Consider the following 288358-nt stretch of genomic DNA (forward strand, 5'->3'; position numbering starts at 1 on the left):
TAATGCTAAGAGAGGAGGAGCTTCCCTCCTCCCCATTCAATCAATCAATCAATCAGTGCCTGTAAAGAGCAACTTAAAAAGCCATGTCTTCAGTTGCTTTGTGAAGCTGAGGAGGGAAGTGGTTTGTCTGATGTGGAGAGGGAGGGTGTTCCAGGAGGTGGATGCGAGGTAGGAGAAGGGGCGTCCTCCTGTTCTGGTTTTCCTGATGCGGGGTACTTCTGCGAGAGAGAGCTGGGCTGAGCGTAGGGCCCTGTGGGTTACATGGAAGTTGAGTCGCTGGTTCAGGTAGGCTGGTCCGGTGTTGTGGAGGGCACTGTGTGCTTGGGTGAGGATCTTGAAAGTTATTCTTTTCTCTATGGGGAGCCAGTGCAGTATACGCAGGTGTTGCGAGATGTGGCAGTGTCAAGGTAGGTCGAGGACCAGTCTGGCGGCGGCATTCTGGATGTTTTGTAGTTTGCGGGTGAGTTTCTTGTTGATTCTGGCATAGAGTGCGTTGCCATAGTCCAGTCTGCTGGTGATGAGGGCGTGTGTGATGGTCTTTCTATGTTCGAGGGGAATCCACTTGAAGGACTTGCGTAGGAGGCGGAGGGTGCGGAAGCAGATGGAGGTGACTGAGTTGATTTGATGGTTCATGCTGAGGTCAGAGTCCAGGATGATTCCGAGGTTGCAGGCTTGGCTGGAGGGGGTGGAGCGGTTTCCGAAGCTGGGTGGCCACCAGGAGTCGTTCCACGCATTGGATTGAGGGCCAATGATGAGTACTTCTGTCTTGTTTGCGTTGAGTTGAAAGCACCTGTTTCTCATCCAGTTGGCAACTGCTTCCATGCCTTCAGTGTCTGGCTTTGTCGGGTTCATTGGAGGGGGAGAGGATGAGCTGGGTGCGTCGGCGCAGGAGATGATGTTTATTCTGTAGATTCTGACATGGGTGGTTAGTGGGGCCATGTAGACGTTAAACAACGTGGGGCTGAGGAAGGATCCCTGGGGCACTCTGCTGGTGGTGGGTCTGGGATCTGCGAGGAAGGGGGTTATTCTCACTCGTTGAGTTCTGCCAGAGAGGAAAGATTGGATCCAGCCGAGGGTCTTGTCTCTGATGCCGGCTTCGTGGAGTCTTCTTATCAGGGTGTGATGGGAGACTGTGTTGAAAGCTGCCAAGAGGTCAGTAGGATGAGTGCCGCCGTCTCTCCCTTGTCCAGCAGGGAGCGGATGTCATCTGTTGCGGCCACGAGGGCTGTTTCGGTGCTCTGGTTTTTCCTGAATCCGGATTGGGAGATGTCGAGGATGTTGTGGTCCTCTAGAAATGTGGCAAGTTGGCTGTTGACTGCTTTTTCGATGACTTTCGCAGGAAATGGAAGTAGGGAGATGGGCCTGAAGTTTTTGAGGTTGGTGGGGTCTGCTGAGGGTTTCTTGAGGAGGGGGTTGATCTTGGCGTGTTTCTAGACATTGGGGAAGGTGGCGGCAGCCATTGAGCGGTTGATGGTTAGAAGGAGCTTGGGGGCGATCGTGTCTGCGGCTCTGTTGAAATTGTGGTGGGGGCCCGAATTGTATGAACTTCATTTTTCTCAACGTATCTTCGTTGGAGAAGTGGGTCCAGGTGGTGATTGTTGGTTTGTTGGTGTCGGGATTTGGTAGACGGGGTTCTGTGCGTAGGTTGTCCTTGCTGAAACTGTCGTAGATGGTCTTGATTTTGTGGTGGAAGTAGGTGTTGAGTCTGTCACAGAGGACCTGTGAGGGTGGGATGTCCGTTGTTTCACTGTTGGGTTGGGTGAACTCCTTGATGATGCTGAAGAGTTCCTTGCTGTTGTGGCTTTTGAGGAGATTCTGTCTTTTATAGCTTTCTTTCTGGTGTTTCTGATGAGTTGGTGGTGGCGGCTCTGAAGTTGCTATGGGCTTCTGTGGATTTGGTGTTTCTCCAGATTTTCTCTGATGGATTTCCTCATTGTCCACAGCATCCTCCTCTCCACCAGAGGTTTCACCATATACCTGCTCTGTGGAGTGGGCATTTTTTCTGAGCTACCAGAAATCTAAGCTGTTCAACTTTAGCATGTTTCCCTGTAGGGCTTTTGTACAGCTTTAAGAGTTTCCTTAACTGGGCATAGGTATATGCCATGAAAGGGGCCAGGTCAAGCTCCTGGCTCTGGTTCTCTGAATCTGACATTTTTACTTCACTAAAGTTGGGACCTTTTTAGAATTTTGGAACACCTGTTGGATAAGGCCAACTAAAGTAAGGACTTGTAACTCTAACTACTGTTGTAGGGACCTAACCAGGGCCCTAGCAGTTATATTAAAACATTGCAAAAACTTTAGCCAATTGAAAAAAAGGCAATTAAGCTAATGACAATTTGGAGAGTTATTCATGTGCTCACAAACTGACAAAGCAGTATCAGCAAATGCAAAGTTTTTATCCCACCGCTGATACACCAAATGTAGGAGGCTGGCTCTCTATGTAGTGTGTAAAACCAGGCACACTGTACAGAGAGTACGGACAACCACACATTGGTTTACAGAAGTAAAAACTAGACCACATAATGCTTTAATTTTTGTGGTAGCTTGGTGGAGCAGTTAGGCCAATATTGGAGGAATTCAAAGCATTTGTTGTACTCACAGTATCAACAAAGCAAGACAAACACTCAAAGGAATAACTGAAGACCAATTTGTAAATAAAATACTTCAGATATTTGTACATTTTTTAAGAGCAAGATCATCAAAATCAGGCGGGTACTTTAAAAGTTATGATTTTTTTAATTTAGCAAAAATACTTTTTTTCAGCGTAATTACACATCATAGGAATCAATGGGAGAAAACTTTAAAAATGCATATAAAATTAGGCAATGCGTTTACCAACGTCTCTTTTTGTTCTTAGGTGGATGTCATCAAGAAGTCCTGTGGGCCGGCCGGAGGAGCTCAGGTGTTTCCCGGTTTTGGTGGGAAGATCTGCTGAAAAGTCCTTGGAGCTGGTGTAGGACCACTGCGGAGGACCACTTGGAAAAGCAATGCACAGGTGGACTTCAAGGGGAGTCTGGTGGGTACCCTTGCAGTGTAGAGGTCGCAAGAGGTAGGGGACCCTTAGACAACACCTGCTTCTCGGTTACAGGGCCCAGGGAGGCCGGATGCAGAGCAGACACATGAACCAAGAGCTGTGTGCAAAGGTGCCCTTGGAAGTAGGAGGTAGGTTCCTTTGAGGGTAGTTTGCAGGTCAGAAGGGCCACTCTGGTGGGTGGTTCTGGTGTTTTCTGAAGTCCCTTAACTAGGGCATCCTCCTGGTCCTTTCGGAGTCCGGTGTGGACCGTTCTTCTTGTAGTCCAATGCTGAGTGACCAGTACCCTGGGCTATTGCACGGTTCAGCCACTGAAGGGCACAGTGCCACCAAACTTGGCGCCTTCGCAGGGTTTGTCCTCTGGGTTTGCGGGTGAAATTTGGCCTGCCTGTGGCATCTGGTTCCTTGGTCAACAGCCGGTCAGTGAACTGGACTTCACCGGTCTTTGTTCCAAAAGAGTGATGCCTTCTCTCTGGAGGGAGATTGTAGGCGATTTCCAGAAGAGTGGTAGTCTTCTAGGGATTTTTAGAGTCAGTCTGATGTCTTGGCAACCCCTCAGCTGTGATTGTCAAGTCCTGGATGCAGCAGGCAGGGTTTGGCACCTTTTTTCTTTGTGCAGCCGGAGTGCAGTTCTTGAGCCCTGGGTCTTCTTTGTTGCTGGTTTTCTTGTGTCCTTGGAACTGGATCTGCAGGTCTTGGGGTGCCCAATAAATACTGCATTTAGTGGAAGTTTAGGGGAGTACCATGTAGTGACCAACGGGTCATCTAACTTAGGGTGGCTACACCCACTATGTGACCACTTCCTGTGGGCAGAGGTCACTTCCCTATCCCTGATTGGCTATTTTCCTACAATGGAAGATAGAGGAAAATGAAATGGAGAGGCCACCTTGCATGCAATACCTTAGGGGTGATGCAAGCTGGGTTGGCCACTCCTCATGTCCTTTGTGCATTTTCCCACCGTTGCTCCTGCCAAAATTGGGGGGTTGCAACGAGGGAGTCCATCTGCTGCTAGCAGCAGGGTTGGGGGTCACGTTTCAAGGGCAGTAAGCCCTTTTAATATCCTAGGCAGGGCTGTGCACATTCCTGGGGTAGGAGGTGTAACACCTCTGCCCAGGAAGGGCTTTGTTCTCTGGACCCAGAGAGAACAGGCTCTCACCCGGGGTCCCAGAATCCTGTCTGCTGGTGGCAGGCTTGTTGTGACTGGCCAGCAACCATGCCAGGGTAGTTAGCTTTTGCAGGGGGCGTCTCTTAGACGGCCCCTGGGTACGATTTGAAATAAATCCAATATTGGTACCAGTTTGGATGTATCTTTCTAAGTTGTTTTATACCAAACAACCCAGGGTGCAGAGTTGCCATCATGTGGCTGTGAAACTCATGTAATCTGACCAGTGTCCAGCACATGCATGTAAACTGGCTGCGCTGTTCACTTACCATGTCCTAAGGTTTGGCAGGGACACAGTAGGGTCATATTGCTTATACATCCATGCCCACACATGCAGTATTGTGCACACTGCCTTAGGGCTGGAAGGCCTGCCAGAGGGGTGACTAACCTATATTGCATGCAGTGTATAGCGGAAAAGGAACAAAAGCTGTGTGCCATGTCAGTTTTGCATTTTAGGTTTGCACCAGGAGATTCAGCTTGCAATGGCAGTGCTGGGTGTAATTGGATCCCTGAGGGTGGCACAATCTGAGCTGCTGCCCTCGGGGGCCTACCCTTAGTACCTCATGACCTCAGTACATTAGTAAGATTGACTAGGGACTTATGGGGCACCTAAAGGTGTTTCCAATTGTGCAAATGCATTACAATGGTTTTGGGAAAGAGGTCTGGACAGGGAACATGTCTAGCAGGGGCCCTGGGCACTAACAGCTTTGAAACCACATCAGATACCAGGCAAAAGGTGGTGGCTAACCATGTCAAAAGAGGCCATTTCTCACAATACAGAGCCAGCCTCCCACAAACGGTCTCTACCTACAATGACTTCCCAGAGTCAGACTAGCAAGATGTTTGGTGCGTATGTTATAGTTACATCTGGATGCAAAGCAAAACAGAGTCACTTCTGGCCTAATGGTTAAGGTCATGTACGACTCAGTAGGCTAAAGGTTCAATTACTAGTATCTCTTGGCAGTGTGTTTGTTTATTTACTAGCGTGTCGACTGTTAAACCTTCATACTGTTGGAAGATTCATGTTTCTTTCCCATTACATGTGTGGGCTGAATGTCATAGGTATGTCTGGGTCACAGTAAGGTGTCACTGGTGGCCTAATGGTGAAGGCCACAGACATTCTCCCTGAAAGTTGAAGGTTCCACTCCAGTTGTGCAGGTGGTTATTTCCATGTTTAATTCCTTTTTATACTTCAAATGTTTAAGGTTCATACTGAAAGGTGATGTCACTCGTTTTAAAAGACAAATATTTAGAAAAGCCTAAAAAACCTCTCAACTCTTTCTCTTAATTTCTCTCCCTCTCTCTCACTTTCTGTCTCTCTCTCTCGCGAGAATATTATTGCAGTGGCCTCTCCATACAATGACTTCCAAGAGTCAGACTAGGAAGATGTTTGGTATGAATGTTATAGTTATGGCTGGATGGAGAGGAAAACAGAGTCACTTCTGGCCTAATGGTCAAGGTCATGTACTGTCACTCAGTAGGCTGAAGGTTCAATTACTAGTATTGCTTGGCAGAGTGTTTATTTACTAGTGTTTTAACTGTTAAACCTTCCTAGTGATGGAACATTCACATTTCTTTTCTTTTACAAGTGTGTGCTGCATGTGGTAGGTATGTCTGGAAAAAGCACAGTAAGGAGTCACTTGTAGCCTACAGCTTAAGGTCACAGACTCTCACACTGAAAGTTGAAGGTTCTGCTCCAGGTGTGTATTTTGTCATTGCACTTTCCCATTTCTTTTAAAGTTTAAGGTTCATACTGAAAGGTTATCTCACTCATTTAAAATGACAAATACACTTTTATTTTTAAGTTGTCCTAAAATAGCTCATTCTACCTACATCATTCATCAAAGCCTAAAAAAAATCTCTCGGTCTCTCTCCCTCCCTCAAATTCTCTGTCAATCTCTTTCTCTTAATTTCTCTCCATCTCTTACTTTCTGTCTGTCTTTCCTCCAACCTATAAAGAGATGGAACAGAGAGCGAGAGATTGTTACTGCAATAGTCTCTCCTTGCAATGACTTCCAAGAGTCAGACTAACAAGATGTCTGATATGAATGTTATAGTTACATCTGGATGCAGAGTGGAACAGAGTCACTTTTGGCCGAATGGTCAAGGTCATGTACTGTCACTCAGTCGGCTAAAGGTTCAATTACTAGTCGTGCTAGGCAGTGTGTTTCTTTATTTACTAGTGTTTTGACTGTTAAACCTTCTTAGTGATGGAACATTCATGTTTCTTTGCTATTACAAACGTGTGCTGCTTGTCTTAGGTATGTCTGGAATTAGCATAGTAAGGAGTCACCTGTGGCCTACTGCTTAAGGTAAAAGACTCACAATGAAAGTTGAGGGTTCTACTCCAGATGTGGTTTCAGCCATTTCCCTTCTTAATTTCTTTTAAACTTCAAAAGTTTAAGGTTCATGCTGAAGGGTGATGTCACTTATTTTAAATGACAAATACACTTTTTAAAATTTGCCCTAAAATATCTAATTCTATGTATTACGTTCATCAAAGCCCAAAAAATGTCTTTCCTACTCTCTCTCTCTCTCTCTGAAGTTCTCTCTGCCAATCTATTTCTCTTACTTCCTCTCCCTCTCTCTGAAGCTCTCAATTTCTGTCTCTCTTCTCTCATTTCCATCGCATTATGGTATGGAAGAGAGAGATTGTTATTGCAATGGTCTCGCCATACAATGAATTCTGAGAGTCAGACTACCAAGATATTTTTTACAAATGTTAAGGTTATGTCTGGAGGCAGCATGGAGCACAGTCACTTCTGGCCTAATTATCAAAGTCATGTAGTGTCACTCAGTAGGCTGAAGGTTCAAATCCTACTATCTCTTGGCAGTGGGTTCATTTATTTACTAATGTTTTGACTGTTCAACCTTCCTACTGTTGGACCATTCATGTTTGTTCCCATTACATGTGTGGTTTGACTATCATAGGTATGTCTTGAAGGATTACAGTGAGTAGTCACTTGCGGTCTAATGGTTAAGGCCACAGACCCTCACACTGGAATTTGAGGATTCCACTCCTAGTGTGAGTGGTCATTTCCCTTAATAATTTATTTTAAACTTCAAAAGTTTGAGGTTCATACTGAAAGGTGAACTCACTTGTTTCAAATGACAAATACACTTTTCTTTTTAATTTGTCCTAAAATATCTCATTGTACATAGATCATTCACAAAGGTCTAAAATATTTCTCTCTCTCTCTCTCTCTCCTCTCTCTCTCTCTCTCTCTCTCTCTCTCTCTCTCTCTCTCTCTCTCTCTCTCTCTCTCTCTCTCTCTCTCTCTCTCTCTCTCTCTCTCTCTCTCTCTCTCTCTCTCTCTCTCTCTCTCTCTCTCTCTCTCTCTCTCTCCCCCCCCTCCCCCTCCCCCCCCATAATGGGATGGAATTGAGAGACAGATTATTATTGCAATGGTCTCTTCATACAATGACTTCCAAGGGTCAGACTAGTGTTGTGGAGCCAGTAAATGAAAAAACGACACAACTCTGTTTGGCAAAATAATATTGCCTTTTATGTTTCACGGCCGGGAGGGCAGCTCAGCTCTGCGACTGATAACGCACTCAACTTTGCCATCACAAACAACATGTTTTATAGTCTCAAATTACCTTGAGTGCGTTTATCATTTGTCATGCATATTAATTAAAGCGCTTGCTTGGTACATTATTATCTCTACTTATGTTAGCACAAAGCAATATTTCTCCTTGGGAAAGCATCTAATTAGGCATTTACAGAAAAGCAATGGTTACACATCTGTCATGGATACATTCGCTAATAATCACTGTGCTTTTGATCTCACGTTCTGAAGCCTATCAGTATGTACTTCTTCAGCTAGCTCCAAGCTTGGAAACATTTCTGTCTATCCTCCCTTGCACAGCTGCTGGCCTTCAAGCATCAAAGATTACTGTGTTCCCTTTCAAAACCACATTGATGTACACTTCCCTTGTGAACGTGGATCAGAATGTACGCTCTCCCTGTGAGCATGTTATCAGGTTATGGCTCAAACTTTCGTATTGTGGCCTTCTACTTCCAACTGCATTATTGTTAGACTTGGCATCCTTGGCGTGGTCTCCCTTACATTTTGTCTCTATTTCCCAGGTTGTTGATGTGTGCTGGACTCTGTTTTTGTTTCTGGTTTTGTTACTCTGGGCAATTTACCACTGCTAGTGCTCCTATACAAAATGTGTATGTAATTGATTCATCCATGATTGGCATATTTGATTTACTGGTAAGTTCCTAATACAGTGCACTAGAGGTGCCCAGGGCCTGTAAATCAAATGCTACTAGTGGGCCTGCAGCACTGGTTGTGCCACCCACATTAGTAATCCTGTAATCATGTCTCAGACCTGCCACTGCGGTGTCTGTGGGTGCAGTTTTAAACTGCCATTTCGACTTGGCAAGTTTACCTACTTGCCAGGCCTAAATTTTCCTTTTTCTTACATGTAAGACACCCCTAAGGTAGGCCCTAGATAGCCCTATGGGAAAGGTGCAGTGTATGTTTAAAGTAGGACATATACTAATAAGTTTTATATGTCCTAACAGTGAAATACTGCTAAGTTCGTTTTTCACAGTTGCAAGGCCTATCTCTCTCTTAGGTTGACATAGGGGCTGCCTTTAAATATGATTAACAAGTAGATTCCCTTTGGGAGCAAAGAGACATGTGGAGTTTGGGGTCTCTGAGCTCACAATTTAAAAATACATCTTTTAGTAAAGTTGATTTTAAGATTGTGTGTTTAAAAATGCCACTTTTAGAAAGTGAGCATTTTTTTTGCTTAAACCATTCTGTGACTCTGCCTGTTTGTGGATTCCCTGTCTGGGTCAGTTTGACAGTTGGGCTGTTTGCACCTCTCTCTAGACAGTGACACAAAGGGAGCTGGGATGTAGCCTGCATATCCTTATGAGCCATCTGTGCTAGGAGGGAGGGGAGGAGTGGTCACTCACACCTGAAAGGGCTGTGCCTGCCCTCAAACAATGCAGTCTCCAACCCCCTGGTGTGTATCTGGGGCCTGGCCTGGGCAAGGCAGGATTTCACAAACAAGAGAGACTTATCTTTGAAGTAAGCCTACTTCAAAGGGCAAAAAGGGTATAAGAAAGGCACCCAAAACCAAAGACTTTAGATCACTTCTGGAAATCAAGAGGAACCTCTGCCTGGAGAAGAGCTGAAGAGCTATGGAAGAAGATCTGCCCTGCCTGTGACTGTGCTTTGTGAAGCTATCCTGCAGTTGCTGCTTTTGCCTAGTGAAAGGGGACAAAGACTGGACTTTGTTGTGCATTCCTGCTTGTGAAGAAATCTCCAAGGGCTTGTCCTGAGCTTGCCTCCTGTTGTTGAAGTCTCAGAGCCATCAAAGACTTTCCCTGCCAGCACCTGGACTCTCTGCTGAGACTCCTGTCCTGCCAAGTGGTGCCCTATCCAGTTCCTGGGGCCTTGACAGGTGAAGCTAGCAGACCAAGCCTGAAAATCCATGCACAGACCGCTGTGCAGGGAAATTTCCAACACAACCTATGAGAGCGGCTGAAGAAACAACGTGCCGTCGGCTCTGCGGCTGACAATGACGCAACGCTGGTAGCGCAGCTGAGAGATTGACGCACGCAGTTGGAGAAACGGCGCATCACATCGCTGACGGAGGCTGGTATCGTCGCAACCCACACAGCGCGGTTTTGCTATCACCGTGCGGCAGGCTTTTCGACGCAAACCTTGCTGGGCATGGAAAAACAATGCAGTGACTGCCCGGACCCAAGTGCTGCCCGGTTGGATGCATCTCTCCCCTGTGGGGAGGAAAAACGACGCACGCCGGCCCGACTCGAGAAGGAGAAACGACCCACGAGCTCGCTTGCGGGTGAGAAATCGACGCACTGCTTACCTTATTCGACGCACACTTGCCCGTGCGTGTTATTTTAACGCGACCCAGGTACTTTTCAACTCTAACAGTGTTTTATCTGTTTACCAAAGGATTTAAGACTCTTTTTGCTTTTTAATTAATAATTTGACTTGTGTATGGTGGATTTTTGTAGTTTTGGTCTTGTTTTGTTTAGATAAATATTTTCTATTTTTCTAAACCTGTGTTGTGTAATTTTGTAGTGTTTTCATTAAGTTACTGTGTGTGTTGGTACAAATACTTTACACCTAGCACTCTGAAGTTAAGCCTGCCTGCTCGTGCCAGGCTACCAAGGGGGTGAGCGGGGTTAGCTAAGGGTGATTCTCCTCTATCAAAAACAAAACAGAAAGGGCTAGAATATAGAGAGATTTAAGACAAAACGAATGGTCCTGTGTACAGTACTCCCATCAAGCTTACAGTAAAAAAGAAGTTCACAGTTCCAGAACAGATGGTATACTAACAAAACACATAAAGAACTGGCCCTGTGAATCTGATCTAGTTGGAACAAGAGCCCTCACTCACCAATAGGTGACATGCTTCATCATCGGGCTTTGCTCCTCGTCAGGCCGACGCTGCAATGCCTGACGGCCCCTCAAAGGGGCTCTTTGCTGGAGATCTTTTGATGTAGAAATGCCGGTTGGTGAATGGTAGAATATGGGATTGGTCAAAAAAATTGTGAAATTAAAAATGACTAGAGGTATAAAGGGTCAATGTTTAATGGAGATTAAACCTCTGTCCTGGTTAAAAGTGATAATGTAAGTGAAAGAAGATTAGTGGTAATGCCTAATCAATCCTAACCAAAGAAGTCATGAAAAAAATACAGTCCCAATAGTCAGAGAGTGTGTTGAGTACCAGTACAGTGATCCCTATAATGCCTCAAACAAAGGTCAACATGTTTCTCGCATTTAAAGTCAACAAAGATCAGTGCGATTCGTCAGGACCAAACCTACCTAATCTTCATATTGCATTAAGCCTATAGTTGGGTTATTCACAGGAACCTAAAGATGAAAAAAAGGGAAAAGTATATGATATAATAGCCCAAGTAAAGTAGCGTGCACTGTGAAGGGGTAGGGAGATTTGGACCACACTAGTGACTCATTGTAGGAAAGTACCATCTTGCGTGGCATGTTACCCCCATTTTCACTGTATATATGTTGTTTTAGTTGTATGTGTCACTGGGACCCTGCCAGCCAGGGCCCCAGTGCTCATAAGTGTGCCTGAATGTGTTACCTGTGTTATGACTAACTGTCTCACTGAGGCTCTGCTATCCAGAACCTCAGTGGTTATGCTCTCTCATTTCTTTCCAAACTGTCAACAGGCTAGTGACCAATTTCACCAATTCACATTGGCATACTGGAACACCCTTATAATTCCCTAGTATATGGTACTAAGGTACCCAGTGTATTGGGGTTCCAGTAGATCCCTATGGGCTGCAGCATTTCTTTTGCCACCCATAGGGAGCTCTGACAAATCCTACCTAGGCCTGCCACTGCAGCCTGAGTGAAATAATGCACACATTATTTCACAGCCATTTTCACTGCACTTAAGTAACTTATAAGTCACCTATATGTCTAACCTTTACTTAGTAAAGGTTAGGTGCAAAGTTACTTAGTGTGTGGGCACCCTGGCACTAGCCAAGGTGCTCCCACATTGTTCAGGGCAAATTCCCCAGACTTTGTGAGTGCGGGGACACCATTACACGCGTGCACTACACATAGGTCACTACCTATGTGTAGCTTCACAATGGTAACTCCCAATATGGCCATGTAACATGTCTAAGATCATGGAATTGCCCCCTCTATTGCCCCCTCTATGCCATCCTGGCATTGTTGGCACAATCCCATGATCCCACGGGTCTGTAGCTCAGACCCGGATACTGCCAAACTGCCTTTTCAGGGGTTTCACTGCAGCTGCTGCTGCTGCCAACCCCTCAGACAGGTTTCTGCCCTCCTGGGGTCCAGCCAAGCTTGACCCAGGAAGGCAGAACAAAGAACTTCCTCAGAGAGAGGGTGTTACACCCTCTCCCTTTGGAAAAAGGTGTGAAGGCAGGGGAGGAGTAGCCTCCCCCAGCCTCTGGAAATGCTTTCATGGGCACAGATGGTGCCCATTTCTGCATAAGCCAGTCTACACCAGTTCAGGGACCCCTCAGCCCTGCTCTGGCGCGAAACTGGACAAAGGAAAGGGGAGTGACCACTCCCCTGACCTGCACCTCCCCTGGGAGGTGCCCAGAGCTCCTCCAGTGTGCTCCAGACCTCTGCCATCTTGGAAACAGAGGTGCTGCTGGCACACTGGACTGCTCTGAGTGGCCAGGGCCAGCAGGTGACGTCAGAGACTCCTTCTGATAGGCTCCTTCAGGTGTTGCTAGCCTATCCTCTCTCCTAAGTAGCCAAACCCTCTTTTCTGGCTATTTAGGGTCTCTGCTTTGGGGAATTCCTTAGATAACGAATGCAAGAGCTCATCAGAGTTCCTCTGCATCTCTCTCTTCACCTTCTGCCAAGAAATCGACTGCTGACCGCGCTGGAAGCCTGCAAAACTGCAACAAAGTAGCAAAGACGACTACTGCAACTCTGTAACGCTGATCCTGCTGCCTTCTCGACTGTTTTCCTTGTGGTGCATGCTGTGGGGGTAGTCTGCCTCCTCTCTGCACTAGAAGCTCCGAAGAAATCTCCCGTGGGTCGACGGAATCGTCCCCCTGCAACCGCAGGCACCAAAGAACTGCATCACCGGTCCCCTGGGTCTCCTCTCAGCACGACGAGCGAGGTCCCTTGAATCCAGCAACTCTGTCCAAGTGACTCCCACAGTCCAGTGACTCTTCAGTCCAAGTTTGGTGGAGGTAAGTCCTTGCCTCCCCACGCCAGACTGCATTGCTTGGAACCACGTCTTTTGCAGCTACTCCGGCCTCTGTGCACTTCCGGTGGAAATCCTTTGTGCACAGCCAAGCCTGGGTTCACGGCACTCTAACCTGCATTGCATGACCTCCTGAGTTGTCCTCCGGCGGCGTGGGACTCTCTTGTGCAACTTCGGGTGAGCACCATTTCACTCTACTTTGTAGTGCCTGTTCCGGCACTTCTCCGGGTGCTGCCTGCTTCTGAGAGGGCTCCTTGTCTTGCTGGACGCCCCCTCTGTCCCCAGACGCAATTGGTGACATTCTGGTCCCTCCTGGGCCACAGCAGCATCCAAAAACCCTAACCGCACGATTTGCAGCTAGCAAGGCTTGTTGGCGGTCTTTCTTCAGGAAAATACTTCTGCACGACTCTTCGCGACGTGCGACATCCATCCTCCAAAGGGGAAGTTTCTAGCCCTTGTCGTTATTGCAGAATCCTCAGCTTCTACTGCCTAGTAGCAGCTTCTTTGCACCCACAGCTGGCATTTCCTGGGCATCTGCCCTCTCTCGACTTGATCGTGACTTTTGGACTTGGTCCCCTTGTTCCACAGGTATTCTTGTCTGGAAATCCATCGTTGTTGCATTGCTGGTTTGTGTCTTTCCTGCAGAATTCCCCTATCACGACTTCTGTGCTCTTTGGGGAACTTTAGTGCACTTAGCACTCACTTTTCAGGGTCTTGGGGTGGGCTATTTTTCTAACCCTCACTGTTTTCTTACAGTCCCAGCGACCCTCTACAAGGTCACATAGGTTTGGGGTCCATTCGTGGTTCGCATTCCACTTTTGGAGTATATGGTTTGTGTTGCCCCTATCTCTATGTGTCCCCATTGCATCCTATTGTAACTATACATTGTTTGCACTGTTTTCTAAGACTATACTGCATATTTTTGGTATTGGGAACATATATCTTGTGTATATTTGCTATCCTCATACTGAGGGTACTCACTGAGATACTTTGGCATATTGTCATAAAAATAAAGTACCTTTATTTTTAGTATATCTGTGTATTGTGTTTTCTTATGATATTGTGCAAGTGACACTAGTGGTACTGTAGGAGCTTCACTTGTCTCCTAGTTCAGCCTAAGCTGCTCTGCTAAGCTACCATTATCTATCAGCCTCAGCTGCTAGACACCCTATACACTAATAAGGGATACCTGGGCCTGGTGCAAGGTGTAAGTACCCCTTGGTACTCACTACAAGCCAGTCCAGCCTCCTACACTCATCACCTGTGTGAAGTGCACAACGTAGTGAAACAGAAAAAGACAACACATATAGGCCCTCATTACAACCTTGGTGGTAAATCCCACTTTCCGCCGTGCAGAAGAACGCCAACATAACGTTGCGGCAGTGACTAGGGTGGTGTTGATGGACTTCAAGTCCTGCCTGATCCACTACAAGTATTACGACCCACAGCTCAGAATCCTCCACAATACAGACACTCACACAAGTCCGCCACACCAAAGGTCAGTGATAAACTGGCGATACCAAAACCTGCACCATCACGCCAACAGGAATACGCCCACAGTATCACGACCCACGAATCAACGCGGCGGTCTTTCAACCACGGTAAACCATTGGCGGTACACACCGCTGCGCTCAAAATTACACACACACTAACAAAACACAACCACATTGGACAATTAAAAATACATACACCTGATACACACACCACACCCACACACCCAATCCAATATAAAGCACACACCCACATCACCCACAAACCCTTACAACCAAAAATTTTAAAGAAGGCCAGAGAGAGAGACTACCTAACACAACACCAGCATCCACAGACACACAACACCATCACTCATACAACATCCACGCACCTCAAACAACACACACTAACACATCCCCTCACACATCACAACAGACACCACCTCACACATCACCCACACCACATCATGGCACCTCAAAGACACCCCAGGTTCTCTGAGGAGGAGCTCAGGGTCATGGTGGAGGAAATCGTCTGGGTAGAGCCACAGCTATTCGGTTCACAGGTGGAGCAGACATCCATTGCAAGGAAGATGGAGCTTGTGGGGCAGAGTTGTCGGTAGGGTTAACACAGTGGGACAGCATCCAAGAACACGGTATGACATCAGGAAGAGGTGGAACGACCTACGGGGGAAGGCACGTTCCGTGGTATCCAGACACCAGATTGTTGTACAGAGAACTGGCGGTGGACCCCAACCTCCTCCCCCACAACTAACAACAAAGGAGGAGCAAGTCTTGGCGATCATGCATCCTGAGGGCCTCGCAGGAGTAGCAGGAGGACTGGACTCTGGTAAGGTAAATCTTTACTACTTTATCCCCACCACCCCACCTGCATTCCATCACATACTCCCACCCTCACCCTCACACCCATCACCCACAGATACCCCACTAACACAACCCACACATCCCAAAACCAAGCCCTGCATGTAACACCAGTGCATGGACACCCATCAAAAGCATGTCCAGTAGACAGAGACTCACTCGTGCCCCAAAATCACCAATCACACAAGGGCCAAGCCAATAATGCAAGCACAGGGGTAGAGGGTAACTCACCCATTGCACAAGATGGCACACACAGATACAATAACTATGCATTTACACCCCAACAGTACCCCTACCCAACGTCACCGGATAGGAGGTGCCAGACATATCCAGTCCCCCCACAGAAGAGGCCCACAGTGACAGCAGCAGCTCTGCACGCCTGGATCAAGATGACCAGCCCGGCCCATCAGGGACCTCGGGAAAGTCGGTTCCCCTGACACAGTCACAAACCACCACTGAACCTCCCCCCTCAGGAAACACCACCACAGCACCCACCCAGCGGGCCCATCCCTCTGTCCCCAGGACACGTCAATAAGCAGTATGTCCACCACTACAGGGAACCTAGGCAACCCCACTAACACAGGACGATCAGGGACCTGGGGGCAGTGGCAGTGGGCACACGGTACAGGGGACAGAGGCACAGGATAACAGGGAAGCTGGGAGGACTGCTGTGCGACAGGGGGAGGACAGGCTCAGGGAACCAACACTCCAGGAGGCACTCTTCAACATCATGGGAGCTTACCACCATTTTCAGGAGACCATGGGCACGGTACTGGCCAAGTTTCAGGAGACCCAGCGGCTGCAGGAGGAACAAAACCTGGGGATCAGGGAGGGCTTGAAGTCCATCAACACCACCCTGGTCACCATTGCAGAGGTGCTGGCAGACCTTCTCAACACCAGGAGGGACACAGTGGCACACTAACGGGCCCCTGACACTAGCTTGGATGATGAACAGCACTCCACCTCCGCCGGCGCTAGTGGACAGGAGGCACCTCCACAGGAACAACATGCCACCAGCACCCCACCCCCTGCAGATGGAGAACCACCCAGCAAACGGTACCTTAGATCCAGAAACAAGACAGAGAACATTGCCAAGACACCCGCAAGGAAATAAGACCTCCCAGAAGGTCACCCTTCTGTCCCACTTTGACACCCTGTCCACCTTAAACTACAATTGCTCCATTACCTATGCCCCATTGGACAATGCACCTGTGAAACAAATAGACTGGACTCTGCCATGGACATTCCTCCACCATCACCCCAGCCCATTTTACAACCCGCTCCACTTATTTGCACAGAAATAAACACACTTGAATCACAAAACAATCTGGAGTCATTCTGTGCTTTCACAAATGTGTAATTGCAAAATCTCTGGAATATAGCAATGTCAATGTACTTGTTCACATACCAATGTAACACAGCTGTAGGCAAGCAGTAAACATAACAGAGGGCACAAAGTGGGACCCAGATCTGTAAAATGGAAAGGCAAAGTAACAAGTCAGGGTCCATACACTGAGCAAAACTGACAGACTTATGCTAGCTCCAACAATAGTATGAGATGTGGGAAGCTGTTAGATCTTCTTACCTGTGTCCTACTGGAAGTATTACATGATGATGTTGTTTCTATTTTCAGCATCTTCTTCTTCTGCCTCTCTTCTTCACTGTCCACAGGCTCCACAGCTGCTACAAGACCACCATCTGGCCAATCCTCCTGCAGAAAAGGCACCTGGCTTCGCAAAGCCAGGTTGTGCAGCATATAGCAGGCCACGATTATCTGGCACACCTTCTTCAGTGAGTAGTATAGGGAGCCACCTGTCACATGGAGGCACATTAATCTGGCCTTTAGGAGGCTGAAGGTGCGTTCTATAATCCTCTTAGTTTGCCCATTTGCCTCATTGAAGCGTTTCTCTGCCCTTGTCCTGGGATTCCTCACTGGGGTCAGTAGCCATGACAGGTTGGGGTAACCAGAGTCACCTGCAAATGTCGAGGGACAACTGTTAGACACACACTAACCCTTATGGACAACCCCATACCCATACACCCATGTCAACTGTGTTGGGACCTTGGCCTCACCTATTAGCCACACACGGTGCCTCAGGAGTTGCCCTATCAGATAAGGGATGCTGCTATTCCTCAAAATGTAAGCGTCATGCACTGAGCCAGGATACTTGCATTCACATGGGAGATATACTAGTCTGCCAAACACACCATCTGCACATTCATCAAATGGTAGCTTTTCCGGTTTCTGTACACCTGTTCATTCCTGCGGAGGGGTACAAATGCCACATGTGTACCATCAATGGCACCAATGATGTTAGGGATATGTGTAGGAGGCTGGACTGGCTTGTAGTGAGTACCAAGGGGTACTTGCACCTTGCACCAGGCCCAGTTATCCCTTATTAGTGTATAGGGTGTCTAGCAGCTTAGGCTGATAGATAATGGTAGCTTAGCAGAGCAGCTTAGGCTGAACTAGGAGACGTGTGAAGCTACTACAGTACCACTTAGTGTCATATGCACAATATCATAAGAAAACACAATACACAGTTATACTAAAAATAAAGGTACTTTATTTTTATGACAATATGCCAAAGTATCTTAGAGTGTACCCTCAGTGAGAGGATAGGAAATATACACAAGATATATATACACAATAGCAAAAATATGCAGTATAGTCTTAGAAAACAGTGCAAACAATGTATAGTTACAATAGGATGCAATGGGGAAACATAGGGATAGGGGCAACACAAACCATATACTCCAAAAGTGGAATGCGAACCACGAATGGACCCCAAACCTATGTGACCTTGTAGAGGGTCGCTGGGACTATTAGAAAATAGTGAGAGTTAGAAAAATAACCCTCCCCAAGACCCTGAAAAGTGAGTGCAAAGTGCACTAAAGTTCCCCTAAGGACAAAGAAGTTGTGTTAGAGGAATAATGCAGGAAAGACACAAACCAGCAATGCAACAACTGTGGATTTCCAATCTAGGGTACCTGTGGAACAAGGGGACCAAGTCCAAAAGTCACAAGCAATTCGGAGATGGGCATATGCCCAGGAAATGCCAGCTGTGGATGCAAAGAAGCTTCTACTGGACAGAAGAAGCTGAGGTTTCTGCAGGAACGAAAAGGGCTAGAGACTTCCCCTTTGGTGGACGGATCCCTCTCGCCGTGGAGAGTCGTGCAGAAGTGATTTCCCGCCGAATGAACGCCAACAAGCCTTGCTAGCTGCCAATCGTGCGGTTAGCGTTTTTGGACGCTGCTGAGGCCCAGGAGGGACCAGGAGGTCGCAAATTGGACCAGCAGAGAGAGGGGACGTCGAGCAAGACAAGGAGCCCTCTCTGAAGCCGGTAGCACCCGGGGAAGTGCCAGAAACAGGCACTACGAGGATGCGTGAAACGGTGCTCGCCGAAGTTGCACAAAGGAGTCCCACGTCGCCGGAGACCAACTTAGAAAGTCGTGCAATGCAGGTTAGAGTGCCGTGGACCCAGGCTTGGCTGTGCACAAAGGATTTCCGCCGGAAGTGCACAGGGGCCGGAGTAGCTGCAAAGTCGCGGTTCCCAGCAATGCAGCCCAGCGAGGTGAGGTAAGGACTTACCTCCACCAAACTTGGACTGAAGAGTCACTGGACTGTGGGGGTCACTTGGACAGAGTTGCTGGATTCGAGGGACCTCGCTCGTCGTGCTGAGAGGAGACCCAAGGGACCGGTAATGCAGCTTTTTGGTGCCTGCGGTTGCAGGGGGAAGATTCCGTCGACCCACGGGAGATTTCTTCGGAGCTTCTGGTGCAGAGAGGAGGCAGACTACCCCACAGCATGCACAAGCAGGAAAACAGTCGAGAAGGCGGCAGGATCAGCGTTACAGAGTTGCAGTAGTCGTCTTTGCTACTATGTTGCAGGTTTGCAGGCTTCCAGCGCGGTCAGCAGTCGATTCCTTATCAGAAGGTGAAGAGAGAGATGCAGAGGAACTCGGCTGAGCTCATGCATTCGTTATCTACCGTTTCCCCAGAGACAGAGACCCTAAATAGCCAGAAAAGAGGGTTTGGCTACCTAGGAGAGAGGATAGGCTAGCAACACCTGAAGGAGCCTATCACAAGGAGTCTCTGACGTCACCTGGTGGCACTGGCCACTCAGAGCAGTCCAGTGTGCCAGCAGCACCTCTGTTTCCAAGATGGCAGAGGTCTGGAGCACACTGGAGGAGCTCTGGACACCTCCCAGGGGAGGTGCAGGTCAGGGGGTGGTCACTCCCCTTTCCTTTGCCCAGTTTCGCGCCAGAGCAGGGCTAAGGGGTCCCCTGAACCGGTGTAGACTGGCTTATGCAGAATTGGGCACATCTGTGCCCAACAAAGCATTTCCAGAGGCTGGGGGAGGCTACTCCTCCCCTGCCTTCACACCATTTTCCAAAGGGAGAGGGTGTAACACCCTCTCTCAGAGGAAGTCCTTTGTTCTGCCATCCTGGGCCAGGCCTGGCTGGACCCCAGGAGGGCAGATGCCTGTCTGAGGGGTTGGCAGCAGCAGCAGCTGCAGTGAAACCCCAGGAAGGGCAGTTTGGCAGTACCAGGGTCTGTGCTACAGACCACTGGGATCATGGGATTGTGCCAACTATGCCAGGATGGCATAGAGGGGGCAATTCCATGATCATAGACATGTTACATGGCCATATTCGGAGTTACCATTGTGAAGCTACATATAGGTAGTGACCTATATGTAGTGCACGCGTGTAATGGTGTCCCCGCACTCACAAAGTTCAGGGAATTGGCTCTGAACAATGTGGGGGCACCTTGGCTAGTGCCAGGGTGCCCTCACACTAAGTAACTTTGCACCTAACCTTTACCAGGTAAAGGTTAGACATATAGGTGACTTATAAGTTACTTAAGTGCAGTGTAAAATGGCTGTGAAATAACGTGGACGTTATTTTACTCAGGCTGCAGTGGCAGGCCTGTGTAAGAATTGTCAGAGCTCCCTATGGGTGGCAAAAGAAATGCTGCAGCCCATAGGGATCTCCTGGAACCCCAATACCCTGGGTACCTCAGTACCATATACTAGGGAATTATAAGGGTGTTCCAGTAAGCCAATGTAAATTGGTAAAATTGGTCACTAGCCTGTTAGTGACAATTTGTAAAGAGAGAGCATAACCACTGAGGTTCTGGTTAGCAGAGCCTCAGTGAGACAGTTAGGCACCACACAGGGAACACATACATATAGGCCACAAACTTATGAGCACTGGGGTCCTGACTAGCAGGGTCCCAGTGACACATAACAAACATACTGAAAACATAGGGTTTTCACTATGAGCACTGGGCCCTGGTTGGCAGGATCCCAGTGAGACAGTGAAAACACCTGACATACACTCACAAACAGGCCAAAAGTGGGGGTAACAAGGCTACTTTCTCACAATATGTCCCAGGGCATAGACGTCACCTTTCACTGTGGGCAAATATCCCACCCGAGGGAAAACGATGTAGCTGCGCATGTGTTTCAGCAGGGCAGATAACACTCTGGACAAAACGTTAGAGAACATTGGCTGGGACATTCCTGATGCCATGGCCACTGTTGTTTGAAAAGACCCACTGACCAAGAAATGTAGTACAGACAGAACCTGCGCTAGAGGGGGGATTCCTGTGGGATGGCAGATAGCTGAAATCAGGTCTGGCTCCAACTGGGCACACAGTTCCAGGATTGTTGCACGATCAAGTCTGTATGTGATTATGATGTGTCTCTCTTCCATTGTCGACAGGTCCACAAGGGGTCTGTACACCAGAGGATGCCGCCATCTCATCACCTGCCCCAGCAGATGTGCCCTATGAAGGAGAACAGCGAGCAGAGGGTCATCCAACACTGAGGTATCACAATGTGTTATTTGCTAAAACGTTGGTAATTCGCAATGTGCCGGTATCTGTCTGTATTCCCGGCCTAGATAGGTGTGACGCAGTTTTTATCCATCCCATGTGGCCTCCTGAAATGGCGGCTGCCTGACCTGTAAGGTGGAACAAGGGGAAATGAGGTAACTGCGCTGGCGTTGTACACCGTCGCGGTGGACGGTCGAAGACTGCGGCGCAATTCAGCATTGGTTAACATTGGGCCCTATGGGTCCCAGGAGCCAATGATGATGTACGCCGGCGGTGACGGTACGCACCGCCGCGGACGTGACCGCCATTTTCAGTCTGTTCACTCACTTGATACCTGACCTTCGACAGGAGAGGACCTACACTGCAAGTGCTGCTGTGACCTCAGTCTGGAAGCGACGATGGCTCATGTGTCTGGGAAAAGGGCCCCTGCCTTCACTTCGGAGGAGTTGGAGAATTTAGTGGATGGGGTCCTCCCCCAGTACACGCTACTTTATGGTCCTCCAGACAAACAGGTGAGTACACTGTGAGCATGCTGTATGGGCAATGCCTGTTTGGAGTGGTGTGGATGGAAGATACGGGGGGGGACTGAGGTCTGCATGAGCGGACGGTGAGTGTATGTGCGTCAGGGCAAGGGTGGAAATGTGGGTCAATGACTGTGATGGTCTGGACGGTTAAAGATTAGTCTTTTCCCCTGTACTATTCCTCTAGGTCAGCGCCCACCAGAAGATGGATATATGGCGTGCAATCGCCAAGGACGTCCGGACCCTGGGGGTCTACCACAGACGGAGCACCCACTGCCGTAAAAGATGGGAGGACCTGCGCCACTGGAGCAAGAAGATGGCAGAGGCCCAGCTGGGGTTGGCCTCCCAATGTGGAAGGGGTGCCCGTCGCACCATGACCCCCCTGATGTACCGGATCCTGGCGGTGGCCTATCTGGAGTTGGATGGGCGCTTGAGGGCATCACAGCAGCCACAAGGGGGTGAGTACACTCTCATTCAGCGCGCATTACAAGGTGTCTGGGTGGGGGAGGTGGGCAGTGGGTTCCCGTAGGCCAGAGCGAACTTGGAAGGCAAGGTCCCTTGTTAGCCTGGCTCTGTGACACCCCAACCCTACTAGTGGTAATAGCCATCTACACCAGGCTCCTGTGACTTCCAGGTGTGCAGCAATTGGGCTTAGGCCGTGTACCCCATGGGCATGTGAATTTGCTAGGAACTGTTAGTGCATGGCGTAGTACAGAGGGCTGCTCCATGTGTGTTGTGTCTGCCAACGGTAGTGGTGTTGCATGCACTGAACATGTTTTTCTTCTGTCTCCCCCCCCCTTTTTATTTTGTCTCCCTGTTCTTGTGTGCAATAGCATCATCTGGTGGAGGAGAAGTGGCACCGGAGCAGGAGGGAGCTGCAACCCACTTGGCCCTGGAGGGTGAGGCAGCGGAGTCTGAAGCCACCAGTGGGACGGAAGGCGAGGGGAGCTCCATGACGGGGACAGGTGCATACACCAGTGATAGCAACTCCTCCTCTGATGGGAGCTCCCTTGCGGTGGCGGGCACCTCTGTGCCCACCGCATCAACAGGTACAGCCGCCACCCCCCCCTTACCAGCACCGCCTTCCCAGCAGCCCCTCAGCGTGTGTCCCGTGCCCGCTCACCCAAGAGGGTGGGCATCTCCTTCGCCCCAGGCACCTCAGGCGCTGCCCCAGTCAGCCCTGCTGCCCTCAGTGAGGAGGCTATTGACCTCCTGAGATCCCTCACTGTTGGGCAATCTACCATTTTGAATGCCATCCAGGGTGTTGAGAGGCATTTGCAACAAACAAATGCATACCTGGAGGGCATTCATTCTGGGCAGGTGGCCCAACAGAGAGCATTTCAGGCTCTGGCCTCAGCACTGATGGCAGCCATTGACCCTGTGTCCAGCCTCCCCCCTCCACCTTCCTCCACCCCGACCCAATCTCCTTTACCTCAGCCTATCCCAAGCACACCATCAGACCAGCATGCACACTCATCAACACACAAAAGTGGACATGGCAAACATAAGCACCGCACATCCCACAAGCACTCACACAAGCACCATCCCCATGCAGACACAGCAACATACACTGCCTCCATTGTGTCCCCCTCCTCCACGTCCTCCTCCTCCCTCCCTGTCTCGTCTCCACTCACACCTGCATGCACTACATCCTCAGCCACTACCTCCATCACCAGCACGGCCATCACCACACACCGCTCACGTGCAATCACCACCCCCACTACCATGCACACATCCCCAGTGTCCTCTCCCAGTGTGTCTGTGAGCCCTCCTCCTAAAGTACACAAACGCAGGCACACACCCACCCAAGAGCCATCCACCTCACAACAGTCTCCGGCCCATGCACCTTCACACAAAGTCAGCAAACGTACACCTCCTACAACCACTACCTCTTCCTCCACTCCCAAACCCCCTCCATCTTCCCGTCCCAGTGTGTCTAAAAAACCTTTCCTGGCAATCTTTGACCTCTTCTCTTCACCTCCCCCCGTCCCACCCCTAGGGCCAGGCTTTTCAGGTCCCAGCCCAGCACCTCAGCCACCAAATCCCCAGGCACAGTGGTGCCAGCAACTGCGGGATCATCGAGTGCGCCACCCATCAGGGCTGCCAGTGTGCCACGTAGCGAGGGCAAGGACATTCCACCACCTGCCAAGGTGAAGAAAGAAACCATATCCCAGAGGGAGAAGCCACGCCTACCAGCCACCAAGGGCTCCGCCAAAACAAAAGGGGACAGTGGCAAGACACCTGCGGCACCATCAAAGGTGGAGAAGGAACAAAAGCAGAAGAGCAGGTCAGGACAGGGCACGGTGGCACCGACTGAGGGACCAGTGTCACCTTTTCTGTCCAGGATTACACCAACCTATATGACGGGGAACACCGCAACCTGACCCACTACCAGCACCACCACCAGCACCGCCACCAGCACCGCCACCAGCACCGCCACCTGCACCGCCACCATCACCGCCACCATCACCGTAACCTGCACCACCACCGGCATGTCTGCAGGCTCAGCAACAGTCCCCAGCACCTTCCCCAGTGGGCAGCCGTCTGAGGCTGCAGGAGACGTCCTGCTATGTCCCTCAACAGGTGTTCACCCATGCACCACCGCCAGCACCGCCACCGCCGCAATCACCGCCACCAGCCCCGCAACGTGCTTGTACAGTGGCACAACCGCTGACATGGCTACCATCCCCAGTGGTCAGTCGTCCGAGGCTGGAGGAGACTTCCTGGACCCTGCCCAACTTCCATGAGGCATGACTTCCATCACTGTTTGCACCTGCAGGTGGAAGGCGAAGCCGCAGCAGTCTGGGGTATGTCTCTGCCTCCATGACGTATCATGCTACCTGTTCCTAGGCAATCTCGTGGCACACACACCCAGGTGAGGGAATGGGACCGGCCACACTGCATGTGGAGCACTCTGGGCACCATGCCCCCTCCAGAACCAGTGGAAAATGACATCCACTACCTCAGTCCTTGGCAGCATGAAGCACTCTGGGCACCATGCCCTCTCCAGAACCAGTGGAGAATGACATCCACTACCTCAGTGCTTGGCAGGATGAAGCACTCTGGGCACCATGCCCCCTTCAGAACCAATGGAGACTGTTATCAGCTTGAGAGACTGTGGCTTTGCACACCCCAGGATAAAGCAGTGGGCAAACCACCCACTGGAAAGACTTGAGAGACTGTGGTTTTGCACTCCCCAGGATACAGCAGTGGGCAAACCACCCACTGGAAAGACTTGAGAGACCGTGGCTTTGCACTCCCCAGGATGAAGCAGTGGGCAAACCACCCACTGGAAAGAATTGAGAGACTGTGGCTTTGCACTCCCCAGGATACAGCAATGGGCATGGAGCCCCATCGTGCAGCAGTGGCGTTGTGCGTTCATCCGGCTGAGGTGCCCCCCCTTCCATTCCCCCTGAGGTGCCTGTTTATTTTCGATCTGATGCCCCTGCAGTGTTCTCTCCGTTTTGAATCAGGTATCTTGTGTGGGCTTCGCCCATGCATTTTGGGACCACTGGTCCACGGACAATGATTGGTACACTATCCGTACTTGTCTAGGTGGTGTACATATTTGTATATACTGAATTTTGAACTTCCACCATCAGATTTTTCATGATTATAATTGTTACAATAATTTATTTTGTCCTTGCGTTCTTCCAGGGGGTGGGGGGGTGTATATGTAATGTTGCTGCATGTATTTGTGTGTTTGTTGTTGTGGGTGAGGGTGGTGGTGGGGGTATTACGTGTTGCGTGTGTGTGTCACTCTCTTTTCCCTCCCCCCTCTCCTGTGTTGTAGGTGCAGTCTGTCCTGCTCCTGATAGAGCAGTAGGAAGACCAGCATGAGCAGTACGTGTAGTTTGGGCTCCATGGCGTCCTGGTTCCTCGTTGGGTGTTGAGAGGTGAGTGGCTTCCTTTCTGTGTACTGTTTCTGCTGTGCTTTTGATAGCGTTGGTTCTGCCCCAGAAAAGATGGCGGATAGGCCTGTTGTGATACCGTGGACGGTACTTTGTCCTCCGCCTGTCTGTTGGTGGTGACCGCCACGGTGTTTGTTTCTACCGCCGTGGCGGTCGGAGTGTTAAAGTGGCTGTCTATTTTGGCTGTTTCCGCCATGGTCGTGATTCTATTTTTGTTTCCGCCTGCCTGTTGGCGGTATTACCACTGCTTTAACACCGACCCCAGGGTTCTAATGAGGGCCATAATCCTCTAAATTCAGAGGAAATATCCTTACCTTCCTTATATTAAAGGATGGGCCCCATTGGGATTCTCCTTTACCCTGACTAGAGTGAGGGTCCTTGCTTGGACAGGGGAAACCTGACTGCCAACCAAAGACCCAATTTCTAACAATTATGAATAAATGTTTCTGCTCGCCCCTGTCCTTGCATCCTCTCTAACCTTGGCTCTCTATTTGGACATCATGAGCATTTTAGGCCTGTACTCTTACCTAACCATGTACAATTCTGCACATTTTCCTCCTAATTCATACATTAGCAAAGCAGGGCCTTCTCCTTTTCCCATATTTTCAATAACATTCCATCCTTTAGTTGAACTTTCAACTACTTCCTCATCTTCCCTGCTACATACATTCATTAGTGTGTATATGTTGTCCCCGTCCTCCTGCACTTTCCTGACCGCTCTAATAGTGAACATCCCACTCAACTTCTGGCTAACCCCCTTACAGAATCCTACCACTACCTGGAAGATACAGTAGATCAAGGGTATTTGGACGGCTCATGGGATGGTCATTTAACTTTGAATGTCCCCCCCCCGGAATCACCAGGGAGGGAGTGTGCACAGTAACCAAAGAACAGAGACTTCTCCATCCGGAAGGAAGTTGCATATACAGCCAATCTCCACACTGCCAATAGTAGGCCATCAGACTGGAGGTGCCCCATTGCATGTCAGCATTACACCTTGTGGTGAATTGATGTTTCTCCCCACAGGGACCTTTCCGTTCCCCCTGAAACATAAAAAAAAAAAAAATTGGTGTTCTACCTGCTCGAAGAGTAGACGGTGTTTCTACCCATGTTAATCTAGATATATTGTTGTTCCATATAGCCTGACATTTTTGCTGCGTGCTATTATCACTCTGATTCCCTATCCATAAGGAGCGAGCTCTACATCCAAATGTTGTGCCATGGTGCCACTGACCATGGACGTATACTGATCCATTTACTCGAAAATATGGCATCTCTTGACAATCATGGGGCATAGGTGTGGCTGAGTAGTTCTTACAGAAAAGTGTAGGTCATGATATTCCCAGGAATACCTGCTCTAATGTTATAGTTTTCCATTTCTTACTCTTATACCTCATGACCCCTGTCTCGGCCATTATTTCTAACTTCACTGTTAACTCTTTGGGGTCTGTCAGGACATTCATTATGTCGGCTAACTCCTCCTCATATTGTGTGGTGTTTACTAAGAACGCTCCCTGCTTTAGCTGTAATGGTTGCATCCGTGCTCTCATTCTACAAAGATACAGGTGTAATAAACATTGAGTAATATTCGGGGGTACCTCTTTTGTTGATTGCAGCCTGACTGTGTCACTAGCATGTGGAATCAGGGAACAAACAAAACATGACTTATTAGTAGTCTGCATGCCTCTCTCTGTCATATGTTGGTAACACATATTATCTAATAAACTAACATGGATATTATGGGATACATTGTCATACTTATGTACTTCTCTCTGCAAGCGCTTAGTGTACTGACATTTTGCCATACATGGGCTAGAATACCATTGAATTGCAATTGCTAACATAACAAGACATGAACAGAAGAACAAAATTGAAATACATAACTGTCTGCTAGCAGTGTCGAATAGGAACTCCGCTGGCATTTTTAAAGGGGACGTTGTCCTTCGTCTTTCTCTTTGCCCTCCTCTAAAAGTTCCTGTGAATGACATGAAGCAGGGGCCCATCGAATGTCTGACAGATATATTCATGACTTCCTGCTGTCCACTTTCACTGTTGTGGGGGTCCTCTGGTAACTACGTAGGGGCCCTCGAACTTGCTGTCCCTCCATTGTCGTACAAAATTGCGGATGTACACTTATTGGCCCATGGAAATTGGACAGGTCTGCTGGGCTGCAGTGGTGCACTTCTCCTGTCGTAACACCTGTTTAGAGACAAACTTGGCAGACATCAATAACTGAGATAAATAACAATTCATCTCCTGTCCTAAAACTTCAGCTGTCTTTTGAGCATCTGTCTTCTGTTGAGTTATTGTTAAGGGAGTCGGCATAGGATGCCCTGTCACTATCTGGTGAGTGGTCAAATGATGTCACTTCCTGGTTGATTTCCGAGGGCATATAAAGCTAGTGGAAGGCAATATAGCCATTTTTTCTGCAGTGTGGCACATAGTTTACTGATTTAGGGGCTCATTCTGAGCCCGGCGGGCGGCGGGAGCCCCCGCCTGGAGGGAGCCGCCAAATGACCGCACCGCGGTCAAAAGACCGCGGCGGCCATTCAGACATTTCCTCTGGGCCGGCGGGCACTCTCCAAAAGAGCGCCCGCCGGCCCAGAGGAAATGCCCCTGCAACGAGGACGCCGGCTCAGAATTGAGCCGGCGTAGTTGCAGGGGTGCGACGGGTGCAGTTTGCACCCGTCGCGTATTTCAGTGTCTGCATTGCAGACACTGAAATACACAGTGGGGCCCTCTTACGGGGGCCCCTGCAGTGCCCATGCCATTGGCATGGGCACTGCAGGGGCCCCCAGGGGCCCCGCGGCACCCCCTACCGCCATCCTGTTCCTGGCAGGAGACCCGCCAGGAACAGGATGGCGGTAGGGGGTGTCAGAATCCCCATGGCGGCGGAGCGCGCTCCGCCGCCATGGAGGATTCCCCCGAGCAGCGGGAAGTCGGCGGGAGACCGCCGACTTTCCGCTTCTGACCGCGGCTGAACCGCCGCGGTCAGAATGCTCGTGGGAGCACCGCCAGCCTGTTGGCGGTGTCAGAATGACCCCCTTAGTTTTTTAAAAGGCCGTTAAAGCGTTCCACTATGTCAATATTCTAGGGGTGATAAACAGATTACAATTTATGTTTTATTCCTAGAGTGGTGCAGATGTGCTTAAAGAGTGCATTAACAAAGTGTGTGCCGTTATCGCTTCTGCGATTCCCTACCTAGGTATCACCTCTCTTATCAGAAAATTGGCTCCTGCTTTAGCATCATTAGGTACACATGGTCCTGCGTCAATCCAACTTGAGAAAGGGCAGACCACCACAATAAGGTATCTGTAATTGTTACATCTCTCAATCATGTCGACAAAATCTAAATGTAGATTTTTGAATGGGCATGTCGGACGAGGTATTGTTGAGGTAATCACTTTTAGTGTGGTCCTAGGGCTGTATTGTTAGCATACTGCACATTCTGCAATATACGCAGTAATCATTTCAGATAACTGTGGAATGAACCAATCTGTCTGTAATGTGGCAAGTAGATATTCCATGGCAATGTGTGTAGGGAGGTGTAGTTGTTCTAGGGCTGTATATAACAGGGCTTGTGGCATTACTGGTTTACCTGTGCTTTCTTGCCTATAGATGAAATCTGTTGGTGACTGTATGCACCCTCGCTGTTCCCACAGCTCCCTTTCATGAGGTAGTGCTTGATCTTGCAATTCGCGTAAATGTAATTGTGCTGTCTCTGTATATGTGGTGGTAATTCAGTAGCATTCTGTTGTCTGATTGTCATCAATTCTAATGTGTGTTCATCTTGTTCACTATAATTTGGAGATGTTTTAGCTGTTTCTTTTGCTGCCCAGTCTGTCAAGGCATTACCCCTGGAGAGAAGGTCTTGCTGATTGGTGTGTGCTGCACATTTTATAACTGCTACCTTAGATGGTAGAGTTAAAGCCTTTGTCAATTGTGCCAATAAATCTTTATGCGTTACAGGGAATCCATCAGATTTAAGAAATCCCCTCCTTTCCCACCTGTGAATGCTAGAATGCAGATTGGTGGGGACATATGCTGAATCTGAATAAATGGTAACCTCTAGTCCTTTGGCTTGCTGCAACGCTTCAATGATGGCCACTAATTCTGCAGCCTGTGCTGAGAAATGGGAAGGGAGTGGTATGTAACTTACTATCTGTAAGGTGTCAGATGATACCTGCTGTTAGGCTCTTACAACGGCTGCTCCAGAGGTGCCTAATCCCAGTCTCCTGATCTATGAAAGAGGACCCATCAACAAAGAGCAACATGCTCCCAGGGATGGGGTCTCCTCCCACCTTACTCTCTTCTTCTGGTGTGTAATTGGCACAGTGGTGTACTTGTTTATCGTCAGAAACTGGGTGTGCAAAGAACATTGCTGGATTAACTGTGTGACATTGAACCACTTGCAATGATGGTATTGAAAGTATTACTTCATATCCAGATACCCTTTGAGTTGTAAGGGTACTCTTGCTTTTTTGCAAGATGGCGAATACTGCATGCTCTACATACAGTGTTAAAGGTGATCCCATCACTATGGTGGTGCTTTTTTTGCAATGCAATAGCTGCTTTAGCCTGTGCTTGCTCACATGGATAATGCCCTTTCATGACAGGATCTAGCAGCCCACTGTAGTAAGCAATTGGTTTGTATCCCATGGATGTCTTTTGAGTTAGTACCGCTATCATTGTCATTCCATTATAATGACAGAAGAGGTAGAATGATATATTATAATCAGGTGTACCTAATACTGGAACATTTGTGACTACTCTCTTTAGCTCCAGGAAGGCTGTCTCCATTTCATAAGTCCAGTCGATTTTGTTTGCATTTGTGTGGGACTCCTTTAAGGCAGTTAGAAATGGTGCGGTCAGAGTGGTGTAATTGAATACCTACTGCCTCACATAATTGCAGAGTCCTAAAAACCTCTTGCATTGTGGTCGTGGGCTGAGACATGTTCCTGATGCTCTCTACTTTGCCCGGTGTCACCTTCCTCCCATCTTTAGATATTATCTGTCCCAAATAGTGGACCTCTGTCTACACGTACTGCAATTTATTTTTGTCCTCTTTGTAACCTTTTTCTGCAAGCATGCAGAGGAGGCCAATGGTGTCGTCTCTACATATGTCTTCAGTAGCGCTTCAAATCATATCATCCACATATTGTAAAAGAGTATTCTTGCATTTTATATTTGCTAAATCCTTTTTCACTGTCCTGTTAAAAATACTCGGGGACTCACAGAAGCCTGGTGGGAGCCTTCTGTAGCAGTATTGTGTCTCTTTAAATGTAAATCCAGTCAAATATCGACTGTCAGAATGCAATGGAATGCTGAAAAATGTATTTTTCAAATCAACCACGGAAATATAAGTGGCATCTTTGGGAATGTTTGTCAGTATGACTGATGGGTCGGGTACCACTGGAAATTCTGGTATTATTACATCGTTTAGGGAGCGCAAATTCTGAATCATCCTCTAAGTTTCCGTGGCCTTGCGTATCCGAAAAATCAGCTTATTGCACGGTGTCAACCTCTGATATATTACTTCCTGCTCAAGTAACAGTTGGATTGTAGGCAGGGTGCCTTCTTCTGCCTCTTTGGACAAGGGGCACTGGCGTATCCTAGGCAGTATTGCTCCAGGTTTCAATATAATTTTCAGAGGCTCAGCCCCTTTGATCAGTCCCAGATCATATGTCCCCTTTGTCCACAACACTTCTGGTACCTTTGCCAAATCTTTTTCTATTATTGGTCTGTCTTGTGCGTGTCTGGACACTGTCCTATATTGCAACTGCACTCTAATGGCAATGTCCATCTCAAATACAACTGTCTCAATTTGTTGGCAATCAAATACTTCTTCGTTTGATATATATCTTAATTGAACCCCGGGATCTGTGAACACTATTGATGCCCACATTTCCTGTCTCCTGTCAACTGCCATTAGCATGGCGTATGTTGATCTTATTTCAAGGGCAGATATTTCCAATATCATTTCAGGTTCTACTATGGGATCCACAGGCTTGCAGGGTCTGAACAGCAGTTCCTTTGGTAATTGCACTGTTTTCTCTCGGAGCACTGGTCTGTGCGCTATCAAGGCATATAAAAAAAGCCTCTGTGCTGACAGGAACTGCTCTGACCTGCTGTCCTAGCTCCTCATGGGCTATGAGGGACAGTATTCTGCTTGGTGCGACACCTGGTGTGTAACATACCATCGACCCATCCTCCACAAAGGAGATGGTCATGTTCAATTTGCTCATTAGGTCTCTCCCAAGAAGATTGACTGGTGACTTTGGGGAATATATTAGTGGCCCTTCAATTTGTGTATCTCCCACAATCCTACTCACTGATTTGGTGAATGGAACTCCCCTCACAGCCCCAGAAAACCCTTGTGTGTCCATTGAGCTACAAGAAAGTGGTAGCATTCCTTCCTTTATACATGATTTGGTGTCCCCAGTGCTGATTAAAAACCTGTAGGGGCGACCTTCTATGGCTACCGACACAGTAGGTTCCTCGTCTGACCTGTGGGTTACCAATAGTATTGGACACATAGGGGGTCATTCTGACCCTGGCGGCCGGTGGCCGCCAGGGCCACCGACCACGGGAGCACCGCCAACAGGCTGGCGGTGCTCCCGAGGGCATTCTGACCGCGGCGGTTCAGCCGCGGTCAGAAAGGGTAAACCGGCGGTCTCCCGCCGGTTTACCACTGCCCGTTGGAATCCTCCAAGGCGGCGCAGCTTGCTGCGCCGCCGAGGGGATTCTGACACCCCCTACCGCCATCCTGTTCCTGGCGGTTCGCCCGCCAGGAACAGGATGGCGGTAAGGGGTGTCGCGGGGCCCCTGGGGGCCCCTGCTGTGCCCATGCCAATGGCATGGGCACTGCAGGGGCCCCTGTAAGAGGGCCCCACTTGTATTTCACTGTCTGCTTAGCAGACAGTGAAATATGCGACGGGTGCAGTAGCACCCGTCGCACCTTCCTACTCCGCCGGCTCGATTACGAGCCGGCTTCATCGTGGGAAGGACGTTTTCCCCTGGGCTGGCGGGCGGCCTTTTGGAGGCCGCCCGCCAGCCCAGGGGAAACCTCAAAATACCCACCGCGATCTTCCGACCGCGGTACGGTATTTTGGCGGCTCCCGCCGGGCGCGCGGTGACCGCGCCCGGCGGGAGTCAGAATGACCCCCATAGTGGCCATCTGCGGGCTCTGTCATTGGGTTTAATTGTGAGTTGGCGTTCCCCCGGATATTTGGGGTGGTGCATGAAAGGGCTTGTCTCCTTGCACTGTTACCCCTCCCACCTGAACCTGTGCTTGTCCTCCTGTAGTGTTGCTAACACCTTGGGGCCCGCCCTGCGACATCCGCCCCTGTGGTGCAACCCACTGGACTTGAGGGCCCTGTGGGGCCCCTGTATTGCTTGCTGCTGGGGCACCAATTGCACCTGTTGTGACCACACCTGCCCCATGCAGGGTATTCCAACCTTGTGTTCTCTCATCGTTTTTTCCTGGCCCTGCATTCTCTTGAAAATTGGCCCATTTTACCGCAGTAATAACATTGTTTTCCTTTCCTTTAACTTCCTTGTCTTTTTCCTTGTGTCGACCCTTGCTCTCCTAAAAAGCTTCCCTGCCCCTTCCTCATATCACTTACTGGTGATCCTCCTGGCGCCTGTACCTGCACTGGCGTTGCGACAGTTGTTGACAGTGGTCAGTGACAAGTGCCCCTTCTGTACTCAATTTCTTAAGTTTTTGTTTCACCAACTTAGCTGTGGCCCTTTCTGTCCGTTCTGTCCCTTCCTTGTCTTTTTTGTGTTTTCGCTTAAAGTAATGTATTATATGGGCCTGTATTTTGGGCCATGGTTTAGCCTCTATTCCCACCACTCCATCTAATCTTGGTTGTATATCGGTGGGAAGGCCTCGCTTTAATACATTATAAAACAAAACTGCATTTCCTCCTGTGTTTTCCCAGTTACATCCTACTTCCTGCACCCATCGTTCTTTCACGCTATTAATGAATTCTGCAATATTCTCAATCAGCTTCATACTTTCTGCCATAGGGCTCCAATGTCCAGGCTATCTGGATACGTCCACTGAAGTGTATCCCAAACATGTTGGCGGACATTGTTAAAAGATGTTCAATCAAACTGTGTATTTATCATTGTCACTTGAGGGAACCCTGCTCTAACAAAAATAGTGTTTATTTCATCTCCCACTAATGAATTGAGCAAGCTTTTAACATCGCCTAAAGCAAGGTTGACCCCGGCAGTGTGTTTTTCAAAGCATCCTATCCATTTTCCCGCACCTTCAGACAGCGGGGGAATTGCTCTTTTTAAGTTCTCTTTGTCCATCTGAGGCCATGGCACTTAAGTTGGTCCCTGCCCTCCCTTAAAAATAAGGGGCTATTGAGTTAATGGTCAAGGCCTTACTGACCTGAGGCTTAACCTTGGATCTTGTCTAGTACTGTGTCACTTTAGTTGGTTTGCTTATAGCAAACTACTCCCAGACGGCAAGGCATTCTTGCATGTAGGGGTAGTTCCAACCTGGGTCACCCCATCCCTGCTGTATGCAATCTTCTGCAATCAAAGGGTTGAAAAGACCCTTGTCGGGCCATGGCTTTCTTCCTTCCTTTTTGGTTCACCTCGCCAATTCATCCGAGAAGGGTTGACATAAATAGCTACCCTCCTTTTGCTCTATTGTCTCTATGGGTGTCAAATCTGACCTTGTTTTTAGGATTGACCTCCTTTTTGTATCTGTTGTACCTCTTGCTATCGGTAATAACTCTTGTGTAGGGCTGGGGCGAAAAGTATATAGCCTTATGTTAGCGCCTTGTTCGTGCGCACTCATATTAAACCCATTGTCCCAGCCCTCATCATCCTCTGCCCCTGTTGCACCTTGTTAAGTCATATTGTGGTGTCTCTACATCCTTCTCCCTTTCCTCTTCCTCTTCTATCCATTCCTCTGCTGTCTCTCTCAGTGTCTGCAGACATGTCTCCAAGCCTAATAATGACATGCCCTATTGTCCATTGCCCCCAAAGAGGGGAAAACCTCCTAAACCGATCTGCCCTCCTCACCGTATGCTGCAACTCACTTATCAGCCTGTCTCTCACACTCTGTTCTGGGTCAGCTCGAGGAGCTGATGGGACAGGAGCAAGGGTCGCCTCAGCTCCTTGCGCCTCTAACCTCTCCTCCTTAGGCTCAACCCGAATTGGATCCTGGTTCCCTGCAGCTGGCAGGATAGGGTAGAGAGCACAAGGTGGGGGTTCCCCTAGATATTTTCTTGGGGGTTCTGATTGTGTTTGCGCCATGACCTCTTCGGGCACAGGTGACTTCACATTTGTCTTCTCATGACAGAATACCCACCATAGTGACAGAATAGCTTACCTTTTCTGTCTCTCCTTTTTCTTATAGGTTGAGCGAATGTAAGTCAATGTGTGTTCAGCTATGTCCTTGTCAAATGTCTCTTCATTTGGCCATGGTTGGGTGTGATCCTCAGTGCCCTTATGCCCCTGCCTACAATATTTTAGTATTTTTTTTTATCTGAAGGGAATGTTTTTATCATATGATCCAGAGGGGTGTCCATGGTCCCCACAGGACGTGTGTTTCCTATGCGTACATCTTGCAGTCTGACCGCTGCACTGTGTATCCCTTTTCGGCCCTCGTCTCCGTTCTCAATGTATATTTGCCTTTACCACTGTTGCTGACCTATAGCAGTGATATGCAGGGATAATCTTACACAGTATTGACTGACTTTACATATATTGTTGTGAGACCGAATTGGTGAACATCAGCTATACTTATCGCTAATCTGTGCAACACCTCTTCTATGGTGATATCCGGGGCGGGTGAATTTATGGGGGATTTGAGTGGATTGGTACCTGGCGCAATGCGTGTTATAACGTTGTCATGTATGTAGATAAGTACTTGTGGTGCTCGGGATGAGCCATTCATTGTTTAAGGTTGTGAAATTACGAATCACTATGAGAAATGCATCAAGAAGAGCCTCTATTACGAGGGGTGACTGTGTTATTATTTCAAACTGTGGAGTGTTGCATGGGCATAGGGGTTACCCGTGAGCCCATTTAAATACTACTTTTAACTCAATGGTATCCATTTCCTGCCACAGAGTATCATCAACCTCACTCAGAGGGACTTATTAACAATTTTCACTTAATTTGGGATGTTTTATTCTGGCTCCCTGTGTTTTTATCTACACTGATTATTCACCACTTACTGGACACTTAAAGGGTGTCTATTGGGATGTCAAAAATATGGCAGAGATCTTGCGCCCTTTCCTCCTCACTTATAACTGACTGTGTGACAACTGGTGGGGACTCCTGCCATTTCTCTAGAACTTGACCCTTATGATTATAAAACACTGTACTCTTTTTGTCCTCCTTCTCACTCATTACTCATAAAATGCATCCACTTTTTACTGTTGCGCTTTTCAGGTTTGCAACCAAGGGTCTGACCGTGCCCATGGCAAAGTCAACTGACACCAACCATCTGGTTGTCCCCTTACCTAAATGTCAGACTCCCTACTGATGCCTCAGGCTCGGTCGCTCTCCCTCAAAGACGCATTCCAGATATGTTAGATCTGGGAATTTGGTGAGCCGGGTGTCTGACTCATTCAGAGCAAGACATGCCGGCACCGGTAAAGTGGCCATCATCATGTCAGACTTCACACTTGTTACCCGTCCACCTCACTACTTCTACTCTGACCCTTCGGATCTAACCAGGATACCTGCTGGGCATTCCCAAATGTAGGTCCCTTCCAGTGTATGCTCACCTGATTTGCGCGCAGTATTCTATGTAAGCAGTGCAGGCGGTGCCTCCTTCAGCTGCAATCCAGGGAAGAGAAGATGGCTCCTAGCTGGATACCCCAAATGTTGTGGAGTCAGGAAATGAAAAAACAACACAACTTTGTTTGGCAAAATAACTTGGGATTTTATGTATCATGACCGGGAGGGCAGCTCAGCTCAGCAACTGATACCGCACTCAACTTCGTCATCACGAACAACATCTTTTATAGTCTCAAAATAACTTGAATGCGTCTTATCACTTGTCATGCATATTACCTTAAGGGCTTAATTTGTATATTGTTATCTCTACTTGTTTTAGCACAAAGCAATATTTCTCCTTGGAAAAGCATCTAATTACACATTTACAGAAAAGCAAAGGTTACACATCTGTCATGGATACATTTGCTAATAATCGCTATGCTTTTGATCGCACGATCTGAAGCCTATCAGTATGTCCTTCCTCAGCTAGCTCCGCACTTGGAAACATTTCTGTCTATCCTCCCATGCACAGCTGCTGGACTTCAAGCATCAAAGCTTATTGTGTTCCCTTTCCAAAACCACCATGATGCACACTTCCCTTGTGAACGTGGATCAGAACGTATACGCTCCCTGTGAGCGTGTTATGGCTCAAGCTTTCATGTTGTGGCCTTCTACTTCCAACTGCATTCTGAATAAATGTTTCTGCTCACTCCTGTCCCTGCACCTCCAGCATCCTCTCTATCCTTGGCTCTCTATTTGGACATCATGAGCCTTTTAGGCCTGTACTCTTCTCTTACTAGGTACAGTTCTGCACATTTCCCTCCTAATTCATGCATTAGCGAAAGTGGGCCTTCTTTTTCCATATTTTCAATAACATTAGCAAGATGTTTGGTATGAATGTTATGGTTATGCCTGGATGCAGAGAAAAACATAGTCACTTCTGGCCTGATGGTCAAGATCATGTACTGTCACTCAGTAGGCTGAAAGTTAATTTACTAGTATTGCTTGGCAGTGCTTGTTTGTTTACTACTGGTTTGATTGTTAAACCTTCCTAGTGATGGAATATTAATGTTTCTTTCCTATTATAAGCGTGTGTTGCATGTTTTAGGTATGTTTAGAAAGATCCCAGTATGGAATCGCCTGTGGCCTACTGGTTAAAGTCACAGACTCTTGCACTGAAATGAGAGGGTTCTTCTCTAGGTATGTCACTTGTCTTTGCCCTCCTTATTTTTTTTTAACTTCAAACGTTTAAGGTTCATACTGAAAGGTGATCTCACTTGTTTTTAACTACAAAATCAGTTTTCTTTTAAATTTGTCCTAAAATATCTTGTTCTACGTTTATTACTCATCAAAGCCTAAAAAACTTCTCTCCATCACTCTCCCTATCTCTCTCAAGTTCCCTCTGTCAATCTCTATCTGTTAATTTCTCTCCCTCTCTCTCAATCTCTCACTTTCAGTCACTCAATCTTCCATCCCATAATGGAATTGAAGAGAAGGAGAGATTGTTATTGTAATGGCCTCTCTATACAATGACTTCCCAGAGTCAGGCTAGCAAGTTGTTTGGTACGAATGTTATAGTTACGTCTGGATGCAGAGGAAAACATCTGGCCTAATGTTCAAGGTCATGCACTATCACTCAGTAGGCTGAAGGTTCAATTACCTATATCTCTTGGCAGTGTGTTTGTTTATTTACTAGTGTTTCGACTGTTAGACCTCCCTACTTTTGGAACATTCATGTTTCTTTTCCATCACATGCATGGGTTGAATGTCATAGATATATCTGGAACCATCACAGTAAGGAGCTACCTGTGGCCTAATGGTTAAGGTCACAGACATTCCCTCTGAAAATTGGGGATTCCACTCCTAGTGTGTATGTCATCATTTCAGTGTTAGATTTCTTTTAAACTTTATAAGTTTAAGGTTCATACTGAAAGGTGATATAACTCATTTTAAATTACATACACGCTTCTTTTTAATTTGCCATAAAGTATCTCATTCTACGTATATATCATTCATAAAAGCCTAAAATCATCTCTCCCTCTCTCAAGCTCTCTGTTAATCTTTTTCTCTTAAGTTCTCTCCCCCTCTCTCTCTCAGTCTCTCACTTTGTGTCTCACTCTTCCATCCCATAACGGGATGAAAGAGAGAGAGATTATTATTTCAATGGTCTCTCTATACAATGACTTCCACAAGTCAGACTAGCAGATGTTTGGTGTGTGAAAGGGCTTCTTTTGACATGGTTAGCCCACCCACTTTTTGCCGGGTATCTGATTTGGTTTGAAAGTTGTTAATGCCCAGGGCCCCTGCTAAACAGGTTCCCTCGGCCAGATCACTTTCCCAAAATTGTTGTGATGTACTGGCACCACCTTTGGCTGCCACTCTAAGGGCCATATGTACAAACACATTTTCCCATTGACACAGAATGGGAAAAACCCTTTGCTACATCTGGCCCTAAGTCCCTAGTAAATGGTACTAAGGTACCCAGGGCATGGGGTGCTAAGGGCAGGCCCCTGAAGGCAGCAGCACAGATTGTGCCACCTTCAGGGACCATGCAAACAAGTACACCCAGCACTGCCATTGCAGGCTGAATGTCCTGGTGCAATCCTAAAATGCAAAACCGATATGGCACACAGCCTGTGTGACCTGCCCACTACACACTGCATGCAATATAGGTAAGCCACCCTCTGGCAGGCCTTCCAGCCTTAATGCAGGGAGCAATATAATGCATGTGTAGGCATAGAAGCATGAGCAGTATGCCCCTACTATGCCCTTGCCAAACCTGGGACATGGACATAGTAAGTGAACAGAGCAGCCATTACGAATGCATGTGCTGGACACTGGTCAGTACGAGTTTCCCAGCTACATGATGGCCATTCTGAACCCTAGCTTATTTGGTATCAAACAACTCAGAACAATAAATCTAAACTGGCACCCGTATTGGATTTATTGCAAAGGGTACCCAAGGGCCACCTTAGAGCTAACCCCTGCAAAGCTAACTAACCCTGGCATGGTTGTGGCCCCGTCACAACCAGCCTGCCACCACCAGATAAGATTCTGGAATCCTGGTGTGAGAGCCCTTGCTCTCTGGGTTCAGAAAACAAAGCCCTTCCTGGGCAGAGATGTTACAACTCCTCCGCCAGAAATGTGCACTGCCCTGCCAGCGAGCTTGCCGGCTTTGAAACTCAACCCCCAGGCCTGCTCCTAGTAGCAGATGGCCACCCCGTTGCAAACCCCCACTTTTGGAGGAAGCAATGTCGGGCAAATGCATGAAGGACAGGAGGAGTGGCCACCCCCAGCCTGCACCACCCTTAAGGTGTATCATGCGAGGTAACCTCTCCATTTAATTTTCCTCCATCTTGCATGGTAGGAAAATAGCCAATCAGGAATACGGAGGTGACCTTTGCCCACATGGAGCAGGCACCCCTAGCCCTGCCGATCAGATTCCAAGGACACAAGAAGTCCAGCAACAAAGAAGACCCCAGACTGGAGAACTGCATTCCTGCTGCAGTAAGAAAAAGGCACCGAACCCTGCCTGCTGCGCCCAGGACTTGACAATCACCACTGAGGGGGTATAGGGACATCGGACGGACTCTACAAAACCCAAGAGGAGCTCCACCCTTCTGAAAAGTGCCAAAGATCTCCCTCCAGACTGAAGGCATCACTCCCTGCAACAAAGAAGCAAAAGGCCTGCGAAGTCCAGTTCACTGACCAGCCGCTGACCAAGGAACCGGACACAGCTGCCAGACCAAATTCCACCTGGTGGACCCAGAGGACAGACCCTGCAAGTGTGCCAAGTTTGGTGGCACCACGACCTCCAGTGGCTGAATCGTGCAATAGCCCTGGGAACTGGACTCCCAACATCGGACACCCTGAAGAAAGTCGACTCTGGACACCCAAAGGACCAAGAGCAAGCCCCAGTCGATGGTCTCCAGGATACTTAAGAACTACCAATCACTGGAGGGGCCGAGAAAGGCATGAAAGGAGAGGAAAGGCGTTTCCTCTCCTTTCATGTCTCTCTCAGCATTTCTGCTGCCCGATCACAGGAATTTGTATTTTTGTGTAATTGACATGAGAGGAGTGGCCCCTTGGGCAAGAACTGATACCAGGGATATATATTTTTTTTTTATATGTAGGGAGCGACCCCTTAGGCAAGGGTTGCTCCGGGGAGGGCAAAATTAATTTTAGGCCATTTCTTCCTATTTTTATTACTAGACACCAGGGATTTTTTGTATTTGTTTTTGTTATTGACATGAGGGGAGCAGCCCATTGGGCAAGGGCCGCTCCCCAGGGGGCCAAATTATTTTTAAGCCATTTCTGCCCCCCCCCCCTGGGGCAGAAACCCCCTATACACCAGGGACACATTTTTTTGTTTATATATATGTGGGAGCGACCCCTTAGGCAAGGGTCACTCCCCGGGGGGGGGCACAATTACTTTTAGGCCATTTCTTCCCCCCTTGGGGGCAGATCGGCCTATTTTTATTAGGCCAATCAGCGCCCCGGGGGGGCGAAACCACTAGACACCAGGGATTCTTTTTTTTAATATTATTCAATGAGGGGAGCGGCCTCTTGGGCAAGGGCCGCTCCCCGGATGGGGGGGGAATGTTTTTAGGCCTTTTCTGCCCCCTGGCAGCAGATCAGCCTATTATAATTAGGCCGAAACCCCCAGACACCAGGGATATTTTTTATATGTTTACTTTTCTTTTTTATATATGGGGAGTGACCCCTTAGGCAAGGGTCGCTCTCCTGGGGGTAAAATTGTATTTAGGCACTTTTTGCCCCCCTTGGGGACAGATCAGCCTATTTTTGTTAGGGCAATCTGCCCCAAGGGGGGCAGAAACCACTAGACACCTGTGACGGGCTGTGGCACACGACAGCCCTGACGGAGGTTGCGGCACGGACTAACTCTGCCGCCTCCGACCCGGAAGGGGAAGGTCCACCGACCAACCCCCTTCAACTTCCGGGTTCCAAAGGGCAGGGACAGCAACTTCGTGCCCTTTCAAGAATAAAAGAAAACACTGCCACGAAGAATAGGTCGGACGCCGGGGAGCTGGAGGATCCTGAGACCGCCGTGAGGACGACGACCAGGAACCCACAACAAAGCCAAGGAGCTGCCGATTTGGAGGAGGATGCTGGACCCAACACAGGAAAGCCCAGAGCGACGCCAGCGGCGAGGGAGGTGCCCAGCGCGAATTCCAGCCACGCTTCAGGAGAAGCGTGGCCTCTCCAGGTGCGTGTCACTCTTGGAAAGGGGGATGAGGGGGTGGTTGGGAGAAAATACCCAGCCCTGACAGTAGTAGGAAGTGAATTTTGGGCTTTGAGACTTCGTTGTGTTGTTTTCTTTATTGTTTTTTTTTTTTTTTGTGCAAAGGAAGGGGTGTTGTGGAGGGGACACCATATTAAAGGGAGGGGTGATGAAAAAAGGGCAATACTACAAGAAAGACAGCAAGGGAAGAGTTGGATCGGAAAGGACCCAGAAACAGAGACAGACAAAGAACGGTCCAATAAAGGCAGCCAGAAATACTAAGACAGAACAAAAACGAAGGAAGGAATCCCCAACAAATCCAGGAAAAACAGTAAGAGAGAGAAAGAGAGAAAAACCTCCAAGAAACAAAAAGGATACAAGTGTTAGGAAAAAGGGAACAAGAGAGAGAGAGGGAAAACTCCCACCACGTAATAAAAACCAAAGGATAAAGAAGGGCACGGAAAAGATAGACAGGAAAAGGGAAAAGGAAGACAGGAAAGACGAAGGGGGAAAGATAAAACCTGTATTTAGGATATCCTACTTACCGGTACTTTTATCTTGTGTTTCCTCGCATGTGCCTCCCAGGAGCCCTGGAAGAAGAGAAACAAGAAAAGGAGAACCTGAACCGCAGCTGTCACAAGAATAGGACACAAAACAGTACAAAATACTTATTTTTTGCACAACAAAAATAAACCTCACCTGAACTGGTAAATGCTGCCTTCGTGTCCTCCTTGCATCACCCGGCCACAACACCAGGGATTTTTATTTTTTGGTGTCAATTTCACGCAAGGGTCACTCCCAGGGGCACAATTAGATCAGCCTATTATAACTAGGCCAATATGCCCCCCTATTTCTATTAAACTCTTTCTTTTCTTTATTTCGGCCAATTAGGCCATAAAAGATGTACACAAAAAACACACATATGAACATGTAAAACCATCAAGGGAAAGTAAACAGGAAACACATCAGATAAAAGACCATACAATTGAAATGAAAACTTAAAATTAGATAGGAGCCTGCAACTTTAAAATACGGGTACGAGTATGCCAGACATTGGTAAGGAATTTGGCTAGTGCAAACACAATTGGACCTGAAACATCAGTTTTTAAAATTCTGTACACCGGGAGGTACTCCCTAAAACCAAGGTTTCTAATAAGTGGTAGGAGCCAATATTTCCTGGCGGCCATGTAAGTTGGACAAAACAAGACCACATGCAGATCGCTTTCCTCTGCTCCCACACATGTCGGACATAGCTTGGTAGATGGCAGTGTTGACCAGGAGCAGGTGTAAGATCGCAGAGGCAATGTGCCATATCTCCATTGGAGAAAAAGCTTCCTGGCCAGCACAGGAGACATAGCATCCAGAACCCTCTCCAAACGGTATGAGTCCTTGCTTTGCGCGAATACAGATGTTAATGACCCCTCATTCTTGCAGTCTAGGGCCATAGCTAATTTCTGCTCGTGGTAAGCACTGACCAAAGCTCTTCGTGGGATCCTTAGTGAGGCGTTAGCTGGATCCGACCACAGGTCAGGGAGGCCCAATCCCATACAGGACTTTTTTATATATTTTATCCACGGGATCTGTAGGGCTTTAGGGTGGGTTAAAAACTCCCTCAGTTCCGCCCTATAAGAAGAGAGTTCTTCGGTGCTCCATAGCCTTCGCCAGAAGACTATGGGTCTGAGACCTAATTCATCTGCTATTGGTCTCAGACCCAGATCCATCCTCAGGGGGAGGAGCGGAGTACTGGACGGAAGTGCTACTATCTGTCTAATGAAGTTGTTCTCAGTTATAGACAAACTGCAGGAAGCTGTGTGACCCCACAGTTCCGCCCCGTACATCAGAGCTCCTCTAGCCTGTGCCTTGTATATCTGGATAAGCGGCCCCAGCGGTCGATATGTGGAGCTTCTCATCAACCGAGCAATGCCGCCAGTGGTCTGCACTAATTTAAGGTTAACCCTAGTCTGGTGAGTTCCCCAGGACATGGTTTCATTCAACGTTACACCTAGATATTCAAAGGTGGAAACTCTCTCTAAATGTGAAGCTCCCAGTAAGGGGTTCGGGCGTGATCTTGGGGTTGGGTTCATAACCATAAACTTGGTTTTGTTAGCATTGATTTCTAACCCCCTATCTGTGCAAAAAGCCACAAAAGAATCAAGGATCCTCTGTATCCCCATGGGGGTTTTGGACAGCAGCAGGGCGTCATCTGCAAACATGATTGCAGGCACCCTGCCGCCATTCAATTTTGGGGCATCAGTGTATTCAGTTCCATTGAGATGGGCGATTACCCCGTTGACGAAGAGGCAGAACAGGGTCGGTGCCAATACACAGCCCTGTCTAACCACCCTGTCAACGGGGAATCTGTCTGTTAATTCCCCATGTTTCCCGCACCTGACCCGGGCATAGTTATTATGGTGCAATCTCTTTAAAATTATCAGGATGTCTGGGGGGACCCCCATCTCAGCCAGAACACTCCAGAGTTTCCCTCTGGGCACGAGGTCGAACGCAGCCCTCAGGTCCACAAATATAGTGTATAAACTACCCCCTTCCAATATTGCTGCCCTCCAATAGATAACGTTCAGACGAAAAACCTGGTCCACTGTAGAAACTCCCTTTCTAAATCCCGCCTGATACGGACTAAGGGCACCCGTTTCTTCCACCCAGTCCTGAAGCCGATTCAGCAGTATCCTGCCAAACAGCTTCTGTGACACGTCAATTAGACTGATTGGTCTGTAGTTGGCTGGGAGCAGGGGCGAGCCCCTTTTAAATATAGGAACCACCTCTGCCCCCAGCCAAGTACTCGGAATTTCCATGCCACACAAAACTCCATTAAACACTGCAGCCAGATAGGGGGCCCAAACACCAGGCTCCTGCTTGAACAGGTCCCCGGGCAGGCCGTCCAATCCTGGCGCCTTTCCAGCTTTAAGTCCCATTAGTGCTACCTTCACCTCCCCCACTGTTATCAAATCCCCGCCATACTCTACCAGTCCAGTACCGCAATCAATCTTAGTTTCTCCCTGCTCGGAACTGTAGAGAGACTGGAAGTGTGCCAGCCACACCCCTGCTGCAATATTTGGTTCTATTGCCGAATGGAGGTTCCCCGACCCCCCGTTTACTACTCTCCAAAACATTCGGTGGTCTCTTGTTGCGAGGGAAGTGGTAAGCTCCTCCCACTGGTTCTCCTCCCATTCGGTTTTAGCATGGATGACCAGTTTTTTATAAGCCCGTCTACTTTCTCGCAGCTTCTCTCTATCTGTTCCCTCCTTGATGCATCTGAGGAGTTCTCCCTTTGCCTTCCTACAGACTGCATTATACCATAAGGAGTTATGTTGTTGGATCCTCTTCTGATTCTGGACCCTGGTAAAAAGCTCAGAGGCCGCTCCCTTTATAAGGTCCTCATGAGCCTGGTATAATTTCTCATAGTGGGCTATATTGCCCACATCGTTGGCTAGCTCTCCCACTTTTTTCAAAATGGGGATTAAACCTGCGTAGAGCTTCGAAAGTTTCACTTGGCTCGTAGCTAGTTTATCCCACCTGATTCTTCTCCTGTTATTGTCTAATAGTAGTTCAGGTTTGGACTCCCCCATGGTTGTTGTGGAGGCCTTTGGCCCAGGATGGCTAAGATCGAGTTCAAGGGCGTTATGGTCACTATCCAGTCTCTCCACCACCCTAAAGTCCAGGATAGAAGACCAGTTCACTATCTGTACAAGAGCATAGTCCAAGCGGGACTCTCTTCCCACTCTATTGTACGTGGTTTTGCTTGGTACATCAGACTTAATACGTCCATTGCAGGCTCTAATTCCATGCTTTAGGGTGAGAGCAGTAATCTGCAAAGCCACAGGCGTCCATGCCTTTGGGGAAGGTGCTACAACAGAGGGTACTGACCACCTGAACTCTTCTTCCATGGGAAATCCCTCTACGAGACCGACCAACGGCTCGAAATGGGAATTTAAATCCCCTCCCACTATGTAAGGGATATCTCTTGGCATTTCCGCTAAATATACTGAAAGCTCCTCTATAGTGGGGGATTCACGCGAAGCTCCCACTGGCCTAGAGTAAATATTTATCAGGGCTAGTTTCGCTAGGTTCGGCCAGGCTAATAAAACCACTAGGATATCATCTGATGGCACCGGTAGGCGTGAAGCCTGACATCCTAAGTGGGAAGCCACCCAAGTTGTAAGTCCACCAGAGGGGCGGCCCTTACCCTCCCACCTAGCCGAGATGGAAAATGACTCGTAACCTTGATGGTTGTAATCTTCCCTTGCCCAAGTCTCTTGGAACATGCAAACATCCCCGGACTCAATGTAAGTTATCCAATCTTGGGTGCCCAGTTTGCTGGCTAAACCAGCCACATTCCACCAAATTAGTCTCATGTGCGCTGGAGAAGCCACAGAACAGATTGCAGGGATGGAATGGGGGGAAGAGCCAGTACCAAAGCCAGAAACTACACCAATTGCTCTACCAGGGGCATTTTCAGAAGTGGGTTCAGCCGGATCAGGCAGTTTACTGGGACCATTATCCAAGGTCACAGGATTTGAGTTCGGGTTTGGGGGCAGTCAGTCCACACCATCCAGACCCTTCAGACAATTAAAACGATTGTGGTCCAAAAAGGGAGTCTCCGAAGGTCGATAAACTGGACGTGGAGCATATCCCCTGTGTCTAGATCTTCGTTCCACCCTTGTCCAGTTACCTTGTGACAAGTCATGGTGCAAGCGAATGGGAGGGAAAAAGAAAGAAACTGGCAAAGTCTGTATGGTAGAATCTAATGATCTATTTGACCCAGCACAAATGTATAGTACTGTTCCAGGGTCTCGGAAAGACACAATGATACAGTCCCCTGCTATTGATTTCCCCGACTTCCCCAACCATGGTACCCTTCTTACCATAATGATCTCATTGTTGAGGTGAGCTGGAAGAGGTCTATTCCAATTCAACCATTTAATGGTTTTCCTCTTGAGTGAGTGATAGTTCTCATTTTCACCCAATTCTAGAGAGGGAACACCAGCCAACACCACCATGAGGCTGTTAGCCTCTGGTGGTAAGTCGGGTCCTCGTGGTCTAGGGGCAGGCTTACCAGGGAGTATACGTTGGAGTGCTGGGCCATCTGTTTCTGATGGTAGGATGTTAAAGTTAGTAGGTAAAATTGGAACTGGGATAGCCATAGGTGGCTGTAAAAGAGGGGCGGCAGTGGTGCCCAAGGGAGGCCCTGTGTGGATCGGTGGGTTTTGTATATTGGGGAAGGTTCCTATTGGTAGATTGGACTCAGTGGTTCTACTCTGTTTGTTGTCCAAAATTTTCAGGGTGGTTAAAGTTGCCTCCAGAGTGGTCAGCCTGAATTCTATTTTCTGCAAGCTCTCGCTAATGGGCAACAAGAGTGATCTAATTAAAGATTCAATGCTCCCCAAAGAGCTACCGGGAAATAATGTGTTAAGTGGGCTCTTCCCTTTGTCGCTAATGGAAGCAGTGGTAATAATATTAGTACCCTTGGGGGGAGTAGCCTTCTGCACATTAACTAAAGGCCTGTCCAACATAGGTACGGACTTAAGTGACTTTCCAAAATCAGAGTGGGGGATCTTTTTCTTCCCCTGACCACCCCTCATCTTCCTTCTGCGTTTATTTGGTGGTAGGTCATACACCTCTGCCACCACAGTTTGCTTTAGCTTATTAATCTTGGCTTTGGCTCTGGTGTGTGTTTGGGTGAATAAGTCAACTGCCGAACTACTGGCAACTAATAGTGGAATGGCGTCCGTAGTTTGTATAGGAGGTGGGCCAGAAATGGGAGAACTATCCCGGAGTAATAGGGGAACGTCTTCTTGGGATGAAAGATCCGGGCTGCCATTGAGGGAACCTTCCTCTTGGGAGATAGGATAGGGAGTTATGTCACTGAGGGGCCTATTTTTCAAGTGTTCAATCGAGCGACGACGCTCTGTCCTACGCATCTCCAGAGAGGTTTCGATTCCTCCATCACCCTTTACCGATTTAAAGTAATTGTCCAGAGTCCCAGTGTTGGCTCCCCCCTCCTTCGCTGCTGTTCCACCTAGGGCTGATAATGGCATACCCAGAACCTTTTTCGCATACCAAGTAGGATCAAGAAAATGCAGGTGAAAGAGAGTGGGCCCAGCCCAGCCTCCTGCGTGCCCTGACGGTCACAGACAATCCCGCCCTTGTCCCGGGCTTATCCCCGGGCGCTCCCTGCGTGCTCCCGCGACGCGGAAGTAGCTGTTTGAATTTATAAGGGAAAAGTTAAGCTATGAGTGAGGCGGGGCTTGCAGGGAGAGCAGCCAGGTGACAGGAGGCGCGGGTTAACAGGACTGCTGGGAGACGTAGTCCTGTCCCAACGCTCGCAGCCCTGCACTCGCCCAGTCCCTCACTGAAACTGTCCGTAGGTTTTTGCACAAGCGGCTCTCACGCCGCGAAGCGGGTTCCGCAAGAAGTAGAGGAGAGTCCAAAGGCAAACCAGCAGCAAACAGCAAGTCCGACGGTATCCGTGCATGTACTATTCTACCATCAATATGCCTAAATCTTCATCATTCATTTGGTGTTATACAGTTATTTACAACCTTGACTGTGGGACACGATACATAAAGGGTGCAGGACCCCACTTCTTATCTCCGGACACACTCTCTTGATACTGTTATTTCAGTCACTAGGAAGTAATGGAAAACCTCCTAATGCCCTTATTTTGAAGGCGTATCACCAGTTCTACACAGTTGGGGCTTTTATTTTGAAGTATGTCAGGTTGCGATGTTCCGCTTCTCTTGACGGGGAGCGAGTTCCTCTCGTTGCTTTTCCACAGTACACAGTCACCGCTGGAATCCAGGCACTTCGCACCCAGGTAGGCTATGGGCTCCGCTATGGGCTCCGCTGTCGTTTGTTCGTTTGTTCGCACTATTCCCACCCGGGGATTGCGCTGCTGGGGACGCTCTGAGAGAGAGCTTCCCGCAGTGCTTCCACGCTGCACTGCCTGTAACGCTCGGGAGAGCTTAGCGCGATGTTCGCCCGATTATAAATGCGGATATTTGATCTCTCGAAGAGCAGCAAAACCCAGGCCTCAGGGCGTTGTCAGCGCAAATTGCTCCGGGCCCCTGGTGGAGCCGCTCGCTCAGAAAGGGCAGATGCGGCTCGGGGGCCCCCTCCACGCAGGCTCCGGGGGGCTCAGCTCCAACGATAATCAACAGCACAGGCGCATCCCGGGCAGCGCGATCCCTCCGAGTTAGTAATTTTAGTTACGTCTCCCTTCTCGAGGTCTAGCTCCCGGGCTGCGCGGGGGCAGCGGGTCTCGCCTCCGCCGGCAGCAGTGAGTGCACTCTCTGAGGATCCCAGATACACGGAGCTGCGCCCCTCCTCCCGCGAGTCTCTCCCTCCAGGCTCGGAAACGTGTCTGCTCTTACTCCACTGCCAGTGGGTCTCTCGTCCCAGGCTAAGCGGGTCCCTCCTGACACTCCGCACGAGGGAGGGATTCTCTCCACACTGGTGTGTTTACAAAATTACTGGTGCAGTTAGGTGTCGGGGTGTCCCCGGCGGACTCCTCGCTAGCCTCTGCATGGGACAGTCCCCCGAAGGCACCTCCTTGGTCCCTGGTCCAGGGAGCAGCTTCTCTCAGAGTCCGGGCAGAGGAGACGGGGTCTGCGAGTCCTGTGCTCGGCAGCGTTCCGGGAGACGGAGGGGACGTGGGGTGTGAGTCCTGTGCTCGGCACCTCTCCTGGAGGCGGAGGGGACGTGGTCTCGGAGTCCCGTGCTCGGCACCTCTCCTGGAGGCGGAGGGGACGAGGTCTCCGAGTCCTGTGCTATGCAGCTCTCTTGGAGACTTAGGGGACGGGGTCTGCGAGTCCTGTGCACTGCACCTCTCCGGGCGGCGGAGGGGTCCTGGTCTGAGTCCTGTGCACGGCACCTCTCCTGGAGGCGAAGGGGACGCGGTCTGCGAGTCCTGTGCACTGCACCTCTCCGGGCGGCGGAGGGGTCCTGGTCTGAGTCCTGTGCACGGCACCTCTCCTGGAGGCGAAGGGGACGCGGTCTTCAACTCAATTTCAATAGTTTTTATTTCAACTGTTACTTTCTATGGGCACACCATGTCCGTACTGCTGAAAAGCTCGACAGGATGGCTAGTCGACCATCTCCAGTTCCTAAACAACCAGTATAGTCATGACCCATTTCTATTAGACTTATCTGCCCCCGGGGGCAGAAACCACTTAGGCACCACGGATTGGTGTGTGTGTATGTGTGTGTTTTGTTTGGGGGGGCAGCCCCTTGGGCAAGGGTCTCTCCCCATGGGGGCACATTACTGTTGTCCATATCTGCCCCCTTGGGGGCAGATCTGCCTATTTTTGGAAGGCCCCTCTGCTCCCAAGTGGGGGCAGAAAGCCCACCAGAGAACAGGGAAGATTTTTTTCCAAAATAAGACGGTGGGGGTATGGCCATACCCCCACCCCAAATAAATGGGGCCAAAGTTGTTCTGCCTACTAGTGGGCAGATGGGACAATTACCCCCTATCCACATTCGGGGGGCAGAAAGTCTACTAGATGCCAGGGAATTAAAAATAAATTGTGGGGTGGTGGTTACCAACACGTACGGGCCTGGTTATGCCCCCACCCCAACTGAAGGGGGTAACAGTCTTTCAGCTCTCCCTCCGCACACTAAAACATCTTATCCCACAGCAAACAAGAGGACATTTGATTATTTTGGGTTTTGGTTTCACAGTTGGGCCATGAGAGTTTGGCTAACTCTCAAAATCGTCCCACTTGGAATGGTGAGAGCTGCAGATTTTGGACTTTGGGACGCTGCCATGTAGGAAAATTCACAAGACCTAGACACATCTGAAAACTAAACATCTGGGTGATTCCAGGGTGGTGTGCTTCACATGCACCCCGCACCATTTTCTTACCCACAATGCCCTGCAAACCTCCAACTTTGCTGGAAATCACACATTTTGCCCACATTTTTGTGATGGAACCTTCCGGAATCTGCAGAAATCCACAAAATTCCTACCACTCAGCATTGTCTCATCTATACCGATAAAAATTCTGCTGCACTTGTCAGCCTAAAAATGATTTTTTTCAAACTGCCCTTTTGGACCAGCTTTGGTTCCCCCTCTATTTCGACATGTTTTGGTTCTTCCCTGTCACAGGCACTTGGCCACCTACAGAAGTGAGGTATCATTTTTACCGGGAGCCTGAGGGGAACGTTAGGTGGAAGGAAATTTGTCCCGGTGTGGTGATCCCACACAGAAATGTGGGAAAAATTAGATTTTTTAGCTAAATTTGAGGTTTGCTGAGGATTCTGGGTAAGAAAACATTGGGGGATCCACGCAAGTCACACCTCCCTAGACTCCCTTGGGTGTCTAGTTTTCAGACATGTCTGGGTTTGGTAGGTTTCCCTAGATGGATGCCTGAGCCCAGGACCAAAAACGCAGGTGCCCCCGCCGCAAAAACAGGTAGTTTTGTATTTGATAATTTTGATGTGTCCAGATTTCCTTTCGCAGGCACTAGGCCTACCCACACAAGTGAGGTACCATTTTTATTGGGAGACTTGGGGGAACACTGGGTGGAAGAAAATTTGTGGCTCCCCCTTAGATTCAAAAACTTTCTGTCACCAAACTGTGAGGAAAAAAAGTGCTTTTTGGCCACATTTTGAGGTTTGCAAAGGAATTTGGGTAACAGAACCTGCTGAGAGCCCCACAAGTCACCCCATTTTGGATTCCCCTAGGTGTCTAGTTTTCAAAACTGCGCAGGTTTGGTAGGTTTCCCTAGGTGCCGGCTGAGCTAGAGGCCAAAATCCACAGCTAGTCACTTTGCAAAAAACAGGTCTGTTTTCTTCGGGAAAATGTGATGTGTCCACATTGTGTTTTGGGGCATTTCCTGTCGTGGGCGCTAGACCTACCCACACAAATGAGGTACCATTTTTATCGGGAGACTTGGGGGAACGCTGGGTGGAAGGAAATTCGTGGCTCCTCTCAGATTACAGAACTTTCTGTCACCAGAATGTGAGGAAAAAGTGTTTTGGGGGCCAGATTTTGAGGTTTGCAAAGGATTATGGGTAACAGAACATGTGAGAGCCCAACAAGTCACCCCATCTTGGATTTCCCTAGGTGTATAGTTTTCAAAAATGCACAGGTTTGGTAGTTTTCCCATGGTGCTGGCTGAGCTAGAGGCCAAAATCTATAGCTAGGCACTTTTCAAAAAACACGTCAGATTTCAATGTAAAAATGTGATGTGTCCATGTTGCATTTCCTGTCACGAGCATTAGGCCTACCTACGCAAGTGAAGTACCATTTTTATCGGGAGACTTGGGGGTACACAGAATAGAAAAAAAAGTGTTATTGCTCCTTGTCTTTCTCTACATTTTTCCTTCCAAATGTAAGACAGTGTGTAAAAAAAAGACATCTATTTGAGAAATGCCCTGTAATTCACATGCAAGTATGGGCACCCCGGAATTCAGAGATGTGCAAATAACCACTGCTTCTCAACACCTTATCTTGTGCCCATTTTGGAAATACAAAGGTTTTCTTGATACCAATTTTTCACTCTTTATATTTCAGCAAATGAATTGCTGTATACCTGGTATAGAATGAAAACCCATTGCAAGGTGCAGCTCATTTATTGGCTTTGGGTATCTAGGATTCTTGATGAACCTACAAGCCCTATATATCCCCGCAACCAAAAGAGTCTAGCAGACGTAACGATATATTGCTTTCAAAAATCTGACATTGCAGGAAAAAGCTACTGAGTAAAATGTGAAGATAAATGGCTGTTTTTTTTCACCTCAATTTCAATATTTTTTTTATTTCAGCTGTTATTTTCTGTAGGAAACCCTTGTAGGATCTACACAAATTACCGCTTGCTGAATTCAGAATTTTGTCTACTTTTCGGAAATGTTTAGCTTTCTGGGATCCAACATTGGTTTCACACCCATTTCTGCACTAACTGGAAGGAGGCTGAAAGCGCAAGAAATAGCAAAAATGGGGTATGTCCCAGTAAAATGCCAAAATTGTGTTGAAAAATTGGGTTTTCTGATTCAAGTCTGCCTGTTCCTGAAAGATGGGAAGATGGTGCTTTTAGCATCGCAAACCCTTTGTTGATGCCATTTTCAGGGGAAAAAACACAAGCCTTCTTCTGCAGCCCTTTTATCCCATTTGTTTTTTTTAAAACAAAATTTTCGCTGTATTTTGGCTAATTTCTTGGTCTCCTTCAGAGGAACCCACAAAGTCTGGGTACCCCTAGAATCCCTAGGATGTTGGGGGGAAAAAGGATGCAAATTTGGCGTGGGTAGCTTATGTGGACAAAAAGTTACGAGGGCCTAAGTGTGTACTGCCCCAAACATCCCAAAAAAGGCTTGGCACCTGAGGGGGACAAGGCCTGGCAACGAAGGGGTTAATGGAAAGAAGCTGAATGAGGCAGTTACACAGCATAGTATGGGGCGGGAATGAATGAACTTCCCGATACAAGGAAGAGCTCCAATCAGCATATCCTCAGACACAGCATCCAATCAAACTCAGAGGATGGCTCCCTCACCCGATCTCTGACTGGCCGTGGCCAATCCTTTTGGCCCGCCTTGCATTGACTGCGAGTCGGACTCGGCGACTACAACGCTAATTTCAACGCGTTGTCCCGAATTGTATTGCTTCATGGTGATTTCTTACCCGTGGCAGAATGTGCACCCTTGACTCTACAGGTAAGAAGAGTTCCTGATTTGGTGTCGCCCGTGGTATACCCTAGTGTCCTTCCAACGGTGTATTTTGAATTGTTGCAGAAAGACAAAAAGGCAGCGTCGTTTCTGCTTCCGGTGCCGCCAAGTTTCAGACTGAACACACTGCGCTGTGACGTTTTAGTTTTTTTTTTTTGGCGGGTTTGAGGCAGATGTTTCCATGTCACTAGGTTACCAATAATGGACTACGCTTTAACATAACATCATCAGGCATGTTAATATAACTAGTTTAATGAAAATGGATAAAGACTGCAACTACCAGTAGCCATTGATTCGTAAAACCTTCCCGGTGACATGGAGTTACCCGGTCCCCTACTCCTCTGCTCGTAGACGGATAAAAACTTGACACAATTATCAAGTGGTAATGGACGTCGAGAAATGTTCTACAAGGTGTGTGCTACATTTCACTTCTGATCATTCAGCGTTCAGTCATACACAGTTGAAGAAATACTCTGTAGCTTTGTTTTTTTCATTTAAAAGCGCTTGACATTTACAGATCTGGGTACAGCGTTATGGAGTGTTTACACTGTATTGAAAGTGCCTTATCGATGCGTGGTTTGGGCATGCAGAGTTGGCTGCAGCGTTTCCCACTTTAGTTTACCACGTGAAGTTGGTGGGGGCTTTAGTTATAGAACTGTAACCCTGTTTCCTATTTATAGATCTCCGTTGTTAGCTTGATCTAGATTTCACAGTAATCTGATCTTATTTTGCTGATCACGGTACAGCAGCTTTTTTAGGTTAGTTCCATATTTTGGTTAAGCAGCCCTTAAATGTTAGAACTTGCTTACCACTTAGGAAGTCTTATGATTCCTACGCCCCATGTGCTTATCCTAGTCATTACTTTTGACGTGAACTCCACCTCAACCAGAAAACAGTAGGAAATGGCGGTGTAACACCAGCCACCCTAGGATAGTATCTTTCCGGCGTGTAGTAATCGCTTCTGTGAGCTTTAACCACGCCCACTCTGGCTTTCAAAACCCCCCTAGATGTTGTTAGTAAATGCTTTACGTTTGTCCCGCTTTGGGGCGGTTTTGTTACCGCCTTGGGGACCGACCCTGTTACATGGACAATTACATGATTGCCGATATGTTTTACTGTGAGAGAACTTTTATGTCCCTCATTCGCGCTCACGTTGGCAATGGCAATTTTAATCGACTTGCACTGCCGTCCCCAAGTAAAATAGCATTAGATGGTTTGGGGGTGCATGAGGTACGGAGTGCCTAGTACTCAACCCCCTCGGAGTGCACATTACTGAGCCTCACTAGATCCACTTATCCTTTCATCTTTCCAAGGTCAATAATTTGTATGGCATATAATTGAGTTAAACATCCGTTTATGTTTATAGCGCCAAGAGACTATTCTGAACGCCCTCTCTGGCCAGCCTTGCTGTAATGCGTGCACCAGAGTTTGGGCAATAGCGAAAGGATGTACCAAATAGTGTAGTCCTGTTGTGCAGTGCTTTAGCCTCCCTGTCTCTTTTGCACTGCTTTTTTTCCTCCTCCAGCACTCCTACTCTATTCTGCAACATCCGGGTGTTAACTGTTAACCTTGTGCCCTACCTCAAAAGCTGTATGTGCTATCTCATGCATGTGTACACTTCTAATGTGACCCTACGCCGGATTTTCTTTATCCGAAACAGAGGTTCTTTGTTACCACAAAGCCAGTGCCTCTAAAAACATATATTTGCTAGTACCGGGCCTTTCATTAGAAATGTTACAAGTCTCAGTGAGTCCACTTGGCAGGCACAGGGCACGTTATTATTGGGCTTTATGGCAGATGATGCTAATGATTTTTTCACACTGCATGCAGGATCTTTACATACCTGCCCCAAATGTAGTGCTTCACATCAGTGAACTTGGCACTTCCCATGGTGCTAGGGTCATGAAAATCAAATGTATGACATCAAGTTACTATGGGATCACTGTTCACACTTGTGTTACGGTACGCCGGCTTGTATTAATGTATGGGTCACTGTACACTGTTGTACAGTGGTTTCTTTGCAAACCACTAACACAATTATTGGACACAAATGTGAACTCCTGTGAGAGTTACAATCTGCATGCATATATTTCTGTGCAACCCCGTGCATGCTTGTCTTACTGCACGGCCACTTGTGTTTCCTTTAAGACGACTACACATACGCATGCTACCGTTTATTCATGCGTCCACGCATACAGATATACCTCAAACTGGAAGGAGTTGTCAGGGATTTGATAGGCTCTGTTACATTTCAAGCGTGCCTTGCTGGATCAGCAAGTAGCCATCAGAACAGGCAACATAACAGCAATGTCGCATGTGATTAGAAAGGGTGGAGCAAAGTCTTAATATCTCAATGAGGTTGCCTTAAAGAATGGAGGGTGAGCAGAGAGGTAACTTGGTTCCCTGAAGGCAACTCACATCAGAAGTGAGGACAATATAGTAGTAGACGGTCTGAAAAGGGTGTTTACTTCTTCACAGACCCTATCTGGTATTCTCTCAAATATGTCAGAGGTTCAAAGAGCCTTCTGCGGACCTGTTTGCATCCAGGCAGGACTAACAGCTTTCCATGTTCCTTTCCCAGTATCAGGACTCAAGAGCTTGTGGTGTAGATGGCCTGTCTTCACCTGGCTCCAAGGCTACAATGTGTGTTCCAACATTTACCTCTCGTACCATGTCTTATTTCGAGGATTCAGAGCAAGAGGGTGGAAACTATGGTGGTAGTTCTGTTTTGGCAGAGAAGGTCATTGTTTCCCCTCACGAAGAGTCTGGCAGTTCTTCCATGTTAAAGAATCCCACTAGCTCCTTTCCCACTCAGACAAGTGGGTCTGCCTTTCTCTTCAGAGATGGCCTCTGTTGGGCTGGAGGTTGAGAAGCTTGGGTTTCAAAGAAGAGAGATACTTCAGCATTTAGAAGAGATTATTCAGGGTTCCAGACGTCCCTCTACAGTAAAAACTTACTCATAGTATTGGAGGAGTTTTGGTCTGCTGATAAATCTCTTTCATCTGTGCAGTGTGATATTTCTCTGTTTTGCAGTTTTTGTTGGATTAGTTTAAAAACAATTGGCAATAACTACGTTAAGAGGTCAGTGATATGCCATAAGAGCATTTAAAGGACCCTGGGCTGATGCCAGCAGTAACTTTGATTTAGTAGTCAGACTCTTGTAGAGCTTTTCTGTTTCTAGATCAGTGTCTAGGTCTTGTTTCCCTCCTTGGGGTTTGTCCTCAGTCCTTAAGGCTAAACAGGGTGTACCCTCTGTTACTGATTTTTGCTGACTTGAAATATTTATCTTTTAAAGTGGCATTCCTACTAGCAATTACTTCTACTAAAAGGATTGGTTAGCTGGGGGCATAGTTATATACACACACACCCTGTTTTCTAAAAGTTTTTAGAATGGTGTATTGTCCAATCACAATTCAGTTATCCTTCTCAAGATAGCATCCTTGTTGCACAAGGAGCAGGATCTATTGTTGTCTGTTTTTTCTTCTTCTTCGCAATCTTCTAGGGAGGAGGAGCTTCTCCGTTGTTGGATGGCAGGAAAGCAGTTGGAAATATACCTCCATTGGTCTGGGGGCTATAGGAAACCTGATGGGATCTGGAGCAGATGGATTAGATCCACTACTTTGTTTTAATATTGTCTATCAAATGTTTCTTTGTCTGAAGGTTTACAGAGTTGAGCCATCAGAGGGATGGCAACCTCCTGGGGGGGAAGGCAGGGAGTTTTCGTGTCGGAGATATGAAGAGAAGACACTTGGAACTCAACTGAGACTTTTCTGACACTCTATCGTATTGAGAGTGTTCTGGAGGGTAAATGGTTTAGGGAAAATGAGCTGAAAGCAGTACTTTATGCATAATGTGATTTCTTGATTATTACACTGCCTAAAATGTGCTTCCCAGTATTGGTGTAATTTGTTTTCAGTTTTTTTCAATACGATTTTGGTTGGTCATGAATGCCAGCTTTCGCTTGGATAATCCTCAAAAGTAATGACTAGGACTAGGACATTGGGCATGGGGATAATACCCGCTTGTGTTGGAAAATGGCCTTCTTTGAAGGGCCACCCCATACTTTTTGCCTTCCTTCTCCTCTTTTTCTGACATCATTTTTGTTGGCTTTAGGACTCTGGGCACTTTACCACTGGTAAAGTGCATATGCTCTCTCCCTAAAACATGGTGACATTACTTCATACCCAGTTGGCACATTTAATTTACTTATAGGTCCCTAGTAAATTGCACTACTTGTGCTCATAGCCTGTAAATTAAATGCTACCAGTGGGCCTGCAGCACTGATTGTGCCACCCACATAAGCAGCCCCTTAACCATGTCTCAAGCTTGCCATTGTAAGGCCTGTGTGTGCAGTTTCACTGCCACCTGAACTTGTCATTTAAAACTATTTGCTAAGCTTTAAGCTCCCCTTTTCCTACAGATAAGTTACCCCTAAGATAAGCCCTAGGTAACCCATAGGTCAGGGTACTATGTAAGTAAAAGGCAGGGCATGTACTTGTAAGTTTTACATGCACTGGTATTGAAAAACGTCCAAAGTCGTTTTCCACTGCTGTGAAGCCTGCTCCTCTCATAGACCAGCATTGGAAATTCCAGTATGTACTTTTAAGTGGTAATTTCTGATCTGAAAGGAGTGGCGTTGTCATATTTGGTATGGTTGACATGGTAATGAGAAATCCTACTTCCTTGTGAAGTTAGATTTTACATTACTATTTTAGAAATTACACTTTTAGAAAGTAGGCACTTCTCTGCACTTACTGGTCTCTGTGCCTTACAGACTGGCTCCAATCCACATAACGTCTGTGCTGGATAACGGCTCCCCTTGTGCGTCCACCCCCCAGACAGCCATAAACACAGGACACACAGCTGCATACTGATGGGCCTTACTGAAAAGGTGGAGGGGCTCTCCCTTATTCAAAGGCTGGTGGCCTGCCCTCACAGAAAGGACTGATAGCCCCTCACAGATGCCCCGGCAAACAGGACTGGGTTGAAAGTGGGAACTGGTGCACTTCAGAACCACTCTTTGAAGTTTCACCCACTTCAGTGGCACTTTTGGGTATATATACTGGGACAGTGTCCCCACCAAATCAGACACTTGTGAACCTACAAATGGACTCTCTCAGATGAGCTGCCGTGCTGCCCAAGGGACTCATCTGGACTGCTGTCCTGCTTGTTGCCCTGATGCCTGCTGGCCCCTGACTCTGCCTCCCCCCTCAAGTGCTCTCCAAGAGCTTGGACTGAGCTTGCCTCCTGACCTGAAGTCTCAGGACCATCAAAGATTCCACCAAAGAGAATTAAATCCAGTGCATCAGAAAAGCTGTTATTTTCTGTAGGAAACCGTAGGAAAGTACGCTCTTGCCTGGCATGTTACCCCTATTTTTACTTGTGTGTCAGTTTGTTTTTGCCTGTCTCACTGGGATCCTGCAAACCAGGACCCCAGTTCTCATAGTTGTGGCCTGAATGTGTCCCCTGTATGGTGCCTAATTGTGTCACTGAGGCTCTGCTAACCAGAACCTCAGTGCTTATGCTCTCTCTGCCTTTAAATTTGTCACTGCAGGCTAGTGACCATTTTTACCAATTCTGATTGGCACACAGGAACACCCTTATAATTCCCTAGTATATGTTACCTAGGTACCCATGGTATTGGGGTTCCAGGAGATCCCTATGGGCTGCAGCATTTCTTTTTCCACCCATAGGGAGCTCAGACAATTCTTACACAGGACTGCCACTGCAACCTAAGTGAAATAACATCCACCTATTTCACATCCATTTTACACTGCACTTAAGTAACTTATAAGTCGCCTATATGTCTAACCCTCACTTAGTGAAGGTTAGGTGCAAAGTTACTAAGTGTGAGGGCACCCTTCCACTAGCAAAGGTGCCCCCACATAGTTCAGGGCAATTTCCCCGGACTTTGTGAGTGCGGGGACACCATGACCCGTGTGAACTACATATAGGTCAGTACCTATATGTAGCTTCACAAAGGTAACTCTGAATATGGCCATGTACCATGTCTAAGATCATGGAATTGTCCCCCCATGCCAAATCTGGTATTGGGGTGCCAATCCCATGCATCCCCCGGAGCTCCAGCATGGACCCCGGGTACTGCCAAACTAGCTCTCTGGGGTTTTCACTGCAGCTACCGCTGCTGCCAACCCACAGACAGGCTTCTGCCCTTCTGGGGTCTGGGAAGCCCAGTCCCAGGAAAGCAGAACAAAGAATTTCCTCTGAGAGAGGGTGTTACACCCTCTACCTTTGGAAATAGGTGTTAAGGGCTGGGGAGGAGTAGCCTCCCCCAGCCTCTGGAAATGCTTTGAAAGGCACAGGTGGTGCCCTCCTTGCATAAGCCAGTCTACCTCGGTTCAGGGATCCCCCAGCCCCTGCTCTGGTGCGAAACTAGACATAGGAAAGGGGAGTGACCACTGCCCTGTCCATCACCACCCCAGGGGTGGTGCCCAGAGCTCCTCCAGTGTGTCCCAGACCTCTGCCATCTTGAATGCAGAGGTGTGAGGGCACAATGGAGGCCTCCGAGTGGCCAGTGCCAGCAGGTGACGTCAGAGATCCCTCCTGATAGTTGCTTACCTGGCTAGGTGGCCAGTCCTCATCTAAGGGCTATTTAGGGTCTCTCCTCTGGGTTTCTTGTCAGATAACGGATGCAAGAGCTCACCAGAGTTCCTCTGCATCTCCCTCTTTGACTTCTGCCAAGGATCGACCGCTGACTGCTCCAAGACAACTGCAACAAAGTATTAAGAAGACTACCAGCGACATTGTAGCATCTAATCCTGCCGGCTTTCTCGATTGTTTCCTGGTGGTGCATGCTCTGGGGGCTGTCTGCCTTCACCCTGCACTGGAAGCCAAGAAGAAATCTCCCGTGGGTCAACGGAATCTTCCCCCTGCTAACGCAGGCACCAAACTTCTGCTTCACCGGTCCTGTGGGACCCCTCTCATCTTGACGAGCGTGGTCCCTGGAACACAGGAGCTGGATCCAAGTGTCCCAGACTGTCCAGTGGTCCATCTGTCCAAATTTGGCGGAGGTAAGTCCTTGCCTCCCCATGCCAGACAATAATCCTGTGTACTGCGTGAACTGCAGCTGCTAGGGCTTCTGTGCACTATTGCAAGGAATCCTTTGTGCACAGCACAGCCCAGGTCCCCAGCACGCTGTCCTGCATTGCTCAACTCGCTGAGTTGACCACCGGCTTTGTGGGACCCTCCTTTGTAGTATGGAGATGACTGCCGTGCCCAGTTTTCTTGAACCCCTGTTCAAGTGCTTCTGTGGGTGATGCCTGCTTCTGCGTGGGCTTTCTGTGTTGCTAAGCGCCCCCTCTGTCTCCTCCTCCAAGGGGTGACCTCCTGGTCCTTCCTGGGCCTGGGCAGCACCAATTTTCTTCAGCCGTGACCTTTGCAGCTAGCAAGGCTTGTTTGCCGTCTTTCTGCGTGGAAACAACTCTGCATCCTCCAGCATGCCGTGGGACATCTTCTGTGCAACGGAGAAGTTCCTGGCATCTTCGTTGTTACAGAATCTTCAGCTTCTTCTTCCACCCGGAGACAGCCATTTTGCACCTTCATCCGGGGTTTAGTGGGCTTCTGCCCCCCCGGACACTTTCGTGACTCTTGGACTTGGTCCCCTTCCTTTACAGGTCCTCAGGTCCAGGAATCCGTCTTCAGTGCTTTGCAGTCGGTTGTGGTCTTTGCAGAATCTCATATCACGCCTTTAGTGTGTTACTTTTCTACCTGTTTACTTACCTGATTTTGGTTTGTGTGTATATTTTACTTACCTCCTAAGGGAGTATATCCTCTGAGATATTTTTGGCACATTGTCACTAAAATAAAGTACTGTTATTTTTTGGTAACTCTGAGAATTGTGATTCTTATGATATAGTGCTATATGATATGTGGTATAGTAGGAGCTTTGCATGTCTCCTAGTTCAGCCTAAGCTGCTAGAACACTACTAATCTACTAATAAGGGATAACTGGACCTGGCACAAGGTGTAAGTACCATCAGGTACCCACTATAAGCCAGGCCAGCCTCCTACAGAAACCCTTGTAGGATCTACACAAATTACCGCTTGATGAATTCAGAATTCTGTCTACTTTTCAGAAATGTTTAGCTTTCTGGGATCCAGCATTAGTTTCACACCCATTTCTGTCACTAACTGGAAGGAGGCTGAAAGCACAATAAATAGTAAAAATGGAGAATGTCTCAGTAAAATGCCAAAATTGTGTTGAAAAATAGGGTTTTCTGATTCAAGTCTGCCTGTTCCTGAAAGCTGGGAAGATGGTGATTTTAGCACTGCAAACCCTTTGTTGATGCCATTTTCAGGGGAAAAAACACAAGCCTTCATCTGCAGCCCTTTTATCCCCCTTTTTTTTTTTTTTTTAAATATACAAAATTTTTGCTGTATTTTGGCTAATTTCTTGGTCTCCTTCAAGGGATCCCACACAGTCTGGGTACCTCTAGAATCCCTAGGATGTTAGGGTTAAAAAGGACGCAAATTTGGCGTGGGTAGCTTATGTGGACAAAAAGTTATGAGGGCGTAAGCGCGAACTGCCCCCAACAGCCAAAAAAAGGCTTGGCACCTGAGGGGGACAAGGCCTGGCAGCGAAGGGGTTAATGGAAAGAAGCTGAACGAGGCAGTTTCACAGCATAGTATGGGGCGGGAATGAATGAACTTCCCGATACAAGGAAGAGCTCCAATCAGAATATCCTCAGACACAGCATCCAATCAAACTCAGAGGATGGCTCCCTCACCCGATCTCTAACTGGCCGTGGCCAATCCTTTTGGCCCGCCTTGCATTGACTGCGAGTCGGACTCGGCGACTACAACGCTAATTTCAACGCATTGTCCTAAATTGTATTGCTTCATGGGGATTTCTTACCCGTGGCAGAATGAGCACCCTTGCATCAGAAAAGCGACGCAGCGCCTGTCTTCGCAGCTGAAGAATAGCTGCATCGCCTGCTGGCTCAACACAGTGCCTGTTGCCTCTTCACAACGTGTTCTGGATTTTCCACGCATTGTGCCTGGTAGTAAAAATAGCTCCACATCGCAGTGAGGAACCAAGGCTGCGCTCCCAGAAACCAATGCATCACCTTGCCGCATGGAAAGAAACAACGCATCACCTTTGCCGCCCCAGAAAAACGGACTCATCACTTTACTTTCCGTTGCATCTCCTCTTCTGTGGCCGTCTGCGGCGTTATTTTTGGTGCATCCAAGGTACTGTATGTAAAAAGGAAACAAACACTGTTAAGGATTAATAAGTGATATCTTGACTTGTGCATATTGGATTTTTGTCGTTTTGGCCTTTATCTATTTTCCTAAACTTTTGTGGAGTACCTTTTGTGATGTTTTCACCATGTTCCTGTATGAGTTACTTTACAAATACTTTCCACATTGCCTTCTAAGTTGAGCCTGCCTGCTCTGTGCCAAGCTACTGGAGGGTGAGCACAGGATAATTTAGTTTGTGTTGTGACTTACCCTGACAAGGATTGTGGTCCCTATTTGGACAGAGTGCATACCTCTGCCAACTAGAATCCCAATTTCTAACATTAATGGTAAATCTCATTATCCTTAGTCAAAGTTGTTCTTGTCACAGTCATTATGGTCCACTGTGACAGCTCGTATTCGTGAGGCATGAAATGTTCAGAAAGCGATGTGGGTAAGAAGGGAGTTATACTTTCCTAGGGTTAGTGGGATTACCCTGACAATTTCTGTTGGCTTTTTTTTTTTCCTTTCCCTCTGCTGGTCGAGGTGGAGCTCACTTCAAAAGTGATGACTCTGACGAGGACCATGGGGACTAGTTAATTACATTTACTGGTAAGAAACCATGCATTTTTTCATGAAAGTGGTTGTGTGACTCACAAAACAGGTCACAGTTTTACTTTAGAAGTTGCTCTACTTACAAAATAGTGGTATGGGAGAGAACTTCACACTGTCATAGAATGGATTGTTTCAAGTTCAATGATTAATCTAAATGTCTGGGGCAAAGAAATAAATAATATCAAACTCTCATTGAAAATTCCTGACTTCCCATAAATACATTGATTTCACTTATAGAAGAATTTGTGAACTTATCTTAGAACTTAAAACTTTCTCCTCTATGTTCTTTCACCCGCTTTCTACTTGTGTCCATGAGATTGGTTTAGTCACTTATGGGATATCCATTATACTGGTGGATGGCCTCAGATATCCATCTCTCTTAACTCTAAATGATGCTTCGGTTTATAAGGTTGCATATGAGATCCAAATGTGTCTTTTCAACACATCTCAGAGCAGCAGTACTGTGTGTTAGACCTGAGCAGTAACTGTTCTAGAAGCCCAGAGATACTCCTTTCTGGTTTGATCAGAAAGTGGCTGGCTAGCGATCCACTCTGACGTGGCTAATTAGCCTAGATCATGTATATAATACCTTGTTAACTACTAGTATCTTACCAGCAGGCCTCTAGTCAACCCCTCTGTTGCCATCTTTTAAATAAAAACCTGCATGCTGACAGCTCTGAATTTGTCTACTTCCTCTCTATATCACATTTTTAATTTCCATCAAGTCTTTTTGAACGATGCCAACAATATCCTTTCTATAATGCAAATAATAGCGATAACTCGTCAAAAGCAGGATTCTACTTCTCACAATTTACATAAATAAATCTAGATGACTTGGAAAAAAAAAATGATGGTGTCAGAGCACTGATCTTGCTGAACCTTTCAGCTGCTTTAAGCACAGTCATTCATGACTCCAGTTATTTTTGTGGCTGCCATGTAACAAACCAGTAAATTGCAATCATATGTTGACACCTTTTTCTGTAAGAAACTGGTATGCAATTCACTTCACATTAGGAAAGGTAAGAATTTTTGCCAGACAATGCTCATTGTAGGAAAATACCCTCTTTTTGGCAAGGTTACCCCCCATTTTTTGCCCGCTGTCAATGTGTTTTGTCCGCGTTCACTGGGAACCTACTAACCAGCACCCCATTGATTTTGCTCTCTCTCTCTAAATGTGGTTGTTCCTGAATTAGTACACCCCACAGTTGGCATACTGGTAACCCCATCTAATTTCCTACTATATGGTACCCAGGGCATTGGGACACCAGGGGTCCCCCATGGGCTGCAGCATGTATTATGCCACCCATGGGAGCTCATGCAAATGTATCTGTAGGCCTACCATTGCAGCCTGCGTGGAAAGGTGCATGCACCCTTTCACTACAGGTCACTGCACCAGCTCACTGTAAGTCACCCCTATGGTAGGTCCTCCTAGCCCGGAAGGCAAGGGTCAAGTACCTGTGTGTAAGGGCACACCTGCATGAACAGAGGTGCCCCTGCGTACTCCAGTTCCGTTTTCGTAGGTACGGGAAAGCCCTTTTATCCATGTACTGGACCTGTGTCCAGCTACATAATGGTAACTCCGAACCTGGGCATGTTTGGTATCAACCATGTATTAACCATGTCAAAACCATACCCTAATACTGTTGCCAGTATTGATTGTATGATTCCATGCACTCTGGGGGGGATCCTTATAAAACCCCCTGCTTTGCTCCTACCTGTTTGCAGGGTTTTCCTGGGCAGCCTGCACTGCTGTCACTGTATAGAAAGTTTTCTGCCTTCCCGCTGCTTGACAAACGCAAGCCCAGGAAGGCAGAACAAAGGATTTCCTTTGTGAGAGGGAGGCAACACCCTCTCCCTTTGGAAATAGGTGTTACGTGGCTTGGGAAGGTAGCCTCCCGAAGCTACCGGTATGCTTTGAAAGGCTCTGGCGCAAACATGTACAATGGAAAGGGGAATGACCACTACCTTGCCCATTACCACCCCAGGGGTGGTGCAAAGAGCTTCTCCAGGTGGCCACTTGATTCTGCCATTTTGAATCCAAGGTGGGCAGAGGCCCCTATGAGCATCTGAGTGGCCAGGTTAGGCAAGTGAAGTCACCTCCTTATAGTTGGTCACCTTGCTAGGTGACGAATCCCCCTTCCTGGGATTTTTAGGGTCTCCCTCCTAGGTGGGTCCTCGGATTTGAAGTTCAAGATTCTAGCAGGGCTCCTCTGCATCATTTACTTAATCTTCTGGCCACCGGGATTGCAACTGGGCCCTCCAGGAACCGACAATCTGCAACTCCAGCAAGGACTCCGCTCTGCAACATTGTTTTTCCGGCTCCTTCCAGCAACTGCAACATTTCCCTGGTTGTGCATCCTCCGAGGAAGACGAATCTTCAGCCTGAACAAGAAGTAAGAAGCAATCTCCCTTGGAGTGAAAGGGTCACTCTCCTGCATCCACAGGCACCAACTGCAACGATGACCGGCTGCATGGATCTTCTCTCCTGCAAGACTGCATGGATCCTGCAACACAGGTGGCGGTCTGGAGTGGTTCCCTTTGTCCTCTCTACCAGCTATCCAACTTGGGAGACCTTAAGTCCTTGCCTCTCCTTGCAGGACAGTACCCCAGTACATTGTGACTCTTGCAGCTACCAAGGCTTGTTGTCTTTTCTTCCAAGGGTTCTTCAGGCTCCGTGTAGCCCCTGCCTCCACCACTCTTCCCTGCAAAGCACAGTCTTCTGTCTGCTGCTCTAGTAGCCTGGGACTCCTCTCCAGGTGTGCTGAGTGAGCCTCACTGCGACTTCTGTGCCTGTTGCCTGTGGGGGCTGCATCCTCGGCTTCTGACTCTCCTCACTGCTGAGGGCCACCTGGGACTCCCCTCCTTGAGTTGAGTCCCACCGGACCTTCCTGGTCCCCAGCAGCTCTGCAACTCGTCATCTGCGACTCTTGCCATTGTCAAGGCTTGTTGGTGGTTATTCCACACCACTGACTGACTACAAATCTTCTTCCGATGTGGGACATTGACTGCATCACTCTTGGAACTCTTCTGCTCCTGTGTTGTATAGCCGACTCCTGGTCTTCATCATCGACCTGGTCCTGCATCTCCAGAAGGGTGGGTAGTGGCTCCTGCCCCAACTGGACACTCCAACTCATACTGGATCTGGTCCCCTTTGTTTGCAGGTCCGCTTCTGTCGGGTTCCACCTTCCGTTCCAGCCAGTCTTGCTTGGGTCTTGCACAATCCTCTTGCTAAGTTTACCTGTGGATTTGGTGAAACACAGGTACTTACCTCTTCTCTCCTGGTTGATGGGGGAACACCCTGATACTTACCTTTTGGGGTTCCTAGTTCCTCCAGCTCCCCTCTACAGATTCCACTTCCTTGGGTGGGGGACTGACTTTCGCATTCTACTTACTTAGTAATTGTTTAGTTTCCCCCAGGGTCCTCAATATTTTCTGTGATTTCACTGTTTTCTATTGATTTTTATGCCAATTCCTGACTTCTAATGTGTATATAATAGTGCAGTTATTCTCCTGCTAGTGGAGTATTACCTATGCAGTATTTTAGTATTTGTGTTACCATAATAAAGTACCTTTTGTTTTTTTGTAACACTGTGGTTCCTTCATGTGTGTAAGTGCTGTGCATACGCTTTGCATGTCTCCTAGATAAGTCTTGGCTGCTCATCCACATCTACCCTTAGAGAGCCCTGAATTCCTAGACACTGTCTACCCCTCACTAGTAGGGGATATCTGGACCTGGTATAACGTGATAACACCATAGGTGCTCATCACTAACCAGTTCAGTTTCCTACACTCGTATGTAATTTTTTACATAAATACTTAATGGTGTATAACAGCACCCATAAGACTCTGCCATATAACCTGTTTTCTGCTCTCAGTTAGTTTTGATGGTCTGCACTGAATTATCAACCTTGAGCCTTGTTTGGAACCATCCAGAGATTAATGCTTAGTCAGCCTGTCATATGTTTGCCAAGTTTAACTTAGGGCTTGAAAAATCATAAAAATGTTACTAGACCTGCAGGTCGAGTAACTTAAATAATCTCCCAATGAGGTCTAGCCCACATACCCTAGGACTTCTTTTCGTTTACTAACAACATTGCTGTTAGACCTGACAGCCTTAGGGTGGTCACCCCTAACATTTGCCTTCTTCCCTCCACTTTTTAGATACTGTGTTTTCTGGTTTAAAGACTCTGCACACTTTACCACTGCTGACCAGTGCTAAAGTGCATATGCTCTCTCCCTTTAAATATGGTAACATTGGATCATACCCAATTGCATTATTTAATTTACTTAAGTCCCTAGTGTGAGAAAGTAGCCTCTTTCTAGCCTTGTTACCCCCACTTTTGGCCTGTTTGTGAGTGTATGTCAGTGTGTTTTCACTGTCTCACTGGGATCCTGCTAGCCAGGGCCCAGTGCTCATAGTGAAAACCCTATGTTTTCAGTATGTTTGTTATGTGTCACTGGGACCCTGCAAGTCAGGACCCCAGTGCTCATAAGTTTGTGGCCTATATGTATGTGTTCCCTGTGTAATGCCTAACTGTCTCACTGAGGCTCTGCTAACCAGAACCTCAGTGGTTATGCTCTCTCATTTCTTTCAAATTGTCACTAACAGGCTAGTGACCAATTTTACCAATTTACATTGGCCTACTGGAACACCCTTATAATTCCCTAGTATATGGTACTAAGGTACCCAGGGTATTGGGGTTCCAGGAGATCCCTATGGGCTGCAGCATTTCTTTTGCCACCCATATGGAGCTCTGACAATTCTTACACAGGCCTGCCACTGCAGCCTGAGTGAAATAACGTCCACGTTATTTCACAGCCATTTTACACTGCACTTAAGTAACTTATAAGTCACCTATATGTCTAACCTTTACCTGGTAAAGGTTAGGTGCAAAGTTACTTAGTGTGAGGGCACCCTGGCACTAGCCAAGGTGCCCCCACATTGTTCAGAGCCAATTCCCTGAACTTTGTGAGTGCGGGGACACCATTACACGCGTGCACTACATATAGGTCAATACCTATATGTAGCTTCACAATGGTAACTCCGAATATGGCCATGTAACATGTCTAAGATCATGGAATTGCCCCCTCTATGCCATCCTGGCATTGTTGGCACAATTCGATGATCCCAGTGGTCTGTAGCACAGACCCTGGTACTGCCAAACTGCCTTTCCTGGGGTTTCACTGCAGCTGCTGCTGCTGCCAACCCCTCAGACAGGTTTCTGCCCCCCTGGGGTCAAGCCAGGCTCGTCCCAGGATGGCAGAACAAAGGACTTCCTCTGAGAGAGGGTGTTACACCCACTCCCTTTGGAAAATGGTGTGAAGGCAGGGGAGGAGTAGCCTCCCCCAGCCTCTGGAAATGCTTTCTTGGGCACAGATGTGCCCAATTCTGCATAAGCCAGTCTACACCGGTTCAGGGACCCCTTAGCCCTGCTCTGGCGCGAAACTGGACAAAGGAAAGGGGAGTGACCACTCCCCTGACCTGCACCTCCCCTGGGAGGTGTCCAGAGCTCCTCCAGTGTGCTCCAGACCTCTGCCATCTTGGAAACAGAGGTGCTGCTGGCACACTGGACTGCTCTGAGTGGCCAGTGCCACCAGGTGACGTCAGAGACTCCTTGTGATAGGCTCCTTCAGGTGTTGCTAGCCTATTCTCTCTCCTAGGTAGCCAAACCCTCTTTTCTGGCTATTTAGGGTCTCTGTCTCTGGGGAAACTTTAGATAACGAATGCAAGAGCTCATCCGAGTTCCTCTGCATCTCTCTCTTCACCTTCTGCCAAGGAATCGACTGCTGACCGCGCTGGAAGCCTGCAAACCTGCAACATAGTAGCAAAGACGACTACTGCAACTCTGTAACGCTGATCCTGCCGCCTTCTCAACTGTTTTCCTGCTTGTGCATGCTGTGGGGGTAGTCTGCCTCCTCTCTGCACCAGAAGCTCCGAAGAAATCTCCCGTGGGTCGACGGAATCTTCCCCCTGCAACCGCAGGCACCAAAAAGCTGCATTACCGGTCCCTTGGGTCTCCTCTCAGCACGACGAGCGAGGTCCCTCGAATCCAGCGACTCTGTCCAAGTGACCCCCACAGTCCAGTGACTCTTCAGTCCAAGTTTGGTGGAGGTAAGTCCTTGCCTCACCTCGCTGGGCTGCATTGCTGGGAACCGCGACTTTTGTAGCTACTCCGGCCCCTGTGCACTTCCGGCGGAAATCATTTGTGCACAGCCAAGCCTGGGTCCACGGCACTCTAACCTGCATTGCACGACTTTCTAAGTTGGTCTCCGGCGACGTGGGACTCCTTTGTGCGACTTCGGGTGAGCACTGTTTCACGCATCCTCGTAGTGCCTGTTTCTGGCACTTCTCCGGGTGCTACCTGCTGCTAAGAGGGCTCCTTGTCTTGCTCGACGTCCCCTCTACCTCCTGGTCCAATTTGCGACCTCCTGGTCCCTCCAGGGCCACAGCAGCGTCCAAAAACGCTAACCGCACGATTTGCAGCTAGCAAGGCTTGTTGGCGTTCTTTCGGCGGGAAAACACTTCTGCACGACTCTCCACGGCGAGAGGGATCCGTCCACCAAAGGGGAAGTCTCTAGCCCTTTTCGTTCCTGCAGAAACCTCAGCTTCTTCTGTCCAGTAGAAGCTTCTTTGCACCCGCAGCTGGCATTTCCTGGGCATCTGCCCATCTCCGACTTGCTTGTGACTTTTGGACTTGGTCCCCTTGTTCCACAGGTACCCTAGATTGGAAATCCACAGTTGTTGCATTGTTGGTTTGTGTCTTTCCTGCATTATTCCTCTAACACGACTTCTTTGTCCTTAGGGGAACTTTAGTGCACTTTGCACTCACTTTTCAGGGTATTGGGGCGGGTTATTTTTCTAACTCTCACTATTTTCTAATAGTCCCAGCGACCCTCTACAAAGTCACATAGGTTTGGGGTCCATTCGTGGTTCGCATTCCACTTTTGGAGTATATGGTTTGTGTTGCCCCTATCCCTATGTTTCCCCATTGCATCCTATTGTAACTATACATTGTTTGCACTGTTTTCTAAGACTATACTGCATATTTTTGCTATTGTGTATATATATCTTGTGTATATTTCCTATCCTCTCACTGAGGGTACACTCTAAGATACTTTGGCATATTGTCATAAAAATAAAGTACCTTTATTTTTAGTATAACTGTGTATTGTGTTTTCTTATGATATTGTGCATATGACACTAAGTGGTACTGTAGTAGTTTCACACGTCTCCTAGTTCAGCCTAAGCTGCTCTGCTAAGCTACCATTATCCATCAGCCTAAGCTGCTAGACACCCTATACACTAATAAGGGATAACTGGGCCTGGTGCAAGGTGCAAGTACCCCTTGGTACTCACTACAAGCCAGTCCAGCCTCCTACACCTAGTAAAGTGCACTATATGTGCCCAGGGCCTGTAGATTAAATGCCACTAGTGGGTCACCCACTTAAGTAGCTCCTTAACCTTGTCTCAGGCCTGCCATTGCAAGGCCTTTGTGTGCAGTTTCACTGACAACTCGACTTGGCATTTAAAAGTACTTGCTAAGCCTAAAACTCCCTTTTTTCTACATATAACTCACCCCTAAGGTATGCCCTAGGTAACCCATAGGGCAGGGTGCTTTGTAGGCAAAAGGCAGGACATGTACCTGTGTAGTTTACAGTAGTTTACATGGCCCGGTAGTGTAAAACTCCTAAATTTGTTTTTACACTGCATAGGCTAACATTGGGGCTACCCTCATATATAGTTTGAGTGGTAGCTGTTGATCTGAAAGGAGTAGGAAGGTCATATTTAGTTTGGCCAGAATGGTGATCCGAAATCCCGCTGACTGGTGAAGTTGGATTTAATAATACTATTTTAGAAATGCCACTTTTAGAAAGTGAGCATTTCTCTGCACTTAAGTCCTTCTGTGCCTTACAATCCACGTCTGGCTGGGTTTAGTTGACAGCTCCCTTGTGCATTCACTCAGGCACACCTCAAACACAGGATACTCAACCTCACTTGCATACATCTGCATTTTGAATGGGTCTTCCTGGGCTGGGAGGGTGGAGGGCCTGACACTTACATGTCATAGGTCTGTAGCCTGTCTTCACACAAAGGACTGCCACACCCACCTACTGGGATCCTGGCAGACAGGATTGAATTGGAAGGGACCGTGTGCACTTCTAAGCCACTCTTTGAAGACTACCCCACTTCAAAGGCACATTTGGGTATTTAAACAGGGCCTCTGCCCCTACCAACTCAGACACTTCCTGGAGAAGAGAACCTGCATCTGGCCAAGAAGATCTGCCTGGCTGCCCAACGGGCTCACCTGTCTGCTTTCTGTGAAGGACTGCCGCATTGCTGTTCCCCTGCTGCCTTGCTGCTCTCTGGCTGTGGTGAAGAAGTGCTCTCCAAGGGCCTGGATAGAGCTTGCCTCCTGTTTCCTGAAGTCTCAGGACCAAAAAGACTTCATCTCTACAAGAAGGACTCCTTGTGCGGCGGAATTCAACGCACAGGCTGCACCGTGGTGAAAAATTCACTGCACGCCGAACCTGACCTACGCAGCCTGGCTTTGCATCGAGAACATTGACGCAGCGCCAGTGCAGCGACCAAAATTAGACGCATGGCCCACTGGATGTATGCAGAGCCGTGCCAGACCGACGCAGCCTGACTTCCAGAGAGGAGTCGACGCAGCGTCTGCCGTGCGGTAGAAATTTTGATGCAACACCCACCGAATCGATACAGTTCCTGTGATGTCATCCTGCCAGCGCAGGAAATCCACGCATCGTCCCCGGGGCATCCGAAAACCCCACAACCCGAAGAGGATCCACGACTGAGAGCCGGAAATCGACGCCCAGCCATCCCTGCGTGAAAACTAAACAATGCATTGCCGTGTGGTGCCCTAGAAATCGACGCACGCTCCTTTTGTTTCCACGCATCTCCTCCTCTGCGATTTTGCACACGAACCAGGTACTTTGTGCTTGAAAGAGACATTTTTTGCTTTTAAAAGACTTAAGACACTTTATATCACTTTTACAGTGCTATCTCAACATATACTTATTGCATTTTAATCGTTTTGACCTGCATCTTATCATTTAAATTATATATTTTTCTAATCACTGTGTGGTGTATTTTTGTGGTGCTATACTGTGTTATTGCAGGATTTATTGCACAAATACTTTACACGTTGCCTTCTAGGCTAAGCCTGACTGCTCAGTGCCAAGCTACCAGAGGGTGGGCACAGGGTAATTTGGATTGTGTGTGACTTACCCTGACTAGAAAGAGGGTCCTTGCTTGGACTGGGGGTAACCTGCCAACCAAAGACCCCATTTCTAACCATTGTCATCAGGGCAGGAGTGTTTCTCAGTTTGTTTAAACACTCAATTTTAATAAATATATTACTAAACCATAATGTGGTAATATATTGTCATCTACACACAGTAACTTTCCAAGAAATCTCCAAAAACCTCCCCATTAACTTGCAGCTTTACTGATAAAACTATATAGTGTATTAACAATCTCTGAAAATTGTATTTCAGAAAACCCCCTAAAGAGACATTATAAGAGGGATGGAGCGATTTGCGCTCGCCCCTAAAAAGATCTTTCAAAACTGCTGAAATGTATTTTGAAATGTTTGCACAGTTGACTTATTCATTTAAATGTTGTGTTATAGGAAAAACATGACACCCTTTATCCTTTTATTTTACATTCTAAGCAGCAGGTCACACAGTTCCCCTAACAAAGTCCTGGAACTCTGCAGTCAGAATGAAAAATTTATTGTAAGAAAAACTGACTTTTGACCTCTGTCTGTGAACACAGAGCAAATGTGACATAAGAACAAGATTTAAAGGCTTCTTGTATTGCCTCTCCACTTTTAAACTGAACAGAACACCTGTCAATTCACCAGAAGGTATGAGTAAGTATTAAAAATAGCTCAACCTCATCAAATATGACTTGCCAATGCCAGTGGCTGAGTGGATTTTTCAAGCCCTGTAACTGTGGGAATAGCAAAAACCCGCTAACCTGGGTTTCTAGTCATGGGCACCATTGTAGCTGCTTGGGCTGTGCAGCTTGGTAAATGCCTTTTCCCTCTAAGAGTTAAAAAGTATGTATACTTCCATAGTTTCTCCCTACCCTGAAACTCCAGGTTTCTTATGTAGTGCTGACATTATTTTTCCAACTAATTGCCTTTGAAGCAGATGTTTCTGTTCTTCTTTTTTTTTACAGTGTGATGAAGGTATTGTAGAGTTAAAGCTTTTTCTCATGTATTAATCCAGTGGGGTTGATCATAGTCTCATCAAGAGTATGACAATAACATCCATACTCAGCATTATACATTGACTTGTAAGCTGTATACCGCATGCCAACATTCTAGACCACGTTCCCGCACGTTCCTATTGCTATAGAGTTTTTCATTGAGTGGGTGCAAATAAGCATTGCCCATTCTTTCAGTGGTACTCTTCTACGGAGGCTTGGATTGCTGTCTTTGCATCCTTGGTGCAATTTGCGATATTTTTCAAGAGAGGGTGTTTTAATATTCTGGCTACTCCCATGAGGCTAGTACAGCTCTGAGAGGGAGTGACTGGAAGATGGCACTAGAACAGGACAAGGGGGATAAAAGAGACAAAAAGCTGACATAACATAGGTATCCTCAACCAGGCTAGAACTTTCAAGTGGACTTCGAGAAACAACCAAAAGGTGCAATTTGAGGCACAGAGTCCTTCATCACGAGTGGCCTAGTTGATTGCAATATGTGCGGTAACTTCTTTCATTGCACCCTGTACAATCCTGGGTTTCGTAATAAATATCAGCAATTCTCGCTTGCTGAAATGTAAGAAGAGAGGGGGGATGCGAATGGCACTATTGAACAGAACTTGCTGATTATGGCGCAGTAAGCTCCAAAATATGGTGGTTGTTCCCAAAAACCTCATAATTGGGTGGTATTTATCACACGTGATAAAATCTGACTCGGCAGTGTCCGATTTAAACAGTTGTCATAAATATTACACCAACTACCAGGGCATTTCTAATGAGGGCCTAACATGGAGAAGTGTCTTTCCACTCCGGCTTCCATCTAAAGTAGGGATCCTCTTAATCTAAAATCAATGGATGTCTTCTTGATCAACAGAGAACAAGGATAAAGTAAACCGACGAGGATGGAGAGGAGAAAGAATTGAAACTCAGATGATAGCCAAATATAAACGCTTGTGTATGATAAATAAAAGTACAAACTGCTTAGAAAGTAAAAAAGAAGCTTATTATGGAAATAACAATGAATTAGAGAAATAAAATCAAGGAATGGTTTGTTTAATAAAATGGTGAATTATGGGAGTTTTAGTCTAGTTTCACAAAGTGAAAAGATGTGTTGTGGTGAAATGAAGACATCTGGTAACTGCGAGACAAGGCTGAGGAGTCCCAGATGGTTAAACTTGAAAAAGAAATACTAGAAAACTGTGCAAAGACAAGATAGGTATGTGTATACCCTGTTGTAATAATGCAGTCAGACCCTGATTATGGTGTACCATTGTGCATCCGCTTTCGCTCACATGCCGGTAACACAAACCCACACCCACCCAAAGAAAATACTCTGGAATTTCTCTGTTTCAAATACAACCAACAGCATCAAGCTACTAACCTTTCTGACATTAGAGAGCCATGTCCGCGTGTTGCCCTTTTCTTTGGAAGCACAACTCTTTTACTTGGGGATCAAGATGAATGAACCGGACAGATCTAAACAGTGAGAGCCTTTACAGTTTAGAGATGTTCCCTGGGAGAACATGTGGTTCTAATGAAGCCCAGACTTCTCTAATGAATTCCTGACAAATTATTCTCTCCCTAAATCTCAGGCAAACAAGCATTCATTTTAGCTTCATGTAATCAGGCTTATTGAAAGCAGTGTGTTTAATTCAACCCAGCATGACGCTTTGTAAATCTCAGCAGCCCTTAAATCTGCTGCCTAGGCGAACAAGTTTGTGCATAGTGGCATGCCAATAGAGAGATACAACAGAATGTAAGCAGTAAAGTACATCAAAAGTGTTCTCACTTGCACGTGGCAACAGTAAACAACAAGATGGCTGGTGCTGCTTTGGAAGGCATACTTGAAATGCTTTTAGGGGCGAGCGCTAATCGCTGCGTACCCTATTGTAATCTCTCTTTGGGATTTTAACCACTCCCATGTCACGTCAGTCACTTTCATTGGTTTGCGGGCTTGCCTTTTAAAATCTGCTTGTAATCTCTCTTTGAGCTTCTAACCACACCCACGTCACTGTGCTTTCATTAGTAAAAGGCTTGCATACGTCATGCCTTTTCCGGTGTTTTAGCCTTCTTCAAGCGCTTCAACCAACTACTGAAAACGTACGAGGCTCGATGTTTTCCGTCTGGTTTCTGGACTACTTTTTCTCGTTTTTTTCGCAGTACGATCTTGCTGGACAGTAATCGAGCACTTTGCATGCCCTTGATCCTGTTACATAGGTAATTGCACTTTTGCCGGTTCCATAGATAATTGCACTTTTGCCGGTTACATGGATAATTGCACTTTTGCCGATAGATTTTACTGCAAGCAAAGTTTTATTTCCCTTTGTGTGTGTCTGCTTTGCACTGATGGCGCCCGTTGGCTCGCTTATGTGAAACTCTTACTTTTCTGTTTATACAGCAAGAAAAGTCTGGTTAGTTATGTAAAACTGTTTTACTTTTCATTTTCAATTTATGAGGCAAGAAAAGTCCAGTTAGGAGTTTATAATGCTAATAGCTGTAACTCGAGCAAACGCGAGACCCATTGCATTGCAAATGCTTGTTAATTGTGCATTCCAAAGGAGTGTCAGCCATCTTACATAGTGAGCTCAACGTCCACAGGGAGGAGAAACGATGTGGCGTAAGGACTAGAGCAGCTGATCTTGAAACTGGGGAGCCAGGTTCGAGTTTCTAGGGAGCCTCACAATCCTGTAGTTTTTGGAAAATTAATTAATTTATCCAAGTGCCTGGGAATGCATCCTATTTAAATGCAACTTGTCTGCGACGATAAAAAAAAAAAAAAAACATGCTTGGAACTGGTGCAGCCACTGAGAGATTAAGTAAAGGGCAGATGACAAAGCAAGAGTTGTGCAGGCAAAACATTAAAAAAGAGTTTCATAAAAGCGGATGAAAACAGTACTTTGGCCTTGAGACACTGATAAGAGCAAACACGGTCAATCATTGCTAAATGCAGGAAATAGTATGCTACAGCCAATAGAAATGCAGGGAAAGTAATTGGCAAGTACAGGAGCCAATGAAAAGCAAGGTCGGGATGTAAACCCCTTTTAAGATTTATATTAAATAGAATAGATTTGACAAGTATAGCACAAGCACTGTGCAGGCGAAACCTAAAAAGGCCTCTTGGAGCTTGTGGTCTCCCTGTAGTGACTTAAGCGATCAGGCAACTGACCCTTGGAGTCCACTTCTTTTCTGAGCATGTGCAGTGCCCTTCTCTGGTTACAGCAAGCGGGGTCTAGTCCTCTTTTGACCGTCCATAGGCTCTATCGTGTGGGTGGGTGTAACTCTTGGACACTCCCTTCCCAAAGGGGAAAATGTTACAGGGGGCAACCCTACCCACTTTTTCTGTTTCTCCTACTGCGTACAATTCCAGTGCCACTTATTCCTAAAATCCAAAATTTGGGACATGTGCCTTCCATATTCAGAGCTTTTGGGCCCACCTGCATGTGTGGCCAGGTGAATGAATGTCTCACCCGCCATTTTTTTTTTTTTTTTTTACACAAACGTTATTGCATTTTTTTTAGTAGGGACAGTTGATAGAATTACACTTTCCATGAGAGAAAAGACAGTGTTGCAGGGTACAGTACAAGAGATCTTGGTTAACATCACATGGAATAGTCATACATTCATGAATCGGTAGATGATAAGCCATTTAATGCAGTACAGAAACTACTGTGCAAAAAATACAATTAATACGATACAAGCCCAATTAAACCCCACCCCTACCATTCCCAAACTATGCATTGTCAGTCTAAACAGTGATTATATCCATGTTGACTGTGGTATCTGGGTTGTGCAATGAAACCGGGTCTAGTGTGCGTGAAAATAGATCTAGTGTTGACTCCAGATGGTGTATAAAACAACTGGCTAAAGTAACCCTGACGAGATAATATTATGTGTATTCCCTAAAGTTGTATCGACAATGTCGTACCTTGAGGCAGAGGTTATGCAGTGTTCTGTATCTAGTTTAATTAATTATCAATGGATTCCATAGTTTTAAAGGATTCTAGTAGCACATTCTAGTGCTATAGGTCTCCTCCTCAGCCCCCTGTATTCTTCTCTGTGAAGCCCTCCACTCTCTGCTATTCCCCATCTCTCCACATATGCCCACCACTGGGAGATTGAATGCACTATTGGGGACTTCCAGAATTTTGTCCGGAGGCATTTTGCCTCCACTAGCGCCAAATCCATGAATCGTGTTGCTGCCCTTTTGGCTTTTGAGTCTGGGAAATAAGCCCAGAATACAGTGTTCTAACGTGTGCCAGTAGTTCTGTTCTGTAAGGTCTACCAGGGATGGTCCAATGTAAGCTCAGTAAGAGGATATTAATGGGCAGTCCCATAACATGTGCAGCAGCGTGGTGTCTGAGGCGTGACATCGTGGACACGCAGATGGGATTGAGGGGAACATGGTGTGGAGCTTATGTGGTGTGAGATACGTGCAATGTAGGATGGAGAATTAAATACGTTCAAAACAGGAATTGCGTGAATTTTTTTGGGAGATATTTCAAAAGAAAGGTCCATTCCTGGTCTGTAAGGTCACAATCTAAAACGTCTTCTCACTTAGTCCGCAATGGAGACGGGGAGACCAGAAGGTGTTTGCGGCGGCCGCGGTAAACCAAGCAAACCAAATGCCTCCCATTTACCATAGTATGCAGTGCCTGAACTAATTCTTGTGTGGTGGGTTCAATGCCATCCGGTTCCCAGTGGAGGCGCACATAACCGGCGACACCAACGTGGGTTAGCAAGAGTGTCTCTGGGAGTCCGTGAGTATGTGTAAAATCTATGTGGTTCAAGAGGAGGCCATCAGCAAACAGGTCACCTACGGTGTTGATTCCTCCTTGCGTCCAGGGATGTAATCTAATCGCTGTCAGTGTGCTTGAAGCTGTGGGAAGGCTTAGCAATGGTATGTTAGTAGCGTAGGGCAGTGTAGCGCGATGCCATTTTCCAGAAGGAGTTACAGAGTGGTAAGAGCAGTGGGCTGTTTGCTGGTAAGGTGGAGCCTGGACAGAAATTTTATGTAGTTTGCCCAGATTCAACATAGTCATGGTATAGCCGATTTCTGTTAAATTGCGACCGGTAAGCCAATAGGTGATACATTGTAGTTGGCTGGCTAAACAATATGTTTTAAAATTGGGGACTCCCATTACTCCTTCATTGGGTGGTAGTTGGGGCTTAGCCAGGCTAACCCTGCATTTGCCAATACCCCTTATGAGATCAGTTAACAAGGTATTGAGCAGTTTGAACACTGAAGCAGGTAGTACAGCCGATATGTTTACAAAATGATAGAGCAAGCATGGCAATACCACCATTTTAGCAGTGGCCACATGACCTGCCACTGAGGGAGGCAGAGTACTCCAGAAATGTATCTGTGATTTAAGGGCCATTATATTTTTCTTGAGATTGCCCTTCAAAACATCCGCTAAGTCGCGATATACCTGAATGCCCAAGTAGCGAATAGGGTGAGGTGTCCCCTCAATGTTCATATCCCCCAATGGAAAAGATTGTCTGGTATACGCACTGCTAAATGAAAAAGCATAGCATTTGTTGACGTTTGTATGTAGTGCTGATAGTGTTGCAAAGGTATTAAGTAGGTTGGCCACATCGGAATTATCCATTCGAAGATCCCTTTAGGTAAAAAGCATATGATGGGCATACAAAGATATTGCGGGAGTGGTAGGTCCTATTGGGATCCCCCAGGTATGGGCGCTCTGTCTCAGACGCTGGGCTAATGGTTCCAAGGACAGCACAAAAATGTGTGGCGATAGAGGACAGCCTTGTCTGATAGCGCGGTGAACCGAATAAATGTCAGAAATATCGTGCCTCGTTAGTGCCCTTGCAGTTGAGTTTGTATATAGTAGTCACACCCATCGAATGTATGTATATTAAAGTGCAAGAGAGTTGCTTCTATGAAATCTCAGCTGAGTATATCAAAGGCCTGTTGAAGGAGAGACAACCTGCCCAGGGGAAACACCTTTGACAGCCCCCACGATATGATACTGTAGGCGTATATTGAGTGAAGTGTTACCATTTGGAACAAAGCCTCATTGGTCTATGTGGAGGAGTTTCAGAATCATGGGGAGTAATCTGCGGCTAATACTTTGCTGAGGATTTTGTATTCAGTGTTGAATAATGACCGGGGTCTGTACAAAATCGTATCTGTTGAGGGCTGATTTGGTTTCAATAGGGAGGTGACCAGGGCTTGTGTTGTTATAGGAGGTAGGTAGGTAGGTAGAGTGTTTGTAAAGGCATTCCGGTTGTGGGACATGGGAGTGCCAAATGTAGCGTAAAATTCTTTATGTAAACCATCAGTGTCGGGAGGTTTTTTCCCGGGCCATTTCCTTAATAGCTTCCTTAATTTCACTGGGAGTAATAGGGGCGCCCATACTGTCTCGTTCCAGATTGGTCACCTTGGGTAATGTCAGATCCTTTAGGAATGACTGGATGTCTAGTGGGAGGGTGCTGGTTGTAAGGCCTAATAGAGAATGCTGTAAAAGTCCTGGAATGCCTTGTTAAAATCCAGTTGGGTAGTCGCTTGAGTGGTTATGTAATGGTGATCGGTAGGATGGGGGTGGGAAGTGGTAGTGGATGAATCAATCTAGCTAATAAGGCACCAGATTTAGCAGCTTCAGTGTGGGTTTTTTGCAGGTAAGCTCTAAGCTCAACTATGCATAAGCGTTCCAGTAGTTCTGCATATTTGATCCTAGACTCTCGCAATTTGGGGGCATGTGGCTCAGTATTTGCCACTACTGCCTCTAGGGGTCCTAGGCTATCTTCCACTCAGAGAAGCTCTTGAAGGACTTTTTTTACGGGCTCTCACCACATTGCTAATTGCTGTTCCTCTTTTAATAACTTTAAACGCCTCCCATTCAGTATGTGATGATGACATGTCAGTATTCTCAGCAAAGTAGTTGTCTGTCGTGGTGGATAGTCTGTCCCAGAATGACTCATCTTCTAATAATTAAAGTTGCAGCTGCCATGTAGGGATGGGGGGGGTGATCTTACCCCATGTAAATGCGATTTCTAGGTATCGTTTGAGTACAGGTGGGTAAGAGTGAGATTGAACATAGAATCTGATCTCTGTGTGTTTGCAGAATGTGCGGTGGAGAATATCATGAGTACTCTTGCTTTCCTGCATTGTGTTTACGTCAAACATCCATTTGGACCTTCCAGCCGCCCATTGTTGTAGGGCTCTAGCCATTCGTATTGAGCCAGCATTTGGCAGAGGGGAATGTGATCTTTCCAGCTCATATCTAGGACAGTGTTAGTCACCCCCTAAGACCCAAGGATACTTTACCCCCATGGTCAGTAGACAAGTGTGTGAGAAAAGGTGTCTTGCTCTGACTTGTGGGCATAGACCCAGTACTTTAGGTGTACCATCCAACGTACCATGCACCAGGACGTATCGTCCATGCACATCCACCCTGGGTTCCAAAGCTGCAAATGGGATGCCTGCTTGGAACCATATTGCTGCACCACGGGCATAGGCTTAGTAGCAGGTGTGGAATAATTGGCCCCTTCATTGTTATTTTTTTTTTTTTGTGTAACTTAAGGGCCTCAGTGGTAGTCAGATGGGTTTCTTGTAAGCACACTAAATGGGCCTGGCGGTGATGTAGTTGGGCTAGCATCCTAAAGCGCTTTTGTACTGACCCCATACCTCTGACATTCCAGGTAGTAATATTGTGTGGAACAGCCATTGTCCGTTAATAACAAGTAATCACTATTAAGAATTGTCCATTCATTGATACTCAGTGGGTGTGTGTGTGTGATGATGTCATATAGTTGTAACGAGAAATATAAGCAATAACAAAACCCAATACAAGGTCCAGCGAAAGAAACTGAGCTGAAAAAGAACATAATAAACAACAAAAAGACTCTCTGATGAGACATGGAGTTTAATTTGGGAGTGCAACCCGTCTGGGCCATACCCTCGGGTAACGGATAAGATAACATTACCCCATGTTTGAGAATATTGTGATGGAAGCGATGAGCTCCATGATGCAGGCCCCAGAGAAGAACAGTAAGCAATAAAACCTAAAAGGGGGGGGGGCAGGGGGGAGGTCCCCCAGGCCCATGAAGTTCAAGGTCTTACGTCCCTGGCACACTAGTCAGGATATTACCCAATGAGTTGAGTACTTTCAGCCAAACAGGTAATTAGCTAATTGCAATGCATTTGAAGGGAACATTAGATGAATTGTCTGACTGGACCTGTCCGATAGAGGAGGTGGATTAGAGAGCAGTCCTTTGAGCCTCCTGGGCCTTTGTGGAAATGGAGTCACACCTCTCTTCCTTTGTTTATTGCATGGTTGTCACTGTGATTTGGGGGTCCCGGAGTGTGATGGATGAGGTTTCTGGGCATCCGGGAATTGTTGCTCCACCCAGTCCCATGCCAGTTCAGGGATATCAAAGAAGTGGGTTTTCTGCCCATGAATCACGCAGAGCTTGGCTGGAAACAGTAAGGCAAATTTAAGACCCACTCAGCGAAGTTGTTGCTCAACTACTTGTAAGGAGGATCTTTTGCTTTGGACAGCCACAGTGTAATGGGGAAAGATGGAGGTCCAGTTATTGTCCATAAGGATTGGTGCGTGTTCTCTCGCACTTTGGAGGCGCACATCCCTGTCTTCTTAGTTTAGGGTGCGAGCCACCTCTGGATGAGGGGGCACTCCCGGGGCTGGTCTCTTATTAGGTACCCGGTGAGCCCTTTCTATTGTGAACAGTTCAGACAGACCTGTCTCAGCCACCTGGATGCAAAGTTCTCAATGTATTGCGTGGCGTTAGGGCCCTCAACCCCTTCTGGCATGCCAATAACCTTGGCACACTTGCCCTTATGCATCCTATGCTCACACCTGTAGAGTTGTAACCTGCCACTGAAGGAGCACCATGGCTGCTGACTGTTCTTTTAGTCATGGGGGGAGGGAGGTGAGGGCCAGTTTATGTGATTGAACTCTGTCACTTAGCTTTTTATGATCATCTTTGAGCGGACTGAGGTCTATGGTCAGGGCTTCTAGTCATTGTTCGATTGTCTGTCTGGAGTCTCTGATTTCTTGTAGTATGATGTCTAGTGTATCCAACGATGCACCGTTGTTGTAGGTATGCACTTGTCCGGTGTCATCAGAGGAGGCCAATCAGATGTCACAGTGTGCACATTGGAATGTGCTGGTAGATCTGCTGTTTTGGTTTTTGTGCGGCCTGTCGTGGCTATATGGGGATCCAATAGTATGAGAGCGTTGGGGCTTTGCTTCCTCAAGCTGGGAAGTAAGTTTCGAGGTATACTAACTAGGCGCGGGTTAGTCCCTCCCCCCCCCCCCTAATTGACGTGCCACCATCTCCTTGGGGGTCCATGTCCCCCAGCAGCTCGGGTCTATGGAGTGGTATGTCCCTCGCCAGGGGTGTACCCAGTCGGATATGGGATGGTCAAAAAGTAAAACCGCCCTTGTTTGGTAAAAGAGTGAGTATCATGAGAAGTCCACCCAAACTGTGTGCATAGGAAAATCAGATAGTTCTGTTGATGTGAATCAATGTCAGTTCACATGTTTGGGCAGGTTCCTGGTCAAGGAATGAAACGTTTGACTCCTCCCTATGTGGTGTATGTAAGGCTTTAGACCGCGTAAGCTGAATGGTTGTAATGGCAGCTCGTCATAACATCACTACAGTTGTCTGCTTGCATCAGGCACCAGACGTACTAGTTTTATACCCAGCAAGGTCCACACCTGTGAAGGCTGCTAGGAAGGTGGTGTCACCCCTACTCAGTGCCATCCTGTGTGCTAGGCTTCCCAAATGTGTCCAAAAGTAATAAATTATGAGTGCTGCATGATGTGTAGGCCTCATGTTTCCACCATTAGCAGGGTAATAGTACAAAAAAAAAAGTACTTGCCCTGAGCAGCATGGCAGAAAACCTGTGGGGTCCCGGTTTGTTCCAGTCGGGGGTTTTGGGTGCTCGGCACTGTCTACAGCCCACAACAGCTTCTCTGAAGGTGTCTAGGCCACAAGGGCTGTCTCTAGCGCCACACCTCTTTTTGCAGAACCAGACTCATGATCCCCGATAGAGCGCCTTGCATGAGCCCTTCCCGGCACCACAGCGTCGCGACTTCAGGTCTGGGCCAACGCTCCAAGGCCCAGGACCGTCAGCAGCCAGGAGCGCGGCACAATCGGCAGGCACTATACTCTAGCCTCACCACGGTAGTGACAGCTCACCAGGCAGCACTGTCTGACCCAGCAGAGTGCCGCCACACATGGAGTGGAGCCCACCAAACAGTGTCCAGTCCGCTCATCGCCCAGGGGGTGACCAGGGCCTGTCAAGGTGCCAGGATGCCTCGATGGTGTGTGGGAAAGTGCAGTTAATTGGGCCGGACCCTGGAGCTCTGGTACTATGTGGCCGCCATTGACAGCAGTTAGCCATGACGCCTCAGATGTCCCACCCCTTGTGTACACTCACATGATTTCTGTGGTAGCTCCCAACCCACTGGGTTCTGAGCCAGGCTGGCTCAATTGGGCTTGGTGACAAAGGCCTTTCTTTCTTTAGGTGTCTCCTCACTCAAAACTATGAATGGGCAGGCCTCACCTCTGTCCCTTTCAATTTTAATGAAGTGTTCCAGGGTCCTTTCTTTCTGCTTTCTGGGGCTGTTAGGGATAAAAGGAGCAAGTTTCACACCTCAATAAGGTCAAACATTGGCTAGACAGTAGCTAGCAGCCTAATGCAAATTAGCCTCCAGGAGTTTCATGCAGGCAAAAGGTAGCCTTCTAAAAAATACTTTTCCTAAATATTTATTGAAAAATCCAACAATGAATTGGACTATTATGAAAAATAGTCTTTGACAATTTTAGCTGTTTCCTGTCAAATGTTACAGATTTAAGTTTTTTTTAATAATTACTTTGACTTATTCTAGGTTCTAGTTACAGTCCTGCCAGTGAACATACATTTTGGTTGCTAGTCACTGCAGAAAAAGTCCAAATTTAATATTGTACTTGTTCCACTTTTTAAATATCAAGTAACCTACCTTGTGGATGACGAGGTGTACTTATGTGTGACTTATTAACATTTAAACAAAGATTTTCACGTCTGTTAAAAAGGATTATTTTGACAGGTTTAGAAGCTTGTTTTTAGGCTGCCGTATTGTGTGCCTACATAGTGTAGGCCTGAAGCCAGATTTATAGGCTGACCTTAGATAGCACAATACGTGCTGCAGTCCACAGGTGAAATTCAACTTCTAGGTCCTGGGTGTATTTATGTACTCCCATGTATTAGGGACTTACAGGCAAATTAAATATGTTTCTTAAGGGGTAAGCTAGTTTAACCATGTTTGGGGAGCACTTTACTCATTTTTAGGTGGTGTAACAGTGCACAGATTTGTAAGTCCAACAAAAAAGTGGTCCAGAGTAAAGTGACAAATCTGAGATTCCCATGCAGAAAGGGCTGATTCCTTACAGCAAGCATCAAAAGTCTGGAAGTGCTAGTAAACTCTAATTTAGTGCAGCTGGCCATCATTGCTACCCATTTACACTTATGCGGTTAGTTAAGAAAACAAAGTGTTGTATCTTTTATGGTACTTTCATCATCCTTGGTATTGTCTGATTAATGTAAAATAGAACTTTGTAAAGATATGTTAATGAAACTTAATCATGCTGGTCATCATTTTTATGACAGAGTAGAGAGCCAGCAGTGGTCTTGCTTATTTTCTGCTGTTTATGATTGATGTTACAAGGTTTTTATTGGCTGAAATGCTGAAATTTCTACCTGTCCAAGTGTATTATAGTTGAGTGCAGAAAACTTGTAGACTTACTTGAAAAATGCCACAATCTGTTTTCCACGTTGCCTATTTTTAGAAATGTGTGATGTTGCTAAGGCTACAAGGGTGCATGACACATTGTTGTAAGAAACGTAGTGCACGCTCCACCATCAAGGTGGTCAATAAGGTTTTGAATACACTACATCAGTGTTGTCCAACCTTTTTATCGCCGCGGACCGGTAAATGTTTGATAATTTTTCTGTGGCCCGCTTGTCCCATTGTGTGACAAGCGGGCCACGGAAAAATTATCAAACATTTACCGCCCGCCACAGTGGGGCGGCCCGGTGCCGATTGATCCACGGACCGGCACCGGTCCGCGGCCCGGGGGTTGGGGAACACTGCACTACATAGCTATAGTTCTCTTTGCCCTGTTCCATTTCACTTGTGTGCTTACATGTGAAGGTCCCTTTTGTGTGAGGAGCGCAACTATGGAGGCTGGTTCTTAGAGTTTCTTTTAGCTACGGATTTCTATTGCTGCTGTTGTTCCATTGAGCGCTCGACATGCAGGACCTATTTCTTTCATTGTTCAAAGTACATCTTTTGTTATTATGAGGGAAACTCTGTGGAATCAACATACTTGACTCTTAGCAGGATTTCCAGTGATGTGTCATAAATTGATTTTATTTTTCTGGCATGCATGAAACGTGTAATTTGAAAATAAGTCTCATAATAAGTATTCTAACTGGAAGACCCAGGCTTTTTTTAGACTTGGGTTGATAACTCTGCTGTGCCTCTGCATGCAGGTAGGCATGCCCTTTTGCGGTTATAGTTTGTTTGGTTTCAGAGAAGCTGAAGAAACTGCAGGATCAGATTCGGGCCTAATCTGTGACTCCCTGATCCTTAGTTTCTTCATCATTTTTGTGGGTGTGCATATGTGCAGAGTATTAAGCAGGCTGTAATATCGATCTGAATATTGGTGCTGACCGGAGCAGCATGGTCAAAGGTACTTCTGTTATTATTATTTTTTATATAGTTCTTGTGATGTTTCTGCGCTGATTCAGCCAAACTCACCTTTACCTCACTCTGGATCTCCCAACTTTCTCAAAGATTTGTATTGTGGCCAGTTTGTCCCTTTACATCTATGGCCCAAGTGCAGAAATGTTTCACCTTCATCTCGCATAGTCCGCGCTGAAGTGGCTGAGGAAGTACTGAATTTTAGTATTTTGTGGCATTACGGGATCAAATTAATTCACTGCAGCTGGCTTTGCTCACATTCTTCTAGTAGTGTTACATTGGGTTTGGGGATTGGTTGTTGGCGTTTAACTGCTTTGTTGGCTTTTCAAAATATTTATCACTGTGGGATGTAGCATTCATGTTATGTATCTCCAACTGTTTGTTTGATTTCAGCATAGAGAAACTGGAAACCTGGGCGATGTTCCACCTTCCTTGACTTCATAGTAACAAGGGGCATTTTGCTGATATTCTGGAATTTAAATACAGTCTGATCTGTGTCTCCCTTAATTGGAGATGTTGAAGTATTTGCGCTTAATAGCCCATGTGAGACTATATTTAAAGGAGTGTACCTGAGCAAAATGTATGGGCACCTCCAACAAGCAAGCAATTATGCATGCTACAGAACCACTAACCAATTCCTGGGCCCTTTTTGGTTCCTTCTCTTTATCGTATTGTCTTGCTGATGAAGTAGTATTCCTAGGTTCATAAATGTATATTTACCCCAGGCACCTTCCAGGTCAGCTACTACCTACATTAGAAACTGGGCAACCTCACCTAAAAAGCCCTTGCAACACTGTCTACCTCCTGAGCTCCTCCAGAGCTTGAAGTTAGGAGAGGGATGTGTCCGGAAACTGGCCTATCTTGTGCACCTCTGAGGACCAAGACTCATACTATGCTTTGCTCTGACTACTTGGTATTTGTTGCTCTGTTCAGCATTATGTTAGCTTGCTGCAGTTCTCTGCACCTCAAGCTGGCACCTAACTGATGGAATTTGGTCTCTGCCGGTACGGTAGTTGACACTGGCTGGCGTGATGAGGTCACTGGTTAGCACCACTGGGATCTTGGTTAACTACAAGTGGAATCGCTTGTTTGCTGCTGGGAATGATTGTGATTGTCCTTTTGAAGTCGCAGTCTACCAGACATCACAGCTGTGTGGCATGGGAAAGACATCTTGGGTAGCTTCAGCAGTTGACCTGGGAATGCATTCTGCTCGTTGCTTGCCATTGGATTTGTGGCATGTACCTCAAGTTTTCTTGACTTTTCATTTGCTGGCTTAGAGTCTCCAGGTTCACTTTTTCCCTCCCATTCCCAAACCTTAGTTCCTTAAACCTTCTGTGCGCTCCCCATCTGTAAAGAGGCCTTCAAATCTTGATCTTATTTTCTCACATTTCTTGTGTATTCAAAAACGAGGTCAAATGTCAGACTGTGACTTTGAGGGAGTCTGGTGTTTATTCTGCTTTCAGCTGACTTCAAAGTGAGAGCGTTTACGGCTGAAATGCAGATTGTTCTCCCCATAGAGTAGGGTTGTCACTAGAGACAGTGGTGTAACGAAACTGGAGGGGCAAAGCACTTAAAAGGGGCCCCCTCCAGACTCACTCAGTCCAGATGCTGTGCTGAGGGGGCCCCTAGAGCTTGGGGCCCACCCTGCACCAAAGGGGCTGCGGGGGCCTTTGTTATGCCACTGACTGGCGAGCCAAGGCAAACCAAGAGCTTTGGACTATACACACAGCATGTTCCAAGCTTAAACCAGAAACGCCTTGAGAGAGATTCTAAACGGGACCACCTGCTGAGTGTGTCTCGGTAGCTAAGGCAACAAGTTCTTCATAGCTCCACGAAAAGCTGGAACCGTGCCGTGCTGTGTTCTCATGAAATGCCTTGATTAACGTATGAACAGTGTTTCTGGTATAAATGCTAGGTTCTACCAACAATGTGCTCAAAGGAGATGTCCAGCTTTTTGTCCTGTCCTTAATCCTGCGCTTTAACCGCTCCTAATTTAGACGAATAAAGGAACAGAGGCACTGGGAGATTAATTTATCTGCACAGGATTGCATACTTATACTAGGCGATGAAGTCAGGAATGGCACTCCTCTCTCTCGGTCATACAGATGGCATTTTAAGCATCAGGTAACACCTTCTCCAACCCCCAAAACAGGGGGCTGGACTTGGCGATCCAGAACTCAAAAGGCACCTAATTTTCAAGCCTTTTTGTACAATACCTGCATTAGTCCTGGCCCCTTGATTTACCTCTGTAAAAAGAAAAAGAAAAAAGTTGTTATCCACAGATTTTCATTTTTATTTTGTGTTTTGATATCATTAGAGAAGTAATTTAGCTTGGGTAGACATTGCTAATCCGGGTTGAATTTTTTTTTTTTTTTTTTTTTTGGGGACGACATTTAAAAATGGCAGATGAGTTGCAGTTATGATGTACTGTTTCAGGAACCATGAAACTTTTTATTTTGCTGTCAAAACAATGGTTTTGGGGTCAAGTATTCTTATAGAGACAGAAAATAACTCCTCAGAGCAACCCTTCTGCCATTTTCTAAAATAGCAGCTCTGTAATAATGTGTACTAGCCATCATATTGGTAATGTTTTTTTAATACTGTTTTTGTTTCAGGTTTTCTGTTTATCTAGATGCGTAAACATAAGTTAAGAAGGTGGTAACAGAGGATCTTTAACTGCTGATAGAGTGTTGCCAACTACCAAATCTGAGGACTGCTTTGTAGGAGGCTGTATAGTGGGTACCTGTGGTACTTGCGTGTTATACCAGGTCCAGTTATCCCTTATTAGTGTAGTGAAGGAAGTGCCTAGAAGCCAGGCTCTCTAGAGGTAGCTGCGAATGAGCAGCCAGGGCTTATCTAGGAGACATGCAAAGCTTATCCCATACCAGTGTGGTCACACACTACTCACACACATGAAAGAAAAAACTCAGTGTTACAAAAGTAAAGGTACTTTATTTTGGTGCACAAATACCAAAAATACCATAGAGGCTGTATTCCCTTACGAGGCAAGTAATACACAAATTATATACACTAGTATACAGAAATAGACATAAAAACAGTTCGAAAACTGTGCAATTAGTGAAAATAACAGTAGTTAAAAAATGGGCCTAGGGGGAGCACAAACCATATACTAAGAGAGTGGAATGAGAAAGTCGGTCTCTCACCTAGGCAAGTGTAGTATGTAGAGGGGCGCTGGGAGTACTAGAAAATCCCAAAGGTAAGTACCACAACCCACCCCAGTGACCAGGAAAGCAGGATTAAATCACAGTAAGTTTCCTAGAACACACACAAAGCAGAACAGAAGAATATTGCAAAACCCAGAAGAGACTGCAAGACACAAACAGTGGATTCCAGGACCAGAGGACCTGTGGAAAGAGGGAAGCAAGTACAAGAAGCACAGAAAAGTCCAGGAAGGACAGGAGCCCCAACCTTCCAGGAGGAAGGCGCAAGAAGTGCACCACTGGTGAGGAAAAAGAGTCAGCACTGCACCCAAGAACACAGTCGGGCTCCTGGAGGGTGCAGGTGATGTCCAACACCAGATGGAGGACTGCAGTCAGGTTTGCGCTATCGGAGTCTGCTATCAAGCCTTGCACACGCAAAGCTCACGGTTAGCAGAAAATGGCGCTACTGGGTACAAGGAAGGACCAGGTGGACTCTACCCAGGAGGGGGAATTCGAAGGGGGCTCAGCGACACAGAGAGCCCACAGAAGACCAGGCAGCACACACAGGAGTCCCACAACAGGACGTGGACAAGAAAGTTGCAGGAGAAGCCCACCAGCACTACGACAAAGGCTCCCACACCACCGGAGAACCACTCTGGAAGCTGTGCGTTGCAGGATAGAGAGCTGAGGGCCGAAGCTTCAAGATGCATGAAAATCTTGGAGGAAGGATGCCAACAAGCCTTGGCAGCTTCAATAGATGCGGTGCACGGGGGTAATATCTTGCGTGGGGAGGCAAAGTCTTACCTCCACCAAAGTTGGACAGCTGGAAGAGAGGACAGTCGGGACCACTTCAGTCCACCCCCGTGATGCAGGATCCACGCAGCTCAGCAGGAGAGGGGATCCAGGCAGCCAGTCATCATTGCAGTTGGTGCCTGCAGAAGCAGGGGAGTGACTCCTTCATTCCAAGGGAGATTCCTTCTTCCTTCTGATGCAGGCTGAAGACGGGCTGTCCTCAAAGGATGCACGACCGGGAAACTGTTGCAGTTACTGGCAGGAGCCGGAGATACAATGTTGCAGGAGGCATCTTGCTTCATTGTTGCAGCATGTAGGGTCCTGAAGAGTCCAGGTGCAGTTTCTTTGGTGAGAAGTCGAAGTGGATAGTGCAGAGGATTCCTGCTAGAGTCTTGCAATCCGAATCTGAGGAACCACCCAAAGGAGAGACCCTAAATAGCCCCGAAAGGGGGATTGGTCACCTATCGGGGTAGGGCTCTGATGCACCTGCTGGCACTGGCCACTCAGATGCTCCTAGAGTTCCCTGCCAACCCTGAATCCAAGATGGCAAAGCCCAGGGACGCTCTGGAGGAGCTCTGAGCACCACCGGGGGTGGTGATGGACAGGGGAGTGGTCACTCTTCTTTCCTTTATCCAGTTTCTCGGCAGAGGAGGGACTGGGGGGTCCCTGAATTGGTGTAGTCTTGTTTATGCAACGAGGGCACCAAATGTACCCTTCAGAGCATTTCAAGGGGCTTGGAAAGGCTAACCCTCCCCAGCCTGTAACAACTATTTCCAGAGGGAGAGGGTGTAACACCCTTCTCCCAAAGGAAATCCTTTGTTCTGCCTTCCTGGCTTGAGCTTCTCAAACTACAGGAGGGCAGAAATCTGCCTGGGAGGTGGCAGCAGCTTGGGTGCCTGGAAATCCTCTGAAGGCTGAAATGGCAATACTGACACCAGAGAGCATGGAGTCATACAACCAATGCTTGCAAATGCCTTGGTGGTATGATTCCAACATGTTTGATACCAAACATGCGTATGTTCGGAGTTACCATTATGTAGCTGGACACAGGTATTGACCTATGTCCAGTGCACGCGTAAAATTGCATCCCCGCAATCAAGAATTCCGGGAAAATGGGCCTGGAGTTCGTGGGGGCACCTCTGCTAGTGCAGGGGTGCCCTCACACACAGATACTTTGCACCCTGCCCTCTGGGCTAGAAGGCCTGCTATAGGGGTGACTTATAAGTGACCTGGTGTAGTGACAAATGGCAGTGAAAGGTTGCTTGCACCTTTTCATGCAGGCTTCAATGGCAGCTCTGCAGAAGCCTTTGCATGGGCTCCCTATGGGTGACAAAATATATGCTGCAGCCCATAGGGATCCCCTGGAATCCTAATGCCCTTTGTACCTAGGTACCATATACTAGGGACTTATATGGGGGCACCAGTGTGCCAATTGTGGGTGAAATACAGACTTTTGGGAGAGAGAGCATGATCACTAGGGTTCTGGTTAGCAGGATCCCAGTGAACACAGTCAAACACACTGACATCAGGCAGAAAAAAGGGGGCACTTTCCTACATCCGTCAGCAAAGAAAAATGTGTCATATGTCAAACTAATCTGAAAGAAAAGCTAACATCAACTGCGGCTGGACTGAAGAGAGTTCAAAATGCTGTAGAAATACGTCAAGAAGAAGTTCAGAAAAGAATGTAACTGATGGATGAAGAGGATCACATTATATATATATATATATATATATATATATATATACACACACATTGGAAAAAAGCCTGGAAAAAAATTAGTAAAAAAATAGTGTAAACCAGTGAATCACACCAAGAATCAGAGTCTTCTGAGAAAGCGACGAAAACCAAACCCAGTGCTCATCCACTTAGAAAATCGATTACTACCCCTTGTCCACCTCCAACAATTGATCAGAAAGCAGAGGCTCTTCAAGGTGTTATGTGGTGAAGCCAGAACAAGGGCAAAGTGATTGACTGACTAAAGTTTGTGAATCTCAAAGGGCAAACATGTTTTTATCTTCATTTATCAGCGGAATAGCTGATCTAAAGAGTGTTGTGAATGTATTTGCAGCATATTAGTATGCCCACCCAAACTGCATGCATGCATGCATACATTTGAAAATATGAATGTACAATGAGCTCCTAGCAGCACTGTAACAGTCAACCTTCAGTTAGATTTGCTCTCTTTGAAAAAGCAAATTAAGCCACTCTTGAGTGATGACTGTGGGTTCACACTCAGTAAGATCAGAGAAATAATGGTCAATATTGATGAACTGTATTGCTCCATAATAATGAATATTTCTAGTGAATATGAGCAATGATAGAATTAGTTTTTGTCAGTCTACCAAAAAGAATGAGCCATTTATGGTGTTTTAAGCTGGTTTGACTCCTGAAGTTCTTGTTGTCAAAATAAGATCACAGGATGCAGTAAAATCAGCAGGAACCATTTTAAGAAACGTCCTGAAAGATTTAGATTTTGGACCTAATGCAAATTTTGTGAGGCTCTAGAGCTCCGCAAATCACAAGCATGCCTGAAGTTGTCTTAAACTTTTTTTACATCATTTATTTAATATCAGCAAAGCAAAACTGTCACAAACTAAAGTTCTTGAGTTCGGAACAGAAGCCAACAACATTGATGGTGGCTTTGAAGTTATAAGCAAAGAAGTGGAAGACAATCCAATGAACCAACAGGGTTTTGATGTACAAATGTACTGTCTTTTCCAAATCATGTTTTATGAAATACATCACAGCAAAAAGAAAACACTGCTGCACATGATGACTGTCCACTCAATCTTTGACAAGTGTGAAAGTAGAGAGCTATACACTTCAGTGAATAGGATTGGTGTATCAACAAGTTATGACAGTACGGAGCAGGAACTTGTTAGCAGCTGATGCTGTAAAATCTTGTGAATCCGACAGCACACCACTTCCAAGTCACTTTACCAGGAAAGTATTTACAATTGCTGCTCTTGATAATTTTGATTTTGAAGACCGCTCTTTGTCTGGAACATCCAGCACACATGGTACTGCCATGGTGCTTTTTCAAGACCTTACCAATACAATAGCTGCTGGAAAACAAGCTGTGTCAGCTGTAGGCATAAACAAGCAAAGCTGCAAACTTATAACCCAACTGCCTTTCCAGCGTGTGCAAAAACACAAGCCATCAACACGTCCAAGTCTACCAGAAAGTTTCAAAGTGTCTGAGGAGACCGGGATCTTCTTCTATCTAATCTTGCAGTCTGCAAAGCTGATTAAACTGAATTTATCATATTGCTTGTTCGGTGTGGACTGAAGGATGAAGAAAAGCCAGTTCCTTCGTGGGCTGGAATTCATGCTCTGATGCCCCAGGATACCGCCCCACTGAAGAAAGTTGGGTTTTTGCCAGTAATACCATCTCCAGTCACAAACTATGCAACAGTATACACAGCTCAAAAAAAGTTCTAAAATGTGCGTGCTCAGCTTGAAGACCAGCCTAGCATGCCAATTTTCTGTGATTAGGGTGTTATCCGTATTGTAGCTGACATTTTTATGAGCAATCAGTAGAATCTGATGATTTTTATCCAATGATGGTCGTTTTCCACATGACAAAAGTTGCGGTGTAGGAAGTTATCCTAGTGGATGTAGCACAGACGGTGCACTTAGTGAGTCTGAAATCTCGGAAGCAGCGCTGTCCAGTCAGTATTGAGCGGAACTCATGGTCGTTTGTTACAGGGTATGCTCATCATATCTGAGGCAATAGAAACCTTGCATTGGAATGCTTTTTGGAACAAGAATGACCAGTTAGGTTTTGCATATCTCATCTCAGAAGTGAACAAGGCACAGGGTGCACTTCACTCAAAAAATATAACACAAAGCCAGGCAATGTTCAGTACACTCCGATCAAAACCAGAAAAACTGAAAAACAAGTTTGTTGAGTTTGTCAAAGAATGTGAAAAAAAATCAGAACTTAGCAAGTACTGGGGAAATGTTTTACACATGATGCCTCTAGTAAAAAACTTTGTATATGCTGATCGAGAATGTGATTGAGAGCCTCATGTGAAGACTGTGGAGTCATGGATTACTACGTTTCGCAAATTCGATTGCATAAACTACTTGAAATACGGGTCTTGGTATTTAGGAAGAGGGAAGAAGCTAGAAGTGAAAAATCATACCTCTACAGAAATTTCATCCAAAGACATTTTGTGGTGAAAGTCAGAGAGGGAAGGTTCAATGTTGTGGCTCCAGGTATGAAACTGGAACAGACGATCCAGAGATCACAGAAAAGGTCCAAGGGAATTGTTGGTCAGACACATACAAGTGAATGTGTTGCTCAGTGGCAGCTAGCTTACCATGAAGTCCTTTCTATTTTCAATGCTTCATAGAGATGACAATTTTAAAATTAATGTCAGTTGTGAAACTGTTACTCACCACAAACTTTTGGGAAAGAGAGGGGAATGTTTTAATGAACATGTTGACAGCCTTCTTCATTTCACGCAGCAGCAAGGAAACCCCTTTGAAATGACTGAGCCTGTGCAACTACAAAACTTTGTGACCAAACAACATGTGGGTAATGACATAAAGACATGTTAACTAGATGTCCTGGAACATTGATCGAAACCATACGCAGAACTGAAACAGAAGAGATTTTTAGTGAAAGAGAAAAAGCTGTTTGACACAATCACTAAAGCTAAACTTCCACGCTTTAATTGCCATAGTAAGAGTTTAGTCCAACCAGCCACCACAAAAGAGGTTACAAGAAAACAACTTTCCCAAGTACTTAGGGAGATAGATGTAGCAAAAGAAAGGGATGAATTTATCGAGGGCATTCTCTTGCATGATCTTCTTCAAACAAATACATTTTTGGTGGAGATGCTGCACCCTAACCAGTGAAGCACAAACTTGTACAAGAGTTTGAAAAAAAAACCTTTCACCTGAAGACTTTCAATTTGAAAAGTTGTCCTTATTGAAAATTGCTGTTGTTGTGGACTAGATGTCACAATTGCGAATGATCAAGATTTCATCCATGTAAAACTTCTGATAGGTCGTTCAGACTGTTCTATAGGTATCAAAGTTGGTGTGCACCTTGCAAGAACTGTACATTGTCTTTAATAGTTATCTTGAACTATCTGTGAAAGAATGTGAGAGAATCAGACGACTGATTACAAGTGGAACAATTGACCTTTCCTGCATCAAACATTCAACACCTATACCTGTGCAACTTGATAAATTCTGGTCTTCAACATTGAACAAGATGCACTTGGATATGTTAACTTGCCAAAACATTGTTGGTATTTCAGTGAACACTGACTGTCAAATTATTGCAAGTGGAATGATTGTCAATGAGAAGTTGGTACCTGTAGAGAAATATTCAGAAGGTACGGGCAATATAGTTCAAGAACTTTTCTGAAAATTGGAGGAAGCTGACCTTTGTGATGTGCCACCTGTTGAGTGGGCTGTTTGAAATGGTTCCAGTCGAGTCATTGTACTGTCAAATGACACAGATATTATTATTGTGCTGTTTGGATTTGTTGCAATGTTCATAAGTCAAGGATTGTAAGAGTAATGGAACAGAGAAGAAAAGACCATTAATCTGGCTTCATATTCTGTATAAGTATCTTGACCCAGAGAATCCCTATGTTCTTATCAAGGCACATAGTATCACAGGTGATGACACTATGAGCAAAATTGGAACAAAGTTTAGAGCTTTGCTGAATCTGTAAAGTTTCTCAAAGGATTTGCTTAGACCGAAGAATGTGACTTTAAAGATGTAGAAAAATACCTTGTGCATATGTGGAAAACGAGTTATGACTATCACGAATTTGACAATGTTCAGTACAAAGAGACCAGTCCACTAAGTGACATTTCACTGATGTCGTATTCTGTGCGTGGGCGCATTGAAAAAGCGTTCTATTAGATTAGAAGATGTTTAAATGTTTTGGATCTTGCATGTGTAGAGAAAGATCTGTGTGAGATTGGTTTGGAAGATATTGATGGGGTACTAGACCTACAAAATTTCTAAAGCCTCTACTCACAGAACTTACATCAACTTGCAAAACCTGTGCTGCAAAAAGAAGTCCCTGTCACTGTGCTTTTCTCAATTGTTCAATATTCTGCAAATGTACCACAAGTGATGGCCGAAACAAATAAAGTGAACCATGAAAATGTCTAAAACGGGAGTGATCAACATTTTTATTTGATATTGAGATCATAAGCATTATTTAGTGTGTACATAAAAGGATAATCATTTGTTTCATTTCTGTATATGTCTCTTCTTCCTCTATTCTGGCTGCCATTTTGGAAAATGCCAGAGGGGTTGCTCTGAGGAGATATTTTCGGTCTCTATAAGACTTCTTGACCCACAAAACCTATGTTTACAGGTCTCGTCGTTACTAAATTTTTGAAAAATGTCATCCAGAAAAAAACTATCCCAGATCAGCTATGCCTATCCAATCTAAATTACTTCTCTAATAATCCAAGAACACAAGTCAAAAATGAAAATCTCTGGATATTTTTTTTTTTTTTTTTTTACAGAGGTGTATCAGGAGGCCGGGATTACATGCAGCAGGTAATTCTCACGTTATGGATAGTCACCAACTCAGCAGAGACAAACACCAAGTAACATCTGCTGACAACAGAAGAAGCCGCTGCACAGAGAATTGAGCATTGGCAAAGCCAATGGATCTTGCCTATATAGGATCTCTTGGCTTTGCCAATGTTTCTTAGCCATGTTGCATCATGGTCGAAAGTAAAGAAACACAGCCAACGTTTTTATTTATTTTTGGCCATGCTGCACTGAAGCCAGCACTGCTGTACAATGTGGCAAAAAAAAACCAAAAAAAAAAAACATTGACAAAGCCAATAGATCTTGCATAGGCAACTCCTGTTGGTTTTGCCAGTGCTTGGTCATTTTTGTGTTCATCTTTGTTATTCTCAGTTTCCCAGTCTTGAGTCTGTCCACTTCTACAGGTTTACGAATAGGTCTGTTGTAACTTATTTTTTACTGTTGCCTTGGTGGGTAAAATACTAACGTGTATATTTCTCCCTGTTAACAGGAGTGAAACAAGATATTGAAATGCTCTATGAAGCTGTGCCACAACTTAAAAATGTCTTTCAAATCCTGGACAAAATTGGAGAAGGTACATTGTAGTTTTCAACTTTCAATTTGTTAGTACTTGCATTTTTTAAAAATATAGCCTTTATGATATTTTGCTTATGCTGCATGTGTTTGTAAAATATAGCCTCCTCTGGAGAATCATTTCCAGTGAGGTTTTAAAATTGGTGTGCGGTAAAAATGCCACCAGGTTTGGCTTGTTGAGTGTCAGATGCACAGCTTTTATGGCAAGCGTCTTTATTTTCTAGTTAAAAACGTGCAAGGCAACGGCAGATTTTTTTCCATTCATCAGATAAAGGAGATGGTAGTGCTCTTAAGCAAGTTTTGTAAGTTACGCAGGCCAATGCATGGACTTCCACTCCTTCTTATCCACAGAATAATAACAGACCTGTGCTTGCTACGACCTTCATCCAGTGTAGACTGATGTGCTAGGTGGCTGCCTTTATTTCTGAATGGTTTGAGGTGGGCCCTATTGTTTAGTGCTTAACAGATTCTAGAATTTGCTGCACAATAGTTTAGCCATAAGGCATTATTATTCTAGACTGTACTGATAATAGAGTTTCTACTTATAATAAATGTTGTCTTTTATTGGTTAATACAAAAGCTATGTTGTCCAGAAAGACTCATTTTATTTGCATGACTTTACAAAGGCGTGGAATGCAGAATTGTCTGAAGTTTGTAGACCAAGCTTAGTGATATACCTAGTGCAGGTATATTTTGAAGGAAATTGACTTTACATCCTCGACCCTTAGGGCAGTGGTTTCCAATCTTTTGACCTCTGTGGACCCCCACTTCATCATTACTGAAACCTTGGGACCCCCATTGAATCATCATTATTATTATTATTATCCAGGGACCTCCCCTCCGAGTCATAAGTGGAACCCTGGGACCAGGGTCTAAATGTCAATTATTTGAAACACAAATCAGTATACCAAAATACAGAAACAAGCATTCATCGAACACATACATAAGTGATAACACATTTTATTTAATTTACAAACAAATATAAAAACAAAATTAAAAAATGAATTTTAATAGGAAGATTGGAGCTTTTCTAAATTCAAATGAAGCCACACATCGCGCACACTGTACTTTTTGAGCCACCTGCACTGCTTCCATTAATCAATCTGAGGATACTAATTTAATTTTTAGCATCCAATTTCAAATTCCTTTTAATGTACAGTACGTTTTAAAATGTTCAATTGCACATTTAGCCAATTTATTCATATACAGTTTAATAATCTTAATATTGTTTAATTTTCTAAGCAGTCGTGGACCCCCTGAGAAAGCATGGTGGAACCCCCCCGCCCCAGAGGTCCCCAGAACACGGGTTGGGTACTACTGCCTTAGGGTGTTTTATTTTCAGCTATACCTCATAATTTAGTTTTATAACATTGTGTATTTGTTTTAAGTTTTTTTCAGTCATAACTTATACAGTACAATATGCATATGTGCTTAAGGGAGAGTGACTCCAACAAGAGATGGTATCTTCAAAATGTACATTCACAGTCGAGGCCAAACCAACCCTGTCGACAAACATTTGTTAAAACTCATGCCTCTGCCAGGGCCCTCTTAATTTTACAGTTCTCTAGGGATTTACCATCCTTTCATAGATTACCTTTTCAAAAGATGAGCACCAGGCTACCCTTCCCGTGCACCAAGTTTCAGTTGTGTGACCCATTGTCTTATGCAGGTGGCTGGTTGACACCTGTTCGGTATAAGTCAATAAGGGCGCTCAATGAAGGACCACATGCCAATTATGAATACAATTTAGCTTTACTATAATTTCAGGTAAATGCAGGCATTTAGCACATCAACAATAGTGGAATAAGAATAGCAATGAAAAGCATCCATTCATATATATGTACACTACAAAGAGTTCATTGACAGATATAAACTTGGAATAACTGTATACGAAAATGTGATACACTACGATGTTCAGGGCGCAGAATTTTAAACGAGTTGAATACTTCAGATAAGCTTTGATTTACTGCACACTAAAATGCATATTTCAATTACTGTGGCAGACTCGCACTACGATGTTCAGTAAGGAAGAAAAACTATAAACGAGCTGAATTTATCAGATTATAAATACAGTGCAAACATAAAAATCAATCATAATAATAGAGCAAAGAAACAAAAAGCCTTTCATCCCTGGGTGGAACTTAACTTAGTCCACGAATGCTGGGAAGCCCTCTACTGCCCGCTTGGACCTCTCTCCCCCTAAAGCGTCACGGTCTTGGAAAAGCAAAACAGGGAGGCAGCTCTGGGTCTGAAGATGACAGTTTCATAACTCCATCTGCGAGCTTCAATTCCCTCACCCACCTTTCAGTGTTTAAATAACCTGAAGCTTGGATTCTACTCCCTTCCAGTATTTTCTAGCTATGTTTTCAGTACATGTCTCTTGGCTGCCTTGCCATTCCCTGGCCATTTTTTTCATTCCATCTTTTACTGTGGTCTCGTTCTCAAGGTTGAGACTGAATCTCCTTCACAGCCTGTTTCTCCCACATGCAGCTGCGAATAAGTTTATCTACGGAATGTCAAAAGAAAACAAGCTTGAAAGCGAACAGCGTGAATTTCTTTCACGTTGCTCTGGCTTCGGCAGGCATCACGCTCATCTACACTGTTCAACCTAATTAGCCCTTCGCGTCACAATGTCTTCCGCACCCTTCCCTATACTGATCACCCATGTTGCCTCTTAACTCTCCAGCGGGTTCACGTCATGTTATAAAGAGATGTAGCTGAAATAGCAATACATTATTTTTTGGAAATTCAGTCTCCCATTATGCTCTATCTGGCAGTGTGTAATATTAGACAGAGATCTTTAGGTTTTGTGGACAGCTCAGGCCTATCCTCCCTGTAGGAAAATACCCTCTTTTTTCATGGTTACCCCCACTTTTAGCCTGTGTTTTGACTGAGTTCACTGGGATCCTGCTATCCAGGACCCCAGTGACAGTGCTCTCTCCCTCTAAATTTGGTTGCTTGGGACTTAGCACACTCCAAAATTGGCATGCTGGTGCCCCAATGTAAGTTCCTAGTAAATGGTACCTAGGTACCAAGGGCATTGGGGCACCAGGGGTTCACCATGGGCTGCAGCATGTATTGTGCCACCCAAGGGAGCCCATGCAAAGTGTGTCTGCAGGCCTGCCATTGCAGCCTGCGTGAAAAGGTGCATGTACCCTTTCACTACAAGTCACTGCATTAGGTCACTGTAAGGGCAGGGTGCAGGTACCCATGTGTGATGGCACCCCCTGTATGAGTAGAAGTACCCCTATGAACTTCAGCCCCATTACACTGGAATTCGTAAGTGCAGGAAAGCCATTCTACTGTTCTGGACACAGGTCACTACCCATGTCCAGCTACACAAGGGTAACTTCGAACCTGGGCATGTTTGGTATCAAACATGTTGGAATCATGCCCCAACAATGTTCCTTATAGAACCCCCCAGCATTGTTCCTACCAGTCTTTTGGAGTTTTCTGGCAGCCTGCACTATTTTCTCCCCTCAAACAGGTATCTGCCCATGTAGGAGGCTGGCCTAGCTTATAGTGGGTACCTTGTGGTACTTACACCTTGTGCCAGGTCCCGTTATACATTATTAGTAGAATAGAGGTGTTCTAGCAGCTTAGGCTGAGAGAGGTAGCTATAGCAGAGCAGCTTAGACTGAACTAGGAGACATGCAAAGCTCCTACTATACCACTTATATCACTTAGCACTATATCATAAGAAAACAGAATACTCAGAGTTACCAAAAATAAAGGTACTTTATTTTAGTGTCAATATGCCAAATGTATCTCAGAGGATATACTCCCTTAGGAGGTAAGTAATATACACAAATTATATGTACACAGACCAAATCAGGTAAGTAAATAGAAAAGTAGTGCAAACAATGTAGAACACAATAGAATGCAATAGGGAGAAATAGGCCTAGCGGCAACACAAACCATATACTCCAAAAGTGGAATGTGAACCACAAATGGACCCCAGGCCTAGTGTAGTGTGTAGAGGGTCGCTGGGAGTGTAAGAAAACACTAAGGGTGTCCAAGATACCCCACCCCAAGACCCCGAAAAGTAGGAGTAAAGTTACCCTACTACCCCAGAAAGACAGTAAAGTCGATATAGGGGATTCTGCAAGGACAACAACTCACTGCAAAGCACTGAAGACGGATTCCTGGACCTGAGTACCTGCAAAGGAAGAGGACCAAGTCCAAGAGTCATGCAAGTGTCCAGGGAGGGGGCAGGAGCCCACTAAACCCCGGATGAAGGTGCAAAAGGGCTGCCTCCGGGTGGAAGAAGCTGAAGATTCTGCAACAACGGAAGGTGCCAGGAACTTCTACTTTGGTCAGAAGATGTCCCACGGCGTGCTGGAGGATGCAGAGTTGTTTCCTTGCAGAAAGACCACAAACAAGCTTTGCTAGCTGCAAGAGTCGTGGTTGAGGATTTCGGGTGCTGCCAGGGCCCAGGAAGGACCAGGAGGTCGCCCCTTGGAGGAGAAGACAAAGGGGGCGCTCAGCAACACAGAGAGCCGACGCAGAAGCAGGCAGCACCCGCAGAAGCACCTGAACAGGCACATAGAAGATCTGATGACGACGGTCGACTCAGAACAACAAAAGAGGTTCCCACGACGTCGGAGTCCAACTCAGCAAGTTGGGCAATGCAGGACGGAGTGCTGGGGACCTGGGCTAGGCTGTGCACAAAGGAAGTCTTGCAAAAGTGCACAGAAGCCATAGCAGCTGCAGGTCACGCAGTACACAGGATTACTGTCTGGCGTGGGGAGGCAAGGACTTACCTTCACCAGATTTGGACAGAAGGGCCACTGGACTGTCGGGGACACTTGGATCCAGCACCTGTGTTCCAGGGACCACGCTTGTCAGGATGAGAGGGGACCCAGAGGACCGGTGATGTAGAAGTTTGGTGCCTGCGTTAGCAGGGGGAAGATTCCGTCGACCCACAGGAGATTTCTTCTTGGCTTCCAGTGCAGGGTGAAGGCAGACAGCCCTCAGAGCATGCACCACATGTTGGGGTAACAAGGCTACCAGTATGCTTTGAAGGGCACATTTGGTGCCCTCCTTGGGTAAACCAGTTTTCACCAGTCCCTGGTCCCTACTCTGGCGCGAAACTGGACAATGTAAAGGGGAATGACCACTTCCCTGTCTATGACCACCCCAGGGGTGGCGCACAGAAATCCTCCAGGTGGCCACTTGATTCTGCCATCTTGTAATCAAGGTGTCTTGAAGTAAGACGGAATCTCCCTTGGAGTGAAGGAGTCACTCCCCTTCATCCGCACGCACCACCTGCAACGACAACCGGCTGCGTGGATCCTCTCTGCTCTGGAACTGCGTGGATCCGGCATCACACGTGGTGGTCTGGGGTGATCCCCTTGATCCTCTGTACCAGCTTTCCAATTTGGGAGAGGGTAAGCCCTTGCCTCTCCTTGCAGGACAGTACCTCTTTGCAGTACGAATCTTGCAGCTACTATGGCTTGTTTGTTCCTCCTCTAAGGGATCTTCAGGCGCCGTGCAGCCCGGGCCTCTGGCACTCTTCCCTGCAAAGCACAGTTTCCTGCCTGCTGCTCCAGAAAAGTGGGACTCCTCACCAGGTGTGCTGAGTGGACCTCACTGCGACTCCTGTGCCTGCTGTCTGTGGGTCACCTGTGGGGACAGCCTCCTCTTCTTGTGACTCAGCTGCTGAGGATCACTTCAGACTCCCCTCCTTGGTGTTGAGTCCCCTGGGCCTTGCTTGTCCTCTTTAGCCTTGCAAAAACAAACTTCTCTGACTCTTGTATTTGCCAAATCATGTTGGTGATTTCCTAGCACCACTGACTGACTGTATTAAAACCACTGACGTGGGACATCACTTGCATCACTTCTGAAACTCCTCTTCTGCTCCTGTGCTGCACTGCTGACTTTCTTCGTCCACTGTCGGCCTGGTCCTGCATCCACAGAAGGGGTGGGTAGTGGCTCCTGTCACAGCCGGACACTCCAACACCAACTCAAACTCGACTTTGTCCCCTTCTTTTGCAGGTCCTCTTCTGTGAGGATCCAATTTGTTTCTTCCAATCTTGTCTGAGTCTTGCACAGTCCTTTTCCAAAGTTCTCATGTGGGTTTAGGGAAAACTCAGGTACTTACCTCTTCTCTCCTGTTAGCTGGGGGACTCCCTAGTACTTACCTTTTGGGTTCCTAGTTCCTCCAGCTCCTCTCTTCTGATTCCACCTTCTTGCGTGGGGGACTTCCTTTCACATTCCACTACAAACAACACAGTGACCCTCCCTGTCCCCATCTTGGAACCATTTATCCAAAGAAAGTGCTTCTAAGATGAAGAGAAGGGACTATGAAAGGAGTTAATGTTTTTTAGCCTAGGAAGAAAAGATGGAGGTTAACCTTGCTCTCTGACTCTGCTTGTGTAAGTAGAAAGGAAGTACTCACTTTGACTTATCCTTGTATTAGTGTTGAGAGCCAAACTCCTCTCCTATTAAAAGCACACGATGCCAGATAAGTGTCAGACTTATAAAGGGCAATGTGGCTGACCAAGTGTACACCAGTGGTGTGCTTCAACCGTGTTGTCAATTTCTGCTTAAACCGCATTAGTCTGCAAGGAAGGCTAATTTCTTGGGCGAGGTGTCAAAACATGACGGCACAGCTTCCCGAAGAACCCAGCTGTATAACGCAGACTACTTTTCTGACCTGAAATAAACTTCCTGGTAATTAGCTATATCGGTGGTTTTTAACCTTTCGACTTACGTGAACCTACACCGAATCACCACTGGAAACCGGGACTCCCTCCCTAAGTAGAGTTTACGACCTCAGCCTAAAAACAATACGCAAAAATTACACACACATGTACGCATTAAGCAAATTAACTCTCAGCTTTATTCAGTTCACAAGCAAAAAAATGCTACAAAAATATAAAGTTTAATGGGAAGGTTGAAACTTTTGCTTGTCTGCCCCGTGTTTGAAGGCCCGACCTCCATTTCGGTTTGTGCAAAATCTATGCACATCCAGGAGCTTTGTCCTGTGGACCTGAGAGCACTAACCGGAGTATACCAGGTTAGCAATTTCTGAAGGTATTTGGAGGCTTTGCCCTTGACCGCTCTGTGGGTGAGAGTAAGCGTTTCTCTCGACAGCTGGGAGCCAATGTAGGGCTTCCGGAACAGGAATGGCAGAATGGCGTCAAGTAATGTTTAGTCAGTCTGGCGGCCTCTTTCTGAACAGCCTAAAAGTGATAATTTAGGCATTTTTGGGTACTTGGCAGCATGGCATTTCTATAGTCCAGTCTGGAAGTTAGAAGAGCATGGGCCACCGTTTTGTGTGTGCCCTTAGTAATGTACTCAGATTTTCTTAAGAGCTTTTAAAAGAGAAAACCAAGTGACTGCTTCTGCACCAATCAGTGCTTGGAAAGAGAGGTTTTTATCTATTTTAATGCCCAGATTTCTACCTGCTGAAGTCGGCAGTCTTTGAAATTGCTAGCATGCTTTTCCTGAATCCATTTTTTTCTGTTTCTCCCAGGTACTTTCAGTTCCGTTTACCTTGGCACGGCACAGTTAAAATCGGGACAAGAAGAGAAATTTGCTTTAAAACATCTGATCCCAACGAGTCACCCAGTACGAATAGCTGCTGAACTTCAGTGCCTTACTGAGGCAGGGTAAGCATTGCTTCTTTGTGGTGTTAAGTTATGGTTTATTTAACAGGCAACTAACTGTTGTATAAAAAGTGCAAAGAATTAAAAAGATGCTTTCACAAATAGTTTTCTCCTCATGTATATTCTTGATAGTGGGCAAGTTTCACCCAAAATGTACATGTTAGGTTAATAACCATGGAATAAAGTTGTACCGAATAAGTATTTGAGCGTTTTACATAGAAAGTAGATTCTTATTACATAGGTAGTAATTAAATATCGAAGTCCAGTTACAAAGGAAAAAAAGGTATTATATTGAATGTTCCCTCCTAATATTGACTTGGGCTACTCTTATTTCTGTGTATTCCAAATCTGTTTTTTCCTATAAAAAAAAGTACAATACAAGTTGAAGTAGGGGAGTTAAGTGTGTAAAAAAAAAACAATATTAAATGCTAAAGTTACTTGCATATGTGTATTTTGTGATGAGTAGTGAGGAGAATAACTCACGTGCATAGTGCTCCAGGATCTCTCTAAAGAATGCTACACAATGTTGGCATAAATTTGCCACAGTTGTAAAAATGGGGGCCGGTATAGGCAGTTAATCGGACATCATCTAGAAGGGCTTGTTAAGTGTAATATTTTTCTCCACTGTGAAATAAAGGTTTACCAATTCAGATGATTGTGTTTCAGTCTTTAAGGTGGAAAGTTAAGAGTACCTCCTAACATCTTATTTTGGCGCTTCTCTACTCCACTCACTGTCCTTGGATCATTCAGAAAGGAACCTTGCCAACATTCTAAACTCAGTAGGGCTGTAAGGTGTGTAACAATGAAATATACATTATGCTTAATAAATCTAGGGGTGGTTGGAGAGGATGTGGGCAGAAGGGAATGGGAAGCTACGTTCTGGCAGAAAAAAAGGGGGGGGGGGACAGAGGCTTGGCTGCTGTTGAGAGTTAGAGGCTGAGAGAGAGACTGAGACTGACTAATAATCCTGCGGTAGAATCAGCCTGCGTGCCCAGCCTACTATTCGCACTACAGTGAGAACTGCCTTGACACTCTCCCTGCTCCTCGTGGCCTACTCCTCTGCTAATGACATTTTTCACGCCACACATGGAGAAGGTAACTTTGTCAGTGGGACTAGCTTGGCCCGCACTCCATCGCGGTCGGCCTGAACTTCTAACTTTCCACAGTCCAGCACGACCAGATGACTAGGAGTGGTGCTTTGTGCTTTAAAGCACTATTAAAATTGCATATCTCTGGTTTGACTGATTGGATTTTTTTGTCGTTCTGGTATCGTTTTATATTTTCAAATTGACTTTTTTTTTTCAAAATTGTTTTGGGATTTTTGAGGTGCTGTGTTTTCACTTTATTTCTGTTTGTGTGCTGCATAAATACTTTACACAGGATCTCCGAGTTAAGCCTGACTGCTACTACCAGAGGGTTAAGCACAGGTTAATTTAGTGACTATAGTGGTTCCACGGGACAAGAATTGTAGTTCTTGCTTGAGTGGGGCTTCCACCTCCTTCAACCAATAACTACATTTCTTATATTGGTGCTTAGCGGTGTGATCCAGTTCTTCTGTTTGTACAGTGACACTCAGTGATTTTGTGCAGAATTAAAATCCCCTATAAATCTGACATGTTCAGCTTCCTTTTAAATTCTCCTTGTTCTGCCAGATTTTCCCTTTTTTTCAAAGTTGGTTCCTGTTTCATATTTGCTTCACCTGTGAAACCTGTTTTAGAAGATGGAGCTTAGCATCATTGACAGCCTCAAGATAGCAGAGTTGAGGGAGCTCTGCAAGGAGAGGGGGTTAACCTTTTGAAAAGGGGGGCACAAAAGTGGACTTTCAAATAGACCTCAGAGCCTATGAGGAAGTCCACAGGATGCATGGTGCTACCAGAGAGCTGGAGGGCAATGACCCTTAGGAGGAGGAAGATGAGGAGGATGTGGAAAGTGATGGCATGGCCACAGGCCAAGAGCTGCATCAGGCGGACATCCTGTCTACAGGAGTAAGGTCCCCTGCAGTGTGTCCTCCTACAGCGTATCCCCGGATTTTAACTGGAGGGCAGCAGATCAGAAGAAAGATTTCATCTACAACTGACAAAGCTCAAAATGAGCAGCAGCGGCCCAGAGGGCTTTGGAGGAAAAGAAAGCCCTTTTGGCTTGTGAAATAAGTTTTGCAGAGCTAGACCCAAAAGCCAAACACCACAAAGAGTCTATCAGCCTTGTGCTAGCAATAATCCAGTGTGTAGTAGCGACAGGAGGCTGTGGATTGCTTCTGCAAGGCAGTGGATGGTTGGGTAAAGTGGTTACAGTGGGCTGTACAATTTGGTTGCCTGAGACCCCATGTTAATTACTTGTTTTCCAGAACTGCTCCATCACCTAGTGAATTGCAAGCTCACTGACCCCCAGGGAGCTTGCAAAGGAGGCTGACCACTAACTCAGCACCAAGGTCCACTAGAAGGTACCTGGGAGTGACTATAGGAGGGGTAGGTCAGGTATTCTTCAGCAGAGTGAATGGGAGTTCCAAGATGACACAGATATACCCCAGAATAAGGGGTCTGGGGGGATTCCCATGCCCCTTCTGAGAATCAGGGAGAGATTCTGTTGGATGATGGCACAGGGTGTCCCATTTCCAACCCCGGAAATGTAATTGTTCTCAGGAAACACGCAGGGGGATTCTGCCTGTCCTAAGAAGACACCCATTGGTGAAAACACTACAGGGGTGGCCAGTATGGCCTTGGCAGTAGGTAGTATACAGGAGAAAACAATACAACATGCCCTGGTCTCCCTTAGTTTGAAGATAGACTCAGCGGGTAGGCATGTGATCCCTGAGGACGGGTCTCATAATTTCCATCAGATCACAGTGAATAGGATCTCTGTCGCTGCTCTGAGCGATACCAGTGCAGCCAACCCATAGTGGTGGAAAGGCTGGTTTCTTGAGATCTGTACCTGCCAGGGCAAGTATGTACAGTGAGTCAGGCATTTAGGCAGGACTTTGTCTGCCCTGTGGCTTTAGTACCCCTTGAATGGGGTGGGGCAGTGGCCCTAAGGAGGGTCACAGTGAGTCCCTAACTGTCAAATGACTATATTCTGGGCAATGAGTTACCACCTGCTTTTGAGGAGCGGGGAGGGGTGGCTCCGCAGGGCAGCCTTGAAAGATCATTTTTTATGGAGGGGGGGGGGAGAGGTAGGAGGGGGGAGAAGGGTACTACTCCTAACAGGAATGTGCAGAGGTTCAGATGGCGGGGTAGAGAAAGTCCACATTGGGAAGACCAGTGGATCAGGGGTTGCCAGCCTTGAGAGCAGAGCACACAAACACTGACCCTGGTGAGGCCACTTCTGACCAGGAGGTGCTTGCTGTGCTGTCGCAAAGACAGAGGGCCGGAGAGGTGCACCAGGCAGAGCCCTGCATGATGCAGTGTGTGTGTGTCACCCTTTAGATGGGTGGTGATTCTTCCTTGGAAGTTCTTACTTGCCAGGCACATATTTGCCTCAAGGTACAGATCTGTGGCCAGTTTCATATTACCATGTCTGGATTGGTTGGGAGAAGAGTGGCAGTAGGGTGCCTAACACCCGGTTTTGATAAATATCAGAGGTCTGCAAAACCTTATGAGCTAGTAGGGAACTCCGGCCAGTCTTAAGACTGTAAGTGAGGACTTTTGAAAACCCTCCTCACCCCCCTCCCTCCCAAGAGCCTCTGCCTAACAGTGGATGGCCTGAGGCCTGCCTCTTGACACTGACAGCTGTCAGTTGCCTCTTTTGGTTGTTGTCCTTCTGGGTTGAGTTTTCCCTGGGCTGGGGACAGAAATCTGTCCCAAGGGGTCAAATGGGCCACATCACCTTGTTGGCCGTATTGGGATGTATTTATGAACAAGTTAGGGACAGGAGCTTAACAGATGGGGCCCGTGGATGAGAAGGAGGGTACCCAATGGGCTAGTATGCTGCACCCACAAGATAATGGTGGGTATACAGTTAGGCTTGGATGGGCATAGAACTGACAAATACCACTGCAAAAGAGGGCAGTTGTGCATGTTTTGTCGCCTAAGTGTGGAAGTCTATCAAGGTATCGATTTAGTCTACCCTGGCCTTTAGCTGGTAGGGTGATGTAGTGCTGGGTCCTTGTGCTAATTTTGGATTGGGAGCATGTGCTAATTTTGGATTGGAAACAGGTAAAGATTACATGTTTAGACTCCAATTAATTTGTAATTCAAATGTTTTAGTAGTAAAATCAGATTAAAATCAGATTTTAAGTCACAGTTCTGAAAATGTCACTTTTAGAAAGCTGGCATTTTCTTGTCCTAACTATTTGTTTCTTCTGTCACTGTCCCGGGTCACATGACTGTGAATGACTCTACTGCTGGAATGGCTCTACTATTGGGGTTTGTGTATTCCTCCCCGACAGTGACACAAAGGTGAGTAGGTGTGGATAGGGTGGACTATCCTGCTAGAATAGCTAGGGGCAGAGAAGTACCCTTCCCCACTTAGACTTCAAAGGGCTTGCCTCCAGCACACACAAAGGACCCTTATATCAGCCTATTGTCACCCCAGACAGTTTTGTGCCTTGACAGGGGAAGGAAAGAACGTTCCAGAACCAGATATGTGGGTAGGAAGTTGTCCCTATATACCACGCATGCACGCACACGCACGCACACACACATGTGCTGGCACTAGGTATACATTTTGTACCAGTAGAGCCATTCATCAGTACATTCCTGGAATTATGGACATTACAGTAAAAGGGGATGCCTTGCCCCCCGAAGGACTGACATGCTGCTTGACGACTGCCTTGCTTTCTGATGAGGGCCTGCTCCCTTCTTCCTAAGGTAACCTGAGTGACCCCAAGGTTCAGTTGGCTAACCTCCTGTCTGAGCCACAGGGACAGGACAAACTCCAGAGGCCTCCCTGGAACTGCTCAGCTTACCTGCTGCAGTTGACCTCCCAGGGCCTTCAACTTAAACTGCCTGAACCCTGCTGGAGTGACGTCCTGTTCCTCAAGAGGTGCCTCTCCACATCTTGGACCCTTTGCTGGCATTAGTTGAGCTTCTCCTTAGATGAAAGGCAAAATCCTGAATTTTTGGCTCATTTTGAACACAAACAGACCCGTTTGAGCTGCAACTCTGCTGCCCGTTACAGTGACCACTGGCAATGCAAGCCCCCCAAACAATAACGCCACAACAATAACAGTCCAAGGTGACTGCCAACATGGAGCTCCATCATCGACTGTTTGCGACGCCTAACTGGCTATTCAGGAAACAGCAATGGCTGCCTGGCCTGTTCTTCATGCTATATTGACAACCATCTGCAACGCTCTCCCTGCTCTTTCAGACCTCCTCCTCCACCACGAACAGAACCCTTCACCCTGGACTATGAAAAGGTAACTTATTCATTGGTACTGACCTGGTCACTGTATCTGGCCCACGCTCCATCGTGGTCGGCCTGAACTTGTGACATTCCCATGGTCTAGCACGAGTAGATGATGCGGGTGGCGGTTTGTGCGTTTAACTGCTATTTTCACAAAAAAAAAAAAAAAAAAAATTGTATAGCTTTGGTTCTATTTGCTAGATTTGTGTCATTCTGATATCAATTTATTAATTAAAATTTGCTCTATTTTTCTAAAATGGTTTGGGGGTTTTTCTTCTGTTATGTTTTCACTTTATTACTGTTTGTGTGCTGTACAACAGTTGAATATTTAAAGAACATAAGAACTTATGAAAAAGTACCTGAAGGTTACTTGTTCATGGTGATTACTCATAGAACTAATCTTTGTATTCTACCCGGAATTAAGATTCCCTCATTATTCATTCAATCAAGATAGTAAGCAGTGAAGAAGTTCCGATTGTTAAGATCATAGTAGGACCTCAGGGATCGGGGTTTACTAGCGCTTGGAGTGTTGTAGGCAACAACGGAGTTGTGACAGATTGGACATGCAACAGAAAAATTATAGCTAGTGATACTTTTTGTAGGTATTGTTGTTGGTAACCATAGTAGTTTCGGGAGATAAACATTTTTTAAATAAAGATTAATAAACATGTGAACAAAAGGCGCTACAACACACAATAGTGAAAAAAATAGAAATTCAGTAATAACATTTTTACATTTAACAATGGCTCCACATGTTATACCAGCACAAATACACAAACAATATACAGTATAGAACAAGAGAAAAGCGATGGATCCAAAAATCAAACAAAAAGACCACAATAAGTTAAACAAAAACTACAAATGATTCTTGTGTCGAATTAGCCAGAGGCGTTGACGGCATTTCGACCCTTGTTGTTCACTGGGTCATTATCAGGGCATACAAATTTTGGAGCACACACAAATTGCTCTAGAAGACAAAAATAAGACTGTGATAAGGCATCATCAATGATGTTTGGAATCTTAAGAGACAATTTGATAACATTGCTTATAATAGCTCCCTTGAGGAGAGACATGAGTTGACGGGTCTTAAAGACCATTGCAATGTGGTGATTAAATCAACCGATAAGGGTGGCAGCATTGTTCTGCTGAATTTGACTTCCTATAAGGCTGAGATTCAAAGGCAGTTATCTTATGTTAACTATTGCAAGCCCCTTGAATCTAACCCATTTTTGAATATCCAGGAACAGGTCCGGGCTATTACGACAGAAGCTAAAGAGATTAGCTATTTAAGCCAATTAGAGTTTGATTATCTTAATCCAACTAATCCTAGGACTCCGGTCTTCACACCTTGCCAAAAATTCATAAGGACCCTGGTTGTCCACCTAGAAGGCCTATTGTGTCCCCATGTGGCTGGTGCTCGAGCCACTATGCAAATATATTTTTTTCATTAAGGAATTTCCTCTGAACACTCGTAGCTACATGGGGGACAGTGGTGATATGATCTGCCAGTTCGAGGGAACTGACTTTGATTCTGAGGAGGAGCTGCTAGTGTGTTTAGACATTGAGGGCCTGATTGCGATCTTGGCGGATGGGATATCCAATTCGCCACATTACAAGTTCCATTATATCGTATGGAACTTGTAACACAGTGGACGGGATATCCGTCACGTTTGGGGCAGACCATCCCTTGTGTCTAGATCATAGTCAGGCCTTGAGTCTTTACACAATTATATCCCCCAAAACTAAGGCATTAATGTGATCGGGTGGTCTTGAATGCCTGCCCAGGTCCTGTGACTGTTCCAACTGTATTTACAATTAATCTGTTTAACATTCTATAAAACAAAACTATGTTGAATTCGGTTGTATTTCATGCAAAACAAAGGCATGTCAGTACAGCTTCTTATGCCCCTAATTTTGCAATGTTGTTTGTGGATAATTTTGAAAAGGGCTAAATTTACAATGCTTTGACTAATTCTTTTTTTGAAAAAGTCCACCATTGGCTTTAGTATTTCAACGATATCTTTTTTTATATTGCAAAGTACTAGTTCAGTCCTTAATTTTTTGGTTTGGCTGAATAATTGCTCTGCGTCATTTGAGGTTTACATCTCATTTCAGTAATGTTTCTATTCATTTTCTGAATTTAACTATTATGACTCATAAGGACAGGTTAGCCTACGGCACCCAATACTTCATAATACTAGTCATCATACTAGAGGTCTGAAAGACTGATAACCTATTGCCAATTTCTTCAAATTATAAGAAATTGCAAATTCAAACATGATTACTTTCATGAGGCAGATATTCTGGCCAAGAAGTTGGAAGTTCGTGGTTACCCCACAAAATTGGTCAAACGTTCACTACCAAGTGCGTGGTATAACCACCATGATTTTTTGTTGACTCCTAGAAAACTACGGAGCGAGAGGTGTGTTACCACATTTTGCAATCAGAGTAACGCAATTGCAATGATCATCAAGAGCCATTGGCCACTGGTCCAGGATTGTGGAATCATGGAAACTCTGCCTCTATTTTCCTTTTGAAAGGAGCACAATCTCTGGGACCATTTAGTGCGAGCTGACGTCTCTTGGAAGACCATGCCTGATCTGGCATCTATGTAGGGCTTGAATAGAATCATTGGTCTCTTTAAGTGTGGTAATTCTATAATGTGTGATTCTACTTTCAATACCAAACACTTTATTCATGAAAAACGCAATTCGTGTCATTTGGTGCCCTTGAAATATAATTTATGTGGGGCAAACAACACAAATGGTTAAATCCTGACTGGCACAACATAAAAGTCGCATTTGCACTAAACCTTTGTCAGCACCTCTTGTATCTCATTTCATTGAGTTCAATCACTCACCACCCAATGATGTAAGGTGGCAAACTGTCGAGATGCTCAAAAGACCGCCACATGGTGGTGGCGGCATACAGATCGCTCTTGATCGGGTTGAATGCCGTTGGATACTTTGTTGCGGCAACATCACGAAGGGTCTTAACACAGTAGAAGAATGGCATTCATTGATTGCATGCCGATTACTCATTTTTGCTGTCCTGTATGCTGGACCTGTATGGTTTTTAATTAATGTTCTTTATTCATTATATCTGGATTACATGCACTGTCGTTATTATTATTATTATGTATGACATTGTTGCTGATGGTTCATGTGAGCATGTTGTTTGTACATTAAGTTTAGATTTTTCAACTGGGGATATCAATATTAGTTTTGACTATATATTGAGTCTAAGAGTGGGATAAGCATCTTTTCCCCTGTTCACTCCCCCCTTTTTTTTTTTTGTTGCTAGGGGTCAAATACTCACATCTTTTTGAACAATGGCTGGTGGAAAATTTTGTGACGGTTTGTCAAATTGAATTGAGCAACATGTTAGTTATCGTTTTTGGGGATGAACTAAGTAATTTCCTGATCAGTGGTAAATCTCTAAATATGTTTGCTTTGAAGCGCTGTCCGTTGATGTTTTATGTCATTGTCGAGATTATGGTTGCAGACTTTGAATTTTAGGATAGCATATCGTAGCTTCTGTATTTGTATTTCTGGAGGAGCGTTTAAAGTACTCGCTTTGACATGCGTTCCGATTTTTCATGATGGCTGTGTAGATTGGCCCAGTTTATACTGCTTACTGTAAAGAAGTCCTTTGATAGTGTTCTGCTTTTGTCGTTATGTGCTCCTTCTGGGAAGTGGTCAGTTATGGAGCTTGCGCTCCTGTTATTTGATAAAAGCATATAAAATGCCAACTAAGTTGCTTGTGTTTTCCCGATCTGAAATTATTTCGGGTGAGATTGTGGGGAACTTTGTCGCCCACAATGATGGAATGATTTATCCCTCAATTTTTGGAAATGTTGTGGCTGGCAAGACTTTGGTTGCCAGGTAAGTTAATTTGTTTAGTTTGCTTTGTTCTCTTCTAAAAAGTTCATGTATGTTATTGTGCCATTTTGTGTTTGTTACAAAGGAGTTTAATTTCCATGTCCTTTGTCCTTAAACCACTTGGCATGTCTGAATTGATATCTTGATTTAATGCGCTAGAAGCAAGAAGTCACCTTAAATATGTGATCCCAGGGGTTTGAAGCTTCAGGAAAGGTTAGCAGGTGCCAAACCGTGCCCAATCTAAACCTAAAACGGAGTGACATTTCCCTGCATGAAAGTTCCAGGCACAAATAGGAAGCCATTTCTTCTGAGGCTAAAAGAATATAATAATCTCTGGAGCAAGGCTTACTGAGGGCGCTTTCTGTTCTTAAAGTGCTAATATACTCAATAAATCTAGGCTTGACTAGCTGCATATCCGACTTTTTCAGATTTGTTGGGTTAGCAAATAGTTCACTTAACCCAGTATCTGTTAGTGACTTCTTAATACAACTCACCCACGGTATGGACGTGCCATTTTCAAGGCTAAGACAATCCAGGATGGTTTTCCTACAGAAGCTTGGTTCCAAAGTGGTCCAAACTTTAAGCCGTAATAAAAGAAGTACAAGCTTAACTAAGTCAGAGATGCATTGTTGATTAAACTCTGCGTGCCAGATGTAATTTGAGGTGGTGGGGGGGGGGGATTAAGAAGCAGCATGCAGATCCGACTGTCCTCCACCTGGAAGGGCTTTATATTGTGGTAACCCCAGCCCTGATCGTTGCTGTTAGAAATTTTAAGATAAGTTGCTGCCAAGCCTCTGCCTTCTTTTCGGGTCAGATTGAATAAAGAGCCAGAGGCCCTACTAAGTCTTGAGTATGCGGTATTCATCTGTAACTGCCAGGAACCAGAAGAATCAAAAAGGACACCTAGGTAATTAAAGATTCAAACTGAACTCATGGATTGTCCAAAAACTCTCGTAGACCGCATATTTCTCTTCACCGCACATTATGCAGGCCATAATGTGGGATTTCCCAAAGATAGCTGACAGGTTCAGATTCCCCATAAAACTTATAAAAGGGCCAACCAAGATGAATGAAGCTTTGGGAGTATGTGCCATTAAAACGTTATTGTCAGCATACAGTGCCAGGACCCAGCTACCAGCAATTTTAGGTGCATCTGTGGTAGCGGTTTTCAGGAAGTCGCTTAACCTGTTTATATAAATTATAAGTAGCAAAGGGGCTAAGATGCACCCCTGCTGCACACCCCTGCCCAAGTTAAAGATGTCAGTGGTATCCCCTGAGTGACCGTATCTAACCCTCAACCCAAGATTTTCGTGTAAAATATACAAAAAGTTCACCAGTGGAACTTCCACCCCAAGATCTAAGAGAGTTAACCACAGCTTATCGACGCTATCAAAGCAGTGGATAGGTCCATGAAGGCGAGGTACAGCGGGCAGCGCTTTGCAGTGACATACTTTCCCATTATCAGTTGTGAATTTAAGCACTGCGCCACTGTACCTATCCCTGGCCGAAAGCCATACTGACAGGCGAATAAGATGTTATCAAGTTTGGCCCAGGTCTGCAGACAGTTTAAGATTACACGCCCCATTATCTTTACTGTACTATCAACCAACGAGATGGGGCAGTAGCATTTCAGTGAACCCCGATCACCCTTTTGAAAAATGCGAACTTTGATGGCCTAAACCCAGGATTTGGTGGCTTAGCACATAAAGAATTGTTGAATAGGTTGGTCAGCAAAGGGCCCCATAATGCGATGTTAACTTTTAAAAGATCCATGGGTATGCCATCTGGCTCCGGGGCTTTACCGCCAGAGGTCTGTCATTGCTAAATTATCTTCCCTCAGGAAAACTTGCAAAAGGGCACAATTGCTCAAACAGGCACTAAGGAGGGCAATTCGGCTCTCATCTTCAACAACCTGGTAAATAGAAGAAAAATGAGTAACCCATTCTGCTGCGGGGGTATTGCACTTCAGCCATTCTCGGGGCTGTACATCTCTTAAATGCAACCTGTAGATAGTTCCCCAAAAATCCTTGCTTCTTTTCTTGGTGGCAGCTAGTTTAAAAAAAATACCAGTCCTTTGTGTTTTAAAAACGGTTTCCTGTCCTTGATGACGCTGTAGTAGGCCCTTCTGACTGCCCGCACCTCCTCACTGTCTCTGGGTTGTTCCAAGACGACCTTTCACAGGCGACGATTAGCTGCTGATCACAGGTTGTCAAACCAACATGGATGCCCTGAGTCAGGGCGAAGGGGTTTTAACTGAAAATTCCTGATTCATGTGCATAGGTTCTGAAAAGACACTGCCAGTGCTTTGCCTGAATTATCAGATAAGCACCCCAAAAATACAGATAGAAACTTGGTCAATAAAAAACTTAGCGTGGCTGTGGGATCTTTTAATGACCACATAAGCCGGAAGCCATCGCTAGAGTGTTTTAGTTACAACGCACACTGCAGGCCCAATATCCTTATCCAGCGGAAGAGCCCCCTCAAGACATAACGGTTTATGATCTCCCCACTGATACTCGTATATAAAGCAACTGGTGAGCTATAGAGAAAAACTCCTTGGGCCGAATATATAGTCAATGACCAAAGGATGCCTCCCCTCCCTCATCCTCCCCAAAGGTTGGTGCGCCCCATCATTGTTCATACCAATAATCCGCAAAAAGATTCATTAAATCATGTGAGCCTAAAAAGTCTGCTAACTTTCTACTCCTGGAGTGCATCTCTCTTGGTGCACTTACTGAACCCGTAAGGCATAAATCTTCCTATAGGTTCCCCAATTTTTTTATTGCACCGTCTGGAAAGCAGGGCAGCCAGCAGCAAGAAGTGTTATAACCACTTTAAGACCCAGCTTAATCCAAATAGATATGCCATCTTTGACTCTCCCATGCGTAGAAGGTATAGAAAGTGAGGGGTAACACGAATAACCCCTGCATCAAACTTCAGTGGGTGCCCAGGTTTTCCTGGAGGGCAACAAAGTCAAACATTGTGATAAAATCCAGTCAGTCGGAGTTATTCTCTTTGTCTTTGAATCCAGCTATGTCCGTCTAACTAGGGAGAAAGAGAGCCACCTCCCCAGCAAAAACCACCACAGTGTAACAGCTCTTATCATGTGTCACTTCTGCAACTGCAGAAGATGGATCTCTAAAGGAAGATTGCTGTATTCAATTCACTTCGGACAATATGCCCAATCTATTACTCACTGGGATGGTAAACTGTGCACAGCTGGTGGCGGAATAAGCGGAGGGCTGGATAGTATGCCCTAATACTGTAGGCACCGGGGAAATATTCACCGCTTGCCTGGCTTGATTTACTTATCCTGTATTTTCTGTGCGGGGGTGGGCAAGTGAGCAAGTGGTTAGGTCTATAAAAAATACCATCGGGGAATGGGAACAATGGAACTAGATGTGCTTTCCAAATTTCGTTTCCAGCCCAAGATGCTTGCTACTACAAAGGGGGACTTAAAGTTTAAACGACAAAGTCACAGTCACTTTTTCCATTTGTATTACAGTGCGCAATCCAGCCCACCCTTCACACCAACAGGATCTCCCTGGAGAGCACTGTGGAAAGTCTCTGTTCCGCTCTAACCAGTGCAGCACTTTATTTTGTAGCTGAGAGTAAAGCTCCTTTCAATTTTCCCGCAAGGGAGGACCGTTTGTCAACACAACATACGCACGCGGCTGGTGGGAAGTTCAAAATGTTGCGGTTAGGAAATAAATTAGTTGACAAGCCCACCATGTGGCATCTGAGCTGTTAAACAGCCAGGAGGCGGAAGCACTTCGCCCACCTTGTTAGAATGGTGATGCCCAGGGTTCAGTTGCTCATCTGTTGCTGCTCTCTGTGATGATATGGGGGGATTTGCGTCTGATTAAGATGATACTGAGAAAAGGGCTGTAATTTTGATTCCAGGGTTCTCAAATGTGTCAACAATGGAACAAGTGCGTCCTGAAAGGTGATTTTAAGTTATACAGTTGATAACGCGTCAAAACCTTGATAATTTAACTTACAAGGAGACACGTTTTAGGCCAGTGAATCTTTTGGCCACCTTTGGAGACTTCCCAGGACGAGATACCCGTTCAGCATACTAATCAATAAGACAACAATCTCATCAACATGCACATTAACTAATCAATCAAACTAATCAATATCATGTAATAAGGATAGAACGCAACTTGACCTCGCAGTCGTGAATAACCACACAAATCTAGTAAGAGTTAGGATATTTATTCCCTATTAGTTACACTGTAATAGCTTATTTATTAGTCTCAATATCAGTAAGCACATCAAAACCACTACAATATGGCAACTCGAGTAAAACGTCATCAGAGCATAGAGCATGAACATTAACACAAAGCATGACGCTAACATGAATCAACTTTAGCAGAGTATTATTAGAACGTTATTCAACAAAGCAAGAATTCAGTCATTTGTCTATTTGCATCCGATATTATTGAACTCCTTAACTAACCTTCAATTAGCATCAGCATGTTGGGCTTCATGCAAAACAATTTAGCAACACGAATTTGGAAAACCTCTAACCATGGCCTCTATCAAAAGAGCATTTGGTACCTAGAAAGAAAAGGCAAATAGACAATTACAATATATCATCAGATAGTTACCCATCCAAATGGGTCAGCATACAGCGTCAGTCTTCGTCCTCAGGGCATCGCTCGATTCGCCATCAGCCAGGATAGAACAGGCAAATTCAGCAGGGCATAGCTAAGAATAGGGTTCTTCCCCCATAAGGAGGAGAAGTAAGCATTAGGCATGGAATAGGATGTGGAGGGTTTAAAATATCTGACAGCTTAAGACAGAGTCCCTCAGAGTAGCAAGGTAATGGCTAAGAAGAATAATGGCTTCAAGAGTGTCAGAGTAAAGACAAGTAATGGCAAAGAATGGCCGATTTCTTCTTGTGTCACGTCGTTATATCAAATCTTTTTGAACAAGTCTCTAATTTCCCATTGGGCAATATATGGTGCATCGTATCTCTGTCCAATTATCCTTCACACACATTACTAGAATTTTCACCTAACACAGTTTTCATGTAGTTTATTGGCTCTTGTGATTGATGTCTTCATCGGGTGGAATGTCAGGTAAGAAAGTTACACTTGTTGCTCCAGTCAGTAGTTCCATTGTCTTCCCCTAGTCCAGGTGAACTTGCACCTGTCGCAAATTACACTGTTGCATTCAGCAAGAATATCTCCTTGAGCAAGTCGGGTCCCATGAGAAAGAATTTACTACAGCTACACACACACCTCTAGCTTCTGGAAAAGTACAGCTTCGTGTCCTTCAGGAAAGCAGCAGATTGCACGTTAGAAAAACACAGTTTGATATGAGACCAGGCAGCTAGGCCCAGACCCTTGCTAACTAAGGCCTAGTGATTAATTTAGCAAAACCTTAATACATAATCCTAAATGCTAATACAAAATCATACATTAGTACATTGTTAACTCATTATTAGTCAGTTTCACTAGTCATCATATACATTGGTGGCCACTTCTTGTGGGCACATTTAAAACGTGTTTAGTATTTCTATATTAAAACATTTCTAAGCAATTTCACTCCACATTATATTGCAAGCATTTCATGTTAATATTAATTTCAAAGATTATGCTCCAACATAGTCAGAGAGCAGCCCCTCCGTGAGGCTAAGAGATGATGAAGGCATCTCCTTGCCTTCAAGCAGCAGAAATTATGCTGAGGGTACTTCTGTCTTAGTTGCTATGTCACAAAGATGGTTCTTCAAGCCCTGTTTAAACTTTTTCCCTCTGGCCACTGCTTCTTGATCATATTATCTGGCAAAAGGGGAACCGTCTATGGAAAGCGGGCCCACTGCCAGGCTAGAGCTAGGGCAGGCAACTGAGGAATTGCCGGGAGGGCTTAAGGGGTCCACAGAAGGTTCGGGAGATGGAATTAACATGGCGCCAGACTGAAAAGACAACCGCCTTTCCGTCAAAGCTATCTCTGTAGTAATGACCCCCCTCCCCCACTGCTCTCTTGAGCATTCTATGAATCAAAATTTTTCTAGCTTACGCGACCAGAATTTTCAATTCTTTTAAGGACACGGAGGCGAGGATTATGCTATATCACTCTTTACTGTCAACACACAGCAGCCAATAGAAAAACAGAACTACATTTCCCAATATTAAAACAGCCTCGTTATGACCCCCAATCAGGGCCCACCATCTGCTATATATGTCCTTAACACACTAGCCTTTCCTCTTTCTTTGCTTAAAATCCAGCAATCAAAGACGAACCATCAGCCAAATGAATTCGTATCGTCGAACCACGGAAGTTTCTCCAAACGTGGGAGATGAACAGCACAACGGTGCAACTTAATTGGAACAGCTCTCCATGAAGAACTCAGTCAAGTCTCAGAGGAACTCTTTCACGTAGCTCTCTCGTCTGAAAAAGAAAAACTGTACATAATACCATATCTTAATAAAGCCAACAATCCTACAAAGGGCGGGTCACATCATTATAATATCAATGTAGTCAACATAAATACAACTTTACATCAAATTGTTATCAAAACACGGGTGGGAAAATCCTCGCCTCTGAGTCCTTAATAGAATTAAAAATTCTTGTTCACGTAAGCTAGAAAATGTTTGATTCTATGTCAGGACCAGGGGCTTCGGATTATGCTAGTTTAAAGCTGAGCAATTACTCCAGAAGCTACATCCACAATAGGTTTATGATAAAATAACTTAAAAGTAGAATCTGAAGACCAATCAGCTGCAGTCATAATGTCTTCAAGTCTAGAACCTGAATTAAAAGTTTTAGAAGCCATAGCTCCTCCAACAGAATGGGCACCAAAAACAGAGATGTCAATTCCTGCCTCCTGCAACAGCCATCTGACCCATCTAGCTAAGGTGGCTGAAGACACAGGTCCAAAAGGTTTCTGCAAAGAGATCAACAATTGCCCACAATGGTCTCTCCTCAATTCTCGAGTAACATCTTCATAAACTTTCAAACAATTCACAACACAAAGTTTAAAATTATCCCTAAAACTTGGATAAGAAATACATGTAGAATGTGATTTAGTTCTTTTAGGAATCCGTAAAGAAACTCCTGTAGGAGTAAATACTCTACCTGCGATATCCAGGCTTTAACGTCTGCTACTCTTCGACATAAAATCAAGCAAAGTAGCATAGTTAACTTAGCTGATAAATGTTTTCTTGATAGACCCTCATTAGCTGGCCAAGAGACCAGGAACTTCAAGATAATATTTACATCCCATAAAGATGAATACTTGGGTAGAGGAGGACGTACTAAACATATACCACGTAAAAGCTTACATATCAAAGGATCTTCTCCAATAGGCTTACCCTCAACTCGAGGATGTTTAGCTGAAATGGCAGAATGAAAATTATTATTCGTTCTATAGGCAAACCCTTGTGCCGCTAACTGGGACAAAAAATTAGAGATCATTTGCACTGGCGCCCCCAAGGGATCCACACTCCCCAGACTGCACCAATCCAACCATCACTTCCATGCAGAGGCATATCTCTTACGTGTACTAGGTGCCAGGGATTGAGAGAGGAAGAACCTATTGTCTTCCGAAACTTCAGAGACTTGCTCTGGGAGCCTGAAATTCCCCAGGCCATGAGTGACAACTTGCCCTCCAGAACAAGAGGATGAGGCTGTCCCAGTGGGTCCAATAAAAGGTCTATTGAATTCAGAATTTGAACCGGAGCCGCACAACACAGGGACAATGCAACTGGGAACCAAGATTGGGCTTTCCAGCAAAGAGTTACCAAAATCATCTCTACACTCTGTAGAAGGACTAGGGCGAGAACCCAGTGAATCATCGAAAAAGGAGGAAACGCATAACTCAGTTCCCCTGTCCAGGATAGTAGGAAGGTGTCTGACCCTACAGCCACCGGGTGTGGTCTCCAACTGTAAAATCTTGGAAGATGAGAGTTCAGACGGGATGCAAACAGATCCACCGTGCAAGGACGCCAAAGATGGTTTTGAAAAACTCAGAGGTGCAATCTTCAATCGCTAGATACCGAGAATTCCAGTCTGCTATTACATTCACCTTGCCTGGAATGTACTCCGCTGTGATCGAGATTTGATGAGCCAGGCAAAAATGCCAAAAATCCTTTGCGATCTCCGCTAACATCTTGGATCGCGTCTCCCCCCAGCTTGTTGATATATCCCACTGCTGAAATGTTGTCCATTTTTGGAAGGCTACAACAAATTGAGACGGAAAAGAGTCTTCACAGCAAATGAGCCTGCCAGGATTTCTAGACAATTGATATGCAACCGGAGTTCCTCCGGGGACCAATGACCACCCTCCCTCCCCCCCCACATCTCTATCTGGCCACATCTGGCTCGCCAGCCCCATCTGCTGGCATCTGATTCTATGACCACCTCCGGAACAGAGGCAAACATTGCTCTGCCATTCCAATCATCTATGTGGGCTAACCACCATTGGAGCTCCATCCTGGCTTCCTGACATAAGACTATCAGTTCTGAATAAGCAAGCCCCTTTCGAAGATGCATACTCTTCAACCTCTGAAGAGCTCGATAATGTAGAGGGCCCGGAAATATGGCCTGAATGGATGAAGCTAGGAGGCCCACCAGACGGGCAAGAACCCTCAAGGAAATCGAAGGAGCAGACCTTGCTCTCCTCAACTCCTCCTTGATCGCCAGTCTCTTGGTCAAAGGGAGTTTCAATTGAGACGAGATGGAGTCTATCCTGAAACCTAGAAACTCTATCTTCTGAGAAGGATCGAACTGGGACTTTTCTGCATTTATAATGAAGCCCAGATCCTGAAGCAATTGAATCGTCCAGGAGAGGTGGAGAAGAACAAGACATTTCTCCTGCGCCATGATGAGAATGTCATTGAGGTACACTGAGACGCACTCCTTTCTCTCTGAGCCACTGCATGACTGGACGCATGAGTTTCGTGAAGCACCAGGGGGCAGAAGACCGACCGAAGGGAAGAGCTGTGAACTTCTAACAAGTGTCTCGCCAAAAAAACTGCAGGAAACGACGATGAGGCGCGCAAATAGGAATGGTCAGATACGCATCCTTGAGATCCAAACAGACCATCCAGTCGCCCTCTAGTAAAAGATCTCGGAGTAAATGGATGCCCTCCATTTTGAATTGGCGATACACAATCCAAGCGTTGAATTGCCGTAGATTGAGCACCAGTCGAGATTCCCCCTCCTTTCTTTTGTACCAGAAAGATAGTACTGATAAACCCTCTGGGATAAGGGGAAGAAAGAACAGTGTCTCCTTTGAGAAGAAGAGCTTCTATCTCCCAGTCTATGAAACTGCTATGTAGTTGGGGAAAACTGAGAGGAAGAGTGGTGAAGTCTTGCTCGGGAGTGGAGTAAAACTCCAGATGATAACCTGTCAGTCTCCAAAACCCAGGCATCTTGCGTGATTAAAGCCCAATTGTGCACAAATAAACTCACTCTGCCCCCCAACAAAACTTCCTTGAAAGAAAGAAGCGTTACCTGATTGAGAGGAAACTTGGTTGTACTGCCCTCTTCTGTGAGGTCCTCTCTGATTTCGACCTCTATAACCTATGCCTCTTGAGGGATAGAAGGTGGAGTTGTCCTGGAAGTTGGAGTTACCCTTGCCTCTGTGATAGGGACGTGAAGTCTGGGAATAAATGTGGCCTGGTGCTCGACCTCCAAAGCGTTCGGCCCTGCGGAAAAGGCCACTATTAAAAACCTTCTTGATAGAGGTCTGGGCCTTATCCAATCTGAAAAGGTAGCCACATACTTGGCAAGATCTTTAACGAAACGGTCACCAAAAAGAAGTCCATTGGCCGCAGGGCCCGCGTCAGTAGAGGCTAAATCTGCAAGCTTGGGATCGATACGTAACAGGAGGGACTTCCTGCGTTCCATGGAGATGGACCAATTAGCAATGTCTAATAGGCAAATGGCTCTCTGGCCCCATTCAAGCAGTACGTCTGGATCAATGGATTCTTGTGATTCTTTGGCTTGAACTGCCAAGTCTAGGATCTTCGTGAGGGGACCAGAAATGTCCAGTAATTTGTGCTGACATCCTCTCCAGGCCCTATCAATGCCTTTTTTAGGATCCTTAGTGTACTTTTTTAGAAAAATAACCATATGGGGCTCTATCTCAGGGGTATCCTCTACCTTATCGGCTAGGGCAGGCCAAGGGCATTCAGAACGCAATGTACTGTGAATGTCTTTGTCTTTTTCAAAGCTCTTCTGAAGTCGGAACTCGACATACAAAGCCACTTCTTGACAAGGGGTCCATTCAGTTGATCTGGGATGTTTCAAAGCCTCAGGGTCAGAGAGCAAATTCTTACTAGACTGAGAGCTCAAAGGATCCTAAGCATGACTCGTCTTGCGTTTGCCTTGCTTTTTGTCAGGGGGGCGATATATCGTCAGAATCCGAACAATTGGAATCATAAGAGGAGTTTTGATTAGTCTGAGAGGACTGAGTATCTTTGTGGCTTCTTAAGGATTCATGATCATTTAAGATCGCATTCATTGACTGATCCAAAGGGTCATTCGAAGATGACTGGCCAGGCTAATTTATATTGACGTCTGTGGGGTTGGGGTTCCCCGGGCCTGCACCAAAACGCCTGATCCTATAATTGAAAATGAGTTGTGCAAAAGGGCGCAAAGCTTTCACCAAGGCCTTATTTACTGAATCTTGCACGTGGAAGTCAAGGGCTTCCACCAGGCGCTCCTTCATATGCTGATCGTATTGGCCAGCTTCATAAGCGCCAAATTGATCATCATCCTGATAATGTGCCATAATTGTAATGCTTGCAAATATATATTTTAGAGGCCCCAAGTACAAAATTAATCAAGGAGGGGGGGAAAAACACCCAGCTGCAGAAAAAACGGGAGGAAGTTCACACAGCCGGTATTCCTAATAAAGCACAATTAAAGCAGAGGAGGTGGCACCAAAAAACCCCTAGAGCAGAGCGCTAACGTATTATTCCAGCCCCTCCGGGCGTAAACGGGGTGGCGTGCGAGCTCAAATCCTTCGGAGCTCAGTGAAGAACAACGCACTCGCACTGAACTTGAAATAGAAGTTCATGCACATGGGAAGTTCAGTTCGAAACAGAAAGAGACTGCGCTGCAGGAAGCACTGCCGCCCCAGCACTCCTCACCGGCATAACTTGGATCTGTAAAAAAAGAGCCGATAAAGGAAAACATAGAACGTGACACAATAATACAATCCGGAACGTCGCGAGCAAAATTGCCACGCCACAGAGGAAAATCACACTGCAATCACACTGCAGTACCAGAAAGGAAAAGGAAGGACCTAGCTCTGTGTGTTGAGCAGCAAAGAAAGAGGAAAGACTATCGTGTTAAGGACATATATAGCAGATAGTGGGCCCTGATTGGGAGTCATAACAAGGGTGTTTTAATATTGGGAAATGTAGTTCTGTTTTTCTGTTAGCTGCTGTGTGTTGACAGTAAAGAGTGAAATAGCATAACCCGAAGCCTCTGGCCCTTACATAGAATTCAGATACATTTCAAGGGGGGCAGAAGAGGAAGCTACCCAGATGCTTTTCTTTTTCCCATGTTAGCACAATGAAGTAAAACAGCAAGAAGTGCTGCCTCCAAAACAAGCAGAAGAGAGTAGGCTCAGCCAAGTCTCCTCCGGGTTCAGGCATGTGCAGACGGGCCTGCTCTTGCCCAGGTCTTCGTCTGGGCACAAGTGGAGGTGTGACCTGCACTGCAGGTTCATGCAAGTGCAGGTGCAGCCAATAACCAGCCCCTTATCCAGGGTGCGAAGCACACTGGTCAACTGAGTCCTCCTGGAGGGTTTAGCAGCCAAAGATGAGTCCCGTGCTGCAGGGTTTTTGCAAGCGCTTTATAGCGCAGGACACGGCAGGTGCTGCCAAAAACCAGCCCCTCCTGCAAGGCGCTGAGCACGCTGGTCAAGTGAGTACTCCTTGAGGTCTCAGAATCTAAATATATGTGAAATTTGAAGGCAAGCACAATCTGGACTATATCCAGTTTAAAGTTTGCTGATGTATTGGCCTTCTTGCCAAAGTCTATCCGTAGGTTGATTTGTAGATATTTTCTGTGGTGGTGTTGATCTCTAACTATCTGAGGGATTGATACTTGGTGCTATTCACTTTTCCTTTATCCAACATGGTGCATGTGGAAGATTTATGGTTCACTATTGATAGTGTTTTTTTTATTGTCATTGATAAAATGAATTCCGTGATGTTGCTGCTGGGAGGTTATAATGAGAATATTTGTCCTTGGCCCTTCTTACAGTTATATTGTTTTTAGTTTATGGTGCCGTATTGCAGTATAATTACAGTATTATACTTGACTTTTAGAGATATTTATGTGTGCCCTAAAATGTATATTTCCTGATGATGACCCAGTGAACAACAAGGGTCGAAACACCGTCCATTCCACTTAGGCTGATTGGGTAAAAGCATTATTTGAATTTTTTTTGGTTTGACTTTTTTTTTTTCTTTTTAATTATTTGATTTTTGGATCCATCGCTTTTTTTCTTGTTTTACACTGTATTTTGTTTGTGTATTTGTGTTTGTGTAACATGTGGAGCCATTGTTAAATGTACAAATGTTGTTATTGAATAATTATTTTCTATTTTTTCACTACTGTGTGTTGTGACACCTTTTGTCATGTGTTTATAATTCATTATTTAATATTTTATGGTTTATCTCCTGGAACTACTGTGGTTAATAATAGTATTGTTTGCCCCAAGTTCTGGGTTTGCAAGGCAGACAGTGTTTTATCACTGTTTTGTAGCTACTGGTCATGACTAAGTAGACACTTGAAACTCATCGAGTTAGTAGTTGCAAGGATATGCTGCCAAACCATACTCACTCACTAGTGTTTTTTAAGAAGAAAACTTTTGGGATGAGATTTTCATTTCCTAATCAGCCTTATTATTTTAAAATTTACTTAGGTCTATATGGCAGCCTTTCCCTCTAGGTCATGACCCACTGGTGGGCTGTAAGCTGATTTTGTTTTGATGGGTTGGGAAAGTCAGAGCAATAAACAAAGATGCCTTTAAAATCTGTGTTTATCTTGTCATGTTTGCGGTGCTTCAAAGACATTGGCGAAATGTCAGGCTGAGTCTTCTGACAAATTGCATTACGTGACACCTTGTGGTGACCAGGAAATGTGAAAGGAAAGGCTGTAGGATGTTGTTCTTTTGCGACACATAACAATTGTAAATTAACTAATATGCATTCAGCAGTTAGAAATGCAAAAATGAAACACATTTGTTTGTAAATCTGATTATGTGCTTGAAACAGATTTTAATAGGATCAAAACAAATCAAGATACTTTTACTTGGTGATGCAAAAATGATATACATTTACACAAACCTCAGTTCCACACATTATCTTTTGGCGGCAATGGAGTTTTATCAGTAAAACTGTGTGTGTATAGTCGCTGTGTCAGTGGTAATTCTACTACCTAGAAATGACAGTGCTCTACCACACAATGCTTTAGTTACATCCGAATATTGCCTGCTGAAAGTCCACTAAAGGAAGGTGTGTTGCGAAAGTTTGTCATTCTAAAAATTGGTTCTTGGTTCCAAAAAGTTTGGGAAACACTGCTCTGAGGCCAAGTAATATGTAGGCATTTCAATCAGTAAAGAATTTTGATAAGCCTGCAAAAGAGAGATACACTTTCATGGATTTCAGTCTTGGCTAAAAAAAAAACAAATTAACCATATAAGAGAACCATGAACTGGTAGTAGTGGCATTGATGGGCACACATTCTACAAGTAACCAAGCGTAAATAGCAAGAGCAAATCAAAAAGCGAAATATACACAGTCAACATAATGTGGTGCTGAACGTTAAGAGTGCCAAACTACCCATAGGCAAATTAGTGCAACACATAGGTCACACTGTACAACATAAAGACAAGGGCACTGCAGCACTCGAAGTCCTTAGGGATGTAACTCAAGTCCGTATACAACTTGAGCAGTTAAGAACTTAAATTCAGATAGTCAGTCCAATACATAGTCCGATACAGCAGCATCCACAACCAACACTTGTTTCGTCACCTTAGTGACTTCTCCAAGGCTAGAAACCCTCCAAGGGTAACCAGAAATATGTGACATCCTCTTTTGCTCTAATCTTCGCAGTAGCAGCAAGGCATTAGAATTTAATGAAGCAAAGCCTATCTTTGTAGAAAACAGGTATCGCACAAAAACGTGGGTTTTGAAAAATGTCATATCTAGTGATGTAACAAATTCCTATGCCGTTCGAACGCAGCTCTCCGGTACATTTGGACTTTCCAGTTTGTGACCTATCAGGGTCTTTAATTACTTTTGGTTGGCTCTACTGGACTTCGGTACTAATAGGACTTTTTCAGATCACGGAGTGATGTAACATAGTTCGCCTGTCATGGTTCTGTGGGTTCGTCTATTGCTGCCTCTTCCCTCCCTCCTTAGTGAGGGCAACCTGGGGACCTGAACAGGTAAATGGCGTGGAGTCTCTTGGGCAAGAGATACTTCATATATACATAGTTGTATTGGATCAGTTTCACTCTTGTCTTTTGTCTTTTACCCCAGCATGAACCTTGCACCATTCTTTTGCGGAGTTACATCATCATTGACCTGTTGCCATCTAGTCTCCACGCTTGGTGTCACCCTCTCAACCCCCTTATCTGTGCAGAGGGCCCTGTATATATGAGTTATCAGCCAATGACCTTTGACCATCGCCAGCAGTGTGACCAACGTTTGTGAGGGCATCGGAGGCTCTGGGAATGATGGCCAGCCCTGTCTTGCCATTGCTGCTATTTTGGCATATTGCAGGAATTGAGGTTTTAATGGCATCTTGTATAGTAATTAAACGGTTCCCTGGATAGAGGTCAGAAAGCATAATACAGCCCCCTCCTGCCAACTATCTGTGGACATCAATTGAGCTATAATTTAAAATTGTTGAGTTATGCTAACAGCACTGGTAGAGAGGTCTCAACATCCATTAAAAAGCAAATTATGTTGTTGCCAAACATTAAGATTTTTTTATGTCCACACTTTGTATGCCTCATATTTTCTCCAAAGCCATGACCGGCTGCGTTAACATTTCCAGAAATTAAGCAAAGAGTGATGGAGATGCTTGACAACCCCATCTAGTACATTGGGTCAATGAGATAGATGGGAATAGTTTACCATTCACTTTGTATGTAGCTTGAGACTCTACAAAGTTAGATTTGAGAGAGCTTTTGTGTTGAGAACTAGTCCTGTCAACAGTCTTTCGACACAGACACTCTGCAACCTCAAGTAAAGTTGTAGCTTACCCCCTGCTGTCTTATTTTTGAGGAATTCCTATTGCTAAGGTGATATTAAAAAGTGGTCAGACTTCATGAAGTCTGGCAATTTAGGAGCTCCTTTGGTCACGTTCAGCTGGGTCCTTTCCCAGTTTCAGAATAAGCGTTGAGGTAGACTCAATCTTCGTGATGGTGTCTTTGCCAGGCACAAAGCCAGAGACATAGGGAAATGATGAAAGACTTTTGAGAGCAACATTGTGGACAGAGAGCGTTAAGCCCTAGAAAAGGAAGCAGAGAAGCCATCAGGACCAGGTAACCTGTCAAGTCTCTTCCCCACCACACGCACTGGCAATGCAATAAGAAAGCCAGCTGTTGTGGATTATCTTTTCATCAGGAGATTCTCAGCTGAGCCCAAACAAGACAAATAAATCTCAGTCAGGAATGTTTCCTGTGATTGAGAGCCACTTTGAAAACCTCTATTGTTTCTTCATTGCTGGTGTGAAGGGCTCAGGAACAGGGGCGGCTCCTCCGCAGTGGCAGAGGGGCATCACCCCCCAGCCTGTCTATATACACAGCCGAGCTGAAGAAACTGCACAGACCCCAGGCTGGCATCTGAGCGGCAGTAACTGCCGCTCAGACCGATCCTGGTACTGCTTACATGCTATATGTAGCATGCAAGCAGCACCAAGATTGCTGGGGAGCCTGTGCTGGTGTCTTCGTGAATGCTGGAACACCATCAGGAGCAGAGGAGCGAGGAAGCAGGAGGTGGTGACGGGAGATGGGTGGTGAAAGGTAAGTAGTTTCTTTGTGTGTTTTTTAAATATTGCCCCTGTTGTCCGATCCCTGCCCCCCTCCTTGACATATGCAGCAGCTTCCGCTGCTCAGGAAGCATCCCATATGTAGTGAATGTACTTGTTTGGCTCTTCTCGTAATACTTTTGTTGTTTGTATAACCTTTTGCGGGCTGCGTTCTTCATTTAGAGATTCTCAAGTTCACCCCAGCCCTGCGGAATGCCCTGTATGGCCTGCATGAGTAATTGGTCTTATGCAGAACATCTTGTGCCTCGAATGCTTCTCCAGATCTTCCTGCACCGGCCACAGGAATAGTGAGCCGAATGCACAATCTGCTCTTCCCAGATAACTGCTTACTCTGCATCCCAGACTATATCCCAAAACTATCCTCGCTCGTTATTTTCATCCAGATAGTACATGACACTGTCTACTATTGAGTCAAAGGGAACAAGTTTACGAAACACAACTTTGTTCATTATCAGTGGTCTTGTTGCGGTGAGACTATATGTGTACAGTCTAATGCAAGAGTGCCTGTGCACAGTCTGATAATATCTGAAGGCCTTCCTGTGAGAGGCTAGCTCCTTGTTGCAGTACCCCACCACTTTTTGCCTGGTTTCTGCATGCAACTTGGACTGGAGTGCACTGGGATCCTGCTAACCAGGTTCACAGTGCCAGTGTTCTTTCCCTAAAACAAGGTAAAAGTGATTAGATACACCTTTAGCTTCCACTATAAGTCCCTAGTAAAAGGTACTGAGGTACCCAGGGCATGGGGTACGGTGGGTACGCCCTTGAGGGCAGCAGCACTGATTGTGCCACCCTCAAGAGCTGTGCATACAGGTGCACCCAGCACTGCCATAGTAGGCTAAGTGTCCTGGTGCAAACCTAAAATACAAACCCGTTATGGCACACTCTGTGTGCCCTGTCCACCCTACACTGCTTATGTTATGGGTGAGTCACCATACTATATGTGAGGGCATAATTGCATGAGCAGTATGCCCCCACTGTGTCCTTGCCACACCTGGGACATAGTAAACAGACCAGCCACTTAAATGTACGTGCTGGACACTGTTCAATACTTGTTTCCGAGCTACATAATGGTTACTCTGAACCCTGGGTTGTTTGGTACCAGTAGTGGATTTATTATAAAAAAAAGTACCCTGGGGTCACCTTGGAGGTGGCCCTTGAAAAAGCCAACTATCCTTGCATGGCTGCAGACTGGTTCCAGCAAGCCTGACACATCCAGACAGCAATACACAAACCCTGGAGGTGAGCCCTGTCTCTCTTGTTTGTGAAACAAAGCCCTTCCTGGGTGGAGGAGCTAACTCCCTCTCCCTCAGGAATGTGCACTGCCCTGGCAGTGAGCTTCAAAGGGCTAAAGCCCTTGAAACTCGATATCTAGGCCTGCTGCTAGCAGCAGATAGCCTTCCCCTTTGCAAACTCCCACTTCTGGAGGGAGTAAAGGTGGGAAACCACACAAAGGGTAAGAGGAGTGGCCTCACCTAGCCTGCACTGCCACTAAGAGGGTTGCAGGCGAAGTGGACCCCTCACTTTATTTTTCTCCATCTTGGAATGGAGGAAACTAGCCACTGAGGTTTAGGGAAGTGACCCTTCCCACAGGAAGTGGTCACTGTAGTGGGTGTAGCCACCCAAGTGTAAGTGTCGCATTGGACGCTACCAGGTTTCCCCTAAAACGCCCACTAAATTCCGTATCTAGTGGGCTCCCCTAGACCAAGAAATTAGATTTGAAAAGGATTCCAAGAAGAAAGGAAGACCAGCACCAAAAGAAGACCGCAGCAAGAGAACTGAGGACCTGCTGCACAAGAAAAGACTCCAAACCCTGCCTGCTGCACCCAGGACCCGAAAATCGCCACTGCGGAGGAGCTGGACACTGAACCAACCCCAAGAAACCCAGGGAACCTCCAGGCTTCAAGAATCATCCCAGATCTCCCTCCTGAGTGGAGGCACCACTCAAGAAAATCGAGAAACCTGCAAAGGACCAACAAACCAGTGAGGGTCACTTCACTGAATCGCCGATATCTCTGCAACCGGAAGTCACAGCTGGACCCGACGACTGCCTGGATGTGACCTTCAACTGTGCCAAGTTTGATGGCACTGCACCCTCTAGTGGCCGAGTTACGCCAATACCCTGGGTACTGGTCAGCTGACATCAGACAAGCAGAAAACCAGCTCCCCCAGAGCTGAAAAAAGGATCAGGAGGAAGCCCCAGTCGAGGGACTTCAGGAACACCCCGGACCTCCACCCAGAGTGCTCCCGTTGTCCTGTAAGCAACCCTCAAAGTGACTCACCTTCAGTTCCAAAGGACTCCGTTGCGGACAGCTCTTGGACCTCCAACTCGCCCTGCACCTGGCCGCCCTGGGTCTTGCATCTCGGGATCTGCTGTGTGCCCTGGGTCCCCAACCCCTTGCGACCTTTACAGCCCAAGGGGACCCCAAGGCACCATCTTTAAACCTGCAAACAAGCCCCCTTTCCTAGTGGCCCTTCTAGGTGGCCCGCGCCTGTTCCAAGAACCTCTCCAATGCTGCTCCTGCCGGAACCCAGAGCCACCTGAGACTCTCCAGTTGCCACAGTGTGCCCACCGACTGCTGTAACCACCCTGCAAGAGAAGAGACTGGTAACTCAACTGTGTGATTTTTACTGCATTTTTAAAGGTGCATTGATTCCAATGGTGCGTAATTAGGCACAGAAAGACTAACTTTGCTAAAACTTAAAAAAGTCATAACCTGAAAAGTACTTAATGTATTCTAAAGATCTTAGTCTTAAAATGTATATAAAAGTCTGAAGTATTTGTATAAATTCTGGTCTCTCATTGAGTGTGTGTGGTGCATGATTGGATTTGTGAGTACAGCAAATACTTAGCACATCTCTTGTATTAGTCTAACTGCTCGACCAGCTACCTTAATAATTGAGCATTAGGTGGTCTAATTTTTACCTTTGGAAACCAACTTGTGATTGCCCGAACCCTCTGCATAGTGTACTCTATTTTGTACACTACATAGAGGGCCAGCCTCCAACACTTCCCTCTTCTTCCTCTGTTTACAGTAGCATGGAATTTGATGGGAAGCAATATGCTTTCAAGAGTGTACTATCATTTTAGAAGAATTGAGTCTCTTATAAGAAAGCAAAATCTTAATCTTTTGTTCAAAATCGACATACCAATGCTCTGCACTCAACGTGTGAGTTAATAGCTGAGTGCTTAGAGAGACCAACATTATGGAACTTGAAAGACATCCAAGCTTAACAGCTTTATGTCTGGAAAGTACTGCAATAAAAATTTGTAAAATGGCCACCTCTTTACAGATGTCCTGCTTCTCCTGAGATTCAAATTCATGTCCAACCATGTTATATCTTGTGTTCTGTGGAGGGTTGATCATCTTATATAAATTATACTCCTAGGTCGTCTGAAAACACATCTCGTTACTGAATCAGGGAAAAGGGAAAGAATAATTGAGAATAAATATCAGAAAAGGAGACAGAAACTACAATTGTGGTGTAACATTATATTCTGTGACCCCTTCATCATGGAAAAAGGCAGCTTGGTTGGGGCTAGGTGCCAGGGAGCAGGGGTACCCTATCAACACTGGCAAGGATAATTAAGGGTGGCAGCATTAAATTAATACTAAGGAAAATTGTAGGGGCTTAACAACAGCTATGGGATTGTGAAGAGATAGCCAATCTTGTCAAATGTGTAACATGGTCAGAAGTATACCAAGCTTTAGAACACTGCTTCCATCTCTTCAGAGAGGCTAGAGTATAGAAAGGGGTGTAGTCTAGTCCTCACACAGTAAGGTACTCATCAAATAGGCCATTCGTTGACTGTATTGCAGGTAGGGTGAGATTCAGACATTCTTAGAACTGGGTATCTAAACTCGTCTGTGAGCAACTAACTGCTCAGCAACTTTTTTCCTTTCTCCATTCTGCATGTTCGCTAGGTTTTTGGGATGCAGACCCATCAGCTGGTTCTTGAGACTGTAAACCAAATTTTGTTAGATACCACCTCAAGTAAGGTTGACGGGCATTGTTTGCTCTTAAAGGTAACAATCATTTTGAACATGATACCCTATCAATAGAGAATGTTCTCTTTGTGCAAGAACAAAGTTGAAGGTTTCAGCTCTTGGTCTATAGCCAGTTATCACATACACATCTTGAAAGATAAAACAGGATCCTGTCTCAACATGATCAAGCCTATTTTCAGCCTTCTGATGTAGGCGGTCAAGTTCAAACAGGGACTTTGTGTAGTCCTGCCTTATGGTGTTTGTGTTTGCACATCCCCATGTTCAACGGTGTTTCGTTTTGTGACAGAGGCCTCTAAATCTATATTTTCCTCTTATATGTTGAAGTTGGCTGAACTTTGCCACATGCCTCTGACCCCTCTGTTCTGTTTGAACGAGTTGAGGTCCTTGATATAGAGAGCCTTGGCTCCTTTCCCCTTTGCTGCTGCTTTCATACGTTTATTTTTCTTGCTATAGTTGCCTCCCTTTTCACTGTTGCCTCCCATTCTCATTTTTTTTTTTTTTACTAGATACGGTTTCTCATAGTGGACATAATTGCCCTCTTTCGTGAGTGCTTGCTACTCTTTTATGGCCTCAATATATGCAAGGCTGTGGCGTAACACCTTTTTTAGTCAGAGGCACACAACTTCCTCAGCCTTCCTTCGTGCCTCTCTCAAAGCTTGGAAACTGAGCTGCCAGGAGCTTATGCCACATTGCATCACTTATTTGGCCACTCGAGTGTGTGGGCATCTATGCTCAAAAGATAATCTCCAACCTTTCTTGGCTCAGGTTTCTCATTGCTTGGGTTTCCCAGGCATTGAGCACTAATCGTAACAGGCTTCATCCCTCTGTCAAGGGCCAAACTCTGCCTATAGGCTAGTATTCTTCATCCCACAGTCCGAGAGGCTTTACCCGTCGTGCTGCTAGTGGTGTGTCTTTGAAACATCTGCTGAGGATATTGGTCTATTGTAAATGGCCAGCACCTCGTTACACTCTCAGAAAGTCGCCCTCCAGGTGTAGCACTGCCCTTCTTTTTACTCTTTATCTTAGAATTTTGGCAATTTTTAAATCTAACCAGCTCCTACTGGGACGTGGGGTACTGTTTCACAATGGCATTTGATGTACACTTTAACCAACTCCATTGTTTAGTTCTTTGTGATCAAGACCGCTTACTGCATTTATTCCACACCTCTGCCTAATTGTGCCTGAGAGAAAGCAGGATTTTGGGCCAAAAATAAGAGCCGAGATTCATCTCTGGTCTCCACTCAAGCCAAGATCCTGCTTCTGCCATTGTCTCAGGTCAAGTTCCTGGATATCACAGTGAAATAGAGCTCTGCATGATTTGATTTTAGGTATAAAGGCGGCTCACTTCACTTGCTTTCACCTTATGCGTCTTAGATGAGGTCTACGCTTTGTCCTGATAGAGCATTTTGTTCTGATGTTAGATGCCTTGCCTCATGTCAAGCCATACTTATTGTACAAATGTGTGTATGAGAAGTTCAGCTATTTCCTTGGCATAACTGCATTGCTTCAAAAATGTGGGTATTTGCCTCAGTTTCCTCCCAGGACGACAAGAGCATGTGACCTAGACACATGGTAACATTGGTTTGTGGTGGAAAAGCGCATCTTCTTTAAATCTTTTATCTTAATGCATAAAATAGTTTACCTTCTGGAATCTACTTGTCTTTTAAAGTTTACAATTATGTTACAGCCTGTGTCCTCTATTCGGAAAATCTGCTTTTAAGAGTCCCAAGAATAAACTCTGCATCTTTTGTGTCCCATCCTCTAGAGTGAACTGGCCCTGTAGTTGAGTCTGCTTTTTTGTTTTTTGTTTTTTAAGTGTGCTGCAAACCTAGTCATAAGGTCAATGTAGCAATGTGCATTATATTCATGCAATAGGCCGCTGCCAATAATTCAGATGATGACATGAGCATAACATCTGTCATCTGTTGAAGACCTAGATGCTGCCACCTGCTGTACTTTCACACCAAATGAGTGATATAAAATTAGAACAGTGATCACAGTTCAGTACATGAGAAGAGTCTAGACTATATTTTTTAACAGGGGCAACTAACCCCATTCATCCTTCTCAATACACCCAAAGTTGGGTAGGCTATTGTCTGGTTGTCCTTACAACCCTAGCCGCATTTATACTGTTAGCAGGCTGTGTATTCACCGTGATTTTAAAATAAATAGCAATTTCACCCTCCTGACCCATGTGTTGCTTTTTCCTTCTCTTCAACAATTATTAGTTGGGTGCTTCAGCCATGCCCCAGGAAGTTATCTCAGTGTTATGTGGAGGTTTTGCTTCTGTGTTGTTTTGAACCATGTGTACAGAAAAGGTGTTTCTGAACAAATACGGGCTGTATGTATATGATTATTGTGTAGAGCATTTATGCATACAGAAACAATCCCAGCCGTTAATTAGCATTCTTCTTTATTTAGGACAAATGCCTCTGATAATACAAGCGTTTATGTTTCAAAAAACAAGGTAAACCCTGGATACTATAGGGACTGGGTAGAGTATTAGTATTATCGAACAATAACGGTCCCTAAGGCAACAAGATTAAGGTATGAGATAATAAACAAATTTGTAAATTAGACCAATATTTTTAATTTACAAAGATCTATGAATAGAGGTTTTTTTTTTATTTTAAATAAAAGACTGCTGTGGGTTGTGAGCAATCGTGAAGTGAAAAAGGTGCTTAAGCAAAAAATGTGATAAAGGTGACATGAAGGTGCAATATTTGTATCACAATGACAGTAGCAGCAATGCAGCTCATAAACAGTACAATGAATAGGAATTGGTTATTTATGCTATTGTTGATGATGTTTCGACCCATTAAAATAGTTGGATCATCATCAGGAAAAGCTTAATTTCAGCCTGAGAGATAAAATACACATAAAGACATGCACAAAAAAGACAAAAATTGGGAAAGATATCAACAGAATCAAATAAAAACCAAGGACCTAGTCAAGCAAGCACCAATGTGTACATGCATGAGTAGCGTCCCCTACCATTTGAACCAAACTGAATGTTTGCTAGAAAAGAGGCATACAAAACAGAGCCATAACAGTTAATATCTGAATTAAGAGCTTGGTTGAGTGCCCCACTAATGAAACATACAAAACGGATTGTAGGGAAATAGGCATACAAAAAGGAGCCAAAATTAATTGTATCCAAAGTCAGGGTTTACCAATCTGGGCAAGTTACTTATGCTAACATGGATAAAGCAGTCCTGTGGATGCCTGAATCATCTATTGGAGGAGAATATCATGAATTAGAATGGTGGAGGATGTGGGGGTGTTAGTACCACAACAATGAAAAGTAACTTTTGAATACCTGGAAAGCTTCTGGGCTGCAAACTATAATGGATGAGCCAAGCCTAGGGCAGGTCAAGGTAAAATCTGTAACCGGAATGCAAATGGACGTGAGTGATTATATGCATTAAAAGCCATGTGTCGAAGGACGGGAGTGTAAGCAATCTCTGCGAGAACTACCTTGAGCTCTATGTGCTGAAGATTGTCTGGCTAGAACAGGGCACAAGATACCCTGCATTGGGATAAGTAGCGCTATACAAGAAATAAGACAAAATAGTGATATTTAAATTGCTATTTGCGTAAATACAGGAACAGGCCAGCATATCGGACATTCTTCCTGTGCTTGCATATCTCTTAATTACCAGGACTGACCAAAGTCAAAATCGTGCCCCTTTAAGTACCTGTGAAGTGACCACAAACCGTGTGCCTGCCTTTGTTTCCCCTCCATTACAGCTAGGTGTGAGGTTCCAGGTAGCTCCATCGAAAAGAGAAGAAGGCCTGATGGCCACTTGACTTAGCTTTTGCTTTGGCCCCAGCTCGAATTTAAAGTAAAAGAGCCCCCTCACTGCCACCTGCATGTTGCTACTCCGAATGAAAACAGACAACTTGCAGGCGCTGCTGAATGCGTAGCGGTGTTTAAACATTACACCGAGACGAGTTCATCATATTACAGTATGACACAGCTACTTGGCTGGGTGGACAGCGTCCACCATGTGAAAATAGTGGGTGGACAACATCTACCCCTGTGTACTCCCAACTTGTGCCATGGGATAGAACAATCTTATGGTAACTATTTGAGATGGTGTAGTCTGCTACGGTCCTCTGAGCTGTATCGTGCATACTGGAGGCTGTAAGCTGTCTAACAAAATAGCGAGGACGCTCTAATGCGGCAGGCAGATGTAAAAATAGGACCGCTGCACCAATGGCTACGTGGAGAGTGTTTGAAGTGGTAAAAAAAAGTAGGACTGCAAAAGCAGACGCTATCTTGGGTGGATAGATCCAAGAAAATGACCTCTCCACCAGTGACCTTGTGAAGAGAGCTGGAAGTGGTAATAAAAATAGGACTGCAAGAGCAGTCGCCATCTTGTACAGGACTGCAACAACGTTCACCATGAGAAATGCCTGTAAAGGGAAGCGAAAAAGAGGTGCCCTCTATCATTGTGATAGTGGCACTTTCAGCTGAGGTACATTAACTTTATTTTTGCAAAACCATTTCACATGACCTGCAGTGTTTTGGGGATCATGAAGATACCCACTCAAAACTTATTTTCTAATGTCTGCTCCTTTTGCGCTTGCAGACCAAGTTATTGTGCTTGATGGATCTGCAAGGATTCCAGTAATGCAGATAGCTTCCGCTTCCTTATGAGGCCAACTAGAAGTAGACCAACATCTTGTCCCAGGGAAGTGGCACTATTGGAGTGCCCTTTTACATTATATAAAGCTGGCTTGGCTTTTTACTCCCCCCCCCCCCCCCCCTCACTTTTAGCATCCCATTTGGTTGGAGGATCTACCAATTTGTGGTGCAACGGCAAGAATCGATTATAAATAGGTGCTGTTGATTGTAAATGTTGTGATGTCCCTGCAGTCCTGCCCCAAGAGATGAACCATCACATGAAGAGGGAGGCATGGAGATGGTTCCTTTCGGAAGAAAATTACACTGTTTTTCTGACTTAGGCATGTAAAAGTAAAGCAGGAGCCTAGCCCCGTTTTAGACCACTGAGCTATTGTGTTTGATTACAGTGTCTTCCCTGGGACTGATGTTTTGCGGATATTTTGTGTTCCCTTTGCCAGGCGGTGCATAAAACCACCTGTAGAAATGCTTAAATTGGACCCCATAACCAGGTCGCTTCTTAGCCCTGGACTGGTCCATGCGGTATGCATTCCTGTGTCCACTTCATGTTCATATTTACAGCTACTCTGCGCCAGCAGGAGGGGAATCTGGGTAGAGCATCCTTGCTGCATAAGAATGCATTGCTTAACCCGTTAAGTGGGTGTCAAATTCTGTCTATTTCTTTCTGGTGAGAAATCTAAACAAGTAACTGTGTTTGTACTATTACTGATACTGGCAGATTTGCAAACCTCATGCCAAGCTACCCATTACCCTGAACCAGTTTTACATGTAAGTAGTATATTCGGATTTTTTGGACTACAATGTTACTTATCCATCCTCTATATTCATATTCGTGCTGAGTTTTGTCTACGTACTGTATTTGTATTTTTAATGTTCATCTTTAGTCTATAGAAACATTTTTTTTTATTATTTCAAGTTTCAATTCAATCACTACAATGTGTTCCTCATTCAGAAGAAACAAAATCCAAATGGCCATTCATTAGTAATCCATTTCCCCTCATAGTTATGCCCTGTTTGGCTATACATACAATCATTCATGTGTTCCAGCGTCATCCTTCAAGCCCATGGTATGGCCGCCATTTGGTCCACACTTTGAGATTTGTGAGGGCATCCCCTGACTGTGTACATTGTCTCCTTCATTTTGGTGCATCAGTCCATGCCATTCGTCCAGGTCAACAAAGATGGGGCAACCGGCGAGGTCCATTGCCTGGTTTCGTCTCTTTGCCACAAGTGTGCCTAATCCAGTCCCTTGAAGGCATCCCAGGTCATGTAGGATACCCAAAAGGGCAGTCTTGGGTTTTGCTTCAGTGTGCGTGCCGACCACATGAGATATGGTAGTTATGTTTGTCTCCCAACACTTGTTAATAACGGGACAGGGCCATTCCATATGGTAGAAACCCCCTTGAGGATCCTGCCATCTGGCCAGGCCTGAAGTCTAGGTATTTGAATTAAGTCTCGCCAAAAAGGCCAGCACCTGGGGCGCTGTACATGCCTTACTCCAGCAACCTCGTCCAGTTCTCCCACCCATATCTCCCATTTGCTAATGTTAAGCTTTTTAGCAGTATTTTTGTGTAGAAAAGTTAAATTTAGCTTAAAACATGTGTGTTGCAATCCTCATCTGACTTTTGGGCATTTTTCTTTCAGTGGGCACGAAAATGTCATGGGTATTAAGTATTGCATACGAAAAAATGATCATGTGGTTATCATCATGCCATATTTAGAGCACGAATCTTTCTTGGTAAGTCATTCTTCTTTTCATGGAAGGGGTATTTTAAACTATGTTTGGCCAAAAAAATGGATGTCCCTAGTAAAGTAACATATTTATCTTTGCAGGACATTCTGAATAATCTTAACTTCGAAGAAGTAAGAGACTACATGTTTAATCTGCTTAAAGCTCTAAAACACATTCATCACTTTGGCATTGTTCACCGTGACATCAAGCCCAGTAACTTCTTATATAACAGGCGGTTAAAAAAGTAAGTGTGCTAAATAACTACATTCTGATCCATCTAGGAGAGTCTGCATACGAGAAGTAAAAAAAAATGCAGACTTTTACTTCATCCAGGTGTTCGTTCACTGACACAGTTTTATAAACTGATTTAAACATTGGTTTGTGATTCTGCATTATCACTAAAGGAATTGTGAAGCAGAAAGTATGGGGATAGACATCTAGGCAACAAGAATGTTTTCTACTAAAAAAAAAAGTTTGCTCATCAAGTGCCTGTAAAACGCTTACATACATGATGAAAACAGTATTTAGCTGTGTTTTTTTTAGAAACTAGGTTACTTTTTGTAGCAATAAATACAGAAAACATTCTAAAAATGCTTGGACATAGGTTATCTTACCATATAGTTAATCTTGATCTGAGGTGAGAGATGAAGAGGTGATCATTGTCGCTTTAATCCCTGTATGTACTATTACGTTTTACCAAACAAGGTAATTGACTTCATAGCTACTCCCAGAACTATATACACTATGTACAATGGTTTAACTGGTCAGGTAGAAGTAAATCTTAATTTCTGGATTGTAATTTCTCCTAAAGAATCTCTATATCTATTCTATTGTTTAGGCATTCAGATTTCCATATAAAGGTTGATCATTCGACAAAAACACATTTACCATTAGTTGGGTGCAGACCGCTTTAGCTGGCCAAGCTCTTAATTCTGTAAACGAATACACACAGATATGTAGAGAGCAATTGGGTCTTTAGGCTGGCTGTGTAACTTGTAATACATATATCACTCGTAGGAAAATAAGTGTTTCATGATCAAAGCAGGGCAAATGTTAAAAGAGAAAGTAGGTCTTGATTGAGTATATAAAGAATCATCAAATAGTTACTAGTTTCCTTAATAAAAATATATGATCTGGACCCTCTTTCTCTTTTTTGTTGCCTTAGATCAGCTTTCTTCAGTGGAGGGACAGGTCAGCTTTCTTCAATGGAAGGGCGACCTGCCTCTGTTGCAACAGACAATTGCTTTCTAGTGCCTTTTAAGGTCTCTGGTTTTGAATATAAAGCATCCGAACCTGCCACAGAACAAAGGCCTGTGGCAAGTGCTTCGAAATTCAACTGGTGGATCAGAATTCTCAATTTCCTTGGCCACGTTCCAGCCGTTCATCAAGTTATGAAAAATTGCTGAACGAGTTTGTTATATCGTTGGAGTTTATGGTAGACTTTTCTAATAAGATTTGGATTGGTAACCAAATCCCTTGAAGCAGTATATAAGGTATGATTGAAAAATCTGAGCCTTTCACGGGTTTACTAGTAGATGTACTGATAAATACGTTTTTTTAATTTTTTTTTCAACCACTGTTGTTTTGAGTTTTTTGAGGAAATTTGACCTCAGTACCTGGGAGGGTAAACTCTAAAGGGGATACTGCTGAGATGCCATTGGAAATGGTGAAGACGTTTGGATGAACACCTTGTTATTCAGTTTTTATCTTTCTTCCAATTTCTTTTGTGTCTTGCTTTGTAGGATAGTTGCTGGTTTTTTATTTTTTAAGGTTTGAAGTGCGACTGTTTCGAAGGTAACTTTTGTGGTTCATTCTTAGGAAGAAAACAATTAATTGTGCAAGCCCTTGATGCAGCCCGTTATGCAGTGACCTCTTTCGGGAGGACCTGGCATTTAATTGATTAACATTTATTTTTTTGCTATTAGTCTCCCAGACCTTAGTTTTCTGACAGTCATTATGGAATAAGTAGGTGGCTTACTACTGGAGACGGGTTTGAATAGATTACTTATAAATTGGATTATCAGAGTGGTGCTTGCTTATTGTGACATTAGACAAAGTGCAATATTCAAAGGTATTGTGTGCACCGGTAGCAAAAAGAACGGTAGAGAAGTATTTTGATTTCATTTATCAAATGTATTATCGCTTAAATACTGTTGGTGTAATGAATATTATCTTGAATACTGCAATATTATTCTTTTGTGATGTTAGAAGTGAATTACTTTTTGTATTTCTCTGCAAACACACTAAAGTAGGGAGTGCGGTGTCTTTTTAGCTTTTTCAATTGATGAATCAGTACGAGCTTAAGATCTTGTGAACTTGCATGCCCAAAGAGTGCCCGTTGAATTCAGAGTCTCACTACCTTGTAACAAAACTATTTATAGTTATTTTTGGGATGCTCTTATTGGAAAATGCAGCTGAATCTGCTCTCCCTTTTCTGGTATCCTTGCCATAATGAGAACTGAGAGCACAGAGAACACGAGCACCTTTTCTCTTCTTTGGCCTCCTTTGGTTCCTTTTGCTGTGGGAGCAGCCCAGACTGACAGGAGCAGCAGGGCTCCATGAAGTAGGAGGAGAGAGTTGGGGTAGGGTCCTGGTCCTCGGGCGCAGAACTACTTAAGCAATAGGCCGGTGGCAGGTAATTTTCATACTGCAACAATGCTGCAACAGACAGGAAGCTAAAGGTGTGGGGAGAAAATGTGATGGACAAGAGCCCTATCAGAGATGGGTTGTAGGAAAGTACCATCTTGCCTGGCATGTTACCCCCATTTTTTCACTGTATATATGTTGTTTTAGTTGTATGTGTCACTGGGACCCTGTTCTCCCGGGCCCCAGTGCTCATAAGTGTGCCTGAATGTGTTACCTGTGTAGTGACTAACTGTCTCACTGAGGCTCTGCTAATCAGAACCTCAGTGGTTATGCTCTCTCATTTCTTTCAAATTGTCACTAACAGGCTAGTGACCAATTTTACCAATTTACATTGGCTTACTGGAACACCCTTATAATTCCCTAGTATATGGTACTGAGGTACCCAGGGTATTGGGGTTCCAGGAGATCCCTATGGGCTGCAGCATTTCTTTTGCCACCCATAGGGAGCTCTGACAATTTTTACACAGGCCTGCCACTGCAGCCTGAGTGAAATAACGTCCACGTTATTTCACAGCCATTTTACACTGCACTTAAGTAACTTATAAGTCACCTATATGTCTAACCTTTACCTGGTAAAGGTTAGGTGCAAAGTTACTTAGTGTGAGGGCACCCTGGCACTAGCCAAGGTGCCCCCACATTGTTCAGGGCCAATTCCCCGGACTTTGTGAGTGCGGGGACACCATTACACGCGTGCACTACATATAGGTCACTACCTATATGTAGCTTCACAATGGTAACTCCGAATATGGCCATGTAACATGTCTAAGATCATGGAATTGCCCCCTCTATGCCATCCTGGCATTGTTGGCACAATTCCATGATCCCAGTGGTCTGTAGCACAGACCCTGGTACTGCCACACTGCCTTTCCTGGGGTTTCACTGCAGCTGCTGCTGCTGCCGCCAACCCCTCAGACAGGTTTCTGCCCTCCTGGGGTCAAGCCAGGCTTGTCCCAGGATGGCAGAACAAAGGACTTCCTCTGAGAGAGGGTGTTACACCCTCTCCCTTTGGAAAATGGTGTGAAGGCAGGGGAGGAGTAGCCTCCCCCAGCCTCTGGAAATGCTTTCTTGGGCACAGATGTGCCCAATTCTGCATAAGCCAGTCTACACCGGTTCAGGGACCCCTTAGCCCTGCTCTGGCGCGAAACTGGACAAAGGAAAGGGGAGTGACCACTCCCCTGACCTGCACCTCCCCTGGGAGGTGTCCAGAGCTCCTCCAGTGTGCTCCAGACCTCTGCCATCTTGGAAACAGAGGTGCTGCTGGCCCACTGGACTGCTCTGAGTGGCCAGTGCCACCAGGTGACGTCAGAGACTCCTTCTGATAGGCTCCTTCAGGTGTTAGTAGCCTATCCTCTCTCCTAGGTAGCCAAACCCTCTTTTCCGGCTATTTAGGGTCTCTGTCTCTGGGGAAACTTTAGATAACGAATGCAAGAGCTCATCAGAGTTCCTCTGCATCTCTCTCTTCACCTTCTGCCAAGGAATCGACTGCTGACCGCGCTGGAAGCCTGCAAAACTGCAACATAGTAGCAAAGACGACTACTGCAACTCTGTAACGCTGATCCTGCCGCCTTCTCAACTGTTTTCCTGGTGGTGCATGCTGTGGGGGTAGTCTGCCTCCTCTCTGCACTAGAAGCTCCGAAGAAATCTCCTGTGGGTCGACGGAATCTTCCCCCTGCAACCGCAGGCACCAAAAAGCTGCATTACCGGTCCCTTGGGTCTCCTCTCAGCATGACGAGCGAGGTCCCTCGAATCCAGCAACTCTGTCCAAGTGACTCCCACAGTCCAGTGACTCTTCAGTCCAAGTTTGGTGGAGGTAAGTCCTTGCCTCACCTCGCTAGACTGCATTGCTGGGAACCGCGACTTTTGCAGCTACTCCGGCCCCTGTGCACTTCCGGCGGAAATCCTTTGTGCACAGCCAAGCCTGGGCCCACGGCACTCTAACCTGCATTGCACGACTTTCTAAGTTGGTCTCCGGTGACGTGGGACTCCTTTGTGTAACTTCGGGTGAGCACCGTTTCACGCATCCTCGTAGTGCCTGTTTCTGGCACTTCTCCGGGTGCTACCTGCTGCTGAGAGGGCTCCTTGTCTTGCTCGACGTCCCCTCTACCTCCTGGTCCAATTTGCGACCTCCTGGTCCCTCCTGGGCCACAGCAGCGTCCAAAAACGCTAACCGCACGATTTGCAGCTAGCAAGGCTTGTTGGCGTTCTTTCGGCGGGAAAACACTTCTGCACGACTCTCCACGGCAAGAGGGATCCGTCCACCAAAGGGGAAGTCTCTAGCCCTTTTCGTTCCTGCAGAAACCTCAGCTTCTTCTGTCCAGTAGAAGCTTCTTTGCACCCACAGCTGGCATTTCCTGGGCATATGCCCATCTCCGACTTGCTTGTGACTTTTGGACTTGGTCCCCTTGTTCCACAGGTACCCTAGATTGGAAATCCACCGTTGTTGCATTGTTGGTATGTGTCTTTCCTGCATTATTCCTCTATCACGACTTCTTTGTCTTTTGGGGAACTTTAGTGCACTTTGCACTCACTTTTCAGGGTCTTGGGGAGGGTTATTTTTCTAACTCTCACTATTTTCTAATAGTCCCAGCGACCCTCTACAAGGTCACATAGGTTTGGGGTCCATTCGTGGTTCGCATTCCACTTTTGGAGTATATGGTTTGTGTTGCCCCTATCCCTATGTGTCCCCATTGCATCCTATTGTAACTATACATTGTTTGCACTGTTTTCTAAGACTATACTGCATATTTTTGCTATTGTGTACATATATCTTGTGTATATTTCCTATCCTCTCACTGAGGGTACACTCTAAGATACTTTGGCATATTGTCATAAAAATAAAGTACCTTTATTTTTAGTATAACTGTGTATTGTGTTTTCTTATGATATTGTGCAAGTGACACTTGTGGTACTGTAGTAGCTTCACACGTCTCCTAGTTCAGCCTAAGCTGCTCTGCTAAGCTACCATTATCTATCAGCCTAAGCTGCTAGACACCCTATACACTAATAAGGGATAACTGGGCCTGGTGCAAGGTGCAAGTACCCCTTGGTACTCACTACAAGCCAGTCCAGCCTCCTACATTGGAAGCAGCGACGGGATAAGTGCTTTGAGACTACTTACCACTCTTGTCATTGTACTTTTCATAAGAGAAAAATATACAAAACAAGTTCAGTGTGTGTGTACACATAGCTAAAAAGTTTTGCATTTCCTCTTTTCACTCTTTTCTAAAGTGCTGAAAAGTACTTCTAAACTTTCAAAAAGTTCTTAAAAGTTTAAAAAGTTTTTTTTCTGTCTTTCTAAAAAGTTCTGAAAACTTTTTTCTCTTTTTCTATCACTTTAACTCTCTCTAAAAATGTCTGGCACAGGCCAAAATGTTGATCTGTCCAAAATTGCATATGATCACCTTAGCTGGAAAGGAGCAAGGAGTCTCTGCATAGAGAGAGGTTTGAGTGTAGGGAAGAATCCTTCCTTAGAACTGTTACTTAACATGCTTAGAGAACAAGATAAGGCTAAAAGTGCCCCATCAAAAAGTAGCTAATGGTTCTCAATCTGATCCAGGGACTCCCCCAGGAAAAGGTTCAGGAAAGAAACTTCTTAGCCTGCCCATTACAAGACAGTCTAGCATAGTTGGTACTGAGGTGGAGTCACATCATACAGATGATGTGTTCTCACATTACACTGTCAGCCAAGCTGTTAGGGTGCCCTCTGTAAGGGACAGGTCTCCTTCTGTTCATTCCCATCATACCTCTGTATCTAGAAATGTCCCTCCCACCAACCCTGATGACAGATTGTTAGAAAGGGAACTCAATAAGTTGAGGGTGGAACAAACCAGACTGAAGCTTAAAAAGCAACAGCTGGATTTGGATAGACAGTCTTTAGAAATAGAGAAGGAAAGACAGAAGTTGGGTTTAGAAACCCATGGCAGCAGCAGCAGTATTCCCCATAGTCATCCTGTAAAAGAGCATGATTCCAGGAATCTGCACAAGATAGTTCCCCCTTATAAGGAGGGGGATGACATTAACAAGTGGTTTGCTGCACTTGAGAGGGCCTGTGTTGTACAAGATGTCCCTCAAAGGCAGTGGGCTGCTATCCTATGGCTATCATTTAGTGGAAAAGGTAGGGATAGGCTCCTTACTGTGAAAGAAAGTGATGCCAATAATTTTACAGTACTTAAGAATGCACTCCTGGATGGTTATGGCTTAACCACTGAACAATACAGGATAAAGTTCAGAGAAACCAAAAAGGAGTCTTCACAAGACTGGGTTGATTTCATTGACCATTCAGTGAAGGCCTTGGAGGGGTGGTTAAATGGCAGTAAGGTTACTGACTTTGAAAGCCTGTATAACTTGATCCTGAGAGAGCATATTCATAATAATTGTGTGTCTGATTTGTTGCACCAGTACTTGGTGGACTCTGATCTGACCTCTCCCCAAGAATTGGGAAAGAAGGCAGACAAATGGGTCAGAACAAGGGTGAACAGAAAAGTTCATACAGGGGGTGACAAAGATGGCAACAAAAAGAAGGATGGTAAGTCTTCTGACAAGGGTGGGGACAAATCTAAAAATGAGTCTTCATCAGGCCCACAAAAACACTCTGGTGGGGGTGGTGGGTCCAAATCCTCCTTTAATCAAAACAAAGAAAAGAAACCATGGTGCTATTTATGTAAAGTAAAAGGCCATTGGACAACAGATCTCAGTTGTCCAAAGAAAAGCACCAAGCCTCCTACCACTACAACCCCTACTGCTACACCTAGTGTCCCTACTAATAGCAGTGTTGGTGGGAGCAAACCTACTAATAGCCAATCCAAGGGAGTAGCTGGGCTCACTATTGGTAACTTAGTTGGGGTTGGCCTTGTTAGGGAGGCCACAGAGGCTGTGTTAGTCTCTGAGGGGGCTATTGATTTAGCCACCTTAGTTGCTTGTCCCCTTAATATGGATAAGTACAAGCAGCTACCCCTAATAAATGGTGTTGAGGTTCAGGCCTACAGGGACACTGGAGCCAGTGTGACTATGGTCATAGAGAAACTGGTCCACCCTGAACAACACCTACTTGGTCACCAGTACCAAGTAACCGATGCTCACAACAACACACTTAGCCACCCCATGGCTGTTGTTAATCTCAACTGGGGGGGGGTTACTGGTCCAAAGAAAGTTGTGGTAGCCACAGATTTACCTGTAGACTGTCTACTAGAAAATGATTTGGAGACATCAGCTTGGTCAGATGTGGAGTTGGAGGCCCATGCAGCAATGCTGGGCATCCCAGGGCATATTTATGCTTTAACCAGGGCTCAGGCCAAAAAGCAAAAAGGACAGGGAAGCTTGGATCCTGGAACAATGGACCAAGTGCTCCCTAAAGCTAGGGCTAGTAGAAGCAAACCACTTCCTACTATCCCTCCCTCTACAGTGGATTCTACTTCTGAGGAAGAAGAATTCCCTCCATGTGCAGAACCTACACCAGAGGAGCTTGAAGCAGACACTGCTGAGCTTTTGGGTGAAGGGGGGCCTGCCAGGGAGGAGCTGAGTGTGGCACAGCAAACCTGTCCCACATTAGAGGGTCTAAGACAGCAAGCTGTCAAACAGGCTAATGGGGATGTCAGTGACTCTCACAGAGTTTACTGGGAGGACAACCTCTTGTACACTGAGCATAGGGATCCTAAACCTGGAGCTGCCAGGAGATTAGTGAGTCCTCAGGAGTACAGAAAGTTCCTCCTAACTCTTGCACACGACATTCCCCTAGCTGGGCATCTAGGACAAATGAAAACTTGGGACAGGCTTGTTCCCTTGTTTCATTGGCCTAGGATGTCTGAGGACACAAAAGATTTTTGTAAGTCCTGTGAAACCTGTCAAGCCAGTGGCAAAACAGGTGGCACCCCAAAGGCACCCCTTATTCCACTGCCTGTGGTTGGGGTTCCCTTTGAAAGGGTAGGGGTTGACATAGTTGGCCCCCTTGACCCTCCTACTGCTTCAGGCAATAGGTTTATCTTGGTGGTAGTGGACCATGCCACAAGATATCCTGAAGCTATTCCTTTAAGGACCACTACAGCTCCTGCAGTGGCAAAGGCCCTCCTGGGAATATTTTCCAGGGTGGGCTTCCCAAAGGAAGTAGTATCAGACAGGGGAAGCAATTTCATGTCTGCATACTTAAAGGCCATGTGGAAGGAGTGTGGTGTAACTTATAAATTCACTACACCCTATCATCCACAAACAAATGGACTGGTGGAGAGATTTAACAAAACTCTCAAAGGCATGATTATGGGTCTCCCTGAAAAACTCCGCAGGAGATGGGATATCCTTCTACCATGCCTCCTTTTTGCCTACAGGGAGGTACCCCAGAAAGGAGTGGGCTTCAGCCCCTTTGAACTTCTTTTTGGACACCCTGTTAGGGGTCCACTCACACTTGTAAAGGAGGGTTGGGAACAACCTTTAAAAGCTCCTAAGCATGATATTGTGGATTATGTACTTGGCCTCAGATCAAGGATGGCTGAGTACATGAAAAAGGCCAGCAAAAACCTTCAGGCCAGCCAAGAGCTCCAGAAGCAATGGCATGATCAGAAGGCTGTTTTGGTTCAGTACCAACCAGGGCAGAAAGTGTGGGTCTTGGAGCCTGTGGCCCCAAGAGCACTCCAAGATAAATGGAGTGGTCCCCACACAATTGTTGAAAAGAAGGGAGAAGTCACCTATTTAGTTGACTTAGGCACTGCAAGGAGTCCCCTTAGGGTACTCCATGTAAACCGCCTGAAACCCTACTATGACAGGGCTGATCTCACCCTGCTCATGGCAACTGATGAGGGACAGGAAGAAGACAGTGACCCTCTACCTGATCTCTTCTCTTCCACAGAACAAGATGCTCTTGTGGAAGGTGTAGTTTTGGCTGATTGTCTTACTGCTGAGCAGAAAGACCATTGCATAAACCTCCTAGATCAATTTTCTGAACTCTTCTCTACTGTGCCAGGTACCACTTCTTGGTGTGAGCACACTATAGATACTGGAGACAGCTTGCTTGTCAAAAGTAAGATCTATAGGCAGCCTAACCATGTCAGGGACTGCATAAAGCAAGAGGTACAGAAGATGGTAGAACTAGGAGTGGTTGAGCACTCTGAAAGTCCATGGGCTTCTCCTGTGGTACTTGTACCAAAACCCCATTCCAAAGATGGAAAGAAGGAAATGCGGTTTTGTGTAGACTATAGAGGTCTCAACCTGGTAACCAAAACTGATGCTCACCCTATACCCAGGGCAGATGAGCTCATAGATACACTGGCATCTGCCAAGTATCTAAGCACTTTTGATTTGACTGCAAGGTATTGGCAGATCAAATTATTAGAAGATGCTAAACCTAAAACAGCATTTTCAACCATTGGAGGACATTACCAGTTCACTGTAATGCCTTTTGGATTGAAGAATGCACCTGCCACTTTTCAGAGGTTGGTGAACACAGTCCTACAAGGGCTGGAAGCTTTCAGTGCAGCATATTTGGACGATATAGCTGTCTTTAGCTCCAGCTGGGATGATCACCTAGTCCACCTATGGAAGGTTCTGGAGGCCCTGCAAAAGGCAGGCCTCACTATCAAGGCTTCAAAGTGCCAGATAGGGCAGGGTAAGGTGGTTTATCTGGGACACCTTGTTGGTGGGGAACAGATTGCACCACTACAGGGGAAAATCCAAACAATTATTGATTGGGTTCCCCCTACCACTCAGACTCAGGTAAGAGCCTTCCTAGGCCTCACTGGGTATTACAGGAGGTTCATTAAGAACTATGGCTCCATTGCAGCCCCTCTTAATGACCTCACATCCAAGAAAATGCCTAAAAAGGTATTATGGACAGCAAACTGTCAGAAAGCTTTTGAGGAGCTGAAGCAGGCCATGTGCTCTGCACCTGTCCTGAAAAGCCCTTGTTACTCTAAAACATTCTATGTCCAAACTGATGCATCTGAATTAGGAGTAGGGGCAGTCCTATCACAACTTAATTCTGAGGGCCAGGATCAACCTGTTGCTTTTATTAGTAGGAGGTTGACCCCTAGAGAAAAGCGTTGGTCTGCCATTGAGAGGGAGGCCTTTGCTGTGGTCTGGGCACTGAAGAAGTTGAGGCCATACCTGTTTGGAACTCACTTCATTGTTCAGACAGACCACAAACCTCTACTTTGGCTAAAACGAATGAAAGGTGAAAATCCTAAATTGTTGAGGTGGTCCATATCCCTACAGGGAATGGACTATACAGTGGAACATAGACCTGGGAGTACCCACTCCAATGCAGATGGACTCTCCAGATATTTCCACTTAGACAATGAAGACTCATCAGGTCATGGCTAGTCTTATTGTCCTTCGTTTGGGGAGGGGGGGGGTTCTGTAGGAAAGTACCATCTTGCCTGGCATGTTACCCCCATTTTTTTACTGTATATATGTTGTTTTAGTTGTATGTGTCACTGGGACCCTGTTCTCCAGGGCCCCAGTGCTCATAAGTGTGCCTGAATGTGTTACCTGTGTAGTGACTAACTGTCTCACTGAGGCTCTGCTAATCAGAACCTCAGTGGTTATGCTCTCTCATTTTTTTCAAATTGTCATTAACAGGCTAGTGACCAATTTTACCAATTTACATTGGCTTACTGGAACACCCTTATAATTCCCTAGTATATGGTACTGAGGTACCCAGGGTATTGGGGTTCCAGGAGATCCCTATGGGCTGCAGCATTTCTTTTGCCACCCATAGGGAGCTCTGACAATTCTTACACAGGCCTGCCACTGCAGCCTGAGTGAAATAACGTCCACGTTATTTCACAGCCATTTTACACTGCACTTAAGTAACTTATAAGTCACCTATATGTCTAACCTTTACCTGGTAAAGGTTAGGTGCAAAGTTACTTAGTGTGAGGGCACCCTGGCACTAGCCAAGGTGCCCCCACATTGTTCAGGGCCAATTCCCCGGACTTTGTGAGTGCGGGGACACCATTACACGCGTGCACTACATATAGGTCACTACCTATATGTAGCTTCACAATGGTAACTCCGAATATGGCCATGTAACATGTCTAAGATCATGGAATTGCCCCCTCTATGCCATCCTGGCATTGTTGGCACAATTCCATGATCCCAGTGGTCTGTAGCACAGACCCTGGTACTGCCAAACTGCCTTTCCTGGGGTTTCACTGCAGCTGCTGCTGCTGCCAACCCCTCAGACAGGTTTCTGCCCTCCTGGGGTCAAGCCAGGCTTGTCCCAGGATGGCAGAACAAAGGACTTCCTCTGAGAGAGGGTGTTACACCCTCTCCCTTTGGAAAATGGTGTGAAGGCAGGGGAGGAGTAGCCTCCCCCAGCCTCTGGAAATGCTTTCTTGGGCACAGATGTGCCCAATTCTGCATAAGCCAGTCTACACCGGTTCAGGGACCCCTTAGCCCTGCTCTGGCGCGAAACTGGACAAAGGAAAGGGGAGTGACCACTCCCCTGACCTGCACCTCCCCTGGGAGGTGTCCAGAGCTCCTCCAGTGTGCTCCAGACCTCTGCCATCTTGGAAACAGAGGTGCTGCTGGCCCACTGGACTGCTCTGAGTGGCCAGTGCCACCAGGTGACGTCAGAGACTCCTTCTGATAGGCTCCTTCAGGTGTTAGTAGCCTATCCTCTCTCCTAGGTAGCCAAACCCTCTTTTCCGGCTATTTAGGGTCTCTGTCTCTGGGGAAACTTTAGATAACGAATGCAAGAGCTCATCAGAGTTCCTCTGCATCTCTCTCTTCACCTTCTGCCAAGGAATCGACTGCTGACCGCGCTGGAAGCCTGCAAAACTGCAACATAGTAGCAAAGACGACTACTGCAACTCTGTAACGCTGATCCTGCCGCCTTCTCGACTGTTTTCCTGGTGGTGCATGCTGTGGGGGTAGTCTGCCTCCTCTCTGCACTAGAAGCTCCGAAGAAATCTCCCGTGGGTCGACGGAATCTTCCCCCTGCAACCGCAGGCACCAAAAAGCTGCATTACCGGTCCCTTGGGTCTCCTCTCAGCACGACGAGCGAGGTCCCTCGAATCCAGCAACTCTGTCCAAGTGACTCCCACAGTCCAGTGACTCTTCAGTCCAAGTTTGGTGTAGGTAAGTCCTTGCCTCACCTCGCTAGACTGCATTGCTGGGAACCGTGACTTTTGCAGCTACTCCGGCCCCTGTGCACTTCCGGCGGAAATCCTTTGTGCACAGCCAAGCCTGGGTCCACGGCACTCTAACCTGCATTGTACGACTTTCTAAGTTGGTCTCTGGCGACGTGGGACTCTTTTGTGTAACTTCGGGTGAGCACCGTTTCACGCATCCTCGTAGTGCCTGTTTCTGGCACTTCTCCGGGTGCTACCTGCTGCTGAGAGGGCTCCTTGTCTTGCTCGACGTCCCCTCTACCTCCTGGTCCAATTTGCGACCTCCTGGTCCCTCCTGGGCCACAGCAGCGTCCAAAAACGCTAACCGCACGATTTGCAGCTAGCAAGGCTTGTTGGCGTTCTTTCGGCGGGAAAACACTTCTGCACGACTCCCCACGGCAAGAGGGATCCGTCCACCAAAGGAGAAGTCTCTAGCCCTTTTCGTTCCTGCAGAAACCTCAGCTTCTTCTGTCCAGTAGAAGCTTCTTTGCACCCACAGCTGGCATTTCCTGGGCATATGCCCATCTCCGACTTGCTTGTGACTTTTGGACTTGGTCCCCTTGTTCCACAGGTACCCTAGATTGGAAATCCACCGTTGTTGCATTGTTGGTTTGTGTCTTTCCTGCATTATTCCTCTATCACGACTTCTTTGTCTTTTGGGGAACTTTAGTGCACTTTGCACTCACTTTTCAGGGTCTTGGGGAGGGTTATTTTTCTAACTCTCACTATTTTCTAATAGTCCCAGCGACCCTCTACAAGGTCACATAGGTTTGGGGTCCATTCGTGGTTCGCATTCCACTTTTGGAGTATATGGTTTGTGTTGCCCCTATCCCTATGTGTCCCCATTGCATCCTATTGTAACTATACATTGTTTGCACTGTTTTCTAAGACTATACTGCATATTTTTGCTATTGTGTACATATATCTTTTGTATATTTCCTATCCTCTCACTGAGGGTACACTCTAAGATACTTTGGCATATTGTCATAAAAATAAAGTACCTTTATTTTTAGTATAACTGTGTATTGTGTTTTCTTATGATATTGTGCAAGTGACACTTGTGGTACTGTAGTAGCTTCACACGTCTCCTAGTTCAGCCTAAGCTGCTCTGCTAAGCTACCATTATCTATCAGCCTAAGCTGCTAGACACCCTATACACTAATAAGGGATAACTGGGCCTGGTGCAAGGTGCAAGTACCCCTTGGTACTCACTACAAGCCAGTCCAGCCTCCTACATGGGTGAATTGAGATAGGAGCATGAGCATGTGCGCCGCTCTGTATGCTATCATTCTCATCCACTCAAACAAGTGTAAGCAAGAAGTGTCACCCACATTATTTTTATTTGCTTAGTGCATATGTAATTGGACAGAGTAGGTCTTCTTCGGGCAGCAAAGCATGATAACTGGTTTCTACCAGATAGGAGAGTAAAGACAAGGCTCCTGAGTAGGATTTTATTTTCCTGAGAGATTGTCTGTCAGCTCCCGTTTGCATTGCTGGTTGAAACCGAAACTGTACTTATCAAAAGTAGAGACATTTTAAATTAGTTAATAAAAGCTTCAGCAATGGAACTGAAATTTTGTCCAGTCAGGCAGGTACTCCGGTGGTTACCTTAAGCATTCAAACTTTGGTTAGTCTTTCAGCACTTAAACGAAGGGCTCAACAAAAGGCTCAATTCTTCTTTTTAACAGATAATCTCGATCCTTGTGTAGATTAATTCAGTAAAATGAGCAGTGTAAGGTATAGCATGCCCTGTCAGCCTAGAGCAAAGTAGATCACCTGATGATTTTGTGTTTTGGTGTAGCAAGTTGAAAATCATTGCAACTTGGACTACTGTCTGGAGGAGTTCTTTAGTTCCACTACAGTACTTTTATTGAATGACATGGTGGAGGGAGGGACCTGCTATCAGTACTTTTGCCAGAAAACCTACTGAGCCAAAAAAAGGTTTCCTGACAGCACACCCGCCAGCACAAGACCATTGTCCTTCCCTTTAATACATGATTTCTGGAAACTGTCTGCGAGCTGCAGAATCAAGTTTAGTCTTCACTAAACCAGGCGACCCAGTCAGCAGTGGTTTCTGAACGTCTTATACTGCTACAGCAATGGGTTTAGATCCTTCTAACAAAGGGTGAACTAGAGAACATTCACCCTAGAGACCCTGGGAAGGAAGTATACCCAAAGCACGTCTTGTAGACCAAACTAATTTAAATTAGAAGAGACCCATTTTTGGTCTGATGACCCACCTAAACAAATGTACTGTCATACCAAATTGAAGGTGGTAGTCGCCCTGTTCATCGGTTGGGGAAATTACTTTGACACTCTGAACTTTCAGATACACTTCCCAGAGCATCAGTCACAGGCATTTCCTCATAGTCACTGTGGGCTCAGACCACTTAATTAATTCTGCTTAAACTGGATCAGTCCATTCATTCTTTTTAAAATCTGCATCAATGTTGTTAGACATGGCACTTGCTACAGTCCACCTGAGATGTGTGAGCTTTTGTGTCAAACTCTGAATGATTGATTACTGAAAGCCACCAAAAAGGAAGCAAAGTACAAGTCTTCCACGTCAAGTAGTGTTTATTTTGAGCTGAGATACATCCTCATTCTTTTGGCTTCCTCATTAACAAGTTCAGTTTGAGAGAACCATCATGGTGTAAGATGAGGACGCTGTTTACCGCTTTTGAGGATCTTTTGCATTTGAGGAAGATAGTGGACCCCCTAATTTTTTAGAACAGATTTGATCTCATGTTTTCTTGTATCAGCAAATTTCTCACCCTGAGCTATGAATGAGCCCCCTAAAGATAGTTTCCAATATCCAGGGGAACAATTCTCATTTCCCTTGGGTGACATGATCCCGATCTCTACACGTGCCGCATTATGGACAGAAATTGCCAATCTAATACAGTTGTTCCTACTGAAATCTCCTATTCCCTGAAAGTTGTGATGGTACCTCATTTAAGAGATGGGGTTCACACCTGATCAATATTTACGTACAAGACTGCTGGCCTACCTTAGTCTGTCTACTACCTAACTATGCGAAATTTGGGGGGTGGGTGTGTTGATAAAAATGCTCTACAAGCTCTTTTGCCCATTCAAATCTAAGTGGACAATTCAACCTGCAAAGTTTATATTGAAAAACATGGGGATCAAAATCAGTGGTGCTGTCAAGAGAAGTACAATAGTTTTTAGTTGTGATCTATTCCCCCTCCACGGGGAGTGCCCTTTACCTTGGTACCTGACAATTGTGTTTTTCAGGCTAGTCTTCTAATTCAGTTTATGCTGATTTAAGATCTGGAAAATTAATCAACAGTGATTCGAATAGCTACCACCTGGGCAACACACCCAAGGTTTCTAGTGTAATATAATTGTCTGTAGTATCGCTTATTAACCTACCTTTCACACCAGATCTGTTATCCAAGGTTGGAAGGAGCATCTGCATCCTCACCTGACCTGTCTCAAAATAATAACTTGGCTTTTGCCACGGGGTTTTTGAATCTCTTTGCACTTGCTAATGCTAAAGGAGTCTAAACAACCTTCAACGTGGTATTGTTCAACTATGAAATGGTGCATGCTGCAAAATCATGCCTTCAATGCGTCTCTTTCTGGGATGATTTATCAGTGATAACAGCTTACAGGAAATCTGTTTTTTTCCCCCCTCATTCGCCTTAGGCAGATTTACGAATTAACATCCAACCTAGTAGGTGCTATTGACTTGGCAACAACTCATTGTTCTCCTCTCGCAATAGTTACTCTGGATTCCGTGAAGGCATTTGATAGTTAACTGGTCATATCTAATTTCCATCCTAAATGATTATGGATTTGGTAATACCTTTTGTAGGATGGTGGGTCTTCTTTATTAGGCCCCTTCAGCTAAGGTTCTGGTTAATGGGAGGCTAACGCCATTGTTTGAAATAACTAGAGGTATGAGGCAGGGCTGCCCCCTTTCTCCATTATTATTCAATTTATATATTAAGCCTTTTGCTAGGAGATTAAGACAAGACCAAAGGGTTTCTCTTTTATTATGCTGTGGATGGGAGAAAAAGATCTCACTGTACGCAGATGATTTGTTGATTTATACTTCGGACTTACAAACAACTTTTCCGGCCGTTTTGGAGGTTGCCGCTGAGTTTGGGAAGGTGTCTGACATAATAACCAATGCGGAGAATATAGAGATCATGGTGTGGAATCAGAAGAGGGAAAGCCCTTTAATAACAACTGAAATGAGGTATTTGGGTTTAAAGATTGTACAGGATATTAACTTGATATTAGTGGTTAACCTCAGAAAAGTACAGATGGAATGTAATAATCTGATGCGGGGGCGGACGCACCTACCCTTGTCACTTCTAGGAAGGATTAACTTGGTAAAAATTGTGATTTTGCCCAAGGTTAGTTATTTGTTCGATACAATTCCATTGCAGATGGACGAGAAGATATTAGCTTAAATCAAGCTGGATACTAACTCATTTGTATGGGCACAGAGAGGAGTTAGAATAGCATGGAAGAAGTTGCGTAGAAGGGAGAAGGGGGATCTTGCACTACCTGACCTTCAATATTATGCTCGGGCTTTCCAGCTCAAGAATAAAAGATGCTCTTTACCTCCCCTGATTATCAGACCTTGGCTGTATGTTTAAAACTATATTAGGAGATGTGAAGGGGACAGCAAATCACTTTTTGTTCAAGTTTGTGATCCCAAATACTTAAAAAATAAATAGGACTAAGAGTGCTGAAAGATATGACAAAGACTTGGTATAGCATACGGAGAGCAATTAAGGGAGAATATTATAGTTACAAGCCACCCATTTGGGACGCTCCAGGCACGCCAGAGTGTTTTGAGGACATATTGGCCATTACAATTAAGAATGCAGGATATATGTATTGGGAGATCTTTATAAGGAGGGCAGGTTACTCCCGTGGGATGAAATCTCAGTGGAACGGGGTGGGTGGCAGAGAGTGTCTAGATTAAAATATACGCAGACGAAAGGATGGGCACAGAAGGGTCAAATGACTATATAATTCTGGATTTGGCAGATGGAGAATTTAGATTGGCAGCGGATTTGTGGGGGAGTGCTATGCCGGGTCTTCAGCTACAAGAAATATGGCAAACTTTTATGCGTGTTTTATTGACGGCTGTTAAACCAGCCACTTTCAGAAGGAACTACTTATTCTCAATACACAGGGCTTATATGTCACCCTACAAACTATCACAAATGGGGAAAGGAGAAGAGGCCAAATGTGGCAAGTGTGGTCTAGAAAAAGATACAGATGTACACGTTTATGGAATGCCCAGCAATACATTCCTTTTGGGAAGAAGTAATGGAAATGATTTCAGAAGTTATGGGGATTGGTGTTAATAGAAGTCTCTCCCTAGTAATTTTTGGAGTTATGGAGAGAGGGAGTAGTGAAGAGCAATATGCAAAAGCTGCTTTTCTATGCTATGTTAGCTAGGAGAGAGTTAAGTAAGAAATGGTTAGGAAACATACCCCCATCACATACAGATTGGCTGGATGAACTGGTGTATGCATCAAGAATGGACATGTCAAGAGGGATCACTTGAGCTAAAAAAAAATGGTTGCCCTTTGTAGAATGGTTGAGCAGGAACAGAGCATAGGTCTATGTATGTTGATTTGTCCAATGATTATACCTTTCCCTCCCTTTGGAAGCTGAGTGGGAGTATCTTTTGTTCCTTCTCCCACCCCCACTGTATTTTTGGGGCATGGAGAGAGGAATGGCCCCCCTTGGCAAAGGTCTAAATATGGTAACAAAAGGGTGTAACAAATCGCCCCAGAAAAGACCTGCAGCCTAAGACGAAGGAAATCTCTTTCCTAGATAACATGTTCCTAATATTCCTGTTATTCATGACTTTGTGTAGGATTTAAAAAGATGAACCAACCTTACAGAAAACCTAGCCACACTATTAGTTAAATATATTCTGTCAAAATTAATAGGAGCTCTTTTTGAGCACATGCACAAATGTGTCTTTTCGTTTTGAACTTGGAAAATGCCTTTCTTGATGGCAGTTGGCGCCACCAAAAGAGTAACTGAAGTACATGCTTTGCTGTCTGACAGGCCTTTTACACTTTTTCATTATTATTCCTTAGAGCCTTCATTTCTGCCTGAGATAGAATTCATTTTTCTTGTGAACGAGCAACGTCATCACAGCAGCACTTTTTAGGTCTCGTCTGGGCAGCGCGCAAGTGCTAAATCTCGACATGTTGTAATCTACTTCTGTAGGCTTTCACCGCACCCATCTCATGCCCATCACTTTCATTCACTCCTTGGCCTGGCTTTCGAAATACCCTTGATTTTGTATGTAAATGCTTTGATTGTCCCACCTTGAGGCTATTTTGTTATCTCCCTCGAGACTGACCCTGTTACATGGATTATTGCATGATTAACCATATACCTTAGTGTGGCGCACTACTTTTTTCTTTTGTGACCAATATCCGTATGTTGTTACTTCCTCCTCCTTGTCTTTGGACATGCTGCTCTTTCTTTGTGGTGTCTGTCCTCAAAGGCTGCAAGCTGGAGGAGGGCTCTTTTTTATTTATTTAATTATTTCTTAAAGTTTCATGTAGCGCAAATTCGATCCGAGGAGCGCTTTATATGAGTACCACTTACGTACAAGTTTAGCAGTTGAAAAATATACAGAGGGACACATTTTAAACAGAAAAAACACAGAAATCCTCAACGTGGCTCTCCCTGCACAGCTGGTACTACAATATTCGCTACACTTGGGAAACTTTCCCCCTAATACTTTGTGGGGTATTTCTTTTACAAAATATTTCTGCCCATAACTCACCCTGTGGTAGACCACCATCAAAATGTTCAGCACGATGTGCTTTTTCTGTCTAGGTCATCTCTGGGACCCCACAGTAGGTTGGAGGGAGGCAAGATAGTAACCCTTCCCTCTATTCAGTGTTTTTTTTAAGCTCTCTCATGGCTTCAACTTTTGTTTTACAGCTTGGAGTAGTTCGTGTTTTAAGAGACTTGTTTGGAATATTATTGTAGTAGACCTGCTAGGTCTGAAAATGTGTAATGCAGTACACCCTCTAGGGGCTAAATATATGGCTACTCTGCATTAGGTTGTGCCATTCTGTTTTCATGTGGGTATGCTCTGTAGGGGCAGACTATATGGTTACATGACCATGCTTCTTACAAATGCTATTTTTATTGTGGTGCCTTCAAGGGGATGCTCTGAGCATTACAGTCAAAATACTTCAATATTCTCTGCACCCTAATGATTTGTGTGGCATTCCTTTTACAAAACATTTTTGCCCACAACTCACATGTGGTGGTCCTAGGACACTGGGACCAGCCTGAAAATGGTCAACACAATGTGCTCTTTCTGTCTAGGTCATCTCTGGGTCCCCACACTAGGTTGGGAGGGGAGCCCAAAGTTATATTAAATATTATAAATAATAGCAATATTTTCATGTTTTGCTGTAGCTAGAGAAAGAAGGTTCATGGAAGTGTTTTAGCTATATACAGGCCCCCTGGAATTATGTGGCAGAGAGGACCAAATTATATGGCAGGGTTGGCCAATTTATGTGTACAAGGAAAGTCCAGATATGCATTTACAACGCCAGTATCTCTAACTCAAGCAAATGCGAGACCGATTGCATTGCAAATGCTTGTTCATAATAGACCCCTGCTTTAATTTTGTAGAGAGGAAATCTGTAGTCCCACCTTTTCCTTCTCATCACTCTTTGGATTCATACAGACTCATCGGAAAGTGGTGTTTCTAAGAAATATTTTTGGCCAGGCAATCTTCAGTTCCCATCCTCCCTAAAGGTTAGGTACTGCTTTGAACCAAATTGTAATAGTTATGAGTTTGGTGAGCAACCTTTGCTGTTTTGTTCCTAAAGAATATCTGCCATAGGTTCATCTTTTTTAACACAAACTTTATTGCATTTAAGGTCATGGCTGTCATCTTTACATCACAGTGACATAACAGAAGAAGCTTGCTTAACAGTATATTGGTTATACATTGCTGTGTCCACATGTGGGTGCAGCAAAAGTACATTCAGTATGGATCTTACAGAATTATCAAACAATACCCTCTCCCCTAACAACCTCACAAACAATCTGAGGCACCAATCTTAAGTAAGTTAACAGTTAGAGCTATACTTTTGGCACTCTACAGGGAACCTCATAAATTGGCTAGTGGAAGTGGGGATTTAAGTGACATTATTTCTAGTAAGGGTTAGTGGGCAGGTAAAAAACATTTTCATCTCGGCAAAGGATCAGCTATGCATGAGATATTATCGATTTGGGGTATAAGGAGCTGAAAATAATGACCCAGCAAATGACTTTCAGTGAACATGTCAGTAGGGGAAGTCTGTTGTCGCTGTTCCCCCTTCTGCTTCTTCCATTTGCCCCTTGAACTGCTCCAACAGCATATCCCATTCTAAGGAAATGAGCATGTTACAAAAGCCTCTATATTCTTCCCTACACAATGCCCCGCTCTCTGCCAGGCCCCAGTCAGCGACTTCCTCCCACCATTGCGTTACCAGTGGTGTCACTGGGGGCTTCTAGCGCCTCGTTCTTAATCGTTTAGACAGAAGTAAGGCCAGGTTTGTGAAGCTTGTCGATACACTGGCACCTTTGGGTCTTGGATGAAGGCCCAGAATACACGAATCCGGTGTCAGTAAATATTTCCAGTCGAGTTCATGAGTGACTGTGTGATTTTTTTACCAATACGTGGACAGTGGTGGGCAACCCACTACCATGCAGCAGTGGCGTCGGGGAACATTTTGTTGATCTAGTATGGTATGAGGTACGCTCTGTGTAATATTGAGAATTGAATGAATTTGAATCTGGAGTTCCTAGATACAATTTTGGGAAATTCCAACAGGAAGTTCCATTCCTTGTCCATTAATTCACGGTGGCCCTTAAGGTCTCCAAAGAGACCCCTAAATGTGCCCGAAGTCCAAGATACAGCCAGCGCACCAAATGCCTACTGTGCCTCATTGTGAGTAGTTTCCGAAGGCATTCATGCATACTAGGTTCCCTCCCTTCTGGTGCCCAGTGTTGGCGAACGTAGTGTAGGATACGTGCATGTGTTAAAAAATACAGTGTTGGGCAATTCATGAGTGTGTACAAAAATGGAGTGTGGCATTAACATAACGTAACGGTGCACTGTCAGTGTACCCACGATAATAGGGAGACCATATAAAGGAATGTTTGGTGCATATGGTGCAGATGAGTTTGTGTAGCGCAAGACCATTTTCCAGTAGGCAAGCGCCACTCGCATTAATAGCGAGGCTGTGCGGGGTGCAGAAGTCCCCTGACATAGCAGTCTATGCAAATGCCCACAATTATTAAGGGATGACTTAAGGCCAATTTCCCTTAAATTATGTCCGGCCAACCAGTGTGCTAGCCATTGCAACTGTCCTGCCATACAGCCCACCTTATGGTCCGGGGCACTCCCCTCACACCGCCTCCCACTTTCAGGGACCAAGTAATAGAGATATCAATCTACTATTGCTACTAAGTGTTTCCCAAGGTATGCAGCCATATTTTATGATTCCTACTTTCTTTCCATAATAACGGCTCCCATCTGCAGATAAGTCAGAATTCTGTACCATTGCATCAGCTATGATTAAGCTTTGCAGTGATCGCAAGGATCCTTAGGTGTAAGCTCCTGAAATTTGTTGAAGAGAAAGGAGACAAATGGAGACATATACCTTTTAAAGCATTTTAAGTTTTTTTCAATGAAATAGTTAGTTTTCTATTCCCACAAATTCTCAGAATGTGTTACTGTTTTGCTTTCACTAATGACTGAGCTGACAAAAATCTCTGGAATGCATTTCTTAGTTTAAAGAAGACATTTAAAATTACTTCACCACGAGGTTCCTGAGAGAGGAGATTAGTAGGTTGGAGGCACACGTTTAAAAATAGTCACAGCAATGAAAGGAAACTATATCAAAGTGATTCTCAACTGCAATGTACACAGCAAATATATGTGATTATATTATAGCATAACTGCCAAGAAAAGAATAAAAGTCAAAATTCATCACCGTAGGGCCTATCACTGCTCGTCATCTTTCTCATGCCAGCAAGTTGATGACCCTTATTCAACTGCGAGAAAGATTTTCCACCCTCACGGGACAGGTCAGGCAGTTGACGTCCACTCCTGACTGAAGTCTTGGAAAATTCCCCCTCGCTGCTGCCCGGGGACACCTTTTATAGATTAAATAATTGAATATTCAAAAACATGCTGGCTACTGTAGGTCAGAGTTGGAAGAAACAACGTCGAAAGTTGGCTGAGTCTTCAAGGTGTCTCTCCCAGGCCGAGTCCTTCCCTGCACTAGAGAAAAACACAAAATATGCGCTTCCTTATCATGCTATCGTGTCCGGTAAGAGATAATACGAAAAACACAAGCTTAGTTTACCATGTGGAAAAACACAGCTCATCTGCAATGCCTAACCACAATAAAGCCAATAGGCAGCTAAACTGAATACAAAATGTAATGTGCTACTGGTGAACATTGAACAACTAACATGCACCGTGGTGAAACACAAAGTCAGTGGTCAAACATAATTATCACTACAGTTGCAAAAAAACTAAAGCAAAAAAAAATATTTTTCCCCACTAACTCCCTATTCTCTTGGTAGGTTGCAGCTTGCCCTTTGATCTGGTGGACTGGTGTCAGGACGGGCCCGAGGATGAACCATACCACCTGTTAAATGGGTAATGGTCCTCGTTCTGAAACAAGCTTCCATACCCACTGTATTTCTCCCCACTCTTGTTAGGCAGTCCGTTCCATTGTGTGTTTTTTCTACTTCTAAGGCTCCAAGGACCTCAGGGGCAGCACTTGGGGTCTGAAACTCAGTCCAGCAGAGACTACCAGTAAGGTCCTGTCCAAGTTCAGTTGCTACTGTCTATATGGGCACTCCAGGGCTAAGGCCTCTTGCAGCTTGTTGTGTACCTGTAGCCACACAGGAGGTCAACCAGCTGACCCTTGGACCTCTCTTCTTTGTCCTGGGTACAAGAGTGAACATGTCCAGTCCTTCAGAGCTCCTCTCAGGTCACACAAGGCTGGTCTAGACCCGTTATGTTCAGGCCCAGAAAGTGGTGGTGTGCCTGAAGGTGCTATATGCCTGGCACAAGCTAGTGGGTGATGGTAACTCCTGAATCCTCCCTTACCAGGGGGGTAAAAAGTCCCATTGGTAACTCTACCCACTTTTGCAGCGGTTTCTGTTTTGCCTTACTGCAAACAGGCCCCAAATCCTTGTATCAAAGCATTTTCAAGATAGTGAAAGTCTTTGACTGCACTAAACCTAGGCTCTGGGGGCTGGTAGTGTGTATGGTAGTGTCATTGGAAAATCACCAGTGTCCTCCTATACCTAATGCTAAAATCCAGTTTGAGTCAGGTAGTGTACCCACAGCAAACCCAGACACAGAATTCTGGTAGGACTAAAGCAGGACCCTTCAGCAGCTAGACTGGGGATACACAATAATTATCTTTGCATCCTGTTCTCTCCCTTTCAAGTACTCCCCAAGCGTTACATGTGGCTTAGCAGAATTTGACCGTCTGGCGTCAGAAAATGTCCACAACTCACTCTGGATACTCTGTGAGGTTCAGAGGAGTCCTCTCTACCATTCAGGTCAACTTAAGAGATAGACCTATAGTGCCTTGGATTAGAACATGATTCCAGGGCATGTGACGACTGCACCCGGATGAATTTGAAGGCCATACAGGACTGCATCTTCATGCCATGACTTGTATAGCTTGAAAGGAGGGTCCTGTTTGTGCTCCCAAAGTTCTTTCTATAGATCTTGGGCGCAGTTGAAATCTTTGGGTAAGTCCAAGAAGAATTTTAAGAAATCTAGGAAGGAATCAGCCCCTTCCTGTCTCTTTCAAACAAGAAGGGCATGACTGCATCAACATGCCCCCAGTCTCTTCCCCAGTATCCATTGGAGCCGATCCAGGGCTTAGTCCTGATGCATCCCGAATTTGGGGGTCAGCCTGCCATGACACAGCAAGTGGAGGCCTTTAAGTGAGGCCATGTTGTGCATTTTTAGCTTTTTACCGACTTCCATTGGTGTGCCTTTGGGCCCCTAAGGATCCGCAGGGGCCACCACTTGACATTCTGCGAGTGGGTCTGCTGAAGGTGGTGGAAGTAGGGTTGCTGAGAGTTTTGCCCACCCCCAGAATATACATGCTGGAGTTTAGAAGGTGAGTGAGCCATAACAAGGCCTTTACATTTTGTTTTTATCTTGTCACATTTCCTGTGGGTTCAAAGACAGAGATCAGTTGTCAGGCTGTGGCTTCTGCCAAATTGCCTGTTATTCTTTTAATATGCAGATTGGTCTACACCTTTCTGTCTCTGACTGCAAAGTTCTGGCAGTCTGAACAGGCATAGGATGTAATTTGTTGCTAATACAAACTGCACAAATATTTGAAAACACGGCAGTTAGGAAAGCACAAATGAAGCACATTTTCCTGTTATTGTAATGGACTTATAGAATCAAAACAATTCAAGACGAATTACTTAGTGATGTGTAAATGATAAACGTTTGCCGAAACCCGATTTCTACACATTATTTTTATATGCTTTATAGCTTTATCAGTAAAACCGCATGTCAATGCAGTTGTATTGCTATATTAGTGAAAAATGTGCTGTCTGTTAATGACCGTGTGCTACCACACCATGTTTTACTAATTTGTTTGTAACAGTGTGTTAAAAAAATGCACTATTGACTACATAAAATGCCTTTGCCACTCTCTTGCTTTTTATAAATCCTATGGCTTCAGTGATTTAATATTGATGGCAGCACCCCTACTCCAGAATTGTTCCAGCGCCACTGGGGTCTGTCCTCTGCACCATCTGTTTCCCTCAAACCTGCTGCACACCCAGACCTGCCCTTGTGCAAACTTTTGTTCTGGTGGGAGGATTCACAGCCCAATATGCTGTCCAGTCTGTGTGGATTTTACCCAGACCTTGATCAGGGCGGTGACCTGATCACACTGGACCGCAATCAGCCATCCGGCAACCGTTCAGACTCAGATGCCTTGCTCTTATCATGCTGTAGTGCTCAGACATTATACAAACATTTTTGGCACTGATTCAGACTGACCATTTCGAAGAAGGTTTTTTTTTCTCAGTGTGATGAGGAAATTTGGTATGATGAACGTCAACATGCCTTTGGCATAGATACTTTGCCAGATCAGATACTGAACATGTTTGTCCTCATTTCGTTGCTATCTAAGAAAGCGCTTCCTGCAGTGTTGTTATGCGGAGGGTGGCAGAAGTAATAGACCTTCAACAACATATTACGGAGGTGAAGACTAATGTTCTCACTAAGTACTCCAGCCTGGTGAAGCACCTACGAAACATCTAAAACTATTTCATGAATCTCTCACTATTACCAGCTTGGAGGAAGCCATGTTCAGGACCACCAGTCAATAGGCTAGTCGCTTTGTGTCATCGGCCAGCACTAGATGACCCTGACTTAGCATACCACGTCACATAGTTGGCCACCTCCTAGATCCTGTATTTTCCAATTTCCCTACTTTGTCAGTAACCAAGCCCTTGCCTTTGTCCTGGGCAGAACATTTTTTGGTCTCCATGGCCGTCCTGCTGCCATGCACTAAGCGGCCCTGTGGCTGGGCCACTATTTTTAAGCATCCCTGGGATAAAATTGACATCCTAAAATTTGAGCAACTTATTTTAATTGGCAGCTATGACAACGGAGGATATGAATAAGGCAATAGAGAGAGGCATCTATCACTTCAGCCTTAGATTCTCTCATTCCCCTGAGAGAGATGCATTATAAGAAATCTCATGCTACACACTTGTTCAATGAACCTGTGCTGGCGGCCAAGAAACATTGCAAAGTCCTGGAACAGGCCTGAAGGAAAGCTTATGATCCTTTGTTAAAAAGTCTATATAGTGCTGCAGTTGAAGTGTACCATAAACTTGTCTGGAAAGGACGGGCAGACCATTTGACTGACAAAAGTAAGCACAGTAGTAATCCCTCTAAAGAAATGTTTACTTTTTTTTAAAAGCCTTACTAAAACTGGATTCTCTGCTGATCCTTTAGAAGCTTCTAATGTGCAATGTGAGAAGCTAGCTAAGCAATTCATTGGCAAGATAGAGAACATTTACGCAAAATTTGGTCCCAAGGCCATTGCTTTGGGCACCTCTGTTCCTGCCATTACTGTTCCTCCTCTGCTCTCTTTTTCCCCTGATGTCGCTGCCCAAGCTATATTCGATATGCCATCAGGTAAAATGGGGTTTACCTGCGGATCCTCTTAAGCCAGAGTTCTTTTGGCCTTTTGTATAGTCTCATGCCTACTCTTGTTTTTTTGGCTCTTGATGTCTGCTGAGTTATTGTAGAGGCAACCATTCTTTCACACTTGGATTATTGTAACATCCTGTACTTGGGAGCCAGTAAATCTGAGGTTTCAAACTTCAACAAGTTCGAAATGCTGCTGCCAGGGTGCTGTTCTTCCTCTTTAAGTTCTGCGCTGTCTCTGCTTACTACATAATCTGCACTGGCTCCCAGTGGAGAAACATGTTCAGTTTAAAGCCTCGTGCACTGCTTATAAAATCCTGCTTTTTTTTTTTCAGGGGGCATCCATTATGGCAAGGATGCTGACCTTCTGTCAGCATTTGCGCCCATTGCGCTCAGCCTGTCTTAGGCAGGCGGTTGTTCCCCACATTAAGAAAGCTTGTGTGGGGGCCACCAGTTTTGGGCTATAGCCTTGCGTCTACGGAATTCTCTTCCCCCTGTGTTGAGGAATCTGCAAAATCATCTGCCTTTTAGGAAAGCCTTAAAGACCTGGCTTTTCTTGTCCTAATTCTATTGTTTTCAGGCCCTCCTTTTCAGCTAAATTAGGTAGGATGCGTGTCGATGACTATCGCTGGGAAGTCATCCGTCTGGGCAGATACATGCTCTACAAGTCTGTTAACATATCATAGATTAGTGGTGCAGATGTCCACCAGTGAGCTAAATCCTAATGTGTTCCACATCACTCCACCTCATTGAGAGTCTAAAACGGATAGATACGTTTGTGAAGCACATCTTCTCCTCCACAAGCCTTGCCCTGTGATTGGTAAATGTCAGCTGTCTTGTAGTCCAATATTCTCATGCCCTACAGGACACTGTGTTCGATGATGTACAAACAGTTCTAGACGACCTCCCGGCATCTCTGACACAAGCTATGAGGGAAGACAGCTATGCAGTATAATTTGTGATCCATTGGCTTGGCCACGACCAACTGCATAGGTCGGACTATTGGCATGAATGTGGCACTTCGATGCCATGCCTGGATGAGGTCAATGGGCTTCTCCGGGGATGTCCAAGCATCTCTAATAGACATGCCGTTCTATGGTTCTCACCGTCTTGCTGAGAAGACAGACTGTGCTCTAAAACATTCTAAGGAAAGCAGGACCACAGAAAGTTTCTTGGACCTGTATGCCCCTTTCAGACTGTTCCGTCAACAATTTCGCCATTTTCAAAGTTTTGATAGGGGTTTCCCATTCCGCCACCCCATCATCAGCCCAACAGGTCTCCGAGTCCTGTTGAGGTTGTGGCATAGAAAGACAACACCCCGGACATTAGGGACAACAGTCATCTTAGAAACCCACCTTTCTAGCTGCTACAAAACGTCTTTAATGTGTCCTTCATGGCACAAAACCCCCTGTTGGGTACAGGGTTTGCACTTTCCCCAAGGGTGGCAAGCCATCACTTCGGACTAGGGCCGTCCAGTTTACCAATCAGGGCAACTACTTTGCATTTCTTTCTACTGTGCCACATCTTCCACCACCTTCAGGACAGCTGACAGAGGGCCATGTCAGCCTTTAGCAGGAAGTGCAAGCCCTTTTGCCCAAAGGGGCCATCAAGAGTGTTTGGCCTTGGAAGTAGGTACTGGGAGTTACTCTTACTATTTTGTTGAGCTAAAGAAGGTTAGAGGCCTTTGCTCCATTTTAGATCTCTGCGCGCTCTACGCAGAAGGACAAATTCAATTATACATTTTTATTTTAGGCTCATGTTAGCCCAGGACTTGTGTTTCTTAGACCTATGAGAATAGATGGTGGCATTGGACCTGCAGTTTGTTTAATACCATATACCCGTCCGGCAGACCCACAGACGCTGCCTGCGTATCACAATGGGCCAGGAGCACTTTCAGTTTGCATTGCTCTCTTCTGCCCTCACCAATGCCCCTCGGGTGTTCACGAAATTGATGACTTAATTGCAGCACATCTTCGGCAGTCAAAGGTACCAGTCTTCCCCAAACTCGGTGACTGGCTGTTGAAGGTTGCCAACCACATCCAGAGGGCGGCAAACCTCCTTGCATCGTTAGGGTTCACTATCAACGACTCCGTCACACCGGACTCCTCTGCAGAGACTCCAGTTCATCTAAGCCTTTCTGGGTACAACACACTATCATGCCTAATATCCACCCCCTCCCTCCGTCCCCCCAAACAGAGTCCAAGACACTTGGGCTTTGATGCCTATGTTTCAGCCTCTGTCCTGCATCTCAGTATGGATCACTCGGAAGCTGCTGGGATTGCATGCCTCTTGCATCCTGTTGGTTTACTGTGTCAGGTGGCAAATACAGGCTCTGCTGAGGAATCTAATATCCCAGTGTGCACAGCACCACTCAGGTCAGTCGGATATTATCCATGTTGTATCCTGGTGGTGTAACGTTCCAGATGGCATATGTGGACTCTGCTCAGAGATTTAAAGCCCCAGTGGGCACATTAACAGGCAAATCTGATTTCGGAGGACACTTCACAAAATCTACAGTGGTGGCTACTGGACTGCGATGAGTCAGTGGCAGACTCCTCTCCGTAACCCCACACATCACCCCCCCCACTGATTTGACAGTGGTGATGGATGCTTCACGTCTTGGTTGGGAAAGCCATATACTAGAGGTGGAGATGAGAGGCTTCTGAACTTTGGCAGAAGCTCAACTCCACATCAGTTTGTTAGAGTTTGGTGTGATTCATTTGGCATTGAAGGCCTTCCTGCCCATCATCAGAGGAAGGCAGGTGCAGGTTTTCACAAATGACACTGTTGTGTACTGCAACAAGCAGGGCAGGTGGACTTTTGAGTCCTGGGCCAGGAAGCTCTTAGTCTTTGGAAGTCTCTGGACCACTAAGAAAATTCTCTGATGATGAACCACCTGGAGGGATCTCTCAACTCAGATGCTGATGACTAGCAGACCACGAATGGCAGTTACAGCTGGAGGTGGTGCAGGGCTTTTTCCGTCAATGGAGAAAACCCTGGCTTGATCTTTTCACCACAGCTGAGGATGTGCAATATCAGCCGATTTTCATGTTGAGTTCCCAAGGAGCCTCTCTCTCTCAGATGCATTCAGCCTAGAGTGGAGCTTGGGATTCCTATATGCCTTCCCACCACTGCCTTTCGTGCAGAGTTCCTAAGAAGATCATAAATTATCTTCTGACAATGTTAAGATAATCTTGGCTGCAAGGCGTACGTCTACAAAATAGGTGCACCCAATTGTTGGGACAAATTTGTGGTTTGGTGCAGTACACCACCAAATTGACCCTCTGCAGGCCAAGCTGTCTGATGTTTTGTTGTTTAATTTGTCAAGTACTTGCTTTGGGCACTCTTAAATGCTACTTGTCAGCTCTCTTGTTTTATTTTTGCGGTTAGCGGATCAGCCTTCATTGTTTAAATTACCCTTTGTGATGAGATTTTTGAAAGGTTTATAACGCTTGTTTCCATTAAAGCCTTTTTGATTCCACAGTGGGATTTAAATGTGGTTCTCACTTTAACATGTACTCCCTGAAGGTTGATGCACCGTTGTCCATTTCGTCTTCCTACCCTCAAAACGGTCTTCCTCTTTGCCATAGCATCAGCTCTGCATGTGAGTGAGCTTCAACCTGTTTCTGTCCAGCTACCCTATACAATGTTTTGAAGGCAATTCCTGTAGCAGTTCCGTGAATATCAGTTTGCTTTACATACACCAAGAGTGTATGAATTCACAAAGCATCGTTGGACTTCCAGTTGGTCATATCGCTCGTCGCCTTCATTTGTTGTAATGAGAGGTTGACACCAACCTTGATACGGAGTTGATTTACCGTAAAAGGCCACAACTAGGAATATTGAACAGTCATTGTCAAGAGTCCATCTGCCATCAGGTGGAATGTTGACAGTTCAGATCTAGTCACCGACAGCTTCAGATTCCAATGCGTAAGAAGCACTTCAATGTATGGGAGCATGAGCAGGTGAGAAAAATAAATTGTGAACAATAACCACACGGTTCAGAGACTTGGCTAAAAGAACGGAATATTCTACAACTGTTTTATTGGACTTTAACCTTCACATAAATGCACGCAAAATCAACACACTTTTTAAAAATAAATTATTTGTTCATTAGTTTCAAACTAATTACAACAATAAAAAAACAGCTGTCTCTCCATATAAAATACAGTCTTTAGTATGGAATCAATTTGGTGCTTCATGAATGTAAGCATTAATTATACTGCATTTCATATTTAGCATGTTGAACGTTGACAATATACTGACAAAAAAAAATATTTTGTAGTATAAAGACCGTAAAGAGTTAATTTCAGCATTGGCAGAATCTTTACTGGAGGTCGGGGTGGGGGAAACTGAAAAAGGGAAGAAGGGTAGCTGATATAATCAAGAGTCAGAGGGCTGCCTAAACCTAACACAGGATTGCAGGAAGTCAGGATGGTGAATAGAAAACGTTCTAGCATATGCAACAAGCATTTTAGATTCTATTAAGGACAGAGAGGCGAGGGTTATGCTTTATCTTTACTACTCCATAAGAGCAGCCAATCAAAAAACAGTAAACATATAAACCATATTTTCCCATGAGTCTTTGAATCATGCATCCCATAATCATCCACCAATAACCATGAGGCATAACCAACAAAATAGTGAAACACCACCTTGATTGCCTCTTTCGTTGTAGCGAAACAGTCCAAAATGAACTGGAGTCAAAACGGTAACCATATGATCAAAAGTCCATGAGGTAGAAAATATCAATTGCCATCCAGATAAAGGCTTCAGAGGACAATGGAGTTCCAAGCACTTCAGCTTTGCTTCTGATCTGCACCCAGGAAGAAGTGAACACAAGACATTAACACCAATACCCCACATAGATACATAAGGGTGAGTAAAACACAACAATCCTCAATTTAACAGTTTCTATTCCGAAGGGCGGGATAATCCTCTCCTCAGTGTCTTTAATAAAATCTAAAATCCTTGTTGCATTTTCTAGTAAATTTTCTATTCTCTGTCAGGACCGGAGGCTCTGATTATTCTGGTTCAAAGCTGACCGACCCCAATAGAAGAAGCACGTACAATAGGTTTATAATAAAGGGATTTAAACATAGATCCAGATGATCAATCAGCTGTCTTAAAAGGTTTCTGAATTGCTAGTAAAAGAGGACCCGAATGATCTGTCCTACAAGACGAGGTGCGTTCGTCATACACTTTCAAACATTTGACCACACACAACTTAGCATCATGAGGAAAAGCTGGGTAATTCACAGATCGAGACATAGTCTTAGTCCTTTTTGAAACATTAAGGGGAACCAGCAGGGAAAACAACCCACCTGCAAGTTCAAGGGCTCGGACATCTGGCACTCTACTACACAAGACCAAACACAGGAGCATTGCCAATTTGGTCGAAATCTGATTAATAGACAAATCTGGATTGTCATTGTCGGGCCAAGATTCAAACGGAGATAATACATTATTAACATCTCATAATTAAGAATATCTAGGTCTCGCAAGGATTGCTACCCAAATACCTTTAAATAATTGACACACCAGAGGATGCATACCAACCTGTTTACCATCAATGAGATCGTTACCAGCTGATATAGCAGACTGGAAATTGTCTACTGACCTGTAATATAAACCAGATTCTGCACATTCTGAAACAAAATTAAGCACATATTTTAACTATGATCCTACGGGATCCACATCCCTTTAAAGACACCAACCCACCCATCTCTTCCATGCCAAAGAATATCGTTTATGGGTTGGATGGCCCCAAGTTTGCTGTTTAAATGCGTAAGCTGCCTCTAAAATGCCATCAGCATGGCCATGTCTCCGGATATGTTCCATGCAATGAGAATCAGATGGCTTTGGAGAAGAAGAGGATGTGGGGAACCCACTGGATCTAGGGGCAGTTGTGGAAACACTGGAAGAAGGATAGGGCAAGCAAGCGACATCTCCAGCAGATCTGGGTACCAAGCTTGTTTCTTCTGCAGCAGGGTGAGCAGAATAATAAATGTGGATAGCCACCTGACTTGCGCGGCGATCCTCCGGATCATGGAAAAGTGAGGGAACACATAATTCAAATGACCTGACCAATCCTATTGAATTGCATCCGTGGTGAGCCATTGGATCTGGTCTCCAACTGCAAAAATCTTTGAGTTGAGAATTAAGGCAGAATGCAAAAAGATCTATCCAGCATGCAAAAAGATCTATCCAGCACTGGCCCAGAGAGATCATGACTTTCTGGAAGATGTGAGGAAGGAGTTTCCAGTCGCTGTAATCCACCAAAAACCTGGAATTCCAATCTGCCCCTTTGTTGTCCTTTCCCAACAGATGTTCTGCTATCACCGTAATCTTCTGACTAAGGCAGAAGTGCCAAAACTCCCTGGCAATGTTCGCAAACAGGCGGGATTTGGTACCTACCAAGCAATTGATGTATCTGACTGTGGATACATTGTCCATCCACAGAAGGATGCAGCAATTGCTCTTTACAGGGAAAAGGGATCTTATGGTGAAGGAGCCTGCCGAAAGCTCTAGGCAGTTTACGTGGAGCCCTAATTGTTCTGTTGACCATCGAACCCCCTGTAAAAAAAAGTCCCTGCACCTTGCACCCCAGTAGCTGGCATCTGATTCTAGGGTGCCACCTGGGACCACCCTGAAAATGGCCTTCCCATTCCAAGCTTCCATTTGGAGGATCCACCATTGGAGCTCTTCTCGTGCTTCCTCTGATAAAGAAACCTGGGAATCGTACGGTAGACCCTTCTGGAGATACTGGATTTTTAGCTGCTGGGGGGCTCTGTAATGCAGTGGACCTGGGAAGATTGCTTGAATGGAAGAAGCTAACAGACCCACGATTTGTCCAAGGGATCTCAAAGACTCTATCTGTTTGGACACAATCGATTTCAGTTCTCTCTGAATGATTTTCACCTTTGCACAGGGAAAAAGGAATTGAGACTTGACAGAATCTATCTTAAAAAACCTAAGAATTCTACTTGTTAAGACGGAATCATCATCATCATCAACTTCTTGGAGTTGATTACAAATCCCAAATTTTGCAGCAGAGAATACTGTCTGGGGCAGATGCATCAACAATTCTACTTTGTCTTGAGCCATCAAAATCATGTTTCCTAAATGGATGATCATGCGGACTCCCACCTCTCTCAGATGTTTTGTTACTGGTTTCATTGGTTTAGTGAATGCCCACGGAGCTGAAGACAGCCCGAATGGGCAAGACCGATACTTGTACCATTGATTTCTCCACTGGAACTGAAGGAAACATCTGTGAGGACGACAAATAGGAACTGACAGGTAAGCAACCTTTAAATCTAGGCGTACCATGCAATCTTTCTCCTGAAGCAAGTCTCGTAGAAGATGGATGCCCTCCATCTCGAAATGACGATAGATGACCCAGGGGCTTGATTCCCTGAGATTGCGAATTAATCTCTGACCCCCACCTTTCTTCTGTACTAGGAATATATTGCTAAAAAAAAACCTTGGATGAAGAGAGGTTAGAGCAATAGCTTGTTTCGTGAAGAGCGCTTGAATTTCTGAGTCTATGAAGCTCATGTCTACTTGGGGGGGAAAAAGGAGAAGGAGAGAGGCAGCGGTCTGGAAAGGATAGTGCGAGAGCTCTATGTGGTAATCTTGAACTGTCTTCAGAACCCAACAGTCTGAAGAGATTAGTGCCTAAGTGTGTGCAAAGTGACGAAGTCTACCCCACAAAGGAAGATCTGAAAGAGAAAGAACCATTACCTTTGGATTGAGAAGAGGAGACCTGATTGCCTCTGTTGGCACCCCTGTTGAATCTGCCACAGAAGCCTCTGGACCTCAAGGGGAAGAAGCCCCTCTGGTATGAATCTTGTCAAAAGCCTCTGCTTCTGTAGGTAAATCATCATTGAGGACCTTGCTGACTAAAGGGGCCAGTCGGACGTCCTCTTTTGTGGCCGGCCCTAGCAAAAAGGGGGTTCAGCGCTTTCTTCAATAAGGACTAAGCTTTGCCTAAAGAGGTGAAGATATTCATGAGTTTGGTCAGATCCTTAACAAAACGGTCTCCAAACAATTGTCCTTCCGCTAAAGGGCAGGTTAAACGGTGGCCACTTGTACCAAATGTGGATCGATCCGTAGAACAGATTTCCTCCGCTCACAGGCTAAGGCACAATTTGCTTTTCCCAAAAGACCGGTTCATCCAGCCAAGATTTCTGGGCCAATGGGGGGGGGAGGGGACCCATTTCCTGGGCATGTAGAGCTAGTTTAAGTATTTTAGCAAGTGGACCTAAACTATCCAGGGTCTTGTCCTGACGGGCACATAGGGCTCTGTCACTTCTATTTTTGGGGTCATATTAGTGTATATGTCAGATGTTCGAACATTCTTGTGGGGGAGATCGAGATGGGGACATTCAGTCCTGAGTCTGGCCCGGACTTCCTTCTCAAAACTTTTGTACAGGTGATGCTCCATGTACTCTGTGACAGCAGGGGCAGGGACCCACTCTGGCGATCTGGGGTGGACAATGTAGGAGGGCTCAAAATTGAAAGAAGGAGTAGCAGGAAGGGCCGAGCTTCAGGGGAAGGAAGGGTGTTTACGCTTCTTGGAATGCGTAGTACGTTTGGACTGGTGAGAAGAGGAATCCCTGTCTGTATCAGCACTTGTTGAGGAGGAAGGGGATTTTGATTGTTTCCTAGTGCTAGAAGTATGTTCCCCTTAAACATTCTATGAGAGTTTATTGAACTTTAAGGTAATGGCGCCAGTTGGGTTCACGGGGAATTTCAGTGATATTGGATGTGCTAGTCGGAGGAATGGGGGAACGAACTGAGGAGTGGCCTGAAAGTTTGAGGTTTTTTTTAGTAATGGACTTAAGAGCTGAGGAAAGAGCTTTGTCCAGGGAACCCTGCTCAGAATCATCAATAACTTCCATGAAGCCAGCATCATAATAGTAGTCTTAATCCTCATTAGGGCCAAAAGCCTCACAACCCTGTTCGTATTGGTCATAGTCAGACATAATATCTTTATAGGAAGCAAATTCCAAATCAAAGGTCACCAGTGGGAAGCAAGGTCAAGCGTGAGGGACAAGGTCTTAAGGCTGGGACAAAAGTGGGACCAGATGTCCAATATATATTTATTTCAGCCCCAAACTCAGTGAATGGTGTCACAGAAGCTAACTGGAGGCAGGCTAAGCAATAGTTCTGAAAGAGCTCCAAGATTTTTACTCCAACAGGAGAATTCCTGTATGCAGCAGAAAGTTCAATTCTTATTGCATCAGGAAAAATAAATACATGTGCCCCCAACAGCAAGGAAATTGCTTTCCATCTTTGCCCTGTTATTACAGCCTGGACCGGGTGGCACCAGTGTTCTTTTCAGCGAGGTTGCCGAGCAGATAAAGCACTCAGCTTCAGAAAGTCTCAGTATACGTGCACATAGCAAGCTATGTACACGTACACACTCCCAGGGGGCAGCCATCAGGTGGCTGGAGCACAGACCACGCTAAAACAAAGGGGTATGGGCGGAGGAGGGAGGAACGGCACAACTAACCCAAGAGCGGGACAGAGAACAGCCTGGAGAGCAGTCCCTAAGTGAGAGACAGAAGCCTGGAAGAGAAAGAACTTTAAAGCGAGTATCAATGAGATGATCACTCAGGTGAAATTTTGAGTGCATGCATAATGATACCAAGCATATGTAAAAGCATTACGATCATAGCGTCAAATAGTGGAACACTTATCTTGACTGCGGAGCAGTAAAGAAAGAGACAGTCAAGATGGTGCTTCACTATTTTGTAGGTTATACCAGTCATTGGCGGATGATTCTGGGGTGTGTGTGGTTCAAAGCCTCATGGGAAATGTGGTTTACAAGTTTTCCTGTTTTTGATTGGCTGATATTTTGGAGTAGTAAAGATAGAGAAAGCTTAATCAGAGCCTCTGGTCCTGACATAGAATGAAGATCTTGTGTTAATGGGTAGTCTTGCAAGAGACCCCAGATATTCCTCGGCCTGCTAGATGGAGGTAGCCTAGAATAGTACACAACTAGTTGCTCCTGACAGTTTGCCAGATCTAATAACCAGTTCTGGATAGAGAGCGCACGTCTCAATAAGCATACCACACGACGCTTTCCAATGCGAGACACTTGTTATCTTCTGGCATATCCGCCGGGATCAGAGCTTGGAGAAAACAGCAGCCCATCAAGCCTGTGACATCACTCATTGCCCTTTTTTTAAATCTTTGTCTGTAGTGTAGACTATAAACATTAGCAAATCCACTAAAACATGTTTGTTATCCTATCAGGTTTGATTAATATGTTTAAAATGTGCAATTTATCACTCTGTTTTCCTGTGTTGGCTCTAAGGCTAGTTTTGCCCTTACATTGTGTTGGGCCCGCCTCCATTGGTTGAATTGTTCCATACCACCCCCGCCCCCCATACCCCATTTTTTAAGACTAGTTACACCCCTGTTTGGATACACAAAATTCATTGTAGGACCTAGATTGGATGGGTTAACTTGAAACTGCTACTTTGTGTGGTGCCTCTTGACCAACTGTTCACTCGAATATGCCAAAGTTGTTTCTGTTGAAATGTACGTTATTTGTTTAAAACTGCAGTGAGTGTAATTAGAATATAATTTATTTCAGGTATGCCCTGGTGGATTTCGGTTTGGCACAAGGAACTCCGGATACGAAAATCGAACTACTTAAAGTCGTTAAGTCTGAAAGCCAGCAGGGAAGTTGCTCGCTCAAGAGAGCTCACACAATAACAGGAAACGGTGCTTCCCCCAATGTCACGGCACCTAGACAGCTAGCGCATCCGTCAACAACAAAACCATCCATTTACAAGGCTTCGGCGCATTCTCCGGCACTGATTAAAGAAGGAAAAGATGGACAGGTCCTGAAGTTTTATTATTTTAATTTCCGCAAAGCTCCTTGGGGTGTGTAAACGTTTAAGACCACCAGGGGGCGATAGAATGCTGGATGTGTGCCTTTCAGGAACATTTGTTAGTCAGTGCCAAATAGTCGTACTGTAGTTTGTAGTAATGATAATTACATTATGTAACCCATGAGCTTTCTCGTTTTAAAAATTAGAAAACCTACGGGCTGCGTGCATATTTTAAGGCATTGCGGTTTCCTAGCTTGATGTAAACTACTGAGAAATTATGAACGTCTATTTCCATCCAACAATGTATTCTTATCACCATTATAATTAACAAACAGGATCAATAATTATCTAAAGCTGACCTTCCGCAAAGTGTTAGCATTTATAGTGCTTGCTTCCAGCTGTTTATATGTCGCAGCAGCGGATCTATGTGCATGTCAGTTGTGCTCTGGGGAATATGGGCCCTAGTTACCAGAAGTGGTGTCTGTAATTGCAGTTAAAACAAATGCAATTGTCCCGTTTCCAAGAGTGGCAGTACAGTCTCTGGGAGACTTTCTTCTTGGAATAATGTTTTCCAGGAATTTAATTGACTCCAGAACGTGCCTTGTAAAAGTCTGCCTTCTTCACACGCTGGTTTAAATATGATCATTTAATCTATTATAAGTTCATATTTCTGCCAGGGATGGCTAATTATATACATTGTGTTCGAGAGACATAAGATTCAAATTAATCAATGTCTTAGCAGAGAAGAGTCCAATAGATGTGTTTCTAGCAAGCCGGGTGTTGTTGAGGTTGAGTGACCTGGTGATGCACTTCACGTGCGTGTTTATTGCTTTGTCTAGACGATGTTCACTACATGCACACAGGGATTTGGGTTTTCACCAATAACTTGCATGCATCTGTTTTTATTTTACTGTTTTACCCCGTCAAGAAATAGTAGATTGCAGCACTCCCGATGTATAAAATGAATAATTTGGATTATTTTGTTGGTACTGTAGGAGGGGTCTGTGAACCTTTCTGCACCGCGTTCCGTCTTTGGAGAAAGAAATTTCAATGTTGGCAGCCCAGCTCCCCCGGACAGCACCACTGTGCGTGTAAGTGAAACCTAGAAGTTGAGCAAGTCTTTTATGACTTGGGCAGCGTTATTTTAGTTTGTGCAGGTTTCACCCTTTAGGTTCCTTTTCATTTGGTAGTATGTGCGGCGAGCAAAGGGAGAGGGCTCACGGGAGTGTCCTGTAGTGGAGAGACCTGGAACAGAGCTTTATTTTCTTTTTATTTTTTATGTCTATAAACAGACTGCTCTAGCTGTTTAACAAGATCTCATGTTGGCTCACTGCACTACACAATACCACGCATACTTTCAGTAAGAGCTCTCTTCAGCCATTGGCTTGTTTCTGACAGCCCCTGCAGGTATTGGCCGCATAGGTTGTCAGTCATGTTTTCTATCCGTCCATGACATAGAGCATTGTTGACTTCATCTTTTACGTTGATGACATGTATGACAATAGTTGCTTATAGACGCATTGTTTTTTACGTGGTACAACTTAAATATACTTGCATAAAATAATTTCACCATTTAGCCTTATAAGTTCATATGACGCAGAGGGCCACAACAGTGTGTTATCTCTGCCTTCTTCGTACCACTGCTCCTGCCATTCCTTCTGTCGCAAGCTGCTGGTGCTGAGCTCCACAACATTGATGGCCATTCCAGCATGGCTGCTAGATTGCGCACTGTGAGCCCAGTGCCTGGTGGTTATACAGGATCCTCCTGGTCTAGGACCAGAAAAATGCACGTCATTTGCACTCAGCCCTGCACTGCAGCAGAAAGGTCTTGGAGTAGGAATTCCTGGTCCAACACCACACAACCTCGTACACCCTTGTATTCAATCCTGCACTGCAGGAGGGACTGTAGAAGGAGGATATAGCCCCAGGACTGAATCTTACTGAATCAAAGCAGCTGGAATTCCACCATGAAGATGCAGTTTGCTCCCCTGCAGATGGCCCTAAGCCGGAGGCTGTAGCAGCTGCAGTATGGCAAGGGATATCATCCTTTCTGGCTCAGTACTGCTTGGCAGCCTTCACCATCCTGCTCTTCAGTGACTACTCAAAGCTGATGCTACTTTGTGACAACTGGCTCTATTGGACTGGGGCATGCTGGTTTCTGAAAGTTTCAGTTGAAGCTTGATACGAATCTGGCACATCTTCATGATGTACAAACGCATACACAGATACATACACGCACCTTCATGGTGGTCAAACGCAACTCCTCACAAAAATGTTAATGCACACAGCGTCTTGATACGCAGACAGATGCGTATTTGCTTGATGTCCACACATACAGCGTGCTAATGGGGTTCACATACATGCACACATCTGGTAGATGTACGTGCACTAAACAGCCCAGGATCCATAAACCCACATGCACAAATACAAGCACATACACACCTTAAACATATCTCTTGTCTACGGGTGCAGATTTGGAAATCCGTGCTCCTCCTCAAGGTGTGCAAAGCATGTACAGTGCTGCCATGCCCAACAAGACATTTTTTCAAAAGGTACACTATTATGTATTTTACGGTGTTGTTGGCAATGGGTCTTCTCCTTTCTTGCTCAGGCATATGTAATATATGTATGCGTTTTAGTATATATGTATATAAAATGCTTTAGAACCCTCATGGAACGTTCCAAATAGTTTTGAATCAATTGGATTTAACCGCCAAGAAGTGGCTCTGCGCAACCTCTACCCACATAGCCAGAACCCTCCTGGTGACTGTTTTGTCAAAGTTTACAATATCTCACTGGACTAGACCAATCTAACAAAAATCCTTTAACAATTAGACCATTTTAAGAGTAGAACAATGTATTTGTAACATAATCAGTTCAGTGTTTTCAAAAACCATCTACCATTGAATTTGATTTGCTTATTGTCTTATTCTCCTTGTGAAAGAAAACAAAAACCTCATCTACAGAAAATCCAAGTTCCTCAAGTTTATCATCTTTGCTTAGGAGCGCTTCAGTTTTCTTTGAGACTTTTTCAATTTGTAGCGGGAAAAGAGCATATACCTCAAATCCTGATTACCAAATGTAAAGACTGGCAGATTCGTTTTTCAGGGCAGTGCCCTCTAGGACTCCAATACAACTTCTCAATGGAAAATCACCCGTTTCCAAAAGGAAACTAGATCTAACCTTCTCTTTCTATACCATACTTTGAGAGAGTTATGGTTTACCCAAACTTGCTTACTTTGCGACTTTTGCATATGAACTTAATGTTAGAAAGTGCTCTTTGTCTGGACTGCATCTTATGTATGCGTAATCTATTTGCCAGTGGCCTCCTGGCATACCGTGCTCCATCTCTGAAGGTCATCTCTTGTGAATAAAATAATTCAGATGCACAATTTAGTGTGGAGACGATCTTTCTGACCCATTGCAGTTATAGTTATTTTTATGAGCTCCCTCATGGAGCCCATTAAATCATGGTTAACTATGTATTACCCATCTAATCACAGGTACCAGTCCCCTTATATATACATTCGATAAACCAAATTCTAAGCATATTGCCTGGATTGGTATACGTTGACACCAAGAGCAAAAAGTAGGCTGACAACTTTTTAGAAAAAAAATAATCTGTTTATTATTTTTACAAGAATTAGAGGCTACCATACTGTGTACATGTCTACACAGAGTATCATAAAAGCACTGCAGTTTGGACATTAGTTTATTGCCCTGGACTGTGTCATTTGCTGTTTAGTGTCTTTCGTTGATTATTCAGCTGTGCATGCCTCGTCCTTATGAGATTTAAATGTTTCAAATTACATTTAATGCAACTAACAACCATAATAATAACACTTCTCAGACAGCCATGTTCACATTATCAGTAGGTTGGAGTACATGTATCGACCACTAACTTCCTTCTGTGTAGCAGAGACAACACTTTTCTGTCCGTTTTCATATTCACCTGGAATTTCGGGGGCATCCATTCCATCAGATCAGGAGTATCAAAGGACAACAGAGTTTCATCCCAATATGGTACAATGCATTTTCTGGGTCCACCCCTCTTTTCTTTTCCATGCAGGATAGTGCTCTCGCTTTTAGCCCATTTGATTACATCTGTCCGTCATATCGCCAGGAGAGAGGCAAAAGCTTCTCCAGCACCTCACGATCCTTCTTTTTGCTAATACAACTGCTAAATTTACAAATATAGCTCCCAACAACTATGGTTTCGACCTGGGTACCATCATAGCAGACAGCTCCCCAGTTAACACAAGCGTTTCCTGTTCGGAGTTGACTCCAGATTTTTCGAGCCTGCTCCCAGAAAAGAGCTATGCTAGAGCAACTCCACACCTTATGAGAGAAGTCTGCATTAACGTTGTCACATCAGTGGCAATTAATTAGCCAGAACCCCAGAATCATGTTTGTTTTTAGGTGCCATGAAGGTGTTGCGTAGAAACGTAAGCTGTGTATACTTCAACTAGGCATTTCTGTGTATTTTGTGAGTGTGTTCAAGGGCCTTAACCCAGTTTTTCCTCAACCTCCCTGACAAGAGTTTCCCACTCTGACCTCATTGGTGTTCAGTAACATCTTGGAATGTTTAATTGTGATTTATAAATCCAGGTCATCTGCCTGCGCTACTCCTTGTAAAAGTAGCTAAATTAGTTTTTGTGTTAGTGGCTTATTGGGCATGTTGTCCTAGTTAGTCCTAAAGCCCAAACCCTACAGGGAAGGTTGCACAGATGTCTGACTGACCCACATGTGGTTTGCCTGTGATGACTGGGCTCGGAACATGATTCCAAAGCCTGCAGTGATTGTGCCTTGATGTAACCCAAAGCCATTCTAGACCGGGAAGGAAAGCACTTCACGGAGAAGCATCAACAGATCCCCACACTAACATTGGTCGAGGTCTAAAGGTAGGTCCCGGTGCCAAGGTCACACCCGCAACATATGGTCTTTACAATCTAAATCCTACACCCGCAACAGATGGTCGTTGCAGTCTAAATCCTCATGTGAACTCAAGAAGCATAAGAAGTCCAAGCGACTCCCGGACCCTTCCCATTACTCTTGATCTCCAAAGAGCCACAGAATGAGAGATTGGGCAAGAGCAGGCTTTGGTAGATAGAAGGGAATTTACAATTTAAAAAATCTTTCTGGGATTATTCAAGGAAGCCCCGATGTGATTAGTAAACTACTTGGCCTGTGCCGTACGAATAGCCACATGGTAATTGTTTAGAGCCTGTTTCGAGATTGCTTTCTCATTGGAACCATAATGCTTTCTCCAAGCCCGTTCCAGTTTCAATTCCAGTCTCTTGTAATTAGCTAGTGGAGGGGTGTGATCAGACTGTCAATTTAAATCTAAGTAGCACAATAGAATCTATGGCTGAACTCAGCCAGTTACTAAAAGCGCAAGTGTCCTGCTTCAAGTTATCGGATAGTTTTGGGAGTAAGGCTGGCGAGATCAGAGACCAGGCTGGAATGATTTATTTTATACTAGGGGCGAGAGCTATGCAAGGTAGGACCGAGAGCGAAGGCTTGCTAGGGATTATTTCTTTGCATGGTATAAGTTAGTGGTTAGGCCACGTTAAAGGCCTTGACGATTAATGTGAAGATCAGGCAAATTAGTGAAAATTAAATCAAAAGTGTGTGTGTCAGCCTCATGACTGGGACCATACACTTTGAGTCCAATTCAAGGAAGCAAAAACTTAGTGATGTGAGAACGACCACATTAGACTTCGACATCCACTTGTGTGTTAAAATCGGCCAGAACTGTAAAATTAACTCATTAAATGCAGCCTAATGCAATTTCATCTAAAAGCGTAGCAACACAATTCTTTGCAAGCTTAGTGGCGTGATAAATTAATGCACCAGAAAGAGAAACATTAGATGACAGTTTAAGAGAAAAAAATAGCACCCTTGTAGAGAGAATATTTTAAACCTGTAAAGGAGGTGCAGCTATAGTCGGAGTGAATAAGAATTGCAATGCCGCCCTCCTTACCATCCAGTCTATTGAGGTGCTGAATAGCAGAGTTGGAGGGAACCGTTGAGACTGTGTCGGGGCAGGAGCTATCCGAAAGTCATGTTTCAGTGAGAAAAACAGCATCCCAATTGTTGGAGGCATCCAGGTCATACATATTTAAAGCGTGTTTTGGAAGAGAACGCGCATTGATTAAGCAAGCCTCAAACCTACGTCCCAGGGGCCTTGATGAACATATCTTATTGAGAGCTGCCATTGCTGTGGCTCCGCCTTGAGAAAAGAGGCAGGACAGTTTCAGCGAAATGAATCCAAGTATCACAAAGCAAACACAAAAGGGGTCCGCGGAGATGATGAATATTTAACTGATGAGTGAGGGTCACTCTGAATTCAAGACTTTGAGTTGACTCACGGTATAAGTTGTCAAGCCACTAGCAGTAGTGCAGAGGGCAAAACTAGCAGCATGGTTGGTTCTGGACGCTGTCCAATCGTGGCTCCTAGGTGTGTGGTTACAGCATGAATTGCAAAACTGAGATTTTGGGCTTTTTAATGTAGTTTCAAAATTATATATGGTTATTTTACTGTGAGGTCGGGGCGGGGAGATAGTTGAATCGTTTTTCTTTCGTTTCTATTACTGTTGGGACATTTTGAGTAATCACTTTGGTGGTGGTGAGCTCTTACCTCCTTACTGGGCGGGACCTCTTTATCCTGGTAGCTCGTTCAAACAGCATACTGGCGCGGACGTGCCTCTGGTGTGCCAAAGGCAAGCTTGTCCACCCGTCTGCACTAATTAGATGAGTTGTATCCTCCTACTTCAATTGCATCCTTTAGGAGACTCTTTTTATTTATTATTGAGCACTACCTGGGGCTGTATGTTTCCCTGCTTTCTCTCCTGTTTTACAAGATTGCCAGTCATACATGACAGGTAAATTGGTAATTTAAAGCAGAGACCTATTGGCATGCCAATGCTTGTTTATAAATTACAGTTATTTTGCTATCCCTTTAACTATTGGAGAAAAAGTGGGAGAAGTAGGGACAAAACGGGTGCCAAAAATGCATTATTGATACCAGGACCCTTGATCGTGGGCCACAGCACCTGAAGATCGCACTTAAGCAATGAGGTTAGTTATACCAGAAGCTAAGACGAGGTGTGGGCAGATCACCACCACTAAAAGGTATTAGCTGTAAGTGGAAACATTATTGCCAGCGTAAAGGACAGCAGCATATTGAATCCAAACTTTTTATATTAAAATTAGTACAGGGTTTCTCTTAGTGCCTACTTATAACACTATAATGCAGTATTTTCTTTCCGCTGCTGCCTTACAGCTCCGAACATTTCAAATCTTGCCTGTTTGCAGTAAGTCTGATACAAAGATTCTTCCAAAGTATGTAGATGAGTTGTGACCAGTTGGACCAATAGTTCCTCTGCAACGTCAAGTTATTAATTTCGGAGGTTAGTGATCGTTCAATTTTGTCCTTCCTCGTAACTGGCTCATATAAGATTTTTCATTAAAGCCTTGTGTTCATCAGTCACATTAGCCACAGAATTAAAAGCTCGCCTCCACAATAGGTTACATTTTCCTCTAGATGAAACCTGCAACTGTCCTCCCAATGCTGAAATAACTCAATGCGGACCCTTCAACACTTGCCAACTACAGACCTAAATCCCTGCCGCCATTCCAGGCCAAGGTCTTAGAGAAAATCATCAACAGACACCCCAGTGAATTCTTCAACAACCACCATGCCCTTAACACCACTCAGCCTGGTTTCAGACCCAAGCTGGATACTGCTATCATCACTGCCACAGATGATATCTGCATGACTCTGGACAGAGGAGACATGGCTGGCCTCATCCTCCTGGACCTCTCCCTAGCATTTGACACAGTCTCCCACCCTATCCTCCTCCAATGCCTACACAACATCTGAATCCAAGGACAAGCACTCCGATGGAACTGCTCCTTCCTGGCTGGAAGGACCCTGACAACCAGCCTGGGCATCTGTGACCTCATCTGCAGAGTTCTGCAAGGATCCTCCCTGAACCCAACCCTTTTCAACACATACATGATCCCTCTAGCCAGCATCATCTGCTCTCACAATATCAACGTCCTCACCTACGCTGATAACATACAACTAATTCTCTCCCTCACTGACAAGATGCCCAGTTCCCAGTTCAAATTCAGTCTACCTGACTGAAATAGACTACTGGATGAAGGCAAACTCTCTAAAGCTGAGCACCGACAAGACCGAAATCGTAATCTTTGTGGAAGAGCACATCACAATGGGACTGCATGTGGTGGCTAACAGAGCTAGGACTATATTCCCCTCCTCTCCTGCCACCCCAACCACACACTCCAAGAACTTCAGGATCATCATCTACAGCAAACTCAACATGACGCTGAGCAAGATTTTCAAAAGGCTCCCAATCAGAACCCAGAAAATCGTCACACGCGCCCTGCTCCCAAGCAAGCTAGATTACGGGTGCACCCTCAATGCTAGGATCAACAAAAAAGTCACCGGAAGTCTGTAGACCATTCAGAACTCAGCAGCCAGAATCACTCTCAACCTCATATGCTGTACTCGCAGCACACCACATCAAAAAGAGTTCTTCTGGCTTTTTGTCCCCAGAACAGCACAATTCAAACAGCGTAAAGAACAGTGATCACTAAATTCATAAATTAGTTAATTGCCGATCTTTTATAAACTGAAGTTATTAATTGCAACTACATCATCCATTATAGAAAGCAGTGACGCTTCCTTGTCAAACTTGGTGTATCACAATCCTGGTGGCTGGTCACAATATAGCTCACTTCTCCTACAAAGTTAAATCTTTTGGTGCACTGGAACCAAAAATCCTGCGATTCTTTATTGAACATCTAACCAAAGGGGGCATAAAGGCTAAATAACAGCATACATGTTTCCAGTTCACTATGGGCACATCATAGACACCTGGCATGTATTGGCAAGTGGGGTGTAAACCTTCGCAGCACCACGAAATATTCACAGAAAGGAGAACAGCAAGGCTCCCACTAGTGTGGACTCGAGTGAACTTTGTAGGATTAGTAATCACAACGTAACTATCAAACACAAATGCCCAAACTGCTTGTAGACAAAGTATTCCTGCATTCCGAACTGCTACAAATCTATCCTCCCTGAATTCAAAGAGATGAAAAGGAATCCTTGATTAAACAGACGTCCATAAACCTCCCTGATTAACTGTTAGTTTTCAAAGCTTCTGGTAAACTATGCCCTTTTGTGACCAGTATTCACTTGTGGTACCAGGATGCTTACTACCTTCACGTTGGATTGTTTGGGTCGCTCTACTCACCGGGCCTGTGTTGATTATAAATGATAAAGCTTAGTTTAAGATATAAAGAACTAGGTGCCACACCCATAGGGCGGGTGAAATTTACCAAGATCATCCCCTTTCCATTAAAATATTTCCTTTCGTTCCAATGAGTAAGATTCTCCCAATTCAGGTTTGGTGGGTACCGCCCAAATTTCCACATATACTGAATCATTTCCTTTACATCTAACCCTCTCATGCCTGTTTGCGGATACAGTTCATACATGCCCTCCTACAAGCTTCCTGCTGTTGCGGCTCTCTCAGCGCCATGGTGTGGTCAGTCCTGGATGCCATGCTTGAGAGCCGGCTTTAAAAACTGAGTTCCTACATGGGCTTTTCTTTCTTTCGTCCCGTTTCTCCACCTGCTTAAGGAGGGGAATCCGATCAGTTTTCCCTGCTACATTGGGAATAGCATTCCACCGTAAGGCCTAGTGGAATACCAGGCAAGCGACAGCCTGTCGCCTTTTCAGTGGCATCGTTCTCCCCCGTATAAGTCAACCACGTGCTAGGGAGACATATATGGACTACTGTTAGCTTCTGCGGGATTTAGCAGCCTTCATATGGTTTGGTAATACAGAGAAACGTAGTAAATACCAACAGGACGATGAAATATTCCAGCAGAATAAAGGGAAGGCGGATGGTTTTTAAGCAGTAGGATTAAGTGATGGAGCCCAAGGTTAGAGTACATTGAGGTTAATGTAGAATGTTGAAAGTTACCTTTTTGTGTTGCCTTTTTAAAACAAAATACCAGTTTGGACGGTATTTTAAACATTTATCTAATTTATTTAAAAAAACGTTTTTTTGCAGCCCATTAAGCAACCGAAGTTGATGGATGTATCGGCGAGAAAGTTAGCAGCGAGGAAGAAGATTGTACCTACGAAAACCGCGAGCATTGTTTCCGAGAGGAAATCTGCCAGCACTTGCCCAGCGAGTCTAACTTGCGACTGTTATGCAACAGACCGAGTGTGCAGTGTTTGCCTTTCAAGGTAGTGTACTCTTGATTCTATAAAACCAAGCACGGAGCAGCCAGGCCGATTAGAGAACTGTCTTAAAAATACCGGAGTGTTTTTTGTGTGGAAATGCGTTGCGAAGCTTGATGCTAATGCTGAGCTGAAAACATAGTAGTTTTTCTCTACAAAGGCCAGTAAAGAACAGTGACTGTCCGCCATTATTTTTCATTTTGTTCACAGAAACTGCAATCTATCTGTATTGAGGGGGGGTACACTCTGCGGGGTTGGCACGCGATTGAACAACGTGGATCTCAATGATATTTTTCTGCTCAATGTTAATTACGTTTGCTTTACTGGGAGCATATCACACGGCTACCGATCCACCCATCTCTGGATCGCTCCTGCATAGTTCTAACATCTAGCCTGCCTAGCAAAAACTTCCCAGAACAGGAATATGCTTTTATTTAAATGCAATAATTTGTGGGAAGCAGTCAGAGCAGAGTCCCTTGTTTCATAAAATGTCTACAATTCTGCAGGGAATAGTTTTACACTAATTGAAGCTATTTTTATTGTGTTCTAGCAATACACAGTGCATAGACTGCCATCTAATGCCCAGAACATTTCCGACCGGAATATGAAGACTACTCCTTTTAAGTTTATGGTGTTCTCTTCCAGCACCCTCCTTGCCACAGACGGTGGAATATATGCACTTCTAAACCTAACCCCCTGCATGCTTTTCACCAAGAAACCTGTGAAAACGTAACATAACTGGCTGGCAATTCTTATTTCAGTTGAGAGGTTCTGAGAGTGACCAATACAGTGATAAAAGAAGGGAAAACATGACCGGTACAATATATTTGGCCCTGCGGCTTGTACACGTTTTAAAGAACCTTGATGTTAGATGAAATCTGTCGAGGTAGACGCATGTTCACCTCGGTTGTCATTTTTTATTTATGTGCAGACGTCAGCAAGTTGCAGCCAGAGCTGGCACGCCTGGGTTCCGAGCACCAGAAGTCCTAACTAAGTGCCCTGATCAGACTACAGGTTTGTACACTAAATGAAAAGCACACCTCCAATATTTCTGTAAATCTTCAATACGTTTTAATCACGAAAAGAAAACAAATATTGTCAAAGCCAGCAGGTCTGTATTTGTGTTTTGTTTGCTCTAAGCACGGCGATGAAAGATGCAATTATCCAGCCTAATGCAAGAACTCATGACTCAATGGATGCAGTAAAGGGTGACATTGGCCTAACACATTACATCCATACACGTGCCTAGTAAAGGCACTCAACAATGGCCATCATATTGCTTGCATCAGTTGGCCTTGTTAGGAGCATTAGTGGTCCCATATAGTGCATGTGATATTGGCACTACAGACTGTCATCAGTGGCTCCACCAAGTGTGTGCATCACTCACCTCTGTAACCAGCATCAGTGCCTCTATAGCAGGGGTAAATCAGGTGGCCTTGTAAGGGCTGACAGTGATGACACACAAAACATATATTCCCACTAAGAGGCAACAGTTGACCTAATACAGGCCATAAATGTTTGGGCCGAGTAACTAGCATCATTGGCCCATCAGAGTGGTTACATCAGTGTGTTCAGTAATGAGCACCAGGGTCTACTGAATATATGCATCATGGGGAACTATTGCATGCTTTAAGGATCCCAGAGTTCACTCCTCAATGGGCCCAGTGGTTAGTGTCAGACAAAGATGACTGTCTGATGCCCATACGTCTGATCACCGCAGATCTCCAGGAGGGCTACTACCCTGATGCGAGGCATCTACTCTCCCCATGGCTCACATCACCATCCTGACCTCCAGGGGCACCCCAGGACACATTTTATGGCCCAAGGTGAGGTCCCGATGTAAATTAGCACTTGTATAGCGCACTACTCACCCGTTAGGGTCTCAAGGCGCTGTACTCATACCGCTTTGGAACCCCTCCTGGCTTTTTCCCTATGAGGTGCCAACTCCTGAGGGTGAAGCCAGGCATCCAAGCGCTGTTGGGGCCGTTGTGGAGATTAAGCAAGCTATTGCCCAGAGTTGCAGAGTGGGACCCATGAATTAGATTAGGCACCGAGGCGAGAATTATCTGGTCAAGGGGAATTGAGCCCAAGACCTGCCGAAGCGGGACTTGAACCCTGGTCTTGAGCCAGATCTCTGCTTCAGGGTCTGCCGCTCTAACCATTGAGCCACACTTCTCCGATGAGCCCCATGATTTTGAAGGCCGGCCTTCCTTGCTCTTGACTGGCAGGCCTTTGCTTGAAGGTGTTTCTGGTGTACTGCCTCTGTGGAGAGGAGCTGCGCAAAATATGTCCCCCTGCTTCAGAGTCTGGATGTCCCCCTCTTGATTAGCCACCTCCGTGGCCTGTGACAGGCATCCACTGTGGTCCGCGAATGCACTGCCGCGCCACATCCCAAGGAGGACATCCTGCTGGTACTAGGGACTTAACACATGTGCCTTCTGAGGCCTGCTCCGCTGCTTCTTTTTCTGCAAACCAACTTAGAAGGTGCAGAGTCGTGAAGGATCCAGCATCCCGCCCCCCTCCCCTTTCTTGAGTGGTGGACCCTACTTGATCCCTCTGCAGGCTTGATCCCCTTGGGGACTGAGCTCTGTGTGAAGCCTGGCCTCTTCCCTGCCGCAGGGTCCCCCTGACGGGGGAGACCTGACCTCATCCCTTCGGAGAGCGACCAGTTTGGCTGGCCGCCCCAGCACCTCACTTCTTTGGCGGCATAGGACTTACCATCCCAGCCTGCAGCCTCGCTTAAGTGCATCTGCAGATGCTGAGATTTCACAACTCCCTGCTGCCTCGCCACTGAATACTGAAACTCACTCTCCAGTGCATCAGCCCTAGGCGCTCATCTGGCATTATTTGACACTTGCTCCCACTGCTGCCCCATCGCTTTGCCTGTGCACCACCTGAGTGGATGGACCACTCAGCCATACCTACTTTCTTCAGTCTGCATACACCTAGTGGGACTGTGGGTAGACCTTTACTGCCTGGCAAGACAATTGTTGTAAGTGGTTTCTTACTCTGCCTACTTTCTATTGCAGGCTTCTGAGTACCCTTGTTCTATTAGTGGCCTTCACCTCTGCCATAATATCCTCAAGCCTCCTACTCTTCTGTGTTCTGTGTTGAAATGTGACGACTGGGATGGCCTGCCACTAGCTGCCATTTTATATTGTATAACACGCTGTTGTAAGCTCTTTATATTTTGTATTGAATGCTATTGAAGGGTCTCAATTCCCCATGGGGTCCTGTTCTTTCTTTCTTTCCCCTCTCCTGGCCAGCAGTGATTGACATCCCTCCCCATCCTCTGCTCTCAGCACCTCTCAGATGTGGCCTAACACTCCGTTCCCCTCTCTCCATGCTCCCCAATACCCCTTTCTACCGATGGGTGTCCTTGGTCATCATTACGGTTTCCCCCTTCCTCCCTCCCAACCACAATGGTGACCTCCCTTCCCCCACACCTTCTTAGGGGACCCTCTGACAGGTACCTTCTTAATATTGCCACACCTTCCTCCTCCATTTTGTGAGGTCACAATACCCTCAATTTTTCTCTGGATCCGGCCAGGCACTTGGGACACTGGCATGTGTGGTTTTGTCTCCACTGACTACGGTCATTAACTGCCTGTCTTTCCTAGTTGAGGGGCACGCAACTTCCTCACCAGCTGTTTATCCCATATACACTCCTCTCCCACTCTCATTAGCAGGCTGTTACTCCCCCTCCCCCTTGTTTCACTCCCCAGCCCGACCCGCTTTTCCCCACCCCCTCTGTCATGGTGTTGACACCCCTGATGGTCTTATCCTGGGACATTCACGGCCTCGTCCATTACATCAAATGGAAAAAAGTCCTTGCTTACCTAAACAATAAACATGCAGACGTAGATTTGCTACAGGAAACCCATCTCACCAGCCCTGAGGCGGATAAACTCAAACAAGACTGGTCCGTAAAGATATCCACAACAGCTGCTCTACCCAGCAGTCCCCCGGATACTTAACCACACTTCGAAAATGGAGAGTTAGCAAAGACCTTTTGATTTTACTAAAATCAAATGTATAAACCCACCTCTCTTCATTCATTGGTCTGTTGTTGTGTCATTCAAATTTTGCTCATGTCCATTTAAGTATCGGGTCAACCTACTTCAGCCACTGGTTAACTTCACTTTTGAGTGGCGGCGTTTTGCTCCTTCCGAGGTGCACATTGCACACAAGGTAGTTTCCTTCAGTACTGGTGTTTTTGTTTTTACTTTAGTATTGCATTTGTCTTTAGAGCCTGAGGTATTTTCTATTGGATGAGAGCACAGGCTGCATTTCAGCTTTATCAGTTCTTGTCTCCTGCTAATGCAGTTGTAAATTCCTTTTGAAATGTTCTTTGTTTACCTGACTGCTGGTATTTCACAGCATAACAGATTGCGTCCATATGAAACAGTTCTATATTAAGTTAGTCTCTTTTTACCATGCACGCAGTTCACAAATCGAAAGCTTCAATATTATACATGTGCATTCATGAGTGGATAATTGTTTAGAACTTTGCAGAGGAAGAAAATTAGTCTTTATCGTGTTTAACTCACTGCACTTTTTTCATTGATTTACTTTCTTTCCTTCTTTCCTTCTTTCTTTCTCTTTCCTTCTTTCCTCCTTTATTTTCCTTCTTTGTTTCCTTGTTTTGTTCTTTTCTTTTTCTTCTTTCTTTCGCTTTTCTTCTTTTTCATTCCACCTTTTTTGCCTTCTTTCTTTTTTCCGTCTTAGCTTTCTTTCTTGCCTTCTTTCTTTCCTTCGTTCCTGCATTCTTTCCTTTTTCTTTTTTCTTTTTCGTCTTTCTTCATTCTTTTGTTCCTTTTTAATCTTTTCCTCCTTTTTATCCTTCTTTCATTTTCTTTCTTTTTTCTTTACTCCCTCTTCTTTCCCTTCTTTGATTCTTTCTCTTTCGTGTTTTCTCTTGTTTGCTTCTTTCTCTTCTTTGATTCTTTCTCTTTCCTCCTTTCCTTCCTTCTTTGCTTTTTTCTTTTCTTTCTTTTTCTTCTTTCTTGCTTGCTTGCTTGCTTTTTTAGTTCTCTGTTAGCCAAAACCTTTTAGTATGTGCATGGCATGGTTACTAATAGGGTTTTCAGCCACACTTCATTTATCTGTCTGTGGTTGTGTCATTCACATTTTTCTCCAACCCACTCGAGCATGAATCAGGGGGCAATGAGTCAACCGATTTCAGTCACCGAGTGACTTCACTTTGAGTTACGGTGTGCTTCACTTTCACAATAAACACATCCACAAAGTATTTTTATTTAGTGCCAGGGAGAGTACTGTGGTAATGTGTTTTTGAGACCAAATAATATGTTTGCCTTTAGTCATTTTTTTTCTTACATTGGCGAAAACCTGGCAACTTTCTCACAATAAAGTTTTGCAAAAACCATAACTAAATAAACAAGAATTGCCAAAAGGCTGGTGAACCACGCCAGACCTATTGACTTTGCCAATTCTTGTTGCTAAACACGTCAGGTCTTGATTGAAACATATTTTTACTTTGAAGACTAATACGTAGTTTGATAAGTGATTGCTGGTATGAGGTTATAAAGAATTAAAACGTATGGCCTGTTTGAAAACTTCAGATGATGGTTGTGTGGATTTTCTAAATTGTTTGTGTTGGGCGCATTACTTTACATTGCAGCAATCGACATATGGTCTGCAGGCATCATCTTCCTTTCCTTGCTCAGTGGACGTTATCCTTTTTTCAAAGCCAGTGATGATTTAACAGCTTTGGCACAGATCATGACAATTCTTGGAACCAGAGAGACCGTTCGGGCCGCTAAATCATTTGGTATGTTTTCTTTCATTTAAAAAGATTACCAGACCGTGTTTACTTATTATAACTCATATAGGAAATCTACAAGGTGTAACTTCACGTTAAATATTTACGTTAATTGTGATTAGGGTTGAAGGAAATTAATATTTATCTTGACAAACTTATTAGAAAGTAGCTAGATAGTTAAATCTGAATACTGTTTGCCCTGGTTAGTAAGCACACTGTGACAATGCAACGTTTTACAAATATTTAACCTAAAATAATTGTGATGCAAATAGTTGGCCTGTTTGGAGTGCAGTAGGCTGGTGTTACTAATTTATATATATGGATGTGAACTATTCTTGCATTATAATCTTGAAATACAAGCTTACTGTACAGTACCTCGAGCTATTAAACTACATCAATTTCAGTTTTACCCCTACCCCGGTATTTATTTTCTTCAATATCCTCTCACCCTTGGCAGCCCCACCCCAGCCTTCCTTTCTACTGGCAGTAATTTTCCAATACATTTTAAGACCAGAACATACCATTGTTTTTTTGTTGTTTTCCTAAAGCTAAAGCAGTAGGTGCTTGACTTACTTCCTTTCATTCAGTTTGATGGAGAGATAGTCCCTTAATATATTTAAAATATCTACGCTTTGTTGCTGTGGCATTATTTCTCTTTAAATGTCACATTTTCTGATAACAACAACTGGAACATTGAACTTTGACCGGCTAACTTTTCTTTATCCTCTGTTCTCCACCAAAACAATGTTGCTTCTTTGGTTATCTTTTACACTATACAATTAATAAAGTTGTCCCAAGAATGGGTGTATAGCTTTCCTCTCCACCGTGGGCACGTACGGTAAATACATCCCCTTAGGACTCGCTGGCTATGCGAATTGTTCTAGCCATGCTACACAGCAATATCGATGTTTGTGGACAGTGGCGGGGGGTGGGTTTTTTTTTGGGGGGGGGGGGTCAAGCAACAACACGGAAAACCCAGGGGTGAAAGAACAACACGAGAAAGCATCGCCATGGGACAAGAACACGACGGGGGGGGAGAGAAGGGGGAGGAGGGAGAAGCACACAGGCAGGGCAACAACAACACAAGCACGAGGACAAAGGGTGCACGAGTGGGACTACTGGAAAATATGTGCCCTCTAGTCAAGTATTTAAAATAAAAAATAGCACAAGGCTTTAAGACTAATACTAACTTTAAGATCAATACTGAACTTGTGAGCACTAAACAGACATATGAGGTTGGATAGTTACAGAAAGTTTGCTTCATAAGATGACACACATCTGCTAGTACTATGAGATTACATTGCGACATTTGACCGAAAAAAATGCATACGTTCACTTCCAGTATACCAACCTCATCAATAGTATCTGAGATTTATGTTAAGTAGAACACATAACTTTAAAGCACCACCATTCAGAGTAAACACTGCTCCGTGCATATTTATCAAAAGTCTAGTGGTAGCAGTAGTACACCCAATGTGCAGCAGAATTCATGTGTTCCCATACTTGGGCACTTAGCTGGTAAAAGGGTATTCTCATTCTCAATGCCATGATCACACGCAGCAGGTGATTCTCCTTCTCCACAAAGTGGGTTTAACAATCCATGCCAAAAAGGCATGTCTGTGCCCAAGTCCAACCCAGAGTTTCTTAGGAGCCACTCTGTTTATTTACAAGGAAAGCATATCACAACGACGAGATCGGCATTGCATTGGATAGGTTAATAACCCTTTACTAGACATAACATTTTCTCTCATGAGAACGATTATAAAAATACTAGGATTTATGTTGTCTTGCAGTGTGCTAATCCGGAAGGCGAGACTGTGTATACATTTGCTTCAGAAGCAATTACTACATGCATGCAAAGCAGACAGCACAAATCTGTTTTTGAAACCAGTCACTAAGACATTCAAGAATAATCCTACCTAAACTGTCACCTTCTCCTGCGTGGGATCTGAACATGGTTCTTGCTAGACGTTTTGGAACACCTTACGAGCCACTACATTCCTGCCTATGTCAGTGCCTATCTTGAATATTAGTATTTATAGTGGCCATTGAACCTCAGGCACTGTCAGTTAAAAGAAGTTTTCATAAAGATTCACTAAGACCGAACCGCACATCATGGTTTTCAGCCAAAAGCTGCATCACTATTTCATGTCAATTGGTGTATAGAAATAACTTCCCTTTTTTAGGTCTTGGGCCTAGACGCGCCTTTGAGTCTCGAACTAAGACTGCTGTGTCTACATTGTGGGCTTCAGCCCGTCTGTCCGTCCGTCCGCCCGCGGCCTCCCCATTTGCTGACACCACCGTCCACGCTCCATTTTGCAACATCTTATTCGTGAAGGGCACACGTCATGCCTTTTCCAGTGTTTAGCCCTCACCGAGAGCACCGGCCAACTACAGTTAAGGTCCGTAACGCTCATGTTGTCAGCCACTGTTTAGGACTACTTTTTTCATTGCGTTTTCAAGCACATGACCGAGCAGGGGGTCTCCTTCTGGCTTCAACAATACACACTTTGCTTTTTGGTAAGGTCAAATGTAACTCAAATATGTATGTGTGAGTGAGTGAGTGAGTGTGTGTGTGTGTGTGTGTGTGTATGTATGTGTGTGTATATATATATATATATTATTATTTTCGCTCCAGCCAACTTCAAAGTTTCATGTATTTAAACCAGACTTGCTTATTTTTGTTAAGATTACAGGATGTTTATGTGCTTGGAGGGCTTGTGTTTTTGTTTCTTAGGGTATCGTGTTTTTTCCACAGGAGAGCCAGATGCATTCAAAAACCACTCGACATTTGTTGAAGCACTTGCATGTCTGCAGGATTTGATGGCAGACGAAAATGCACTCACCTTGTAGTGCAAGTTGCCTACTTTTGAGGATGACCCCAACGATTTGAGAATGCACACTTAAAATTAGATACATTTGATTTGTAGGTTTATGTGCCTTCTCAGAGAGTGAAAATAAATGCCTTTTTGATGGTTTTAACTTTCTCTCTTTCCGTGGCATGGTGTTTTTTTCATATGTTGTTTTAAGCTTAAATTTGCATATTCGAAATTTCATGGTGAAGTGTAATATTGTGAACGATTGTGCAGATCCGTGAAGTTTTGGTGCTGTCGCTGCTCTGGTATTTGCCAGCCTGCTCATGGGTGTAGGAGGCTGGCCTGGCTTGTAGTGTACTTAAACCTTGTGCCAGGTCCAGTTATCCCTTATTAGTGTAAAAGAGGTGTTTCTAGCAGCTTAGACTGATAGAAGGTAGCTATGGCAAAGCAGCTTAGGCTGAACTAGGAGACATGTAAAGCGCCTACTATACCACTGGTGTCATATGCACAATATCATAAGAAAACACAATACACAGAGTTACTAAAAAAAAAAGGTACTTTATTTTTATGACAATATGGCAAAAGTATCTCAGTGAGTACCCTCAGTATGAGGATAAGGTATATACACAAGATATATGTACACAAACCAAAATTAGGTAAGTAATTGCAAGAAAAGTAATGCAAACAGTGTAGAATTACAGTAGATTGCAATAGGAGCACATAGGTATCGGGGCAACACAAACCATATACTCCAAAAGTGGAATGCGAACCACGAATGGACCCGAAACCTATGTGAGCTTGTAGAGGGTCGCTGGGACTGTAAGAAAACATTGAGGGTTAGAAAAATAGCCCACCCCAAGAACCTGAAAGGTAGGTGTAAAGTGCACCTACTACCCCCAAAGAGCACAGAAGTCGTGATAGGGGGGATTCTGCAGGAAGAACAAACACCAGCAATGCAACAACAGTGGATTTCTGGACCTGAGTACCTGTAAGACAAGGGGACCAAGTCCAATAGTCGCGACAGTGTCGAGAGTGGGCAGGAGCCCAGGAAATGCCAGCTGAGGGTGCAAGGAAGCTGCCACCGGATGGGAGAAGCTTGGAGTTCTGCAAGAAAAAGAAAGCTATGGACTTCTCCTTTGGAAGACGGATGTCCCACGTCGCGATGAAGCTTGCAGAGGTGTTCCCACGTAGAAAGTCCGCAAACAAGCCTTGCTAGCTGCAAGGGTCGCAGTAGAGGTTTTTGGGTGCTGCTGTGTCCCAGGAGGGACCAGGATGTCGCCACTTGGAGGAGGAGACAGAGGGAGCACCCAGCAACTCAGGGAGCCCTCACAGGAGCAGGCAGCACACGCAAAAGTACCTGAACAGGCTCTTAGAAGGAAAGTGAACCGGAGTCCACGCGAAGTCACAAAAGGGAGTCCCACGACGCCGGAGGACAACTCAGAAGGTTGTGCACTGCAGGATAGAGTGTCGGCGACCCAGGCTTGGCTGTGCATGAAGGAAATCCTAGAAGAGTGCACAGGAGCCGGAGCAGCTGCAAATCACACGGTACCCAGCAACGCAGTCTAGCGTGGGGAGGCAAGGACTTACCTCTACCAAACTTGGACTGAAGAGTCACTGGACTGTGGGAGTCACTTGGACAGAGTTGCTGAGTTCCAGGGACCACGCTCGTCGTGCTGAGAGGGGACCCAGAGGACCGGTGATGCAGTCTTTTGTTGACTGAGGTTGCAGGGGGAAGATTCCGTCGACCCACGGGAGATTTCTTCTGAGCTCCTGGTGCTGGGAGGAGGCAGGCTACCCACAGAGCATGCACCACCTAGAAACAGTCGAGAAAGCCGGCAGGATGAGGTGATACAAGGTTGCTAGTAGTCATCTTGCTACTTTGTTGCGGTTTTGCAGGCGTCCTGAGCAGTCAGCGGTCGATCCTTTGGTAGAAAGTGAAGAGGGAGATGCAGAGGAACTCTGGTGAGCTCTTGCATTCGTTATCTGAAGAATTCCCCTAAGGCAGAGACCCTAAATAGCCAGAAAAGGAGGTTTGGCTACCAGGTTAGGAGGATTGGCTACCAAGAGAGGTAAGAGCCTATCAGAAGGAGCTTCTGACATCACCTGCTGTCACTGGCCACTCAGAGCAGTCCAGTGTGCCCCCAACACCTCGGTTTCCAAGATGGCAGAGGTGTGGGACACACTGGAGGAGCTCTGGGCACCTCCCCTGGGAGGTGCAGGTCAGGGGAGTGGTCACTCCCCTTTCCTTTGTCCAGTTTCACACCAGAGCAGGGCTGGGGGATCCCTGAACCGGTGTAGACTGGCTTATGCAGAGATGGGCACCCTCTGTGCCCATCAAAGCATTTCCAGAGGCTGGGGGAGGCTACTCCTCCCCAGCCTTCAGTCCTATTTCCAAAGGGAGAGGGTGTAACACTCTCTCTGAGGAAATCCTTTGTTCTGCCTTATCTGGGCCAGGGCTACCTGGACCTCAGGAGGGCAGAAACCTGTCTGAGGGGTTGGCAGCAGCAGCAGCTGCAGTGGAGACCCCGGAAAGGCAGTTTGGCAGTACCCGGGTACTGTGCTAGAGACCCGGGGGCTCATGGAATTGTCCCCCCCCCCCTCCCCCCCCCCCCCCCCAAATACCAGAATCGCAGTGGGGTGACAATTCCATGATCTTAGACATGTTACATGGCCATGTTCGGAGTTACCATTGTGATGCTATACATAGGTAGTGACCTATGTATAGTGCATGCGTGTAATCGTGTCCCCGCACTCACAAAGTCAGGGGAATTTGCCCTGAACGATGTGGGGGCACCTTGGCTGGTGCCAAGGTCCCCACACACTAAGTAATTTTGCACCCAACCTTCACCAGGTGAAGGTTAGACATATAGGTGACTTCTAAGTTCTTAAGTGCAGTGGTAAATGGCTGTGAAATAACGTGGATGTTATTTCACGCAGGCTGCACTGGCAGGCCTGTGTAAGAATTGTCAGAGCTCCCTATGGGTGGCAAAAGAAATGCTGCAGCCCATCCTGGAACCCCAATACCCTGGGTACCTCAGTACCATATACTAGGGAATTGTAAGGGTGTTCCAGTATGCCAATGTGAAATTGGTCACTAGCCTGTTAGTGACAATTTGGAAAGCAGAGAGAGCATAACCACTGAGGTTCTGGTTAGCAGAGGCTCAGTGAGACAGTTAGGCATCACACAGGGAACACATACAGGGCACATACTTATGAGCACTGGGGCCCTGCCTGGCAGGGCCCAGTGACACATAGACTTAAACAACATATATACAGTGAAATATGGGGGTAACATGCCAGGGAAGATGGTACTGTCCTACAATGGGTATTTGTAGAATCTGATACATTAGATACGGGAGCATTTGAATTTAATTTGCGTTTTCTTGCTTTGTAGGGAGTTGCACCTTTTTGTGCAATAAAGTATATATTTGTTTATAAAATCTATCTATCTCATAGAGTATTAGGAGATGCTACATTTCTGGGGGGTTGGGATGTGGGCAAAGACTGCTCTCGGGAGCTCTAACCAGGCAACAAAAGAATGAATATGATAAAAACTTTCAAATGGGGGGGGGGGGAGATAAATGTATTTATCATCATCATCTTTCAGCATCACAAGTACTGAATCAAGTGACTTTATTGACAGGAATCATTTTTTATCTTGAAACATCCAAGAAGACCCCATGCCCTGACAACGTTGCCACTAGTTAGCCCAAACTGTCAGTTTGTCCTGTACTCTATTTGTGTAGCTTATATAGTTATTAGAGGTTGCAAACACATTTTTGCTTTCCTCTCTCGCTCTTTCTTTTTCTCCATTTCTCCCATATCTTTTTATCCTTCTCATATTTCTTGATGATTCCCCTTTATTTTTTCTATCCTTTTTTCATTATTTTTTTATTTATTATTTGTCTTGATCTTTGTCATGCTGTCTTTTGTTCCTTTGTTTCTGTTTGACTTTCCAGTATGTTAAAAGCTCAGTGCAGCCATTGGCTAATGAACGGAACCTCAGACATAATTACTCACAGGACCATCACCTACTAGGAGCTTAGTTGTCCCAGGGTATTATATAAGCACATGCTCACAAAAAACTCGGAGTGGCGGATCCTTGCACCCTCCCCACCACCTGGCTAAAAGGTCTTTCCATGCTTTTTTTGAGTTAAACAATGTACTTTCCTCTGGTCTGATTCAATTCAAGGAAGTTTTTTCCTTTAATCCAAGTTAAAATTCCTTCTGTTACAACTATAACGCTTTCCTTTGGGCAGTATAAAATGTGGGATCAATAATGGTGCAGTGAGCCAAAAAGAGGAATGATAGAGTGGAATGCAGTGCTGGTGAACTGTCAGTAGTTAAAAATGTGATTCAGTTTCAGTTATTCATGTTTGTCAACGATAGAGAATAGACATCCCTCTCGGTAACTCTTTCAGAGTGAGGTGTCCCTCTGGAGAAAGAAAGTACACTTAAAGACCTCATCATATCATCCCACATAGTCATCCATCTAAACATCTTGGGCAAACTAAGGACTTTGCAACTGCAGAGAGCTCTTTTATAGAGCTAACCCAACGATTCCCCCAGTAGCAACAGATTTACCCCATTTCTAGGTCTCGGCTCTAGGTGGCGCACATGCGCACCTTGAACCAAGGCTGCTGTGTCTTCATAGTGGGCTTCAAATCTGCCCACAATTTCCCCATTTGCGGACACCTTCGTTGCTCCATTTTGCGACATCCCGTTTGTGAGGGGCATGTGTACGTCATGCCTTTTCTGGTGTTTAGCCCTCCTTAAGAGCAATGCCCAACTACAGTTAAGGTTCGCAGCATCCATGCTTTCAGCGATTGTTTGGGACTACTTCATTTTGTTTTCAATGGCTGACCGGTCCTGACGCATATTAGGAGCGTTAGTGTTCCTGTTGCTCGTTTTTTTGTATGGCTGATTTCTTTTTGGTGAGTCTCTGCCTGTTTTCTATTAATTTCTTCTTGACCTCTGTTTCTGCTCTTTTCTTCCTCTGTGCATTTTTGTTTGTGCCATTCTGCTAATTTCTTGACTTCTATTTCTGCTGTCATTCTTGTATTTATGGTCCTTTTGTGTCGTCTGTTTATGCTTTTCTGCTCGATTCTTGTACTCTGTTTCTGACTTTCTGCTCTTGTATGCCTTGGTTTGTACCTTTCTGTTTGTGACATTCTGCTAGTTTCTTGCCTTCTACTTCTGAAAGGAAGCTGATTTCCTGCCCTCTGGTTGTCCCTTTGTGCTGGTTTCTTGCCCTCTTTGACATTCTGCCAGTTTTCTGCTTGTTTCTTGCCCTGTCTGTGGATTTCTGCTTGTTTCTTGTTATTATGCTGTGTGCCATATCCTTGTCCCTTGTTGCTTCTTTTCCCTGCCACTCACCCATCTGTCCTTTCTTCTTCACCCCCACCCGCCCCTGTTTCACCTCATCCTCGTCCCAACTTCCTTCCTTCATATCTGGAGTTTACAGCTCTTTCTGTGGCTTCTCATTAACCTGGAAGACCAGAGAGCACTCACTCCAGCAGTGCAACTATATTTGGGGCCCAAATACAGGCGCAGTCTTGTTGCGACTCTGCCTCATCCGTGACTCGCCCTTAGCGCTGCAGAAAACAACTCCACCTCCCCTTCCATTCACGACCCCCACTGCACTCCTATGCACCACCACCACTCCATTGCCAAATGCAATAGGTCGCCCATTGCCAAGCCCTATTGGCTTTGTGTAGGAATCTGGCCTGGTGTGTGATGGGTACCTAAGGTAATTACACCTTATACAAGGTCCAGGTATCCCCTCTTATTGAAGTGGAGGCAGTGTCTAGAAGCCAGGCTCTCTAGAGGTAGCTGTGGATGAGCAGCCAAGGCTTATCTAGGGGACATGCAAAGCTCATGCTATACCACTGTAGTCACACAGCACTTACATACATGAAGCTACACTGTGTTACAAAAATAAAGGTACCTTATTATGGTAACACAACACCAAAATTACTATAAAGGCAAAATTCTCTTAGGAGGTAAGGAGTGCACAAGTTATATACACTAGTTGTCAGAAATAGACATAAGAATAGTTAGAAAACAATGCACATAATGTAAAACACAATAAAGAATAGTGGACCTAAGGGGAGCACTCTTGCACTCTCATGGAATGCAAGAGTGTCACCCCCACCCAGGTAAGTGGAGTGTGTAGAGGGTCGCTGGGGGTACCAGGAAAGCACAAAGATAAGTACCACAATACCCTCCAGCAACCAGCAGAGCAGGAGTAAATTACTAGAATTTCCCCAGAACACACACCTAGAAGAAAAGAAGAGAATTGCAAAACCCAGAGATGACTGCAAGAAACCAATGGCGGATTCCTGAAGAGGGGGAACCGTGGAAAGAGGGGACCAAGTCTAGAAGACACAACAGAGTCAAGTGGGGGCAGGAGCCCCTACCCACCAAGCTGAGGATTGCAGGAGTTGGTCGACGGTGCAGAAGAGAAGTCAGCACTGCAGCCTCGGAGTAGAGTTCCTGGAGGATGCAGGTGATGTCCCATGCTGGAAGGAAGATTGCAGTCGGGTTTGCATGTCCGGACTCCACCAACAAGCACAGGCAAAACTTGCAGTTGGTGTAAAGTGGTGCTGCCGGGGACCAGCAAGGCCCAGGAGGACTCAACCCAGGATAGGGAGCCAGAGGGGCCCCTCAGTGTTGCAGAGAGCCCACACAAGCACAGGAAGCCTGCACAGGAGTCCCACAGGATGGATACACAGAAGGTGCAAATGGAGCCCACGCAGCACTACGAAGAAGGATCCCACACCGCAGGAGAGTAACTCAAGGAGCTGTGCATCGCAGGAAGGAGCCCTTGGGGGCTAGAGCTACACGAAGACTGAAGACCCCTTGGAAGAAGTGCCAGCAAGCCTTGGTAGCTGCAAATGACGTGATGCCCGGGGATACTGTCCTGCATGGGAAGGCAATGGCTTACCTCCACCAAAGCTGGACAGCTGGTAGAGAGGACTGTTTCGACTAATTCCAACCACCATCTGTGTTGCAGGATTCACGCAGCTCAGCAGGAGAGGGGATCCACACAGCCGGTCGTCGTTGCTTTTGGTGCCTGCAGATGCAGGGGGAGTGACTCCTTCACTCCAAGGAAGATTCCTTGCAGACTGAAGATGGGCTGTCCTCCGAGAATGCATGACCGGGGAAATGTTGCAGAAGCTAAAAGGAGCTGGAGAAACAATTTTACAGGCGAAGTCTTAGTCTTTGTTACAGATCGTCGGGCCGTGGAGAGTCCAGATGCAGTTTCTTTGGTCAGAAGTTGAAGTAAGGGATGCAGAGGAATCCTGCTGGAATCTTGCAAGCCGAATCTGAGTAACCACCCAAAGGAGAGACCCTAAATAGCCCTGACAGGGGGATTGGTCACCTAGCTGGGTGACCACCTATCAGAAGGATGATCTGATGTCACCTGCCTGGCCTGGCCACTCAGATGCTCCCAGATTTCCTTGCCAACCTTGGATTCAAGATGGCAGAACACAGGGACCCTCTGGAGGAGCTCTGAGCACCACCCCTGGGGTGGTGATTGACAGGGGAGTGGTCACTCTCCTTTCCATCATCCAGTTTCGCACTAGAGCAGGGACCGGAGGTCTCTGAACCAGTGTAGACTGGTTTATGCACTGGTTATGGTTAAGCATACCAGCGGCTTGGGGAGGCTTTCCCTACCAAGCCATGTAACACATGTTTCCAAAGGGGGAGGGTGTAACACACCCCCTCTCCCAACAGAAATCCTTTGTTCTGCCTTCCTGGGCTTGAGTTGCTCAAGCAACAGGAGGGCAGAAACCTGTCTTTGAGGTGGCAGCAACTGGGGCTGCTGGAAAACCTCAGAAGGCTGTAGGAGCAATGCTGGGGGTCCTCTAAGGAGCCCCCAGAGTGCATGGGATCATACAACTAATACTTGCAAAAGTATTGGGGTATGATTCCAACATGTTTGATACCAAACATGCCTAGGTTCGGAGTCACTATTATGTAGCTAGACCTAGGTAGTGACCTATGTCTAATACCCGTGTAAAATGTCGTCCCTGCACTCAAGTCCAGAAAAGTGGGTCTGGAGTTTGTGGGGGGAACCTCTGCTAGTGCAGGGGTGCCCTCACACCCAGGTACATGCACCCTGCCCTCTGGGTTGGGAGGGCCTACCATAGGGGTGACTTCTGGTGCAGTGACCTATAGTGAAATGGGTGCATGCATTTGGTTCACGCAGACTGCAGTGGCAGACCTGCAGAACCCTTTGCATGAGCTCCCTATGGGTGGCAGAATAACTGCTGCAGTACATAGGGATCCCCAGGTACCATAAACTATGAGCTTACATGGGGGCACCAGTATGCCAATTGTGGGATGAAATACAGAGTTTTGGGAAAGAGCATAATCACTGGGGTCCTGGTTAGCAGAATCCCAGTGAACACAGTCAAACACACTCGCATCTGGCATAAAGAGGGGTAACCAAGCCAAGAAAGAGGGTACTTTCCTACAGTTTGCCAATGCTTGTTTCTTCAGTCACTAGAGGAAAAGCATGACACATTTGATGGCCAGAGGGCTATCACACATTACACTGATAAAACACATTTTATGAAGAAAACAAATCAACTGTTTGAGCATTTTTCACATACACACCTGAGCAATCCCATCTGAAAGCCAGTTATCAAGATGTATAGTCAAATGTATTCACATATGGTACTCTCAAGCAACATTTACATTACATTCCTTAGCGCATATCTTTAAGGCTGCCACATGAACTAATACACACATTTACATAACTCTGGATATTCAGTCCCAACAAGAGAAATTAGTTGGGGAAATTAACATTACTTCAGATTCTAACACACTTGCCTGCAAGCTGTCACATGAGGAGGAAGGGTGCTGCTCAGCTATATATGCAAAGCGTGTGATCTATGGCAACACATGATGCAAACAGAAAAACGGTAACTGTTACAATCAGTTTGTAGCTTTTAGTACTGTATGTAGATTCACATGTACCGTAGTCATGTCCCAGAAGCGAGAAAGTGTTAAAATTATGGAAGCAGTTGTGAATTCATTTAAATAAGCCAGTACATAAACATTATAGATTTAGGTTACTACATACAGAAACCTAACCTTCGAAGGAAAATCGATCTAAGGTGTAGTTTGTCTCCTCGTTCTATTGTGGGATTAAGGGGAGGTACTATGCTTTCTCTCTCGAGAAACCCCTTATTCAAAGAAAAACACATTGTAATTTTCCGAATACAACGTTAGATGTCAGTAATGTGTAAACCCCGTGATGCTGCAGCAATAGATACTAAAAATAGATTATTACAGGTAAGTAAAATATTTTCCTTGCTTTTACTTTGTACTTTTCTTATAGTAACATTAAATCCAAGCAGATAGGAATGTTCGCTTGTTTGGACAGCATCTTAAGTGACAGCTGAGAGTGATACTGCTGAAAACAATGGTAAGTATTTGGCTGGCATTGGCTTTAAGACCCCTCTATTAAAGGTGCTCCAGAATCAAAAACTTGTTGGGAGAAAGTTACATGTGATTAGAATATACAGATGAGTTAGCATTGTAATCTTTGTGAATGTACCGCATAAACATGATTACACTGTATACTGTAAAAATCCCAACATCCATGTGGGCACTGTTGTAACAAACATTTTTGAAAAAATTAGCAAGTTTTGTGGCTGTGCTGTGCTACATTTAGAAGTATCCTTTTCTTTTAGGAAAATCGGTGCTATGTAGTAAAGATGCCCCAGCACAAGATTTAAGAACACTCTGTGAAACCTTACGAGGAACGAGCCGTAACGGGAGAAATTCAACCACGGGGGCATTGCAGACGAGTTGTGCACCAGCTACTTCCATTGGTGACCCTAAAAATGAAGTGTTTGATGCGCCACATGTGCTCCAAGATACGGAGCCAAGGATTATGCCCACAAAAAATTCTGTTGCTGAAGATTCCAAATGTAAAAGCACAGACCTGAAAGGTTGGGACACTGTGCCCAATGAGGCCTACCATCTACTTCAAAGACTTTTGGACCTAAACCCAGCAACAAGAATAACCGCAGAAGAAGCTTTAGAGCACCCGTTTTTTAGAGCTGCAAAGTTATGAAAAAGATTGAAATATGCAACTTGTGTTTGAATCACAGGAAATAGGGCTAAAGCATTCGCTCTGTTTTCACTTACAAATTGAGTATTGGGTATAGGGATATTTTAGGCTTTGTAATATATATAAATATATATATAGAGAGAGAGATATACATACCAAACAATAAATATTTTTGTGTTAAGTAAAGTGCAGATTTCTACATTTTTGCTCAAGATATTACTTCCGTTTGTGATTTGTGCCGTTTGCTTCCATAGTTGTAAAACTGTTATAAAAGCATGCATGTTTTCCAGATTTCTCACATATTAGACTGATCCTCCCTGGTCCTTCCTACCCTACACCATCTGGTATGGAGGTATCTGTGTCAGTCCAAATTACTTCTTAAAATATTGTGGCTTTTCTCAACTTTTTTTACTGCCATATCTAACAGCTACAGAGGGTGTCATCAGTGTGCCCTCCATGTTTTCCTGCCTTCTACCTCCCCAACACCTTATGCCATCCCTTCCCTTCCAGCGCTGCTCTAGGATCCCAGCCAGAGCCGTCTGGAATTGATGTAGCAACAGTTGTTAAAATGTTTTGTTACCCACTGTATCTACCTCATAGCAGGGAATTACTGGATTTGGAATCCAGTCATTCACTCTAATGACTCTGAGCTGCCTTTATTATAATTGTTCATTATAAACTGATAAGACTTCTAACATCCCAATGAACCATTAAGGCATCTAGCCTTTATCATTGGTTTGTCACCATACCCAACTCAGATATACTTTATTAGGTATACGATTTCCATCAAGGCAACCATCATGTATGCCTTAATAAAATTAGAAATACAAGACCCCTCAGGTTTTAGAGAATCACTTTTTTTTGTTGCCAAATCAGCTAAAGAGCATGATGCCTGCATTTTTCAATGAAAGCATCCATGGTAATGACAACATAATGATGAAAAGGTAAGTAAGCAGATGGTTTACTAAGAACATCATCTCCCAACAAGAAGAGTTGGCAACTGAATACAAGTTTATATCATTGTTTACATTTGAAGCGTAATTCATAACTAGCCAATCCTGAATGAAAGAATTTGCAGGAAAACATTCTAATAAGGCAATATACAGAGAAAGGACTAAAATAACTTACATGTACAGTCACACCTCCTTCCGTTATACAAAGAGAAAAAAAATCGAAGAGGAAAATCATGAAATGAAGTATCAAAACATACAATACATTGATGGAGGTATTAATACATTATAAATTGCTCCATTAATTATGATCTTCTAACATTCCTTGAGATTCTCATTTTGGGTTCAACATTTTTTGAAGATGCTGACGAAGTTGAACTTAACACCAGACTTTCATTAGACATATTAGCAGGTGAAAATGATCTGGAATCAGAAGAAATAACATAATTGTCAACTGAAGTAGCAGCAAAATGAGGATATGCCATATCATCCAAATTAGAACAAACCTTTTTAATTAACCCTGGCCAGTCTAGAAAACTCCACCATGATTATTATTAAGAAGTACTTTGAGTTTCATGACACACCTTATATTTATTTGACACATTTTCCGTAGCTTCACAATATTCTGCATCGTAGGATCCTCACTGGTATACATAAACACATAATATTGTCACGTATGTGTGGACCCCAGAAAACTACTTTTATATTAATTATATATGACATTCTTTACATGGAGGTAAACACCTCATTGTTAAGGTTGCCTCTCTAGTCATATGGTGAATACAGTCCAAAAACAGTACTGTAGCTTTAAGAATCCAGCAGCTTCCATCTCCCATCATGAACTCTACTGGCAGTTTGTCTCACAGCCCCAGTTCCTTTGAATGGCTATTCATGAGATATGAGAGGCGGTGGGAGGGTTGTTTATCAATTGAGTGAGGATACCTATAAAACAAAACCAGGATTACAAGTAAGTAACATTTGTCTTCTGCATTGGAGGATCCTCACTGTTAGTCATTCATAAACATAAAATAGTAAGCTGATCGCTAGTCTGTGATTGTCAAGAATTTTATACAAGAAAAATACTCCTGTGGGCCAGTACTCAAATACAATTTAGCCAAACAAACTCCATCAAGACAGCTTGACCTACTAAAGTGTCAGTTCTTGAATCTTTATTAAAACAATAATGTTTAGTGAAAGTGTGTTTTGGTTTCAAGGAAGCTGCTTTACAGATTCCTGTTAAAGGTACAGTTCTTAACCAAGCTGCAGAGACTACCCTACTGCGTATAGAGTGGGCCCTAGGTCTCCCTGGAAGAGATGCGAGATACACGAAATGCAAGAGACTATCCACCTAGCAATGAATTGTTTAGAAAAGAAGCCACAACGGTCCTAATAGGACTCGGGTTAATGTACTGTTGATTTGTCCTCCGTATATTCTTCGACCTATCAAGATGAAATTTGAGGACTGTTCTAATATTCAAGTAATATAAAGATAATTCCGCTGGGGAAGTTGGATTGTTAACAAATACTGGTAAGGTAATAGTCTGATTTATGTGAAAGAGCTTGGATTTTGCTAACTGTTCTACAGAAGTTATAGCTATGGAAAAAGCTACCTTACATGAACGGTGCTACAGGGAGGCATTATTTATAGCCTCAAATGAAGGAGCCAATAACTTTGATAAAACCAGAATCAATTCCCATGAGAGAGGAGGTGGTCTAAGTGGAGGATACGTTTTCTTCAATCTTTCCAAGAAATCTTTGATTACTGGGATGATAAAAATGATGTTGAGACTTTTTCTATAAGCAGTAATAGCAGCCGGATGAACTTTAATAGAAGACTGTTGTAAATTTGGATTGGCAGAATGAAGTAAGTAAGGATCAATAATGTCCTCTTGGTAAAGAACGGCGTTATAACCATTATTTAATCACCTTACAGAAAATCTTTTCCATTTGGAACATATGATGCTCTAGTGGATGGGCGTTAAGCTTCTCGTAAAATGTTCATACAGTCTTCTGGTAAATTCAAATGGTTGTACGCTATGATTTCAAGAGCCATGCTGCCAAATTCAGTTAATGTACATTGGGGTGAAGAATCATCTGTCTTTGCATCCTATATAGCAGGTTCTGTTAGCACATCAATTTCTTGTGGTGTTTGACAGATAGATGAAGACGCTCTGGATACCACCATTGCCTTGGCTGTTTGAGGGCTATTAAGATCTCTATTGTATTAGTGTCTTTCAGCTTGGTCTAAAGTGTTGGTATTGGAGAAATTGGTGGAAAAGCGTCAAGACATTTTCCTGACCAGTTGATCAAAGGGGCATTGCTCTGAGACCTTGGCTCCTACAATCTTGGTGTGTAATTTGGGCATTTTTCATTTGTTTTTGTTGTAAAGCTGCATAGATTTGGGAAGCTCCAATCATGAAAGATACCCAATACAGCTTCTTCTAATTCTCAATTGTGTTTTTTCTGAAAACACCTGCTTAGTAAGTTGGCTTGACAATTTTGTATTCTTGGTAGACGGATTGCTTGAATTGACAATCCTCTCACTGGTAACCAATGCAAAAATTATTTGGAGTCTAGTGATAGAATTCTGGACCTTGTGTCACCTTATTTATTGATATAGGGCACTGTTGTGTTGTCTGTTTGCACTAGGATTCTGTTCTTCAGTGATGGTAGGAAGGCTCTGAGGGCTAACTGGACTGCCTTCATTTCTAACACATTTATGTGGCAGAGATGTTGTATTTCTGACCTCTGTCTTTGAACGATGAGATCCTGAAAATTAGCTCCCCAATCCATCAAGGGATGCATATGTGACAGTCATTTGTGCTGGTAGGCCCTGATGGAAAGACACTCCTTTCAGAAAAGTCTTTATGGAACACCACCACTTCAGGGACTGTTTTGCCTAAAAAGACAAAGATACAGACAGAGTCAAAGTGCCCCGCCATTTGTCTTTCCTTTGGGATCATCGGTCTTCTAGACTTTGTTACAAAGGTCTCAGACTGAAGACCAGCATTGGGAATTAGATAACTACCTGATGCCATTGTTTTCAACACTGAAGTGATCTGACAAGCTGTTTCTGCCCTTTTTTGGGTACCAAAAAATATCTAGAATATAATGTATTTTCTTCTTTGAGCGGGAGGAACGTGCTCTATTGCATTTTTGTGGAGAAAAGTTCTTACTTCTTGATGTAATGGAAGTATTTGTTTTTTGATGTTGGTTTTGGAGTGATCGATGGAGGTGGAGCTTTGAGATAAAGAACAAACCCGATCCAGCCCATAGTTATAATTTTTCACTCTGCCAGATATTTTGTGACACTCCTTCCGCTAGAGTAGGTAACAGGAAAGGAGTGGAATGTTTGTTGTTCAAATTGTAAACATGTTTTTGAATACGATTTCTGTTGTTGTTGCTGTCTTATTCCTCTACTGTTTCTTTGGTGGTATTGAGCTTGTCGTTGTTTTTGCAGATAGCTTTGTGTTTGGGAATACGAGGGCCATTAAAGGAATTAAACCCTGTGTCTGTTTTGGGATCTATAATCCCCTTTTCTTATATTGAGCTCTGTAGAACGTTCTTTTCCTCTAAACCAACTGCTTTCAATATTTGAGACTTCTTCATGCGTTCCATTTTCTCATCTGTGTGAGGCCCAAATAAAAGTGCTCCAATAAAAGGTAAGGTCATGATCTTCAATTCTGTTTTCAAAGTTGTCAATCTGAGCCAAGAAGCTCTACGAAGCCCTGTGCCATGGCAATATGAGGTTACTGATAGGTCTGCTGAATCCAACGCTCTACTAATAGATTGATTGGATACTATAGGTAAGTCATTTGCAAGCATCATGAGTTACTCCCATAATGCTCTGTCATATTTGCACAACAGAGCTGAATTGCTTGAAGTTTTAAAAGCTACAGCAGCTGATTTCTCAAGTTTTTCTGCCTACCGCACCTAGTCTTTTACTCTCCTTTTCTGGTGAGACGGGTGCGAAAGCCTGTCTTTTTTTCTAAATGCTGAAACAATTACTGAATCAGGTTTATGTTCCTGTTTTAAGTATTTACAATTCAGTTCTTCTGGCTTGTATTTTGTAGATAGCCTGGGTCTTGCCGATTTTAGATCTACTATTGTTAGGAATTTTTCCTCTGCTAATACTTTAAAACCAGTAAACAGCAGATGTGGGCTAGGTGAGGCTCTAGGCTACAGTTTCTTCATGACAGAAACTGTTAATTTGTGAGGCTTCCATTTGGATGTTTAATTTTGTAGCTCCTCTGATTAGAACATCCTGGAAAGTTAGATCATCATCTACTGAAATGTTGTAATTGGTGCTGCAGTCAGAGAAGTAGGTCTGTAGGAGGTTAAGGAATCCATGAGGTGACTCTCCCAGAGAAAGTGTTACTGCTCTTGGTCTGACAAGGGCTGGTGACATGGATATTGAGCTGGGTACCATATTTGCCACTTGTGGCACTGGGTAAGGAGTCATCCGTGGAACTGGTAGACTTGTTAATGTTGTACATTGTCTGTATTGGTTTTTGACCTGGGTCCTATGGTAGAATTATGAACTTTGCAATTGGTAAAGGCTGAGTTTCCTCGATAGGAATAGTGTTGAGTGTGAAGACATGGACAAAATCAATGCCAAAGATGCCAACATCAAAGGTACCGAATTATTCCTCTTGATGGGTGAGTTCCTTGCCTCCAATCTACTCAGTGGAGATTTTGACATTAGTCTTAACATTGATTTAGTCAACACTGACTGATGAGGTTTTGTTGTTGAAGGATGTGGCGGAAAGCGTTGCGACATTGAAGGATGGGATGTTGGTGCAGGAGTCGAAGTCACTGGTTTTGAATGTACTACTGGAGCTTGTACCTGAGGTATCCGCATCAAACATGTTGACCCAATGGTCTTGGCATGGTCTTGACATCAGCAGGTGCTCTTAGAAAGGGGAAAAGTGCCTGGAATAGTGGTAACCATGTTTTCTCCACCCCTTCTCTTTAGAGCTCCCTCAGTGAGAGTCCTTCTCAAGAGTTTCAGAAGAGGGAGTTCCCCTCTGTTATGTTTTTTTTTTCCTCTTTTTCCATCTTCCTCCACTCTGAGGTGTTCTAGTTTACCATTGAGCTTAATTCCCTCTTCATCAATGAGTCTACGTTTTGTCATTTTATACAGAATTCACACTTTTTGACTACACCTGTTGTATGAGGATCAATTATTTCCTTGCACATGAGGAGTATTTAACAAAAAGAAAAGGCATTTTCAATTAGAAATTCCTCAAATTGTGGCGAAAAGGTAAAATATCCTAATAAACAAGGATTAAAGGTGAAACAAAAATGTAAACTGTAAGGTAATGTTGTGTGATAAAACTGGGATTTGAACCCTGAGGTGTTCTGTAATCCTCTCAGCAAGAGCCGGAAAAAAGAACCCAACTAAACTGAAAGAAGCTTTACCTACACCATTATTTGATGATAAAATAATAGCTTATGTTCAGTCCTCTAGTGAAAAGGTTTGCCCCTTAGATACATATGGAAATGCTCTACGAACCAAGCACAAGCCAAAGCTGCTCTTTCAATCTTTGGTCTCAGTCATGGGTAATTGTTTAGAAGCAAAGGCAATCAGGTGTTCAATGTTACTTTATTTAAATCCACGCCTATTCCCTTTAAACTGGCATCAATCATAATCACTTTCAAAGTATTGTGAGAAAAGGGAGACAAAGGCAATGAATAAATGATTTCTCTTTTTAAGACACAAATGCATCTTCCTGTCTTTGTGTCCACTCATATCAAATATCTTTTTAAGTAACAATCGTAATTGTAACGCAGCATCACAGAAACTTTTAACAGATCTCGAATAACATTCACACGCACCTAAAAAAAATAAAAAAAATCTGAGCTTTTCTTATCAAGTGCCTGTAAATTTTCTATTGCCTTTCGAAAATCTTTTTTCGATGAACTACCCTCCCTTAAAATAGAATGGCCAAGCTATTCATCTTCTGATACCAAAAATTACATTTACTGTAATCAAGTGGAATTACTATTCCTTTTTTGTTCCGAAGTGGATGAGACTTTGTCTAGAAGTTGACAGTGTTGAGTCAGACTACACCAGAATATCATCCTAAAACGCAACCAGTCCATTGATACCGTGTGAGGAAACAGGCCGAAGCTCCCCTACTTACTGTGCACCAATCTCCAAGACTGCACTGCCGACTTCTGATGCCGTAGGAACACCTACAACAGAAAGAGAGGAAGGATTAATACAGGAAAAACAGACCAACAAAATTAAAAAAGGACTACCATGTTTTTGGAACACCAGGGAGGAGTTTCTAGCAACCAGGACCAATCATGTAGGAGAGGAGGAGGAGGAGAAAAGGACGCCACAGAAGGACAAAGAGGCAGCGAGAAGGAAACCGAGACAGACAAAGGAGGAGAAAGCGAGATGCAAAACGGAAAGAAACCAGCCTGTGAAACCGATGTATCTGGAGAAGCCGCCAGCCTGAACGAGGCCCCTGACACTTTGAGTGCAGAATGGTGGGTGCCACCGGAGGATGCCGGAGAGCCGCTGCAACCCAAGAGAGTTGCAGCATAGCAATGAGTGTTGAAGGGAAGGGTGTGAGAATGGGGCGGAAGAGATCATGGGATGGAATGGAATAGAGATGGTTGTTAATGCCGACTGCGTAGCACACAAAGAGTTCTTTCTTAACTCTGACATATCAGATCTTGCATTCTAAAAGCACTGGTTAGGACCATTGAGAAAAGTAGTCCTTGACACCGGGCGATGTTGTAGGCCATAAATTCCAAACAAACTAGGTGCATGCTTTCCCTATGCCCCAGCAGAAACGTATCCCCAAAACAAAGCCCCTACCCTAGCTGTTGGGGCGCAAACACAGGTGTGGTGATGAATAAAAGAAGGAAGCATTTCCTAACTTATACTTATCGCTGGTTCTCATTTCTTTGAGACTCTGGATGGCACCATCTTCACAGAATAATCCTGGGAAAAAGCAAAGAAGACCATTACAGACAGATCTATTGGCTACCATCCTTGTCATATGTTTATTCCTTCCTGCAATATTATTAATAAATGTCACCACTGAGGATCCTTTCCAACCTCCGCATTCATATATCTGCCCAGCCCTTTCCACATACCCCTAAACACAATACATACGTTTTTGGGACACAAATGCAGCAGAAACAAGAACAACCAGCATCCTGACAAATCTGAAAGCTCCATCCGGTGTAATAAAAGTGGTAATCTGGCATACTCTACAGTCCACTAAATCTGACTTGAGTTCTATGGTTGTGAAAAATGTTGCCGCCATCTTATTTAGCAAAAAATAGCTCTTGAATGCATGGCAGAGAATGGCAATGCACTATAATTTGCTTGTCTGACCTAAGGTTTACGCCTATTCTTAAATTGCCAGTTAGCTTTTCCACCAAAGCAATATAGGAAACCCACTCTGCTGTGTTTAATGGCTCAATTACCCCTATTTTATACAACTCACTTCCAACAGAAAGTGGCACATGTCTGATCTTATGTTTAATCGAAAAAGCATAATTCTTCAATTGGACATGATATGAAAAAATGACGACTTTATACAACTCTTTACAAAATAAGCTCTAATACTCCTTCCATTCATCATAATAGTAGCTAATCCCTTACTCTGTCACAAACGTGCTGGATATCCCATTCTGCGTCATGATTTCCATAGGATAAAATGGAATTGTAATACGGCGGATGGGATATCCGTCACATTTGTGACAGAGTAACCCCATCCGCCAAACTCAAAATCAGGCCCTAAATATTTTAGCTCAATTCATGCTAGGTGGATTTGGACGATAGCAAAACAGGTGGTGAATTTCCACTGGTTGTACTAAATATGTATCGTATACTTAAACAAGCATTTGCAATGCAATGGGTCTCGCGTTTGCTAGAGTAAGAGCTATTTGCGTTGTAATTTCCGAACTGGACATTTCTTGCCACATAAACTGAAAATAAGTAAAACAGAAGTTCGTTCGCAGTCAAACGTATTATCGGCAACAATGCAATTATCCATGTAACAGAGTCGATGTGATGCAAATTGCTGGACTGCTGCTCAGCGAGATCGTGCTGCGTAGAAAATAAATAGAAAAAAGTAGTCCAGAAACCATATGGAAAACATAGAGCCTCGTGTGTTTTCAGTAGTTGGCCGGTGCGCTCGAGGAGGGCTAAACACCGGAAAAAAACATGATGTATGCATGCCTTCCACTAATGAAAGCAAGCGAGTTTTAAAAGGCAAGTCCACAAACCAATGAAAGTGATGGGCATGACATGGGTGTGGTTAAAAGCCCACAGAGGGATTACAGCAGGGACAGAGCGCTTTGCACTCAACCCTGAAAATAAGAAGGTGGGGTGGGAGATGGAGAAGGAGGGAACTACACAGCAAAACAAATAGATATAAGTATCTACAGGGGTATGAATGCCTTGCCTTTTGGATTTTTGAGTAGTGGTATTCGCTGCAAGAAAGTGGTTGGCAGCAGTGCTCCAAAGCTGTGGGTTTGGGTGAATGGTTGTTTTTTTTAATTATTTTATGTTTTTTATTATTGGTTCCAGGAGAACATCAGTGTGAAAGCAGTAACGTGTGCCACAGCCCAGCGCCAGAGGCCCTGATGCACTCAGTCGCAGGGAAAATTTGCATTTATTAGTGAGTGCACAGGAAAAATAATTTTAAATGGAAAGGTGGAGTGAGTTAGGGAGATTTCTTCTTAAAGCCGAGATCGATAGGCTAATGGTGAAAAAATATTATAAAAATAACACAAACCACTCCCCAAATCCCTCAAATATACCCCCAATCCCCAAGTCTGAAACCAATTTGCCATTTGGTTCACAGAGTCCCCATGTCACAAAACAGGTTGGCAGGAAGTAAACAATTCTGATTTGTTCCGATATGAGCAAACAAATAACATCCAACTTATTATTTTCAGTTGAAGTGCACGTTTTATGTTTTTTTTTCACCCCAATTTCCGTATTGGACAAAAGAGTTTGCGCCTCCCCAGTTCTCCAGCCCACTAATACACTGTGATGTTTATTACATAAACAACTGCTGTCCCTGTGCTGTCTTCTCCTTCGCCTCCCCCAATTTTATGATTTATGGTGTTCGCGCTTGTATGACAACCCTGCTCTAAAGAGAGAAATAAATATATTGTTTTTTAAATGTTTCACCACTGGAAGGCCGCAAAAAGTTTAGGCGGTCAGAAGGAAAAAGAACAAAACGCCACTATTTTAATATGACAAACACGAGTGATGAATATACTTATTCAAATTCACGATGTGTTTTCTCTCGCCCTCTCTGTAAGTTAATGTTCCTCGGTGAAAGTAGGAGCCTACACTGGTCCGGTTAATGGGTTCGGTATTAGCTGACTCTAAGGATGCATACAAACACAAGTGTCTCTGTGGGCTGTGAGCAAGCTTTATGGCTCAGGAGCGACTGGAGCTGTAAACAAGGAGAAAAGGCACATCTCGGCCTCTCTGCGCCGCTTCCTACTTCAGTTCTTGCCCGGGGGCGGCATCATATCATGAAGGGAATTTGTATGTCCAGTGCTGTCTGTGGCCAGTTCAGCACCATTGTCAACATATCTGGGCTCAGAAGCAGTAACTTAAGAGCCTCCCCCTTGCAAAGCACAAGGAGCCCCCCTCCAACCCAGTCAGGAGTCCATCCGTGCTCACTGCTGGCCACTGCATGGTGTTTGACTGTGTGCTGCACATGGGCCACCTGGCACGCGGAGGCTAATGTTATGAAAGTTAAAGCAGGCATGTGTACGGACTTAGGTGCGTGGCGAGCAGTGTTTTAGCCACCGAAGTGCGGCGTAGGTTCATGCCTCCCAGAAGTAGCTGTATTTTCATGCTTTGTGATAGCGGGGGGAGAGGCATTGGCGTGTGCAGGAATATTCAAGACAAGAATGAAACCTAGCGGCACTTATCTACGTAACCGGCAAAAGTGCAATTAACTATGAAACATCGTCGATGTTATGCAAAGCGCTCGACTTCTGCCAAGTGAGATCGCACTGCGAACAAAAGATAACAAGCACCCACACTGTTGAGGTGAAACGGGCATATGCCTAAAAAAAAGTCCCTTACAGAATAGATAAACAGGACATAGTGTAATTCCACAGTACTTTGTGCTGCTCCCAAAGTGAAAAAAGGCAGGACAAAGAGGCAGAACTGACCACTAGCAAGCAATGATTTTTGAAGGACATTGCAATTAACAAATCAAAATGCTGGAACTCACTCTATTGTATACTTTAGTATACAGCAGGCCGAACACCAAGGCTCGACCTAAAAAGGGTGTAAGTTGGCAGACATAAGGTTTAAAAAAAAAAAAAAAACTGCAAACTTCCCTTTTTTTCACAACTTAATTTTAGGTTTAAAAAAAAAAAGAAACAAGACACATAGCATTGACATATCTGAAAACATATAGTCAGTTACAGTCGATATCATAAAAGTATGCAATCCATCATACCTGCATTCTTAACCCCTCGTCCTCCCTCCCAAACCCCACCGGGCAGAGCCCCCACCCTCTGATTCGCAGAAGGTATAGGAATGTGTGAGTGACTAGTCTCCTTGTGAAACCGGCGATGTCTCTCTCTCTGTTTCGGAGGAAGCCAGATCACAAAACCCAGATGCCCTCAAGGTTTTAGACATTGCCAGCTGTATCCCCCTTTCATGTAAATGGTAAGAGGGTGCCATATTGCATCAAATTTTGAGACCCTTTCACAAACAATAGCAGTGAGTTTTCCCATGGCATAAATAGTCCATACTTCCCCACCACATGTTAAGCATGGGTGCCTGAGATAGTTTCCACATCTGGAGCACACGCACGGCTAGGACAAGGTGGGAGAAGGCCTGCCTTGAAGAATTGTGTGGGGTACAGTTGATCTTTTCCTTGGTCCCTGTAGGAAAATGGGTCCCTGTTGCAGTTACCCCCCCACTTTTTGCCTGTTATTGATGCTGACTTGACTAAGAAGTGTGCTGGGACCCTGCTAACCAGGCCCCAGCACCAGTGTTCTTTCACTAAAAATGTACCATTGGTTACACAATTGGCGCACACCTGCCACACAGATAAGTCCCTTGTAAAAGGTACCAGTGGTACCAAGGGCACTGTGACCAGGGAAGGTCCCTAGGGTCTGCAGCATGTGTTGTGCCACCCTAAGGGACCCCTCACCTAATACATGCACACTGCCAGTGCAAATTGTGTGTGTTGGTGGGAAGAAAAAGGCAAAGTCGACATGTCATCCCCCTCAGGGTGCCATGCCCACAAAACACTGCCTGTGGCATAGGTAAGTCACCCCTCTAGCAGGCCTTGCAGCCCTAAGGCAGGGTGCACCATACCACAAGTAAGGGCATAGCTGCATGAGCACTATGCCCCTACAGTGGCTAAATCATTTCTTAGACATTGTGAGTACAGTGTAGCCATACTGAGTATATGGTCTGCGAGATTGTCATTATGAACTCCACAGCATCATAGTGGCTACACTGAATGCTGGGAAGTTTGGTATCAAACTTCTCAGCACAATAAACCTGCACTGATGCCTGTGTTGGATTTATTAAAAAATGCACGCGAGGGCATCTTAGAGATGCCTCCCTCCCCCCCACCCATATATTTTATTTAATCCTTCAGTGCAGGACTAACTGGTCTGTGCCAGCCTGCCACTGAGATGAGTTTCTGACCCCCTGGGGTGAGAGCCTTTGTGCTCTCTGAGGCCAGAAACAAAACCTGCACTGGGTGGAGGTGCTTCACACCTCCCACCTGCAGGAACAGTAACACCTACCAATGAGCTAGTGGAGATGACTCCCCTCGGGCACAGCCCCCACTTTTGGCGGCAAGCCCAGAGGAGATAATGAGAAAAACTAGGAGGAGTCACCCTCCAGCCAAGACAGCCCCTAAGGTGTCCTGAGCTGAAGTAACCCCTGCCTTAGGAAATCCTCCATCTTGCTTTGGAGGATTCTCCCCCAATAGGATTAGGGATGTGCCCCCTTCCCCACAGGGAGGAGGCACAAAGAGGGTGTAGCCACCCTCAAGAACAGTAGCCATTGGCTACTGCCCCCCAGACCTAAACACCCCCCTAAATTGAGTATTCAGGGGTGACCCTGAACCCAAGAAATCAGATTCCTGCAACCTGAAGAAAGGACTGCTGACCTGAAAGCCCCGCAGAGACGATGGAGACAACAACTGACGTGGCCCCAGCCCTACCGGCTTGTCTCCAGACTCCAAGAACCTGCACAGCGATGCATCCAGTGGGACCAGCGACCTCGGAGGACTGACCTGCACCTAAAGGACCAAGAACCTCCAGAGGACAGTGGCTCTGTCCAAAAACAGCAACCAAGAAACTAACTTTAAAGAGACTCTCGCCTCACTCCGAAAGAGTGATTCTTCACACCCTGCACTCGACACCCCCTGCTCGAGTTCAGGAGAATCAAAACCGCAGAGAGGACTCCCAGGCGACTCCAACAACATGGACCCCCTGAGTCGACCTCCCTGCACCCATACAGCGACGCCTGCAGAGAGGATCCAGAGGCTCCCCGAACGCGACTGCCCGGTAAGAAAGGAACCCGATGCCTGGACAAAGCACTGCACCCGCAGCCCACAGGAACGAGAGGAACCAACCATTGCTGCAGGTGTGACCAGCAGGCAGCCCTCATCCTAGCCCAGTCTGTAGCTGGCCCGAGAAACCCCCCTGTGCCCTGCCTGCATCGCCAGAGTGACCCCCGGGTCCCTCCATTGCTTTCAACGCAAAACCCGACACCTACTTTGCACACTGCACCCGGCCGCACCTGTGCCACTGAGGGTGTATTTTGTGTGCCTGTGTGTCCTCCCCACCCCAGTGCTCTACAAAACCCCCCTGATCTGCTGCCCGAGGATGCAAGTACTTACCTGCTAGCAGACTAGGGCCGGAGAACCCCTGTGCTCCATAGGTGCCTATGCTATTTGGGCCCTACTTTGACCTCAGCACCTGACCGGCCCTGTGTTGCTGGTGCTTGGTGCTTGGGTTGACTTGAACCTCCAACGGTGGGCTGCCTATGCCCAGGATACTGAACTTGTAAGTGCTTTACTTACCTGAGAAACTAACCAGTACTTACCTCCCCCAGGAACTGTTGATTTTTGCAGTGTCCACTTTTAAAATAGCTTATTGCCAAAACTGTGTACATTACTGTTTTGATTCAGAGTTCCATACTTAACTGTGTGAAGTACCTTACAATTTATGTAATTACCTAAATTCTGAATCTTGTGGTTCCAAAATTAAGAAAATAATATTTTTCTATATATAAACCTATTGGCCTGGAGTTAAGTCTTTGAGTGTGTGTTCTCATTTATTGCCTGTGTGTGTACAACAAATGCTTACACTACCCTCTAATAAGCCTACTGCTCGACCACACTGCCACAAAATAGAGCATTAGTATTATCTAATTTTGCCACTATCAACCTTTAAGGGGAACCCTTGAACTCTGTGCACACTGTCTCTCACTTTGAGATAGTATATACTGAGCCAACTTCCTACAGCCCCATAGAAGGATCAGCTGGTTGCAGGGTAATGAAACATTGGTTATAGAGTGTATCCTGAGGAGGACTTTGTCCCAAAATGCCTGGATCATTGGGCAAGTCCACCACATGTGAAAGAAGATACCTCTGTTCCCGCACCCATTTCCAGGACAGCTTTGAACTCCTTTGATCTGATGGAGCCTCACAGGAGTGAGGTACCACGGATCAGTATTTTGTAGGCATTCTCCTTGTAGTGGAGGCAAGTAGATCTGGTGGGAGCCCTCTGGCCTCTAGTCTTCTATGACTTTTCAAAAATCTTAGTATCCAGTTCCCTTTCCCACTGAGCTACGTATGCATGTTTTTTAATGGGGGTGAGAGAGAGAATACAGCAATCTATCCATGAGATGCCTTTGCAGTGAATATTTTTAGTAAATAAGGATTCAATGGGTGATTCTTCTCTCTTCGTGGCTGTATGAGCCTGATCCCTCCCCACACAGTGTATTGCTTCGGTGACCCTATATGTGTTGCATCGAATCAGTGTGTATTACGCCATGAGGTTCCCTCCAGTCCAAAGGTCATTATTGTCATAAACATCCCTCAAAGTAGGGGACTAGCCGTAGTCCCAAGAAAAGGAACTGGGTCTGACACGCCAAGGGGAAAGTTTGGGTTATGTGCAATTGGGTGAAGGGATAGGTTGGGAATGCTTGTTTTCTCCTAACGGTTTGCCAGTTTGCCAAGAGGGTGGCCGTCGGGGGAGAAGAAGTGGTAGTAGGCCCTTATGAGCTGCCGCTGGCAGCCACAAAAGTCCACCTAGGGGGATCTGGGAAATGGCTTGTTCCACCTGCACTCACGGCTTACCTTCAGGGTTGTGGTTACAGTCAAAGGAACAACAGAATTGGGCTGCTTGCATGTATGCAGTTACGTCAGGAAAACCCAAACCCCGGCTCGGCTGTTGAACGGAACAAGGATGATGTGGCCACCCTTGGAGATGTGCTCTTCCATACAAAGTTGAGCATTTTGGTTCGAATCAGTGTTTAGGTTGGTTTAGGGATGGCCAAGCTGAAAAGCCTGGAGGACATACAGGAGCCAGGGCATGACATTCAGTTTGAGACTTTTCAGCCATCTCAATCAGGATATCTCCAGTTTGCCCCACCTATAACGATCCCTGAAAAGCATGATCAACGGGGGAATATTGCTATCATAGAGGGTTCTTGTGTGGGTGGGAATCTGAATCCCTGGATTGGTGATGGTTGATGTGGCCCACGTGAACCCACCCCTCTAAATGGAATCCCAAAGGGTACCCTGCGGGTGTGCCACCCCCATTCCTCTTGATTTATAGTAGTTAATTTTATACCCCAATACCTTTGTAAAGTGGTTGAGTTCCCTCTGGAATGCTGGATTTGAGGACTATAGCAAAGCAGAGGCTATCATTGGCAAAGGTACCAATTTGTGCTCTTTGTCACACGCCATCATGGCATAAATTGTGAGTTTATTCTGGATCCTGTAGACCAGGTGTTTCATAGTCCAGGTGTAGATGAAGGGGACAATGCACACCCTGCCTCATTCCCTTAGTCAGGGTGTTGTCAGAGTGAAGGCAGCATTAATGTTGAGTTTTGCAGTCAGCTTGTTGAAACTTGCCTGGATGAAAGCTTTCATCGTAGGGCCCATGTGAACTCCACCTTCAACAAATATGCCTAATCTACTATTTTGATTGGCTGATGTTGCTGCTCCACCACTTCCATGAGAGCTACTGCGAGCCTTGTATTGTCATTAGCCTGCCTATTGCGAATAAGACCCGATTGTTGAGGGGCAGTAAAGGTCTGCCAAATTGGCTAAAGGTGGGCTACGAGGACAGATGCAAAAAGTTGTACATAGCTATTCAGTAGTGCGTTTGGCCTATATAAGGAGCATAGCATCGGAAGATTTGTCAGGTTGTAGAAGAAGGGTAAGTGGGACCCCAGCATTGTATCAGTAACTATCCCTAATGTTAAAAGGAATTAAAAACCCTTGGTCAGTAGTGAAGCATAGGTTTTTATAGAAGGTGGTAGGAAACCCATCAAGGCACTGAGGTTTGTGGGATTGGAGGTTGCTAATTGCACTCCGGACCTCGTATGGAGTGATATCCTCCACCAACATGTGCAACTCAGTCTCTCTGTTCGGGGCTCATAGTTTTAGATATATTGCACTTGGAGCTGCTCACTAACATCTGGACCTAATATAGAGCTGTACAGTAGCCCTGGAAGAGGGCAAGGATCTCCGAGGTCTCCTAATGCAGCTGGGCCACCTCATTGTTGTGTCTCTTTGATATGATTACGCATCACTCGCAAGTGCAATTTATAGGCCGAGTCTATCTGTCTTATCCACACACAGTAAGTTTGATTGACTTAGTGTAATTTCTTGCCTGCCTCCTTCATCAGTGTCTACTCTACCTCTCCCTGGAGTCTGCAGAGAACCTGCATATAAATGCAGGCGTGTGGTATCTATTTTAATAAGGTGAGTCTTCTGGAGCAGCACCACATCAATCTCCTTCTGTCTATGCCATTGTAGTAAGACTTTGCTTTATCTGGGAGTTTAAGCCATGTATGTTAAGTGAAACTATGTGTAGAGTTGTCATGGCATGTTGAATAGGTACCTTTGACTACGTGAATGCTATGATAAAGGAAACGTGCCCCCCACCATGCCAACTTGGGCCATGCTGTGTGTATGTCACTGGAGTAAACAATAAACAAACCAACAAAAACTGAAGAAATTTAGCTGCTGCATCCTTTCAAACCTCTCTCTGGGTCTGGATCCAAGAGGGAGTCTCCCTAATTGGGGAAAAAGGGCAGAACATAATGGCATCATCAGGTATTGTCTGGAGAATAAAGGCAGACTCCTGGAACAAACAAGAGCCCTCCTTCCCCAGTCAGCTTCCAGAGTAGGACAGTTATGTACAGCAGAAGGTGAAGGACAGGTATCATAGCACTCTTTGTAGCCCCTTCCGAGGCCTATTGTACCTCCAGAAAAAGTTCAAGGCAGAGTGTCTACCCCCTGATGACTTCTTAAAATACCGCTATTTAGGAAATGCAAAACGGGACTTTAATACATCTGGCCCTTATTGTCCCAACCTAAAAACAAAGAAGCATACTAATAACATCGTACTTGATAATCATGAAATCCAACAGGTGGGCATTTAAATTTTAACATTCCGACTTAACATAACATAACATTATGCATATTCACATGATACAACTGGGTGGGATAATCCTCACCTCCGCACTCTTAATAGAATTGAACATTTTTGACGCAGCAGCTAGAAAATGTTTTATTCTATGGCAGGACCGGAGGCTTCGGATTATGCTAGGTAAAAGCTGATTATCCCCTGCTGAAGCTACATTGACAATAGGTTTATGATAAAATACCTTAAAGGTAGAAGCTGAAGACCAGTCTGCTGCAGTCATGATGTCTTTTAAATGAGAGCCTATGCAAAAGGCTTTGGACGCCATGGCCCCTCTAACAGAATGTGCACCAAATTTAGTAATATCAGTCCCAGCCTCCCTTAGGATCCACTTAACCCATCTTGTCAAAGTAGCTGAAGACACCGGTTTATATGGATTCTGTAACAAAATTAACAACTGACCCTGGGTGTCTCTATGAAACTCTCTGGTCACAGCCTCGTAAGCTTTCAAACGTACTACACATAAATTTCCATTATGAGGAAACGCTGGGTAAGAAATGCAACATGAAGCTATTTTGGTATGTCTGGAAATAGAAAAAGAGACTCCTGAAGGAGTAAATACTCCACCTGATAAATCCAGAGCTCTGACATCTGACATCTGACATGCCTGTAGGTTACAAGGCATAAAAGAAGGGTATGCTTTGCTGATAACTGTTTACGAGACAAGTCCTCATTACAAGACCAAGCCTGTAAGAAGTGTAAAACAACATCTAGATCCCCTAAATCTGAATATCTGGGTTGAGGGCGATGCACCATCCTTACACCTCTAAGAAGCTTGCAAACCAATTATGGTGCAAAGCGAAGACGTTGTTCAGTTACATCTGTCTTGAACTGTCCAACTCCTTCAGGACTTGGGGTTCCTGATCAACTTAGACAAATCCAGCCTGTCCCCGTCTCACTCTATAAAATTATTAGGTTTCCGAATGGATTCAGTTCTAGCTCAATTAAGTCTTCCCCTCTCCATGTGGATAGCCCTTGCCTCTCCAACTGTATTATTGAAGACACTGGCTTGCCTAGTCAGACTACTTGCATCCTCAATTCAGGCAATTTTTCTCTGTCCCTTGCATTACCGGGCCCTTCAGCGTCTCAAGAGCTTGCACCTTCACAGAGGTGTAGCATACTCAGACCAGATTCCGTTATCAAATGAAGCTCGAGCGGAGATAACATGGTTGAATCATATGGATACGTGGAATGGCAAGGCCACATTTGCGTCCTCACCGGAGTTGAGTTGTGTGTTCCCCCACCGGTTTACCCTCCAAATGCAAATGACCCACAGAAATCTCAGACTTAAAATTTATTAATAGTTATGTATGCCAATCCTTGCGACGCCAGCTTGGAAAAAAAATTAACCATCATGTTAATGGTTGCCCCCGAGGGATCAACACACCGTTCTCCACACCAACCAGCCTATCTCTGATGCAGACTCATATCGCTTATGAGTGGAAGGGGCCCAGGGTTGGGATAAGAACATAGCGTTTTCTGAAACTCCAGGCACTTGCCAACGTCTCTGGAAAGTCTCAAAGCCATGAGGGACAAGTGTCCCGCTATTACTAATGGATGAGGAAGGCCCGCCGTATCCAAGAGTAGCGACTGATGAAACTGGATCCGAACTGGAAGGGCATATGTTAAGGACGTTGCCACTGGGAACCAAGGCTGAGCCTTCCTAAGAGGGGTCACCAAGACCAGTTCCGTCGACCTCCTCCATACCTGAGAAAGTACTCTCCGAATCACGGCGAAAGGGGGAAAGGCATAAAGAAGACCGTCTGGCCATATCTGTAGGAATGCGTACGATCCTGCCGCTAGAGGATCTGGTCTCCAGCTGTAAAACAGCAAAAGGTGCGAGTTCATGCAAGATGCAGAGAGGTCAATTAGACAAGCACGCCACTGCTGATTGAGACTGAGAAATCCTTTGCGATCCAGCATCTAATCGCTGTCATCCCTTAGAAATCGAGAGTTCCAATCTTCTATCGTATTGGAACCTCCTGGGAGATATTCTGCTGTCACTTCTATGTGATGTTGAAGGCAGAAGTTGCAGAACTCCTTGGCAATTTCTGCAAGTACACGGGACCTGGTGCCCCCTAGTCAATTGATATAACGGACCGCAGAAATGTTGTCCATACGAAGCAGAATGCAACAAGTCGCTTTGCGGGGTGACAAAGTCCCTGCTAGAAGTTCCAGGCAATTGATATGGAGACTCTGCTCTGCCATCGACCAGTGACTCCTGGTTTCCACTGATCTACTACCTGCACCCCAACCGCAATGGCTGGCATCAGATTCTGTCACCCTCTCTGGTGGGGACGCAAATGTGGCCTTGCCGTTCCACGCCTCCATATGATTCAACCACCATGTTATCTCCGCTCGAGCTCCATTCCGTAATGGAATCTGGTCAGAGTATGCTAGACCTCTGCAAAGGTGCAAGCTCATGAGACGCTGAAGGGCCCGGTAATACAAGGGACCCAGAAAAATTGCCTGAATTGAGGATGCTAGCAGTCCAACTAGGCGAGCCAGTGTCCTCAATGATATAGTCAGAGAGACAAGGGCTCACCTAAACTTGATTGCTCTCCACTTGGAGAGGGGAAGACTTAACTGAGCTAGAACTGAGTCCACTTGAAAACCTAAGAATTCTATAGAGTGAGACGGGGACAGGCTGGATTTGTCTAAGTTGATCAGGAACCCCAAGTCCTGAAGGAGTTGGACAGACCAAGACAGATGTAACTGAACAATGTCTTCGCTTTGCACCATAATTAGAATATTGTCTAAATAAATGATTAGGCACATCCCTTTTTCCCTGAGGACCTGCACCGCCAGCCATAAAAGTTTGGAAAAACACCAAGGGGCTGATGAAAGGCCAAATGGGAGGATGGTAAACTCGAACCATTGGTCTTGCCAGCGAAACTGGAGAAACTGACAGTGCAGAGCGTAAATGGGGACTGTTAGATAAGCATCCTTTAGATCTAAGCCTACTAACCAATCGCCCTCTTGTAAGAGATCTCGCAACAGATGTATACCCTCCATCTTGAAGTGACAATACACTATCCAAGAGTTGAAAGATTTGAGGTTGAGAACCAGACGGGAGCCACCACCTTTCTTTTATACCAAGAAAATCATGCTAACAAATCCCCCGGGATGAGGGGTCATCTTGACAATCACTTGTTTGTGAGCAGCAGCATGAGTTTGTAAACCTTGAAATCCAGAGTGCACTACAACACACTTTTTGCTTGCTTAAATTATCATTCGCATTTCATTTCTGTCCACCGCAGTATACAGCATGGAGTAATATGTCCTCCCACTTCAACCATTTGCTCCATTTTAGTAGTGCCCATCGTACCTATCCACCTACAAAACAGTGCTTTCAGAGTCAGTGCTTGTGGGTTAACATTTATTATTACATCCAATATGTAGGAGGCTGGCCTGGCTTATAATGGGTACCCTGTGGTACTTACACCCTGTGCCAGGTCCAGTTATCCCTTATTAGTAGAATAGAGGTGTTTCTAGCAGCTTAGGCTGATAGAAGGTAGCTATGGCAAAGCAGCTTAGGCTGAACTAGGAGACATGCAAGGCTCCTACTATACCACATATATCATATGCACAATATCATAAGAAAACACAAAACTCGGAGTTACTAAAAATAAAGCTACTTTATTTTTATGACAATATGCCACAAGTATCTCAGTGAGTACCCTCAGTAAGAAGGTAAGTAATATAAACAAGTTATATGTACACAAACCCAAAACAGGTAAGTAAGAGTCAGAAAAGTAATGCATACAGTGTAGAATTACAATAGGTTGCAATAGGCAAACATAGGTCTAGGGGCAACACAAACCATATACTCCAAAAGTGGAATGCGAATCACGAGTGGACCCCAGACCTATGGGAGCTTGTAGCGGGTCGCTGGGACTGTAAGAAAACAGTCAGTGTGTCCAAGATACCCCACCCCAAGGCCCTGATAAGTAGGAGTAAAGTACACCTACTACCCCCAAAAGAGCACAATAGTCGTGATAGGGGGATTCTGCAAGAACAACAAACACCAGCAAGGCACTGAAGGTGGATTCCTGGACCTGAGGACCTGCAAAGCAAGGGGACCAAGTCCAAGAGTCGCGATAGTGTCCAGGCGGGGCAGGAGCCCAGAAAACCCTGGCTGAAGGTGCAAGGAAGCTGCCTCCAATAGAAGAAGCTTGGAGTTCTGCAACAACGAAGAGGACTAGGAACTTCTCCTTTGGAGGGAAGATGTCCCACGTCGCAATGAAGGTTGCAGAAGTGTTCCCACAAAGAAATACCACAAACAAGCCTTGCTAGCTGCAAGGGTCGCAGTAGAGGTTTTTGGGTGTTGCTGGGGACAAGGAAGGACCAGGGTGTCGCCCCTTGGAGGAGGAGACAGAGGGGGCGCTCAGCAACTCACAGAGCCCCCACAGGAGCAGGCAGCACCCGGAGAAGTACCCGAACAGGCACTTGGAAGATTTGTGAACCGGAGCTGGCTCAGAGTCACAAAGGAGGGTCCCACGACGCCAGAGGCCAACTCAAAGGGTTGAGCACTGCAGGACGGAGTGCTGGGGACCCAGGCTAGGCTGTGGACGAAGGAAATCCTGGAAGAGTGCACAGGAGCCGGAGCAGCTGGAAATCACGCAGTACACAGGTTTGCAGTCTAGCGTGAGGATGCAAGGACTTACCTCCACCAAACGTGGACTGAAGGATCACTGGACTGTGGGAGTCACTTGGATAGAGTTCCTGTGTTCCAGGGACCACGCTCACCAGGATGAGAGGGGACTCAGAGGACCGGTGATGCAGTCTTTTGGTGCCTGCGTTAGCAGGGGGACGATTCCGTCGACCAACGGGAGATTTCTTCTTGGCTTCCAGTGCAGGGTGAAGGCAGGTGACCACCAGAGCATGCACCACCAGGAAACAGTCGAGAAAGCCGGCAGGATGAGGCGCTACAATGTTGCTGTTAGACGTCTTGCTACTTTGTTGCGGTTTGCAGGTGTCCTGGAGCAGTCAGCGGTCGATCCTTGGCAGAAGTCGAAGAGGGAAGTGCAGAGGAACTCTGGTGAGCTCTTGCATTCGTTATCTGAAGAATTCCCCAGAGGAGAGACCCTAAATAGCCAGAAAAGGAGGTTTGGCTACCAAGAAAGGAGGATTGGCTACCAAGAGAGGTAAGAGCCTATCAGAGGGGGTCTCTGACGTCACCTGCTGACACTGGCCACTCAGAGCAGTCCAGTGTGCCCCAAACACCTCTGTTTCCAAGATGGCAGAGGTCTGGGGGACACTGGAGGAGCTCTGGGCACCTTCCCTGGGAGGTACTGGTCAGGGGAGTGGTCACTCCCCTTTCCTTTGTCCAGTTTCGGGCCAGAGCGTGGCTGGCGGGTCCCTGAACCGGTGTAGACTGGCTTATGCAGAGATGGGCATCATCTGTGCCCATCAAAGCATTTCCAGAGGCTGGGGGAGGCTACTCCTCCCCAGCCCTTCACACCTATTTCCAAAGGGAGAGGGTGTAACACCCTCTCTCAGAGGAAATCCTTTGTTCTTCCTTCCTGGGCTGGGGCTGCCTGGACCCCAGGGGGGCAGAAACCTGTCTGAGGGTTTGACAGCAGCAGCAGCTGCTGGGGAAACCCTGGAAAGGCAGTTTGGCAGCACCCGCGTTCTGTGCTAGAGACCCGGGGATCATGGAATTGTCACCCCAATACCAGAATGGTATTGGGGTGACAATTCCATGATCTTAGACATGTTACATGGCCATGTTCGGAGTTACCATTGTGACGCTATACATAGGTAGTGACCTATGTATAGTGCACGCGTGTAATGGTGTCCCCGCACTCACAAAGTCCGGGGAATTTGCCCTGAACGGTGTGGGGGCACCTTGGCTAGTGCCAGGGTGCCCACACACTAAGTAACTTGGCACCCAACCTTCACCAGGTGAAGGTTAGACATATAGGTGACTTATAAGTTACTTATGTGCAGTGAAAAATGGCTGTGAAATAACATGGACGTTATTTCACTCAGGCTGCAGTGGCAGGCCTGTGTAAGAATTGTCAGAGCTCCCTATGGGTGGCAAAAGAAATGCTGCAGCCCATAGGGATCTCCTGGAACCCAAATACCCTGGGTACCTAAGTACCATATACAAGGGAATTATATGGGTGTACCAGTGTGCCAATGAGAATTGGTAAATTTAGTCACTAGCCTGCAGTGACAAATTTAGAAAGCAGAGAGAGCATAAACACTGGGGTTCTGGTTAGCAGAGCCTCAGTGATACAGTTAGGCACCACACAGTGAACACATACAGGGCACATACTATGAGCACTGGGGTCCTGCCTAGCAGGATCCCAGTGACCCAGGGGCTAAAACATACATACATACATACATACATACATACATACATACATACAGTGAAAATGGGGGTAACATGCCAGGCAAGATGGTACTTTCCTACGCAATATCAGCCCTCTAGTGGGTTATTTGTGGTACAGGCAGTGTGAAGAAAGATAACCAGGTAGAAGAGGGGGATTTATGCACTTAGCTTAGTTATTCACAGGTAGCCCCTGCGGCCGCATACGCCACCCCCAACTCCTATTTAGTATAAAATGAAAGCTGCAGATCCAAGGTGGCCATAGTCCTGGGTCCTTGATATACCTCTGTAACAAATGTTGTCCAGAGAATTTCATTTTTGGTTTGTGTTTTTGTATCATTGGAGAAGTAATTTAGCCTGGGTAGACATTGCTAACCTGGGCGAATTTGTTCTGGACAACATTTAAAAAAAATGGTAGATGTATTGTAGTGATGATGTAATATTTCAGGAACCATTAAACCTATATACTTCATTTTGGTGTCAAAACATAGGTTTTTGCAGTCAGGTAGTCTTATAGAGACAGAAAATAACTCCTCAGCGCAACCTTTGTCTAGCAGTTCCATAATGATATGTTTTAGCCATCATATTGATAATTTCTTTTAATATTGTTTTTGTTTCAGGTTTTCCATTGATTGAAATTCGTAAACATGAGCGAAGCAGGTAGTAGCAGAAGTTCTTTATCTTTTGACAGAGTATTGCTCACTACAAACTCTGAGGACTCGATCAACAAAGAAAAATGTGTCATATGCCAAACTAATCAGAAAGAAAGGCTAACATCAATTGCGGATGGACAGAAGAGTGTTTGGGATGGTGCAGTAATACGACAATAAGAAGTTCACAAAATATTGAAACTGATTGAAACTGATGGTGTGAGAAAGGACCTCTTTTGACACTTTTTGCTTGGCATTTGATCTGGTTTCAAAGTTGTTAGTGCCCAGGTACGCTGCTACCCAGGTACCCTGGGCCAGATCTCTTCCCAAAAACTTATGTGATGCATTGGCACAATTGGAAACACATTTAGGTGCCTCTATAAGTCCCTAGTAAATGGTACTAAGGAACCCAGGGCATGAGGTACTAAGTGTAGGCACTGCCATTGCTGGCTGAGTGTCCTAGTGCAATCCTAAAATGCTAAACTGACATGTCCACTACACACTGTATGCAATATAGGTAAGTCAACCCTCTGGCAGCCCTTCCAGCCCTAAGGCAGGGTGCACTATACAGCATGTGTGCATGAGGAATATGCCCCTGCTGTGTCCCTGCCAAACCTTGGACATAGTAAGCAAACAGAGCGGCCATTTTACATGCATGTACTGGACACTGGTCAGTATGAGTTTCACAGCTACATGATGGCCACTCTGCACCCTGGGTTGTTTGGTATCAAACACCTCAGAATGATACATCCAAACTGGTATCAGTATTGGATTTATTGCAAAATTTACTCAGGGGCCACCTTAGAGGTGCCCCCTGCAAAAGCTAACTACCCTAGCATGGATGCTGGCTGGTCACAACCAGCCTGCCACCACCAAACAAGAGTCTGGAACCCTGGGGTGACAGTCTGGGTCCAGAGAACAAAGCCCTTTCTGGGCAGAGGTGTTACACCTCCCCCAAGAATGTGCTCAGCCCTGCCTATGATCTTCAAAGGGATTACCGCCCTTGATTCTCAACCCCCACCCCTGCTATTAGCAGCAAATTGCCACCTCATTGCAATCCCCCACTTTTGGTGGGAGCAGGGACAGGAAAATCCACAAAGGACAGGAGGCGTGGCCACCCCCTACTTGCACCAAGCATGCAAGGTGACCTCTCCTTTTCATTTTCCTCCACCTTGCATGGGAGGTCAGTAGCCTTTCAGGGATAGGGAACTGACCTCTGCCCACAGGAAGTGGTCACATAGTGGGTGTAACCACCCTACGGTAGATGACCCATTGGTCACTACTAGGTACACCCCTAAATGCCCACTAAATGCAGTATTTAGTGGGCACACCTAGACCGGCAGATCAGATTCCAAGGACACAAGAAGGCCAGCAACAAAGAAGACCCAAGTCTCGAAAACTGCATTCCTGCTACACAAAGTAAAAGGTGCCAAACTCTGCCTGATGCACCCAGGACTCATCAGTCACTGCCGAGGGGTTCATCGGACAGACTCTACAAATCTCCTGAGGACCTACACTCTTCTGAAAATCACCAAAGATCTCCCTCCAGAGTGAATGCATCACTCTTTTGCAACAAAGAGCAGTGAAGTCCATTTCACTGACTGGCTGCTGACCAAGGAACCGGACATCTCAGTTGGACCAAATTTCATCCAACGGAACTGGAGAACAAAGCCTGCAAGTGTGGAAAGTTTGGTGGCACTACGCCCTCCAGTGGCTGAACCGTGCAGTAGCCTGGGGTACTGGTTACTGAATGTCACACACCGAGAAGAAAAGTCCACACCAGACTCCTAAAGGACCAGGAGGAAGGTCTAGTTGAGGAACTTCAGAAGCCACCAGAACCACGCACCAGAGTGGCCCTGCTGTCCTGCAAGTGACCCTCAAACTGACCTCCCTCCTGCTTCTAAGGGCACCTTTGCACACAGCTCTTGGCTCATCTATCTGCTTTGCACCCAGCCTCCCTGGGCCCTGCACTGGAGAACCAGCTATGCTCTAAGGGTCCCCCACCCCTTGCAGCCTCTACAACTCCAAGGGGATCCACCGGACTGACCTTGAAGTCCACCTGTGCATTGCTTTTCTAAGTGGTCCTGCACTAGCTTCAAGGACTTTTCAGCAGCTCTTCCCACCAAAACCAGGACCCGCCAGAACTCCTCAGGCTGGCCCACAGGACTTCTTGACGACCTCGACCTAAGAAGAAAAGGGGACATTGGTAAACACCTTGCCTGATTTTATATGCATTTTTAAAGTTTTCTCCCTTTGATTTCAATGATGCGTAGTTATGCACAAAAAGATTATTTTTGCTAAAGTTTGAAAAATCATAACTTAAAGAGTACTTACCCGATTTTGTGATCTTGGTCTTAAATGTTTTTATAAAAATCTGAAGTATTTTTGTAAATTAGTCTTGAGTTAATCCTTTCAGTGTGTGTCTTGCTTTATTGATACTGTGAGTACAACAAAAGATTTGCACTTCTCCAAGATTGGCTTAACTGCTCGACCACGCTACCATAAAAAGTAGAGCATTAGGTGGTCTAGTTTTTACCTCTGTAAACCAAGGTGTGGTTGCCCGGACTGTCTGCACAGTGTGCTTGGTTTTGCACATTACATAGAAAGCCAGCCTCCTGCAGATGGGTGAAGAGGAACAAATATTTTATTATAGTAACAAGTGCTACAAGTCATATACAATGGAAAAAAAGCCTGGAAAAATGTGTCAACAATAGCAGAAACCAGTGAACACAACAGGGAATACGAGTCTTCTGAGAAAACGACGACAACTAAACCCAATGACCATCCACTTAAAAGATCGATGGCTACCTCTTGCCCACCTCCAACAACTGATCAGAAAGCAGAGGCTCTTCAACGTGTTATCTGTGGTTTGGGCACAGGGATTGAAGAAAGAACAAAGTACAGAGTATGTGAGTCTCAAAGGGCAAACATTTTTATCTGCAGCTAGTTTCTTCCAAGGTGAGGTTTTCAGCCGAGTAGCTTAGCTAAACAGTGAGGTGGATGTATTTGCAGCGGATTTTTATGCCCACCGAACTGCATGCATGCATACATTTAAAAATATGAATGTATAATGAGCTGTAAAGAAGTTTTAAAGCCACTCTTGAGTGCTGGCTATGGGTTCACACTTAGTGAGATCAGAGAAATAATGGTCAACATTGATGAAACTACATTGATCCACAATAATGAATTTAAGATTTTTCTGGTGAGAATGTACAATGACAGAATTTGTTTGGTCAGTCTAACACAAAAATGAGGCACTTATGGTGTCCTCAGCTGATTTGACTCCTGAAGTTCTTGCCGCCAAAATAAGATCACAATATGCAGTAAAATCTGCAGGAACCATTTTAAGAAACGTCCTGAAAGATTACGTTTTTAGACTTGACAAATTTTGTAATGCCCTGAGCTCTGCAAATCATGGGAGCCAACCAGAATGTCTGATATCATCTTAACATTTTTCACATCATTGTTTAATATCAGCAAAGCAAAACTGCTACAAACTAAAGTACTTGAGTTTGGAACAGAAGCTGACAAGAATGATGATGGCCTTGAAGTGGAAGACAATCCCATTAACCTCCAGGCTTATGCTGTACAAATTTACTGTCTTTTCCAAATCATGTTTTATTAATTACATCACGGCAAAAAGAAAACTCCACTACACATGAATGCCCACGCAATCTATGACAAGTGCAAAAGTAGAGAGCTAATCACTTCAATGAATAGGATTGGTGGATCAACAAGCTGTAATGACATAGTACTGAGTAGGAACTTGTTAGCAGCTCATGCTGTCAAATCTGACAGCAAACCACCTCCAAGTCACTTTACCAGGAAAGAATTTACGTTTGCTGCTCTTGATCATTTTGATTCTGAAGATAGCTCTTCTTTGTCTGGAAAATCCAGCTATGACGTACCAATGAAGTAACTGCTGGAAAACAAACTGTGTCAGCTGTAGGCATAAACAAACAGAGCTGCAAACTTAGAACCCAACTGCGTTGCCAACATGTGCAATTCACTACAAGCTATTAACAGGCCCCAGTTTACCAGAAAGTTTCAAAGTGGCTAAGGACATGGATCTCCTTCTACCTGATGCTGTGGCCCTCAAAGATAATTTAACTGAATTTATCATATTGCTTACTTGGTGCGGACGGAAGGATGACGAAAAGCCGATTCCTCCGTGGGCTGGAATTCATGCTCTGATCTCCCAGAATACCGTCCCACTGAAGAAATTTGGGTTTTTACTCATAATACCGTCTCCAGTCACAAACTATGCAACAGTATACACAGCTCTAAAAACAATTTCCAAAATGTGCATGCTCAACTTGAAGACCAGCCTAGCCTGCCAATCTTTTGCGATGAAGGTGTTTTCCCTATTGTAGCTGACATTTTTATGAGCAATCCAATAAAATGATGATCTCTGTCCAATGATGGGCGTTCTCCACATGACAAATGTTGAGTTGCTGTGTGCAGGAAGTTAGCTCAGTGATTGTAACATAGACGATATACTTATTGAGGCTGAAATCTTTGGAAGCAAAACTGTTCAGTCAGTATTGAGCGGAACTCAATATGTTTATTAGTTCCAAGGTATGCTCATAATATCTGAGGCTATAGTAACACTGCATTGGAATGCACTCTGAAACAATACTGACAAATTAGGGTTTGCGAATCTTATTGCAGAGGTGAACAATACACAGGGTGCACTTCATTCAAAAGACATAATACAAAGCCAGGCAGTGTTCAATCAGAAAACCTGAAAACCAGGTTTGTAGAGTTTGTCAAAGAATGTGAAGAAAAATCAGATTTTTTTCAGTACTGGGGAAATGTTTTACACATGATAGCTGTAGTGAAAAACTTGGTACATGCTGATCGGGAAGTTGATTGGGCGCTGCACATGAAAGCTGTGGAGTCACTGATTACTATGTTTCGCCAATTCAGTTGCATAAAGTACACAAGATATGGGTCCTGGTATTTGAAAAGAGTGAAGAAGCTACAGGTGGAAAGATCATACTGCTAAAGAAAATGCATCAAAAGACATTTTGCGGTGAAAGACAGAGATCACAAAAAAGCTCAAAGAGAATTGTTGGTTAGACGTATGAAAGTGAATATGTTGCACAATGGCAGCTAGTTTACCATTAATTCATTTCCATTTTCAATGTTTTCATAAAGATGACAAATTAAAAATTAGTGGACCATGTCAACATGTTGACAACCTTCTTCATTTTGTGCAGCAGCAAGGAAATCCCTTTGGAATGACTGAGCCTGTGCGACCTCACAACTTTGTGTCCAAATAATATGTCAATAACGATATAAAGGCATGTCTACTAGATGTTCTGGAACACGGATCAAAACTATATGCAGAACTGAGGCAGGAGAGATGTGTACTGAAAGAGAAAAAGCTCTTTGACATAATCACTAAAGCTAATCTTCCATGCTTTAATTGCCATAGTAAGAGTTTTCTCCAACCAGCCACTACAAAACAGGTTACAAAAAAACAACTTTTGCAAACACATATACAGATAGATGTAGCAAAAGAAAGTGGTGACTTTATCAAGGACATTCTGTTGCATGATTTTCTTCCAACAAACACATTATTTGATGGAAATGCTGCAACCAAATCAGTGAAGCACAAACTTGTACAAGAGCTCGATTTAAAAAAAAAAACTTTCTCCTGAAGAATTTCAGTATGAAAAGGTGCCTTCATTAAAAACTGCTGTTGTTGTGGACTATATGTCACACTTGCGAATGGTCAAGATCTCATCCATGCAAATCTTCGGAGGGGTCATTCAGACTGTTCTACAGATATCAAAGTCAGTGTGCACTTTGCAAGAACTGCACATTGTCTTTAACAGTTATCTTGAACTATCTGTCAAAGAATGTGAGAGAATCAAACGAATGTCTACTAGTGGAACCATTGACTTTGCCTGCATAAAATATTTGACACATTTGCAACTTGATAAATTCTGGTCATCATTATGAAACAAGGTGAATTTGGAGATATTAATTCACCAAAACATTGCTGATGCTTAAGCGAACTCTGAATTTCCAATTATTGCAAGTGGAATGATTTTCAATGAGGAGTTGGTGCCTGCAGAGAGAGATTCAAAAGGTACCGGCCATATTGTTCAAGAACTTAACAACAAATTGGAGGAAGCTGTCCTTCGTGTTGTACCACATATTGATTGAGCTGGTCAAAATGGTTGTAACCTAGTTTTTGTACTGTCAAATGACACACATGCTATTATTTTGCTACTTAGATTTTTTGCAATGTTTATAAGTCAAGGGTTGTCAGAGTTATGGATATGTTTTGGAACAGGTGAGAAAAGACACTTAATATGCTCATATTCTGGACAAGAAACGTGACCCAGAGATGCCCAGCGTTCTTTTCAAGGCACATATTCTTACGGGTGATGAAACTATGAGCAAAATTGGGACAAAGCTTGGAGCTTTAACTGCTGAACCTGTGAAGTTTCTAAAAGGATTTGCTGAGACAGAAGAAGAATGTGACTTTAAAGACGTAAGAAAATACCTTGTGCATGTGTGGAAAATGAGTACTGACTGTCACACATTTGACGATCTTCGGTACAGTGAGTTCAAGAGATCAGTCCCGCTAAGTGACCTTCCACTGACATATTCTGTGTATGTACACATTCAAATAACATTCTACTTGACCAGAAGAGGTGTAAATGTTTTGGATCATGCATATGTAGAGAAAGATCTGTGTGAATTTGGTTGGGAAGATCTTGATGGAGTGCTAAAACCTATGAAATTTGTAAAGCCTCTACCCACAGAACTTACATGCGGATGTACTTGCAAACCTGTGCTACCAAAAGTTGTCCATGTTGATATGCTCTTCTGAAACGGTCAACATTCTGCAAATGTATCACGTTTGCCGAAACAAATAATGAAGTGAAGTATGAAAATGTGTCTATAACAGGAGTGATAAACATTAATTTTTTCATATTCAGATCATAAACAGTGTTTGGTGTATACATAAATGGATTCAAAACCATTATTATTTGGTTCATTTCTTTATATGTCTTCCTCTAGTATAGGCGCCATTTTGGATAAAGGCAGAAGGGTTGCTCTGAGGAGTTATTTTCTGTCTCTATAAGGTTATTTGACCCCCAAAACCTATGTTTTGACACTAAAATGAAGTAAATAGGTCTCATGGCTCCTGAAATATTACATCATCACTGCAACACATCCGCCATTTTAAAAAATGCTGTCTAGAAAAAAACTGCCCGGAATATCAATGTCTACCCCTAGCTAAATTACTTCTCTAATGATACAAACACCCAACTCAAAAATGAAAATCTTTGGACAAAAAATTTTGCTTACGGAGGTATATCATGGGACCTGGATTACCACCATAGTCTTTCACATTTTATCATGAGACTACAGGACATGTTCATCAAAACTGTTGCTGGTAGACATGGAATCTGTACTTTGAGAGTCTACTGACCGCATAAGAGATGCTGCCATGGCTCTAATGTTTACTGGTAATGTTTGCTTGGAGTATATCTGTGCTCCTATCCATTCATGTTGTAAACAGCACAGACACCAATATTATGCCACTGTATATATTGTGCAGTGTGCAGCCATCTAAATATTTATAAGCCTCTATGTTGGTCATTTTTAGGTTGTCTTGGCAGTGCAGCTGTTGCCAGACATTATGTGATAGATGTAAACAAAAACATTAAGAAGTACTACTAAGATTTGTTTTGATTGGTAGAAGTTGTATGCTTTCACAAAAAAACACAGTTGTTCCCCATGCAGCTGTGATCATTTTTTTAATTTATCTATTTGCCAGAGCCAGCAAAAGGTTACACACACAACACTGTAATGCTATTAAAGTGTTTTATATAACTAGATAATTTAAATGTTTGTTTTTCTCTGCCAGCAGCACAGATGGAGGAGAGCAATCACTAACTTTAGACTTCAGAGAGGAGTTTTGTGTTTGAAATGCCAGGGCTACACTATTTCATTTAGATGTTTAGGTTTGGGTTGATAGTACAACTGTCATAGTACCTTATCTGATCAACAAAAAAGAGCTTTCAGAGAGAGGGTCTAAGGCTCCACCCACATCTTCTTTTTCTGAAAACAGGATTAGGCTACATGCCTGTTTATGAAAGGTTACAATAAAGGCAATAGGCATATTTATTGTTAAAATAATATGTTAAAGTCAAAAGGCATTTAATGGTGGATTGTTGTAATTCTGAATTAAAACTTATAGATAGATTTTTTGTTACATGGAATCTCACAAATTACCTTAGTAGGCAAAGGTTTTGGTGTTGGTTTACCCCCTCTGACAAGCCATGTGTATAAACTATTTGCACTATGAAAATCACATTTGCAATTTTATGAGTGTATCCTTATAGCTACCATATGGGAAAGGTTACACTCAGTACAGTAGGCCTGAGTTGCTTATAGTGACAAACCAATGATAACAGCCATAGATAAGCTTTACTGGTATGCAGCAAAATGTTGTGTCTGGTGCCCTAGGTCTCGCCTGTTTATTAGGAAGAGTTATTACAAAGGCAGTAGGCCTGACTTATTTATTGTGAAAAGGTAATGATGGAGACAGTAGGCCTCCAACAGTGGATTGTTATCACATTATGTGATAGGCTGTAGAAAGGTATTTGGTTTCATGTAATCTCACTGATTACTATAGTAGGCACAAGTTTTTGTATTGGCCATCCACTCAGACAATGGCAGCATAGCTTCACTGCGATGATTCTTGTTAGGTCCTATTGAGAGGGGTCGTATGTTGTTTTACAAGCTGTAATTTTGTTTAACTTTTCAATTTTATAAGTGTATGCCTGATTGTTGCACATGTGTGCACTTTAATAGGCCTGAATTATTTATAGTGTTAAACCATAGATAAAGGCTAGAGGTCTTCTCAGTTCATTGTGAAAAGTTATGTCAAATTTCCTATGTGTGAACTATTTGTAATTAAAAGTTATGAAAAATCAATAAATAACCCTTACTTAATTATTGTGAAATGCATGGGTTCAAGACAATAGGCTTTTAAGGATGGGTTTTTATAGCACTGTGCTAAGGCCTGTAGACAGGTATTTTGTTTTGCAGAATCTCTCAGATTACTGTAGTAGGAAAGAGTTTTGGTGACCCACCTGAACAAATAATGGAGATAAACAATTTGCACTATGGCTGTATTAACAGGGACATAAGAAGGCCAGTAACAAAGAAGACCCAAGGCTCGAAAACTGCATTCCTGCTACATAAAGTAAAAGGTGCCAAACACTGCCTGATGCACCCAGGACTCATCAGTCACTGCCGAGGGGTTCATCGGACAGACTCTACAAATCTCCTGAGGACCTACACTCTTCTGAAAATCACCAAAGATCTCCCTCCAGAGTGAATGCATCACTCTTTTGCAACAAAGAGCAGTTAAGTCCTGTTCACTGACTGGCTGCTGACCAAGGAACCGGACATCTCAGTTGGACCAAATTTCATCCAACGGAACTGGAGAACAAAGCCTGCAAGTGTGGAAAGATTGGTGGCACTACGCCCTCCAGTGGCTGAACCGTGCAGTAGCCTGGGGTACTGGTTACTGAATGTCACACACCGAGAAGAAAAGTCCACACCAGACTCCTAAAGGACCAGGAGGAAGGTCTAGTTGAGGAACTTCAGAAGCCACCAGAACCACGCACCAGAGTGGCCCTGCTGTCCTGCAAGTGACCCTCAAACTGACCTCCCTCCTGCTTCTAATGGCACCTTTGCACACAGCTCTTGGCTCATCTATCTGCTTTGCACCCAGCCTCCCTGGGCCCTGAACTGGAGAACCAGCTGTGCTCTAAGGGTCCCCCACCCCTTGCAGCCTCTACAACTCCAAGGGGACCCACCGGACTGACCTTGAAGTCCACCTGTGCATTGCTTTTCTAAGTGGTCCCCCGCAGTGGTCCTGCACTAGCTTCAAGGACTTTTCAGCAGCTCTTCCCACCAAAACCAGGACCCGCCAGAACTCCTCAGGCTGGCCCACAGGACTTCTTGACGACCACGACCTAAGAAGAAAAGGGGACATTGGTAAACACCTTGCCTGATTTTATATGCATTTTTAAAGTTTTCTCCCTTTGATTTCAATGATGCGTAGTTATGCACAAAAAGATTATTTTTGCTAAAGTTTGAAAAATCATAACTTAAAAAGTACTTACCCGATTTTGTGATCTTGGTCTTAAATGTTTTTATAAAAATCTGAAGTATTTTTGTAAATTAGTCTTGAGTGAATCCTTTCAGTGTGTGTCTTGCTTTATTGATACTGTGAGTACAACAAAAGATTTGCACTTCTCCAAGATTGGCTTAACTGCTCGACCACGCTACCATAAAAAGTAGAGCATTAGGTGGTCTAGTTTTTACCTCTGTAAACCAAGGTGTAGTTGCCCGGACTGTCTGCACAGTGTGCCTGGTTTTGCACACTACATAGAAAGCCAGCCTCCTGCAGATGGGTGAAGAGGAACAAATATTTTATTATAGTAACAAGTGCTACAAGTCATATACAATGGAAAAAAAGCCTGGAAAAATGTGTCAACAATAGCAGAAACCAGTGAACACAACAGGGAATACGAGTCTTCTGAGAAAACGACGACAACTAAACCCAATGACCATCCACTTAAAAGATCGATGGCTACCCCTTGCCCACCTCCAACAACTGATCAGAAAGCAGAGGCTCTTCAACGTGTTATCTGTGGTTTGGGCACAGGGATTGAAGAAAGAACAAAGTACAGAGTATGTGAGTCTCAAAGGGCAAACATTTTTATCTGCAGCTAGTTTCTTCCAAGGTGAGGTTTTCAGCCGAGTAGCTTATCTAAACAGTGAGGTGGATGTATTTGCAGCGGATTTTTATGCCCACCGAACTGCATGCATGCATACATTCAAAAATATGAATGTATAATGAGCTGTAAAGAAGTTTTAAAGCCACTCTTGAGTGCTGGCTATGGGTTCACACTTAGTGAGATCAGAGAAATAATGGTCAACATTGATGAAACTACATTGATCCACAATAATGAATTTAAGATTTTTCTGGTGAGAATTTACAATGACAGAATTTGTTTGGTCAGTCGAACACAAAAATGAGGCACTTATGGTGTCTTCAGCTGATTTGACTCCTGAAGTTCTTGCCGCCAAAATAAGATCACAATATGCAGTAAAATCTGCAGGAACCATTTTAAGAAACGTCCTGAAAGATTACGTTTTTAGACTTGACAAATTTTGTAATGCCCTGAGCTCTGCAAATCATGGCAGCCAACCAGAATGTCTGATATCATCTTAACATTTTTCACATCATTGTTTAATATCAGCAAAGCAAAACTGCTACAAACTAAAGTACTTGAGTTTGGAACAGAAGCTGACAAGAATGATGATGGCCTTGAAGTGGAAGACAATCCCATTAACCTCCAGGCTTATGCTGTACAAATTTACTGTCTTTTCCAAATCATGTTTTATTAATTACATCACGGGAAAAAGAAAACTCCACTACACATGAATGCCCACACAATCTATGACAAGTGCAAAAGTAGAGAGCTAATCACTTCAATGAATAGGATTGGTGGATCAACAAGCTGTAATGACATAGTACTGAGTAGGAACTTGTTAGCAGCTCATGCTGTCAAATCTGACAGCAAACCACCTCCAAGTCACTTTACCAGGAAAGAATTTACGTTTGCTGCTCTTGATCATTTTGATTCTGAAGATAGCTCTTCTTTGTCTGGAACTTCCAGCTATGACGTACCAATGAAGTAACTGCTGGAAAACAAACTGTGTCAGCTGTAGGCATAAACAAACAGAGCTGCAAACTTATAACCCAACTGCGTTGCCAACGTGTGCAATTCACTACAAGCTATTAACAGGCCCCAGTTTACCAGAAAGTTCCAAAGTGGCTGAGGACATGGATCTCCTTCTACCTGATGCTGTGGCTCTCAAAGATAATTTAACTGAATTTATCATATTGCTTACTTGGTGCAGACGGAAGGATGACGAAAAGCCGATTTCTCCGTGGGCTGGAATTCATGCTCTGATCTCCCAGAATACCGTCCCACTGAAGAAATTTGGGTTTTTACCCATAATACCGTCTCCAGTCACAAACTATGCAACAGTATACACAGCTCTAAAAACAATTTCCAAAATGTGCGTGCTCAACTTGAAGACCAGCCTAGCCTGCCAATCTTTTGCGATGAAGGTGTTTTCCCTATTGTAGCTGACATTTTTATGAGCAATCCAATAAAATGATGATCTCTGTCCAATGATGGGCGTTCTCCACATGACAAACGTTGAGTTGCTGTGTGCAGGAAGTTAGCTCAGTGATTGTAACATAGACGATACACTTATTGAGGGTGAAATCTTTGGAAGCAAAACTGTTCAGTCAGTATTGAGCGGAACTCAATATGTTTATTTGTTCCAAGGTATGCTCATCATATCTGAGGCTATAGTAATACTGCATTGGAATGCACTCTGAAACAATACTGACAAATTAGGGTATGCGAATCTTATTGCAGAGGTGAACAATACACAGGGTGCACTTCATTCAAAAGACATAATACAAAGCCAGGCAGTGTTCAATCAGAAAACCTGAAAACCAGGTTTGTAGAGTTTGTCAAAGAATGTGAAGAAAAATCAGATTTTTTTCAGTACTGGGGAAATGTTTTACACATGATAGCTGTAGTGAAAAACTTGGTACATGCTGATCGGGAAGTTGATTGGGCGCTGCACATGAAAGCTGTGGAGTCACTGATTACTATGTTTCGCGAATTCAGTTGCATAAAGTACACGAGATATGGGGCCTGGTATTTGAAAAGAGTGAAGAAGCTACAGGTGGAAAGATCATACTGCTAAAGAAAATGCATCCAAAGACATTTTGTGGTGAAAGACAGAGATCACAAAAAAGCTCAAAGAGAATTGTTGGTTAGACGTATGAAAGTGAATATGTTGCACAATGGCAGCTAGTTTACCATTAATTCATTTCCATTTTCAATGTTTTCATAAAGATGACAAATTAAAAATTAGTGGACCATGTCAACATGTTGACAACCTTCTTCATTTTGTGCAGCAGCAAGGAAATCCCTTTGGAATGACTGAGCCTGTGCGACCTCACAACTTTGTGTCCAAATAATATGTCAATAACGATATAAAGGCATGTCTACTAGATGTTCTGGAACACGGATCAAAACTATATGCAGAACTGAAGCAGGAGAGATGTGTACTGAAAGAAAAAAAGCTCTTTGACATAATCACTAAAGCTAATCTTCCACGCTTTAATTGCCATAGTAAGAGTTTTCTCCAACCAGCCACTACAAAACAGGTTACAAAAAAACAACTTTTGCAAACACATATACAGATGGATGTAGCAAAAGAAAGGGGTGACTTTATCAAGGACATTCTGTTGCATGATTTTCTTCCAACAAACACATTATTTGATGGAAATGCTGCAACCAAATCAGTGAAGCACAAACTTGTACAAGAGCTCGATTTAAAAAAAAAACTTTCTCCTGAAGAATTTCAGTATGAAAAGGTGCCTTCATTGAAAACTGCTGTTGTTGTGGACTATATGTCACACTTGCGAATGGTCAAGATCTCATCCATGCAAATCTTCAGAGGGGTCATTCAGACTGTTCTACAGATATCAAAGTCAGTGTGCACTTTGCAAGAACTGCACATTGTCTTTAACAGTTATCTTGAACTATCTGTCAAAGAATGTGAGAGAATCAAACGAATGTCTACTAGTGGAACCATTGACTTTTCCTGCATAAAATATTTGACACATTTGCAACTTGATAAATTCTGGTCATCATTATGAAACAAGGTGAATTTGGAGATATTAATTCACCAAAACATTGCTGGTGCTTAAGCGAACTCTGAATTTCCAATTATTGCAAGTGGAATGATTTTCAATGAGGAGTTGGTGCCTGCAGAGAGAGATTCAAAAGGTACGGGCCATATTGTTCAAGAATTTAACAACAAATTGGAGGAAGCTGTCCTTTGTGTTGTACCACATATTGATTGAGCTGGTCAAAATGGTTGTAATCTAGTTTTTGTACTGTCAAATGACACACATGCTATTATTTTGCTACTTAGATTTTTTGCAATGTTTATAAGTCAAGGGTTGTCAGAGTTATGGATATGTTTTGGAACGGGTGAGAAAAGACACTTAATATGCTCATATTCTGGACAAGAAACGTGACCCAGAGATGCCCAGCGTTCTTTTCAAGGCACATATTCTTACGGGTGATGAAACTATGAGCAAAATTGGGACAAAGCTTGGAGCTTTAACTGCTGAACCTGTGAAGTTTCTAAAAGGATTTGCTGAGACAGAAGAAGAATGTGACTTTAAAGACGTAAGAAAATACCTTGTGCTTGTGTGGAAAATGAGTACTGACTGTCACACATTTGACGATCTTCGGTACAGTGAGTTCAAGAGATCAGTCCCGCTAAGTGACCTTCCACTGACATATTCTGTGTATGTACACATTCAAATAACATTCTACTTGACCAGAAGAGGTGTAAATGTTTTGGATCATGCATATGTAGAGAAAGATCTGTGTGAATTTGGTTGGGAAGATCTTGATGGAGTGCTAAAACCTATGAAATTTGTAAAGCCTCTACCCACAGAACTTACATGTGGATGTACCTGCAAACCTGTGCTACAAAAAGTTGTCCATGTTGATATGCTCTTCTGAAACGGTCAACATTCTGCAAATGTATCACGTTTGCAGAAACAAATTATGAAGTGAAGTATGAAAATGTGTCTATAACAGGAGTGATAAACATTACTTTTTTCATATTCAGATCATAAACAGTGTTTGGTGTATACATAAATGGATTCAAAACCATTATTATTTGGTTCATTTCTTTATATGTCTTCCTCTAGTATAGGCGCCATTTTGGATAAAGGCAGAAGGGTTGCTCTGAGGAGTTATTTTCTGCCTCTATAAGGTTATTTGACCCCCAAAACCTATGTTTTGACACTAAAATGAAGTAAATAGGTCTCATGGCTCCTGAAATATTACATCATCACTGCAACACATCCGCCATTTAAAAAAATGCTGTCTAGAAAAAAACTGCCCGGAATATCAATGTCTACCCCTAGCTAAATTACTTCTCTAATGATACAAACACCCAACTCAAAAATGAAAATCTTTGGACAAATATTTTGCTTACGGAGGTATATCATGGGACCTGGATTACCACCATAGTCTTTCACATTTTATCATGAGACTACAGGACATGTTCATCAAAACTGTTGCTGGTAGACATGGAATCTGTACTTTGAGAGTCTACTGACCGCATAAGAGATGCTGCCATGGCTCTAATGTTTACTGGTAATGTTTGCTTGGAGTATATCTGTGGTCCTATCCATTCATGTTGTAAACAGCACAGACACCAATATTATGCCACTGTATATATTGTGCAGTGTGCAGCCATCTAAATATTTATAAGCCTCTATGTTGGTCATTTTTAGGTTGTCTTGGCAGTGTAGCTGTTGCCATACATTATGTGATAGATGTAAACAAAAACATTAAGAAGTACTACTAAGATTTGTTTTGATTGGTAGAAGTTGTATGCTTTCACAAAAAAACACAGTTGTTCCCCATGCAGCTGTGATCATTTTTTTATTTATCTAGCTGCCAGAGCCAGCAAAAGGTTACACACACAACACTGTAATGCTATTAAAGTGTTTTATATAACTAGATAATTTAAATGTTTGTTTTTCTCTGCCAGCAGCACAGATGAAGGAGAGCAATCACTAACTTTAGACTTCAGAGAGGAGTTTTGTGTTTGAAATGCCAGGGCTACACTATTCCATTTAGATGTTTAGGTTTGGGTTGATAGTACAACTGTCAAAGTACCTTATCTGATCAACAAAAAAGAGCTTTCAGAGAGAGGGTCTAAGGCTCCACCCACATCTTCTTTTTCTGAAAACAGGATTTTAGACGTTTTTTTGTGTGCTTCTACTAAAAAAAGAGTGCTTTTATTTCACTAGGCTACATGCCTGTTTATTATGAAAGGTTACAATAAAGGCAATAGGCATATTTATTGTTAAAATAATATGTTAAAGTCAAAAGGCATTTAAGGGTGGATTGTTGTAATTCTGAATTAAAACTTATAGATAGATTTTTTGTTACATGGAATCTCATAAATTACCTTAGTAGGCAAAGGGTTTGGTGTTGGTTTACCCCCTCTGACAAGCCATGTGTATAAACTATTTCCACTATGAAAATCACATTTGCAATTTTATGAGTGTATCCTTATAGCTACCATATGGGAAAGGTTACACTCAGTACAGTAGGCCTGAGTTGCTTATAGTGACAAACCAATGATAACAGCCATAGATAAGCTTTACTGGTATGCAGCAAAATGTTGTGCCTGGTGCCCTAGGTCTCGCCTGTTTATTAGGAAGAGTTATTACAAAGGCAGTAGGCCTGACTTATTTATTGTGAAAAGGTAATGATGGAGACAGTAGGCCTCCAACAGTGGATTGTTATCACATTATGTGATAGGCTGTAGAAAGGTATTTGGTTTCATGTAATCTCACTGATTACTATAGTAGGCACAAGTTTTTGTATTGGCCATCCACTCAGACAATGGCAGCATAGCTTCACTGCGATGGTTCTTGTTAGGTCCTATTGAGAGGGGTCGTATGTTGTTTTACAAGCTGTAATTTTGTTTAAATTTTAAATTTTATAAGTGTATGCCTGATTGTTGCACACGTGTGCACTTTAATAGGCCTGAATTATTTATAGTATTAAACCATAGATAAAGGCTAGAGGTCTTCTCAGTTCATTGTGAAAAGTTATGTCAAATTTCCTATGTGTGAACTATTTGTAATTAAAAGTTATGAAAAATCAATAAATAACCCTTACTTAATTATTGTGAAATGCATGGGTTCAAGACAATAGGCTTTTAAGGATGGGTTTTTATTGCACTGTGCTAAGGCCTGTGGACAGGTATTTTGTTATTCAGAATCTCTCAGATTACTGTAGTAGGAAAGAGTTTTGGTGACCCACCTGAACAAATAATGGAGATAAACAATTTGCACTATGGCTGTATTAACAGGGATTTCATGTTGTTCTGACAACTGTATTTTGTACATATTTGTAATTTTGTAGTACGATATACTTGATGGTTGTCTTGCAGGAATGCTGATATACCCACACAGGTCTAAGTTGATTATTATGGCAAACCAATGATAATGGTTATAGCCCTGATTGTTTATAATGAAAAGTTACAATAAAGGCAGTAGGTCTGACATACTGGTTGTGAAAAGCATATAAAGTCAATAGGCATTTAAAGGTAGATTGTTATTGCTGCACATTAAAGCTTAGAGATAGGTATTTTCTTACATAGAATTTCAAAGATTACCGTAGTAGGCAAAGGTTTTGGTGCTCGTTACCCCCTCTGACAAATTGCGGGTACAAAAGATTTGTACAGTCCAAATCCTATGTAAATATATGATTGTATACCTGATGGGTGCCTTGTGGGAAAGCTTATACACAGTACAGGAGGCCTCAGCTCGTTATGGCAATAAGCTAATGTTAAACAGCTACAGGCCTGTTTGCGTCTCTGGGAAAAAAGTACTTCTGTTGCCATAAGTACTACATACTTATTATAAAAAGTTATGATAAATGCATTAGGCCTGACATATTGATTGTGAAAAGCATATGTTAAAATCACTAGTTATTTAAACATGGATTGTTGTTTAGCTATATAAAAATCTACAGATAGATATTTTGTTGCATAAAATGTCACAGATTATCTTTGTATGTAATTATGTTGGTGTTGGTTACTGCCACTGACAAACACCGTAGAGGGGGAAGATTTGCACTGTAATAATTTTTGCTAGAATCTCTTCTTAACTGTCTGCCAAGATCCTGTAATTAAAAACATTAAATAATGCAAAAGCCATTTTATATATATGTGTATATATATATATATATATATATATATATATATATATATATATATATATATATATATATAAAAAAAAAAATTTTAACTTCAAAGAAAAGTCTTTGTTGTTTACAGGATCCTGCCTTCCCCAGGCCAGGCCCCAGACATGCATCAAGGAGTTGGAGACTGCATTGTGTGAGGGCATGCACAGCCCATTCAGGTGTAAGTGACCACTCTTCCCTCCACTCTAGCCCAGATGGCTCATTAGGATATTCAGGCTACACCTTAGCTCCCTTTGTGTCACTGCCTAGAGGAGATTCATAAACAGCCCAACTGTCTTTCTGACCCAGAAAGGGAATCCACAAACAGGTAGAGTCACAGAATGGTTAAGGCAAAAAAATGCCTACTTTCTAAAAGTGGCATTTTCAAACTAACAATCTAAAAAACAACTCCACTAAAAGATGTATTTTTTAATTGTGAGTTCAGAGACCCCAAACTCCAGATCTCTATTTGCTCTCAAAGGGAAACTGCATTTAAAAGCTCTTTAAATTAAATTAAAGGCAGCCCCCCATGTTAACCTATGAGAGAGCTAGGCCTTGCGACAGTGAAAACCAAATTTGGCAGTATTTCACTGTTAGGACATGTAAAACATATCAGTACATGTCCCACCTTTAACATACACTGCACCCTGCCCAGGGGACTATCTAGGGCTTGCCTTTGGGGTGCCTAACATGTATAAAAGCAGAAGGTTTGGGCCTGGCAAGTGGGTTCACTTGCCAAGTCGAATTGGCATCTTAACACTGCACACACACAAACTGCAGTGGCAGGTCTGAGCCATGTTTACAGGGCTACTCATGTGGGTGGCACAATCAGTGCTGCAGGCCCACTAGTAGCATTTGATTTCCAGGCCCTAGGCACCTCTAGTGCACTTTACTAGGGACTTACTACTAAATCCAACATGCCAATCATGGAAAAGCCAATTACACATACAATTTCACATAGGGAGCACTGGGCAGCAGTGGTAAAGCGCCCATAATAACAAAAACAGAGTTGAGCACACAGCAAGAACCTGATAAGCTGAGGCAAAAAGTTAAGGAAGACCACACCAAGGTCTAACATTCAACAAAATACTGCTAGCATGAGGAGGCTGAAACAAGGTAAATGGCTTGTCACAACATAGCATTTCTCTAAAGGTGTATATGGTATGTAGCTACCTTTCTCAGTTAGTTTTTTCTGCTTATTGATTGTAATATGTCATGAAGATTTCTGCCGGGCAGATATACCCAGGTGCTGTTAACCATATACACATTGAGCAGGGCAGCAGGTATCAGTATTGCAGAACTTTTGCAGTGTCTTGTTCCTGGGGACTATTTCCTGGAGTAGCTGAAAGGTCCCGAAGCATGGCGCCACAAGCAAAGTTTTTACACTTTTATTCTCATACTTCAGTTTCTGTTTCCGTCTGACGCTGCATCTATGTGTATATTTGCCTCCAACTGTCTGCCCCACATGTTTGCCTGATTCTGTCTTAATCCTTTTGTCACCCCTGCCCCTACTCGTTCCCCCTGCTCTCTCTCCCCTCCTTTTCTCTCACTCTCGTCTGGTGCTTTTTATCCTCTCCGTCACTGTCGCTTCAACATTGTTATCTTTCCCATACATCGATTTTCCAAGTTTCTCTTGTGGAGAGCGGACCTACTCCAGGCTGCGCACTCTAAAATCTAGATGCACGGATAACTTGCACATCCTTCTTCTGTCATCCTATCTCTTCCAGTCCCTTTTCTTTCCATTTGGGTTGCTGTCTCCCTTTCAAAATGTGTTGACACTTCTCTGCACACGTAGTGCCCTATTCGGAGGTGAATTAGCATCTTCTTTCCCCACATGCCATTATCCCATGGACTAATCATGTGGACAACTTGCCTAGGCTCCTGCCCGTCCTTCCACACGTCCAGCAGCGCCACTAACCTCACTAACCCAGAAGGACAGAGGACAAGGTCCTGCTGATCACTGCACATGTTGGACCCAATCGGGTTACCAGTGACACACCCCACCAGTATCCGCAGAGATTGTAGCAGCAGGTGCATTATTTATCTTCCCTCATAGCATTTCTGTTTTTGCTTCCCCACTGTTAAATATTTGTTTCTGAGCCTGGCATCCCTTCGCACATTCTGAGTCCCTCCTTCCCTTCTCTGCCTAGAACGTGCATTTGCAAAGCAAATAGTTTAATGGCTGCTCAAGGAATGTCTGACCTATTGTGTTTGCCAGTGCCTGTTTTTTTTTCTATGCCAGCTTTTATCAACATCTTATGCAACATTTGGTGCCAGGCCTATTTATTTTTGTGCAGAAGAAACACAAACTCCTGTTTGGATGTTTAGGATTTGCTCACTACACCCTGAGTGCAAATAATGAGTATTCTCCCAGTGGGTGATTACGTTTTCTCTGAGGCTGGTCATCCAAAGAATATAAATGGGTGCCTGTGATCACATGCACATAATAAAGGCTCAGTGCGAACTCGCGGGTATTAATTTTATGGATCAAATCTGTTTATTGTTTTGAAAATATAAACATACAAAATACAGCTCATCGCAGGACATGAAATAAAATGTATCAGCACAGCAACCATTCCAAATCTGCAGGCAAAAGTCCCTCCCATAAATCCAAAGGCCATGCCCAAAGGGACCTCCCAGCCCACCCTCTGCCTGCAGAACCATTAGCCGATTGGCAACGCCCAATAGTCTTTCAGGCTGTTAGTCCCACAGATGAGAACCACACAAACATGTAAATGAAAACACACTAACACTGCCTCCCCCCGAGAGATCATTTCATCATCCTGCCTCTCCACTCCTCTATCCCCTGTCTCATCCAAACTCAGTCCCCCACAGCAATCCCCCCCCATAGCCCTCTGACCAGAAATTCAAATCAGCCTCAGAACTCTCAGGTAAGTCGGGCATGTCAACTCAGCGACTTCTGCGGAAAGGATCTGAAGGAACGGCTTCCACATCTCACACAAATGACCTATCCACTGTTGAGAGGCTAACGTGAGTTTCTCCATGGCAAGAATAAACCACAGCTTCTGAAGCCATGAGCCACGCGTCGGAACCCTATCTGTACCCCAGAGAGCTAGAATCAGCTGCAGCGCTGCGTTAAGTGCCAGGGCCATCGGCCTCCCTTTTAGAGATCTTAAAGGAAAGGTAAGGGGGTTGGGTAGCCCCAACAAAATATACAATGGGAATCTACGAATCTCAACCTGAAACGCTGTATCAATATCATCTATAATGTTTTCCCAGTAACAATGTAGCTTGGGGCAATGCCAAAGCAGATGCACAAGTGTGCCTGTAGCTCCACACCCCCTCCAGCAAAGATACGACTTATTATGGTCCCATGCATGTATCCGTGCTGGGGTATAATAAACAGTATGAAGCAACTTTATATGATGTCTCTGTCCCTGCTGTATTGTATGCTGTGTGGTGTATTCTATAGAATATACTGTCCCATTCCTCATCTGTAAATTCTCTCTCCAGCTCCCTCTCCCATCTCAACTGTCCCTTTGACTTATGCGGGCGCTTCTCCCCCTGTAGAAGCCGATAAAGTTCCGAGATAACTCTTTTATCGTCCTTCTTTAGGAACAGCCATTTCTCAAATGGCGTAAGAGGCCTATCTATTAATGCTCTGTTCGCCGGTAGGAGAGCCCAGTGCCTGATAATACATCAGCCAATCCGCTTCCAACAGGCCATAGGCCTCTCCCATCTGGTCAAAGGTCAACACCCCCTGTTCATCAAAAAGACTTCCTATCCTCCTGCAGCCCCCGTCATACCAACGTCAGGATTTGTGCCTATGGGGGTCATCGGGGACAGGAAAGTCGTCAGCCCTAAACGGCAGGCCACTGCATCCCATACGTTTAACGTTGTTCGCGTGATCTGGGAAGAATAAAGACCTCTAGCTCTGTGCCGACGCAGGAGCCAAGGCTACTTCCATATATGATAGCCCGCCACCGACTGATCCATAAAACACCAGTGTTTCTCCGTGAGTGGACGGCTCCACTCTAAAAGGAAGCGCAGCTGCGTTGCCTGGAAATATCTCAAAAGACACGGAATCGCCAGTCTTCCCTTGCTCTTAGGGCGATATAAAACCTGTCACGGGAGACACGCCGGCCGACCATCCCATATAAATCTCAGGATCGCCGATTGAAGAGTGGCGATCGTCCAGGGTGGTGGGGATAACGGGAGCGCTTGAAACATATACAGTATCCGCGGCAAGATTGTCACCTTGACCGCAGCCACCCTGCCCAGCCAAGACAGCTTGTGTCTCCCCACAACTCCAGGTCCCGCTGTATATCGTGGACCAGCTTCGTGTAGTTCAAGCTTGCCGTTTTTGCAGCCGACGTCGCCAATTCAACCCCAAGATAGGAAAAACGTGAAGACGACCAAAGAAAGGAGTATCGAGCTCTCAGGTCTTCCTCGTGATCCGAGCTTACTGGCAGACTAAGGACCTGAGACTTCTGCATATTCTCCTTAAATGCCGAAACCTGGCTAAACTCAGCCAATATCTCCATAAGCGCAGGCAGCGAGGTCGCAGGCTCCGCAAGAGTAAGGATCACGTCATCTGCATACAGGGTTACAAGATGGTGGTCTCCGCCGAATTTGACACCGGAAACCGAGGGACTTTCCCGCAAGCGCTGCGCAAGAGGCTCCATATAAAACGCAAACAAAAGGGAGGAAATCGGGCATCCCTGTCTGGTCCCACGCATAACCGGGAACGGCCTAGAGAGCACACCATTAACATGAACCGCCGCTCTGGGGGACCGAGAGGCGCATTGGATCCAAGACCTAAAGCCCGGACCCAGACCAAAGCGCTCCAGAACCCGGAAGAGGTATGGCCAATGAACCCTATCGAACGCCTTTTCGGCGTCAATAGAGGGGAAAATCGCCTCTCTTTGACATCTGTCTATTTTATCTAGCAGATGTAGAAGTCGCTTTGTGTTATCACCACATTGCCGGTTTGGAATAAAACCGGACTGATCCAGATCTATAAGACCCGGCATATAAGAGTTAAGGCGGTAAGCAAGAATCCCAGTGAATAGTTTGGCATCTATATTCAGAAGCGAAATCGGCCTATATGAGGCACACTCATCTGGGTCCTTACCCGGTTTATGTATAACAGCAATGGTAGCATCCAGCATACTAGGCGTCAAGGTTCCCGACGTCCGAAAGGAATTAAAAAGCCGCTTGAGGAGCGGGGCGAGCTCTACACAAAAGGTCTTATAAAACAATGCCGTGAACCCGTCAGGGCCAGGGGACTTCCCGCTCTTTAGGCGGGAGATCGCCGATATAACTTCTTCGGCCCTTATCTGCTGGTCTAGCAGGGACGCCTCCCTCTCACCAAGAGGAGTGATTGCTATGCCCTCTAAATAAGAATCCAGGATCTCTTTGTCCCGCTCATCCGCCGCATACAGCCCCCGGTAAAACTTCGCAAATGCCTCAGCAATCTGATCACTAGTGTGAGCCTCTTCACCGGAAGGGGAACTAATCAGTTTGACCGCTGACGTCGCACGCTGCACTCGCAACCGATGCACCAATAGCTTTCCGCATCTATTGCTCCCTATATAGTATTTATGCTTAAGTCGCACTACCGCGTACTCCGCCCTGTCCCAGTCCAGTCGCTTCAGCTGTTGCCTTGCCTTCTCTAGTTCCCACCAGATTCTAGGCGCGCCAGTGGATTTATGGGAGCGCTCCAGAACAGCTACCCTCTGCTCTAACTTCTCCCTTATCTCCCTCCTTGCCCTATTATCTCTCGCGGACAGTGCCATCACCTCGCCCCGTACTACTGCCTTCAGCGGCTCCCACAAGGTCTCCACGGAAGTGCTGCCATCATCATTAAAGCTAACATAATCCGTAATCGCCCGCCGGAGCGACTCCACCACTATCTCACTCTGGACCAGTGAATCCCTAAAGCGCCAGCTCGGAGTGCCAACTCGGCCCATTTCCATGGTGATCTCTACAGTAATTGGGGCATGATCAGTCAAGGCCCTGGGTTTAATAGTAGCCTCCCTGATCCAGGGCATAAACTCGTGTGAGGCCAGAAAAAGATCGAGCCGTGCATAAGTCTTGTTCGCCGCTGAATAGAAGGAGTAATCTCGGAGTGTGGGATGCAACTTCCTCCACACATCCTCCAGCCTGCACTCAGCCAGCCACTGACGCCCCACCTCCGACAATGCCCCGGTCTGCCCAAAGCACTGGCCCGAGCGGTCAAGCTCATTGTCCATCACCAGATTAAAATCTCCACCTACCAAAATGGCACTATCTGGCGAGCTTTATATAGGGGAAACTGCCTGTCTCAGGAAGGGCTCCTGCTGAGAATTCGGAGCATAAATCGAAGCAATGGTGAAAGAGAAGGCCCCAAGTCTTATTCTAATAGCCAGGAACCTGCCTGAGACTTTCTACACCTTCCCAACTATCTCCCCAGCAAAAGTCTTTGAAAGCAATATTGCCACGCCCGCATGCTTCGTAGTTGCTGAGGACCAGAGCTGTCTAGGGAACCATCTGGAGCGCATGCGAAACATATCTTTATGCAGCAAGTGGGTCTCTTGTAATAGACAGATATGACTCCCGGATTTCTCTAGACCTGACAAAATCGCTAACCGCTTGGTCGGACTGTTAAGCCCCCGGACATTCAAACTTAAGCACTTAACTGTCATACCATCGGACGGAAGAATCGCTCAGAGGGGAGAGGATCCTCGGAGGGACCGAGACCCAGAACAGCACCTCAGCCGCTCCAAGACCCATGGCCATACCATTATGACCCATAGTGACCAAACTCGCGGGGAAGCATACGAACATATAACCATAACGGACAACAGGTGCTCGTAACGAAAAAGTCCTCTCACACACATCCCAAAGAGGAAAAGTCTCAACAGGGCCGTACAACCACACAAGTTCGCCTGTTAAGTCCACCAATTCCGCCGCCCAGGCCCCGCACAGACGGGCACAGGCCCGCAACCAGCGACCCCGTACTGCCCAACAGCTTTGCGTCTTCCTCGCCTAGGCCACACTGCTCACTGCCGACTGACGTTCCGACATCTGCTCCGACACAGTAGGGTGCTGCTGTTTCCCCCTTCTCTCCTTCCTCTGCCAGCGCAAGCGATCTCCTCCAGCCAGGCCCAGATTCAAGTCCGGACCCTGGGCGTCCCCCTCTAGGCCCAGGATCCGATTTGCCTCAGATAGCGACTTCACCTGGCGAAGCTGGTCGTCCCAGCGGAAAACAAGGCGGAACGGGTGACCCCATGAGAAGGAGACAGCATGTTTAGGTTTAAACTCCTGTCATCGTTGCAAGGTCCTGGTATAATTGAAGTTGATGGCCTCTAAAGTGGACCTGCGGAAGATTGCGTGCCCATTGCAAAATGCTTTCTTTCAGCCCGTAATTGTGGACACATGCCAAAATATCCGGCGGGCTGTCCCCAGCTCCGCCAGATCGGCCCACACGATGTACCCTATCCAGGACGATCTCCCGGACTCCTCCGGGTCAAGGACTGAGTGGAACAGCGCCGCCACAAAGTCTCCAATGTCCTCCTTCTCAGCTCCAATTGACACTCCTTTAATGCGAATATTATGCCTGCGTGAGCAGTTCTCCAGATCCTCGACCGTCATCTGAAGGAGATCCTGCTGCTCCCGTAAGCGTACGACTTCCTGCTGAAGGACCGCCACCTCCTCGCCGCGGGCAGTTTCACCATCCTCAACCTGGGTTATCCGCTCTCCTAGAGACGTAAGCTCAACCCGCAACTCCTTTACCTTGTGAGATATATCTTTGCGGAGTTCCTGCAGGTCGCCGCGGAGCGATTTAAACAAGGAGGTAAGGAAGCCCTTTGTGACCGGGGCCGCCTCATCCTCTGCTATCTCACTCCTTGCCTCGGGTGACTTCGCGGTGGGCGGTTCTTCAGGCCCGCCCCCCCCCCCCCGGGCACCGGGCGTCCCTCAGTCAGCATGTCTCTTACTGTCCAGTCCCGCTTGGGCTTGGAGGTCGCCATCTCCTCTGCCCTCTGACAGCTGCAGCTCAGGTATCTCAGTCAGACCTCTACGCCTCAGCACCGGGAGCCGTATTCTCCTGGGCGCTCACTCTCACCAGCAGCCGTCGACCTTCCCTCTGTAAGGGACTCCGTGGATCCACTCCTCAACACAGCACGTCTCCACGTGAAATAAGGCCGCCGTGGGCCACCTGCACCGCTGACCAGCGACCCAGCCTCACCGCGCCACTATCGGCTCCTCCTCTGCAGGGCACAGCTACTCGGGAGCACCTCCTCCCCTTCGCCGTCTCTTCTGAAGTCTCTCCGCCCAGGTCCCAGCAGGTGGGCCCCGCCGTCTCTCTGGCTCCAGCACCGGCCCGTCAGTAGGCCCCCATCACAGGCCCTCTTCACCAGGGAGGTGCGCACCCTGTGAAGGGCGCCGTCGCACCCCCACAGCCACCCAGCAGGCCGCCAGACTCCAGGCCTGTCGCTCGGTGCGAGCCGCGGGTCGCCACACCTGTCGGCCGCGGCTCCAGCCCAAGACTCGCGGCCCGCGTGCGCAATAGCACGGCCGCGGACGTCCTTAAGGCTCGGGCCTCCGGTACCTCATAACTTCAGGCATCTCGGCCGGGCCTCACAGGTCCCCCGATCAGGGTCGGGAAGTAAATCCAGGGCCTAGGCGGCAGAGCACGAACCAACGCGTCCGCTCACGCCACCATCTTGGCCACGCCCCCGGGTATTAATTTTAGTGGCAAGGACGATACACTGTGGCCAAATTTGATTCCGAAATGCCTTGGCAGTAAATAAGCTTTGCCTTTGAACTAATGTTTAGATTTATCACAAGAACATATCTCTAAAATACCTTCATAAGTCACAGACGTTTTGCTCTTGTCAGAGTTGTCAATTTGATGACAAGGTGTGTTATTTTTTGTTTATTCACCAATGGCAAGAATCTCACTTTTTTGACTCGCTTTCCCCCTCATTCACACTGGCAAAAAGCACAATGAATGACAGAAACCAATAAGACCCAAGTGGTTAACAGTGTGCTGTGTGGTGTGCGTGGTGTCATGGAGAATTTTCATTGTGCTACAACGGTATGGCAGAAAACAAAGAATGCCTCAACTAGAAATCTGCTCACCATTAACTTCAAAGCCCACCCATAGCTTGAAAAAGAACGTGACCTGCTTGCCAACACTAGAAAACGTCAGTGACACTGTCACAAAAATCATGGTGTGGAAGAGGTGACTTTAATCGTACTCAGTCTCAAGGGGATGATATCACATGAACTTTGATGAATATGTTGATTTATTGTAATTTTTTATTTGTTACAACAAGTTCATGAGGATTGTACACGCCTACACTGTTCTCTAGAGGAAACATTCAGGTCTAGAGTGAAAACAAACTGACCAGACTGGGCAGCACTGCTTTTCCCAATTATGCAACACCTCTATTAATTAATGTAAACTATCAGTTTTTCATCCTTCTGAAGACTGCTCAGTTTCTCCATACCAAAAGGCTGTTGTTATTGTTATCTTGAAGCCCAACCCTCATCCAAAAGGCCAATATTCTGCCTTTACAGTGAGCCTAAGGTACCAGAGGCAGAGGCAGCACATGTGCTGGTGGTCCCCTGGTGTTACCTGGCCTTCCTACTAGGCCTGGCTCACCACATAACCTTGGCAGGGCATTTAGGGCTAGACTAGGCCTTTGCCAGGCTTGTCACCCACTTTTATTGGCCTGAAAGCGGACAGCTTCAGATGCATTCTGTAGGTCCTGTCCCACCCGACAGGTCAGTGGGAATACAGGGAAAAGGCTCAAGGCCCCCCGATCCCACTCCTGTCGTTGGCACCCCTTTGAAAGGGTGGGCATCAATGTCATTGGTCCCTTGGACCCGAAAACAGCCCTCTGCAACAAGGTTATCCTGGTTTTGGTGGACCATGCCACCCTATACCCAGAGGCATTCCCTTTGAGGACAGTGACTGCACCGGTGGTGACCAGAACTTTGAGGGGGATCTTTAGCCGTGTGGGCTTCTCAAAGGAGATTGTGTCTGACAGAGGCACAAACTTCATGTCTGCATACATGAAGTCCATGTGGGATGCATGTGGGGTGACCTACAAGTTCACCACAACCTACCATCCTCAAACCAATGGTCTTGTGGAGAGATTTAACAAGACCTTGAAGGCGCATGATCACAGGAATCCCTGAGGCCATGAGGCGTAAGTGGGATGTCCTCTTGCCATGCCTTCTTTTTTCTTATAGAGAGGTACCCCAGAAGGAGGTAGGGGTCAGTCCCTTTGAGCTTTTCTATTGGTACCCTGTCTGGGGACCTCTAAGCATTGTGAAAGAGGGGTGGGAAAAAGCTCCCAAGACACCCTCTCAGGATGTGGTCAGCTACATGCTGATCCTCAGCAAACAGATGTACCACTTCTGGAACCTTGAGGCCAGTCAAGAGGTTATGAAATGCTGGTATGACTAGAAGGCTACTGTGGTGAAGTTTCAGCCTGGAGACAAAGTATGGGTGATAGAGCCAGTAGAGCCTAGAACTCTCCAGGACTGCTGGACTGGCCCATATGAGATAAAGGAATGAAAAGGGGAGGCCACTTACTTAGTAGACCTCCAGTCCCGTAGGAACCACCTAAGGGTGCTCCATGTGAATAGACTGAAGCCTCATTTTGAGAGGACTGAAGTCAACATGCCTATGGTGATGGATGAGGGTGTGGCGGAGGAGAGTGAGCCTCTCCCCGACCTCCTCTCTGTCCAAGAAGGTGATTGGTCAGTGGAGGGTGTCAATCTCTCTGACTCCCAGACCCTGGACCAGTGAGGGGACTGCTACCAGCTGCTGGAGCAGTACTCCTCCCTGTTTTCCCTCACCCCTGGACTCGCACACTTGTGTGGCCATGATATTGACATAGGAGACAGTCCCCCTGTAAAGAGCACAATCTACAGGTTGTCAGACAGGTTGATGGCCAGTACCAAGGATGAAGTTGCCAAGATGCTGGCTCTAGGGGTAATTGAGGAATCTAATAGTCCCTGGTCCAGCCCTATGATGCTGGTACCAAAGGTGCCAAGCCAGAACTTAGGTTCTGCGTGGATTACCCGGGTCTCAATTGTAGGAGGCTGGCCTGGCTTATAGTGGATACCTTATGGGACTTACACCTTGTGCCAGGTCCAGTTATCCCTTATTTGTAGACTAGTAGTGTTTTAGCAGCTTAGGCTGATAGAGGTAGCTATAGCAGAGCAGCTTAGGCTGAACTAGGAGACATGCAAAGCTCTTACTATACCACTTATATCATATAGCACTAGATCATAAGAATCACAATACTCAGAGTTACTAAAAATAAATGTACTTTATTTTAGTTAGAATGTGCCAAAAATATCTCAGAGGATATACTCCCTTAGGAGGTAAGTAAAATACACAAAATATATGCACAAACCAAAATCAGGTAAGCAAACAGTTAGAAAAGTAGTGCAATCACTGTAGAATATAATAGGATGCAATAGGCCTAGTGGCAACACAAACCATATACTATGAAAGTGGAATGCGAACCACTTAGGGACCCCTGGCCTAGTGTAGTGTGTAGAGGGTCGCTGGGAGTGTCAGAAAACACTAAGGGTGTCCAAGATACCCCACCCCCAAGTCCCTGAAAAGTAGGAGTAAAGTGACCCTACTTCCCCAGAAACACACTAAAGTCATGATAGGAGATTCTGCAAAGACCACAACTGACTGCAAAGCACTAAAGACGGATTCCTGGACCTGAGGACCTGTAAAGGGAGGGGACCAAGTCCAAGAGTCACAAAAGTTTCCAGGGGGGCAGGAGCCCACTAAACCCCGGAAGATGCCAGGAACTTCTCCTTTGCACAGAACATGTCCCACGGAGTGCTGGAGGATGCAGAGTTGTTTCTTTGGAGAAAGACCGCAAACAAGCCTTGCAAGCTGCAAAGGTTGCGGTTGAAAAAAAAGGGTGCTGCTCGGGCTAAGGAAGGACCAGGAGGTCACCACTTGGAAGAGGAGACAGAGGGGGCCCTAAGCAACACAGAGAGCCCACTCACAAGAAGACAGCACCCACAGAAGTACTTGAACACGGGTTCAAGAAAACTGAGCACATCGGTTATTTCAACACTACAAAGGAGGGTCCCAGGAAGCTGGTGGTCAACTCAGCGAGTTGAGCAATGCAGGATGGAGTGCTGGGGACCTGGGCTTTGCTGTGCAAAAGGATTCCTTGCAAAAGTGCACAGAAGTCCTAGCAGCTGCAGTTCATGTAGTACACAGGATTACTGTCTGGCGAGGGGAGGCAAGGACTTACCTCCACCAGATTTGGACAGATGGAGCACTGGACTGTCGGGGGGTCACTTGGTTTCACCACCTTTGTTCCAGGGACCACGCTCGTCACAATGGAGAGGGGACACAGAGGACCAGTGAAGCTGAAGCTTGGTGCCTGCGTTAGCAGGGGGAAGACTCCGTCAACCCACGGGAGATTTCTTCTTGGCTTCCAGTGCAGGGTGAGGGCAGACAGCCCCCAGAGTGTGCACCACCAGGAAAAAGTTGAGAAAGCCGACAGGATTAGGCGCTACAATGTCGCTGGTAGTCTTCTTGCTACTTTGTTGCAGTTTTGCAGGCGTCCTGGAGCAGTCAGCGGTCGATCCTTGGCAGAAGTCGAAGAGGGAGATGCAGAGGAACTCTGGTGAATTCTTGCATGTCGTTATCTGAGGAAAAGCCCACAGGAGAGACCCTAAATAGCCCTCAGAGGAGGATTAGCCACCTAGTCAGGTAAGCACCTATCAGGAGGTGTCTCTGACGCCGCCTGTTGGCACTGGCCATTCAGAGGCCTCCATTGTGCCCTCACACTTCTGGATTCAAGATGGCAGAGGTCTGGGACACACTGGAGGAGCTCTGGGCACCACCCCTGGGGTGGTGATGGACAGGGGATTGGTCACTCCCCATTCCTTTGTCCAGTTTCACACCAGAGCAGTGACTGGGGGTCCCCTGAACCGGTGTAGACTGGCTTATGCAAGGAGGGCACCATCTGTGCCCTTCAAAGCATTTCCAGAGGCTGGGGGAGGCTACTCCTCCCCAGCCCTTAACACCTATTTCCAAAGGGAGAGGGGGTAACACCCCCCCCTTTGAGGAAATTCTTTGTTCTGCCTTCCTGGGACTTGGCTGCCCAGACCACAAGAGTGCAGAAGCCTGTCTGTGGGTTGGCAGCAGCGGTAGCTGCATTGAAACCCCAGGGAGCTGGTTTGCAAGTACTCAGGGTCCATGCTGGAGCTCCGGGGATACATGGGATTGGCACCCCAGTACCAGATTCGGCATGGGGGGGGACAATTCCATGATCTTAGACATGTTACATGGCCATATTCGGAGTTACCATTGTGAAGCTAGATATAGGTATTGACCTATATGTAGTGAACACGTGTAATGGTGTCCCCGCACTCACAAAGTCTGGGGAAATTGCCCTGAACTTTGTGGGGGCACCTTGGCTAGTGCCAGGGTGCCCTCATACTTAGTAACTTTGCACCTAACCTTCACTAAGTGAGGGTTAGACAAATAGGTGACTTATAAGTTACTTAAGTGCTGTGTAAAATGGCTGTGAAATAACGCGGACGTTGTTTCACTCAGGCTGCAGTGGCAGTCCTGGGAAAGATTTGGCTGGGCTCCCTATCGGTGGCAAAAGAAATGCTGCAGCCCATAAGGATCTCCTGGAACCCCGATACCCTGGGTACCTAGGTACCATATACTATGGAATTATAAGGGTGTTCCAGTGTGCCAATTAGAATTGGTGAAAATGGTCACTAGGCTATAGTGACAATTTTAAAGGCAGAGAGAGCATAAGCACTGGGGTTCTGGTGAGCAGAGCCTCAGTGACACAGTTAGGCACTACACAGGGATACACATACAGGCCACACCCTATGAGCACTGGGGTCCTGGCTAGCAGGATCCCAGTGAGACAGGCAAAAACAAACTGACACACAAGTAAAAATGGGGGTAACCTGCCAGGCAAGATGGTACTTTCCTACATCAATTCAGTCACTGAAACTGATGCTCACCCCAATCCGAGCTGATGAGCTCAGAGACAGGCTAGGCGCTGTCAAATTCCTCAGTACTTTTGATCTCACTTCAGGGTACTGGCATGTCGCCTTCACTGAGGGCCCCAAAGAGACATATGCTTTTTCAACTCCTGAGTGACATTACAAGTTCAGAGTGATGCCCTTTAGTTTGAAAAATGCTCCCTCTACCTTCCAGCGGTTGGTTAACGGGGTCCTGGCAGGCAAGGATGCGTTCTGCACCGCCTATCTAGACAACATTGCCATCTACATTTCCAACTGGAAGGGGCATCTGCTCCACCTCCTAAAAGTGCTCCAGGCCCTGCAACACGCAGGCCTGACAATCAAGGCAAGGAAGTGCCAGATTGGGAAGGGTTTCATGGTGTACTTGGAACACCTAGTAGGTGGTGGCAAGGTGCAGTCCGTCTAGGCCAAGATTGAGACAATCACTGCCTGGCAATCACCTAGAACCCAAACAGAGGTGAGAGCCTTCCTAGGCCTCGCTGGGTATTACTGTAGGTTTGTTAAGGGTTATGGCACAATGGTGGCCCCCTTAACAGAACTAAGTTCAAGAAAGCAACCTAGGTTAGTGATTTGGACAGAGGCTTGTCAGAAAGCCTTTGAGTCCCTAAAGGAAGCCATGTGCACCCGTGCTCCAATGAGTTCATCGTGCACACAGACACTTCAGAGCATGGAATAAGGCGGTTCTAGCACAGCTGAACCAGTAGCCTTTATTAGCAGAAGGCGATTACCACAGGAACAGAGGTGGAGTGCTGTTGAGAGAGAAGCATTTGCTGTGGTCTGGGCACTGAAGAAGCTGAAACCATATCTGTTTGGGACTCAGTTCCGGGTTCAGACAGACAGACCACAGGCCCCTCAAATGGCTCATTCAGATGAGGAGTATAAATCCTAAACTCTTGAGGTGGTCCATCTCCCTACAGGGAATGGACCTTACGGTGGAGTACTTGTCAAGCCATAATCTCCCCTTTTTCTACATGTAAGTCACCCCTAAGGTAGGCCCTAGGTAACCCATAGGGCAGGGCGCTAGGTAGGTAAAAGGCAGAACATGTACATATGTGTTTTATATGTCCTGGTAGTGAAACACTCCTAAATTCATTTTCCACTACTGTAAGGCTTGTTCCTTTCACAAACTAGCATTAGGACTCCCCTCATATGATTTGGAGTGGTAGATTCTGATCTAAAAGGGATAACCAGGTCATATTTAGTATGGCCAGAATGGTAATAGGAAACCCTTCTTATTGATGAGGTTGGATGTAATATTACCATTTTAGAAATGCCACTTTTAGAAAGTGAGCATTTCTCTGCACTTAAAACCATCTGTACCTTACAGCCTGTCATCAATCAACGTCTGGTCTGTGCTAGTTGACCGCACCCTTGTGCATTTCACCCAGACAACTGCAAACACAGGACACTCAGTCACATCTGCATTCATCTGCACACTGAATGGGTCTTCCTGGGCTGAAAGGGTGGAGGGACTGACACTCATATTTCAAAGGCCAGTGGCCTGCTCTCACACAATGGACTGATAACCCCCCCACTGGGACCCTGGTAGACAGGACTGGGCTGAAAGGGGAACTTGTGCACTTCAAAACCACTCTTTGAAGTCTCCCTCACTTCAAAGGCATTTTTGGGTATATGAACTGGGTCTCTGACCCCACCAACTCAGACAATTCTGGACCTACACCTGCACTCTATCAGAGGAGCTGCCTGGCTGCCCGAAAGACTCATCTGGACTCTTTTGCTGGAAAGGACTGCTGCCCTGCTGTTGCCCTGCTGGCCTCTGACTTTGCTGGACGTGCTCGCCAAGGGCTTGGATTGAGCTTGCCTCCTGTTGCTAAAGTCTCAGGGCCAACAAAGACTTCACCTCTTCAAGAAATTCCTTGTGCATTGAAAATTGATGCAACGGTTGCAGAAATCACCGAAAAGCCTGTACTGCAGCTGAGAAATTGCCGCAGAGCCGACTGGAACTATGCAGCCCAAATTCCCGACTGGAAATTTGATGCAGCGCCTACCTTGCAAAGGAAAATTTGACACACCGCCTACCTGTTCCTTCTTCCAGTACATTAAGGATTTTCAACGCATCGTCCCTGGGTGTGAAAATATCCCTGCATCGCAGTGAGGAACCAAGACTGCGTGTCGAAAATCAATGCAAACCCCTAGCAGCATGGAAAGAAACAACGCATCGTCTGTGCCGCCTCGGAAAATCCGACGCAACACCTTATTTTTCCATGCATCTCCTCCTCTGCGGTCTCCATGCATTATTATTTTTGACGGATACCAGGTACTGTGTGTAACAAAGAGACAACTGTTTATTTCTAAGGATTGAGACTCTTTTAAACCTTTTAAAAGTGATTAGTGTATTTATATGGTGTTTTCACTGTGCTACTGTATGATTTAGTGCACAAATACTTTACACATTGTCTTCTAAGTTAAGCCTGACTGCTCAGTGCCAAGCTACCAGAGGGTGGGCACATGATAATATGGATTGTGTTGTGACTTACCCTCACTAGAATTGTGGTCCCTACTTGAACAAAGGTGCATACCTCTGCCAACCCCATTTCTAACATATACTCAAGAGAGCCAACTTGTGTGCAGCATCTGTGCCCCTTTCTCGGTAGTACTTCTGCACGCTCCTTTTCTGTTGATCACATATGGTAGGTTAACAGCTGTGATGTCAAGCCAGTCCTAACATCATAGTAGGGAAGCAAAAAGAAGAGTATTAAAATATATGGATTGCTCGAGCATCTTACCAAGTTAAAGAGCTATATAGCATTATTAACAAAAAAACATTTCTGTAATGCAGTTCGACATTCCCTCAGAGGGACTATGGGGGTCATTTTGACGGGGCCAGGGTTGGCGGGAGCACCGCCAACAGGCTGGCGGTGCCCCGCAGGGCATTCTGACCGCGGCGGTTTGGCCGCGGTCAGAAGAGGAAAACCGGCGATCTCCCGCCGGTTTTCCGCTGCCCAAAAGAATCCTCCATGGCGGCGCAGCTCGCTGCGCCGCCATGGGGATTCTGACACCCCATACCGCCATCCTGTTCCTGGCGGCTCTGCCACCAGGAACAGAATGGCGGTATGGGGTGTCGTGGGGCCCCTGGGGGCCCCTGCAGTGCCCATGCCAATGGCATGGGCACTGCAGGGGCCCCCGTAAGAGGGCCCCACTTTGAATTTCACTGTCTGCATTGCAGACAGTGAAATTCGCGACGGGTGCAACTGCACCCGTCACACCTTCCCACTCCGCCGGCTCCATTCAGAGCCGGCGTCCTCGTGGGAAGGTTGTTTTCCACTGGGCTGGCGGGCGGCCTTTTTGCGGTCGCCCGCCAGCCCAGTGGAAAACCCAGAATCACCGCAGCGGTCTTACGACCGCGGTGCGGTATTCTGGAGGGGGGAACTCTGGCGGGCGGCCTCCGCCGCCCGCCAGAGTTAGAATCACCCCCCCATGTGTTGAGCTAGTCTCTTTATTTCATAAAAAATTCTAACTATAAGGAACATTATTACGACCAAAGATATACTAAAACCTAACTCTGGTGGGGTACAAAGCTGTCACAAATGCATGAAAACTAGGTCAGATTGTTTCAAACCCATTACTAAGATGTCTCTTCTAGTATTCATTAATGAGAGTCCTTCTGTCTCTCTTCTAGATTTGTGCCATGTCAGTTGACTGTGCTCTCTAAACTTTGTATTAATTAATTAAGGAGGCTCTTGGCCATTGTCAACAGGTCTTTGTCATCCTGGATTATTACCCAGATATTTTTAAAATAGCAGCTTTTAAACAATCTTTTAAAAAGCCTTCCTTGAGCCCATCTGGGAGAAAATGCTATTCATGATTCTTTCCAAGCACACTTTCACTCTTGTAATGTTATGTAAACTGAGTCTTTGGCTCAGCTCTACAAGGTTTGTTTCCACACCCATGGGTGACACACATGAACTTAGTTCAATGAATTAACGCTTCAATGTGAAAGACAGGTTTTTCTAGCTAGCAAAACCTCAAACCATACAAATGTGAAGTGGCGTCAATACTTTTGGGTTACTAACTGTATAGGTCTCAGATTGTTAAATAGCCTTTATCAATCCAACCTGCTGCTTTGGCTTCTGGGTATAATTTCCAAAATTTACAGAGTTCCTATAACAGAGCAAGATTGGCATATGCCATTGTTTTCAATACTAATGTGGACAACCAGTCCTAAAGATGTGAAATAAGTGAAACAAGAAGAGAGATCTATACTGGTTTCTCTCCTAGCTCTAACAGGGAGAGAAACCAGTATTTAAGGTCCTTTTTGCTATGCCATCTGTCAAGTAAATCAAAGTCCATCCTACATTTCTCCTGTTGACATCCAGGAAGGTTCTTTACCTAGGATGCCAGGTAGCAAACTTTCATGTCTGGTACTCCCAATCCCCTCGATATGATATTGTAGATGGTATTTTAATTTCTACTTTTTTCCTTCCCACACCAGTGACATTATTATAATGTAGCTTTCTGATGCATACTTCTAACTGCTGATTTCTCATCTTTTGAATATTCCTTAGGCATCAGATTGGATCTGTCAGCTTAAAGGCAGTACTTCTGGGTGTTGGTAGGCGGGGTCGTGCGGCAGAGCTGCATATAAGCACTACCCATATGTGCTGACATCAATTACTTTACTTTCTCGCCTCCGGTCTCTGATCCAGAGCTTCTGCTGGTTTTCCTATTTATCCAGGGTCAAGATGAAATGTCATCCCCTAAAACAACAGGGTTTTAAGCCATGCATGGATTGTCCCAAACAGATTTCTGTGACAGACCCTCATGAACTTTGTTTGTGATGCCTGGGATTGGATGACTGTTGGAAAGTACCCTCTTTCTTGGTATGGTTACCCCCTTTTTCTGCCTGATGTTAATGTGTTTGACTGTGTTCACTGAGATCCTGCTTCCCAGGACCCCAGTGATTATGTTTTCTCCCAAAACTCTGTATTTCATCTCACAATTGGCACAGTGGTGTCTCATTATATGTCCCTAGTATATGGTACCTAGGTAATAGGGCATTGAGGTTCCAGGGGATCCCTATGGGCTGCAGCATATATTTTGCCACCCATAGGAAATCTAAGCAAAGGTGTCTGCAGGACTGCCATTGCAGCCTGCGTGAAAAGGTGCAACCACCCTTCACTGTCACTTTTCACTGCACCAGGTCATTTATAAGTCACCCCTATGGCAGGCCTTCAAGCCCAGAGGGCAGAGTGCAAAGTACCTGTGTGTGAGGGCAACCCTGCACTAGCAGAGGTGCCCCCACAAACTCCAAGCCCATTTTCCCAGACTTTGTGAGTACGGGGAGGCCATTATACGCGTGTACTGGACATAGGTCAATACTATGTCGAGTTACATAAAGGTAGCTCCGAAAATAGGCATGTTTGGTATCAACCATGTTGGAATCATACCCCAATGCTTTTGCAAGCATTGGTTGTATGATTCCATGCACTCTGGGAGCTCCTTAGAGGACCCCCAGTATTGCCATTACAGCCTTCTGAGGGCTTCCGGGCAGCTGAAGCTGCTGCCTCCTCCCAGACAGGTTTCATCCCTCCTGTTGCTTGAGCAGCTCAAGCCCAGGAAGGCAGAACAAAGGATTTCATTAGGGAGAGGGGGGTTACTCCCTCTCTCTTTGGTAATAGGTATTACAGGCTGGTGAGAGGTAGCCTCCGCAAGCCACTGGTAATGCTTTGAAGGGCACATTTGGTTCCCTCCATGCATAATCCAGTCTACACCAGTTCAGGGACCCCCAAGTCCCTGCTCTGGCATGAAACTGGACAAAGGAAAGGGGAGTGACCACTCCCCTGTCCATCACCACCCTGGGGCTGGTGATTAGAGCTCCTTCAAAGGGTCCCTGGGTTTTGCTATCTTGGATTCAAGGTTGGCAGGGAACTCTGGGGGCATCTGAGTGGCCAGTGCCAGTAGGTGATGTCTGAGCCCCCTCCTGATCGACGGTCACCCAGATAGGTGACCAGTCCCCCTTTCAGGGCTATTTAGGGTCTCTCTCTTGGGTGGTTCCTCAGATTTGGTTTGCAAGACTCCAGAGGGATTCCTCAGCAACCTCCACCTGACTTCTGACTGACGAAACTGCATATAGACATTTCAGGATCTGACAAGCTGCAACAAAGAATCAAGATGCCTCCTGCAACATTGTATCCAGGGCTCCTTCCAGCAACTGCAACATTTCCCCGGTTGTGCATCCTCTGAGGACAGCCAATCTTCAGCCTGCACCAGAAAGAAGAAGGAATCTCCCTTGGGGAGAAGGAGTCACTCCCCTGCTTCTGCAGGCACCAACTGCAACAACGACTTGCTGTGCGGATCTTCTGCTGAGCTGCATGGATCCTGCATCACAGGTGGTGGACTGAAGTGGTCCCGACGGTCCTCTCTTCCAGCTGTCCAACTTGGGTGGAGGTAAGTCCTTGCCTGCCCACGGAGGACACTACCCTGTGCACTGTATCCTTTGCAGCTGCCAAGGCTTGTTGGCATCTTTTCTAAGGGATCTTCAAGCATCTTGAAGCTCCAGCCCCCAGAACTCCATCCTGCGATGCACAGCTCCCTGAGTAGTTTTCCGGCTGCGTGGGAGCCCTTTTCGTAATGCTGCATGGGCTCCTTCTTTGACTTTCGTGTCCCCGTCCTGTGGGACTCCTGTGGGTGCCGCCTGTGGGCTCTTTGTATTGCTGAGGGCCCCGTCTGACTCCCCCTCCTGGGTAGAGTCTACCTGGTCCTTCCTGATCCTAGGCAGCTCCACTTTCTTCTAGCGTTGCGTGTGCCAAGGCTTGTCGGTGGAATCCGAAGACGCCATCCTAACTGCAGTCCTCCTTCTGGCATGGGACATCACTTGCATCCTCCAGGAACTCGACTTCGTCTTCTTGGGTGCAGTGCTGACTCTCTTTCCTCACTGTTGACTCATCTCTTGCACCCTCATTCTGCTGGGTAGGGGCTCCTGCCCTTCATGGGCTCTGCTGTGCTTGTTGGACTTAGTTTCCTTCTTCCACAGGTCCTCCTGACAAGAAATCCACTGTTGGTGTCTTGCAGTCTCTTCTGGGCTTTGCATTCTTCTTCTTTCCTTCCAAGTGGGTGTTCTGGGGACTTATCTTTGGGCTTTCCTAGAACGCCCAGCTCCCCTCTACACACTCCACTTACCTAGGTGGGGGAACGACGTTCGCATTCCACTTTTTTAGTATATGGTTTGTGCTCCTCCTAGGGCTATTTCTCTCTTTTGTGATTTTCACTAATTGCACTGTATTCTAACTGTTTCTATGCCTATTTCTGCATACTAGTGTATATGATTTGTATATTACTTACCTCCTAAGGGAGTATAATCTCTATGGTATTTTTGGTATTTGTTTCACCAAAATAAAGTACCTTTATGTTTGTAACACTGAGGCCCTCATTACAACCCTGGCGGGTGGCGGAGAAGCAGCGGTCTTACCGCCAACAGGCTGGTGGTAAAAATTTAGGAATTATGACCATGGCGGTTACCAACTCAGCGAGTTGGGCAATGCAGGACGGAGTGCTGGGGACCTGGGCTAGGCTGTGCACGAAGGAAGTCTTGTAAAAGTGCACAGAAGCCCTAGCAACTGCAGTTCATGCAGTACACAGGATTACTGTCTGGTGTGGGGAGGCAAGGACTTACCTCCACCAAATTTGGACAGAATGGCTACTGGACTGTCGGGGACACTTGGATCCAGCTCCTGTGTTCTAGGGACCACACTCGTCAAGATGAGAGGGGACCCAGAGGACCAGTGATGCAGAAGTTTGGTGCCTGCGTTGGCAAGGAGAAGATTCCGTCAACCCACTGGAGATTTCTTCTTGGCTTCCAGTGCAGGATGAAGGCAGACATCCCTCAGAGCATGCACCACCAGGAAACACTTGAGAAAGAGGTGCTACAATGTTGCTCGTAGTCTTCTTGCTACTTTGTTGCGGTTTTGCAGGAGTCCTGGAGCAGTCAGCGGTCGATCCTTGGCAGAAGTCGAAGAGGGTAGTGCAGAGGAACTCTGGTGAGCTCTTGCATTTGTTATCTGGTGAGATACACACAGGAGAGACCCTAAATAGCCCTCAGACGAGTATTAGCTACAGAAAAAGGTAAGCACCTATCAGGAGGGGTCTCTGACGTCACCTGCTGGCACTGGCCACTCAGAGGTGTCCATTGTGCCCTCACACCTCTGCATCCAAGATGGCAGAGGTCTGGGACACACTGGAGGACCTCTGGACACCTCCCCTGGGAGGTGCTGGTCAGGGGAGTGGTCACTCCCCTTTTCTTTGTCCAGTTTCACGCCAGAGCAGGGCTGGGGTGATCTCTGAACTGGTGTAGACTGGCTTATGCAAGGAGGACACCATCTGTGCCCTTCAAAGCATTTCCAGAGGCCAGGAGAGGCTACTCCTCCCAGGCCCTTCACACCTATTTCCAAAGGGAGAGGGTGTAACACCCTCTCTCAGACAAAATCCTTTGTTCTGCCTTCCTGGGACTGGGCTGCCCAGGCCCCAGGGGGGCAGAAACCTGTCTGAGGGTTGGCAGTAGCGGTAGCTGCAGAGAAAATCCCGGAAAGTTTGTTTCGCAGTACCCAGGCTCTATGCTGGAGACCCGGGGATGCATGGAATTGTCACCCCAATACCAGAATGGTATTGGGGTGACAATTCCATGATCCTAGACATGTTACATGGCCATGTTCGGAGTTACCATGGTGACGCTACATATAGGTATTGACCTATATGTAGTGCACGTGTGTAATGGTGTCCCGCACTCCCAAAGTCCTGGTAAATTGCCCTGAACAATGTGGGGGCACCTTGGCTAGTGCCAGGGTGCCCTCACACTAAGTAACTGTTGTACCTGGCTTTTTGACAGGGTCATCCCCAAACTTTTTGCCTCCTTCCTCTTATTTTTTCTGACCTGTTGTTGTTGGCTTTTGACCTCTGGGCACTTTTACCACTGCTAACCAGTGCTAAAGTGCATATGCTCTCTGTGTAAATTGTACTATTGATTGGTTTATCCATGATTGGCTATTTAATTTACTTGTAAGTCCCTAGTAGAGTGCACTACATGTGCCTAGGGCATGTAGATTAAATGCTACTAGTGGGCCTGCAGCACTGGTTGTGCCACCCACTTCAGTAGCCCCTTAACCTTGTCTCAGGCCTGCCATTGCAAGGCCTGTGTGTGCAGTTTCACTGCCACTTCGACTTGGCATTTAAAAGTACTTGCCAAGCCTAGAACTCCCCTTTTTCTACATATAAGTCATCCCTAATGTGTGCCCTAGGTAACCCCTAGAGCAGGGTGCTGTATAGGTAAAAGGCAGCACATGTACCTGTGTAGTTATATGTCCTGGTAGTGTAAAACTCCTAAATTCGTTTTTACACTACTGTGAGGCCTGCTCCCTGCATAGGCTAACATTGGGGCTGCTCTCATACACTGTTGAAGTGGCAGCTGCTGATCTGAAAGGAGCAGGAAGGTCATATTTAGTATGGCCAGAATGGTAATATAAAGTCCTGCTGTCTGGTGAAGTCGGATTTAATATTACTATTCTAGAAATGCCACTTTTAGAAAGTGAGCATTTCTTTGCACTAAAATCTTGTTGTGCCCTTCAATCCACGTCTGGCTAGGTTTAGTTGACAGCTCCTTGTGCATTCACTCAGACACACCCCAAACACAGGGTACTCAGCCTCACTTGCATACATCTGCATTTTGAATGGATCTTCCTGGGCTGGGAGGGTGGAGGGCCTGCCCTCACACAAAGGACTGCCACACCCCCTACTGGGACTCTGGCAGACAGGATTGAACTGAAAGGGGGCTTGGTGAATTTCTTAGACACTCTTTGAAGTCACCCCCACTTCAAAGGCACAACTTAGTATAAAACAGGGCCCCTGCCCTACCTCATCAGACACTTGCTGGAGAAGAAACCTGAACCAGAAACTACATCCTGCAAGAAGAACTGCCTGGCTGCTCAAAGGACTCACCTGTCTGCTTTTCTATAAAGGACTCCTGCCTTGCTGTTGGCCTGCTGCCTTGCTGAACTCTTGTCTGGCTGTAAGAGTGCTCTCCAAGGGCTTGGATAGAGCTTGCCTCCTGTTACCTGAAGTCTCATGACCAAAAAGACTTCTCTCTTTCACTTGGACGCTTCGTGTGCCGAAATTTTCGACGCACAGCTTGTTCCGCGGCGAGAAAAACGCCGCACACCGACGCTGATTGACGCGACGCCTTCGGGACGACCGAAACTTTGACGCACGGCCTCGCAAGGACAACGCCGCCCGACTTCCAAGGAGAAATCGACGCAACGCCTGCCGTGAGAGTGAAATTTCAACGCACAGCCCCGCGGAACGACACACAGCCGGAAAACAAGCAGGAGAATCCACGCACAGACCCGGGACATCTGGTAATCCCCGCGACCCATAGAAGGAGACTGTCCGCATGCCGGAAAACGACGCACGTCTTCCCCGAGTGAAAAATAACGACGCAAGTCCGTGTGTGAAGGGGCGCAACCGACGCACACACCATTTTTCCTCCCGTAGAACGACGCACGTCTCCCTGAGTGAAAAATAACGACGCAAGTCCGTGTGTGAAGGGGCGTAACCGATGCACACACCATTTTTCCACGCATCTGCTCTTCTGCGGCCCTCTGCGGAGATTTTCCACCAGAAACCAGGTACTTTGTGCTTGAAAGAGACTTTATTTGCTTTTTAAAGACTTAAGACACTTTAGATCACTTTTCAGTGATATCTTTACAAAGTCATATTGCATCTTTAATCGTTTTGACCTGCAAATACCCAGATAAATATTATATATTTTTCTAAACACTGTGTGGTGTATTTTTGTGGTGTTATATTATGGTATTGTATGATTTATTGCACAAATGCTTTACACATTGCCTTCTAAGTTAAGCCTGACTGCTCGTGCCAAGCTACCAGAGGGTGGGCACAGGCTGATTTTGGATTGTGTGTGACTTACCCTGACTAGAGTGAGGGTTCTTGCTTGGACAGAGGGCAACCTGACTGCCAACCAAAAACCCCATTTCTAACATTGGTGATCAGCGGTGAGGATAGGACTTGTGTTTGTGCAGTGACATACAGTAGCTAAGTATTTCACTACCTACCCACAGTTGAAGGTCAACTTGATTTTTCATCTTTTTTGCTTTTGGTTCTCTGATGTCCTCCTGGATATACTATTGATATTTTGTACTTTGGATTTTGGTTTTTGCCGGTAAGACCTTATCAGCAATGAGATTGCTTACCTACTCACTCTTTGTGCCTACTGACCACCTCACTAAGGCTGACCTAAGGAGGCTTTGCAGAAAATGGGGCCTTCCTGTATCAAGGAGATCTACTAAGATGGAAATGCTACATGCCTACATAGTCTGGGGGGAAGAAAGATGGGCAGAGAGAGAGGCAGAAAAAAACCAAATGACTAAGTACCCCTCAGATGAGGAGGGGGACTGCTCAAATGAGGAGGAAGACTACTCAGATGAGGAAAGAGAACCAGTGAGAGATGAATGGCTCTTAGCTCAAGAGCGGTGGATGGAAGAGCTAGATGAGCAGCTTGAAAGGGCTGAGGCAGCAAGACTCTTAGCCCTAGAAGAAGAAAGGACTGCAGCTCAAGAGCTGAGCTGTGAAGAGCTGAAACTGGAGGCCGGAAGGGCTGAGTCCAGTTCAGATGATGGCAGCAAAAATCTTGCATCCAGTACTGCTGAAGAAGGGCACAAGCCCAGAGATGTGGTGCCCAACTTGAAGAAGGGAGTTAACACACCCCAGGTGGTTCAAGGGTATGAGGTAGTTCCCGTTATGCACAGGGTCCCTGAGAAGGATTGGGGAACTGGCACAGGGAGTCATATTCCTACTGGGGGAGGGACACTTTACTGACTCTAGCAGTGAGTGACAGAGAAAAGGGTTCCCCCCTGGTGGACGTCCTGGATATAGAGTGTAGAGACATCCCAGAAGAGTATGGGTTGAGTGTCAGGGACAGGCAGATACTGTCTCACCAGTCTCAGGAGGGTGATGTAGAGTGCTTTTCCAAGGCTGAGTTACTGGGTGGTTGGGTGAAGGGTACTGTGGTTAATACATGTGAAGGGCAGAGTGATGTAATTGCTGGAGAGCATATGTCTGGTCCTTATTTTCCAGAGCTAAGCCAACACCAGGTGGAGTGTGAGTTCTCTGACCCCAGGGAACTTACAATGGAGGCAGACTTCTGGGTGAGTACCAGAGAGTCTGAAGAGGCATTTGGGGGTGCTCCTGAAGGGAGTGGTCTAGGTGGTTCCCAACCAAGTGAGGTGGGAGAGGATTGTAGTGTCCCAGGTAGGTCCCAGGTCCTAGAGGGTTCCATGAGGGAACACCAGGAGGGAAGCCTAGCCTGTACCGTAGGGCCACCTTTTGAGGGAAGCCCCGCAGTGTCAGAAGAACTTGGGGGGTGACTGTAGCCAGCATCCCAACAGTTCTGGTGTCTGGCAGTACCACTCCTAGTGAGGGGGTGCAGAAGTCCAGACATAGGGTTGAGAGGGGGTTGCAGACCCCAGTGGAGGACCTTGAGAGTCAGGGGTCAGCTCTGAGAGCAGAGCCCCCCAGGAATGACCCAGGTGAAACCGTTTCTGGTTTGGGGGAAACCCAGACTCTGCCGGGTGGGCAGAGGTCGGGAGACCTGCGCCAACCAGACTCTTGTGTGGCCTTGGGGACGGTGTGTCCCTTGTGGGGGGTGAGAGTGCCCCCCTGAAGTCCTGGCATGCCAGGCAAAGATTCAACCTCAGGGTGGTGACTCTGGGTTGGCTAACCAGGTTCAGAGGGTAAACTCTGACCTGCTGGGGGGTAGGTGTGCCCCCCAGAAAGTCCTGGGATGCCAGGCAATGGTTCAACCTCAGGGTGGTGACTCTGGGTTGGATACCCAGGTTCAGAGGTTAAACTCTGACCTGGTGGGAGGTAGGTGTGCCTCCCAGGAAGTCCTGCTGTGCCAGGCAATTGTCCAACCTCAGGGTATTGACTCTGGGTTGGATGGCCAGGTTCAGAGGTTAAACTCTGACCTGGTGGGGGGTAGGTGTGCCCCCCAGAAAGTCCTGGCATGCCAGGCAATTGTTCAACCTCAGGGTGGTGACCCTGGGTTGGATGGCCAGGTTCAGAGGTTAAAATCTGACCTGGTGGAGGGTCAGTGTGCCCTCCAGGAAGTCCTGGCGTGCCAGGCAATTATTCAACTTCAGGGTGGTGACTCTGAGTTGGATGGCCAAGTTCAGAGGTTAAACTCTGACCTGGCGGGGGGTAGACGTGCCCCCCAGAAAGTCCTGGTTTGCCAGGCAGTGATCCAGTCTGAGGGTACAGACCCTGGGCTGGAAGGCCAGGTTCAGGGTGTCCCCCCGGACCTGGAGGGAGGGGCTACTGATAACAGTGCCCCTACCATGTTGTCTTCTGAGGAGGCCACTCCTAGTTGGAGGGTGCTGGACCCCAGAAGGGAGGGCAGGGGGAGGGAAGCCTCACCCCGGGCCCTAGTCCAACCTGAAGGTACAGACCCCAGGTTGGAGGGCCAGTTGCAGGTTAATAGCCCTGCACTGGTGGAGGAATGGTACAGGGCGACTTTTATAAGCATCCTGACCATGTTGGACTCTGGGGGTACCGCTCCAGGAGGGAGGGTACCGAGCCCCAGAGGGGAGGACCAGGTTCGGGCTGTCATCCCTGACCTGGTAGAAGGGAGAGTGGTTAAATGGTGCCCAGCACCTAGGGCTACCACCCCCACTCTCCACAACCACAGTGGTGGGAGAGCTTTGAGAGGCCTGGGGCCTGGCTCTCATTCCTGGCAGCTGTCAGTAACCACTGTGGCTTGCTGTCCGGGTGGACAGAGTTATCCCTGGAGAGGGGACAAGTGTCACACCCCGAGGGTAGAGTGGGCAACACCACTGTGTTAGTCCTGGTGGTACTATCCTGCTCCTGGGATACATCTGTGAGCAAAGTAAGGTTAGGTGCTGCACAGATGGGATCCGCAGGTAAGGAGAAAGGTTCCCCATGGATGGGCTTAGTAGGCCCTGAGAGTATGGATAGAGGGATCCACCTGGAGTCAGGAAGGCGAAGAACTGGAGCATGCCCCTGCTGTTGTGGGCCTGGGTCCTTGTTCTGTCGCCTCAAACAGGGAAGTACATCAGGATAGTGATTGTTATCCCCTGGCTTTAGGCTGGTAGGGGGTCATGTTGTACCTGGCTTTTTGACAGGGTCATCCCCAAACTTTTTGCCTCCTTCCTCCTATTTTTTCTGACCTGTTGTTGTTGGCTTTTGACCTCTGGGCACTTTTACCACTGCTAACCAGTGCTAAAGTGCATATGCTCTCTGTGTAAATTGTACTATTGATTGGTTTATCCATGATTGGCTATTTAATTTACTTGTAAGTCCCTAGTAGAGTGCACTACATGTGCCTAGGGCATGTAGATTAAATGCTACTAGTGGGCCTGCAGCACTGGTTGTGCCACCCACTTCAGTAGCCCCTTAACCTTGTCTCAGGCCTGCCATTGCAAGGCCTGTGTGTGCAGTTTCACTGCCACTTCGACTTGGCATTTAAAAGTACTTGCCAAGCCTAGAACTCCCCTTTTTCTACATATAAGTCATCCCTAATGTGTGCCCTAGGTAACCCCTAGAGCAGGGTGCTGTGTAGGTAAAAGGCAGGACATGTACCTGTGTAGTTATATGTCCTGGTAGTGTAAAACTCCTAAGTTCATTTTTACACTACTGTGAGGCCTGCTCCCTGCATAGGCTAACATTGGGGCTGCCCTCATACACTGTTGAAGTGGCAGCTGCTGATCTGAAAGGAGCAGGAAGGTCATATTTAGTATGGCCAGAATGGTAATAGAAAGTCCTGCTGACTGGTGAAGTAGGATTTAATATTATTATTCTAGAAATGCCACTTTTAGAAACTGAGCATTTCTTTGCACTAAAATCTTGTTGTGTCCTTCAATCCACGTCTGGCTAGGTTTAGTTGACAGCTCCTTGTGCATTCACTCAGACACACCCCAAACACAGGGTACTCAGCCTCACTTGCATACATTTGCATTTTGAATGGGCTGGGAGGGTGGAGGGCCTGCCCTCACACAAAGGACTGCCACACCCCCTACCGGGACTCTGGCAGACAGGATTGAACTGAAAGGGGGCTTGGTGAATTTCTTAGACACTCTTTGAAGTCACCCCCACTTCAAAGGCACAACTTAGTATAAAACAGGGCCCCTGCCCTACCTCATCAGACACTTGCTGGAGAAGAAACCTGAACCAGAAACTACATCCTGCCAAGAAGAACTGCCTTTAGATCAATTTTCAGTGATATCTTTACAAATTCATATTGCATCTTTAATCGTTTTGACCTGCAAATACCCAGATAAATATTATATATTTTTCTAAACACTGTGTGGTGTATTTTTGTGGTGTTATATTATGGTATTGTATGATTTATTGCACAAATGCTTTACACATTGCCTTCTAAGTTAAGCCTGACTGCTCGTGCCAAGCTACCAGAGGGTGGGCACAGGCTGATTTTGGATTGTGTGTGACTTACCCTGACTAGAGTGAGGGTTCTTGCTTGGACAGAGGGCAACCTGACTGCCAACCAAAAACCTCATTTCTAACAGTAACTTTGCACCTAGCCTTCACCAAGTGAAGGTTAGACATATTGGTGACTTATAAGTTACTTAAGTGCAGTGTAAAATGGCTGTGAAATAACATGGACATTATTCCACTCAGGCTGCAGTGGAATTGTCTGAGCTCTGTATGGGTGGCAAAAGAAATGTTGCAGCCCATAGGGATCTCCTGGAACCCCAATACCCTGGGTACCTAGGTACCATATACAAGGGAATTATAAGGGTGTTCCAGTGTGCCAATCAGAATTGGTAAAATTAGTTACTAGCCTGCAGTGGCAATTTTAAAAGCAGAGAGAGCATAAACACTGAGGTTCTGGTTAGCAGAGCCTCAGTGATACAGTTAGGCACCACACAGGAAACACATACAGGCCACAAACTTATGAGCACTGGGGTCCTGGCTGGCAGGATACCAGTGACACATATCAAACATACTGACAACATAGGGTTTTCACTATGAGCACTGGGCCCTGGCTAGCAGGATCCCAGTGAGACAGTAAAAACACCCTGACATATACTCACAAGCAGGCCAAAAGTGGGGGTAACAAGGCTAGAAAGAGGCTATCTTCCTACACCAATGCTTCAGATTCATATACCTTGAACCACAAGGTAGGGTGCAGACTTTATACGATATTTGTGGCATGGACTCCGACAATGAAAACTGCTATAAAGAGCTTCAGGATGTTAGTGGGCTGGATACTTCCCCAGATACTGGCCTTGTGTCCCTACCCTGGACATGCCATTAAGGAAAGTGCCATTTTCGCTGTTATGAGGCAGGAGGCGGCAGTTGTTCTTGATTTACAGCTACCTACTATGGAGGTAAAGATTGGTGTTTTGACCAAGGTACTTCTGCCTGGTCAGGCCACCACAGAGCCAGTATAACACTTTAATGAGGCCCTTACGGATACTCTTTTAGGCAGAGCCTTGTTCAGAGCCCCCTGTTAATAGACAGGTTGCACATCACTATCGTCGTGCATCAGGTGACCTCGCCATTCTTGCATAAAAGCCGATGCCAAAGGCTCTGGTGCTACCGGCATCCACTGAAAAAAATAATTGCAATGGTTTCCCTACTACTCTGCTTTATCGCAAATCCAAACAGAGACATTTGGGAAAATAATTTTTCATCCAGCAGCTTGGCCCTTAGATCAGTCAAATGCCAAATATCTTTTGGTCCCTCTTCCCTTGCCCTTTGAAATTTTTTATCAGGTTTAAAACTGGTTTCACAGGCTGTTCTGGATGAATTTTGGCCGTCCGTTGCACAGGCTATTCAGGACAGTCGCAATACGGATAAAATTGTCTTTATAGCAGCATGGGACACGATTAACTGTTTAGGGCAAGCAATGGGTGTTCGCATGGGCCTTCGGCACTATGCCTAGATTAAGTCTAAGGGCTTCTCCAGGGATGTCCAGACACCCTTAATGGACATCATTTGATGACTCATCTTTTGGTGAGAAAAGGGATTCCGCCTTGGAAAGCTTCATGGAGAGAACAGCTGCAGCATGTTCCTTAAGGCATATCTGATCCCACAAGGCACTTTTTGTAGCAATTTCTTCCTCTCTATAGCTACTCTGTGGCGATAGAGTGTGTTTCACATTTTGTCAGTGCCAGCCTTCTACACCAGCCCAACAGGCATTTCAGCCGTTTTGTGGTTGGGGATGTAGTTTTTTGGAGTCAATGCTAAGGATAGCAGGGGCAGCTCAGTCCGCCGGTCCTCCAGGAGCCTCAGCCTCAGTCACAAAACCACTTTAGTGTATCCTTGCTAGCACACCGCCACCTTGTTGGATGCAGCGATCTGATAATGCTCGAAGAGTGGCAAGCCATCACTTTAGACAAGTGGGTCCTCCAAATTGTCCATCAGGGCTACACACTCCTATTTCTTTCTTCCCCACACTTGTCTGTCTTACAGCAGGAAATGCATGCCTTTTGGCATGAGGGACCATAGAGAGGATTGTGGCCTCCAAAGTAGTAACTGAGTGTTGCTCCATGTATGAAATTGGGTTACTGGTTAAGGAAGTAACACCCTACTCAAGCAGGAACGACAATCCTTGTGAGGATGAAGTCACAAGCAGACTCTAAATTAACCTGCGCCCCACCCTCTGGTAGATTGGCACTGAGCAGTCAGGCATAATTCAGAGGCTGTGTGTAAAGTATTTTTGCAACACTTCAAACAGTAACACAGTGAAAACACACCACAGAAAGATCCCACACTAGATTAGAAAAATAGAGTCATTTTTAATTAATAAAACAAGATGCAGGCTGCAAAGTTCATGCAGAGCGAGAATGCTCGCAGATTGCACTGCGTGGCAGGCAGAGGGGCTGCATTGATTCTTCTGGGTTCACAGATGGTCTGGCAGAGCACCTTTAAGCCCACTTCCAAGGGTCCAGGACTTGGGTGGCACAACTAGGCAGGATAGGACTCACAGATGGCAGAGTCCTGATACTGAGTTCAAGGTGGCTGGAGCTTTCCGTCTCTGAGGCTCTAGTCAGGAGGGCAGCCAACTAGCCATTGGAGACACTTTGGGGTCCTGGGTTCAACAGATGCAGGTCCATACCTTTTCACCCAGGCAAGAGGGCAGAAGGCAACAGGCCAACGCAGGGCAGCAGTCCTTCAGAACAGGAATCCAGCAGAGTGGCAGTCCTTTCAAGCAGCACAGAAGTCATTCTTCCTGGCAGAGTATTCACAGGTCCAGAAGTGTACTGAGGAGTTGGTGTGTGAGTTCCCATATTTAAACTTGAGCTTTCCTTTGGAGTGGAAGAAGATTCTAGAGTATTCCATTTAAGTCTACCAGGTCCCTGCCTTCCCTGGCTCCAGAATAACTATAGGGGAATGCAGCACTTTGTGTGGAGACAGGACACAGCCAATGCAAATGGCCCATCTCCGCCTTCCATCCTGCCAGTGATGGCCGATCCAGGCACACCTAAGCTCTCTATTGTGTGTGGCTTTTTAGGAGGAATACACAAAACTCAACAGGCAGCTACACCCAGTCATGTGGGGGTCATTATGTCCCCGGCAGTCGGCGTTAATGTGGCGGTAGTACTGCCAACAGGGTGGGGGTACTTACCGCCACATTATGACATTGGCGGGTTGGCTGACCACCATGGTTATCTCCAGCCCGGCAGCCGCCATTGTGCCGCTGGCAGTATTATGTCCCTGCCTTGGTTTTCAGGGCGCTCGCAATGCCACGAAAACCATGGTGGTAAGCCCTATCAGTGACAGGTAATTCCTTTCCTGCGACTGATAGGAGGCCCCCACCCCCATACTTCTCCAAACACCCTCTCACCCCCCTACATCCACGCCCTCCATTCACACACACGCAGACATACACTCATTCACACATACATACACACATGCATTTATACATTCACACATCAAAACACACACGCAGACACGCATTCTGATTTCTATACATACGCGCACTCACACTTCCATATGTACACACACTCATACACATTCAAGCACACACGCAATCAACACTAAACACACACACGCATTCACACACTCACACATACATGCACACCCCCCCCCCCACACACACACACAAGACCCCCCACCCCTGTCGGAGACCCGACTTGCCTGGATCCAGGGGATCTTCCGGTAGGAGATGAGACGAGGCGCTGCTACCCCCAGTAGCGCCCGCCAGCAGTACACCGCCAGGATGTATTATTTGTCATAAGAGGCATGCCTCTGCTGGTGGTAGCAGTGCCACCTTACGCCATCCGTCAGTATGGCCACAGCCGGATTTCCACCCTTCTTGTGGCGGAAATCCAGCTGTGGTCATAATATGGTGGACGGATGGTAGCCACGGGTATGGTCTTTTGGTGGCCGTCGCCGCAACAGTTTGCGTTTTTTTACCCCCAATGTCATAATGAGGGCCTAAATGGCTAAGGCAGGAAATGCCAACTTTCTGAAATGTTCCCATCTGAAAATGACAGTTCATTAGTTGTAAAATAGTTACTCCAATGTTATGCAATGGGAAAGGTAGGTCTTGCAGTAGTGAAAAAAAAAATAAGAGTTTTTCTCTACCAGGACATGTGAAGCTTAAAAGTACATGTCCAACTGGGCTGTCCAGGGCCTCCCCCAGATATCAGTAAGGGCTTCTCTTTCAATCACACTCCACCTTTGTTCCCAGGGAAGCAACCTCCTGCTAATGAAGGCTACCAGTTAGTTTAGGCCTTTCTCATTTAACTGTTCTAAGACAGCCTCTATGCCATGCTTTGAAGCATCTGCCTGCACAATAAACTTCTTAGAGAAGTCAGGAGCTTTTAGTACAGGTGATGTACACATAGCCTCCTTGACGGTGTCAAAGGCTTTCTGGTAGGCCTCTGTCCAGATCACATTTCTGGGCTGCTTCTTTCAAGTCAGCTCTGTTAAGGGGACAACAATGGTGCCATATCCCTTAACAAACGTCCTATAATATCCTGTAAGGCCCAGGGAAGCCCTCACCTTTGTCTTTGTTTTAGGGGGGTTACCTGGGCAGAATAGTTTAATTTCTAGCCTGGAGGGGCTACACCTTACCCTCACCCACTATGTGGCCCGATATACCCCAGAATCCTGCCTTATCTTGCACTTACTGATCTATTTAGTCCCACCTGCTGCAGGACCTGAGGGTACTCTGGAAGGTGGGACAGGTTTTCCTCCAACCTAGAGCTGAAGGCAGCTATGTTGTCAAGAAAGACGGCACAGATGCCTATTTCCCAGTTAGGACCTTGCTGACCAACTTCTGAAAGGTGTCAGGTGCATTCTTTCAGCCAAAGGGCATCACCCTAAACTAGAAGTGCCCAGCTTGTATTTAGCTCATCAGCTCAGGAGATGAGGTGTGCCTCAGTCTTAATGATAGAGTTAAGTTCTCGGTAGTCCGCACAGAACCTAAATTCTGAAATGGTACCCTGTGGGTCAGCCTTGGCTACCAGTACCACAGGAATGGACCAGGGACTAATAACACCAGCATCTTTGAACTCTCCTCCTTGGTACTTGCCCTCACCTTGTCTGACAATCTGTAAAATTTATTTTTGACAGGCATACTGTCTCCAGTATCTATGTCATGGGTACACAAATGTGTAACCCCAGGGGTGAGGGAGAACAGAGAGGAAAACTGCTCCAGACACCAGTCACTCTGCTGCTCTGGGGCACTCTACTGATCCATTGTGCTCTTGGCATGCAAGAAATCAGGGAGAGACTTGGGGCCAGATGTAGCAAAGGTTTTTACCCATTTTGTGTCTATGGGCAAAAGTGTTCGTACATATGGCCCTTGATCTCCTCTTTCATTCCTTCATCTGTAACAAGGAGCATGCTGAGTTCAGACCTTTCCAAGTGTGGGGTTCAAATCGGTTTATGTGGAGCACCCTTTAGGGGTGTCTAGGGTTCTTGAGATCCACAAGGTAGGTGGACTCCCCCTTCCTCTCCTTCACCTCATATGGGCCTATCCTGTGATCCTAGAGAGCTCTGGGCTCCACAGGCTCCAATACCCACACCTTCTGGCCTGGTTGAAAACTCTACCAGAGTGGCCTTCTGACCATATCAGTGTTTCATAACTTCTTGACTGGCGTCAAGATTGCTTTTTGCCTTTTTCCAGAAGCAATGCACCTGGTTGTGGGATGCCAGCATGTAGCTGACCACTTCATAAGGAAGTTCCTAGGTGCTCTCCCCACTCCTCTCTTACAAGACTGAGAGGTCCCCTAACAGGATGGCTGCAGAGAGGTTTGAAGGGGCTAAATCCAACTCGCTTATGTGGCACCTCCCTGTAGGCAAAGAGAAGGCATGGCAGGAGGACATCCCATATACGCCTCATGGGGTCTGGTTGGCCCAATGTCATGCATTTGTTGAATCTCTTCACAAGCCTGTTTGTTTGCTAGTAATAGGGTGTGGAGAACCTGTGAGTTACTCTACACTCATCGCACATGAGGATGCTGTGAGGTAAGTGTGGCTGGGGCAGCGTTACAAGGTAGTTTTTAACGGTGGGGCAGATTAAGGGCTTAATTGCTCTATATTTTTTTTAGAGGTGTAGGTTGGGTTTGGGGAAGTTTAGTTTTTAGGGCTTAGGGTGGGTGGGGGACTGGGTTGTTTATTTTTTAGGGGTGGTGGTGGGGGTTTAGGGTATTTTCTTTTTAGGGCTTAGGGTGGGGTAGTTTATTTTTTAGGGGCGGGGTAAGTTTAAGGAAGGGCAGGAGGAGAGGAGGAAGGATCAGGAGAGGATGCGGGGAGGTAAGTGGTGTTGTATTTAGTGCTTAGGGTGGTGGGGGGTATCGGGATAGTTTATTTTTTAGGGGCAGTGGTGGGGAAATAGGTATTCTTTTTTAGGCTTAGGGTGGGTGGGGGGTTGGGGTAGTTTATATTTTAGGACGGGGTAATTTATTTTTTAGGGGGTGGAGAAGGTTTAAAGAAAGGGTGAGAGGAAGGAGAAGAGAGAGGATCGGGAGAGGATGTGGTGAGGTAAGTGTGGTTTGAGGCAGGGTTTGGGGCTAGTTTTTAGCAGGGGGTTCTGGCTTTCAGGGTAGTTTGTTCAGGGCAGGAGCGGAGGGGGTCGGGGTATTTTAGTTTTTACAACTTAGGGTGGATGGGGGTCAGGGTAGTTTACTTATTAGGGGTGCAGAAGGTTTAAGGGCTCAGGGCGGGTGGGGGTGTTGGGTTGATTGTGTTTTTATGGGCTGATGTGGGAGGATCAGGGTAGATTTTTTTGTTAGGGCTTAGGGTGGGTGGGGGGTCGGGGTAGTTTATTTATTAGGGCAAGGGTATTTTTGGGTCTCAGGGCGGGTGGGGGGTGTGCATGAGAGATCCACACATGCCATTTTCACATATGCCTTTACTAAGCATGCTTTTACAACGAAATTCATTGTAAAGTCATGCATGGTAAAGGCATGCGTGGAAAAGTGGTGGTCGTGGTTCTGACCGCATTGTTCCAGTATGCATTGTTCCAGTATGCGTAGTTCTGTCATACAACCACCTCAGAGGAATGGCCTATGGGTAGCTAGTGGTGTGGTCCACCAAAACCCGGCTGAACCTATTGCCTTAATCTGCATTTGGGTCCGAGGGACCAACAATGTTGATGCCCACACTCTCAAAGGGCATGATAATGACAGGTAATGGGTCAGGAGAGCCTTAAGCTTTTTTTTCCTAACTTCCCAAAGGCCTGTCAGGTGGGACAGGGCCTACAGAATGCCTCTGAGGCCACCGTCTTCCAGGACCAATAAAAGTGGGCAAGAAGCCTGGCAAAGTTCTTGTCTTGGCCCAGATGTCCTACCAGGGTATTTAATGAGCCAACCCCAGTAGGAAAGCCCGGTAACACTGGGGGACCACCAGCACACAGGCTGCCTCATGTCCAGGAACCTTAGGCTCACTGTATTGGAGGTAATTCTCTGAATAGATGAGGTGATTTCCATTGGTATCACCTGCTGCCTGGGCTTCAGCTTGCTGCCTCAAGCCCTCTACACTAGGGAACTCTTTCTGTGCTTTGTGAAATCCTCCCTGGTGTACCCACCCTCAACCCACGAGCCAGCAAGCTCAAGCAGGTCACCCAGGGTAGCAATATCCTGGCTAGTAGGCTCAGTAACATCCTCCTCAGGTGCCTTGTCATCCTAGTAGGCGAGAACTTGAGAGGCTGTTTTATTGTGCCCCATGCCCTTACTCTTTTTGACAGCTGCCTGGGCTGTTGTTCAAGTCTCCAGGCACCCTTGATTCCCTTTCAGGGCAGCCATGGACCTTGTGGTCATACAGATCCTTTCAGGCAATCCCAACATCTCCAATTGCAATATGAGCTCTACAATATTCCAGATAGTGAGCTCCAAGTCATTGCCTAACAGTTAATCTACAGGCATGGCAGGGCTCACAGCTACTTTTAGAGTACCTGAGACCCCTTTACCCACTCAAAAAGAAGCAAACCCGCCAATAGGTGACTCTTGCGGTTGTCTCAGACTATGACTTGCTCTCATGATACTAGCCCACTCCTTACAGTAGTCATGCTGGGTCCTGTGTTTCTCATAGCCTCCACCCGCCCATTGAAGGTGACTCACTGCCTATACTTGGAGTTATTTGCAGGCATATGAGCTTTTGGCACCATCTCTGTATCCCCCAGGGGCACTAGAGTAACCTCTGTCTGTTCCCCAAAGCTAACTGGGACTACTTCCTCCCCAAGCACTACACTAGCCAACTCAGGTGTCTTCCTACTTGTGGGGAACTCTGACATCTTGGGAAATTTAGTGTCTCCGTTGGAGTGGCCATATATTTAGCAGTCAGTACAGTGGGAGCCAAGCCTCCCCGTCTGCTTGTCAAAGAACCCTTTCATCTTTGGCTCAGTTTGGGACTGGTTACTTCGGATCCCTTGGGAATTACTTTGAGGGACTTTTGAGAACTCCTTACTTTTAAGTTTTTCTCCTCCCGCTTTCTTCTGCTGGGACCCCTGGCCAATTTCTTGAGAATCCCCTCCCACCAGATATCTGTTTGGATGCTCTAGTGCTGGCCCAGACATCTGCCTTCTCAGCATGCTTCCTGGGGTCAGTCATCTTTCTGTCCACTAGGTGCTGGCGCAGCTCTGTACAGCAAATGTTGAACACGTGCTACCTGAGAATCAAGTTGTACAGTCCAGTGTTATTATTAACCTTGCTGCCCCCCACACAGTTTTTCAGTTATTTGCTGGAGTAGTCCAAGAAATCCATCCAAGACTGATTGGGGAGTTTGTGGCCCTGAACCTTTGAAGGTACATCTCAAGGTCAGACCAAATTTGGAAAGAAGTATGGCTTTCAAGGGGCTATATGTGGGTTGGTCCTCTACTTCTAGTGTAAGGAGTGTCCCCCCCCCCCCAATTTTAGCGATATGGTTCCACAAGCCACCACTCTCAGTGCTCCTCTGAGATCTAATGCACCCTCAGGGTCACCTCATAGGCAAAAAGTCATTTAACATTGTCATCTCCCACCATGTAGTTCGACACCAGATCCTTAGGGATGTGGAAATTTTTGTCTCCTTCAGACACTGAGGCCCTCATTATGAATTTGGCGATCTTTAGGTGGTTCCGGGTGCCAAAAGACCACCAGTGATGGTGGTATCCCGTCCGCCATATTACGAGTCACACACAGCACACAGCCAAAAGACAGCCACAAATCCGAGACTGCCAG

The 288358-nt window shown here is 45.5% G+C and overlaps 1 protein-coding gene across 2 annotated transcripts; it reads left to right on the forward strand.

The window, feature by feature from the left end:
• The first annotated feature begins 53055 nt into the window (after window positions 1–53055).
• Window positions 53056–207286, forward strand: CDC7 (cell division cycle 7). 2 transcript variants are annotated; one of them, XM_069232344.1, is made up of 11 exons: window positions 53056–53187; window positions 96957–97040; window positions 104520–104655; window positions 140205–140298; window positions 140394–140536; window positions 177890–178139; window positions 179126–179221; window positions 188240–188418; window positions 189344–189426; window positions 194054–194203; window positions 206718–207286. In XM_069232344.1, the coding sequence occupies exons 1-11, from the start codon at window positions 53166–53168 to the stop codon at window positions 207101–207103; spliced, it is 1623 nt and encodes a 540-aa protein (XP_069088445.1). In that variant the 5' UTR covers window positions 53056–53165; the 3' UTR covers window positions 207104–207286. The 2 variants fall into 2 exon arrangements, with proteins under 2 accessions (XP_069088445.1, XP_069088446.1); XM_069232345.1 differs by lacking the exon at window positions 53056–53187 and adding an exon at window positions 53503–53610.
• The last annotated feature ends 81072 nt before the right edge of the window (window positions 207287–288358 follow it).

Source organism: Pleurodeles waltl, chromosome 4_2 (assembly GCF_031143425.1).
Source record: "Pleurodeles waltl isolate 20211129_DDA chromosome 4_2, aPleWal1.hap1.20221129, whole genome shotgun sequence".
In the NCBI taxonomy this organism is placed as follows: Eukaryota; Metazoa; Chordata; class Amphibia; order Caudata; family Salamandridae; genus Pleurodeles; species Pleurodeles waltl.

Excerpts from the sequence above, each read along its gene's own strand:
- CDC7 (XM_069232344.1), top strand. The coding sequence starts at position 53,166 with ATGTGCACCCTTGACTCTACAG. Across the intron at positions 140,537-177,889 it reads TATAACAGGCGGTTAAAAAA|GTATGCCCTGGTGGATTTCG; the intron begins GTAAGTGTGCTA and ends AATTTATTTCAG. Across the intron at positions 189,427-194,053 it reads GTGCCCTGATCAGACTACAG|CAATCGACATATGGTCTGCA; the intron begins GTTTGTACACTA and ends TTTACATTGCAG.